The 288,358-nt window shown below is 45.7% G+C and overlaps 1 protein-coding gene and 1 long non-coding RNA gene across 6 annotated transcripts; both read left to right on the forward strand.

Annotated features, from left to right (window-relative positions):
* The first annotated feature begins 13,081 nt into the window (after positions 1 to 13,081).
* CYP26B1 (cytochrome P450 family 26 subfamily B member 1) lies at positions 13,082 to 104,185 on the forward strand. 5 transcript variants are annotated; one of them, XM_077280340.1, is made up of 7 exons: positions 13,082 to 13,229; positions 52,329 to 52,556; positions 87,533 to 87,757; positions 97,778 to 98,053; positions 99,328 to 99,483; positions 101,164 to 101,445; positions 102,085 to 104,185. In XM_077280340.1, the coding sequence occupies exons 2-7, from the start codon at positions 52,371 to 52,373 to the stop codon at positions 102,475 to 102,477; spliced, it is 1,518 nt and encodes a 505-aa protein (XP_077136455.1). In that variant the 5' UTR covers positions 13,082 to 13,229; positions 52,329 to 52,370; the 3' UTR covers positions 102,478 to 104,185. The 5 variants fall into 5 exon arrangements, with proteins under 5 accessions (XP_077136455.1, XP_077136454.1, XP_077136456.1 ...); XM_077280339.1 differs by lacking the exon at positions 13,082 to 13,229 and having other exon boundaries at positions 52,228 to 52,556; XM_077280341.1 differs by lacking the exons at positions 13,082 to 13,229; positions 52,329 to 52,556 and adding an exon at positions 77,910 to 78,034.
* Positions 104,186 to 114,185: 10,000 nt separating this feature from the next.
* On the forward strand, positions 114,186 to 120,657 carry LOC143793146 (uncharacterized). The gene is made up of 5 exons (XR_013220063.1): positions 114,186 to 114,237; positions 114,531 to 114,584; positions 114,787 to 114,935; positions 119,401 to 119,500; positions 120,470 to 120,657. It is a non-coding gene; the product is annotated as an uncharacterized LOC143793146 (long non-coding RNA).
* Positions 120,658 to 288,358: the final 167,701 nt, after the last annotated feature.

The raw sequence follows: 288,358 nt of genomic DNA on the forward strand, positions 1-288,358 counted from the left end.
TCCCTCCCAAAGGTCGCAGTAAGGCTCGGTGCACATTTATCCTGCGCTCTGTGCTGAGCGCTTACACCGGGGTTTCTGTGTAGATCTCTGAAATACATGATTCAGACAGAACCCCCGGCGGAAGATTCCCTAGAATGAGGCAGATGGAGGCACTGTGGATGCCATAGGACCGGTGATCCGGCAGTGTCCATCTTTTTAGGATTGTATAAAAGTGCCGTCTGCCACAGTTTTGTGCACTTCTGAAAAGGGAGGACAGACAAAGTCCAGAGTAACTCTGCTTCCTCATAGTGAATGGATCCCTCGGGGGGTTTCATCTGTCACATCACTTGGAGATTTAGATGGAAACCCCGATGCAAGTGCTCAGCGTAGATCAGCAGATAAATATGATCCCAAACGTTATGTAAAATTTTCACAATAAAAGCTTCAACTCAAACCACAAAAAAAGCAAGTCCCCACTCAGGTCCGTCATCTGTTAATGGAAATATAGGGGCTTCCACGTTACTGGTAGTACAAAGGCTCTGAAAAAGCAAAATGGCTCCTCACCACCAAAAGAAATTCAGCAAATTCTCCACTCCCAAATCCAAATGCCCCTCCCTTCTGAGCCCCAGTGTACCTAAACAAGTTTTAGTGCCCACATGTTTGGCATTTCTGTAGTGATGAGAACCTGCCTAAGTTACAGGTGTGTGTCTCCAGAAGCATGAGCTAGCCATAATGTACTGGTGACTGCCACGTACTGGTCACTACAATGTACTGGTCACTACAACGGCAGTTTGCAATTTTCACTAAGCAACATCCACTGCTACCTGTGTCTGGAAAACACCCATGGACTCAAAATCATCACTACATCTGTACATTTCCAAAGGGTTATAATTTCCAAAAGGGGGTCCCTTTTGGGGTGTTCTGCTCTTCTGGCACCTCAGGGGCTCTGCCAATGTAATATGGCACCCTCAAACAAGTGCAGCAAAATTTGCACTGTAATATGGCGCTACTTGCCTTCCGAGCTTTGCACTGTGCCTCAAAAGTAGTTTTTGACCACATATGGGGTATCGGTGAACTCAAGAGAAATTGCAAAACAAACTTTGGGGTCCATTTTCTCCTTTTGCCCTTGTGAAAATACAAAATTTGTGGCTAAAAAAGATTTTTGTGGGAAAAATGTGATTTTTTTATTTTCACAGCTGAACGTTATAAACTTCTGTGAAGTTCAGGGTGCTCAATATACATCTAGATAAGGTTCCAAAGGGGTCTAGTTTCCAATATGGGGTCACTCGTTGGGGGTTTCCACTGTTTAGGCACATCAGGGACTCTCCAAACACGACATGGCATCCGCTAATTATTCCAGCATATTTTACATTCAAAAAGTCAAATGGCGCTCCTCCCCTTCCAAGTCCTGCTGTGCACCCAAACAGTAGTTTTCCTCCACATATTGGGTGTCTGCGCACTCAGGAGAAATTGCACAACAAATTGTATGGAGCAATTTCTCTTGTTACCCTTATAAAAATGCAAAATTTGGAGCTAAAAAAAGATTTATCTGTGAAAAATGTGATTTTTTTTATTTTCACAGATTAACATTATAAACTTCCGTGGAGCACCTGTGGGTTCAAAGTGCTCAATACACATCTAGGTAAGGTCCCTAAGGGGTCTAGTTTCCAAAATGGTGTCACTTTTTTGGGTTTCCACTGTTTAGGCACATCAGGGGCTCTGCAAACATGACATGGCATCCGCTAATTATGTAAGCAAATTTTACATTCAAAAAGTGAAATGGCGCTCCTTCCCTTCCGAGCCCTGCCGTGCACCCAAACAGTAGATTTCCCCCAAGTATTGGGTATCGGCATGCTCAGGAGAAATTGCACTACAAAATGTATGGTCCATTTTCTCCTGTTACCCTTGTAAAAGTTAAAAAAAAATTAGGTCTAAGGGAAATTTTTTATGAAAGAAAAGTAAATGTTTAATTTTTTTCTTCCACATTCCAAAAATTGCTGTGAAGCACCTGAAGGGTTAATAAACTTCTTGAATGTGGTTTTGAGCACCTTCAGGGGTTCAGTATTTAGAATGGTGTATTTTGGGGGTATTTTCTGTCATATAGGCCCCTCAAAGTCACTTCGAATGTGAGATGGTCCTTTAAAAAAAAATGGTTTTGCAAATTGTTTTGTAAAATGAGAAATCGCTGGTCAACTTTTAACCCTTATAACTTCCTAACAAAAAAAAAAAAAATTATGTTTCCAAAATTGTGCTGATGTAAAGTAGACATGTGAGAAATGTTATCTATTAACTATTTTGTGCGCGTTAACTCTCTGATTTAAGGGCATAAAAATTAAAAGTTTGAAAATTGCTAAATTTTTGCCAAATTTCTTTTTTTTTCATAAATAAACTCAAGTAATATTGAAGAAATATTACCACTAACAAAAAGAACAATATGTCACAAAAAATATTCTCAGAATCAGTGGGATCCGATGAAGCGTTCCAGAGCTATAACCTCATGGAAAGTGAAAAGAGGCTTCGGGGTGAAGGGGTTAAGCGTGTATCTGGGATCCCGAGGTTGATTTTTGGGTCTGCACTTGGACATTTTGGAACATGAATGCATTGATATGCTCCACACAATTCTTCAGGTTTCAGCCGTACACAGAATAATAATATCAGTAATGAAACATGCTCCAGTGTATATATACTGTATATATGTATATATATATTCCCCGTGTACATCATTCCCACTCTTTCCCATCCATTTCAGCTTTTTCCCGTACCCCCAGACCTGTTCGTTGGGTCCAGCAGAAAAATATTCGGCTTTCCCATTGACTTGCATTGGATTCATTATTCGGCACTAATACACGGATATTAGAAAGTATTTGTGACGATTTTTCCGAATATTTCACTATTCGCTCACCACTAGTAATAATCCATGTATCTACTCATCCGCAGTAATCCCAGGTTTGTGAACACATCAGTAACAATCTCAGAAATCTGATCACAGATATTCATCCCAGATATTTCATTTTCCGTAAATCAAGTTTATTAAGTTGCAAATGGATACGTGCATTTATGGACACATGCAGAAATGTAGGAATAACACAATATTTGGACAACTTTGTCAGGGATAATTTTTGTCTCTTTTTCAATAATAATAATAATTAAAAAAAAAATGATTATGACTGGCTCCTGAAAAGAGAGTCCGATAATTATCAACAAATTGTTATAATTGCGACCTTGGGAGCGGACTCCTTCTAACTAAATTAAAGGTCTATTAATTGTAGTAATAATTGTTTATAATTTTGAGTGTCAAATGTTCCCACTATTCAACTGCCAAGTAATTTGAGGTGAAACCGAAATGTCATTTGGAAGTAGGAGCATCTAAGCTCGCAATAACTCTTAATAACTAACGAAGAATCAAGATAAAACCTAGACCCTGAAGAGAAAAGAGAGAAAGTAAGAGAGAAAGATAGAGAGGAAAGAGAGAGAAAGATGAAAAAGGGGGGGGGGGGGGGGAGGGGAGGAGGGGGGGGATCTGGTCTTTTGTCCTGACTGAGTTACATTAGTGATTCTGTTATACTAAAATATTGATGTTCTACTCTCTGTAGTAATGATGGGTATGGGCTCTAAATAGTCCGGTTAGGTCAATGAACGCAACCAGACATTCAACTCCTCGGTCTCTCTGAAAACAATCCTAGGAGACCAAACATTGAACACCTTACCCGAGGTTCCGGGATCTTGACCGACCAATTGTTCCATTCTATATATATGATTCAGTTCCATAATAAAATCAGCGCGTGAAGGAGATGTTGATTGCTTCCAAAAACGGGGAATTAGATGTCAGGAAGTGACGTAGTAGACTTTTCTTGAATCTGGCGATGGAGAGGTCACATATAGACAGCAGGGCTAGTTCCATAGTAGGCTGTACTTTATGAAGAGATAGTTTGTAGAGTGCAAAGACGTCCACCCAAAAATTGTGTATAGGTGGGCAGGACCACCAGATGTGCGGGTATGTACCCTTGTCCCCCCAGCACCTCCAGCAAGATATTTTATTTTCAATAAAAAGATAATAAATAAAATCTCTCTCTGCACTAATTATATATATACTAGATGGTGGCCCGATTCTAAGGCATCGGGTATTCTAGAATATGTATGTATATAGCAGCCACATAGTATATAGCACAGGCCACGACATATTCTTGAATACCCGATGCGTTAATACAGGCCACGCAGTATATAACAGTGGCCAAACAGTATATAACACAGCCCACACAGTATATAACAGTGGCCACACAGTATATAACACAGGCCTAACAGTATATAACACAGCCCACGCAGTATATAACATTGCCCACATAGTATATAACACTGGCCACATAGTATATAGCAGCCACATAGTATATAGCACAGGCCACGACATATTCTTGAATACCCGATGCGTTAATACAGGCCACACAGTATATAACACAGGCCAAACAGTATATAACACAGCCCACGCAGTATATAACGCAGCCCACATAGTATATAACACAGCCCACGCAGTATATAACAGAGGCCACGCAGTATATTACACAGGCCAAACAGTATATAACACAGCCCACGCAGTATATAACACAGCCCACGCAGTATATAACACAGCCCACGCAGTATATAACACAGCCCACGCAGTATATAACAGTGGCCACGCAGTATATAACACTGGCCACGTAGTATATAGCAGCCATGCAGTATATAACGCAGTCCACACAGTATATAACACTGCCCACATAGTATAAAGCACTGCCCACGTAGTATATAGCAGCCATGTAGTATATAACGCAGTCCACACAGTATATAACACTGGCCACGCAGTATATAACGCAGCCCACATAGTATGTAACACTGCCCACATAGTATATAGCACAGCCCACGCAGTATATAACATTGCCCACATAGTATATAACACTGGCCACGTAGTATATAGCAGCCATGCAGTATATAACGCAGTCCACACAGTATATAACACTGCCCACATAGTATAAAGCACTGCCCACGTAGTATATAGCAGCCATGTAGTATATAACGCAGTCCACACAGTATATAACACTGGCCACGTAGAATATATCAATGTGGGCACTATATGTGTGGTTAAAAACTACTTAAAATAAAAAATAAACATATACTCACCTTCCGTAGGCCAATTAAAGCCCTGGCCCTGTGTGCGGTGCACGCGGCAGCTTTCGGTCCCAGGGTTGGTATGAGCGCAGGACCTGTGATGACGTCGTGGTCACATGACCGTGACGTCATGGCAGGTCCTTCTCGCATACCATCCTAGGCACCGGAAGCTGCCGCTTGCATGGAGCGGTCACCGGAGTGTCGTGAGGAGTGGGAAAGGCGGCGGAAGGTGAGTATATAATGATTTTTTTATTATTTTTAACATTAGATCTTTTTACTATTGATGTTGCATAGGCAGCATCAACAGTAAAAACTTGGTCACACAGGGTTAATAGCGGCAGTAACGGAGTGAGTTACCTGCAGCATAACGCGGTCCGTTACCGCTGGCATTAACCCTGTGTGAGCGGTGACTGCAGGGAGTATGGAGCGAGCACTGACTGCGGGGAGTAGGGAGGGACTAATCAGACTGTGGCCATCGCTGATTGGTCACGGCAGCCATGACAGGCAGCTGGCGAGACCAATCAGCGACTTGGATTCCATGACAGACAGAGGCCGCGACCAATGAATATCCATGACAGACAGACAGACTGAAAGACAGACAGACGGAAGTGACCCTTAGACAATTATATAGTAGATATATATATATATTTTCCAGGATATCTAATATACAATGATGATACAGTTATATACTCATCAATAGTAATCCCAGCTATCCACTCATCCATAATAATTCCAGACATCTGACGTGACATACTAATTGGCAGATATTTAATATTCAATGATGATATAGTTATATACTCATCAACCCTTAGGAAGAATCCAGATAGTTACTCATCAGCAGTAATCCCAGACATGTACTTATCAGTATCATTATCAACAGTGACCCTAGATATGTACTGATCAGTAATAATCCCAGATATGTACTGATCAGTAATAATCCTAGATATGTACTGATCAGTAATAATCCCAGATATGGACTGATCAGTAATAATCCCAGATATGTACTGATCAGTAATAATCCCAGATATGGACTGATCAGTAATAATCCCAGATATGGACTGATCAGTAATAATCCCAGATATGTACTGATCAGTAATAATCCCAGATATGGACTGATCAGTAATAATCCCAGATATGGACTGATCAGTAATAATCCCAGATATGGACTGATCAGTAATAATCCCAGATATGGACTGATCAGTAATAATCCCAGATATGGACTGATCAGTAATATTCCCAGATATGTACTGATCAGTAATAATCCCAGATATGGACTGATCAGTAATAATCCCAGATATGGACTGATCAGTAATAATCCCAGATATGGACTGATCAGTAATAATCCCAGATATGGACTGATCAGTAATAATCCCAGATATGGACTGATCAGTAATAATCCCAGATATGGACTGATCAGTAATAATCCCAGATATGGACTGATCAGTAATAATCCCAGATATGTACTGATCAGTAATAATCCCAGATATGGACTGATCAGTAATAATCCCAGATATGGACTGATCAGTAATAATCCCAGATATGGACTGATCAGTAATAATCCCAGATATGGACTGATCAGTAATAATCCCAGATATGGACTGATCAGTAATAATCCCAGATATGGACTGATCAGTAATAATCCCAGATATGGACTGATCAGTAATAATCCCAGATATGGACTGATCAGTAATAATCCCAGATATGGACTGATCAGTAATAATCCCAGATATGGACTGATCAGTAATAATCCCAGATATGGACTGATCAGTAATAATCCCAGATATGGACTGATCAGTAATAATCCCAGATATGGACTGATCAGTAATAATCCCAGATATGGACTGATCAGTAATAATCCCAGATATGGACTGATCAGTAATAATCCCAGATATGGACTGATCAGTAATAATCCCAGATATGGACTGATCAGTAATAATCCCAGATATGGACTGATCAGTAATAATCCCGGATATGGACTGATCAGTAATAATCCCAGATATGGACTGATCAGTAATAATCCCGGATATGGATTGATCAGTAATAATCCCAGATATGTACTGATCAGTAATAATCCCGGATATGGACTGATCAGTAATATTCCCAGATATGTACTGATCAGTAATAATCCCAGATATGGACTGATCAGTAATAATCCCAGATATGGACTGATCAGTAATAATCCCAGATATGGACTGATCAGTAATAATCCCAGATATGGACTGATCAGTAATAATCCCAGATATGTACTGATCAGTAATATTCCCAGATATGTACTGATCAGTAATAATCCCAGATATGGACTGATCAGTAATAATCCCAGATATGGACTGATCAGTAATAATCCCAGATACACACGTGGTCAAAATTGTTGGTCTCCCTCATTTAATGACAGAAAAACCCACAATGGTCACAGAAATAACTTGAATCTGACAAAAGTAATAATAAATAAAAAATCTATGAAAATGAACAAATGAAAGTCAGACATGCTTCCACAGAATTAAAAAAAAAATAAAACTCATGAAATCGGCCTGGACAGAAATGATGGTTTCCCTGAAAATAATGTGACAAAAGGGACATGTTAAATCGCGGTGTGTCCACTATCCAACATCACAGGGGTCTACAGTCCTGGGATCAGTGAGTGGCCGGTATATAGGGCTACAGATATCACTGTGCTGTGTGGTGACATGGTGTGTATCACACTCAGCATGGACCAGAGGAAGCGAAGGAAAGAGTCGTCTCAGGAGACTAGAAAGAAAATTATAGACAAGCATGTTACAGGTAAAGGTTATAAGTCCATCTCCAAGCAGCATGATGTTCCTGTGACTACAGTTGCACATATTATTCAGAGATGTAAGATCCATGGGACTGAAGCCGACCTCCCTGGACGTGGCCGCAGGAGGAACATTGGTGACAAATCAAAGAGACGGATAATACGAATGGTAACAAAAGAGACCAGAAAAACTTCTAAACAGATGAAAGGTGAAATTCAAGCTCAAGGAACATCAGTGTCAGATCTCACCATCTGTCATTGTATGAGCCAAAGTGGACTTCATGGAGACAACCAAGGAGGACACCATTGTTGAAAAAAAAATCATAAAAAAGTCAGACTGGAATTTGCCAAACTACATGTTGACAAGCCACAAAGCTTCTGGGAGAATGTTCTATGGATTCTTTGGCAAGGCACATCAGCTCTATGATCACAAATGGAAAAATGAAGCATGTCAAGAAAAGAACACAGTCCCTACTGTGAAACATGGAGGAAGCTCTGTTATGTTCTGGGGCTGCTTTGCTGCATCTGGCACAGGGTGTTTAGAATCTGTGCAGGGTACAATGAAATCTCAAGACTATCAAGGGATTCTAGAGAGAAATGTGCTGCCCAGTGTCAGAAAGCTTGGTCTCAGTCACAGGTCATGGGTCATGCAACAGGATAATGATCCAAAACACACAGCTAAAACACCCAAGAATGGCTAAGAGGAAAACATTGGACTATTCTGAAGTGGCCTTCTATGAGCCCTGACCTAAATCCTATCGAGCCTCTTTCGAAAGAGCTGAAACATGCCGTCTGGAAAAGGCGACCTTCAGACACGAGACAACTGGAGCAGTTTGCTCTTGAGGAGCGGCCAAAATACCTGTCGAGAGGAGCAGAAGTCTCATTGACAGTTAGAGGAATCGTTTGATTGCAGTGATTGCCTCAAAAGGTCGTGCAACATAATATTAAGTTAAGGTTAAGGGTATCATCATTTCTGTCCAGGCCGATTTCATGAGTTTTGTTTCTTATAAAATTCTGTGGAAGCAAGGCTGAAAAGCAATGTCTGAATTTAATTTGTTCATTTTCATAGATCTTTTATTTATTATTACTTAGGGTTAGATTCCAGTTATTTCTGTGACCATTGTGGGTTTTTTGTCACTAAATGAGGGGGACCAACAATTTTGACCACATGTGTATCTGGGATTATTACTGATCAGTACATATCTGTACTCGTGTATATATACCATGCTCTATACTACTGTATACGGTGGGGAAAAAAAGTATTTAGTCAGCCCCCAATTGTGCAAGTTCCCCCACTTATAATGATGAGAGGCCTGTAACTGACATCATAGGTAGACCACAACTACGAGAGTCACAATGCGAAAACAAATCCAGAAAATCACCTTTGAAATCTGATTTGAAAGATTTATTTTGCAAATTATGGAGGAAAATAAGTATTTGGTCATTAACAAAAGTTCATCTCAATACTTTGTAATATATCCTTTGTTGGCAATGACAGAGGTCAAACGTTTTCTGTAAGTCTTCACAAGGTTGGGACACACTGTTGATGGTATGTTGGCCCATTCCTCCATGCAGATCTCCTCTAGAGCATTGATGTTTTGGGCCTGTCGCTGGGCAACATGGACTTTCAACTCACTCCAAAGGTTTTCTATGGGGTTGAGATCTGGAGACTGGCTAGCTCACTCCAGGACCTTCATATGCTTCTTATGAAGCCACTCCTTCATTATCATACTGAAAGACCCATCCACGTTTCATCTCCAATGCCCTTGCTGATGGAAGGAGGTTTGCACTCAAAATCTCACGATACATGGCCCCATTCATTCTTTCATGTACACGGATCAGTCATCCTGGTCCCTTTGCAGAGAAACAGCCCCAAAGCATGATGTTGCCACCACCATGCTTCCCAGTAGGTATGGTGTTCTTTGGATGCAACTGAGCATTCTGTCTCCTCCAAACACGACGAGTTTTGTTTCTACCAAACAGTTCTACTTTGGTTTCATCAGACCATATGACATTCTCCCAATGCTCTTCTGGATAATCCAAATGCTCTCTAGCAAACTTCAGACGGGCCCGGACATGTACTGGCTTAAGCAGGGGGACATGTCTGGCACTGCAGGATCTGAGTCCCTGGCGGCATAGTGTGTTACTGATGGTAGCCTTTGTTACGGTGGTCCCAGCTCTATGCAGGTCATTCACTAGGTCCCACCGTGTGGTTCTGGGATTTTTGCTCAAAGTTCTTGTGATCATTTAGACCCCACTGGGTGAGATCTTGCTTGAAGCCGCAGATCGAGGGAGATTATCAGTGGTCTTGTATGTCTTCCATTTTTTTATTATTGCTCCCACAGTTGATTTCATCACACCAAGCTGCTTGCCTATTGCAGATTCAATCTTCCCAGCCTGGTGCAGGGCTACAATTTTGTTGCTGGTGTCCTTCGACAGCTCTTTGGTCTTCACCATAGTGGAGTTTGGAGTGTGACTGTTTGAGGTTGTGGACAGGTGTCCTTTATACTGATAACAACAAGTTAAAACAGGAGCCATTACTACAGGTAATGAGTGGAGGACAGAGGAGCCTCTTAAAGAAGAAGTTAAAGGTCTGTAGGAGCCAGAAATCTCTCATGTTTTTAGGTGACTAAATACTTATTTTCCACCATAATGTGCAAAATAAATCTTGCCAAATCAGACAAGGTGATTTTCTTGATTGTGACTCTCATAGTTGTGGTCTACCTATGATGTCAATGACAGGCCTCTCTCATCTTTTTAAGTGGGAGAACTTGTACAATTGGTGGCTGACTACATACTTTTTTTCTCCACTGTATATACCATGTGCTATACAAGTATACACAGGAGTGTGTCAGTGACTGACTTCTGGACATTTGCTAAGTCTGCAGTCTTCCCCATGATTGTGGAGCTACTGAAACAGACTAAGGGACCTTTATAAAAAAGCTTAGGAAGCCTTTGCAGGTGTTTTTGTGAGTTATTCTAATTTACTGAGATAATGACTTTTGGGTTTTCATTGGCTGTAAGCCATAATCATCAACATTAACAGGAATAAACACGTGAAATAGATCACTCTGTGTGTAATGACTCTATAGAATATATGAGTTTCACTTTTTGTATTGAAGAACTGAAATAAATTAACTTTTTGATGATATTCTAATTTAGTGAGAATCCCCTGTATATAATAATAGATAAATGATAGATAATAGATAGATAATAGATATATAGATAATAAATAGATAATATACAGATAATAGATAGATAATAAATAGATAATAGATACTGATATTGAGTATGCGGCTGAGCTTTGCGGCTGCAGGTGATGACAGGTGATCAGTGCAGGACTCACATCTGCAGGACAAGGTGCAGTGATGTCCCCAGGATTTACCCCCAAATACAACAGTTATCCCCCTGGGTACAGATGCAATAATGATTCACGGTAATTAATAGTATCGACTGTGGCCGATAATCCAGTATAACAAGGTTCCTGGTCTGGAATATCTTCAATCCTGTGCCTGCCCCAGGAGGTGACATGTGCCTGCCCCAGGAGGGGACCCTGTGCCTGCCCCAGGAGGTGACATGTGCCTGCCCCAGGAGGTGACATGTGCCTGCCCCAGGAGGCGACACTGTGCCTGCCCCAGGAGGCGACATGTGCCTGCCCCAGGAGGTGACATGTGCCTGCCCCAGGAGGTGACATGTGCCTGCCCCAGGAGGCGACACTGTGCCTGCCCCAGGAGGTGACATGTGCCTGCCCCAGGAGGCGACACTGTGCCTGCCCCAGGAGGCGACATGTGCCTGCCCCAGGAGGTGACGCTGTGCCTGCCCCAGGAGGTGACTCTGTGCCTGCCCCAGGAGGTGACACTGTGCCTGCCCCAGGAGGCGACATGTGCCTGCCCCAGGAGGTGACGCTGTGCCTGCCCCAGGAGGTGACGCTGTGCCTGCCCCAGGAGGTGACCCTGTGCCTGCCCCAGGAGGTGACCCTGTGCCTGCCCCAGGAGGTGACATGTGCCTGCCCCAGGAGGTGACGCTGTGCCTGCCCCAGGAGGTGACATGTGCCTGCCCCAGGAGGTGACACTGTGCCTGCCCCAGGAGGTGACATGTGCCTGCCCCAGGAGGTGACGCTGTGCCTGCCCCAGGAGGCGACATGTGCCTGCCCCAGGAGGTGACGCTGTGCCTGCCCCAGGAGGTGACCCTGTGCCTGCCCCAGGAGGTGACACTGTGCCTGCCCCAGGAGGCGACATGTGCCTGCCCCAGGAGGTGACGCTGTGCCTGCCCCAGGAGGTGATGCTGTGCCTGCCCCAGGAGGTGACACTGTGCCTGCCCCAGGAGGTGACACTGTGCCTGCCCCAGGAGGTGACATGTGCCTGCCCCAGGAGGTGACGCTGTGCCTGCCCCAGGAGGTGACCCTGTGCCTGCCCCAGGAGGTGACAATGTGCCTGCCCCAGGGGGTAACGCTCTGCCTGCCCCAGGAGGTGACATGTGCCTGCCCCAGGAGGTGACATGTGCCTGCCCCAGGAGGTGACATGTGCCTGCCCCAGGAGGTGACAATGTGCCTGCCCCAGGGGGTAACGCTCTGCCTGCCCCAGGAGGTGACATGTGCCCAGCTGCCCTCAGCACCTACCTCACCATTCTCCAGGAGCCTCTGCCCGTGAACCCGCCGTCCTCCCTGGAGTGTGAGCCCTGGGATATTGGCATCAGGGTTATAGAGGGGACGCCAGCCCACCTAGGATTGGCAGCAGCCTGCACCCCTGCTCCTGCCAGGCAGCCCCAGCAGTGGCCATGATATCAGCTGTAGTGACAAGTGCACAGTCAGTCCATGCCAAGCAGCACATGCCCCAAACCAGCACCCTGTGCCCCCTCTAATCTGCACAGCCCCCTCCCCAACTCTAAGGAGGCTCGGAGGATCTCCCTTTGTGGCAGGGTGTAACTTGATAAACCTTGTCTTCTCCTTCCAGCCCCACACATTGCTCTCCCCATTCTCCCCTGCATGTAGTGAGCCTGGTGAGGGAGGGGGACATCTGAGAACTCACACCGGACCCTGCAAAAAAAGGCAAAAGTGATAAGAAAAAGGAGCAACAGAAGAAGCAAAAAAGCCCCTTATACTGTGGCTGCAGCAACCTCTTCACAGGGGGAGGGGGCATTTCTGGAAGAAGTCCCCCCCAGCTTTTTTTTTTTTTTAGTAAATAGCTCTGAATATTCATTAGGGACAGCTCACTGTGGGTGGGGACCCGGCCAAGTTTTCATTCTATAAAATGCAGGATTGTTTGCATTGTCAGGGACTGCTTTGAAAAATTGCCACAATCCTATTTGATTCTCTGCGTAAGCCAAGTGCTGCTGCTGTAAGGTAAGTGCAGCTGTGCCCAGAGGTGACTGCTGGCTCCGCACTGCATCACCCTGCTCCGCACTGCATCACCCTGCTCCGCACTGCATCACCCTGCTCCGCACTGCATCACCCTGCTCCGCACTGCATCACCCTGCTCCGCACTGCATCACCCTGCTCCGCACTGCATCACCCTGCTCCGCACTGCATCACTCTGCTCCGCACTGCATCACTCTGCTCCGCACTGCATCACCCTGCTCCGCACTGCATCACCCTGCTCCGCACTGCATCACTCTGCTCCGCACTGCATCACTCTGCTCCGCACTGCATCACTCTGCTCCGCACTGCATCACCCTGCTCCGCACTGCATCACTCTGCTCCGCACTGCATTACCCTGCTCCGCACTGCATCACCCTGCTCCGCACTGCATCACCCTGCTCCGCACTGCATCACCCTGCTCCGCACTGCATCACTCTGCTCCGCACTGCATCACCCTGCTCCGCACTGCATCACTCTGCTCCGCACTGCATTACCCTGCTCCGCACTGCATCACCCTGCTCCGCACTGCATCACCCTGCTCCGCACTGCATCACTCTGCTCCGCACTGCATCACTCTGCTGCATCACTCTGCTGCATTCTATCTGCCTTTCTTCATTACTTCTACATTGTTTCATTGCTTGCATAGAAATAAAAAAAAATAGGAAAAAAATTGATTTCAAGAAGAAAATTTAGAAAAAAGTTAGATTTTAGAAAAAAAAGGGAAGTAATAAATTTTAAAAAAAATAATACAATTTCTATTAAAAAGAAATAAATAAAAGTAAGAAAATATAAAGCCGAGCCGAGAACGATCTACTTTTCTGTTACTTCTGACTTATTTGGATGCAGCGATCCGCTCTGCCGCGATTTCCGGGTGCGCGCCGCAGTGTAAAATCATTAGTTGTGCTCCGATCGTTAGAACAATGAGCAGATAATTGAATTACCCTGTACAGTGACTTGGCTGCTCGGCTCAGGCCTCATTTACCCAGAGCGATTGCCAATAAGCGATTGCCGAGTAGTAATATCGTTCCGTTCGTTAAGATTCGTGTAAACGACTAATGAGCGGAACGAGGAGCGGCCGAGCAGATGATTACGTGTGAATGGCCATTTCATTCCCCTGTCATTCCCCTGTCATTCCCCTGTCATTCCCCTGTCATTCCCCTGTCATTCCCCTGTCATTCCGTTTTCATTCCTTTTTGTTTTTACCATTTGATGCTTTTCGGATCTTTGCCGCGGACGGTCGTCATGGCGTAACGGCGTCTGCGAGAGAATTAGATGGACGGCAGGAAATGGTTAAATGAATTCAAAGTGATCACAAACGTAAATATTTTAGAATCTTCGATATAGAAAATTCTATTTTTACATTTCAAATATTTACATTTTGAAAAATGCAAAAGTTCAGAATTTAAAAGCAAAAATGTGCAGATGATTTTGTCTCCATTGTCGCCCGGATGGTCACTGACTGTGAGACCTGGCTCTGTGGACACCGCCTCAGCTCTGCTACACCGCGGCTCTGCTACACCGCTTCACAGATCGCGGTATATATACATATATATATATATATATATATATATATATATATATATATATATATATATATATATATATATATATATATATATATATCTCTGTAACAATGTATCCTCCTCACATTGTCATACTTGAAATAGATTTTAACTTTTTTTTTTTATACATTTCCTCCTAAAAAAGAAACAAATTGTATTTGTGATGTTTTTACTTGTTTTTGACGTCTGGTCAGGATCGATCGCTACCGGATCCGATCATGTGATCCACAACTCATAGAACGCAGTCCTGAGCGATCACATCCAAGAGTGACTCACGTCAGAGCAACCCCAGCCACAAATATGGTAACCTGTCGTGTAGCAGAGCCGAGCGTGCCAGAGGTGATCTCACCTGATGTAGCAGAGCCGAGCGTGCCAGAGGTGATCTCACCTGATGTAGCAGAGCCGACAGCAGTTATTTCTACATTCCTAAAATTGTCTGAATAATAGCTTTAAGATATTTATGAAGTAGATGTCACCTGCAGTCCTATGTAACACCACAGATAACACAGTGATAACTCTGAGTACAGATAATGTAGTAGATGTCACCTGCAGTCCTATGTAACACCACAGATAACACAGTGATAACTCTGAGTACAGATAATGTAGTAGATGTCACCTGCAGTCCTATGTAACACCACAGATAACACAGTGATAACTCTGAGTACAGATAATGTAGTAGATGGCACCTGCAGTCCTATGTAACACTACAGATAACAGTGATAACTCTCTGAGTACAGATAATGTAGTAGATGTCACCTGCAGTCCTATGTAACACCACAGATAACACAGTGATAACTCTGAGTACAGATAATGTAGTAGATGTCACCTGCAGTCCTATGTAACACCACAGATAACACAGTGATAACTCTGAGTACAGATAATGTAGTAGATGGCACCTGCAGTCCTATGTAACACCACAGATAACACAGTGATAACTCTCTGAGTACAGATAATGTAGTAGATGTCACCTGCAGTCCTATGTAACACCACAGATAACACAGAGATAACTCTCTGAGTACAGATAATGTAGTAGATGTCACCTGCAGTCCTATGTAACACCACAGATAACACAGTGATAACTCTCTGAGTACAGATAATGTAGTAGATGTCACCTGCAGTCCTATGTAACACCACAGATAACACAGTGATAACTCTGAGTACAGATAATGTAGTAGATGTCACCTGCAGTCCTATGTAACACCACAGATAACACAGGGATAACTCTCTGAGTACAGATAATGTAGTAGATGTCACCTGCAGTCCTATGTAACACCACAGATAACACAGTGATAACTCTCTGAGTACAGATAATGTAGTAGATGTCACCTGCAGTCCTATGTAACACTACAGGTAACAGTGATAACTCTCTGAGTACAGATAATGTAGTAGATGTCACCTGCAGTCCTATGTAACACCACAGATAACACAGTGATAACTCTCTGAGTACAGATAATGCACTAGATGTCACCTGCAGTCCTATGTAACACCACAGATAACACAGTGATAACTCTCTGAATACAGATAATGCAGTAGATGTCACCTGCAGTCCTATGTAACACCACCGATAACACAGTAATAACTCTCTGAGTACAGATAATGTAGTAGATGTCACCTGCAGTCCTATGTAACACCACAGATAACACACTTACACACTCTCTATATATTATGTACTTTCTCTCTATGTAGCCTATACACTCTCTCTATGTCCTATAAATTCTATATATCCTATATACTCTCTATATACCCTGTGCACTCTTTATATACCGTATACACGCTCTATATATCCTGAACACTCTCTATATATCCTATATACTCTTTATATACCCCCCTGACGAAGGCAGATGCCGAAACGTGCGTCGGGGCAGGGCGCATTCTGGGGACTCTGGATTTACAGGCGTAAGGTAACCTATTGGGTGGCTATGGATGCATACATACGCAGGGCGATTAGCAACCTCATTTCAGGCCCCTTGTACGATTGACTTAGTCATACCAGTTTAACTCCTAAAATGCCTGTTTACATTCTTATTTTTCTCCTGATTGGACGTTATTGTGTTCTCACTTCTGTGGCATAATGACTTTTTGATTGGATTTTCCTGATGATATAATCACATCATGATATAATATTTTGGCCACATTGCATTGATTTGTGTTGAGTTTCAAATTGTCCCCTCCGTTGCCCCCTCTCTCTTTGGTATCCCCCCCCTTATCGTTTATGTATTCTTGAATAAACATCTCTCTTTATTTCAGTATTGGATATTTGTTCGGGCTCGTTTTCGTTGTTAATTATCCTAATTTCCAAGTTGTCCATCTCGCACTGTCCATTAGCGCACCTAGTACAATATTATTTTGTATCTTAGAATTTTCTATTTATTTATTTATTTTCTATTTGTGTGCACTTTGCCTTGGAATTCTGTATTTATCCTATACTATAGAGTATATAATAATATCCTGAACACTCTCTATATATCCTATACACTCTCTATATACTCTCTATATCCCCTATACATTCGCTATATCCTCTATACACTCTCTATATCCTCTATACACTCTCTCTATCCCCTATACACTCTCTATATACCCTGTACACTCTCTATATACCCTGTACACTCTCTATATACCCTATACACCCTATATACTCTATATACCCTGTACACTCTCTATATACCCTGTACACTCTCTATATACCCTATACACCCTATATACTCTATATACCCTATACACTCTCTATATATCCTATACACTCTATATATCCTGAACACTCTCTATACCCTATACACTATCTATATACCCTATACACTCTCTCTATCCCCTATACACTCTCTATATACCCTGTACACTCTCTATATACCCTGTACACTCTCTATATACCCTATACACCCTATATACTCTATATACCCTATACACTCTCTATATCCCCTATACACTCTATATATCCTGAACACTCTCTATACCCTATACACTATATACCCTATATACTCTCTATATACCCTTTACACTCTCTATATATCCTATACACTCTCTGTATACACTCTCTATATACACACTATAAACCATATACACTCTCTATATACCCTGTACACTCTCTATATACCCTGTACACTCTCTATATATCCTATACACTCTCTATATACCCTGTACACTCTCTATATATCCTATACACTCTATATACCCTATACACTGTCTATATATCCTATAGACTCTCTCTATATCGTATATACGCTCTATATACCCTGTACACTCTCTATATACCCTATACACGCTCTATATACCCTGTACACTCTCTATATATCCTATACACTCTCTATATACCCTGTACACTCTCTATATACCCTGTACACTCTCTATATACACTGTACACTCTCTATATACCCTATACACTCTATATACCCTATACACTCTCTATATACCCTGAACACTCTGCATATATCCTATATACCGTATACACTCTCTATATACCTTATACATTCTATATACACACTATATACCATATACACTCTCTATGTATCCTATACCCTGTACACTCTATATATCCTATACACTCTCTATATACCCTGTACACTCTCTATATATCCTATACACTCTCTCTATATCCTATATACGCTCTATATACCCTGTACACTCTCTATATACCCTATACACGCTCTATATACCCTGTACACTCTCTATATATCCTATACACTCTCTATATACCCTGTACACTCTCTATCTTATACACGCTCTATATATCCTATACACTATATACCCGATATACTCTTTATATATTCTATACACGCTCTCTATACCCTATACACACTCTATATATCTTATAGCTCTATTTATACCCTATATACTCTCTCCATACCTTATACACTTTCTCTCTCTCTCTATATATATATCTTATACACTATCTATATACCCTATATACCCTTTATATATCCTATACACTCTCTGTACCTTATACACTCTCTGTATATCCTATGTGTAATGACCCCTAAGGTGTCACTGGTGCTGCCTAGGGGGCGCTATCAGGGGGCGTGTGAATGAGCGCGGGGAGTGCAGGCAGAAGGAACGCAGTGCACAAGGACCTAGTGTAGTGAGCACAGGACCTGGCACTGAGAGATCATGTGACCAGGGGTCGGGGCCACCACAGGTGAGTGCAGTGAAGGACACTGAGCATTCAGAGCACAGGGAAAAGACAGTAAACCTGGTCAAGGAGAGCTGAGAGTCAGAAGACAAAGAGTAAATGGGGACAAGCCAAGGGGGTCAGATAACCAGGAGGGACAGAGCAGTACAAAGCAGGATACAGAGGCAGAAGTCAGGGGACAAGCCGGGTCATACACAGCAAAGCACACAAGCACAGAGGACCAACGTTTACGGACGAGAACCTGGGTTAGCAACCACAAACCGAGAGTACGGAAGTATCACCGACACTAAATGTAGGAACTGACAACATTAAATAGCCGCCTAAGAACCAAAGAGAGGCGGACTGAATTAACCCTGACCTGACCCGGATGGAGGCGGAACCATCCTGTCCGGAGTCATGACACTATGCGCATTCTATATACTGTAACGTATACACTCTCTCTATACCTTATACACTCTCTATATACGCTATACACTCTCTATATACCCTGTACACTCTCTATATCCTATATACATTCTATATACCTTATACACTCTCTGTATCTCCTATACAGTCTATATATACCCTGTACACTCTCTATATACTCTATGCGCTCTCTATATACCCTATACACACTCTATGTCCTGTACACTCTCTATATATCCTATACACTATATACCCTATACACTCTCTATATACCGTATACACTCTATGTCCTCTAGACTCTCTATATATCCTATACACTATCTGTATACCCTATGCACTCTCTATATACCCTATATACTCTCTATATATCCTATACACTCTCTCTATGTCCTATACACTTTATATATGCTATACACTATCTATATACTGTATACACTCTCTATATACCCTATACACTATCTACATACCCTATACACTATATATCCTATAGACTACATACCCTATACACTATATACCCTATATACTCTCTATATACCTTATACACTCTCTATATACTCTATACACTCTCTATCTCCTATACACTCTCTATATACTCTATACACTCTCTATATACTCTATACACTCTCTATCTCCTATACACTCTCTATATACTCTATGCACTCTCTATATACTCTATACACTCTCTATCTCCTATACACTCTCTATATACTCTATACACTCTCTATATATCCTATACACTCTCTATATATCCTATAGACTATATATCCTATACACTATCTATATACCCTATATACTCTCTATATACCTTATACACTATCTATATATCCTATACACTCTCTATATACCCTATATACTCTCTATATACTCTATACACTCTATGTCCTATACACTCGCTATATATCTTATACACTATCTATATACCATATACACTCTCTATATGTCCTATACTGTATACATCTTTTTTTTCACCTGTCTATTGGGGATAAATGAGCAATCAGTGTTTTTGGCATGTAATCTATTACTTTTTTCATGTTCAGGTGGGCGGTACCAGAGAGATATCACTGAGGGCGTGTACTTCTTCCTCTTTCTGATGCTGACCAATCATAAGCAGGCAGAAACACACTGGTGTAAGAAGGACACGCCCCACAATAACTCAGATCAGGCTTAGGCCGGCGTCACACTAGCGAGTATTACGGACGTATGAGAGGTGCAGAAAATACGGATTGCATACGGTACAATGATTCTCTATGGCCCAGCTCCTATCTGCCGTATATTACGCATCCGTATTATACGGTCTTGTACGGCCGTAGAAAATCGCAGCATGCTGCGTTTGTCAGCGTATTGCGCAAAAAAAAGTCACTGAAAGTCTATGGGGGCGAGAAAAATACAGATTACACACGGACCAGCAGTGTGACTTGCGAGAAATACGCAGCGGTGTTCTATAGAAAAGCCGGTAATACAATTGCCGGCTTTTCATTTCTCCTTCCCAAACCCGACAGGATATGAGACATGATTACATACAGTAAACCATCTCATATCCCCTTTTTTTTTGCATATTCCACACTACTAATGTTAGTAGTGTGTATGTGCAAAATGTGGGCGCTGTAGCTGCTAAAATAAAGGGTTAAATCGTGGAAAAAATTGGCGTGGGCTCCTGCGCAATTTTCTCCGCCAGAATGGTAAAGCCAGTGACTGAGGGCAGATATTAATAGCCAGGAGAGGGTCCATGGTTATTGGCCCCCCCGTGGCTACAAACATCTGCCCCCAGCCACCCCAGAAAAGGCACATCTGGAAGATGCGCCTATTCTGGCACTTGGCCACTCTCTTCCCACTCCCGTGTAGCGGTGGGATATGGGGTAATGAAGGGTTAATGTCACCTTGCTATTGTAAGGTGACATTAAGCCAGATTAATAATGGAGAGGCGTCAATTATGACACCTATCCATTATTAATACAATAGTACAAAATGGTTAATAAAACACACACACATTATTACAAAGTATTTTAATGAAATAAAGACACGGGGTGTTGTAATATTTTATTATACTGGTAATCCACCTGAAGACCCTCGTTCTGTAACAAAGGAAAAATAAAAAATCACCAATATTCCATACCTTCCGTCGTTCTGTCAGTCCCACGATGTAAATCCATCTGAAGGGGTTAAATCATTTTACACCCAGGAGCTCTGCTAAAGCAGCTGTGCTCCTGTCTGTAAAATGTTGTGAATGAATGGAATGCAGGGGAATGTCCTGTAGTTACCTTGAGTTGCGGTGATGCGCCCTCTGCTGGATGAACTCATATGAACTCGAGCCAATTTTTTCCACGATTTAACCCTTTATTTTACAAGCTACAGCACCCAAATTTTGCACATACACACTACTAACATTAGTAGTGTGGAATATGCAAAAAAAGGATATGAGATGGTTTACTGTATGTAATCATGTCTCATATCCTGTCGGGTTTGTGCAGGAGAAATGAAAAGCCGGCAATTGAATTACCGGCTTTTCACATATCTCGCGCTGAATTAAATATAAATACAGAATATATATATATGTGTCTCAATGACATATACATATATATATATATATATACTGTATATATGTTTTAACGAACATTTGAGCACATAAATCCATTAGATGTCGGTTTTGCAAGCCTGCGCGAAAATCTCGCAGTACGGATGCCATACGGATTACATACGGAGGATGCCATGCGCAAAATACGCTGACACACCCTGACTACGGGCTTATTTCCACATGCAAGACATACGTCCGTGTCTCGCAGGTTAAAACCCTCTTCTGGCGCCGGCACTCCAGAGCGGAGCGTGCGGCCGCACAGCAACACATGGAGCTGCACGCTCCGCTCCCAAGTGCCGGCGCCCGAAGAGGGTTTTAACCGGCGAGACACGGATTTTCATACGCTGAGTGTGATGCCGGCCTTAATGTGAGACATAATGACAGTCTGCTCCTCACTGCGGAGCCATGACTTGCGCTGGGGCACAGCAGACCCGAGTGTGAGTAACAGCTCTCCTCTCCAGCAGTCAGTGTGGGGGGAGGGGCAGTACAGCAGAAGTCGAGTATCAGCTCTCCTCACATATTCTAATGGAGGAAATACACATTAGCATTGTCAGACTAGTGTTGTGATGCCACCTCTATTTCACTGCCCCTCCCCCGCTGCTACTCTTAATACGCCTTACAATAGGACTTGTAGTACCTTGTGTTCTTACCAGTAGCAGAGAGTTTCTATCTCATCCTGCTCCTGTTATTCAGCCATACGTATAATGCTCAGATGTAACTTACTGGACAGCTCCCCCATACAGTATGATGCCCCCACAGACTTCCACACTCAGTATATTGCCCCTATAGACACCATCCATAGTATGATGCCCCCACAATTCCCTATATACAGTATTATGCCCCCACAGCCCCCGCACACACTATGGTGCCTCAACCGTTCCTAACACACTATGATGGCCCCCCACATCTCCTCAAAGAGTATGATGCCCTTACATATTCATAAATACTGTATGATACTCCTACAGCCCCATACACAGTATCATGTCAGCTCTCCAAACAGTATGATGTCCCTACAGCCCCTCCACATCCAGCATGATGCCTCTACAGCCCCTCCACAAACAGTATGATGCCTCTACAGCCCCCCACATCCAGCATGATGCCTCTACAGCCCTTCCACATACAGTATGATGCCTCTACAGCCCCTCCACATCCAGTATGATGCCTCTACAGCCCCTCCACATACAGTATGATGCCTCTACAGCCCTTCCACATACAGTATGATGTCCCTACAGCCCCTCCACATACAGTATGATGCCTCTACAGCCCCTCCACATACAGTATGATACCCCTACAGCCCCTCCACATACAGTATGATGCCTCTACAGCCCCTCCACATACAGTATGATGCCCCTACAGCCCCTCTACATACAGTATGATGCCCCAACAGCCCCTCCACATACAGTATGATGCCTCTACAGCCACTCCACATACAGTATGATGCCCCTATTGCCCCTCCACATACAGTGTGATGCCCCTACAGCCCCTCTACATACAGTATGATGCCCCTACAGCCCCTCCACATACAGTATGATGCCCCTATTGCCCCTCCACATACAGTGTGATGCCCCTACAGCCCCTCTACATACAGTATGATGCCCCTACAGCCCCTCCACATACAGTATGATGCCTCTACAGCCACTCCACATATAGTATGATGCCCCTATTGCCCCTCCACATACAGTGTGATGCCCCTACACCCCTTGCACAGAGTGTGATACCCCTACAGCCCCTCCACATACAGTATGATGCCCCTACACCCCTTGCACAGAGTGTGATACCCCTACAGCCCCTCCACATACAGTATGATGTCCCTACAGCCCCTCCACATCCAGTATGATGCCTCTAGAGCCCCTCCACATCCAGTATGATGCCTCTACAGCCCCTCCACATACAGTATGATGCCTCTACAGCCCCTCCACATACAGTATGATGTCCCTACAGCCCCTCTACGTACAGTATGATGCCCCTACAGCCCTTCCACAGAGTATGATGCCCCTACAGCCCTCCACATACAGTATGATGCCCCTATTGTCCCTCCACATACAGTGTGATGCCCCTACAGCCCCTCTACATACAGTATGATGCCTTTACAGCCCCTCCACATACAGTATGATGCCCCTACAGCCACTCCACATACAGTATGAAGCCCCTACAGCCCCTCCACACACAGTATGATGCCCCTATTGCCCCTCCACATACAGTATGATGCCCCTACAGCCCCTCCACATACAGTATGATGCCCCTACAGCCCCTCCACACACAGTATGATACCCCTATTGCCCCTCCACATACAGTGTGATGCCCCTACACCCCTTGCACAGAGTGTGATACCCCTACAGCCCCTCCACATACAGTATGATGCCCCTACACCCCTTGCACAGAGTGTGATACCCCTACAGCCCCTCCACATACAGTATGATGTCCCTACAGCCCCTCCACATCCAGTATGATGCCTCTACAGCCCCTCCACATCCAGTATGATGCCTCTACAGCCCCTCCACATACAGTATGATGCCTCTACAGCCCCTCCACATACAGTATGATGTCCCTACAGCCCCTCTACGTACAGTATGATGCCCCTACAGCCCTTCCACAGAGTATGATGCCCCTACAGCCCTCCACATACAGTATGATGCCCCTATTGTCCCTCCACATACAGTGTGATGCCCCTACAGCCCCTCTACATACAGTATGATGCCTTTACAGCCCCTCCACATACAGTATGATGCCCCTACAGCCACTCCACATACAGTATGAAGCCCCTACAGCCCCTCCACACACAGTATGATGCCCCTATTGCCCCTCCACATACAGTATGATGCCCCTACAGCCCCTCCACATACAGTATGATGCCCCTACAGCCCCTCCACACACAGTATGATGCCCCTATTGCCCCTCCACATACAGTGTGATGCCCCTACACCCCTTGCACAGAGTGTGATACCCCTACAGCCCCTCCACATACAGTATGATGCCCCTACACCCCCTGCACAGAGTGTGATACCCCTACAGCCCCTCTCCACATACAGTATGATGCCCCTACAGCCCCTCCACGCACAGTGTGATGCCTCTACAGCCACTCCACATACAGTATGATACCCCTACAGCCCCTCCACACACAGTATGATGCCTCTACAGCCACTCCACATACAGTATGATGCCCCTATTGCCCCTCCACATACAGTGTGATGCCCCTACACCCCTTGCACAGAGTGTGATACCCCTACAGCCCCTCCACATACAGTATGATGCACCTACAGCCCCTCCACGCACAGTATGATGCCCCTACAGCCCCTCCACACACAATATGATGCCTCTACAGCCACTCCACATACAGTATGATGCCCCTACAGTCCCTCAACACACAGTATGATGCTCCAACAACCCCTCCACATAATGTACGATGCCCCTACAGCCCCTCCACACACACAGTATGGTGCCCTTACAGCCCCTCAACACACAGTGTGATGCTCCTACAACCTCTCCACATACAGTATGATGCCCCTACAGCCCATCCACACACATTATGATGCCCCTACAGCCCCTCAACGCACAGTATGATGCCCCTACAGCCTTTGCACACAGTATGATGCCCCTACAGCCCCTCCACATACAGTATGATGCCCTTACAGCCCCTCCACACACGTTATGATGCCCCTACAGCCCCTCAACACACAGTATGATGCCCCTACAGCCTTTGCACACAGTATGATGCCCCTACAGCCCCTCCACATACAGTATGATGCCCCTACAGCCCCTCCACACACGTTATGATGCCCCTACAGCCCCTCCACACAGGGTATGATGCCCCTACAGCCCCTCCACACAGGGTATGATGCCCCTACAGCCCCCCATATACAGTATGGTGCATCTACAGCCTATCCAGACAGAGTATGATGCTGCTACAGCCCCTCTACACACATTATGATGCCCTTACAGCCCCTTCACATACAGTATGATGCCTTTACAGCCCCTCCACACACAGTGTGATGCCCCTACAGCCCTTGCACACAGTATGATTCCCCTACAGCCCCCCACATACAGTATGATGTCCCTACAGCCCCCTCCACATAATGTATGATGCCCCTACAGCCCTTGCACACAGTATCATGTCCTACAGCTGCTGGCATTTAGAATGATGCCCCCCATAGTCTCCAACACACAGTATGTTGCCCCTGTAGTCCCCACACACAATATGATCACCAACAGATCCCTAAATACCTTATTATGCACACACAATATGATGCCCAACAATTCCCTACACAACATGATCTCCTCACATATCCATAAATACTGTATGATGCCCCTACAATTCCCGCACACAGTATGATGTCCCCACAGCTCCCGGTATACATTATGATGCCCCGACAGACCTCACACACTTTGGTTGCCCCCAACACGATATGATGCCTCCACAGCTCGATATATACAATATTATGCCCACACAGCCCCTCACACAATATAATGCACGCACAGCTTCCCAACACTGTATGATGGCTCCATAGCACCCCCACACAGTATAAAGTACCATACAGCCCCTGCACCCACAGTATGATGGCCCTCACAACCCCCAAAATACAGTACCCCAAATGTTATGATACCCTACATCCCACTACATAGTGTGATTGCACAGCCCCATCCCGGAGAAAAAAACCAAAAAGAATAATATAGGGGTATATTGAATATGTAAACCAAAAAAGAAAAAACACCCTAAAAAATATCTTTAATGAATCATCATAAAATATTAATAGATAATTAGATAAAAACAACTACCAACACCACAACTATTAGGTAGTGGGCGGGGAGGTGCTACCAACGGAGTACTACAGGAACTTTTTTAATAAAAAAAATTATTCCTGGCTAGAACCCTATCAGGACTCCTAATATACTGAATCTCTTCCTGACAGTGGAGGTTGGCACCCTAAAATTCGACTTGGCGCCCCCACTCGACGTCGGCTGCTATACATTATTTCAACTAGCATAGTAACATTGTTGCTGCTTCATTTTTTACAATTTTTATATTTTTGTTTTTCACACTTCATAGCGTGACCTAGGTCTGTTGTGTGTATGGTGTTGGGGTGTGGGCGTGGCTAGATGCTAGGGTCTGATTAGGGCGAGAAGGGACAGCCGACGTCGAGTGGGGGTGCCAAGTCGAATTTTAGGGTGCCAACCTCCACTGTCAGGAAGAGATTCAGTATATTACGAGTCCTGATAGGGTTCTAGCCAGGAATAATTTTCCTTATTAAAAAAGTTCCTGTAGTACTCCGTTGGTAGCACCTCCCCGCCCATACCTAATAGTTGTGGTGTTGGTAGTTGTATTTATCTAATTATCTATTAATATTTTATGATGATTCATTAAAGATATTTTTTAGGGCGTTTTTTCTTTTTTGGTTTACAGCCCCATCCCCCCAAAATGGAATGATGGCCCCCACACAGTATGATGCTCCCACATATTCCCCCCACAAGTGACTCACAACAGAACCCCCAGTGGAGGTTTGTGCTGGTTGCCATCTCCTTATCAGCAGAGGAATTCTCCAGGAAACTGTAGATTATAAAATCAGGTACTTTGGGGCTTGAGAAACATCTTTAAACCCCGTTGCCCTCTTATGTTTCTGGAGAGCCATCATATCTTCTTTCAGATTGGCAGAGTGACCACTGACTGTTCTAAGATGATTGACATTGGACAAGCAAAATGGCAACTTTTTCCAGGCGGAACATTGAGCTGAATGAGAATTAAGAATCTCTCATGAAAGACAACATGGGCTTTAGTACTTGTTTGCATGCATTTTAGGCTAAAAAGCACTTTTTTGCAATTGAGTTTTATTACATTTTTGTGGGATTGTTTGTCTTCTACATCCTCTATGTATCACTGTGCATAGCAGACTGAGTTACCAGTGAGTCAGTCAGGGAGCTGCTTCTCACTGCAGAGTCTGAAGCTCTCATCTATCTCACTTATGCCAGCAGGATGAGTTAACTCATTCTGCAGTCTCCTATGTACAGTGATACATGGAGGCTGCAGAAGTCAACTGGTCCAACATTTTTAAGGAACATCTATAAAAAATGACCCCTAAAGTGTTCATATTCTTTAAATGAGATGGCAGGGCATTGAAATGTAGTATCCTCTAGTGACTATTCAGATGAGTGACTGGGCATGTAATCCGTCTGTTGCACAGAATTGCCAAAAATCTGCAGCTTTTCCTCCCAACAAGGAGAATTTGCCCTTTAAGGTCCTGGAAATTGACCTTGCACATTGGCCAGGTCAGGATCTGATGCAGCGGGGGTGAGCTAAGGCATAGTGTTGGCAAAGTGGAGGGCAGAGTGATGCCACAGCCATCATCTGAAGAGCTATGTAGTGGAAGGAGCAGAATCCCCCGCAGCACAGAGTATTTCAGAGCTGGAGCTCACTAAGAATTCTTAAAGGACATAACAGCACAGAATATTTAAGAGGTTATGGGTCATTCATCCAGCAAATATAGATTCTTTTAGAAAACAGCAAACCCTGCGCTGAGATCAGCAACATTCCTCCGTAAATTAGGTGAAAGCCTTCACAGAGGCGTCAGGGCATCAGCCCCCGGGCTTCTCTACACAGAAATGGAACGCGGCCCAGCTCGGAGAAGTCCCGACCACGCGGTGAACAGGTTAATAGTCTCTTCTCCAGGGCATTTTGACCTTTCCAGCACTTACAGGGGTAAATGGCGCAAACCAGGGTCCTACTACTCCGTAATGGCTTTAAAAGAGGATTTTCTCACAAGGGATGAAGGTGAATTGTTTTTCGTAAAGATGACAGATGGCAATATTTTATGTACGGAGAACGATGTGGTTACACCGGATGTATGGTGGGAAGTGTGGTGACATCGGGTGTACGGTGGGGGATGTGGTGATATCGGGTGTACGGTGGGGGATGTGGTGATATTGGGTGTACGGTGGGGGGTGTGGTAATATCGGGTGTACGGTGGGGTATGTGGTGATATCAGGTGTACGGTCAGGGATGTGGTGATATCGGGTGTACGGTGGGGGATGTGGTGATATCGGGTGTACGGTGGGGGATGTGGTGATATCGGGTGTACGGTGGGGGGTGTGGTGATATCGGGTGTACAGTGGGGGATGTGGTGATATCGGGTGTACGGTGGGGGGTGTGGTGATATCGGGTGTACGGTGGGGGATGTGTTGATATCGGGTGTACGGTGGGGGATGTGGTGATATCGGGTGTACGGTGGGGGATGTGTTGATATCGGGTGTACGGTGGAGGATCTGGTGACATCGGGTGTACGGTAGGGGATGTGTTGATATCGGGTGTACGGTGGGGGATGTGTTGATATCGGGTGTACGGTGGGGGGTGTGGTGATATCGGGTGTACGGTGGAGGATGTGGTGATATCGGGTGTACGGTGGGGGGTGTGGTGATATCGGGTGTACGGTGGGGGATGTGGTGATATCGGGTGTACGGTGGGGGGTGTGGTGATATCGGGTGTACGGTGGGGGATGTGGTGATATCGGGTGTACGGTGGGGAATGTGGTGATATCGGGTGTACGGTGGGGGATGTGGTGATATCGGGTGTACGGTGGGGGATATGGTGATATCGGGTGTACGGTGGGGGATGTGGTGATATCGGGTGTACGGTGGGGGATGTGGTGATATCGGGTGTACGGTGGGGGATGTGGTGATATCGGGTGTACGGTGGGGGATGTGGTGATATCGGGTGTACGGTGGGGGATGTGGTGATATCGGGTGTACGGTGGGGGATATGGTGATATCGGGTGTACGGTGGGGGATGTGGTGATATCGGGTGTACGGTGGGGGATGTGGTGATATCGGGTGTACGGTGGGGGATGTGGTGATATCGGGTGTACGGTGGGGGATGTGGTGATATCGGGTGTACGGTGGGGGGTGTGGTGATATCGGGTGTACGGTGGGGGATGTGGTGATATCGGGTGTACGGTGGGGGATGTGGTGATATCGGGTGTACGGTGGGGGATGTGTTGGTATCGGGTGTACGGTGGAGGATCTGGTGACATCGGGTGTACGGTGGGGGATGTGGTGATATCGGGTGTACGGTTGGGGATGTGTTGATATCGGGTGTACGGTGGGGGATGTGGTGATATCGGGTGTACGGTGGGGGATGTGTTGGTATCGGGTGTACGGTGGAGGATCTGGTGACATCGGGTGTACGGTAGGAGATGTGTTGATATCGGGTGTACGGTGGAGGATCTGGTGACATCGGGTGTACGGTAGGGGATGTGTTGATATCGGGTGTACGGTGGGGGATGTGGTGATATCGGGTGTACGGTGGGGGATGTGGTGATATCGGGTGTACGGTGGGGGATGTGGTGATATCGGGTGTACGGTGGGGGATGTGGTGATATCGGGTGTACGGTGAAGGATGTGGTGATATCGGGTGTACGGTGGGGGGTGTGGTGATTTCGGGTGTACGGTGGGGGATGTGGTGATATCGGGTGTACGGTGGGGAATGTGGTGATATCGGGTGTACGGTAGGGGATGTGGTGATATCGGGTGTACGGTGGGGGATGTGGTGATATCGGGTGTACGGTGGGGGATGTGGTGATATCGGGTGTACGGTGGGGGATGTGGTGATATCGGGTGTACGGTGGGGGATGTGGTGATATCGGGTGTACGGTGGGGGATGTGGTGATATCGGGTGTACGGTGGGGGATGTGGTGACATCGGGTGTACGGTGGGGGATGTGGTGACATCGGGTGTACGGTGGGGGATGTGGTGACATCGGGTGTACGGTGGGGGATGTGGTGACATCGGGTGTACGGTGGGGGATGTGGTGACATCGGGTGTACGGTGGGGGATGTGGTGACATCGGGTGTACGGTGGGGGATGTGGTGATATCGGGTGTACGGTGGGGGATGTGGTGATATCGGGTGTACGGTGGGGGATGTGGTGATATCGGGTGTACGGTGGGGGATGTGGTGATATCGGGTGTACGGTGGGGGATGTGGTGATATCGGGTGTACGGTGGGGGATGTGGTGATATCGGGTGTACGGTGGGGGATGTGGTGATATCGGGTGTACGGTGGGGGATGTGGTGATATCGGGTGTACGGTGGGGGATGTGGTGATATCGGGTGTACGGTGGGGGATGTGGTGATATCGGGTGTACGGTGGGGGATGTGGTGATATCGGGTGTACGGTGGGGGATGTGGTGATATCGGGTGTACGGTGGGGGATGTGGTGATATCGGGTGTACGGTGGGGGATGTGGTGACATCGGGTGTACGGTGGGGGATGTGGTGACATCGGGTGTACGGTGGGGGATGTGGTGACATCGGGTGTACGGTGGGGGATGTGGTGACATCGGGTGTACGGTGGGGGATGTGGTGATATCGGGTGTACGGTGGGGGATGTGGTGATATCGGGTGTACGGTGGGGGATGTGGTGATATCGGGTGTACGGTGGGGGATGTGGTGATATCGGGTGTACGGTGGGGGATGTGGTGATATCGGGTGTACGGTTGGGGATGTGGTGATATCGGGTGTACGGTGGGGGATGTGGTGATATCGGGTGTACGGTGGGGGATGTGGTGATATCGGGTGTACGGTGGGGGATGTGGTGATATCGGGTGTACGGTGGGGGATGTGGTGATATCGGGTGTACGGTGGGGGATGTGGTGATATCGGGTGTACGGTGGGGGATGTGGTGATATCGGGTGTACGGTGGGGGATGTGGTGATATCGGGTGTACGGTGGGGGATGTGGTTATATTTGGAGTGTGGTACAGGATCTGGGTAGTTTGGGGAGCACGGTGAAAGGTTTGGGTAGCCCTGGGTTCATGTGCACAAGCTCTGGTGATGCCGGGGTGTTTCTTCTTCTTCTCTTCCATCCTTCATCTTTGACGTTGGTCTTGATTCTTGCAGAAGAACGTCCTTCATTAGTCGTCTCCCTGGTGGTGGTGTTGAGTCTCTGGTGGGTGATGATGGACGTTTGTGTCTAGTAGAGGTTATGGGTGATATTATCTGGGTATTATGGGATGTATGAATGTGTGACAGTATGGTGGACAGCAGATACATGGACACATCCAGACCTATGATTCGCTCGATCTCAGCCCCCCACTCACTGTGTGACCCCCGGGGTCTCCTCCTCCAGGACCTCACATCCTTGTTACTTTCTGGCATTTGGTACAATGTTTCGGTCTGATGATACATGGAGACGCTGGGAACACGCGGTGCGTAATGCTCTCGCTGTAAATCTCTGCCCTTTGATGTTACACGAACGTTTCGCTGTCAGCGGCTCAATGACAACTTGTTAAAACAGGCAGAAAATAATTAAAAGCCGGTAATTAAGAGAAAAGAATTAATGGCCGCCTCCAGCACGGCGCGGCCTTTTGTTCTTGTCGTGATTGACAATAAATAAATGAATGTTCTGCAGTGAGATCACGTCTGCCCGGCCGCCACCACAAAGGGAAAACCCAACTGCTGTCATTAACTTTACGCTCCTAAGTGAGAATTCTGGTGTCTGATTCGTGTCCGAGGGTGGAAATGTGGCGGTATGGGGGGCAGTGCGGGGGGATGGGGGGCTTCAGCATCACCACATTAATAAGGCGGCATAGAAAGGGTTACAACCGACATAGCTGGGGGTGCACAGACTTTTCTGGTCAATTGCCACTCGATCATGTTGAACCTCGGCAAGGGGCCACAATAAAATGCACACCCCCCAATATCATGTATGATGGGTGATGGGAGTGCGTGTATGATGCTTGCTCCGATTGCTGCTGGTTAACTAGTTAAATGCCACGTCAATCTCTGACTGCAGCAATGAAGTGGTGCAATGCAAGCTGGGAGTCCCCATTGCAGCTGGTGGGCTGCTGAAGACCCCTGTAGCTGTCATCCTTTCAGGGGTGCCCAACAGTGACAATTATTATGGACCGATTCCAGATATTGGGGGCTGCATGGGATGTGCATAGCAGGACGCATGTGGCCCCCAGACATCTGGTGGTCCTTCCTGGTGAGCACCTGGCTAGGATGACAAGAGGGAAGCCCTGCTTGGTGGGAGCTCCTCTCCTATCAGCATTGCCAAGGAGGCAGCTGAGCCAAGCTAGCTTTAATCCAAATGCAGCAGTGGGGGGAGGCTCCTGCTGCAGGCAGTTATCTGACAGCCTCACATAGAGCAGTGAGAAGAGGGGGTGACACAGCTAGATTTCTGTAACATCTAATACATACATAGCACACGGTACATCGAAACGAAACACTCAGCATCCGGCCCAACCCAGGGTTTCACCCTTTCAGCTTCTTCGAGGGACACATCGGGCAAAGTGTAAAAGCCACATTCCAATAATGGATGCTGCCAGATTAGAAGAACTGCCTGGGCGAAGCATTAATGCAAAAAATGGTGGTCTGTGGGGTTTTCATGACCCCATTCAGACTGTAATAGTGTTGTGCGGCTCTAACTTTGTATATATATATATATATAGATTTATGGATTTTTTGTTCCCTATAAGATTTGATATAGACTTCTTATTAGGGTTTTTTTTTATTCCATTTTTATAACATTTTTGCAGCTTTTTTTTTTTTTTTTACAGTTTTTTTTATTATTTTATAATCTGAGCATATTGGACTTTTAACCTTTAAGGGTCCAGACTGGTGGGATACAGAATGAAGCATGGCAGTACCACTTATGTCCACTAGGTGGAGATACAGGGTAAAAAGTGAGAAAAAAAAACAAGAGTGGAAATTCAGAAGCCAAAACCTGAGGTTCACCTCTGAAGCCTAGTGGGACAGAGAGGAGGAGGGGTGGGGAGCGGCGCACAGAGGTCCATTCTCACCCCTCACAGATAGAAGTGGTTTCAGGGAGGGAAATTAGATCCAGTTCACCCAAACACACACTGTGCAGACACACACGGAGCGTTGAGCTCCGCGCGGTGCGGCGGTCCTGCTGCAGGACAATGGCGGACACCACACGTTCACAGTCCTCCCTCACGTCCAATGGACCTAAAACAGCTGGAGAGGTGAACGGCGAATCAATGAACTTTTGTTTTCCTGAAATGTAAAGCGAATGCGGCGGTGAATCGTCTCTCTGTGACACGGCGGCAGCTGCCGGGCACGCACGGGGTTAATCCGCACGTACACCGCCGGGCGCAAAAGGCTGCAAAGACCTCTTCAGGAAAAAAAACTTTCTAGAAAAGGAAATCTACTTCAAAAATTGCCCCAAAAATGAAAGTTTCCTAAAGTGGTTTCTGACGAATGTGTCGGCCCCGAGTTTAGCAAATGTTTAGAAATAAGAAGCGTCAAACCGCCAGATGTGCTGTCCAAGGCCGCAGTGTGACGTGACGCCAGAACTGACATGCTGACGCTCTCCACGTTCTCCCGCGACTCTCCCTGTGCTCCACAATGGCTACAAGTGCCGCTAATCTGCACGACATGTAGCAGGGCAGAAAGTGCACAGGAGAATAGATAGTGCAGCCTGGTGTGTGCACGTACACCACACGACAGTCTACAAGTGTCTGCTACGCGCATGCGCAACCGCCAGGTGCTGGTCAGTAAGGGCAGCTTATGCGCATCCACGGAGTAGCAGAGAGGCATGGAGTGATGCAAAAGAGACCACAGGGATTAAAGTATATAGTGTGTACAGCTCAGAGCATGCACAACAGGAGAATAGTGTGTACAGCTCAGAGCATTCGCAACAGGAGAATAGTGTGTACAGCTCAGAGCATGAGCAACAGGAGAATAGTGTGTACAGCTCAGAGCATGCGCAACAGGAGAATAGTGTGTACAGCTCAGAGCATGCGCAACAGGAGAATAGTGTGTACAGCTCAGAGCATGCGCAACAGAATAGTGTGTACAGCTCAGAGCATGCGCAAAAGGAGAATAGTGTGTACAGCTCGGAGCATGCGCAACAGGAGAATAGTGTGTACAGCTCAGAGCATGAGCAACAGGAGAATAGTGTGTACAGCTCAGAGCATGCGCAACAGGAGAATAGTGTGTACAGCTCAGAGCATGCGCAACAGGAGAATAGTGTGTACAGCTCAGAGCATGCGCAACAGAATAGTGTGTACAGCTCAGAGCATGCGCAAAAGGAGAATAGTGTGCACAGCTCAGAGCATGCGCAACAGGAGAATAGTGTGCACAGCTCAGAGCATGCGCAACAGGAGAATAGTGTATACAGCTCAGAGCAAGCGCAACAGGAGAATAGTGTGTACAGCTCAGAGCAAGCGCAACAGGAGAATAGTGTGTACAGCTCAGAGCAAGCGCAACAGGAGAATAGTGTGTACAGCTCAGAGCAAGCGCAACAGGAGAATAGTGTGTACAGCTCAGAGCACGTGCAACAGGAGAATAGTGTGTACAGCTCAGAGCATGCGCAACAGGAGAATAGTGTGTACAGCTCAGAGCATGAGCAACAGGAGAATAGTGTGTACAGCTCAGAGCATGCGCAACAGGAGAATAGTGTGTACAGCTCAGAGCATGAGCAACAGGAGAATAGTGTGTACAGCTCGGAGCATGCGCAACAGGAGAATAGTGTGTACAGCTCAGAGCAAGCGCAACAGGAGAATAGTGTGTACAGCTCAGAGCATGCACAACAGGAGAATAGTGTGTACAGCTCAGAGCATGCACAACAGGAGAATAGTGTGTACAGCTCAGAGCATGAGCAACAGGAGAATAGTGTGTACAGCTCAGAGCATGCGCAACAGGAGAATAGTGTGTACAGCTCAGAGCAAGCGCAACAGGAGAATAGTGTGTACAGCTCAGAGCATGCACAACAGGAGAATAGTGTGTACAGCTCAGAGCATGCACAACAGGAGAATAGTGTGTACAGCTCAGAGCATTCGCAACAGGAGAATAGTGTGTACAGGTCAGAGCATGCACAACAGGAGAATAGTGTGTACAGCTCAGAGCATGCGCAACAGGAGAATAGTGTGTACAGCTCAGAGCATGCGCAATAGGAGAATAGTGTGCACAGCTCAGCATGCGCAACAGGAGAATAGTGTATACAGCTCAGAGCAAGCGCAACAGGAGAATAGTGTGTACAGCTCAGAGCATGCGCAACAGGAGAATAGTGTGTACAGCTCAGAGCAAGCGCAACAGGAGAATAGTGTGTACAGCTCGGAGCATGCGCAACAGGAGAATAGTGTGTACAGCTCAGAGCATGCGCAACAGGAGAACAGTGTGTACAGCTCAGAGCATGAGCAACAGGAAAATAGTGTGTACAGCTCAGAGCATGCGCAACAGGAGAATAGTGTGTACAGCTCAGAGCATGCGCAACAGGAGAATAGTGTGTACAGCTCAGAGCATGCGCAACAGGAGAATAGTGTGTACAGCTCAGAGCATGAGCAACAGGAGAATAGTGTGTACAGCTCAGAGCATGCACAACAGAATAGTGTGTACAGCTCAGAGCATGCGCAACAGGAGAATAGTGTGTACAGCTCGGAGCATGCGCAACAGGAGAATAGTGTGTACAGCTCAGAGCATGCGCAGCAGGAGAATAGTGTGTACAGCTCAGAGCATGCACAACAGAATAGTGTGTACAGCTCAGAGCATGCGCAACAGGAGAATAGTGTGTACAGCTCAGAGCATGCACAACAGGAGAATAGTGTGTACAGCTCAGAGCATGCGCAACAGGAGAATAGTGTGTACAGCTCAGAGCATGCACAACAGGAGAATAGTGTGTACAGCTCAGAGCATGCGCAACAGGAGAATAGTGTGTACAGCTCGGAGCATGCGCAACAGGAGAATAGTGTGTACAGCTCAGAGCATGCGCAACAGGAGAACAGTGTGTACAGCTCAGAGCATGAGCAACAGGAAAATAGTGTGTACAGCTCAGAGCATGCGCAACAGGAGAATAGTGTGTACAGCTCAGAGCATGCGCAACAGGAGAATAGTGTGTACAGCTCAGAGCATGCGCAACAGGAGAATAGTGTGTACAGCTCAGAGCATGAGCAACAGGAGAATAGTGTGTACAGCTCAGAGCATGCACAACAGAATAGTGTGTACAGCTCAGAGCATGCGCAACAGGAGAATAGTGTGTACAGCTCGGAGCATGCGCAACAGGAGAATAGTGTGTACAGCTCAGAGCATGCGCAGCAGGAGAATAGTGTGTACAGCTCAGAGCATGCACAACAGAATAGTGTGTACAGCTCAGAGCATGCGCAACAGGAGAATAGTGTGTACAGCTCAGAGCATGCACAACAGGAGAATAGTGTGTACAGCTCAGAGCATGAGCAACAGGAGAATAGTGTGTACAGCTCAGAGCATGCGCAACAGGAGAATAGTGTGTACAGCTCAGAGCATGCGCAACAGGAGAATAGTGTGTACAGCTCAGAGCATGAGCAACAGGAGAATAGTGTGTACAGCTCAGAGCATGCGCAACAGGAGAATAGTGTGTACAGCTCAGAGCATGAGCAACAGGAGAATAGTGTGTACAGCTCAGAGCATGCGCAACAGGAGAATAGTGTGTACAGCTCAGAGCATGCGCAACAGGAGAATAGTGTGTACAGCTCAGAGCATGCGCAACAGGAGAATAGTGTGTACAGCTCAGAGCAAGCGCAACAGGAGAATAGTGTGTACAGCTCAGAGCAAGCGCAACAGGAGAATAGTGTGTACAGCTCAGAGCAAGCGCAACAGGAGAATAGTGTGTACAGCTCAGAGCATGCGCAACAGGAGAATAGTGTGTACAGCTCAGAGCATGCGCAACAGGAGAATAGTGTGTACAGCTCAGAGCATGCGCAACAGGAGAATAGTGTGTACAGCTCAGAGCAAGCGCAACAGGAGAATAGTGTGTACAGCTCAGAGCATGAGCAACAGGAGAATAGTGTGTACAGCTCAGAGCAAGCGCAACAGGAGAATAGTGTGTACAGCTCAGAGCATGCGCAACAGGAGAATAGTGTGTACAGCTCAGAGCAAGCGCAACAGGAGAATAGTGTGTACAGCTCTGAGCATGCGCAACAGGAGAATAGTGTGTACAGCTCAGAGCAAGCGCAACAGGAGAATAGTGTGTACAGCTCAGAGCATGCGCAACAGGAGAATAGTGTGTACAGCTCAGAGCATGAGCAACAGGAGAATAGTGTGTACAGCTCAGAGCAAGCGCAACAGGAGAATAGTGTGTACAGCTCAGAGCATGAGCAACAGGAGAATAGTGTGTACAGCTCAGAGCAAGCGCAACAGGAGAATAGTGTGTACAGCTCAGAGCATGCGCAACAGGAGAATAGTGTGTACAGCTCAGAGCATGAGCAACAGGAGAATAGTGTGTACAGCTCAGAGCAAGCGCAACAGGAGAATAGTGTGTACAGCTCAGAGCATGCGCAACAGGAGAATAGTGTGTACAGCTCTGAGCATGCGCAACAGGAGAATACTGTGTACAGCTCAGAGCATGCGCAACAGGAGAATAGTGTGTACAGCTCAGAGCACGCGCAGCAGGAGAATAGTGTGTACAGCTCAGAGCACGCGCAACAGGAGAATAGTGTGTACAGCTCAGAGCACGCGCAACAGGAGAATAGTGTGTACAGCTCAGAGCACGCGCAACAGGAGAATAGTATGTACAGCTCAGAGCACGCGCAACAGGAGAATAGTGTGTACAGCTCAGAGCACGTGCAACAGGAGAATAGTGTGTACAGCTCAGAGCATGCGCAACAGGAGAATAGTGTGTACAGCTCAGAGCATGCGCAACAGGAGAATAGTGTGTACAGCTCAGAGCATGCGCAACAGGAGAATAGTGTGTACAGCTCAGAGCATGCGCAACAGGAGAATAGTGTGTACAGCTCAGAGCAAGCGCAACAGGAGAATAGTGTGTACAGCTCTGAGCATGCGCAACAGGAGAATAGTGTGTACAGCTCAGAGCAAGCGCAACAGGAGAATAGTGTGTACAGCTCTGAGCATGCGCAACAGGAGAATAGTGTGTACAGCTCAGAGCATGCGCAACAGGAGAATAGTGTGTACAGCTCAGAGCATGCGCAACAGGAGAATAGTGTGTACAGCTCAGAGCATGCGCAACAGGAGAACAGTGTGTACAGTTCAGAGCATGCACAGCAGGAGAATAGTGTGTACAGTTCAGAGCATACGCAACAGGAAAATAGTGTATACAGCTCAGAGCATGCGCAACAGAATAGTGTGTACAGCTCAGAGCATGCGCAACAGGAGAATAGTGTATACAGCTCAGAGCATGCGCAACAGGAGAATAGTGTGTACAGCTCAGAGCAGGCGCAACAGGAGAATAGTGTGTACAGCTCAGAGAATGCGCAACAGGAGAATAATGTGTACAGCTCAGAGCATGCGCAATCACTAAAGTACATTCAATGAGTATCTGCCATGCGCATGTGCGACCACCAGGTATTGGTCAGTAAGGGCAGCTTATGCGCATGCACGGAGTAGCAGAGAGGCATGGAGTGATGCAAAAGAGACCACAGGGATTAAAGTATACAGTGTGTACAGCTCAGAGCATGCGCAACAGGAGAATAGTGTGTACAGCTCAGAGCATGCGCAATCACCAAAGCACATTCAATGAGTATCTGCCATGCGCATGTGCGACTGCCAGGTATTGGTCAGTAAGGGCAGCTTATGCGCATGCACGGAGTAGCAGAGAGGCATGGAGTGATGCAAAAAAGACCACAGGGATTAAAGTACATGAGAAAAGTGTGTACAGCTCAGAGCATGCACAATCACCAAAGGACATTCAACCAGTATCTGCTATGCGCATGCGCGACCGGCTGGTGTAATTAAATATATATAACCTATGTGCATGCACATGGAGCACTGCACAAAGGACTACAGAGAAAAATGGAGAGTGGAGCATTATGTAGAGATCAGATCAGCATGCACAAAAGTCAGATGACATTCTACCTGTATCTGCAATGCGCATGCGCGACCACCAGGTGTAATTGAATATGGCTTACGAACATAATATCAGGTGATCATGGAGAGTTGCAGAGAGGACTATATGAAGAAAAGTACAGTAGAACAGTATGTAGAGCTCAGAGCATGCGCAATCACCAAATCACATTCAATGAGTATCTGCTATGCGCATGCGCGACTGCCAGGTGTCATTAAATACAGCTCGTGCGCATAAGCAGAATATCAGGTGTGCATGGAGAGTTGCAGAAAGGACTACAGGGAGAAATGGAAAGTGGAGCAGTATGTAGAGATCAGAGCAGGCACAAAAGTCAGATGACATTCTACCAGTATCTGCTGTGCGCATGCGCAGAATATGAGGTGCAGAAAGTATTACAGGGACAAAAGTACAATACTGAATGCCTGCCAGGGGCAAGTGCTTGCTCCTCACAGCCAGTGTCGGACTGGGGTGCCAAGGGCCCACCAGTAACATTGACTTTGAGGGGGGCCCACTCTTCACCTGCATACAAATATTACACGACCCTCCGTCACAAATGTACCTGTATCTCTATATAATAACACACGGGGCAGTTGGGTTAATGAATGATGAGACGGTGCTGTTTTCTGTACAGAGTGAATTATGCCCAGCACTGCCCATACAGTGGGGTTGGGGGCCCAGATCTGCACAGGGGCCCACCGGGGGATCCCCGATACCCCGTGGGCCAGTCCGAGCCTGCCCACAGCCAATTATTAGGTAATCCAATGACCTTTTACTATTACATTGTAAACCATATATTTATGTTGAGCATAAAAACTCCCTTTAGAGGGAAGCGGACAATGTGAGCAGAGTGACGTAGGTTTATAGGAAAAGATTTATAGCGAGTCGTGTTTTATTGGTCACGTCCTGCTCCTTCTGGTGCTAGGAGTCCGGTGGGCGGTCCTAATAATGGCTTCACAGCCTTCCATGTGCAGCAGTAATATTTTCCATGTGACCGCTGTCAGCTCCATGGAATGTCATAGTGGCAGAGTTTGGTTATGTGGGGAGCCGCTTTAGGATTTTTATCTGGCTCTTCAGGATGGGGGAGGGGTCCAGCCTCAACTTGTCCCTTCTCTGCAGCACTAAGGGGTTAATGTGCCCCCAGTCATCAGGGGCTGCTCAGCCTCCCATCCTGTGTGAGAGCAGGGCTGGAGTGTGGCTGCTGGCCATGGTACTGATGGAGGCAGCGCTCCCAGAGCCAGCAGATCCTCAGCAGATCCTCAGCAGGCATCATCATCATGGGAGATCACCGGACCCCATCCATGACCGCACAGGGAACCTGCGACATCCGACAGATTGGAAAACCTCTACATATAGTTTATAATAACACGTTACATTGAAACCAGAATGTTATATATTATAGATTCTACTTTGTTCCCCATGGAAACAATATTACACCAGAAAATACCCAACTTATACCGGCTGTACATATATAATTATATACAGGAGATGCCCAGGTTATACCAGCTGTACATATATAATTATATACAGGAGATGCCCAGGTTATACCGGCTGTACATATATAATTATATACAGGAGATGCCCAGGTTATACCGGCTGTACATATATAATTATGTACAGGAGATGCCCAGGTTATACCGGCTGTACATATATAATTATATACAGGAGATGCCCAGGTTATACCGGCTGTACATATATAATTATATACAGGAGATGCCCAGGTTATACCGGCTGTACATATATAATTATATACAGGAGATGCCCAGGTTATACCGGCTGTACATATATAATTATATACAGGAGATGCCCAGGTTATACCGGCTGTACATATATAATTATATACAGGAGATGCCCAGGTTATACCGGCTGTACATATATAATTATATACAGGAGATGCCCAGGTTATACCGGCTATACATATATAATTATATACAGAAGATGCCCAGGTTATACCAGCTGTACATATATAATTATATACAGGAGATGCCCAGGTTATACCGGCTGTACATATATAATTATATACAGGAGATGCCCAGGTTATACCGGCTGTACATATATAATTATATACAGGAGATGCCCAGGTTATACCGGCTGTACATATATAATTATATACAGGAGATGTCCAGGTTATACCGGCTGTACATATATAATTATATACAGGAGATGCCCAGGTTATACCAGCTGTACATATATAATTATATACAGGAGATGTCCAGGTTATACCAGCTGTACATATATAATTATATACAGGAGATGCCCAGGTTATACCAGCTGTACATATATAATTATATACTGGAGATGCCCAGGTTATACCAGCTGTACATATATAATTATATACAGGAGATGCCCAGGTTATACCAGCTGTACATATATAATTATATATTGGAGATGCCCAGGTTATACCAGCTGTACATATATAATTATATACAGGAGATGCCCAGGTTATACCAGCTGTACATATATAATTATATACAGGAGATGTCCAGGTTATACCAGCTGTACATATATAATTATATACAGGAGATGCCCAGGTTATACCAGCTGTACATATATAATTATATACAGGAGATGCCCAGGTTATACCAGCTGTACATATATAATTATATACAGGAGATGCCCAGGTTATACCAGCTGTACATATATAATTATATACAGGAGATGCCCAGGTTATACCAGCTGTACATACATAATTTTATACAGGAGATGTCCAGGTTATACCAGCTGTACATATATAACCATAAATAGAACATACCCAGGTTATACCAGCTGTACATATATAATTATATACAGGAGATGCCCAGGTTATACCAGCTGTACATATATAATTATATACTGGAGATGCCCAGGTTATACCAGCTGTACATATATAATTATATACAGGAGATGCCCAGGTTATACCAGCTGTACATATATAATTATATACAGGAGATGCCCAGGTTATACCAGCTGTACCTATATAATTATATACAGGAGATGTCCAGGTTATACCAGCTGTACCTATATAATTATATACAGGAGATGCCCAGGTTATACCAGCTGTACCTATATAATTATATACAGGAGATGCCCAGGTTATACCAGCTGTACCTATATAATTATATACAGGAGATGTCCAGGTTATACCAGCTGTACATATATAATTATATACAGGAGATGCCCAGGTTATACCAGCTGTACATATATAATTATATACAGGAGATGCCCAGGTTATACCAGCTGTACCTATATAATTATATACAGGAGATGTCCAGGTTATACCAGCTGTACATATATAATTATATACAGGAGATGCCCAGGTTATACCAGCTGTACCTATATAATTATATACAGGAGATGCCCAGGTTATACCGGCTGTACCTATATAATTATATACAGGAGATGCCCAGGTTATACCAGCTGTACATATATAATTATATACAGGAGATGCCCAGGTTATACCAGCTGTACCTATATAATTATATACAGGAGATGTCCAGGTTATACCAGCTGTACATATATAATTATATAGCTGCATGATTTGTGGCTGCTAGACAGTCTGAATACATGCAGGGATTGCCTGTTTGTTAGGGAGTCCCCACAGGTATTCAGACTGTCTAGCAGCTGTGGAGACACAAATATAATTTCAGAGCATGCTCAAAATAATCGGAAAACCCGAGTAACGAGCACACTCGCTCATCACTAATTATATTCAGGAGATGCCCAGGTTATACCAGCTGTACATATACAGTGGGTACAGAAAGTATTCAGACCCCTTTACATTTTTCACTCTTTGTTTCATTGCAGCCATTTGGTAAATTGAAAAAGTTCATTTTTTTTCTCATTATTGTACACTCTGTGCCCCATCCTGACTGAAAAAAACAAATGTAGTAATTTTTGCAAATTTATTAAAAAAGAAAAACTGAAATCTCACATGGTCATAAGTCTTCAGCCCCTTTGCTCAGACACTCATATTTAAGTCCCATGCTGTCCATTTCCTTGTGATCCTCCTTGAGATGGTTCTACTCCTTCATTGGAGTCCAGCTGTGTGTAATTACACTGATAGGACTTGATTTGGAAAGGCGCACACCTGTCTATATAAGACCTCACAGCTCACAGTGCATGTCAGACCAAAGGAGAATCATGAGGCCAAAGGAACTGGCCAAGGAGCTCAGAGACAGAATTGTGGCAAGGCACAGATCTGGCCAAGGTTACAACAGAATTTCTGGAGTACTCAAGGTTCCTAAGAGCACAGTGGCCTCCATAATCCTTAAATGGAAGAAGTTTGAGACCACCAGAAGTCTTCCTAGACCTGGCCGTCCAGCCAAACTGAGCAATCGTGGGAGAAGAGCCTTGGTGAGAGAGGAAAGAAGAACCCCAAGATCACTGTCGCTGAGCTCCAGAGATGCAGTAGGGAGATGGGAGAAAGTTCCACAAAGTCACCTATCACTGGAGCCCTCCACCAGTCGGGCCTTTATGGCAGAGTGGACGACGGAAGCCTCTCCTCAGTGCAAGACACATGAAAGCCGCATAGAGTTTGCTAAAAAACACATGAAGGACTCCCAGACTATCAGAGATAAGATTCTGTGGTCTGATGAGACAAAGATAGGCCTTTTTGGTGATAATTCTAACCGGTATGTGTGGAGAAAACCAGGCACTGCTCATCACCTGCCCAATACACTCCCAACAGTGAAACATGGTGGAGGCAGCATCATGCTATGGGGGTGTTATTCAGCTGAACGGACAGGACGACTGGTTTCTATTGAAGGAAACATGAATGCGGCCAAGTACAGAGATATTCTGGATGAAAACCTCTTCCAGAGTGCTCTGGACCTCAGACTTGGCCGAAGGTTCCCCTTCCAACAAGACAATGACCCTAAGCACACAGCTAAAATAACAAAGGAGTGGCTTCAGAACAACTCTGTGACCATTCTTGACTGACCCAGCCAGAGCCCTGACCTAAACCCAACTGAGCATCTCTGGAGAGACCTGAAAATGGCGTCCACCAACGTTCACCATCCAACCTGACGGAACTGGAGAGGATCTGCAAGGAAGAATGGCCGAGGATCCCCAAATCCAGGGGTGGAAAACTTGTTACATCATTCCCAAGAAGACTCATGGCTGTACGAGCTCTAAAGGGGCTTCTCCTCAATACTGAGCAAAGGGGCTGAAGACTTCTGACCATGGGAGATTTCAGTTTTATTTTTTATTAAATTTGCAAAAATTTCTACATTTCTGTTTTTTTCAGTGAAGATGGGGGCAGAGTGGACATTAATGAGAAAAAGGGAACTTTATAGAATTTACCAAATGGCTGCAATGAAACAAAGAGGGAAAAATGTAAAGGGGTGTGAATACTTTCCGTACCCACTGTGTAAGATATACACATATGGTAATGTGCACAGGCATAAAACAATATAGTGAGAAGATATCACGGTAGTCACCTTCATCTCGTTATATCGGGGGGTGGGATTATTGGGGTCCTGCAGGACAGTCCTGGTGTTCTGGAGTCACGCAGACTATTTCTTGCTCCATTGCTGGAAGAAAGTGATTTGTAATCACCGGCAGGAGGCTTGTGAGTTGACGTTGTGAGGAGGAGGCTTGTGAGTTGACGTTGTGAGGAGGAGGCTTGTGAGTTGCCGTTGTAAGGAGGCTTGTGAGTTGCCGTTGTGAGGAGGCTTGTGAGTTGCCATTGTGAGGATTGTGCGTTGACGTTGTGAGGAGGAGGCTTGTGAGTTGCCGTTGTGAGGAGGAGGCTTGTGAGTTGACGTTGTGAGGAGGCTTGTGAGTTGCCATTGTGAGGAGGCTTGTGCGTTGACGTTGTGAGGAGGAGGCCTGTGAGTTGACGTTGTGAGGAGGCTTGTGAGTTGCCGTTGTGAGGAGGCTTGTGAGTTGCCGTTGTGAGGAGGAGGCTTGTGAGTTGACGTTGTGAGGAGGCTTGTGAGTTGCCATTCTGAGGAGGCTTGTGAGTTGACATTGTGAGGAGGAGGCCTGTGAGTTGACGTTGTGAGGAGGCTTGTGAGTTGCCGTTGTGAGGAGGCTTGTGAGTTGCCGTTGTGAGGAGGCTTGTGAGTTGCCGTTGTGAGGAGGAGGCTTGTGAGTTGCCATTGTGAGGAGGCTTGTGAGTTGCCGTTGTGAGGAGGAGGCTTGTGAGTTGCCGTTGTGAGGAGGCTTGTGAGTTGCAGTTGTGAGGAGGCTTGTGCGTTGACGTTGTGAGGAGGAGGCCTGTGAGTTGACGTTGATCCATACTCATCCTGAAACGGTCCAACTAGCTCATCTTGAACAATCTCAGCCCACAGCAGTGCCCACTCCACCTGGGTGGCGTCTGAGGGGAGTAGTCCTAATGTTTCCCCTTCTGTGTCTTGCTCAGTGGTGGTCGGGCTCGGCCTCCTCACCTCGGCTGTGTCCCTGTGGGGCTGTTACTTCTGTAGACGGGTAACAATCTGGAACTTTTCAGAGTTGTGAAATCTCTTTTTTGACCCATTTTGCCAGAGAAAACAGCTGCTGATAATTCAGTACACCGTGATAAAGGGCGGGGCATCCTGAGGCCACACCCATCTTTACTGGCATACACATCACCTGATCGGCTTCATCTAATCAGCATTCGGGATTATAGAGGCGGAGGTGGGAAATCTACCGAAAATAACGATGGTCACCAGCAGTGTAACCAGAGTCTGATGGGCCCCAGGGCAAAAATTGGACCTGGGCCCCTACATGCATGTCGGCGATGTATATGCGCTCTTGTAGTGTTCTGAATCCCATAAATGCATGCACATTGCCCCTCCCCCATAATGAAATAATGCCCACCATTCTATACGAACTTCACCCACCCTTGGTCCCTTCCTGGCATAATGTGCTCCATCCTGGACCCCATCTGGTGATAATGTCCCCCTCCTGGGCCCTGTGCAGTAATAACGTCCCCCCTCCTGGGCCCTGTGCAGTAATAACGTCCCCCCTCCTGGGCCCTGTACAGTAATACTGTCAAACATCCTGTGCTCCTTCCTGGTATAATATCCCCATCCTAGTATAATGTCCCCCATCCTGGGCTCCTTCCTGTTATAATGTACCAGTTCTGGGACCTCCATCTAGTGACAATTTCCCCATGTTGGGTCCCTTTCAGTAACAATGTCCAACATCCTGGGCCCCTTCCTGGTTGATGTCCCCATCCTAGTATAATGTCCCCCATCCTGGGCTCCTTCCTGTTATAATGTCCCAGTTCTGGGACCTCCATCTAGTGACAATGTTCCCCATGTTGGGTCCCTTTCAGTAACAATGTCCAACATCCTGGGCCCCTTCTTGGTTGATGTCCCCATCCTAGTATAATGTCCCCCATACTGGTTTCCTTCCTAGTATAATATCCCCATCATTGTAATAACGTCCCCCATTCTGGGAATAATGTCCTCATCCCTAGCCCATCCTGCAATAATGTTTCCTGCTCTTCTGTAACGCTTAACGAAAAACTATCGGGATTCTACTCACCTTTTACTGCTCCCAAAACACGTGGCATCCTCAATACTCGGCGCAGAGGACAGTAGATGACTTTACTGTGCGTGCTAAAGGAGATGCATCACGTCTATGCACCACTTGTGACCAGCACGGTGAAGTCAGCTGCCTGCCTCTGATTGGCCAGCAGTGTGTGTCGCAGTGCAGAGAGCCGGAGAGTCCCTGCACCACAATACCTCTCAGCTGAAGTATGTGCTGTAGCTCTGCGCTGCAGCAGTAGCATTAGGTGTAGTATTACCAGTATATGGAGAGACCCACTGCCATCACCTCATGGTAATATACCACCGAGCACAAAAAGTGGGTACAGCAAGAGTAGTGGAACGCCTGCCAGGGCTGTGGGGTACTCGGTACCGGGTCTGGTACTTAAAGGGGATGTTTCATGGCGGCAGCGACCCGGTCCGTGACTCATGTAAAAGAGAAAGGTCTTTAAAGGGGTTTGAATAAAGTTTGTGTTCGTGACGCCACCTGTGGTATTCGGTCAGGGTGACCGACGCTGCTTAAAGGGGTCCTCTGGGGTGAAGTTGTGGCAGCAGGGATGGTATGGCTTCCCACAGGTGAAGCTGGGTCCCCAGGGCTCCCGGTGTATAAATAGAGATGGTGAATGATGTAGGAGGACACAGGGTTGCAGTCTCATGAATTCAGGCAGCCACAGTCCAGGGAACCGGATCACAGGTGTCAATGGTCCGGCCGGCTAGGAAGAAAGATGGGAGTCCCCCTTACCAGGTGGGGTTAGAAGCCTTCACTCTAGCACGGTGGTGTAGTCCCTTGCTGCCTTAAGCCTCTCACAAGGTCCTCACTGTTCTCTCTGTCCTCCAGGTTGGTAGGACACTAACCCCTATGACAGGTGGCTCGAGCCTTTTTACAGGGTCTCTATCACGACCCGGGCTCTGTGTGCCTCTGTGTCTCCAGGTGTCAGGGCAGACAGGTGACTTGTAGTCCAGCTGTCCTGCCGGTTTCTGCTGTGAGACGTGGAGTCCCTCACAACCCCGGTCTTCCGGCTACCGGTGTCTGCGGTCAGTAGGGAGGTAGCTCAGTCGCAGCTAACTCACCAGTTCTTCGCTCTCCTGCGCTCCGCTTCACCTACACGCTCACTACAATCTGTTCTGCTTTCTCTTCTCTCTTTCCAGGAGCTGCAGCACCTCACATGGCTGCACGACCCCTCTCTTTCCACTTTGCCTTAGACTGCTCCAGTCTGCTTTCTGGCACTCACTGACTCCTCTCACCTACTGACTACTTTCCCTCCAGACCAGAATCTATATATAGGGGAGCCACCCACAAGCTGGATTAGAGCTCCCCCTTCTGGCCTGGAGTATGAACATTTTGCATGCTTGTGATTACCTGATAAAAGAGATCCTTCCTTGCTTCCAAGCGTGACATCACTCTCCTCGTGAGGAAAGCAACACCACTGTAACAACCAGGACCCTGGGGTGTCACAGAAGTATTATGTGAAGCATTGTACAAAATGAGCATTATTAGGTGCAGCAGTGTACAGGAGGAGTAGCATTATGTGCAGTGTCCTACAGGAGGAGTAGCATTATGTGCAGTTTCCTACAGGAGGAGCAGCATTATGTGCAGTGTCCTACAGGAGGAGAATCATTAGGGGAAGTGAGTACAGGAGACATAACATTAGGTGCCATAGTGTACATGGATGAGAAGCCCCCACACATTGTGAGTGACCCCTCCATGGATAACAAGCCCCCACACATTGTGAGTGCCCCCCTCCATGGATGAGAAGCCCCAACACATTGAGTGACCCTCTCCATGGATGAGAAGCCCCCACACATTGTGAGTGACCCCTCCATGGATGAGAAGCCTCCACATATTGTGAGTGACCCCTCCATGGATAACAAGCCCCCACACATTGTGAGTGACCCCCTCCATGGATGAGAAGCCCCAACACATTGAGTGACCCCCTCCATGGATGAGAAGCCCCCACACATTGTGAGTGACCCCTCCATGGATGAGAAGCCTCCACACATTGTGAGTGATCTTCCTCCATGGATGAGAATCCCCCACACATTGTGAGTGACCCCTCCATGGATGAGAAGCCCCCGCACATTGTGAGTGACATCCTCCATGGATGAGAAGCCCCCGCACATTGTGAGTGACCCCCTCCATGGATGAGAAGCCCCCACACATTATGAGTGACCCCCTCCATGGATGAGAAGCCCCCACACATTGTGAGTGACCCCTCCATGGATGAGAAGCCCCCACACATTATGAGTGACCCCTCCATGGATGAGAAGCCCCCACACATTGAATGACCCCCTCCATGGATGAGAAGCCTCCACACATTGTGAGTGACCCCTCCATGGATGAGAAGCCCCCACACATTGTGAGTGACCCCCTCCATGGATGAGAAGCCCCCACACATTGTGAGTGACCCCTCCAAGGATGAGAAGCCCCCGCACATTGTGAGTGACCCCCCTCCATGGATGAGAAGCCTCCACACATTGTGAGTGACCCCCTCCATGGATGAGAAGCCTCCACACATTGTGAGTGACCCCCTCCATGGATGAGAAGCCCCCGCACATTGTGAGTGACCCCCTCCATGGATGAGAAGCCCCCACACATTCTGAGTGATCCCCTCCATGGATGAGAAGCCCCCGCACATTGTGAGTGATCCCCTCCATGGATGAGAAGCCCCCACACATTGTGAGTGATCCCCTCCATGAATGAGAAGCCTCCACACATTGTGAGTGATCCCCTCCATGGATGAGAAGCCCCCACACATTGTGAGTGACCCCCTCCATGGATGAGAAGCCCCCACACATTGTGAGTGACCCCTCCATGGATGAGAAGCCCCCACACATTGTGAGTGACCCCTCCATGGATGAGAAGCCACCACACATTGTGAGTGACCCCTCCATGGATGAGAAGGCCCCACACATTGTGAGTGACCCCCTCCATGTATGAGAAGCCCCCACACATTGTGAGTGACCCCTCCATGTATGAGAAGCCCCCACACATTGTGAGTGACCCCCTCCATGTATGAGAAGCCCCCACACATTGTGAGTGACCCCTCCATGTATGAGAAGCCCCCACACATTGTGAGTGATCCCCTCCATGGATGAGAAGCCTCCACACATTGTGAGTGACCCCCTCCATGGATGAGAAGCCCCCACACATTGTGAGTGATCCCCTCCATGGATGAGAAGCCCCCGCACATTGTGAGTGACCCCCTCCATGGATGAGAAGCCCCCACACATTGTGAGTGACCCCTCCATGGATGAGAAGCCCCCGCACATTGTGAGTGATCCCCTCCATGGATGAGAAGCCCCCACACATTGTGAGTGATCCCCTCCATGGATGAGAAGCCCCCGCACATTGTGAGTGACCCCCTCCATGGATGAGAAGCCCCCACACATTGTGAGTGATCCCCTCCATGTATGAGAAGCCCCCGCACATTGTGAATGACCCCCTCCGTGGATGAGAAGCCTCCACACATTGTGAGTGACCCCCTCCATGGATGAGAAGCCCCCACACGTGAGTGGTCTCAGGAGGCTTCCCTGCTGGATGACACCGGATCAGCGTCACCTTCGCTTCTTTGGACAATCAGACGGAATATTAAGACTTTACAGAAACTTCATGTGTTTGTCAATAATCGTGAAACAACTGATGGAATGTTTATAATTGTCTCTCGGTAACCATAGAAACAGACTTGTGTCAGTCTCAAAACTTTAGGCCAGAACTGTAAACAGTGCACAGGAGGAGCAGCATTAGGTGCAGCAGTGAGTACAGGAGGAGCAGCCTGAGGTGCAGCAGTGAGTACAGGAGGAGCAGAATTAGGTGCAGCAGTGAGTACAGGAGGAGCAGCCTGAGGTGCAGCAGTGAGTACAGGAGGAACAGCATTAGGTGCAGCAGTGAGTACAGGAGGAGCAGCCTGAGGTGCAGCAGTGAGTACAGGAGGAGCAGCATTAGGTGCAGCAGTGAGTACAGGAGGAGCAGCCTGAGGTGCAGCAGTGAGTACAGGAGGAGCAGCCTGAGGTGCAGCAGTGAGTACAGGAGGAGCAGCATGAGGTGCAGCAGTGAGTACAGGAGGAGCAGCATTAGGTGCAGCAGTGAGTACAGGAGGAGCAGCCTGAGGTGCAGCAGTGAGTACAGGAGGAGCAGTCTTAGGTGCAGCAGTGAGTACAGGAGGAGCAGCCCTAGGTGCAGCAGTGAGTACAGGAGGAGCAGCATTAGGTGCAGCAGCACACACAGGAGGAGCAGCCTGAGGTGCAGCAGTGAGCACAGGAGGAGCAGCATTAGGTGTAGCAGTGAGTGCAGGAGGAGCAGCCTTAGGTGCAGCAGTGAGTGCAGGAGGAGCAGCCTTAGGTGCAGCAGTGAGTGCAGGAGGAGCAGCCTTAGGTGCAGCAGTACACACAGGAGGAGCAGCATTAGGTGCAGCAGTGAGTGCAGGAGGAGCAGCCTTAGGTGCAGCAGTGAGTGCAGGAGGAGCAGCCTTAGGTGCAGCAGTACACACAGGAGGAGCAGCATTAGGTGCAGCAGTGAGTACAGGAGGAGCAGCCTTAGGTGCAGCAGTGAGTACAGGAGGAGCAGCCGTAGGTGCAGCAGTGAGTACAGGAGGAGCAGCATTAGGTGCAGCAGTGAGCACAGGAGGAGCAGCATTAGGTGCAGCAGTGAGCACAGGAGGAGCAGCCGTAGGTGCAGCAGTGAGTACAGGAGGAGCAGCCGTAGGTGCAGCAGTGAGTACAGGAGGAGCAGCCGTAGGTGCAGCAGTGAGTACAGGAGGAGCAGCCGTAGGTGCAGCAGTGAGTACAGGAGGAGCAGCCGTAGGTGCAGCAGTGAGTACAGGAGGAGCAGCATTAGGTGCAGCAGTACACACAGGAGGAGCAGTATTAGGTGCAGCAGTGAGCACAGGAGGAGCAGCCGTAGGTGCAGCAGTGAGTACAGGAGGAGCAGCCGTAGGTGCAGCAGTGAGTACAGGAGGAGCAGCATTAGGTGCAGCAGTGAGCACAGGAGGAGCAGCATTAGGTGCAGCAGTGAGTACAGGAGGAGCAGCCCTAGGTGCAGCAGTGCAGTGTCTCCCCGCCTCCTCCGGTATATAAGCTCCTGCACACAGCGGTGCTCTCAGTAGTCAGTGCTCTCGGTAGTCGGTAGTCAGCCTCGCTCCGTTCTCCCCGGCTCTGCGCTCCGTTGCCGGCTATGAGTGACGCTGTCTCCCTCCCCAGGTGCGGCGGCCGCTGACCCCCGGCTCCCGGTTGCTGCTGACGATGGTGGTGTGGTGCCTGGCCGCGCTGGCCGCCTGCCTGGTGTCCGTGGCGCTGCTCCTCGCCGTGTCCCAGCAGCTGTGGCAGTGGCGCTGGGCGGCCACTCGGGACAAGTCCTGCAAGCTGCCCATGCCCCGGGGCTCCATGGGATTTCCACTGGTGGGCGAAACTTTCCACTGGATCTTACAGGTACAGAAGTCTCCTGTCTATGATTGTCCACTAGTGACAGTGGGATCCTACCTGACACTTACCTGGGATAGACACTAGTGGGGTTATATCACCTGTCACTGACACTAGTGGGGTTATATCACCTGTCACTGACACTAGTGGGGTTATATCACCTGTCACTGACACCAGTGGGGTCATATCACCTGTCTGTGACACTAGTGGGGTTATATCACCTGTCACTGACACCAGTGGGGTTATATCACCTGTCACTGACACTAGTGGGGTCATATCACCTGTCTGTGACACTAGTGGGGTTATATCACCTGTCACTGACACTAGTGGGGTTATATCACCTGTCACTGACTCTAGTGGGGTTATATCACCTGTCACTGACACTAGTGGGGTTATATCACCTGTCACTGACACCAGTGGGGTTATATCACCTGTCACTGACACCAGTGGGGTTATATCACCTGTCACTGACACTAGTGGGGTCATATCACCTGTCTGTGACACTAGTGGGGTTATATCACCTGTCACTGACACTAGTGGGGTTATATCACCTGTCACTGACACTAGTGGGGTTATATCACCTGTCACTGACACTAGTGTGGTCATATCACCTGTCACTGACACTAGTGGGGTTATATCACCTGTCTGTGACACTAGTAGGGTCATATCACCTGTCACTGACACTAGTGGGGTCATATCACCTGTCACTGACACTAGTGGGGTCGTATCACCTGTCACTGACACTAGTGGGGTCGTATCACCTGTCACTGACACTAGTGGGGTCGTATCACCTGTCACTGACACTAGTGGGGTTGTATCACCTGTCACTGACACTAGTGGGGTTGTATCACCTGTCACTGACACTAGTGGGGTTATATCACCTGTCTGTGGCACTAGTGGGGTCACATCACCTGTCTGTGACACTAGTGGGGTTATATCACCTGTCTGTGACACTAGTGGGGTTATATCACCTGTCTGTGACACTAGTGTGGTTATATCACCTGTCTGTGACACTAGTGTGGTTATATCACCTGTCTGTGACACTAGTGGGGTTATGTCACCTGTCTGTGACACTAGTGGAGATATATTACCTGTCACTGACACTAGTGGAGTTATATTATCTGTTATTGACACTCAGTGTGGTCATATCACCCGTTTGTGACACTATTGGGGTTATATCACCTGTCTGTGACACTAGTGGGGTTATATCACCTGTCTGTGACACTAGTGGGGTCACATCACCTGTCTGTGACACTAGTGGGTTCACATCACCTGTCTGTGACACTAGTGGGGCTATATCACCTGTCACTGACACTAGTGGGGTTATATCACCTGTCACTGACACCAGTGGGGTTATATCACCTGTCACTGACACCAGTGGGGTTATATCACCTGTGACTGACACTAGTGGGGTTATATCACCTGTCACTGACACTAGTGGGGTTATATCACCTGTCACTGACACTAGTGGGGTCGTATCACCTGTCACTGACACTAGTGGGGTTATATCACCTGTCACTGACACTAGTGGGGTCGTATCACCTGTCACTGACACTAGTGGGGTCGTATCACCTGCCACTGACACTAGTGGGGTCGTATCACCTGTCTGTGACACTAGTGGGGTTATATCACCTGTCTGTGACACTAGTGGGGTTATATCACCTGTCTGTGACACTAGTGGGGTTAGATTACCTGTCTGTGACACTAGTGTGGTTATATCACCTGTCTGTGACACTAGTGGGGTCACATCACCTGTCTGTGACACTAGTGTGGTTATATCACCTGTTTGTGACACTAGTGTGGTTATATCACCTGTCACTGACACTAGTGTGGTTATATCACCTGTCACTGACACTAGTGGGGTTATATCACCTGTCTGTGACACTAGTGGGGTTAGATTACCTGTCTGTGACACTAGTGGGGTTATATCACCTGTCTGTGACACTAGTGTGGTTATATCACCTGTTTGTGACACTAGTGTGGTGATATCACCTGTCTGTGACACTAGTGTGGTTATATTACCTGTCTGTGACACTAGTGTGGTTATATCACCTGTCTGTGACACTAGTGGGGTTATATCACCTGTCTGTGACACTAGTGGGGTTATATCACCTGTCTGTGACACTAGTGTGGTTATATCACCTGTCTGTGACACTAGTGTGGTTATATCACCTGTTTGTGACACTAGTGTGGTTATATCACCTGTCTGTGACACTAGTGTGGTTATATCACCTGTTTGTGACACTAGTGGGGTTATATCACCTGTCTGTGACACTAGTGTGGTTATATCACCTGTTTGTGACACTAGTGGGGTTATATCACCTGTCTGTGACACTAGTGGGTTCACATCACCTGTCTGTGACACTAGTGGGTTCACATCACCTGTCTGTGACACTATTGGGTTCACATCACCTGTCTGTGACACTATTGGGTTCACATCACCTGTCTGTGACACTAGTGGAGTTATATTATCTGTTATTGACACTCAGTGTGGTTATATCACCCGTTTGTGACACTATTGGGGTTATATCACCTGTCACTGACACCAGTGGGGTTATATCACTTGTCACTGACACTAGTGGGATTGTATCACTTGTGACTGACACTAGTGGGGTTATTTCACCTGTCACTGACACTAGTGGGGTTGTATCACCTCTCACTCACTCTCTGTGGAGAAAAGGCAGCAACTGACAGCACTTCAGATGATCGGGATACGCGCTCCAAAGTCCATAGACCCAATTGGACAAATACTCACAACTGAAGAAAAACGAGCAGCATCCAATCCAGGTGAAAGCGGAAAAGTTCTTTATTCTGCCATCAATTCATACAACGTTTCGACCAAGCATGGTCTTTGGATGCTCCTCGTTTTCCTTCAGTCCTCTCTGTGGAGGACTAGGCCATATTATTTTGTCACCTGGTGATTCTGCTTCTTTTCCTTCTGCTGTTTGCTCCTGCGCACCGCTGCTGACGTCCTGTTAGTTACTCTTTATTTCTTTGCCCCTTGTGTGGGATTGTGATGGGCCGATGCCGGACCCCACCGCTCTGCCCCTATTCCTGTCTCCTGGCACGCTCCTCCACATGTGGGATTGTGAGGGGCCGATGCCGGACCCCACCGTTCTGCCCCTATTCCCGGCTCCTGGCACGCTCCTCCACATGTGGGATTGTGAGGGGCCGATGCCGGACCCCACCGTTCTGCCCCTATTCCCGGGCTCCTGGCACGCTCCTCCACATGTGGGATTGTGAGGGGCCGATGCCGGACCCCACCGTTCTGCCCCTATTCCCGGCTCCTGGCACGCTCCTCCACATGTGGGATTGTGAGGGGCCGATGCCGGACCCCACCGTTCTGCCCCTATTCCAGGCTCCTGACACGCTCCTCCACATGTGGGATTGTGAGGGGCCGATGCCGGACCCCACCGTTCTGCCCTTATTCCCGGCTCCTGGCACGCTCCTCCACATGTGGGATTGTGAGGGGCCGATGCCGGACCCTACCGTTCTGCCCTTATTCCCGGCTCCTGGCACGCCCCTCCACATGTGGGATTGTGAGGGGCCGATGCCGGACCCCACCGTTCTGCCCTTATTCCCGGCTCCTGGCACGCTCCTCCACATGAGGTATGTTGAGGGGCCGATGCCGGACCCCACCGTTCTGCCCCTATTCCCGTCTCCTGGCACGCTCCTCCACATGTGGGATTGTGAGGGGCCGATGTCGGACCCCACCGTTCTGCCCCTATTCCCGGCTCCTGGCACGCCCCTCCACATGTGGGATTGTGATGGGCCGATGCCGGACCCCATCGTACTGCCCCTATTCCCGGCTCCTGGCACGCTCCTCCACATGTGGGATTGTGAGGGGCCGACGCCGGACCCCACCATTCTGCCCCTATTCCCAACTCCTGGCATGCTCCTCCACATGAGGGATTGTGAGGGGCCGATGCCGGACCCCATCGTTCTGCCCCTATTCCCGGCTCCTGGCATGCTCCTTCACATGAGGGATTGTGAGGGGCCGATGCCGGACCCCACCGTTCAGCCCCTGTTCCCGGCTCCTGGCACGCCCCTCCACATGTGGGATTGTGAGGGGCCGATGCCGGACCCCATCGTTCTGCCCCTATTCCCGGCTCCTGGCATGCTCCTCCACATGAGGTATGTTGAGGGGCCGATGCCGGACCCCACCGTTCTGCCCCTATTCCCGTCTCCTGGCACGCTCCTCCACATGTGGGATTGTGAGGGGCCGATGTCGGACCCCACCGTTCTGCCCCTATTCCCGGCTCCTGGCACGCCCCTCCACATGTGGGATTGTGATGGGCCGATGTCGGACCCCATCGTTCTGCCCCTATTCCCGGCTCCTGGCACGCTCCTCCACATGTGGGATTGTGAGGGGCCGATGCCGGACCCCACCGCTCTGCCCCTATTACCGTCTCCTGGCACGCTCCTCCACATGAGAGATTGTGAGGGGCCGATGCCGGACCCCACCGCTCTGCGCCTATTCCTGGCTCCTGGCACGCTCCTCCACATGTGGGATTGTGAGGGGGCCGATGCCGGACCCCACCGTTCAGCCCCTGTTCCCGGCTCCTGGCACGCTCCTCCACATGTGGGATTGTGATGGGCCGATGCCGGACCCCACCGTTCTGCCCCTATTCCCGTCTCCTGGCATGCCCCTCCACATGTGGGATTGTGAGGGGCCGATGCCGGACCCCACCGTTCTGCCCCTATTCCCGGCTCCTGGCACGCCCCTCCACATGTGGGATTGTGAGGGGCCGATGCCGGACCCCACCGCTCTGCCCCTATTCCCGGCTCCTGGCACGTTCCTCCACATGTGGGATTGTGAGGGGCCGATGCCGGACCCCACCGTTCTGCCCCTATTCTTGGCTCCTGGCACGCTCCTCCACATGAGGGATTGTGATGGGCCGATGCCGGACCCCACCGTTCTGCCCCTATTCCCGTCTCCTGGCACGCTCCTCCACATGTGGGATTGTGAGGGGCCGATGCTGGACCCCACCATTCTGCCCCTATTCCCGGCTCCTGGCACGCTCCTCCACATGTGGGATTGTGAGGGGCCGATGCCGGACCCCACCGTTCTGCCCTTATTCCCGGCTCCTGGCACGCTCCTCCACATGTGGGATTGTGAGGGGCCGAAGCCGGACCCTACCGTTCTGCCCTTATTCCCGGCTCCTGGCACGCCCCTCCACATGTGGGATTGTGAGGGGCCGATGCCGGACCCCACCGTTCTGCCCTTATTCCCGGCTCCTGGCACGCTCCTCCACATGAGGTATGTTGAGGGGCCGATGCCGGACCCCACCGTTCTGCCCCTATTCCCGTCTCCTGGCACGCCCCTCCACATGTGGGATTGTGATGGGCCGATGCCGGACCCCATCGTACTGCCCCTATTCCCGGCTCCTGGCACGCTCCTCCACATGTGGGATTGTGAGGGGCCGATGCCGGACCCTACCGTTCTGCCCTTATTCCCGGCTCCTGGCACGCCCCTCCACATGTGGGATTGTGAGGGGCCGATGCCGGACCCCACCGTTCTGCCCCTATTCCCGGCTCCTGGCACGCTCCTCCACATGTGGGATTGTGAGGGGCCGATGCCGGACCCTACCGTTCTGCCCTTATTCCCGGCTCCTGGCACGCCCCTCCACATGTGGGATTGTGAGGGGCCGATGCCGGACCCCACCGTTCTGCCCTTATTCCCGGCTCCTGGCACGCTCCTCCACATGAGGTATGTTGAGGGGCCGATGCCGGACCCCACCGTTCTGCCCCTATTCCCGTCTCCTGGCACGCTCCTCCACATGTGGGATTGTGAGGGGCCGATGTCGGACCCCACCGTTCTGCCCCTATTCCCGGCTCCTGGCACGCCCCTCCACATGTGGGATTGTGATGGGCCAATGCCGGACCCCATCGTTCTGCCCCTATTCCCGGCTCCTGGCACGCCCCTCCACATGTGGGATTGTGAGGGGCCGATGCCGGACCCCACCGTTCTGCCCTTATTCCCGGCTCCTGGCACGCTCCTCCACATGAGGTATGTTGAGGGGCCGATGCCGGACCCCACCGCTCTGCCCCTATTCCCGTCTCCTGGCACGCTCCTCCACATGTGGGATTGTGAGGGGCCGATGCCGGACCCCATCGTTCTCCCCTATTCCCGGCTCCTGGCACGCTCCTCCACATGTGGGATTGTGAGGGGCCGATGCCGGACCCCATCGTTCTCCCCTATTCCCGGCTCCTGGCACGCCCCTCCACATGTGGGATTGTGGCCTGCTTGCTGACAGTCTCCTGTCTGCAGTTCTCTGCCTGTTTCTCTGATAGTGACCCGGTGACCCGTCTGAGTTTTAGGATGACCCCCATGTGCCTGTGCTATTCCTGTCACTTGCTGCCTTCCTCTCCCAGTGCTGGTCTTCATGGTGTCTCCAGTCATCCGCACACTTACCTGTCACCGTCCACATCCACCAGTCCTGGATGTCGCCCTCCATAGTCAGGACATGTTGTGCCATCCCCCATGTTATTGCCCACTTGTGCCCTGTGACACTCTGACCTTACTGTACAACTTATTATTATTATTATTATTATTTATTGTTATAGCGCCATTTATTCCATGGCGCTTTACATGTGAGGAGGGGTATACATAATAAAAACAAGTACAACAATCTTAAACAATACAAGTCATAACTGGTTCAGGAGGAGAGAGGACCCTGCCCGCGAAGGCTCACAATCTACAAGGGATGGGTGAGGATCCAGTAGGTCAGCCCCTTTACAGGTTGTCGTGTAGTCACCGAGTGTCACTGGAGACATTACTGGTGACATTACTGGTGACATTACTGGTGACATTACTGGAGATATCACTGGTGACATTACTGGTGACATTACTGGAGACATTACTGGTGACATTACTGGAGATATCACTGGTGACATTACTGGTGACATTACTGGAGACATTACTGGTGAGTGGTGACATTACTGGTGACATTACTGGAGACATTACTGGAGACATTACTGGAGACATTACTGGTGACATTACTGGAGACATTACTGGAGATATTACTGGTGACATTACTGGAGACATTACTGGTGACATTACTGGTGACATTACTGGTGACATTACTGGAGACATTACTGGAGACATTACTGGTGACATTACTGGTGACATTACTGGAGACATTACTGGAGACATTACTGGTGACATTACTGGTGACATTACTGGAGACATTACTGGAGACATTACTGGTGACATTACTGGTGACATTACTGGTGACATTACTGGAGACATTACTGGAGACATTACTGGAGACATTACTGGTGACATTACTGGTGACATTACTGGAGACATTACTGGAGACATTACTGGTGACATTACTGGTGACATTACTGGAGATATCACTGGTGACATTACTGGAGACATTACTGGAGACATTACTGGAGACATTACTGGTGACATTACTGGAGATATCACTGGTGACATTACTGGTGACATTACTGGTGACATTACAGGAGACATTACTGGTGACATTACTGGTGACATTACTGGAGACATTACTGGTGAGTGGTGACATTACTGGTGACATTACTGGAGACATTACTGGTGAGTGGTGACATTACTGGTGACATTACTGGAGACATTACTGGAGACATTACTGGTGACATTACAGGAGACATTACTGGTGACATTACTGGAGACATTACTGGTGACATTACTGGAGACATTACTGGTGACATTACTGGAGACATTACAGGAGACATTACTGGTGACATTACTGGTGACATTACTGGAGACATTACTGGTGACATTACTGGAGACATTACTGGAGACATTACTGGAGACATTACAGGAGACATTACTGGAGACATTACTGGTGACATTACTGGAGACATTACTGGTGACATTACAGGAGACATTACTGGTGACATTACTGGTGACATTACTGGAGACATTACTGGAGACATTACTGGAGACATTACTGGAGACATTACTGGTGACATTACTGGAGACATTACTGGTGACATTACTGGTGACATTACTGGTGACATTACTGGAGACATTACTGGTGACATTACTGGAGACATTACTGGTGACATTACTGGAGACATTACTGGAGACATTACTGGTGACATTACTGGAGACATTACTGGTGACATTACTGGAGACATTACTGGTGACATTACTGGTGACATTACTGGAGACATTACTGGTGACATTACTGGAGACATTACTGGAGACATTACTGGTGACATTACTGGTGACATTACTGGAGACATTACTGGTGACATTACTGGTGACATTACTGGAGACATTACTGGATACATTACTGGAGATATCACTGGTGACATTACTGGAGACATTACTGGTGACATTACTGGTGACATTACTGGTGACATTACTGGTGACATTACTGGAGACATTACTGGAGACATTACTGGTGACATTACTGGAGATATTACTGGTGACATTACTGGAGACATTACTGGTGACATTACTGGAGGCATTACTGGAGACATTACTGGAGACATTACTGGAGACATTACTGGAGACATTACTGGAGACATTACTGGAGACATTACTGGAGACATTACTGGTGACATTACAGGAGACATTACTGGATACATTACTGGAGATATCACTGGTGACATTACTGGAGACATTACTGGTGACATTACTGGTGACATTACTGGTGACATTACTGGTGACATTACTGGTGACATTACTGGAGACATTACTGGTGACATTACTGGAGACATTACTGGTGACATTACTGGAGACATTACTGGAGACATTACTGGAGATATTACTGGTGACATTACTGGTGACATTACTGGTGACATTACTGGAGACATTACTGGAGACATTACTGGTGACATTACTGGAGACATTACTGGAGACATTACTGGTGACATTACTGGAGACATTACTGGAGACATTACTGGAGACATTACTGGAGATATTACTGGTGACATTACTGGTGACATTACTGGAGACATTACTGGTGACATTACTGGTGACATTACTGGAGACATTACTGGAGACATTACTGGAGACATTACTGGAGACATTACTGGTGACGTTACTGGTGACGTTACAGGAGACGTTACTGGAGACATTACTGGTGACGTTACTGGTGACGTTACTGGTGACGTTACAGGAGACGTTACTGGTGACGTTACAGGAGACGTTACTGGAGACGTTACTGGAGACGTTACTGGAGACATTACTGGTGACATTACTGGAGACATTACTGGAGACATTACTGGTGATATTACTGGTGACATTACTGGTGACATTACAGGAGACGTTACTGGAGACGTTACTGGTGACATTACTGGAGACATTACTGGTGACATTACTGGTGACATTACTGGTGACATTACTGGAGACATTACTGGTGACATTACAGGAGACATTACTGGTGACATTACTGGTGACATTACTGGAGACATTACTGGAGACATTACTGGAGACATTACTGGAGACATTACTGGAGACATTACTGGAGACATTACTGGTGACATTACTGGAGACATTACTGGTGACATTACTGGTGACATTACTGGCTCCTCATTGCTGCTGTCGGTCACTGGATAGTAATCTCGGCATTACTTGGTGCTGGTTCCGTCCTCTCGGCCGTTCCTCCCCTGTCTCTGCGATGTTATCTCCGCCTGTTTCTCCAGAGTCACATTTCCTCCACTCACTGATAAACGTGTCCGACCTGAGTGTGTCCCCCGTACACGGCTCCTCACAGTGTAAGTGAGGGGGCTCAGGGCAACGTGGAATGGCAGTGACAGGGTGTATATATATATATATATATATATATATATATTATATAAAGCTGAATGTGTGTATGTGTGTATGTATGTGTGTATGTATGTCCGGGATTGGCATCTGAACTGTCGCAGCTACAGCCACAAAATTTTGCACAGTCACACGTCTGGACCCTGAGAGCGTCGTAGGCTATGTTGTAAGGCGAAATTTTAACCCCGCGCGTTCCAATTCACCAAACAATTTTGCCCCTATCTACATAATGGGGAAAAAGTGAAAGGAAAAGTGTTGGTGGCAAATTAACAGCTGCCAGATGTGAACAAGGGGGACTTAAAGAATGAGAGCGATGGCGCCAAAGAGTATATACTGTACAGTTGCTAAGGTGGGGCCCCGACATGGGATACTCACCACACACGGGGATATGAACACACACACAAAACGCGCCACACACTACCACGTGCTCGAACACATATACCACCCTCAGCGCACATTTCACCACACATACACCAACCTCGCCACATAAAAGTTGAAACACAAAAGTTGCCGCTCAAAACTCGCCATGCGCAAAACTCTCCACATGCAAAACTCGCCACACGTGCAAAACTCACCTCATGGAAAACTCGCCACACGCAAAACTTGCACACGCGGAAAAATTGCCACATGCACAAAAGTTGCAACACATGCAAAAGTTGCCTCACACAAAACTTGCACATACTCAAAAGGCACCACACATAAAACTCGCCACGCGCAAAACTCGCCATGCGAAAAACTTGCTGCACACAACTTGCTACACTAACCTGTCACATGCAACTCGACACACAAAAAGTTGCTACACGCATGTCGCCACACAAAACTCATCTCACAAAAGTCGCTACATGCATGTCGCCACACGCAACTCAACACACACAACTTGACACATGAAACTCGCCCTAAAACTCACACAAGTCTGGTATTATCCTTCAAAAATGAAAATCTGATTAATAAGCAGACAAACTACAAGAGCAACAAATGTACCATATAGGAATCCGGCAGCTGTCAGTCACATGACCAGTCTATTATGTGTATGTGTTAGCTAATATATACTGCCAGGGGGTGGGCTTACTGTTGGCTGGGGATTTATCAGGCTGCCAATTTAGCTTACAAATACTGAGGTAAAAATACTGACCAAATAACGTGTGAACGAGGTCTAATACAGGAGGAGATGACATACAGGTATATACTATATACAGGAGGAGATGACACACAGGTATATACTATATACAGGAGGAGATGACATACAGGTATATACTATATATAGGAGATGACACACAGATATATACTATATACAGGAGAAATGACACACAGGTATATACTATATAGAGGAGATGACATACAGGTACATACTACATACAGCAGGAGATGACACACAGGTATATACTATATACAGGAGGAGATTACATACAGGTATATACTATATATAGGAGGAGATGACACACAGATATATACTATATACAGGAGAGATAACACACAGGTATATACTATATACAGGAGCAGATGACATACAGGCATATACTATATATAGGAGGAGATGACACACAGGTATATACTTACAGGGGAGATGACACACAGGTATATACTATATGCAGGAGGAGATGACACACAGATATATACTATATACGGGAGAGATGACACACAGGTATATACTATATAGAGGAGGAGGTGACATACAGGTACATACTACATACAGGAGGAGATGACATACAGGTATATACTATATACAGAAGGAGATGACACACAGGTATATACTATATAGAGGAGGAGATGACATACAGGTACATACTACATACAGCAGGAGATGACATACAGGTATATACTATATACAGAAGGAGATGACACAGGTATATACTATATACAGGAGCAGATTACCTACAGGTATATAGTATATACAGGAGGAGATGACATACAGGTATATGCTATGTATAGGAGGAGATGACATACAGGTATATACTATATACAGGAGGAGATGACACACAGATATATACTATATATAGGTGAGATGACACAGGTATATACTATATACAGGAGGAGATTACATACAGATATATACTATATATAGGTGAGATGACACAGGTATATACTATATACAGGAGATTACATACAGGTATATACTATATATAGGAGGAGATTACATACAGATATATACTATATATAGGTGAGATGACATACCGGTATATACTATATACAGGAGATTACATACAGATATATACTATATATAGGTGAGATGACATACAGGTATATACTATATACAGGAGGAGATGACACACAGATATATACTATATATAGGTGAGATGACACACAGGTATATACTATATACAGGGGAGATGACATACAGGTATATACTATATATAGGAGGAGATGACATACAAGTATATACTATATACAGGGGAGATGACACACAGCAGGTATATACTATATACAGGGGAGATGACATACAGGTATATACTATATATAAGGGAGATGACAAACATGTATATACTGAGGTGAAAATGAGAGGTGTGAGGTGAAAATGAAAAGGTGTGAGTGCAAAATGAGAGGAGTGAGGGAAAATAGTGGAGTGATCGGAAAATGACAGATGTGAGGTCGAAATGACAAGTGTTAGGGGGGAATGAGAGGAGTGAGGGGGAAAATAAGAGGAGTGGGGGGAAAATGAAAGATGTGAGGGGGAAAATGAAAGATGTGATGGGGAAAATGAGAGGCGTGATGGGAAAATAAGAGAAGTGAGGTGCTATAACTAACCACAGATATTTACTATGCCCAGGCAATGCCGGGCTCTTCAGCTAGCTTAGATTTACAATGTCCATGCTTTTCTCATGGTCAACTTTATGTGGCCTGTTCAAGAGTTGGAACGGCCAAAAATCTGTTTGTCTTTGCACCTGAAGGAAAAACTAAGAATGTCGTTTATCAAAAGGCTCTCGAATAAGTAGTAGAAGATTACTTCACATTACTTGGCCAATTTAGTTAAATCTGTGTGGAATATCTCTTGGTGTTGAAATATATGTTGTAAAATGCTTCTATTAGCTTAGTTTTTGCCTTTTAATTACATTTCTATTTGTTTTGTGTTTTTTTTGTGCAGAATAAATTTTTGTTAACACATTCTATTTTGCTAACAGCAGTTATTACCCCGGGCGAAGCCGGGTAGTACAGCTAGTATATATATATATATATATATATATATATATATATATATATATATATACACACAGGGGCTTCACACATGCGCTATACTAGTGTATATATACTGTACTCTACACACCTGTATACAGGGGCTTCTCACTAAAGTAGAATATCATCAAAAAGTGAATTTACTTCAGTTCAATACAAAAAGTGAATCTCCTATATTCTATAGAGTCATTACACACACAGTGATCTATTTCACGTGTTTATTTCTGTTAATGTTGATGATTATGGCTTACAGCCAATGAAAACCCGAAAGTCATTATCTCAGTAAATTAGAATACTTTATAACACCAGCTTGGAAAATGATTTTATTGTCTGAACTGTTGTCCTACTAAAATGTATGGTCAGTAAATGCACTCAATACTTGGTCGGGGCTCCTTCTGCATCAATGCGGCGTAGCATGGGGGGGATCAGCCTGTGGCACTGCTGAGGGGTTATGGAAGCCCAGGTTGCTTTGATAGCAGCCTCCAGCTCGTCTGCATTGTTGGGTCTGGTGTCTCATCTTCCTCTTGACAATACCCCATAGATTCTCTATGGGGTTAAGGTCAGGCGAGTTTGCTGCCAATCAAGCCCAGTGATACTGTTGTTTTTACACCAGGTATTGGTACTTTTGGCAGTGTGGACAGGGGCCAAGTCCTGCTGGGGAATGACATTTCCATCTCCAAAAAGCTTGTCGGCAGAGGGAAGCATGAAGTGCCTTAATATTTCCTGGTAGACGGCTGCGCTGACTTTGGTCTTGATAAAACACAGTGGACCTACACCAGCAGATGACATGGCTCCCCAAACCATCACTGATTGTGGAGACTTCACACCAGACCTCCAGCAGCTTGGATTGTGGCCTCCACTCTTCCTCCAGACTCCGGGACCTTGATTTCCAAATGAAATGCAAAACTTACTTTCCTTGTGGAGTGTGTCAGTGACGCCTTCTGGACATCTGTCAGGTCCGCAGTCTTCCCCATGATTGTGGAGCTACTGAAACAGACTAAGGGACCTTTATAAACACTTAGGAGCCTTTACAGGTGTTTTTTGTTAATTATTCTAATTTACTGAGATAATGACTTTTGGGTTTTCATTGGCTGTAAGCCATAATCATCAACATTAACAGAAATAAACACGTGAAATAGATCACTGTGTGTAGACTCTATACAATATACGAGATTCACTTTTTGTATTGAACTGAAATCTACTTTTTGATGATATTCTATTAGTGAGAAGCCCCTGTATGTAATGTGTAATGTCCGTGTATTAGTGAGAAGCCCCTGTATATAATGTGTAATGTCCGTGTATTAGTGAGAAGCCCCTGTATATAATGTGTAATGTCCGTGTATTAGTGAGAAGCCCCTGTATATAATGTGTAATGTCCGTGTATTAGTGAGAAGCCCCTGTATATAATGTGTAATGTCAGTGTATTAGTGAGAAGCCCCTGTATATAATGTGTAATGTCCGTGTATTAGTGAGAAGCCCCTGTATGTAATGTGTAATGTCCGTGTATTAGTGAGAAGCCCCTGTATATAATGTGTAATGTCCGTGTATTAGTGAGAAGCCCCTGTATATAATGTGTAATGTCCGTGTATTAGTGAGAAGCCCCTGTATATAATGTGTAATGTCCGTGTATTAGTGAGAAGCCCCTGTATATAATGTGTAATGTCCGTGTATTAGTGAGAAGCCCCTGTATATAATGTGTAATGTCCGTGTATTAGTGAGAAGCCCCTGTATATAATGTGTAATGTCCGTGTATTAGTGAGAAGCCCCTGTATATAATGTGTATTAGTGAGAAGCCCCTGCATATAATGTGTAATGTCAGTGTATTAGTGAGAAGCCCCTGTATATAATGTGTAATGTCAGTGTATTAGTGAGAAGCCCCTGTATATAATGTGTAATGTCCGTGTATTAGTGAGAAGCCCCTGTATATAATGTGTAATGTCCGTGTATTAGTGAGAAGCCCCTGTATATAATGTGTAATGTCCGTGTATTAGTGAGAAGCCCCTGTATGTAATGTGTAATGTCCGTGTATTAGTGAGAAGCCCCTGTATATAATGTGTAATGTCCGTGTATTTGTGAGAAGCCCCTGTATATAATGTGTAATGTCCGTGTATTAGTGAGAAGCCCCTGTATATAATGTGTATTAGTGAGAAGCCCCTGTATATAATGTGTAATGTCCGTGTATTAGTGAGAAGCCCCTGTATATAATGTGTAATGTCCGTGTATTAGTGAGAAGCCCCTGTATATAATGTGTAATGTCCGTGTATTAGTGAGAAGCCCCTGTATATAATGTGTAATGTCCGTGTATTAGTGAGAAGCCCCTGTATGTAATGTGTAATGTCCGTGTATTAGTGAGAAGCCCCTGTATATAATGTGTAATGTCCGTGTATTAGTGAGAAGCCCCTGTATATAATGTGTAATGTCCGTGTATTAGTGAGAAGCCCCTGTATATAATGTGTAATGTCCGTGTATTAGTGAGAAGCCCCTGTATATAATGTGTATTAGTGAGAAGCCCCTGCATATAATGTGTAATGTCAGTGTATTAGTGAGAAGCCCCTGTATATAATGTGTAATGTCAGTGTATTAGTGAGAAGCCCCTGTATATAATGTGTAATGTCCGTGTATTAGTGAGAAGCCCCTGTATATAATGTGTAATGTCCGTGTATTAGTGAGAAGCCCCTGTATATAATGTGTAATGTCCGTGTATTAGTGAGAAGCCCCTGTATGTAATGTGTAATGTCCGTGTATTAGTGAGAAGCCCCTGTATATAATGTGTAATGTCCGTGTATTAGTGAGAAGCCCCTGTATGTAATGTGTAATGTCCGTCTATTAGTGAGAAGCCCCTGTATATAATGTGTAATGTCAGTGTATTAGTGAGAAGCCCCTGTATATAATGTGTAATGTCCGTGTATTAGTGAGAAGCCCCTGTATGTAATGTGTAATGTCCGTGTATTAGTGAGAACCCCCTGCATATAATGTGTAATGTCAGTGTATTAGTGAGAAGCCCCTGTATATAATGTGTAATGTCCGTGTATTAGTGAGAAGCCCCTGTATATAATGTGTAATGTCCGTGTATTAGTGAGAAGCCCCTGTATATAATGTGTAATGTCCGTGTATTAGTGAGAAGCCCCTGTATGTAATGTGTAATGTCCGTGTATTAGTGAGAACCCCCTGCATATAATGTGTAATGTCAGTGTATTAGTGAGAAGCCCCTGTATATAATGTGTAATGTCCGTGTATTAGTGAGAAGCCCCTGTATATAATGTGTAATGTCCGTGTATTAGTGAGAAGCCCCTGTATGTAATGTGTAATGTCCGTGTATTAGTGAGAAGCCCCTGTATATAATGTGTAATGTCCGTGTATTAGTGAGAAGCCCCTGTATATAATGTGTAATGTCCGTGTATTAGTGAGAAGCCCCTGTATATAATGTGTAATGTCCGTGTATTAGTGAGAAGCCCCTGTATATAATGTGTAATGTCAGTGTATTAGTGAGAAGCCCCTGTATATAATGTGTAATGTCCGTGTATTAGTGAGAAGCCCCTGTATATAATGTGTAATGTCAGTGTATTAGTGAGAAGCCCCTGTATATAATGTGTAATGTCCGTGTATTAGTGAGAAGCCCCTGTATATAATGTGTAATGTCAGTGTATTAGTGAGAAGCCCCTGTATATAATGTGTATTAGTGAGAAGCCCCTGTATATAATGTGTATTAGTGAGAAGCCCCTGTATATAATGTGTAATGTCCGTGTATTAGTGAGAAGCCCCTGTATGTAATGTGTAATGTCCGTGTATTAGTGAGAAGCCCCTGTATGTAATGTGTAATGTCCGTGTATTAGTGAGAAGCCCCTGTATATAATGTGTAATGTCCGTGTATTAGTGAGAAGCCCCTGTATATAATGTGTAATGTCAGTGTATTAGTGAGAAGCCCCTGTATATAATGTGTATTAGTGAGAAGCCCCTGTATGTAATGTGTAATGTCCGTGTATTAGTGAGAAGCCCCTGTATGTAATGTGTAATGTCCGTGTATTAGTGAGAAGCCCCTGTATATAATGTGTAATGTCCGTGTATTAGTGAGAAGTCCCTGTATATAATGTGTAATGTCCGTGTATTAGTGAGAAGCCCCTGTATATAATGTGTAATGTCCGTGTATTAGTGAGAAGCCCCTGTATATAATGTGTATTAGTGAGAAGCCCCTGTATATAATGTGTAATGTCCGTGTATTAGTGAGAAGCCCCTGTATATAATGTGTATTAGTGAGAAGCCCCTGTATGTAATGTGTAATGTCCGTGTATTAGTGAGAAGCCCCTGTATATAATGTGTAATGTCCGTGTATTAGTGAGAAGCCCCTGTATGTAATGTGTAATGTCCGTGTATTAGTGAGAAGCCCCTGTATGTAATGTGTAATGTCCGTGTATTAGTGAGAAGCCCCTGTATATAATGTGTAATGTCCGTGTATTAGTGAGAAGCCCCTGTATATAATGTGTAATGTCAGTGTATTAGTGAGAAGCCCCTGTATATAATGTGTATTAGTGAGAAGCCCCTGTATGTAATGTGTAATGTCCGTGTATTAGTGAGAAGCCCCTGTATGTAATGTGTAATGTCCGTGTATTAGTGAGAAGCCCCTGTATATAATGTGTAATGTCCGTGTATTAGTGAGAAGCCCCTGTATGTAATGTGTAATGTCCGTGTATTAGTGAGAAGCCCCTGTATATAATGTGTAATGTCAGTGTATTAGTGAGAAGCCCCTGTATATAATGTGTAATGTCCGTGTATTAGTGAGAAGCCCCTGTATATAATGTGTAATGTCCGTGTATTAGTGAGAAGCCCCTGTATATAATGTGTAATGTCCGTGTATTAGTGAGAAGCCCCTGTATATAATGTGTAATGTCCGTGTATTAGTGAGAAGTCCCTGTATATAATGTGTAATGTCCGTGTATTAGTGAGAAGCCCCTGTATATAATGTGTAATGTCAGTGTATTAGTGAGAAGCCCCTGTATATAATGTGTAATGTCCGTGTATTAGTGAGAAGCCCCTGTATATAATGTGTAATGTCCGTGTATTAGTGAGAAGCCCCTGTATGTAATGTGTAATGTCCGTGTATTAGTGAGAAGCCCCTGTATATAATGTGTAATGTCCGTGTATTTGTGAGAAGCCCCTGTATATAATGTGTAATGTCCGTGTATTAGTGAGAAGCCCCTGTATATAATGTGTATTAGTGAGAAGCCCCTGTATATAATGTGTAATGTCCGTGTATTAGTGAGAAGCCCCTGTATATAATGTGTAATGTCCGTGTATTAGTGAGAAGCCCCTGTATATAATGTGTAATGTCCGTGTATTAGTGAGAAGCCCCTGTATATAATGTGTAATGTCCGTGTATTAGTGAGAAGTCCCTGTATGTAATGTGTAATGTCCGTGTATTAGTGAGAAGCCCCTGTATATAATGTGTAATGTCCGTGTATTAGTGAGAAGCCCCTGTATATAATGTGTAATGTCCGTGTATTAGTGAGAAGCCCCTGTATATAATGTGTAATGTCCGTGTATTAGTGAGAAGCCCCTGTATGTAATGTGTAATGTCCGTGTATTAGTGAGAAGCCCCTGTATGTAATGTGTAATGTCCGTGTATTAGTGAGAAGCCCCTGTATATAATGTGTAATGTCAGTGTATTAGTGAGAAGCCCCTGTATATAATGTGTAATGTCAGTGTATTAGTGAGAAGCCCCTGTATATAATGTGTAATGTCCGTGTATTTGTGAGAAGCCCCTGTATATAATGTGTAATGTCCGTGTATTAGTGAGAAGCCCCTGTATATAATGTGTAATGTCCGTGTATTAGTGAGAAGCCCCTGTATATAATGTGTAATGTCCGTGTATTAGTGAGAAGCCCCTGTATATAATGTGTAATGTCCGTGTATTAGTGAGAAGCCCCTGTATATAATGTGTAATGTCAGTGTATTAGTGAGAAGCCCCTGTATATAATGTGTAATGTCCGTGTATTAGTGAGAAGCCCCTGTATATAATGTGTAATGTCAGTGTATTAGTGAGAAGCCCCTGTATGTAATGTGTAATGTCCGTGTATTAGTGAGAAGCCCCTGTATGTAATGTGTAATGTCCGTGTATTAGTGAGAAGCCCCTGTATGTAATGTGTAATGTCCGTGTATTAGTGAGAAGCCCCTGTATATAATGTGTAATGTCAGTGTATTAGTGAGAAGCCCCTGTATATAATGTGTAATGTCCGTGTATTAGTGAGAAGCCCCTGTATATAATGTGTAATGTCCGTGTATTAGTGAGAAGCCCCTGTATGTAATGTGTAATGTCCGTCTATTAGTGAGAAGCCCCTGTATATAATGTGTAATGTCAGTGTATTAGTGAGAAGCCCCTGTATATAATGTGTAATGTCAGTGTATTAGTGAGAAGCCCCTGTATATAATGTGTAATGTCCGTGTATTAGTGAGAAGCCCCTGTATATAATGTGTAATGTCCGTGTATTAGTGAGAAGCCCCTGTATATAATGTGTAATGTCCGTGTATTAGTGAGAAGCCCCTGTATATAATGTGTAATGTCCGTGTATTAGTGAGAAGCCCCTGTATGTAATGTGTAATGTCCGTGTATTAGTGAGAAGCCCCTGTATATAATGTGTAATGTCCGTGTATTAGTGAGAAGCCCCTGTATATAATGTGTAATGTCCGTGTATTAGTGAGAAGCCCCTGTATATAATGTGTAATGTCCGTGTATTAGTGAGAAGCCCCTGTATGTAATGTGTAATGTCCGTGTATTAGTGAGAAGCCCCTGTATATAATGTGTAATGTCCGTGTATTAGTGAGAAGCCCCTGTATATAATGTGTAATGTCCGTGTATTAGTGAGAAGCCCCTGTATATAATGTGTAATGTCCGTGTATTAGTGAGAAGCCCCTGTATGTAATGTGTAATGTCCGTGTATTAGTGAGAAGCCCCTGTATATAATGTGTAATGTCCGTGTATTAGTGAGAAGCCCCTGTATGTAATGTGTAATGTCCGTGTATTTGTGAGAAGCCCCTGTATATAATGTGTAATGTCCGTGTATTAGTGAGAAGCCCCTGTATATAATGTGTAATGTCCGTGTATTAGTGAGAAGCCCCTGTATGTAATGTGTAATGTCCGTGTATTAGTGAGAAGCCCCTGTATGTAATGTGTAATGTCCGTGTATTAGTGAGAAGCCCCTGTATATAATGTGTAATGTCCGTGTATTAGTGAGAAGCCCCTGTATATAATGTGTAATGTCCGTGTATTAGTGAGAAGCCCCTGTATATAATGTGTAATGTCCGTGTATTAGTGAGAAGCCCCTGTATATAATGTGTAATGTCAGTGTATTAGTGAGAAGCCCCTGTATATAATGTGTAATGTCCGTGTATTAGTGAGAAGCCCCTGCATATAATGTGTAATGTCAGTGTATTAGTGAGAAGCCCCTGTATATAATGTGTAATGTCCGTGTATTAGTGAGAAGCCCCTGTATGTAATGTGTAATGTCCGTCTATTAGTGAGAAGCCCCTGTATATAATGTGTAATGTCCGTGTATTAGTGAGAAGCCCCTGTATATAATGTGTAATGTCAGTGTATTAGTGAGAAGCCCCTGTATATAATGTGTAATGTCCGTGTATTAGTGAGAAGCCCCTGTATATAATGTGTAATGTCCGTGTATTAGTGAGAAGCCCCTGTATATAATGTGTAATGTCCGTGTATTAGTGAGAAGCCCCTGTATATAATGTGTAATGTCCGTGTATTAGTGAGAAGCCCCTGTATGTAATGTGTAATGTCCGTGTATTAGTGAGAAGCCCCTGTATATAATGTGTAATGTCCGTGTATTAGTGAGAAGCCCCTGTATGTAATGTGTAATGTCCGTGTATTTGTGAGAAGCCCCTGTATATAATGTGTAATGTCCGTGTATTAGTGAGAAGCCCCTGTATATAATGTGTAATGTCCGTGTATTAGTGAGAAGCCCCTGTATGTAATGTGTAATGTCCGTGTATTAGTGAGAAGCCCCTGTATGTAATGTGTAATGTCCGTGTATTAGTGAGAAGCCCCTGTATATAATGTGTAATGTCCGTGTATTAGTGAGAAGCCCCTGTATATAATGTGTAATGTCCGTGTATTAGTGAGAAGCCCCTGTATATAATGTGTAATGTCCGTGTATTAGTGAGAAGCCCCTGTATATAATGTGTAATGTCCGTGTATTAGTGAGAAGCCCCTGCATATAATGTGTAATGTCCGTGTATTAGTGAGAAGCCCCTGTATATAATGTGTAATGTCCGTGTATTAGTGAGAAGCCCCTGTATATAATGTGTAATGTCCGTGTATTAGTGAGAAGCCCCTGTATATAATGTGTATTAGTGAGAAGCCCCTGTATATAATGTGTATTAGTGAGAAGCCCCTGTATATAATGTGTAATGTCAGTGTATTAGTGAGAAGCCCCTGTATATAATGTGTAATGTCCGTGTATTAGTGAGAAGCCCCTGTATGTAATGTGTAATGTCCGTGTATTAGTGAGAAGCCCCTGTATATAATGTGTAATGTCCGTGTATTAGTGAGAAGCCCCTGTATATAATGTGTAATGTCCGTGTATTAGTGAGAAGCCCCTGTATATAATGTGTATTAGTGAGAAGCCCCTGTATATAATGTGTAATGTCCGTGTATTAGTGAGAAGCCCCTGTATATAATGTGTAATGTCCGTGTATTAGTGAGAAGCCCCTGTATGTAATGTGTAATGTCCGTGTATTAGTGAGAAGCCCCTGTATGTAATGTGTAATGTCCGTGTATTAGTGAGAAGCCCCTGTATATAATGTGTAATGTCCGTGTATTAGTGAGAAGCCCCTGTATATAATGTGTAATGTCCGTGTATTAGTGAGAAGCCCCTGTATATAATGTGTAATGTCCGTGTATTAGTGAGAAGCCCCTCTATATAATGTGTAATGTCCGTGTATTAGTGAGAAGCCCCTGTATGTAATGTGTAATGTCCGTGTATTAGTGAGAAGCCCCTGTATATAATGTGTAATGTCCGTGTATTAGTGAGAAGCCCCTGTATATAATGTGTAATGTCCGTGTATTAGTGAGAAGCCCCTGTATATAATGTGTAATGTCCGTGTATTAGTGAGAAGCCCCTGTATATAATGTGTATTAGTGAGAAGCCCCTGTATATAATGTGTATTAGTGAGAAGCCCCTGTATATAATGTGTAATGTCAGTGTATTAGTGAGAAGCCCCTGTATGTAATGTGTAATGTCCGTGTATTAGTGAGAAGCCCCTGTATATAATGTGTAATGTCCGTGTATTAGTGAGAAGCCCCTGTATATAATGTGTATTAGTGAGAAGCCCCTGTATATAATGTGTAATGTCCGTGTACTTGTGGGCACTGTGCAGTATAATATTCGGGCTCCTTCTCACTTGCGAGCAGCTTGGATGAGTCTCGCATGTTAATACCCGGCACTCAGATAGGAATACATGCAGCCGCACGCCCCGCTCCTCTGTGTCAGGTGCAGAGCCGGGTATTGCCGTGCGAGACTCATCCGAGCTGCTTGCAAGTGAGTATGAGCTCTTATAGTGAGACTGCTGAGCATTGTAGTTCACATTGTGTGATGCAGGAGGTTATTGTGACAGGTGACAGCATAATATTAGCTGTGCAGTGATTGCAGAGCCGGGGCGATGTCGGTGCCGGGGCGGTGTTTGTGCAGGGCGGTGTCGGTGCAGGGTCTGGGTTGTCGCGGTGCAGGGCTGGGGCAGTGCAGGGGCGGTGTCGGTGCAGGGCCGGGGCGGTGTAGGTTCGTGTTGGTGTCGGTGCAGGGCCGGGGTGGTGTCGGTGCAGGGCCGGGGTGGTGTCGGTGCAGGGTCGTGTTGGTGCAGGGCCTGGGCGGTGTCGGTGCTGGGGCGGTGCAGGGCCTGGGCGGTGTCGGTGCAGGGCCTGGGCGGTGTCGGTGCAGGGCCTGGGCGGTGTCGGTGCAGGGCAGGGCCTGGGCGGTGTCGGTGCAGGGCAGGGCCGGGGCGGTGTCGGTGCAGGGCCGGGTCGGTGTCTGTGCAGGGCCGGTGCAGGGCCGGGGCGGTGTAGGGCCGGTGCAGGGTCGTGTCGGTGCAGGGCCGGTGTCGGTGCAGGGTCGGGCCGGTGTCGGTGCAGGGCCGGGGTGGTGTCGGTGCAGGGTTGTGTCGGTGCAGGGCCGGGGCAGTGTTGGTGCAGGGCCGGGGTTGGTGCAGGGCCAGGGCGGTGTAGGGCCGGTGCAGGGTGGTGTCGGTGCAGGGCCGGGGCAGTGTTGGTGCAGGGCCGGGGTTGGTGCAGGGTCGGGGCGATGTCGGTGCAGGGGCGGTGTCGGTGCAGGGCCGGGGTGGTGTCGGTGCAGGGTTGTGTCGGTGCAGGGCCGGGGCGGTGTCGGTGCAGGGTCGTGTCGGTGCAGGGCCAGGGCGGTGTAGGGCCGGTGCAGGGTGGTGTCGGTGCAGGGCCGGGGTGGTGTCGGTGCAGGATTGTGTCGGTGCAGGGCCGGGGTGGTGTCGGTGCAGGATTGTGTCGGTGCAGGGCCGGGGTGGTGTCGGTGCAGGATTGTGTCGGTGCAGGGCCGGGGTGGTGTCGGTGCAGGATTGTGTCGGTGCAGGGCCGGGGTGGTGTCGGTGCAGGATTGTGTCGGTGCAGGATTGTGTCGGTGCAGGGCCGGGGCGGTGTCGGTGCAGGGGCGGTGTCGGTGCAGGGCCGGGGCGGTGTCGGTGCAGGGCCGGTGCAGGGCCGGGGCGGTGCAGGATTGTGTCGGTGCAGGGCCGGGGCGGTGTCGGTGCAGGGCCGGGGCGGTGTCGGTGCAGGGTCGGGGCGGTGTCGGTGCAGGGTCGGGGCGGTGTCGGTGCAGGGTCGGGGCGGTGTCGGTGCAGGGCCGGGGCGGTGTCGGTGCAGGGCCGGGGCGGTGTCGGTGCAGGGCCGGGGCGGTGTCGGTGCAGGGCCGGGGCGGTGTCGGTGCAGGGCCGGGGCGGTGTCGGTGCAGGGCCGGGGCGGTGTCGGTGCAGGGCCGGTGTCGGTGCAGGGCCGGGGCGGTGTCGGTGCAGGGTTGTGTCGGTGCAGGGCCGGGGTGGTGTTGGTGCAGGGCCGGGGTTGGTGCAGGGTCGGGGCGGTGTCGGTGCAGGGGCGGTGACGGTGCAGGGCCGGGCCGGTGTCGGTGCAGGGCCGGGGTGGTGTCGGTGCAGGGTTGTGTCGGTGCAGGGCCGGGGCGGTGTCGGTGCAGGGTCGTGTCGGTGCAGGGCCGGGGCGGTGTCGGTGCAGGGGTCGGGCGGTGTCGGTGCAGGGCCGGGGCGGTGTCGGTGCAGGGGGTCGGGCGGTGTCGGTGCAGGGCCGGGGCGGTGTCGGTGCAGGGCCGGGGCGGTGTCGGTGCAGGGGGTCGGGCGGTGTCGGTGCAGGGGGTCGGGCGGTGTCGGTGCAGGGGGTCGGGCGGTGTCGGTGCAGGGCCGGGGCGGTGTCGGTGCAGGGCCGGGGCGGTGCAGGATTGTGTCGGTGCAGGGTCGGGGTGGTGTCGGTGCAGGGCCGGGGCGGTGTCGGTGCAGGGCCGGGGCGGTGTCGGTGCAGGGGGTCGGGCGGTGTCGGTGCAGGGCCGGGGCGGTGTCGGTGCAGGGCCGGGGCGGTGTCGGTGCAGGGTCGGTGCAGGGCCGGGGCGGTGTCGGTGCAGGGTCGGGGCAGTGTCGGTGCAGGGCCGGGGCGGTGTCGGTGCAGGGCCGGGGCGGTGTCGGTGCAGGGCCGGGGCGGTGTCGGTGCAGGGTCGGTGCAGGGCCGGGGTGGTGTCGGTGCAGGGTCGGGGCAGTGTCGGTGCAGGGCCGGGGCGGTGTCGGTGCAGGGCCGGGGCGGTGTCGGTGCAGGGTCGGGGCGGTGTCGGTGCAGGGCCGGGGCGGTGTCGGTGCAGGGTCGGTGCAGGGCCGGGGCGGTGTCGGTGCAGGGTCGGTGCAGGGCCGGGGTGGTGTCGGTGCAGGGTCGGGGCAGTGTCGGTGCAGGGCCGGGGCGGTGTCGGTGCAGGGTCGGTGCAGGGCCGGGGCGGTGTCGGTGCAGGGTCGGTGCAGGGCCGGGGTGGTGTCGGTGCAGGGTCGGGGCAGTGTCGGTGCAGGGCCGGGGCGGTGTCGGTGCAGGGCCGGGGCGGTGTCGGTGCAGTGACGTGCTGTATACCGAGGGACCCAGCAGTGAGCTCAATACTGCGCTCTCAGGAGCTCCTGTCTCTGTCTTTCCTCCTCCTGGAGGTGCCGGCAGTGACGGGGTTACGTTGCCGGCAGATGCCGCTGACAGGCCGCTCGTGTGCCGCACAGTGTGTGCTGGGAGGCCGCCAGGACGCTTGTGGCATCGCCGCTTTAAGCTGCAGAGCGCTCGGTGTGCAGATAACAGACAGCGCCGCCCCCATCATCACTAGTGGCCGGGAGCCAGAGGCGGCGGGGACTGAGGGGTTAACTCCAGCTGATCCATCGGACCCGCCCAGAGCGCGTGCGCCAGCTAGAGCCCCGGATGATGAAGAGCAGGGATGAGGGCGGCGGGGACCGGGGAGAAGTCACGGCCGGGAGCGGACGGTACATGGCCGCCGGGAAGGTCCGCACCTCACATTACCGCCGCTGGGTCTCATTATAACACGGGAGGTGGAGACCCCGGAAGGTGACGGAGACCTGAGAGAATGAAACACCTGTAATAGCAACTGACGGTGTGTGCGGCCCCCGACAGAGACCCCCGAGATCATCACCAGGGGGCAGCACTGCAGGAGCCATCTGTTATCTGTCTACTATCTATCTATTATCTATTTATTATCTATCTATTATCTGTTATCTATTATCTATCTATCTATCTATTATCTATCTATCATCTATCATCCATTATATGACTATGTGCCGGGCCTGTATATGATATAATACTGTATACCGCAGACCATTATATACTGGTTCACCAGGTGGATACATTGTATACACAGTAGCAGTTGTATACAGGAGTATATACCGGGTGGATACATTGTATACACAGTAGCAGTTGTATACAGGAGTATATACCGGGTGGATACATTGTATACACAGTAGCAGTTGTATACAGGAGTATATACCGGGTGGATACATTGTATACACAGTAGCAGTTGTATACAGGAGTATATACCGGGTGGATACATTGTATACACAGTAGCAGTTGTATACAGGAGTATATACCGGGTGGATACATTGTATACACAGTAGCAGTTGTATACAGGAGTATATACCGGGTGGATACATTGTATACACAGTAGCAGTTGTATACAGGAGTATATACCGGGTGGATACATTGTATACACAGTAGCAGTTGTATACAGGAGTATATACCGGGTGGATACATTGTATACACAGTAGCAGTTGTATACAGGAGTATATACCGGGTGGATACATTGTATACACAGTAGCAGTTGTATACAGGAGTATATACCGGGTGGATACATTGTATACACAGTAGCAGTTGTATACAGGAGTATATACCGGGTGGATACATTGTATACACCGTAGCAGTTGTATACAGGAGTATATACCGGGTGGATACATTGTATACACAGTAGCAGTTGTATACAGGAGTATATACCGGGTGGATACATTGTATACACAGTAGCAGTTGTATACAGGAGTATATACCGGGTGGATACATTGTATACACAGTAGCAGTTGTATACAGGAGTATATACCGGGTGGATACATTGTATACACAGTAGCAGTTGTATACAGGAGTATATACCGGGTGGATACATTGCATACACAGTAGGAGTTGTATACAGGAGTATATACCGGGTGGATACATTGCATACACAGTAGGAGTTGTATACAGGAGTATATACCGGGTGGATACATTGCATACACAGTAGCAGTTGTATACAGGAGTATATACCGGGTGGATACATTGTATACACAGTAGGAGTTGTATACAGGAGTATATACCGGGTGGATACATTGTATACACAGTAGCAGTTGTATACAGGAGTATATACCGGGTGGATACATTGTATACACAGTAGGAGTTGTATACAGGAGTATATACCGGGTGGATACATTGTATACACAGTAGCAGTTGTATACAGGAGTATATACCGGGTGGATACATTGCATACACAGTAGCAGTTGTATACAGGAGTATATACCGGGTGGATACATTGTATACACAGTAGCAGTTGTATACAGGAGTATATACCGGGTGGATACATTGTATACACAGTAGCAGTTGTATACAGGAGTATATACCGGGTGGATACATTGTATACACAGTAGCAGTTGTATACAGGAGTATATACCGGGTGGATACATTGTATACACAGTAGCAGTTGTATACAGGAGTATATACCGGGTGGATACATTGTATACACAGTAGGAGTTGTATACAGGAGTATATACCGGGTGGATACATTGCATACACAGTAGCAGTTGTATACAGGAGTATATACCGGGTGGATACATTGTATACACAGTAGCAGTTGTATACAGGAGTATATACCGGGTGGATACATTGCATACACAGTAGCAGTTGTATACAGGAGTATATACCGGGTGGATACATTGTATACACAGTAGGAGTTGTATACAGGAGTATATACCGGGTGGATACATTGTATACACAGTAGCAGTTGTATACAGGAGTATATACCGGGTGGATACATTGCATACACAGTAGGAGTTGTATACAGGAGTATATACCGGGTGGATACATTGTATACACAGTAGCAGTTGTATACAGGAGTATATACCGGGTGGATACATTGTATACACAGTAGGAGTTGTATACAGGAGTATATACCGGGTGGATACATTGTATACACAGTAGCAGTTGTATACAGGAGTATATACCGGGTGGATACATTGCATACACAGTAGCAGTTGTATACAGGAGTATATACCGGGTGGATACATTGCATACACAGTAGCAGTTGTATACAGGAGTATATACCGGGTGGATACATTGTATACACAGTAGCAGTTGTATACAGGAGTATATACCGGGTGGATACATTGTATACACAGTAGCAGTTGTATACAGGAGTATATACCGGGTGGATACATTGTATACACAGTAGCAGTTGTATACAGGAGTATATACCGGGTGGATACATTGTATACACAGTAGCAGTTGTATACAGGAGTATATACCGGGTGGATACATTGTATACACAGTAGCAGTTGTATACAGGAGTATATACCGGGTGGATACATTGCATACACAGTAGCAGTTGTATACAGGAGTATATACCGGGTGGATACATTGCATACACAGTAGCAGTTGTATACAGGAGTATATACCGGGTGGATACATTGCATACACAGTAGCAGTTGTATACAGGAGTATATACCGGGTGGATACATTGCATACACAGTAGCAGTTGTATACAGGAGTATATACCGGGTGGATACATTGCATACACAGTAGCAGTTGTATACAGGAGTATATACCGGGTGGATACATTGCATACACAGTAGCAGTTGTATACAGGAGTATATACCGGGTGGATACATTGCATACACAGTAGCAGTTGTATACAGGAGTATATACCGGGTGGATACATTGCATACACAGTAGCAGTTGTATACAGGAGTATATACCGGGTGGATACATTGTATACACAGTAGCAGTTGTATACAGGAGTATATACCGGGTGGATACATTGTATACACAGTAGCAGTTGTATACAGGAGTATATACCGGGTGGATACATTGTATACACAGTAGCAGTTGTATACAGGAGTATATACCGGGTGGATACATTGTATACACAGTAGCAGTTGTATACAGGAGTATATACCGGGTGGATACATTGTATACACAGTAGCAGTTGTATACAGGAGTATATACCGGGTGGATACATTGTATACACAGTAGCAGTTGTATACAGGAGTATATACCGGGTGGATACATTGCATACACAGTAGCAGTTGTATACAGGAGTATATACCGGGTGGATACATTGTATACACAGTAGCAGTTGTATACAGGAGTATATACCGGGTGGATACATTGCATACACAGTAGCAGTTGTATACAGGAGTATATACCGGGTGGATACATTGCATACACAGTAGCAGTTGTATACAGGAGTATATACCGGGTGGATACATTGTATACACAGTAGCAGTTGTATACAGGAGTATATACCGGGTGGATACATTGTATACACAGTAGCAGTTGTATACAGGAGTATATACCGGGTGGATACATTGTATACACAGTAGGAGTTGTATACAGGAGTATATACCGGGTGGATACATTGTATACACAGTAGCAGTTGTATACAGGAGTATATACCGGGTGGATACATTGCATACACAGTAGCAGTTGTATACAGGAGTATATACCGGGTGGATACATTGTATACACAGTAGCAGTTGTATACAGGAGTATATACCGGGTGGATACATTGTATACACAGTAGCAGTTGTATACAGGAGTATATACCGGGTGGATACATTGCATACACAGTAGCAGTTGTATACAGGAGTATATACCGGGTGGATACATTGTATACACAGTAGCAGTTGTATACAGGAGTATATACCGGGTGGATACATTGTATACACAGTAGCAGTTGTATACAGGAGTATATACCGGGTGGATACATTGCATACACAGTAGCAGTTGTATACAGGAGTATATACCGGGTGGATACATTGCATACACAGTAGCAGTTGTATACAGGAGTATATACCGGGTGGATACATTGTATACACAGTAGCAGTTGTATACAGGAGTATATACCGGGTGGATACATTGTATACACAGTAGCAGTTGTATACAGGAGTATATACCGGGTGGATACATTGCATACACAGTAGCAGTTGTATACAGGAGTATATACCGGGTGGATACATTGTATACACAGTAGCAGTTGTATACAGGAGTATATACCGGGTGGATACATTGCATACACAGTAGCAGTTGTATACAGGAGTATATACCGGGTGGATACATTGTATACACAGTAGGAGTTGTATACAGGAGTATATACCGGGTGGATCTCTGCTGTGATTATGGGGTCACTACTTGCATTATATTAGTAGATCTTATTCCGGCCGTGTTTCCTTTGATCCTCTGGGATCTTACTCCGATATCTGCATCCTCCGTCTGTGAATGGCGAGATCTCGGTGCGGCCGTTTTCCTTGCTCCTCGGGGACATCGTCTTATCCACCGACTCCTTTTCCAACATCCCAATCTCAGTGAGTTCTGCTCCTTTCTGATACAATGGATCTCACTGCTAAGATCTCTGCTTCCAGTCAGTGAATTGTTTGGGGTCATGAGCTGAAGACACGAGTCCAATCTGTTAGATCTGAGAATCCTCTGGGATCTCGCCAGTCTGTTAGATCTGAGAATCCTCTGGGATCTCTCCAGTCTGTTAGATCTGACAATCCTCTGGGATCTCTCCAGTCTGTTAGATCTGAGAATCCTCTGGGATCTCTCCAGTCTGTTAGATCTGACAATCCTCTGGGATCTCTCCAGTCTGTTAGATCTGAGAATTCTCTGGGATCTCGCCAGTCTTAGATCTGAGAATCCTCTGGGATCTCTCCAGTCTGTTAGATCTGACTATCCTCTGGGATCTCTCCAGTCTGTTAGATCTGACAATCCTCTGGGATCTCTCCAGTCTGTTAGATCTGAGAATCCTCTGGGATCTCTCCAGTCTGTTAGATCTGACTATCCTCTGGGATCTCTCCAGTCTGTTAGATCTGACTATCCTCTGGGATCTCTCCAGTCTGTTAGATCTGACTATCCTCTGGGATCTCCCCAGTCTGGACTCTAGGCTGATGCATGTAACCTGCGCTGATACATTGTAACAAACTGCCAGGACATGACCGGAGTGCTGCCCTGTATCTCCACTGTGAGGATATTGGGTGCAGGGGCCTGTGTGTGTAAGAGTGCAGATATTCACTGACAGCAAGCAGAAAGGGAACAGCTCACAGCCCAGTGTATTCAGAAGTTACAGAACTTTTCATGTTTGTGACTATTGTAAATGCCGCCATACAGACATGATACAATGGCTCCTCATCGTTCTGATCCATGGGATCCGCATTGATCTGTGATCCGTCTGCTCGCTGATCCCTCCAGTGTGCTCAGATTGACACGTGTCAGTATTTGTGATCAGGGCTGTAATACCCCACGTGACCAATAGATGTCACCGATCATCTGTTTTCACAAGAACCAAAACAAGCAGAATCCTGGCAGATCCCAGGAAAGTGATCCACAGGCCAGATTCCTCGGATCTGCATATCCCAGGACGAGGACACAGGTCTGCTGCACCATAGGCCCGATGTGGCTCATTCTGGCTCCTTCCTTATAAATGCTAATGAGATAAGTGCCAGGTAAATGTGCGGCTCTGAGGATGAATGGGCCCTGTGTACTCATGGGGCTGAATATGGCTACAATGTAACGGCAAGATTACTGAGAAAGCAGATCTATAGATCTACAGATCATCAGCCACTCACACAGGGAGGCTGCTGTGTGTAAGGAGGCGCTCCTGGCCCCAGTGTACAGGGGCCCCGACCCCAGAGATACGTACTGCCAGGGGGAGGGGAGCATGGCCGCCACTGAGTCATACCAAGCTCACACACAGGTATACATCATACCCTCAGCTGCTGCAGAACCTCAGCATACACCTCAGCTGCTGCAGAACCTCATCATATACACCTCGGCCGCTGCAGAACCTCATCATACACTTCAGCTGCTGCAGAACCTCATCATACACCTCAGCTGCTGCAGAACCTCATCATACACCTCAGCTGCTGCAGAACCTCATCATACACCTCAGCTGCTGCAGAACCTCATCACACACCTCAGCTGCTGCAGAACCTCATTATACCCCTCAGCCGCTGCAGAACCTCATCATACCCCTCAGCCGCTGCAGAACCTCATCATATACACCTCAGCTGCTGCAGAGCCTCATCATACACCTCAGCTGCTGCAGAACCTCTTAATACACCTCAGCTGCTGCAGAACCTCATTATACACCTCAGCTGCTGCAGAACCTCATCACACACCTCAGCCGCTGCAGAACCTCATTATACCCCTCAGCCGCTGCAGAACCTCATCATACACCTCAGCTGCTGTAGAACCTCATCACACACCTCAGCTGCTGCAGAACCTCATCATACACCTCAGCCGCTGCAAAACCTCATCATACACCTCAGCTGCTGCAGAACCTCATCATACCCCTCAGCTGCTGCAGAACCTCATTATACGGGGTAGAACCTTTAAGTGAAGGCTGGCGGCTCACTGTACATGCCAGTTAACCCCTCGTCGTCTGTGCAGCGCCTCTGCGGGTTGGCGATGGGGACGGCACACGGTATTTTCCTTTTTCCACAGTCTCCATCCAAAAACAGTTGAAGGCTAAAAATACCATTTTTTTTGTATAAATTGGACTCGGGTGGAAGCGGCCGCCACATAAAGGTGGTCTTTGTGCTGCTGTGGAAATGTTGTACAAATATCTCTTTATTAATGGCACAAAAACGACTTTAATTATATTTACGTAGATCAGAAACGCGGTCCCCTGAACTGCGAGGGCTTCACAGGCGCGTCTGTCTGCCGGGCCGCTCGGGGAATGCTCTCTCTCTACAGGCAACAGAGGCGCTTAGATTACGGCCATATTTATATTATATTAACGCTTATTTGTTTTTATGATGCCGAGCGGTGGGGGAGACGACATAATGGTATGGCCCACAGAGCGCGCAGTCATTCTTCACGGACCTCTGCACTTCTTTTTTATTTATCCTAAGTCGACTGGTTCACGTAAAATAATAAATAAGATACTGGAGAAACTGTGTAGGGCCGTTTTGTAAGGTCGGTGGAGGGGCGGAGGAGCTGGGAGAGCTCAAAGGACGTCTTTCTGGAGGACCCAGAACGAAACGACGCCCGAGGGGTTCAGTCAGCACCATGTAATGCCACATTTCCCCTGTGGTGGCGCTGCTTGGAAATTGGTGATTTTCCACCAATCACAGATAATCGATGGGGAACCCCCTGCAGCTACTGCCGATATAGCCCCATGAGTCTCCTTAAAGGGGTTGTCTAGTTTTGGGGATTTTTTCTTTTACTTAATTATTTTTGCATTTGAATTTAATTAAAATTGTGTCATCATTCAGCTTTTATCGACTTTTTGCTTTTCTGCACATTTATCTTTGATGAGGTCATAAATCAGCTGAGAGGAGCTCAGAAATAAACAGATAAAAGAGCTCCCTGTCAGACCTTCATAGTGAGCTCACTGACTGATTCTCAGTAAACTCATTTTGAAGCCAGCAATAGCGCAGCGCAGGGGCTGCAGAAGACAAATTGTCAATGAAACCCACTTTGCAAAAATTATTTCTAACCGCAAGTAAAAAATAAATAAAATTGTCCCCAAAGGTGAACAACCCCTTTAAGTCCTGCAGAGATGGAATGGGAATAAAGAGGATTCCTACGTGTGGAGGGCCTGTTGCCGAGCGGGGGTGAAGCATCGTAATTTGGGAAATGGCCTACCCCTAACATGGCAGTCCCATGTAATGATGGTCTCCGATGAATGCGTTGACGTTTTGGCTTTGCTTTGGTTGAGGATCTCGTTGTCCCTCTTATTTTGTGTCGTTCTTAGGAGACCTCTTTTGAGGTACACTTATTTTTTTTAGCCCTTTTTCACACCATGTTCCTTTATCTACATTGACTATCGTATCCACAGAGTTTGATATCAAAGAAGGGGGCGAATAAGTAGCCAACGTTGAGCCAAAACGTCTCCATGTTAGATAGCGATTGTCCATACGTTGCTATCCCTCTGACTACCGTCACACATGCGAGTTCAGTTTGTCCGAGCGTGCGAGTGTTCCCGACACTGGGGCTTATTTCTAAATGATTGGACATATTGAAATCCAACATGCCTGATCCTTTTCCATTGGAGAAGCCGGACAGCCTCATACACATTTGGTGGTCAGTTTTAGTGGAATGATAATTTTTGGATAAACATATGTCTGATGTCCAGGGTGAGGGCTAGCATAGTTGACCCCTCCAGTGGGATAAGGCCCAGAAGGCTGGTGCGTACCCGTCTCTGCAGAGCGCTCATTTTCCTATTTTTCCTGCCGTGTTGACGTGGGCAGCTTTGGTCTGTTTGTGTACTTTGTCACATTACACGCCTCGTGCTGGGACAGCCGAATAACCACAACCTCAGAGGAACACTTTCCATCATTCCAGCCTGAGGTTCCTTTTGCAGAGCGTCTCCGCCAGCACCGAGTGCTGCGTCTCCTGCCCTGTGCCTGGGAAAGCTGGGACTTTCTCACTTTTAAGGAAGAGGCTCCTTTATAAGACGCCTCATCCCAGGTTCTCCAGGGTCCTGGGCTCCTAATTGAGGCAGAAACCAACTGTGGGTTTAGAGGGAAAAACCTTGTGATCATTGAGATTGCTGCTCTGTAACCTTTCACACCCGACTGCGGCTCCGTATGTGACCCCAGACAATGCACCTTTCACTATTCCGCCTGCCAGTCTGCAGAACCAGACACATCTGTTTCTCCACGTCGCCGCGACCCTTTCGTTACCAAACACCTACAGTAATTACACCATCCATGGTCGATGTGCCTGGGGCCAGCTGGCTGGCAGCTCCACCGGGCACAGTGCTGCCCCTCCGGACACAGTGCTGCCCCTCCGGACCGGCCTCATTCCCTGGGAAATGCATTAATGCGCAAGAGAGGCTTTCACTCGTAACACGGAACCTGACCCAATAGCGGAGGAGGTGTCCGAAAATGAAAAATAATAATAAAAAAATAAATAAAAATGTGTAAAAATGGTATAAATATAATGTAAAGTTTTGTATGGTATCAGTGAGTGTCAGCTCCAGGGTCCGGGCTCATAACTGGACGCTTTTTTGGCAATTTCCTGTATGTGGCAGATTATGCAGATGTTATAAAAATGGAATAATATTTATTTAATATTTAATATGACCCTTTTTTGGCAGCTCTGCAGCGCCCTCTAAGGGAATCACAATGAATCACTTTTTTGATTCCGATTAGTTACTATTTATTTGTTTACATTTTATTGTTTTTTCCCATTTTCCGGTTTCTTTCGCCCTCCGTCCTCACCATAATCCCTTTTCCATCTTTCCTCCAGGGCTCCAATTTCCAGTCCTCCAGAAGAGAAAAATATGGCAGTGTTTTCAAGACCCACCTGCTGGGCCGTCCCCTCATCAGGGTGACGGGAGCGGACAACGTCAGGAAGATCCTGATGGGCGAGCACCACCTGGTCAGCGCAGAGTGGCCCCGCAGCACCCGGATGTTACTGGGGCCCAACAGCCTGACTAACTGTATTGGAGATATCCATCGGCACAAGAGAAAGGTAGGTGGAGAATGACCGCTGCGACCATGGCCGCCCTCTTCAGTCCAGGCCGTTAGGTGACCTCACACGTTGGGTCGCTGATGGCCGATCGGTCTCTTATGTTCTCTGACAACTGTCTGATTCTTGCGGCCCCCCCAACATCATCTGTCTGGGACTAGTTAAGAAGACCTCAAAGAGTTTCATCAGCCTCAGACGACAAGGGGGTCTTTACATGGAGCATCGCGTCAGGCAGCTGCTGTAAAGCCTGAACGTTATGTGGTGTCCAGGGTCTCGTGTCCTGTGGATATATATATATATATATTACTACTATTTATCCCCAGGGACCCGTTAGCATTCTCTTGCCTTTATTGGCCATGAGATAAGTGATTGTGCCCCCCAGGTCACGGCTTAGTGGGGGCGATGCTGCTGGGAGGACCACGCTTGTGGGCAGTGGTCATTACTCCGAGATGCTCAGAGATGAGGAGTGAGTATCCGTCAGTATTATCGGGTTTTGTTCCCACCAGCAGCGGATTGTCTGCACCGTTTCTGCCCCCAGTAGGTTACTTAAACTTTTTGGAAACTACGCAGCGTGAAAACCTCACCAACATCCCATGGTGGTTCCCGAGCCTCACCGTCCAGACTGGGGCACTCCAGGGTATTCGGACACTCCTTTGTAGTATCTTATATTTTGTACATTTTCACATTACAGTTCAGTCACAATAATCCAGGGGTGTGTATACTTTTTAAAGGCACTCTGAGAGGGTGACTACTTTATTCTTCTGACACACATTCAGACAGGCTGCGGTGAGCAATAGTTCGCTGCGATGGGTCGCTGCGGTGGCGATGATTCGCTGTGATGGGGGCTGAGGTGGGCGATGGGTCGCTGTGATGGGGCTGCGGTGGGCACTGGGTCGCTGCGGTTGGTGATGGAGGCTGCGGTGAGTCGCTGCGATGGGTCGCTGTGGTGGGCGATGGGGGTTGCGGTGGTTTGCTGTGATGGGGGCTGCGGTGGGCGATGGGGGCTGCGGTGGGCGATGGGGGCTGCGGTGGGCGATGGGGGCTGCGGTGGGCGATGGGGGGCTGCGGTGGGCGATGGGGGGCTGCGGTGGGCGATGGGGGGCTGCGGTGGGTGATGGGGCTGCGGTGGTTTGCTGTGATGGGTCGCTGTGGTGGGTGATGGGGGCTGCGGTGGGTGATGGGGGCTGCGGTGGGCGATGGGGGGCTGCGGTGGGCGATGGGGGGCTGCGGTGGGCGATGGGGGGCTGCGGTGGGTGATGGGGCTGCGGTGGTTTGCTGTGATGGGTCGCTGTGGTGGGTGATGGGGGCTGCGGTGGGTGATGGGGGCTGCGGTGGGCGATGGGGGGCTGCGGTGGGCGATGGGGGGCTGCGGTGGGCGATGGGGGGCTGCGGTGGGTGATGGGGCTGCGGTGGTTTGCTGTGATGGGTCGCTGTGGTGGGTGATGGGGGCTGCGGTGGGTGATGGGGGCTGCGGTGGGCGATGGGGGCTGCGGTGGGTGATGGGTCGCTGCGGTGGGTGATGGGGGCTGCGGTGGGTGATGGGGGCTGCGGTGGGTGATGGGGGCTGCGGTGGGTGATGGGTCGCTGCGGTGGGTGATGGGGGCTGCGGTGGGTGATGGGGGCTGCGGTGGGTGATGGGGGCTGCGCTGGGTCGCTGCGGCTGCTCCTCAGTCTTTTCTGGGCTCAGTGTGATATATTTTCTCTGCACTGACACACTGTAACAAACTGTCAGCGGGAGATGTGTGCTGCTTTGCTCCCTGGGGATTGTCTGGACTGGATACAATTGTTGCGAACCCTCAGCTGTGAGAAGGTCACATTATCATTGTGTCATTGCCGCCCATCAAGGGGTAAAACCGATGAGTAGTCTCCGACCTTCTCCCCGCAGCCGCCCGGTGTGACTGTGTGTAGATGGGGGGAGTCCCGGACCTGTCTGCACGTGACCCGGGGGTCCGGGGGTGTAAGGAGCCCGAGCTCACAGCATAAGCCCCAGCCATGAATGCAGGAGAGGAAGGTGGGGGGCACTGAAGGGGTTAATCGCAGAGGTTTCCCCGGTAGTCCCCACTGAGTTTGCTGGCAGCGGCCGCACAATAGCCGCCCCCCTCTATACGGCTCCCGGTGGCGGCTGCGCTACTAGCGGCACGTGCGGCCTGAACTGCAGTAACCCGGAGCGGACCCGCCTCACCCTCCGCTTAAGGCGGCAATAATCCCTCCTGCGCAGCCGCCGGGCGCCTATTTATATCCCGGCAGAAAACCTCCACAGCTCCGCCAAAAAGCGTCATAGAAACAGTCCTGTGTCAGAGGATCCCTGCCTGAGAAAGAAAGATTGCGAGGAAGGAGGAGAACCTCCCAGAACTTCTCCAGAACCTCCCAGAACTTCTCCAGAACCTCCCAGAACTTCTCCAGAACCTCCCAGAACTTCTCCAGAACCTCCCAGAACTTCTCCAGAACCTCCCAGAACTTCTCCAGAACCTCCCAGAACTTCTCCAGAACTTCACAGAACTCCACAACCTCCCAGAACGTCTCCAGAACCTCCCAGAACTTCTCCAGAACCTCTAATAACTTCTCCAGAACTTCACAGAACTCCAGAACCTCCCAGAACTTCTCCAGAACCTCCCAGAACTTCTCCAGAACCTCCCAGAACTTCTCCAGAACCTCTAATAACTTCTCCAGAACTTCACAGAACTCCACAACCTCCCAGAACTTCTCCTGAACTTTTCAGAACCTTTCAGAGCTTCCCCCAAACCTCCCCAGAATTCCAGAACTTCTGCAGAACTTGTCCAAAACCTCCCCAGAACCTCCTCAGAACTTCCCCAGAACTTCCCCAGAACGTCTTCAGAACGTCTCCAGAACCTCTCAGAACTTCTCCAGAACCTCTGTAGAACTTGTACAAAACGTTCCCAGAACCTCTCCAGAAATTCTCCAGAACATCCCCAGAATTTAATCAGAACCCCCAATAGCTTCTCCAGAACATCTCCAGAACAGAACTTATGCAGATCCTCCCAGAACTTCTCCAGACCTTCCCCAGAACATCTCCAGAACTTCCCCAGAACTTTTCCCGAACCTCCCCAGAACTTCTCCATACCTTCCCATAAACTTCTCCAGATCCTCCTCAGAACCTCCCCAGAACTTCTCCAGAACATCTCCAGAATCTCTTCAGAACTTTTCCAGAACCTCTGTAGAACTTGTACAAAAGTTCTCCAGAAATTATACAGAACCTCTGTACAGCTTGTCCAAAACGTTCCCAGAACCTCTCCAGAAATTCTCCAGAACATCCCCAGAATTTAATCAGAACCCCCAATAGCTTCTCCAGAACATCTCCAGAACAGAACTTCTGCAGAACCTCCCATAACTTCTCCAGAACCTCTGCAGAACTTATCCAAAACTTCCCCAGAACACCAGATCCTCCCAGAACTTCTCCAGACCTTCCCCAGAACATCTCAAGATCCTCCTCAGAACTTCTCCAGAACCTCTCCAGAACTTCCCCAGAACTTTTCCAGAACCTCCCCAGAACTTCTCCATACCTTCCCATAAACTTCTTCAGTGCCTCCTCAGAACTTCCCCAGAACCTCCTCAGAACGTCTCCAGAACTGACGTTACACATCAGCACAATACACACTGCTACATAGTGCAGAAGGACACGGCGTGTGCCGGGGATAGTAGCAATCTATAATATAACGCTGGGAGCGTCACTCTGTCCGAAGCCTTTATAGACTGCGCAAGCGCAAGCGCCGGCGCAGTCTGGACCCCACAGAGCGACGCTCCCAGGAAATCGCGGTATGCGTAAGCACTGAACGCACACCGCGATCTCCAACGGAGAAGCAGGGACGAGCCAGGAGGGTGAGTATGCAATATTTACCTGTCCCCCGTTCCATCGATGCCCGCCGCTCCGTCCTCCACATATTCTACCTGTGACGTTCAGTTCAGAGGGCACGATGATGCGCTTAATGCGCGCCGCCCTCTGACTGAACAGTCACAGCCAGGATGTGGAGGATGGAGCAGCACGCATCGATGGAACGGGGGACAGGTAAATATAGCAAGTGCCGGGGGCCTGAGCTAGCGGCGACTCTGGCACCTGACCCCCACAGCGCTCAGGCCCCCAGCACTCGGCACCCAGCACAGCCGCCCGCACTCACCAGAGCCGCCGGCACTCAGCACAGCCACGCACAGCCGCCCGCACTCAGCACCGCCACGCACAGCCGCCCGCACTCAGCACCGCCACGCACAGCCGCCCGCACTCAGCACCGCCACGCACAGCCGCCCGCACTCAGCACCGCCACGCACAGCCGCCCGCACTCGGCACCGCCACACACAGCGGCCCGCACTCAGCACCGCCACGCACAGCCGCCCGAACTCAGCACCGCCACGCACAGCCGCCCGCACTCGGCACCGCCACGCACAGCCGCCCGCACTCGGCACCGCCACGCGCAGCCGCCCGCACTCAGCACAGCCGCCCGCACTCAGCACAGCCACGCACAGCCGCCCGCACTCGGCACCGCCACGCACAGCCGCCCGCACTCAGAACCGCCACGCACAGCCGCCCGCACTCAGCACAGCCACGCACAGCCGCCCGCACTCAGCACCGCCACGCACAGCCGCCCGCACTCGGCACCGCCACACACAGCGGCCCGCACTCAGCACCGCCACGCACAGCCGCCCGAACTCAGCACCGCCACGCACAGCCGCCCGCACTCGGCACCGCCACGCACAGCCGCCCGCACTCGGCACCGCCACGCGCAGCCGCCCGCACTCAGCACAGCCGCCCGCACTCAGCACAGCCACGCACAGCCGCCCGCACTCGGCACCGCCACGCACAGCCGCCCGCACTCAGAACCGCCACGCACAGCCGCCCGCACTCAGCACAGCCACGCACAGCCGCCCGCACTCAGCACAGCCGCCCACACTCAGCACAGCCGCCCGCACTCAGCACAACCGCCCGCACTCAGCACAGCCACGCACAGCCGCCCACACTCAGCACAGCCGCCCGCACTCAGCACAGCCGCCCGCACTCAGCACAGCCGCCCACACTCAGCACAGCCGCACTCGGGCAGTAGAGCCGGAGAGAGAAAGATGGGAGCAACATATGGCAGAATGGAAACAGGAACAGGCAGAATGGGTGCAGCACATTACAACAGAATGGGGGCGCAGGATGGGAGCAGCACATGGCAGGATGGGAGCACCACATGACAGAATGGGGGCACGGGATGGGAGCAGCACATGATAGAATGGGGGCACGGGATGGGAGCAGCACATGATAGAATGGGGGCACGGGATGGGAGCAGCACATGATAGAATGGGGGCACGGGATGGGAGCAGCACATGACAGAATGGGGGCGCGGGATGGGAGCAGCACATGACAGAATGGGGGCGCAGGATGGGACCAGCACATGACAGAATTATTGCGCACGATGGGAGCAGCACATGACAGAATGGGGGCGCACACATGACAGGATGGGGGTGCAGGATGGGAGCACATGACAGGATGGGAGCAGCACATGACAGAATGGGGGCACACACATGACAGGATGGGGGTGTAGGATGGAGCAGCACATGACAGGATGGGGGCGCAGGATGGAGCAGCACATGATAGGATGGAGACCATATACCAATATAAATGCTCGCCACCCGGGCGTAGAACGGGTTCAATAGCTAGTGAGTTTATAACGATAATGTCATGGCCGGTGGTTGGGCCATTTATAAATGATATTTTTTTCTGCTAATCTGGTACAGAGAACGTTGACTGATGACTTGTGTGGGAATCCTTACTCCCGGGGCCGGCGTTGCATGGCGTCTTACATCACATTGCACAATTTTCCGTGTAAGTTTCATCTATGTTCGGGGCTCCGTCAGCGTCCTAATGGCAGCTCAGCCTCGCAGTGATGGGTGGAGGACAATGCGTCATAGCAAAAGGACAAAGTGTTTTCTTGGCGAACACAAAATTCAACTCTAATGTCTATTCTGTGCCCTGTTCATCTAAGTAATCATGCAAGGAGAACAGAGCGCTGTACTATAGTGATCAGAGGAGAGCAGGGCGCTGTACTTCAGTGATCAGAGGAGATCAGAGCGCTGTACTATAGTGATCAAAGGAGATCAGAGCGCTGTACTATAGTGATCAGAGCGCTGTACTATAGTGATCAGACGAGATCAGAGCACTGTACTATAGTGATCAGAGGAGATCAGAGCGCTGTACTATAGTGATCAGGGGAGATCAGAGCGTACTATAGTGATCAGAGCGCTGTACTATAGTGATCAGAGGAGATCTGAGCACTGTACTATAGTGATCAGAGGAGATCAGAGCGCTGTACTATAGTGATCAGACGAGATCAGAGCACTGTACTATAGTGCTCAGAGGAGATCAGAGCGCTGTACTATAGTGATCAGACGAGATCAGAGCACTGTACTATAGTGATCAGAGCGCTGTACTATAGTGATCAGGGGAGATCAGAGCGTACTATAGTGATCAGAGCGCTGTACTCTAGTGATCAGAGGAGATCAGAGCACTGTACTATAGTGATCAGAGGAGAGCAGAGCTCTACTATAGTGATCAGGGGAGATCAGAGCGTTGTACTGTAGTGATCAGACGAGATCAGAGTACTGTACTATAGTGATCAGGGGAGATCAGAGCACTGTACTATAGTGATCAGAGGAGATCAGAGCGCTGTACTATAGTGATCAAAGGAGATCAGAGCGCTGTACTATAGTGATCAGAGCGCTGTACTATAGTGATCAGACGAGATCAGAGCACTGTACTATAGTGATCAGAGGAGATCAGAGCGCTGTACTATAGTGATCAGGGGAGATCAGAGCGTACTATAGTGATCAGAGCGCTGTACTATAGTGATCAGAGGAGATCTGAGCACTGTACTATAGTGATCAGAGGAGATCAGAGCGCTGTACTATAGTGATCAGACGAGATCAGAGCACTGTACTATAGTGCTCAGAGGAGATCAGAGCGCTGTACTATAGTGATCAGACGAGATCAGAGCACTGTACTATAGTGATCAGAGCGCTGTACTATAGTGATCAGGGGAGATCAGAGCGTACTATAGTGATCAGAGCGCTGTACTCTAGTGATCAGAGGAGATCAGAGCACTGTACTATAGTGATCAGAGGAGAGCAGAGCTCTACTATAGTGATCAGGGGAGATCAGAGCGTTGTACTGTAGTGATCAGACGAGATCAGAGTACTGTACTATAGTGATCAGGGGAGATCAGAGCACTGTACTATAGTGATCAGAGGAGATCAGAGCGCTGTACTATAGTGATCAGAGCGTTGTACTATAGTGATCAGAGGAGAGCAGAGTGCTGTACTTCAGTGATCAGAGGAGATCAGAGCGCTGTACTATAGTGATCAAAGGAGATCAGAGCGCTGTACTATAGTGATCAGAGGAGATCAGAGCGCTGTACTATAGTGATCAGGGAGATCAGAGCGTACTATAGTGATCAGAGCGCTGTACTATAGTGATCAGAGGAGATCAGAGCACTGTACTATAGTGATCAGAGGAGATCAGAGCGCTGTACTATAGTGATCAGAGTGCTGTACTATAGTGATCAGAGCGTTGTACTATAGTGATCAGAGGAGAGCAGAGTGCTGTACTTCAGTGATCAGAGGAGAGCAGAGTGCTGTACTTCAGTGATCAGAGGAGATCAGAGCGCTGTACTATAGTGATCAAAGGAGATCAGAGCGCTGTACTATAGTGATCAGAGGAGAGCAGAGCGCTGTACTATAGTGATCAGAGGAGAGCATGGCGCTGGACTATAGTGATCAGTGGAGATCAGAGCACTGCACTATAGTGATCAGAGGAGAGCAGAGCGCTGTACTACAGTGATCAGAGGAGATTAGAGCGCTGTACTATAGTGATCAGAGCGCTGTACTATAGTGATCAGACGAGATCAGAGCACTGTACTGTAGTGATCAGAGGAGATCAGAGCACTACTGTAGTGATCAGAGGAGATCAGAGCGTTGGACTATAGTGATCAGAGGAGATCACAGATCTGTACTATAGTGATCGGGGAGACAGAGCGTTGGACTATAGTGATCTGAGGAGATCAGAGCGCTGTACTATAGTGATCAGTGCGCTGTACTATAGTGATCAGAGGAGATCAGAGCGCTGTACTATAGTGATCAGAGGAGATCAGTGTTGGACTATAGTGATCAGAGGAGATCAGAGCGCTGTACTATAGTGATCAGAGGAGATCAGAGCGCTGTACTATAGTGATCAGAGGAGATCAGTGTTGGACTATAGTGATCAGAGGAGATCAGAGCGCTGTACTATAGTGATCAGGGGAGACAGAGCGTTGGACTATAGTGATCAGAGTAGATCAGAGCGCTGTACTATAGTGATCAGAGGAGATCAGAGCGCTGTACTATAGTGATCAGGGGACATCAGCGCTGTACTATAGTGATCAGAGTGCTGTACTATAGTGATCAGAGGAGATCAGAGCGCTGTACTATAGTGATCAGAGGAGATCAGAGCGTAGGACTGTAGTGATCAGAGGAGATCAGAGCGCTGTACTATAGTGATCAGAGGAGATCAGAGCGCTGTACTATAGTGATCAGAGGAGATCAGAGCGCTGTACTATAGTGATCAGAGGAGATCAGTGTTGGACTATAGTGATCAGAGGAGATCAGAGCGCTGTACTGTAGTGATCAGAGGAGATCAGAGCGTTGTACTATAGTGATAGAGGAGATCAGAGCGCTGTACTATAGTGATCAGAGGAGATCAGAGCGCTGTATAGTGGTCAGAGGGGATCAGAGCGTTGGACTATAGTGATTAGAGATCAGAGCGTTGAACTATAGTGATCAGAGGGGATCAGAGCGCTGTACTATACTGATCATCCGCAGCGTCCAGATGTTACGGCATAGTGGATGGGGTTTCAAGAAATCCCATCTCTACTATGCGTGCACAGACCCGGCTCACCTGCGGAGACAGACATGCGGCGCGTCTTTCCAGACTGCAGCATGTCTATTTATCTAGTGGAGACGTTCAGTCTCTGTAAGATAAATCTCACCCATACAATGTATTGGGCGCGGTGATTCCACACGGTTCAGTGAACACATGCAGAACCACCTGCGTTCAATAGCCGGCAGCGGACATGTGCCGAGTCCATAGCGCTGCTGATTCCTGACAGTGGGAACATACCCTAACTAACCCAGCAGAAAGACTCAATCACTGTCAGTGTCACAGTGGGAGCCGTACCTCCATTGTACACTAGGGGGTGCACTTCTCACGGAGCACCTAGCTGGACCGACGCTGCGGACATGTGTATATTATATGACGAGGAGGGTTTTTCAGAAAACGTCGTATTCTTATGTGATTTTCTCCTCTTCTCCGTCATTATAATTCTCTCCATAGATTCTTTATGGGAAGCAGAGTTGTTACAAGGTTTTCTCACCTTTTCGTGACTGTATGTAGTTCATTAGCTTCTAGTGTTGGTTCTTTATTTTGCTAGTAGATAGTATATTGCCATATATATGTATAATATGGGGGACTGAAGATTTCACAACCTATTAAGACCTACTGCCCGTGTTCCCTCCACAGTCCATATAGGAGACGCTCTTGGAAAGGTTTAGTCACTGACTACTGGGGTCTCTCAATTATGGAATAGACAGACATGATATCTGACCAAACCTCGGTAAACAGGAGCATTGTGAAAACCGGGCTGGAGCCAGGAAAGTCTTACATTTACTGACGGCTGCTGACTTGGTGGGGAAATTCTTCGATTCATACATTGCTTATGTTTCTTACGAGGTCAGACTGACAAATATCCTGCCGTATTTTGGTCTTCTGCTCTCGGGCAGTCATGTTTCAAGAAGCTGAACTTTACTTTGGCACCAGTCTTTCCACGCTTATATTAGATTTTGGCTCATCGGTTCCCAAGCAACCATGTAGGATCGCTACCCCCGCGCCAGACTTGGCACCCTGGTGGCGGAGTAGGCGTTACCACTGGCCACATTGCTGTGTTGTGTTTGTTGTGAGTGAGTCTACAAAATGTAACTAATTGTATCATTGTTTATTATTCAAAGGTGTTCTCAAAAATATTCAGCCACGAGGCTTTGGAGACCTACCTTCCGAAAATACAGCTGGTGATCCAAGACACTTTGAGGGTGTGGAGCAGTCACCCAGGATCCATCAACGTCTACTGTGAGGCCCAGAAGTTGACTTTCCGTTTGGCAATCCGAGTCCTTCTGGGATTCAGACTCTCTGATGAAGAACTCAACCATCTGTTCCAGGTGTTTCAGCAGTTTGTTGAGAATGTCTTCTCTTTACCGGTGGACCTGCCATTTAGTGGCTACCGAAGGGTAAGTGTCCCTATAAACCATTGGTGTCCTCTTGTGGGCTTTAGATTGTCAACCCTCTAGATTTGAGGATATCAGTCCATAGTAATCTTCATCATCATTAGATCTAAGTCTCCTGTGTGTTCTCGATTCTCAACCCTCTAGATTTGAGGATATCAATTCTTAGTAATCATATATGTTAGTATTCATGTCTCCAGTCTGTTCTAGATTCTCAACCTTCTAGATATTGAGGATATCAGTCGATAGTAATCATCATCATTGTATTCAGGTCTCAGATGGGTTCTAGATTCTCAACCCTCTATATTTTGAGGTTATCAGTCCATAGTAATCATTATACATTGTATCCAGGCCTCCTGTAGGTTCTAAATTCTCAACCCTCTAAATTTGAGGATATCCATCCGTAGTTATTATCATTGTATTCGGGTCTCAGGTGGCTTGTAGATTCTGAACCTTGTAGATTTGAGGATATCCATCCAAGGTAACCATCATCATTGTATTCAGGTCTCGGGTGGATTCTTGATTCTCAACCTCTAGATTTAAGGATATCTAATAATCATTTATCATTGTATTCTAATCTCCTGTAGGTTGTAGATTTTCATCCCTCTTGGTTTGAGAATATCAGTCCATAGATATCATCGTTACTATATCCAGGTCTCCTGTGGGTTCTAGATTTGCCTCCCCCTTGATCTGACGATCATGATAATGACATATTGATAATTATAGGGAACTTGTTTAATATCTGGTGTCCACAGAAACATTAATTCTTCTGCCCATCTTGCTATGTAACATCTCCACCAAGAATCAGACAGTGATGGTAAAGGTTGGTGTTGGTTTGTGGATGAAATTACAGTTTATGGTTAGAAGACAAACCAACAAGGTGACACTGCTTGTAACACAGTCCAGAGAACGACCACTGGTGAAGCGACACACTGATTACCTAATGTATTGCCATGTTGTAATGTTCTCACTACGGTTAAAGAATACTTTTTTGTGAGGACAATGAAAAATTATTTCCTTTATGTATGCCCCCCTAGTTTGTGAACTAATGTCCCAACACTAACCTCACCCAGACTTGGGTTGATTGTCGTGAAGCCATAGTAACCTAATGATAAGAACATGTGAAGTACATAAATAGAAGACATTGGTGGCATCCTCATTCATGACCATAATACTACAAGGGGGTTAATGTCGACCAGTTAGTTGAGCCCATATTGATTCATATTTGCCTCTCACCTTTGACATCTTGGTTTGACTGTCATGTTCATTGTCTTCCATAGGGCATTCAAGCTCGAGAGACTTTACTGAAGGGCCTGGAAAAAGCTATCCAGGAGAAACTGCAGAACACGCAGGGGAAGGACTATACCGATGCCTTAGATGTGTTGATCGAAAGCGGGAAGGAGCATGGAAACGAGCTGACCATGCAAGAGCTGAAGGTAAGGCGCTATCAATGAATACACTTTTCCCGTAGATTATGATACTTGACTCTACTGTGGACATGGCTTCCACTTAGAAATACTTACAAGTAATGACCAATGTGTTATCATGTGTTACATACAAATCCCAAGCAGAAGTCGTTCTGTAATTTTACATTTACCGTATTTTCCGGCGTATAAGACGACTTTTTAACCCCTGAAAATCATCTCAAAAGTCGGGGATCGTCTTATACGCTGGGTATGGCGTGTGCAGGGAGCGGTCCTGTATGGTACCCAGGATCTGGAGGAGAGGAGACTCTCCTTCAGGCCCTGGGATCCATATTCATGTAAAAAAAAGAATAAAAATAAAAAATATGGGATATACTTACCCTCCGACGGCCCGCAGCTCTCAGCGGTGCAAGCGACGGCCTCCGTTCCAAAGGATGCAATGAGCGAAGGACCTTTGATGCAGTCGCGTGACCGTGACGTCATTGAAGGTCCTTCGCTCATTGCATCCTTAGGAACGGAGGCCGCCGCTTGCACCGCTGAGAGCCGCGGTCCGTCGGAGGGTGAGTATATCCCATATTTTTTATTTTTATTCTTTTTTTTACATGAATATGGATCCCAGGGTCTGAAGGAGAGTCTCCTCTCCTCAGATCCTGGGAACCATCCGCACCGCACACGCCGTATAAGATGACTGGGCGTATAAGATGACCCCCGTCTTATACGGTGAGAATATCCCAAACTCCATATTTTATATGGAAAAGTTGGGGGGCGTCTTATATGCCCAGTCGTCTTATACACCAGAAAATACGGTACCTATTAGAACTTAGAACTTTTGACTTTCGAGAGGAAAATTTCCCACAATCGCTAAGGGAAGTTCTGAGGTTGGGTATTGGTAAAACTCATAAACCTGACCACTTGTGGCTAAGATAGAAGCTGTGTAAATGATGGGCTTGTCCACCTTTGGGGACAGTTGTTTTTATTTAAATGCATGTATTTGGGAGCTAAAAATAATTTTTGTTTCATTAAAAAAGTTGCACCATTTTGGCCTCCCAGGCTCTTTGTTTCTCTGCACATTCAATTTTGATGTGGTCTGTGGCCATAAATCAGTTTAAAGCCGATAGAAGATTTAGCGACGCTCCCCTTGTGGACCATCAAAATGAGATTCTCGGTTAATTAATTCTGCAGTCGTTAATAGACAGTACAATTTTTTTTATTGTAAATAAATTTTAGCTAATAAAAAGTACATGCTTTTAAGTTAGGAAAAAAAATGTTCCCCATTGATGGACAAGTAAAAGATCCTGGCTATTCTTCTCGTGAGGCTGGGGAGAAGGTCTCCTGCTTGTTCTTGTCTCAGAGTCGAATGGCAGGAGATTAGCGAGCTCACAGTGTTGGATTCAGATCTGGTTACATCATATGACGGTGATGGTAGACGCCATAAATCAATTACGTGTGAGGGAATCTTACTCGGCTCTTGCCCAAATCGATGTCCGTGCCAAGTATCTAGACCGGTTGTTGAATGCCAAACCCTGAAGAAAGACGGGTGATTTCTTCAACACACATTTTCCATCACTTGGACATCGAGTTGGTGAAATGTCGATGGAATTACCCAGGTCATCCAACAACCATAAATACTTTTGTCTCGAAGACGTTGGAAATCTGTTCTCATAAACCTTCTAATTTTCTCTCTGTTCTTAGGATGCTACCCTGGAACTGATATTTGCAGCTTATGCCACCACAGCCAGTGCCAGCACCTCACTTATTATGCAACTTCTCAAGCACCCGGCAGTGTTGGAAAAGCTGAGAGAGGAGCTAAGAGGGAATGGGATCCTCCATAATGGCTGTGTCTGTGAGGGGGCTTTACGTGTGGACACCATCAGCAGTTTGCATTACCTGGACTGTGTCATTAAGGAGTTGCTGAGGCTCTTCAGTCCTATTTCGGGGGGCTATCGGACCGTGCTGCAAACCTTTGAGTTGGATGTAAGTATTTCTAATGAACAGGAGCAAACAACAGCGTAAAAGAACATTTAGGCAAAAAAAAGTTTGGCTTTGTTTAAATGTTGGCTTTACTACTTGGCTTTTGTAGTAAGGTATCTGGTTCTTGTTGAGGAGATCTAGCTGGTGGATGGAGACTTCACTAAAAAAAAAAAGCAACTTAAGGGAGAAAAATATGTCTGTAGCACCAACTATAGGTAGTCACCTTAAAGTCAATCTGTTGAAACTTATTAGAGAGCTGTTTGGGGGTCCTTTCTGCCTATATGTGGCAATTGAGAGATTTTTCTTCCTCCTGGAGGACAGCAAATTTGCATAATTTTTCCCATGGATGATTGCTTGTAAGACTTTCGGCACCAGTTGTATCTTCTCATTGAAAACCAGTACCCCTCTCTCTTGAGCTGCTTCAAAGCAAGACATGTCATCCATCCAACCAGTACCTGTACCCCTGGATGTCTGGTTTGGTTATATTCCTAGTTTCAAGGCTCTTCATGGGTCAAGCATTGACTGAAAGGGTAGATAAGGATTTTTCCGTCTGCTATTTTGCATACATCTGTGTATTATTTTTTATCAACGCCCATATCTGAGCCAATTCTAACCGGAGCAATTGTTTTTTCCCATTCACAGGGCTTCCAAATTCCAAAAGGATGGAGCGTTATGTACAGCATCAGAGACACACATGACACAGCTCCGGTCTTCAAAGATGTTGACGTTTTCGACCCCGATCGCTTTGGACAAGATCGCACAGAAGACAAAGATGGCAGGTTCCATTATTTGCCATTTGGTGGCGGAGTACGGAACTGCTTGGGCAAACAACTGGCCAAACTTTTCTTGAAGACCTTGGCGATAGAATTGGCCAGCATGAGCAGGTTTGAACTGGCGACCAGAACTTTTCCAAAAGTCATGCCAGTTCCTGTGGTCCATCCAGCTGGCGAACTAAAAGTCAGATTTTATGGACTTGATTCCAACCAAAATGAAATCGTGACGGAGACAGAAGCCATGTTGGGAGCCACAGTGTAGCCTTCAGTTTCTTGTTTGAATCATCAAGGAGAAGAGAAAAATGGAAAATAAGCACACAATCAACAATCAGCTACACAGTAATGACCAAGACAAATATATCCATAAGACTAACTTAAGTATACCGAACCACCAAACCATGAATATATCTCTGTGGAATGCTTAACTTAAATATCTTAACATGTATACTTTACGGATCCAGGTCCTGTATTTATGAATCCTGCTGCAAAGAAGGACACTTGGAGAACACCAGCTGGAGGTGGACTTCTCAAAGGGGTCATTGCCAAGCTGGTTGGTCTCCTCATTGAGATATTCTTGGATGGTCTCCGGCTGTTTACGAGACTTTCCCTTAAAGTTGCTTTTTCATCCTTATTCCAAAATCTTATTTCAGTGTTACACAATCAGGGATACCAGGGTTTTCCTACTGTTTTTATCTAAACCTGCCTTATTGTAAAAAAAAAAAATACCTTTTTGACGTAAGCATACTGTGATGGGTCAATATATTGAGTGTTTTACAAAATGCTAGCAGTTATTGAGTTTACATTAGGATCTAGAGAAGCATGACCCAGAAAAATCACTGGAAGCACAGAATGTTCTTTCCAATAAGGTGTACAAGATGAAGCTAAAGGTGGACACCACTGATAGGTCTTCTTCTCCCCCATCCCATTATAGCACTTTGGTGATTAACATGGTTGGACCAAGTAGTTTTCAAAGTTCCATAGCTCGTCAGGCTGAAAAAGCCTTGGGTCTTTCCAGTTCAGACTTTTTCTCCTTCAATGTTGACCCAGAGGAAACTTTCTTCAGCTAAGAGAAAAAATTCCTTCCCGACTCCAAAGATGTCCAATCTACAGGAAGGAGGTCCATGCTGCTGGGAGTCATAAATAAGGAAATATACATTTAGCACATGAGGATTTATCTGTTTGAGAAAAATTTGAGATCTCTAGATTTAGAGGCCAGTGCCTTAACTTAACCAGGTCTTATCGACCCACTTTTCTGGTTGAGCCAGTATGTTTACCCAAAGAGCCGTCCACCAGTAGAGTGTTCGGACTCACTGATCTGATTATTTTGCCTCTACAACATTCCTATTTCTTGTAGTTCAGTGGCCTTTCCTTTAATGCCCTTTACACACAGATTTTATAACAAACATTGCTGATGGCTTCATCCATGCTTTGTTGGACCAGTCTTCAGATACATCACTCATTTTACATGTGCTCCCGAATTTTTTTTTTTAACCATACTATTGAGTCATCACAGAGGAACCCATAGCTAATTCTCCATGTGGAACTAAGGCTGCAGTCATAGTTCTTGAGTTTTCCAAGCATTTAATTGTCACATTCCAGAATTCTTGTTCCTAAATCCCAATATAAATATTTAATTCTATAATTCCATCTCATTTTGTCTGCTTCTAAAGTAGTATTGACCCATTGGGATCTGGGTCGTCTATTGAGCTCAAACCAAGGAGCAGTATCCCTCAGCTTAACTCCCCAAGAGTGGTGTCCAGGTTCAACAGGTTCAATAGAAAGTCTAGGACCCATTTATCAGTTGCGTTTTTTTTTTTTAAATTTAAGTTACTTTTCTATTTTTTTGTCTCATGGTATTTTTTTTTTATTTACCGTATTTTCCGGCGTATAAGACGACTTTTTAACCCCCGAAAATCTTCTTAAAAGTCGGGGGTCGTCTTATACGCCGGGAATCGTCTTGTACGCCGGTGTATATGGTGGGTGGGGAGGGGGAGTGATCCTGATGACGAGGGGGCGTCTCACAGGAAAGTGAGTAATCCCCATTACCTTATCCTAGCGGTGCAGCGTGGGGGTGTCAGTGCTGGGAGCGGCGGCGGCGGCTGCTGTGTTCTGGTGCGGCGGCTCCTCTTCTGTGTGGGGCCTCTGTGCTGTGGGGTGGCGGCGGCAGCGGCGTATCTTTATCCAGTTGGGGCTCCTCCGGCATCTCCTTAGCCCTGGAGGCCCCGCCGCAACTCCATCGGTGCAATGTGGTGGCCTCCGGGAAAATGGCCGCTGCTCAGATTCAGATCTCGTGTCCCGAGATTTCGGGACGAGATCTGAATCTGAGCAGCGGCCATTTTCCCGGAGGCCACCGCATCGCACCTATTGAGCTGCCTCCGGGAAAATGGCCGCTGCATTGCACCGATGGAGTTGCGGCGGGGCCTCCAGGGCTAAGGAGATGCCGGAGGAGCCCCAACTGGATAAAGATATGCCGCCGCCACCGCCACCCCACAGCACAGAGGCCCCACACAGAAGAGGAGCCGCCGCACCAGAGCACAGCAGCCGCCGCACCAGAGCACAGCAGCCGCCGCCGCCACTCCCAGCACTGAGACCCCCACGCTGCACCGCTACGATAAGGTAATGGGGGATACTCACTTTCCTGTGAGACGCCCCCTCGTCATCAGGATCACTCCCCCCCCCCCCCCCCCAAAAGGCACATATTCACCGGCCCTATAAGACGACATAGGGTGTATAAGAAGACCCCCGACTTTTAAGAAGATTTTATATTTTAACTGGTAAAGTTGGGGGGTCGTCTTATACGCCCAGTCGTCTTATACGCCGGAAAATACGGTATGTCAAATTCTTCAAAGTAGCACATGAATAGAGTTGAGCAAATTTTTCAAAATTCAGTTCCGATTACGATTGGTGGTGAACATTGTTTTTACAATATTCGCCGAACACAGAGACACAAATGAACAACACCAAAAACTAGACCAAAAAACCTACGGCCTCATTTCACACCCTGCTTAGGCGCGAGGCTTAGCGGAGCGCTACTGCTCCTTGGTTTGAGTCATTGCGAGGTCTAAGAACCCGGACCACCACCGATCAATACTCCTAAGGGCTATAACATATCAGAAATGTTTAAGGTTTTCAAACACAGACTTAGTGACAATATTCTGAATATTGCATCCCCCAAAAAATATTTTTTGAAATGTTTCTTTAGACCATTTCTTTCTTCTAATGGGGCAAAGACTTTAGTTTGTCCATGTTTACTTTTTAACAGTAAAGCATTAAGCCTGGATTCATATCTACGTGGATTATATTTGGTAATAAGTAAGCTAGATGAATCTCGTATTAATGAGGTTTATGTTAGATGGAGAAATAGCAGTCACTGGAGTGCTACCTTTATGCTACCCTGTGTATTATTTATATACTATTTATTCACTATAAGAACATAAAGCTGGTGGGGTTGTACATGTCAGTCCCAGTTGCGTCAGAGAAATCGTCCTTCTTTTCTTTTCCGCCACCCTCAATGCTCTAAAGACAGACTGCCCCGGACTGAAATTTCCAATTTTTCACATTGAAACTTATTTCCACTGTCATCAAATGCTATAGTTGTCCAAGTTCGTTAATGACATACCGGCCGCACCAATGCTCTGAACATTCTCCATAAGGGACAATAAATTGTAGAGCAGTCCCACATTACACCAGAAAGTTGTGACCCATTATATTGTAATTGATAACGTCGTCAGCCCTGGTCATATCCGGTGCACGGCACATTGGCTATGACCTTATCTCTCTCTTCGAGAACAAGTGCATTTGGTAAATTTTTTATCTTGATGTTTTATACGTTTTTAAGATTTTGCAAACTCTCCTCAACAATTGCGAATACACATCATATATCCCAGGGACTATCCATGAAATGATTCGAAACGTGATAAACCAGTTACAGACGAGGTGGTTACTGGACCTCATGAGTACAATTAGCATGTCAGATGTTGGGTCCTTCGGAGGATTTTTCTGACTTTTGGTAGACCAGTCTATATCATAAAGGGATATTATCTCATTCACCGGATATGTCATGAATGTATGTTAGATCCTGGTCGCACCTCTACGACATGCACCTATTTCGAGAATCCAGCCCCTGCCTATGATGGAGTGGCCAGTCCTGACCTGCATTCCTTTCTGGCTGCACATGCGCAGTTCTCTCCATTTACTTCCGGCCACACACGTGCAGCTCTTGCCATGTATTTCTAGACGCGCATGCACACTTCTCTCCATTTCTAGATTCACATGAACAGCTCTTCATTCCCATTTGGCTACACATGCACAGCTCTCTTTTACTTTTGGCTTCCTATGCACAGCTTTTTCCATTCATTTCTGGCTGCACATACATAGCTCTATCCATTGAGTTCTGGCCGCGCATGCGCAGTTGTCTTTATTCACTTCTGGCTGCACATGCACAGCTTGCTCCATTTAGTCCTAGTTGCGCATGCACAGCTTGCTCCATTTAGTCCTAGTTGCGCATGCACAGCTTGCTCTATTTACTTCTACCTATGCATTTGCTGCTCTATCCAAGCAATTTTCAGAACTCATATAGAACTGAGTGTAGAGAGCATTGCCACCTCTTCATTCACAATGGACATTTTACAGGAGTGAGGTTTCCCCTTATTGAGTTGAGAATACCCAGGTAACTGTTATTGATATGTGTATGAGCCTAAGCAGGCTTTGGATGCAATTTTTTTTTCATCACAATGATCAAAGTATCCTCTTTGTATCAATAAACTTACTCTTGAGGGACTATATTGTGTTCTGCAGCTGAGCCGTTCCAAATTTTCCAGGGCCAACGGTAGAGGTTCAGATATATTGACGACATCCATCTACATTTATCTGGATAGTTTTACACGTTTTTGGTTTTATATGTATCCTATTTGGATCAATAAACTTATTCCTGAGGGACTATATTGTGTTCTGCGGCTTGGCCCTGGAAAATTTGGAATGGATAACGGTAGAGGTTCAGATATAGCGATGACATCCATCTACATTTATCTGGATAGTTTTTCACGTTTTTGGTTTTATATGTATCCTATTTGGATCAATAAACTTACTCTTGAGGAACTATATTGTGTTCTGCGGCTGAGCCGTTCCAAATTTTTCAGGGCTGACGGTAGAGGTTCAGATATATCGACGACATCCATCTACATTTATCTGGATAGTTTTACACGTTTTTTGTTTTATATGAATTAGATATATACTTTGCTCTGGTTTTGATACTATTTTTATTATTTGACACCTCAGTCCCCTGCCGCCATCATTCTGATGCTTCTTCCAAACCATTCATTCCTGGCCATACAGCTCGACTAGATCCTGCAACCGATTTGCAGAGTAAGCACTTTGAATATTGATTTTTTTTATTTTTTCACTTGTCCAGCCCGATGGATAAATTCACGAAAGTATTTTCTACGCGACATTTGCTGACATCGGCCCCTATCTTATAAACTATTCAAAGCGCTATTTTTTTGTTATATTTCAGATAGATGTTTAGTATAAAGTTTTCGCCCCTCCTGTTGTTAAATAATTGTTATTTAGTAAAGTATGGTTCTCCCTGTACACATTGTTCAGATATTAATATGTTTATATAGCTGTCATTTTTAATATTAAAAGAAGCACTTGTGTTTTTATTATTATTATTTTTATTATTTTTTTGGTTATTATGAATCGATGCCCAATGACCGTGTCTCCTGTTTTCTATGTCACGTGGTTTTTCCGATGTATGTATATAATATTATGTGTCATATATTAAAAATTTAATGTTGTGTATTTTGTGATCTTAAAATAATCAGTACAACATTTTTATAGAGTTCAGTAATAAAAAGATGAAAAGACATAAAAATTGTGTTTCTGGCTTATTTATCCTGTACATAATGGGGGAAATGTTTTCAATCGATTTAAGCCAGTTTTTTTTACGTAAGCCGCACCTAAAAGTGTCAAAAGTCGTGCGCCAAAATTGTGCAACTTTTCAAATACGTTTTAGAAAAGTTAAGGGGGGTGGTTTCATTGGTCAAGTTTTACTTTTAGTCAAGTAAATTTCTAGGACTAAAGAAAGTGTTGAATTTTGGGAGAAAATCTTCTGATTTTAAAAGTACTTTTTTTTTAACTTAAATGCCAGTATTCAAAGTTAAAAATAATTTTTGCAATTGGACAAATTTTTCAGCTGCTTTTACAGACTCTTTGATCATTGCTGCCTGCAGAATGAGTTAACTGGGGATCAATCAGTGAGTTCATTCTTAATGAAACAGTTTGTAATTCTTCAGACTGTCTTCTTATGGATTCCTTGGGACCACAAGTGACATTAAAGCTGAGCTGAACTTTGATGTGGTCATTAGTCAGCCAAAGGAGCCAAGAAACGGTCATAAAAGAGATGCAAATTCTCCTTCAGCATGAGCTCCCTGATGGACGGTTGGTTAAATTTCATTAAGATTAGGATTTCGTACTTCAGTCTTGATCCGTGGGCCAAATTCATCAGGAGGATGAAGATGGATCAGACTTTTCTGGCATAAATTCTAGTGAATTGTCCAGGCCGTGCCAGGCTACATCTTCCACCAAGCTCTGCAGACTTCTCCAAAAGTTAGAGGAGCTGACGTAATAACGCCAAAAGTCGCAGTTTTTGGTGCAACTATGCATTGTTAAAAAATTTGCAACTTTTCTATGCTAGTTTTCTGGCAAAAAGGTGAATCAGCCATACCCATCGGAGGAAGATTAATCCTTGAGTTTGTTGCGCCCCATTTCCTTGATTGATGTCCATCCTTTGGTGGTGAAGATAAGGTACCAAAAAAACTTACAGACCAGCAAAGTTTTAGCTCGTAGTCCTTAGTTGGGGAAAAAAAGACTGCGTTGTCCATAATTCTTAAAAAAGCTGCAACAAGAAAACAGAACTCCTGAAGAAGCACTCAAGCGAAACAGTCCAGTTGCTCCTTGTTCAGACTTACATTTTACATACCTGTAATTTGTTGTTTCTTGTTTTATCTTCCACCCATGAGATAAAAACCCATAGATATCTGTTGGAACTTTCTGCATGATTTTTTTTTTTTTAGTATGAAGTAAATTCCAACAAATTTCTGTTTTTAACCCATAAGTTAAAGATAAAACTCATTTTTTGCATTTCTAGTGTTTCAGTGTTTATTTGTTCTGTTTTTTTCATCATTTACATTTCTGCAAAATGACAAGAACTTTTTAGAAATATAATAAATCCCATTACCAAAAATGGAATAAATACGGATGAAAAGCAAACAATTCAGAACACACACACAAAAAAAACAAAAATGTGACAAATTGTTTTTAATTTATATTTTCATAAACCAGTGGGAATGCGCCCAACGAGGGCCAGGCAAGATCCTTCCTGGCTACATTTGTCATCAGAATAAAAGTCAAAATCATGTTCAAAAAATAAAAAAGTAATACAAAGTATAAAATCCCCACCACCAAAGTGAAAAAAAAAGATTTTTTTTTTTTTATAGAAAATGTATTTCATTGCACACAATGTGAGTACAAAACCAAAACCTGCATATTTTAGGTATCTGCACAACCACAAAAAATTCATTCAGCGGGTCACTTGGTGCAAAACGTGAAGAGTAAAAAATATAAACAAAAATAAAAAACTAAAGCAAATGTGGCCTTTTTTTATATTTGCGTTGCAAAAAAAAAGTTAAACTACACAGCAGTTTACATTAAAAATAATACAATTTGTGCCTAAAACAAAGCCTCAGCCAACTGCGCCAGTAGAAAAATAAAATAGTTATGGCTGCACAAAAATGGAAAAAAATGTAAAAAATTACTGGTCATTAAGGGGTTTAAAACTACACTCCGTCAGCGTAGGAACATGCTGGGATCCAGGATCATCAAACCGTTATGGATCCCAACCTTTTCTTCGTAGTAGGACGGCGGCTGCAGCTTCATGCAAATCCTTGGCTGATAAGTTCCCTCTTTGCCTTAGATTTTCCTTCCTCGCCTCTTCAGAGCTCGAACTTATTTTAATTTTTCGGTCAATACGAGCTGTAGATTTTATTGAGACGACTTTCTGATCTTAATTGTTTTTTTTTTCTGGTGGTGAAGTGACCAAAAAAACTAGTCATTCTGACGTTCAGAATCATTCTTTTCGATCGTAGGTAATAAATACTGTATCATTTTATTGGTTTGGCGATTACTCAAAGGTGCCAAATGTTTTTTATTTTTAGATTTTTTGTAAGAAATAAATGTGAGTATTTGTAACTTTTAGATTTTTTTTAAACCCTCTTTTCATTGCTTTTTTTAATTTTTTTTATTAGTCCCACTCCAACTTGCCAGGACTTGAAACTGCGATTGATTGTTACAGTACAACACAATACTGCAGTATTGCAGTGTATGGTAAAATTACCGACCCCCTATGAGGCCCCTTCAGTAGACCCCTTATTGTCAGGGCAATTACAGTGGCAATCTGCAATCACGGTGGGAGAAGGTCGTCCATTTCCAACATCTTAAATGCTAAAGTCACAGCTTACTGAAGCATATCAGAGGTTAAACTGTTGCACTCCGAGCTTGTTCCAGTCACATCAGTTACACTTGGGTGCCAGTTGTATAAAACAGCCGGCATCCGGAAGGAAATCAGCCGTGAATGCATAGTGGTTGTCGCCAATGGAATCTGGTCATCGCGGGCTCTACCCAGTCTCAGTGGGCACCGGAACTTGCTCGGATTAGTGCCCATAAGTAGGGATGAGTGGACACATGGAAGTGCAGGTTCTGGTAGCAAACCCCAACTTTATTGCAAAGTACCAGAACTGTATCCCCACTTCAACCAGAGCCTGAATCCTATTGAAAACAATGGGGTCCCTGACTTTTGAGCTGGAAAATTATTTCTCTCACTCCGGACATTGCACGGACTGCCGGTAAAAGTCTGTGCTCGGCGTTTAGCACTGGACAGTTAGTGAACCCCAAACATTTACATTCCGGTTCGCTCATCTCTACCCATAAGACTCATATTTCTCTCTGAGAGAATTTTCCAGCTCAAATGTCCGGGCCGCCATTGTTTTTAATAGGATTCGGATTCTGGTTGAAGTTCGGGTACAGTTCTGGAACCTAAAATGAACTTTTTTATAAAGTTCAGGTCGGGAACCAGAACTCAAACTTCTATGGGTCCACTCATCCATACTCATCTTCCCTCATTGACTTTCCCCACTTTGCTCCTACAGAACATGCTCGTGGAAAAATCCGATCTCAAAATCCTCATCTTCATTCAGTCTCGTTGGGTTTCCTTCTTCAGAAAAATGGCTACGCCTCGATCACATAATTAATGTCTTCTTTCATTATCTGATTCTTGACATTGACCTGATCTGCGAGGATGCGGACGCTATATTTCCTCCTCTCCCAACGTTTCCTTTAGCATTTTGCTTAAAAGGAAGAGCAAATTAACCTCAAGTATCGCGAGTACAAAAGTTGAGAAAGTGGAAAGACAAAACGTACATATGGGTGACTCCGTCACAGCCGGGCCATGATGCTTGCCAGATATGTGTGATCTAAATGTTTCTGCTACCTTGGAGACACCGAGGCCGACACGCTGCAACGCCCTGGCAAAATGTAAGGATGGAGTCAGGGAAATTCCACCATGCAAGCTGAAATGTCAGCGGGAGGTTAGAGATGGCAGTCATTGCACATCGTGGATTTGGAAGGATAATATCCATAGAGTCATATGAGATCGTGCAGGACAAGTAACACCCTGTACGATACAACCGCCACCAAGATCTGTATTTCAGAGTTATAGATGTGTCTAAAAGCCCAAAACGTCATACTATGCGGGGACAGGGAAAGCAGCGTTGCTCGCAGTAAATGGCACCCTGCATCCTAGGAAGCTTCTACAGGATTTGGGAGATTTGCCATTTTCTCCAGGAGACCAAGAGGCCTCCTCTTTTCTGGGAGAGTTGCAAAGTATGTTTTTGCATCCTACTATACTATACTTGTAAAATATGATGTTTATAATGCACATTTTTATATTAGTCTACACGACGCATCAAGTTCAGAACCCTCAGATGGGTCCTCACGCCACACAAAGAATTTGTCTGCTTTTACGAGAACCCTCAGATGGGTCATCGTGCCATAGAAAGAACCTGTCTGCTTTTGCTATAACGAAAGTTTATTGAAGCAGTGGAAGTCATAATCGGGGCGCTCTGCAAAACAAGTCACTCTAGAGTAAAGGGGCCTCTGTCTACCCCTTGGGTAAAATGCTGAAAACCACAGATCACATAAAATTCTTCCATTTTTTTATACTGCTGTATGTAGAAATCTGCGTGGAGAAACCCTGTCCCATTGGTTCAATTTCTTGATTTCTAGATTTTACCATCATCACAAAGAAATAAATGTGGGGCAATTCAAAGCTGTGTTTGAGGAGAAGGTAGGGATATCCAGACATTTCTTTTTTATATAAAAAATGTAAAAATGTTTTATTTGTAGAATTAATCATCCATGAGTAAGGATGATCAATTTGAAACATGTAGGAAAAGCTCTCACGTTTATTATTTTTTTCTATAGTGCTGGTGAAATGTTTTGTTTTATTCAATCCTTCAAACTAAGTTAATATTAATTATAGTTAATATAATAGAAAAAATATAACAATCAATTCCTGAGTTGTAAGAGTTGTCAGATCTGGTGAAATCCTTTAGCATGTCATGATCTCCAAGATCTGGGGAGGACTTGGACTCCATATAATAGATGTCGAAAACACCCTAATTTATGATGGATGACATTAGATTGCCAATAATCAATTGCTCTTGACACAAGTTGTAAAAACAGCAAACTTTGGACAATTTAAAAAAAAGAACGATGTGTGTAGCGCTTTCCCCTGTAAGTAGAGCTGGTCTACGTTTTGGTGGATCTGTGCTTTGATGCTGTGGCAGAATGAAATCCACTAAGACACGAGGGAGTCAAATGTTGGACATTCGTGGATTCTTTTGTCTCTTATTCAGTCCTCCAAAAACACATTCGTACCGACAAGTCCTCTCCCATCTCCGGGATGTGAAGTGCCTACTGAACCCAGCCCCGAACCCCTTGTCTAACCTCTACAAACATTCTGCTATTTATCCTCTTATAGTTTGCATTTTAATTACTATAACAGAAATTTTCCAAAGACGGAGCGAGCACAAAGTGGCTGTTGTTTGGAGTGGGTGCACTGGCTGACGGCAGAGACCGAAGGGCTCTTGAGTTGAGTTTCTCTGGTGCCTGACCGCAGGCTCTGAATCCATTTCCCATTTTTTATGTTGAAAAGATATGGAAAAGAAGCCACATCTGGGGCATATTCCAGAAGCAACAAAGATCCCAGCAGGTGTTCCCCTCCGCACGCTATTCTTGGACTTTTTATAACCTCTATGATTTTCAATTTAAAATAATAAATTACATTTTTCTTCTTACAGAAACTTGACACGGAGGATGGAGGATATACAGTACGTGTGTGGGTGAGTCTACTAGGGGTTTCTGGTCTACCAAAAACATATTTCTTGATGGTGAAACCTTAACAAAGTGGAGGAATCACTTACAACAATTTAAAAATTCTGGTTACATAATCCAAGGTCAACGAATTATCCTACCTTGCTGATCCAGAAGGTCAAACGCCCAACCACCCATCGTCCCGGAGAAAGTTTCCAGTTAATCTACATGCAACCCACTTAGAGATGAGCAAATTTATTCCAGTGTAATCGAGTTCTACTCGAATTTTTGACATATAGATTTTGTCTGCCAGCTGAATCTCATTTTGCTGAACCATAGATGACGGGCAAAAGATAAAACAAAAACAATAACGTGTACTCACCTAACTGCTCACCTGTCTGGACCCTCCACTGCTTGCTGCCCACAATCCGGTCCTCAGAGCTGTCTCTTCTCTGTTCCTTATAGACATGAGAAGGCGATAGAGGTCCCTGAGCGTTTCATGTACTTGTGATGTCACAACGTGCAAAGTACAGTGACCTCTAAGACCTGGTGGTGGCCGGAAGTCCCAGATAGTGAACAGCGATTTATATGTTGGGTATGCCACCTTCTCGAAATAGCATTTGTCATGATTAATCAAGGTTTCCTAAAAGTATTGCCATGTGCCGAGTATTCTCTAAGCAGAGCATTCAGCAGCCACGTGTATTTCATCATAGATGTCTAATCACCTCTTCCACAAACTTCAACCTTCTATTCAGCTTTCTACTTCCTGGCTCGGACCCGTGAATCTTGGTGATATTACACTTTCTACTCCTCTACAATAGGTGCCCTATAATGAACTTTTCCCTGCAAATTTGAGTGCTGTTCACACTTACAATTCTGCTCCAACAGGTGGTTGAAAGCAAACTCAATTCTGGTGATGCTGGTACAACTCTTCAGTTTCTGGTAAGAACTAATCTCTACTAATAATGGCGCCATTCATACTTACAACTGTAATCTTCTCTATAAGCAAGTATCCAGGTTGCCTATTCATCACTCATGTCCTACAGTTAACCATTTGTCTGCTGATTGCAAGCAACTCAGCCATTAACCATTTGTTAGTGCAAGTATTGAATTGACTATACGTCTAATATTTCTATGTGCATAGTTCCTGCTGGTGTTTCCTGATCTACTTGTCTGTCTGGTGTCCTGCATACCCTGCTGTCCTAGTCATCTTTGGTCCATGTCTAGCTACTTCATTGGTTCCCGTCTGTGACGCTCACCCTGACCTACTGCTTGGATGATCCACCTTAGCAGGTGAGCCCATAACATCTCCAGCTCCATTCACATCTCACAAGGGTGCCAAGTCCTAACCACTAGATAGCGAGGGAGAAGACAGGATCCAAGATCTAGTCAAGCAATCTATTAATCCTTACGATTACTTAATGATTAGATCTCAGTAGTCTTAGATATCTGTAAATCTGTACAGACTGTTGAAGAGTTGCCTACATGGTTACTTTTAAGCTTTGCAAAAGTTTATAAAAATGGTAATTTCTACAAAGTATTTGGCATGGGCCAAAAATGGCCACAAGGGCAATAACGTTTAATTTCCCGAAAGTCGGAAATGAGAGCAATTCTCACTAAACCTCGTAAGTAATTAAGTGCAAATAATAAGAATAGTTTTGCCTAATGAAAGTCTTTTTTACGTAAAAAAAATACTTATTTATCCCACATGTGGGACAAGACAAATCCTCAGTTTGTCCAATGACACAGCTTGTGTTCCATGGGAAAAATTATTTTATATTTGTTTTTTTCAATTAAAAAACCCCAAACATAATCTTTGTCATAAAGTGGACAAATGTCTACATCTAAGTCCAACTTAATAAATGAAGGAATCCTAGAAAAGATAAGGTCCATGTCGTGAAGATGGAATTAACTCTATTTGCCTTTCCCCATATATACAGGTCCACATGGGATCTCCACTCACCTAAATACTAAATTGTAGGATGAAATATCCTTTTGGAAAATATTCCCACATAGGAGAACATAGAAAGGTGACAGAAGTGACGTCACTTCACAAGGTCCGTTCACCTCCCTTAAACACACGAGTCCGGTCTCACGTATATTCGGCCGCACACATCGTGCGGTTTTTAATATTATTGAAAAGATTTTCTACAGGAAATGATCTGTAATAAAATATAAACATTGGGAAACATATTTTATTGTCCTCGAGGGACATATTAGTTAATGGGTATGTATGAAGCTTGCCCATATGAACAGTGAGATCAGGATGATGATTCCTTGGATACAGTACACAACTATCAACAGAGACGAGGAGCAACCAGCAATGTATGACTCTAAGAGGGGGATCCAGTAGTCCAGCAGATGATGATCCCACAGCCGGACAGGCAAAGGTTTTATGGTGGGACTTTACATTTCAGACAATGCTTTAGAAGTAAATGGAAGATGCAGCAGAGGAGAAGTTAGCAGACTCATGGAAGTATCTGACAATGAGCTGACATCACCAACATATACACTGATCAGCCATAACCGCTGACAGGTGAAGAGAAAAGCATAGATTGTTAGATGGCATTGGCACCAGCCATAAGTGGATATATTACGCAGAAAGTGAACAATAAATTTTTGATATTAAAATATTGGAGACAGGAAAGAATAAGCAAGCGAAACGATCTCAGTCACTTTGACTAGGGCCAAATGGTGATATCTAGATGATGGGATCATAGCATCTGAAAAACAGCTTGTCTTGTGTTGTGTTCCCAGTATACGGCAGGTCTTGTAGGATGTTCCCGGTATACGGCAGGTCTTGTGGGATGTTCCCGGTATATGGTAGGTCTTGTAGGGTGTTTCCGGTATATGGCAGGTCTTGTGTTGTGTTCCCGGTACATGGCAGGTCTTGTAGGGTGGTCCCGGTATACGGCACGTCTTGTGGGGTGATCCCGGTATATGGCAGGTCTTGTAGGATGTTCCCGGTATACAGCAGGTCTTGTGGGATGTTCCCGGTATATGGTAGGTCTTGTAGGGTGTTTCCGGTATACGGCAGGTCTTGTGGGATATTCCTGGTATATGGTAGGTCTTGTAGGGTGTTTCCGGTATATGGCAGGTCTTGTGTTGTGTTCCCGGTACATGGCAGGTCTTGTAGGGTGGTCCCGGTATACGGCACGTCTTGTGGGGTGGTCCCAGTATTTTCCCGGTATATGGTAGGTCTTGTAGGGTGTTTCCGGTATATGGCAGGTCTTGTGTTGTGTTCCCGGTACATGGCAGGTCTTGTAGGATGTTCCCGGTGTACAGCAGGTCTTGTGGGATATTCCCAGTATATGGTAGGTCTTGCAGGGTGTTTTCGGTATATGGCAGGTCTTGTGTTGTGTTCCCGGTACATGGCAGGTCTTGTAGGGTGGTCCCGGTATACGGCACGTCTTGTGGGGTGGTCCCGGTATATGGCAGGTCTTGTAGGATGTTCCCAGTATACAGCAGGTCTTGTGGGATGTTCCCGGTATATGGTAGGTCTTGTAGGGTGTTTACGGTATATGGCAGGTCTTGTGTTGTGTTCCCGGTATATGGCAGGTGTTGTGGGGTGTTCCCGGTATAAAGCAGGTCTTGTAGGATGTTCCTGGTATACAGCAGGTCTTGCGGAATGTTTGGAGCATGTAGCAAGTCTGATATAGGGAAGGTCTTCAGGGGTGTTATACAGCGTGGCTTGTTGAGTCTTACAGGCATGTCAGGTCTTTTGGAGTGTTCGGGGTATATTGCGAGTCTTGGAATGTTGTCCTGATGTAAGGCAGGTCTGAAAGGGTGTTCTCAGTATCCAGTGTTTCTTGTGGGGTGCTGATGGTATACAGCAAGATTTGCTGGGAGTTCCTGATATATAGATATCGTTGAAAGTGCTAGAGGCATGTGACAGATCTTTTGGGGTGTTTCCGTAGGTCTACCAGTGAATGGCAGATTTTGTGGAAATGATCCTGAAGATCTTGTGGGATGTTTGTAGATATGGCAGGTCTTGTGACATGTTCCCAATGTGCTATTCGGCGTTCCCAGTAAATGGATGTTTTTTTGTGGTGTTCACAGTAAATAGGTTTTTTTTGTGATGTTCCCAGTATGCAGCAGTTCTTGTAGGGTTTCCCAGTATATGGCAGGTCTTGTGGGGTATTCCCAGTATACAATGGGTCTTGTGAGTTGCTCCTGGTATACAGCAGGTCTAGATGGGTTCTCACAGTATATGGCAGATCTTTTGGGGTGTTCCCTGTATATGGCAGGTCTTGTGCGGTGTTCACAGTATATGGCAGGTCTTGTGGGGTGTTAACTGTATACAGCAGGTCTTTTGGGGTGTTCCCTGGATATGGCAGGTCTTGTGGGATGTTCCCAGTATACAATGGGTCTTGTGGGTTGCTCCTAGTGTATAGCAGGTCTAGGTGAGTGTTCCCAGTATGCTGTGGCTCTTTTGGGGTATCCCGAGTGTGCAGCAGGTCTGGTGGAGTATTCCCGGTACGCAGCAGGTCTGCCTGATAAACGACAGGTCTTTAGAATTGTTCTCAGTATACAGTGGGTGTTGTGGGGTCTTTACCAATGTGTTTCAGACCTTGTAGGATGTTTCCAGTATAAAGCAGATCTTGTGGGGTATTCCTGCAGGCCTCGTGGGGGTGCTCCCAGTATTTGTCTAATCTTGTGGGGTGTTCCCGGTATATGGCAGTTCTTGTGGGGTATTCCTGGTATTTGGTGGGTCTTGTGTGTGTTTTTCTTGATGTACAATGAGTTTTGTGATGCTTTCCAGGTATACAGCAATTCCTTTGGATTATTCCCAGTGTACGGCAGGTTTTTTTCAAGTGTTTCCAGTATAGTGGGGTGATGGCTGGGTTTATGACAGCACAAACAGCAAAATGGCACCAGTAAGAAGAGACACAGGCAGAGGCAATGTGATGTTTTGGGAATCTTGGGTTCTGACATTCACGTGTGACACGTACTGCGTATCTAACCAATGTACAGCCCACGTATAACCCCTAGTGGCATTGTCCTCTTTTAGCAGGATTAAAGGCCCCGTCTCACACAGCGACGCTGCAGCGATACAGACAACGATGCTGATCGCTGCAGCGTCGCTGTGTGGTCGCTGTGTGGTCGCTGGGGAGCTGTCACACAGACAGCTCCCCAGCGACCAACGATCAGGGGATCTGCGCTTAGTAACCCGATGTTTACCCTGGTTACCAGTGAAGACATCGCTGGATCGGTGTCACACACACCGATTCAGCGATGTCAGCGGGACCTCAATGACCAAAAAAAGGTCCAGGCCATTCTGACACGACCAGCGATCTCGCAGCAGGGGCCTGATCGCTGGTACGTGTCACACATAGCGAGATCGCTACTGAGGTCGCTGTTGCATCACAAAACTTGTGACTCAGCAGCGATCTCGCTAGCGATCTCGCTATGTGAGACGGGGCCTTAAGGTCAGTCTGGGGGACGTAAAAAAGAGATCAAGGTGATGACTTTTTTGCTGAATTCCCCAGATCCCATACCAACTGACCAACTGTGGAAAAACGAGTCTAATCTGTGGAGCAACTTACAGGACTTAGAGAACCTGCTGCTAATGTGTTGGGGCCAGATACCACAGGGTTAGTCCAGGAGTCCAGGCCTTGATGTGTCAGAGATAGGGATCTGCACGGTTATAGTCATTAGTGGTATTAAGGTTATGGATGGAAGTAACAGTGGTAAGGATGAGATCCATCTACTCTGTGTAAATATATCATTAATGTTCTATAGCATTTACATCCAATAGTTCCTGGAGAAGACTGGACAGATTTATTGGTCAGAACAGGACACGACTGGGGTGACATGGAGAACTGTCATTCCTTGTAATGATTTCCACCTCAGAGCAGGTAAGTAGAGGTCACCGGGACACACAGAGTAACAGGAGAATAAGCCGATGAAATCCAGATGTCAGGAAGCTGCAGAGAGTTCATAAAAGCACCAAAAGTCCTCACGGGCATTCTGACGCGGCCAGGAACAGTGGGGCAATTCACCCAGCAATTAGCCGGCTTCCTGAAGACTTCACTTTCCCTCCGACAACAATTGTTCTAGTTTTTTTCCCTCGGCTCCAGAGCTCGTATAATTGGAGGCTGAGAGGTGACTGTAATTTTAAGGTCAGGTGCAGTTAGACTGATGGGCTGGAGGCTACTGCTTGGGCCCACTGTGCTTCATGTTCAAAGGCCAAGTGTGAACCTGGATGAGAACTCAGCATGAGCACCCATCTGCTTCCGTGCTACGGAAATGAGGCAGCCGGGGAATGTCTGGTGGTGCCATGTCGGTGTATGGTGCTGGAGACATGTGAGTGATATGTATGGATGGGTGTATACAGTATATATGTACATCCCATACTGGATGAGACATGGGCAAGTGAGCATGTAGCAAGTTGTGCTGTGTAGTCCTCTACGGCATATTAACATACAGCATGTGCCAGCGCAGAGGAGCAGAATGAGGTGCAGCACAGACACTATCAGTAAGAGCAGACATAAAGTACTGGATCATTCTGCAGAGAGGGGTTTTTGCCGCAACTTGTAAATAAAAGCCTCCACCAGAGTTTACAACCCAAACTGCATAAATTCTCTCAGATCTGAAGAACTTACTTTACCATGTCAGAATGTTTAAACTCAATCTTTTCCTTCTTGGCCTGATTGACATCTCCTCAGTGACCCTCTTCCCTGCTGCAAAATATCCCACAACTAATGTGATTGACATATCCTCTGGGTCCCGCCTCTCTGTGAATCATTATTCTGAAAACTTTATTGACATCTTGTCACTTTCCCTCCTTCCTGCTGCTGAATTTCCTCACAACTAACCCAAAACAGAGCTTCAACCATCCAGGAATGGCTGAGAGCAAACCATCGGACTCTTCTGAAGAGGCTTCTATGAGACCTGATCTAAGTTCTGCAGAACATCTGTGGACGGAGCTGAGATCTGCTGTCTGGAGAAGACGCCTCCACAACTGAGACACAAGGAGCCGTCTATTCATGAGGAGTAGGTCAAAATAGCTGGTGACAGGGGCAGAAGTCTCACCGAGGAGCGCAGAAAACAATTTTGCCGATGTGTGTACCTTCATCCTTGGTGACGAAAATTAACAAGAATTAAAAGAATAAATAAATGAAGAATCTGAGGGTTCGTAAAATTGGGCATGAAAGTATACTCTATTAGCCAAGACAATAATGAGAATCTGCCCACAAAACTTCCATAAGCATCAAAAAATGAGGTTGCCAAAACCAGGGGAGAAGTTCCACCATGTTTTTTTTCCTTGCCCCTCATCTCCTCCTGCCGCTCTGAAGTCAAGTTTGATATATCACTACCCAGATCAGAGTTTTCTCCAATTCCCAAAGTTACACCAGAAAGGGCCACAATGGCAGTACCCCTGAAAGGTGTGAGAATGGGCTAATGAAGGGCATCAGCCCTGGAAGAGCCTTCACAGGACATTGTGGACCTTTCTCCCGGTAGTTAGAATTCATACATTAGAGTTTCTGCTTTTGGTCACTGATGCTTTGTGATCAGTAAGATTTTTCCCACAAGTGTCTCGGTCATTGGTCAATTGGTAGATTCTGTGGCCAGTCCCATGGCTTGGTCCTGGTGGTCCACTGTTGGTCAGTCCCGTGACTTGGTCCTGGTGGTCCACTGGTTCCATTTTTATGTAAAGGAAGAAAGCTCCCATAATCATTATTTACTCTGGAGTTTTCATTTTTCAGACTGAAGTCACAGCCTTTGACTAAACTCCTTTGACCCAGTGATTTACGACTTTCATTGTGACATTTTATTGGGGATTCCTGTGGAGTGATGGCTGAGGGAGCGGTGACATGGTTCAGGTGTTAGTCCTGAGGCGTGTCTGCCTTCTGTCATTGGGTCGCACTAGGAACTCCCTTTCACATGCGATGATCTTCTCCTGGGAGGAATGCGGTTCTGACTTTCATTTCTGTCTTCTCCAGCTGTAATTAGTCGCTTTATTAGGTGGGGATAATTATCACATATACTGCATATTTATATGTCTATGACCGATATGGAATCCTCACAAAGTCATCTGAACTCTGACTCCTGCTCTCACAGGATTTCTGGAGGCGTTTTTGTCACAATTGCAGACTTCTACCAGTGTGGTATCTATCAGCTACGTACAAGTTCTGTCTAAGGTCTCAGGGGAATTATTCCCCCACAAAAAATAAGCTATCCCCTATTTATTAGACAGACAACTTGCTGATTTCTAAGGGTCCGACGTCTGGGACCCTTAGCAATCCCGAGATTATAGTTTCATAGTTTCTGCAGGACCTTCTTGAACGGAGGTGCACATTCTCTGCCTCCACTCCATTCATGGTCTACGGGATTGCTGGAAAAGCTATTTCCATCACTTGGCTTTCTCCAACAGACCGACAGACAATGAATGGTATGATCGAGCATACTCATCATCTCCACTCATTCTGAACGTGGCTGCGAAGGACCAATCTTGGGGTTTCTATAGATCCACATGGTTGATCCACAATTGTCATCAAGTTATCTCCTAATTATAGGGGCGGCAATGCTTTTAAAGAGATGCCTAGACTAGGAAAACCTGGCTGCCTTCCTATAGAAACATTGCCACAACTACTCACAGGAGCTGCAGCACCAGACACAACCCATAAAGAAGTGTGACGCTACTTCAGAAAGAAAGCTGCCTTATTTTTCTAGTCCCCCAAAAGCTCTGGTCATGATTACTTTGCTTGCTTCTTGGCCATCGATGGGCTCCTTCTTCTTTTTCTCCTCCAGGTCTTTAGCTTTGGTTTGTCTGAGGGAATAAAAATTGTAACAACAATTGTAAATTAATACCAAGTCATTAATATACTTCAATTTTGAAAGGTCCACCGATGTCCCACTCACAACATAAAGTCCCACTTGCAAGCCCAGGTGTGACTTGTCTTTGACATAGAAGAGTGCTTCATCTCCTCTTCTTGTGTTGGCATTCGACCAGTTCTGTGCCTAGTGCCTGATTCCAATCACTGAGCCAGCCCCCATTGTCTGTACATGTATTGACTGAGATGGATAAAGCGGTTGGCTTTGCTATTGAAATGAAGCAGTCCACAAGGCTCCTGCAAGCGTGTTACCCTCACAGAGAGAGGAACAACTGTCCGCCACGTTGAAGACAAGCTTGAAGTGGAGGCGAATAAATGGATCTTTCTTAATTTAAATATATTAGTAAGTACACCTAGGACACTTTTTCTTGTTCACCCGCACACCCCTATTTAAATAATACATGCTGACAACATCTACAGACTGGTGACCACGGGTGGAGGATGAACCAAAGGGTCGGTGGGATCGGCAGATGATGATTGAACCTCCGGGGCTGATCTGTGCAATGAAGAGGTCAGCCAAAGAATCGCTTCCTTAATTAATGACTTCCCAGATGAATGTAGAACTAGATGTTATGTTTTACTAATTACAGGATCTTTTCTTCTATTGTTGCCTCACTACATAAAGTTCTTATTTTTCAATCCTACGACTTGACCCGTCTAGTCTGGAAGCGGAGTACCTGGAAGTGTGTAATCACCATGTTTCACCCCCTCTCCGCAGTGTAAATCAGAACTTTCACCATAATACGTGACTATCGTGTGCTTGTTCCACTTGTGCATGGAGGTAGACACAGCAGAATATAACCTCCAGGCTTGATTTAGCCTTTTGCTTCTGAATTACATGAAATGCGTAGGAGCAAGAGATGAGAACAGTTCTTGAACATCAAATTCACCAGCTTCAAGAAAATGTTCCCCAAAATTTGATTTGCCGTTAATTGGAAGGGCTGCAAAGCCTGAAATTGATCTGAAAAGATGTGTGCACCTACCTGGGTCCGTGGTCCAGACTAAACCGAATTGACCACGCGTTTAATAAACAATGACTTCAGTGGCTAAGACTTAAGGAAAGCCATCCATTCTTGTGCCACTGTACATCCTATCCTCCTTGTGTGTTGCTTTATGTGTGTACCATGGTGACTATGGGAAACATAGACTTGGGATCTCACTCCTGATTCAAATACCCTCTCCAACCACATACCTTATTGTGACATGCAGAAATAGTGCTAACTGCTGTTGCTTCAAAAGCATCCAGCAACTAGAGGGGATAACACAGTCACAGGAGACAGGGAGTGGTTAGCAGAGCCCAGGGGGATTGTGGGAAACTTGTTGACTGTTCTGGCAGCAGCCAAAGGGATGAGTGGTGTGTGATCTGTCTCAAAAACATTCAGGCAAGTGAACAACAGGGACACAGGATTCCATTACAGAGTGCAGCTGGGCTAACCCCTGGACAGCTAGTCGAGAAAGTCTATCAGGAGCAGGAAGATAAGTACTCTTAATAAATTGTGTCACAGGGATAATCTCCTTCAACAAACCTCCCCCCATAGTCCATTACACTGTGATGGAAGGAATGCGGTGGACTGCTGTGCTTTTGTAAAGAGTCTTGATCTGTGCTGAACTGTGCTATCTAAAGAGACTGTTAGTCAATGTGCCTCTAAGAAGCAACTGTCCTGTTTATGAAGCCTGTGCTTAAGAGACTTGAATTGTACTGAATGTGCTGTGACATTAAACTACACTGTTCATCTGTTCATGGGGACTCTATCAATTGTATCTGTGTGAGCAAGTGGATCCATCTTGTGCCTGAGGAAGCTGCAGTACATGGTCGCCCTGAGTAACGGTTCCCCCAGAGTTCCAAAGAATTCATGAGACCTGTCCCGCCCCTATCTGAACCTAGCGGCGTACATGTAACATTATGCGTGGCATCTTCTTTGTTGGAGTGTTTCTGACTACCTATATTGCTGGGAGAACTGCCTGTACTACCAGAAAATGCAAACCTTATATCCAGCCTGTATTACTCGTAGAGACACACAAACCTCACATCCAGCCCATATTACTGGAAGAGACACATAGATCACACATCCAGCCTATATTACTAGGAGAGACACAAACAGCTCACATCCAGCCTATATTACTGGGAGAGATACACAGACCTCCCATCCAGCCTGTATTACTGGGAGAGACATACATACCTCACATCCAGCTTATATTACTGGGAAAGATGCTCATACCTCACATCCAACCTATATTACTAGGAGAGAGACCCACCCTTCACATTCAGCCTATATTACAGGGAGAACCACTCAGACCTCACATCCAGCCTACATTACTGGGAGAGACACACAGACCTCACATCCAGCCTATATTACTGGGAGAGAAACACAGACCTCACATCCAGCCTATATTACTGGGAGAGACACACAGATCACACATCCAGCCTATATTACTAGGAGAGACACAAACAGCTCACATCCAGCCTATATTACTGAGAGAGATACACAGACCTCTCATTCAGCCTATATTACTGTGAGAGACACACAGATCACACATCCAGCCTATATTACTAGGAGAGACACAAACAGCTCACATCCAGCCTATATTACTGGGAGAGATACACAGACCTCTCATCCAGCCTATATTACTGGGAGAGACACACAGTCCTCACATCCAGCCTATATTACTGGGAGAGACACACAGACCTCGCATCCAGCCTATATTACTGGGAGAGACACACAGACCTCTCATCCAGCCTATATTACTGGGAGAGACACACAGACCTCACATCCAGCCTATATTACTGGGAGAGACACACAGACCTCACATCCAGCCTATATTACTGGGAGACACACATACCTCACATCCAGCCTATATTACTGGGAGAGACACTCAGACTTCACTGGGACATAACAAAAAACTGACTGGCGCATCCAAACTAGTCTGAATAGGTGCATACCAGGAGCAGCTGCCTCCATATACAATATACAATTTAATATTGCACTCTATCGTGCTAAAGCATGTCAATATGAAATATATGAAATATGAATAGCAATACCGCTTTTGAATATCAGGAAAAAATGAATAAGACACTTTGCGCAAAATTTGCCCAAATAATCTCTGCCCATCATCCAACGTCAAGGTGGTCCCATAAGTCTGATGGGTCCCTATCCAATGTGGACACCTCTGTCAGTAAAGCTCCTGGTATGCACCTATTCAGACTAGTTTGGATGTGCCAGTCAGGTTTTTTGTTATTTCTATCTTGGCTTAGTGACTGAGCAGTCTGCCCTTCACCATGTAGTGACTTTAATTACAGCAGGTTCCTACCCATAAATGAAGGCTTTACTGAGAGAGGTGTCCACATTCACCCAGGAATTCAGACACCAGTCTTAGATAGGTGTTCACATGGGATAGGGACCCATCAGATTTATGGGACCACCTTTACGATGGTTGATGGGCAGACATTATTTGGCCAAATTTTGTGCAAAGCGTCTCACTCATTTTTTCCTAATATTCAAAAGCCATATTGCTATTTATTACATATATTTCATATTGTCATGCTAAAGCACGATAGAGTGCAACCTTTTATGTATATTATATTACTGGGACAGACACACAGACCTTACATCCAGCTATATATTACTGGGACAGACACACAGAGCTCACGTGCAGCCTATATTACTGGCAGAGACAAACAGACCTCACATCCAGCCTATATTACTGGGACAGACACACAGACCTCACATCCAGCCTATATTACTGGGCGAGACACACAGACCTCACATCCAGCCTATATTACTGGTAGAGCGACACAGACCTCACATCCAGCCTATATTACTGGGAGAGACACACAGACCTCACATCCAGCCTATATTACTGGTAGAGCGACACAGACCTCACATCCAGCCTATATTACTGGGAGAGACACACAGACCTCACATCCAGCCTATATTACTGGTAGAGCGACACAGACCTCACATCCAGCCTATATTACTGGGAGAGACACACAGACCTCACATCCAGCCTATGTTAGTGGGAAGGACACAGAAAGCTCACATTCAGCCTATATTACTGGTAGAGCGACACAGACCTCACATCCAGCCTATATTACTGGGAAAGACACAGACCTCACATCCAGCCTATATTTATGGAAGAGACACAGAGCTCACATCCAGCCTATATTACTGGAGAGACACACAGACCTCACATCCAGCCTATATTACTGGGAGAGATACACAGACCTCACATCCAGCCTATATTACTGGAAGAGACACAGACCTCACATCCAGCCTATATTTATGGAAGAGACACAGACCTCACATCTAGCTTATATTACTGGGAGAGACACACAGACCTCACATCCATCCTATATTACTGGGAGAGATACACAGACCTCACATCCAGCCTATGTTACTGGTAGAGACGTACATACCTCACATCCAGCCTATATTACTGAGAGAGACACACAGACCTCACAACCAGCCTATATTACTGGGAGAGACACACAGCTCACATCCAGCCTATATTACTGGGAGAGACACACAGACCTCACATCCAGCCTATATTACTGGGAGAAACACAAAGACCTCACATCCAGCCTATATTAATGGGAGAGACACACAGACCTCACATCCAGCCTATATTACTGGGAGAAACACAAAGACCTCACATCCAGCCTATATTACTGGGAGAGACACACAGCTCACATCCAGCCTATATTACTGGGAGAGACACACAGACCTCACATCCAGCCTATATTACTGAGAAAGACACACAGACCTCACATCCAGCCTATATTACTGGGAGAAACACACAGACTTCCCATCCAGCCTATATTACTGGGAGAGACACACAGACCTCACTTCCAGCCTATAGTACTGGGAAAGACACACAAACCTGACATCCAGCCTATATTACTGGGAGAGACACACAGACCTCACATCCTGCTTATATTACTGGGACAGACACAGATCTCATATTCAGCCTACATTATTAGAAGGATACAGACCTCACATCCAGCTCATATTACTGGGACAGACACACAGACCTCACATCCAGCCTATATTACTGGGAGAGACACACAGACCTCACATCCAGCCTATGCTACTGGAAAGGACACAGAAAGCTCACATTCAGCCTATATTACTGGGAGTGACACACAGACCTCACATCCAGCCTATATTACTGGTAAAGCGACACAGACCTCACATGCAGCCTATATTACTGGGAGAGACACACAGAGCTCACATCCAGCCTATATTACTGGGAGAGACACACAGACCTCACATCCAGCCTATATTACTGGGAGAGACACACAGACCTCACATCCAGCCTATATTACTGGGAGAGACACACCTCACATCCAGCCTATATTACTGGGAGAGACACACAGACCTCACATCCAGCCTATATTACTGGGAGAGACACACAGAGCTCACATCCAGCCTATATTACTGGGAGAGACACACAGAGCTCACATCCAGCCTATATTACTGGGAGAGACACACAGACCTCACATCCCGCCTATATTACTGGTAAAGCGACACAGTCCTCACATCCAGCCTATAATACTAGGAGAGACACAGACCTCACATCCAGCCTATAATACTGGGAGAGACACACAGAGCTCACATCCAGCCTATATTACTGGGAGAGACACACAGACCTCACATCCAGCCTATATTACTGGGAGAGACACACAGACCTCACATCCAGCCTATATTACTGGGAGAGACACACAGACCTCACATCCAGCCTATATTACTGGGAGAGACACACAGACCTCACATCCCGCCTATATTACTGGGAGAGACACAGACTTCACATCCAGCCTATATTACTGGGAGGGACACACAGACCTCACATCCAGCCTATATTACTGGGAGAGACACAGACCTCACATCCAGCCTATTTTACTGGGAGAGACACAGACTCACATCCAGCCTATATTACTGGGAGAAACACACAGACCTCACATCCAGCCTATATTACTGGGACAGACACACTGACCTCACATCCAGCCTATATTACAGGGAGAGACACACAGACCACATCCAGCCTATATTACTGATCTCAATCCTATTGAAAATGTATGGGCAAAGCTGAAAAGGCCGGTGTGAGCAAGACGACCTACACACCTGGATCAGTTACACCAGTTTTGTCAGGAGGAATGGGCCCAAATTCCGACCAACTATTGTGAGAAGCTTGTGGAAGGAGATCCCTTTGTAGCATCCCTTTTCAACCCAAGAGAGCAGGCCCCATCCACAGATCTCCGCGCTGACGATCTGGCCAATTACTTCAAAGAAAAAATTGACCACATTCGACAGGAAATCATCTCCCAATCTCTTCATACCATGCACTGTCCTCCCTCCCCCACTGCATCTAGCTCACTCTCTGACTTTGAACCAGTTACAGAAGAAGAAGTAAGCAGGCTCCTTGCATCTTCTCGCCCGACCACTTGCACCAGTGACCCCATTCCGTCACATCTCCTCCAGTCCCTTTCCCCGGCTGTCACCTCTCACCTAACAAAAATATTCAACCTTTCCCTCACTTCCGGTATTTTTCCCTCCTCATTTAAGCATGCCATCATACATCCATTACTTAAAAAACCCTCCCTCGACCAAAACTGTGCCGCTAATTATAGACCTGTCTCTAATCTTCCCTTCATCTCCAAACTCCTCGAACGCCTGGTCCACTCCCGTCTTACCCACTATCTCTCAGATAACTCTCTTCTCGACCCTCTTCAATCTGGTTTCTGCTCTTTACACTCTACTGAAACTGCCCTCACTAAAGTCTCTAATGACCTACTAACAGCTAAATCTAATGGTCACTACTCCATGCTAATTCTATTGGATCACTCCGCAGAATTCGACACTGTGGATCATCAGCTCCTCCTCACTATGCTCCGCTCCATCGGCCTCAAGGACACCGTTCTCTCTTGATTCTCCTCCTATCTCTCTGACCGATCCTTCACTGTATGTTTTGCTGGTTCCTCCTCCTCTCACCTTCCCCTTACTGTTGGGGTTCCTCAAGGATCAGTCCTAGGCCCCCTCCTCTTCTCTTTGTATACCGCCCCTATTGGTCAAACAATCAGTAGATTTGGTTTCCAGTAGCATCTCTATGCTGACGACACCCAATTATACACCTCTTCTCCTGTTATCACGCCGACCTTTTTAGAAAACACCAGTGATTGTCTTACCGCTGTCTCTAACATCATGTCCTCCCTCTATCTGAAACTGAACCTGTCAAAAACTGAACTCCTTGTGTTCTCTCCCTCTACTAACCTACCTTTGCCTGACATTGCCATCTCCGTGTGTGGTTCCACCATTACTCCAAAGCAACATGCCCGCTGTCTTGGGGTCATCCTTGATTCCGAGCTTTCATTCACCCCCCACATCCGATCACTGGCTCGCTCTTCTTATCTGCATCTCAAAAACATTTCTAGAATTCGCCCTTTTCTTACTTTCGACTCTGCAAAAACTCTTACTGTCTCACTTATTCATTCTCGTCTGGACTATTGTAACTCTCTACTAATCGGCCTCCCTCTTACCAAACTCTCCCCGCTCCAATCTGTCCTGAATGCTGCTGCCAGGGTCATATTCCTCACCAACCGTTACACCGATGCCTCTACCTTGTGCCAGTCATTACACTGGCTACCCATCCACTCCAGAATCCAGTACAAAACTACTACCCTCATCCACAAAGCACTCCATGGCTCAGCACCACCCTACATCTCCTCTCTGGTCTCAGTCTACCACCCTGCCCGTGCCCTCCACTCCGCTAATGACCTCAGGTTAGCATCCTCAATAATCAGAACCTCCCACTCCCGTCTCCAAGACTTTACACGTGCTGCGCCGATTCTTTGGAATGCACTACCTAGGTTAATACGATTAATCCCCAATCCCCACAGTTTTAAGTGTGCCCTAAAAACGCATTTGTTCAGACTGGCCTACCGCCTCAACGCATTAACCTAATTATCCCTGTGTGGCCTATTAATAAAAAAAAAAAAACCATAATCAGGTTCCTCGCATCATGTTCTCATACACTTTATGCAGTTAATAGCCTCTGTGTCTGTACTGTTACATACTTAGGCTGATAACTGGTTCATGCAGCTTTACATGAACACCCGAGCCTTACACTATGGCTGGTCCAAATAACTAAAGCAATTGTTACCATCCACCTCTCGTGTCTCCCCTTTTCCTCATAGATTGTAAGCTTGCGAGCAGGGCCCTCATTCCTCCTGGTATCTGTTGTGAACTGTGATTTCTGTTATGCTGTAATGTCTATTGTCTGTACAAGTCCCCTCTATAAGTTGTAAAGTGCTGCGGAATATGTTGGCGCTATATAAATACAAATTATTATTATTATTATTATATTATTATCCCAAACGTCTGACCCAAGTAATTCAGTGTAAGGGCAATGGTGCAAAATACTAATGGAATGGATGGAATCTTTTGCCTTTTTTGCAGTAAGTAATAAAATCGCCTTAAAACATTCTCTCTCTCTCATTATTCTGGCATTTGGCAAATATTAATAATTATGGTAATCCTAATTGTCCTATAACGGGAAAGGATTATTCCGATTTCATGTCAGATATTGAGAAAAACCTGCAGTTGTGTCTTTATATATATAGTAGATGGAAACTTCTGGTTTCACCTCTACATATAGAGACACATATAGAAATAAAATCTTATTTTTTCCTATTTTTTAGGGATGGGGCGCTATATTTTTGTTTATATTAAAAGGGTTGTCCAGGGTTGGGACCAAAGTCTGCTGGCACTCTATGTGGATGCAGACTGTTGAACGGTCACAGAGTTACTGTTTGGTATTGCCGGTGCGACTTAGCGATGACCTGACCACATGAAGGCAATTTGCGCACTTGCAGTTAGGAGCTGAATGGTCATTTTTGGCTTTTCTCCATAGAAGTGAATTGAGAGAAGTTGGGTGAGTCTAGTCGGCACATGTGCGCTAGTATGCAATCCGTAAACCATATTCGTGCAGTCACTTGACCGCTTGCTCGCACTGGCAATTTTTCCTTTGACATAGACATATCAGGGCTTGTTTTTTTGCATGACGGGTTATAGTTTTGAATGACACCATCCATTTTTCCATGTAGAGTACTGAAAATAGGAAAAAAAATTCTAAAAGTGAAGAAATAGTGAAAAAAATGCAGTTCCGTCATGGTTTATTGGGTTTTGTGTTTACAGTATTTATTCATTCATTCATTCTCTAATATTTCATATACGAGTATATGGCCAGGAGAAAATGAAATGGTAAATGGGTGTGGATAGGGTTGTGTTTTAGGGACTTTATGAATTGTCCTAGGCCAAGGGTAGATGGAAAAGAGTAGGGGCCCCAGGACACAGCCTTGAGGGACTCCAGCAGTTCTAGATGTGTGGACAGCGCTTTGGAACAGTAGAGCTAAGATAACAGCAAGTACCATGAAGAAGCAGATGAAAGCCAGGTTATTATATGCACAAGAGCAGAGGGAGGCGGCCGCAGCAGAAGGAAGATGCACGGTCAGGTGCTGGAGCCAGGACCGGTAGTAATAACATGATACATTCATTCTAGGTAAAATCTTCGCAAGTTTGTCTGTGGCATCACACTGAAGATCCACCAACACGTGCACACACGATGATGGCTCTTCTGAAGGTCCAGTGACGTGTACATTCCTTGCGTCATCCCCGTGAGACAAACTTGTGGTTTATAGACAACATGAAGAACGTCAAAGGCTCCATACTTCCCGAAGATCATTTCCACGTCTGGGAATCTGAGAATGTTTCTTCAGAGGTTTTCTCAGAAAAAAAAATCTCCTTCCTTCAACAAATCCTTTTAGAGTCATAGCTATTGTGATGCCCTGAGATAAATTAATCACACGTATTATGGAAATGATGGCAGGCGAGGTGGGGCGGCTGTAAATAGGCTCTGTGTTTATGGCAAGAAAGCCTCGGATCAGTGGTTCTTTTCATAGCTGAGAGATTTGTTGTGTCCGTGGACGCCATCATGGGAAGCACAGTTAATCCTGCACACACTGAATGCACTAGAATCAAAGTCTTACACGCTTATTGATATTGATCCTGGGGCTTACGAACACCAAAGACAACGAGCCAATGTTATGTTCCTAACACATAATAAGAGGTGACAACTGCTCATGGGAAGATGGGATTAACCCTTATAGTAAAATCAACTGATACTTTTCTTGATTTATTATTTTTTTTAAGTTCTTCATTGGAAAAGTGGAAATTTTGGTCACCTACATAAATTAAAAATTTTCACCAGGTTATTAAAATAAGGAGATCCTCTATTCATGACCGTAGCCTAAACTCAAGAGTGTAGAGAGGTTGTGAAGAGTGTATCTTGTTCTGGAGGACCCAAATTCATGGGCTTTAATTACTACAATTTTCTATATCGTAATCATTATTCTTTTTATAAAAATCTATATTTTTGTCATTGATCAGGGCGTATTACACTGTCATGACCCGGCACAGACTAGGACCCTCGCCCAAAGCAAAACATGAAATGTTTTCAAAGTTCAAAGCTTCTGTGATTGCCATCATCATAATATTTTGCTAAAATGAGGACTTTCGGTGCCCTGATCGATGTTAATGTTTCCAGGTAGACCCAAGTCCAGGTCTGGAAACATAAAAGGCAGTTGTGACGTTATTTTCTGTCACGAACATGGTTGGAGAGGGTAATTGACCCAGGAGTCAGACTCTTAGTCTACATTTCCCATGGTCAACCATGGTAGACCCATAAAGCAACATACTAAGCTGATAGGACGGACAATGGCATAAGGATATATGGCTTTCCTCAAGTCTTGGTCTCTGAGGCCATCATGTATTAAACGCGTCAATCAGGTTTGGCATGGACCACAGACTCAAGGTAGAGAACACGTCTTTTCAGGGAAATGTGAGACTTTGCAGTCCATACTATTCATAGCAAATCAAACTTTGGGAAAAATGTTCTCGAAGCTGGTGAATTCAATGTTCAAAAGATTAGCTCATCTCTTGCTCCTACGCATGTTATTGAGCTTAGAAGCAATGGATAGATCAGGCCTGATGGTTATAGTCTGGTGTGTCTACCTCCATGTACAAGTGGAACAAGTACAAGATAGTCACGTATTATGGTGAAAGTCCTGATTTACACTGCGGAGCGGGGGAGAAACATGGTGATTACACACTTCCAGGTACTCCGCTTCCAGACTAGACGGGTCAAGTCGTAGGATTGCAAAACAAGAACTTTATATAATGAGGCAACATTAGAAGAAAAGATCCTGTAATTAATAAAACATAATATGTAGTTCTACATTCATATGGGAAGTCATTAATCAAGGAGACAATTAATTTGGGTGACCTCTTCACTCTACAGATTAGCCAGGCTCCTGGGAGTTCATTCATCGATGATTCCATCAACCCTGTACTTCCTCCTCCATTTGGGTGACCTCTTCACACTATAGATCAGTTAGGCTCCTGGAAATTCATTCATTGATGGTTCTATCAACCCTATACTTCTTCCACCATTTGGGTGACCTCTTCACTCTACAGATCAGCCAGGCTCCTGGAAGTTCATTCATCGATGATTCCATCAACCCTGTACTTCCTCCACCATTTGGGTGACTTCTTCACTCTACAGATCAGCCAGGCTCCAGGAAGTTCATTCATCGATGATTCCATCAACCCTGTACTTCCTCCTCCATTTGGGTGACCTCTTCACACTATAGATCAGTTAGGCTCCTGGAAATTCATTCATTGATGGTTCTATCAACCCTATACTTCTTCCACCATTTGGGTGACCTGTTCACTCTACAGATCAGCTAGGCTCCTGGAAGTTCATTCATCGATGATTCCTTCAACCCTATACTTCCTCCTCTATTTGTAGTCACCAATCTGTAGGAGTTGGCAGCATGTATTATTTAAAGGGGGTGTCTGGGTGAATAACAATTGTCCTAGGTGTAGTTAATAATATATTTTAATCATGAAAGATCCATTACTTTGCCTTCACTTCAAGCTTGGCTTTCACATGGAGGACGAGCAGACTTGTTCAAGCCTGGATAACCCTTTTAATATATTAAAAAATAAAGTGTCCCAACCCTAAAAAAATAGGAAAAAATAAGATTTTATTTCTATATGTGTCTCTATATGAATATGCAGAATTTTTGCCAGAATTCTTGGTAATATAACGCTGCTGCCTACCATGCTACAGGTTGTGAGTTTGAATCCCAGAAATCAGGAGAACGCAAAGATTAATCAATGAACATACAGAGCGCAGACGCCAGCCCATCCACCAAGGTCCTGATTCAGAAGAGGAGATGAAGCTGAAGATCACAGCAGCCTCTGAGCCTGTATGTAGCAGACATTGCTGTGCTGCAGAGTTGAAGACAAAACATAGCCCTGACCTCCCGAGACAGTGGGACATCTCCCCCAATTCAAAACTATCCTGAAATGTTGGATCTTGGAAGGTTGGGAAATATGCTGACTGCCTTCTCAGCTCCGCTATTCCGAGGTGATCTTCACATATTCCTGCTGAAAAAGGCACCTGTTTATCATCCTAGCGCTACTGTTCTTAGGTGCTGTCTGCACCCTCCACTCTGCTAAATCAAGGTATTATAATAATAATAATAATAATTGGTGCCTGACAATGTACTTTGCCCTGCTGCTGAGTTATGCTGTCCGCACACTAGGCTTTTGGAACACCCACCAGGGCCGTGGGGTACTCGGTACTTAAAGGGTTGTGTCACGGTGGCGGCAACCCAGTCCGTGGCCCTGGGCGCCCATGTAAAAGGGAAGGTCTTTAAAGGGGTTTGAATAAAGTTTGTTTGTGATGCCACCTGTGGTATTCGGTCAGGGGTGACCGACGCTGCTTAAAGGGATGATGTTATGGCAGCTGGGATGGTATGGCTTCCCACAGGTGAAGCCGGGTCCCCAGGGCTCCTGGTGTAGTATGGAGAGGTGGTATGTGGTGTAGAAAGAAACAGAGGACACAGGTTTGCAGTCTCTTTACCTTTTACTGATGGATTCAGGTAGCCACAGTGCAGGGTACCGGATCACAGGTGCAGGTATGGTCCGGCCGACTTGGAAGCAATTCTGGAGTCCCCTTTACCAGGTGGGGTTGGAAGCCTTCCCTCTAGCGCTGTGGTGTAGTCCCTTGCTGCCTTAAGCCTCTCACAAGGTCCTCATGTTCTCTCTGTCCCCCTTATTGGTAAGACGCTACCGTACGACAGGTAGCTCGAGCCTTTTTACAGGATCTCTATCACGACCTGGGCTCTATTCTACTACTGTGACCTGAGGTGTAAGGGTGGACAAGTGACTTGCAATCCAGCTGTTCCACCGGTTTCTGCTGTGAGACGTAGAGTACTTCACAACCTTGGTCTTCCGGCTACCGGTGTCTGCACTCAGCGTGGAGGAAGCTCAGTCACACCAGCTATTCACTCTTCTGTGCTCGACTTCCCCTCTCAGTCTCTTTACAGACTGCTCTGCCTTCTCTTTGCTCTTCTGAGGTGCTGCAGCACCTCTCGTGGCTGCACGGCCACAGTCTCCTTCCTCTCTCCTTTCACTGAATGGCTAACTCCTCCTCCAGACCAGAATATATGTCTATATCTAAGGAAGCTCCCCTGAAACTGGGTTCAGAGCTCCCCCTTCTGGCCTGGAGTCAGAACAGTTTTGTATGTGCTGAGTACCTGATAAAGGGATCCTTCCTCGCTTCAAAGCATGACACCATTCTCCCCGTAAGGAAAGCAATGCCACTGTAACAACCAGGAACCTGGGGTGTTACACTTTGCTAAGCCAAGCTCTACTGAACCTCGCAGCTTCACGAGTCCTCCAGCATACCCAACACCTGAGCTGGTCACACTGACTTGTGTCTTCTCTATTCCAACCTCACCAGGTAGAACAGTGACTCTAAACTAACACAGAAGACAATAAATAAAATCATTCATTTTTATAGATGGCCTTATACAGATATGAGGGGTGGCCCAAATAAACTCAATATGGCAACAAGGTGGATGTAAAAAGCTGGTGCAAGTTCTGTCCTCTGCTGGTGCTATGAGAGCAAAAATGTTTAGTTACAGTGGAGCGTGATAACAGTGGAAGGCCTGTGCACACTGGGCCGAAACCTTGCATCTTTCATTTATCACTCTGCCACGTTGGAAAATCTATCCCTGCTATGTGGTGACATATTAATACCAGCGTTATATCAGAGGGATCTTTGGATCCATCCATGTGCCAGGTCACCGCTGTGACAACTCTCCTGAGTCTACAATTAGTTTAGTATCTTAACAAATAAAGTCATTTTCAACTTCAATATTCAAAAGGATTGCAAATCCTCTTTTTTCATCTTTCCGATGAAGGATGACATTTTCAATTTTTCTTACATTTTCTACCCATCTGGTAATGCAGATAGATACAAGTTTCAGATGAAATGATCTCTCCCTATAATAGAAACTGTATGGGATGTCTGATTGTCCTTCCAGAAATACAGGCTGAATGTGAGGTCTGTGTGTCCCTCCCTATAATATAAACTAGATGTGAGGTCTGTGCGTGCCTCTTTCAGTAATATAGGCTGGATGTGAGGTCTGTGTGTCTCTCCCTATAATAGAAACTAGATGTGAGGTCTGTGCGTGCCTCTTTCAGAAATGTAGGCTGGATGTGAGGTGTGTCTCTCCCAGTAATATAGGCTGGATGTGAGGTCTGTGAGTCTCTCCCAGTAATATAGGCTGGATGTGAGGTCTGTGTGTCTCTCCCAGTAATATAGGCTGGATGTGAGGTCTGCGTGTCTCTCACAGTAATAGAGGCTAGATGTGAGGTCTGTGTGTCTCTCACAGTAATATAGGCTGGATGTGAGCTTTGTGTGTCTCTCACAGTAATATAGGCTGGATGTGAGCTCTGTGTGTCTCTCACAGTAATATAGACTAGATGTGAGGTCTGTGTGTCTCTCCCAGTAATATAGGCTGGATATGAGGTCTGTGTGTCTCTCCCAGTAATATAGGCTGGATGTGAGGTCTGTGTGTCTCTCCCAGTAATATAGGCTGGATGTGAGGTCTGTGTGTCTCTCACAGTAATAGAGGCTAGATGTGAGGTCTGTGTGTCTCTCACAGTAATATAGGCTGGATGTGAGCTTTGTGTGTCTCTCACAGTAATATAGGCTGGATGTGAGCTCTGTGTGTCTCTCACAGTAATATAGACTAGATGTGAGGTCTGTGTGTCTCTCCCAGTAATATAGGCTGGATATGAGGTCTGTGTGTCTCTTCCAGGAATATAGGCTGGATGTGAGGTCTGTGTGTCTCCCAGTAATATAGGCTGGATGTGAGGTCTGTGTCTCCCTGTAATATAGGCTGAATGTGAGGTGTCTATGTCTCTTTCAGTAATATAGGTTGGATGGGAGGTCTGATTTTCCCTCCAGTAATATAGGCTGCATATGAGGTCTGAGAGTCTCTCCCTATAATAGAAACTGAATGTGAGGTCTTTGTGTCTCTTCCAGTAATATAGGCTGGATGTGAGGTCTGTGTGTCTTTCCCAGTAATATATGCTGGATGTGAGGTCTGTGTGTCTCTCCCAGTAATATAAGCTGGATGTGAGGTCTGTGTGTCTCTCCCAGTAATATAGGCTGGATGTGAGGTCTGTGTGTCTCTCCCAGTAATATAGGCTGGATGTGAGGTCTGTGTGTCTCTCACAGTAATATAGCCTGGCTGTGAGGTCTGTGTGTCTCTCCCAGTAATATAGGCTGGATGTGAGCTCTGTGTGTCTTTCCCAATGATGTAACCTGGATGTGAGGTCCGTGTGTCTCTCCCAGTAATATAGGCTGGATGTGAGCTCTGTGTGTCTCTCCCAGTAATATAAGCTGGATGTGAGGTCTGTGTGTCTCTCCCAGTAATATAGGCTGGATGTGAGGTCTATGTGTCTCTCCCAGTAATATAAGCTGGATGTGAGGTCTGTGTGTCTCTCCCAGTAATATAATATGCTGGATGTGAGGTCTTGGTGTCTCTCCCAGTAATATAGGTTGGATGTGAGCTCTGTGTGTCTCTCCCAGTAATATAGCCTGGCTGTGAGGTCTGTGTGTCTCTCCCAGTAATATAGGCTGGATGTGAGCTCTGTGTGTCTTTCCCAATAATGTAACCTGGATGTGAGGTCTGTGTGTCTCTCCCAGTAATATAGGCTGGATGTGAGCTCTGTGTGTCTTTCCCAATAATGTAACCTGGATGTGAGGTCTGTGTGTCTCTCCCAGTAATATAGGCTGGATGTGAGGTTTGTGTGTCTCTTCTAGTAATGTAAAGGAACAGATGATTGGCCTCGGAGAGACCAAAATATCCAACACCGCGGAGACACCATCACGTGTTTCTCAACGCAGTGATCCAGAACACTGCCCCCATCCCTTATGGGAAATATGCAAATGCATGTAGGATAGCTGCGGAGACACCATCACGTGTTTCTCAACGCAAGCAGTGAATAGCCAGGTCTTTCCCCGGGAAGGAACAGCCACGGGAAGGGCAGCATCCAATAAAGGAAAACATCCAATACAGGAAAACCACCTATGCCAAGCATGGTATCCATCCACAGACAGCTGTTTCGGGGTGTTTGCCCCTCATCAGTGTGGAGTAGGATTCTGGCTATTAGGAGCAGTGCCTAGTAAAAGGCTGTGAAGGAACAGTTTTTTTGGCCTCGGGGAGACCAAAACATCCAACATCTGTTCCTTCACAGCCTTTTACTAGGCACTGCTCCTAATAGCCAGATTCCTACTCCACGCTGATGAGGGGCAAACACCCCGAAACAGCTGTCTGTGGATGGATACCATGCTTGGCATAGGTGGTTTTCCTGTATTGGATGTTTTCCTTTATTGGATGCTGCCCTTCCCGTGGTTGTTCCTTCCCGGGGAAAGGTCTTCTAGTAATGTAGTCTGGATGTGAGCTCTGTGTGTCTCTCCCAGTGATATAGGCTGGATGTGAGCTCTGTGTGTCTCTCCTAGTAATATAGGCTAGATGTGAGGTTTGTGTGTCTCTCCCAGTAATATAGGCTGGATGTGAGGTCTGTGTGTCTCTCCCAGTAACATAGGCTGGATGTGAGGTCTGTGTGTCTCTCCCAGTAATATAAGCAGGATGTGAGATCTGTGTGTCTCTCCCAGTAATATAGGCTAGATGTGAGGTCTGTGTGCCTCTCCCAGTAATATAGGCTGGATGTGAGGTCTATGTGTCCTTCCCTGTAATATAGGCTGGATGTGAGGGCTGTTTGTCTCTCCCAGTAATATAGGCTGGATGTGAGGTCTGTGTGTCTCTCCTAGTAATATAGGCTGGATGTGAGCTACATGTGTCTCTCTCGGTAATATAGGCTAGATGTGAGGTCTGTGTGTCTCTCTCAGTAATATAGGCTGGATGTGAGGTCTGTGTGTCTCCCCCAGTAATATAGGCTGGATGTGAGGTCTGTGTGTCTCTCCCAGTAATATAGTCTGGATGTGAAGTCTGTGTGTCTCTCCCAGTAATATAGGCTGGATGTGAGCTCTGTGTGTCTCTCCCAGTAATATAGGCTGGATGTGAGCTCTGTGAGTCTCTCCCAGTAATATAGGCTGGATGTGAGGTATGTGTGTCTCTTCCAGTGATATAGGCTGGATGTGAGCTCTGTGAGTCTCTCCCAGTAATATAGTCTGGATGTGAAGTCTGTGTGTCTCTCCCAGTAATATAGGCTGGATGTGAGCTCTGTGTGTCTCTCCCAGTAATATAGGCTGGATGTGAGCTCTGTGAGTCTCTCCCAGTAATATAGGCTGGATGTGAAGTCTGTGTGTCTCTCCCAGTAATATAGGCTGGATGTGAGCTCTGTGTGTCTCTCCCAGTAATATAGGCTGGATGTGAGCTCTGTGAGTCTCTCCCAGTAATATAGGCTGGATGTGAGGTATGTGTGTCTCTCCCAGTAATATAGGCTGGATGTGAGGTCTGTGTGTCTCTCTCAGTAATATAGGCTGGATGTGAGGTCTGTGTGTCTCCCCCAGTAATATAGGCTGGATGTGAGCTCTGTGTGTCTCTCCCAGTGATATAGGCTGGATGTGAGGTATGTATGTCTCTCCCAGTAATATAGGCTGGATGTGAGGTCTGTGTGTCTCTCCCAGTAATATAGGCTGGATGTGAGGTCTGTGTGTCTCTCTCAGTAATATAGGCTGGATGTGAGGTCTGTGTGTCTCCCCCAGTAATATAGGCTGGATGTGAGGTCTGTGTGTCTCTCCCAGTAATATAGTCTGGATGTGAAGTCGGTGTGTCTCTCCCAGTAATATAGGCTGGATGTGAGCTCTGTGTGTCTCTCCCAGTAATATAGGCTGGATGTGAGCTCTGTGAGTCTCTCCCAGTAATATAGGCTGGATGTGAGGTCTGTGTGTCTCTCTCAGTAATATAGGCTGGATGTGAGGTCTGTGTGTCTCCCCCAGTAATATAGGCTGGATGTGAGGTCTGTGTGTCTCTCCCAGTAATATAGTCTGGATGTGAAGTCTGTGTGTCTCTCCCAGTAATATAGGCTGGATGTGAGCTCTGTGTGTCTCTCCCAGTAATATAGGCTGGATGTGAGGTGTGTGTCTCTCCCAGTAATATAGGCTGGATGTGAGGTATGGGTGTCTCTCCCAGTAATATAGGCTGGATGTGAGGTCTGTGTGTCTCTCCCAGTAATATAGGCTGGATGTGAGGTATGTGTGTCTCTTCCAGTGATATAGGCTGGATGTGAGGTCTGTGTGTCTCTCCCAGTAATATAGGCTGGATGTGAGGTCTGTGTGTCTCTCCCAGTAATATAGGCTGGATGTGAGATCTGTGTGTCTGTCCCAGTAATATAATATGCTGGATGTGAGGTCTGTGTGTCTCTCCCAGTAATATAGGCTGGATGTGAGGTCTGTGTGTCTCTCCCAGTAATATAGGCTGGATGTGAGGTCTGTGTGTCTCTCCCAGTAATATAGGCTGGATGTGAGGTCTGTGTGTCTCTCCCAGTAATATAGGCTGGATGTGAGGTCTGTGTGTCTCTCCCAGTAATATAGGCTGGATGTGAGGTCTGGGGCTCTCCCAGTAATATAAATCAGACAAGGCACATTTGGAATAGAGGTGGTGCACAAGTAGGATACCAAATCCATTATCAATATTGTAAGAAACTTGGCACTCTGATTGGTGTAGTCAACAAAAACATTTATTAACAGTGTCAAAATCCAGAAAAAAAATTAGATGTTTCTGTCATTAAAAGGCTTTCATCAGACGTCTGGATAGTGGAAAGCCAAGAGCTGCAGCGCCAGGTGTGGATGCAGTATTAGCGGTGGATGTACAGTGTTATTAGCATCATGTGAATAATGGTTACTACAATTGTTCGGTCCCCATATGGTATCACGTTATCTGCTGCATTTTACATGAGCGATTTCACTGTCAATAATGATGATTTGTAATCCAGCACGTTGTCATTCTATGGACACCCTGTTTAGATTGGCCGATAGTCAGGAATAGCTCATTCGCTCTTGTGAGTCGACCATTAGATGTAAAATAGATGCTTTCTCCCCTCTCCGCTGTAGATCCGTGCACACCTCATTCCTCCTTCTGCTATTTCTAACACTGAGAGACAGGAGGAGCAGAAAACCATGGGATCAGCAGCTCTGACAGTTTTTCAGCATGTTTCCAGATTGCTCTTCTAGATAAAGGGCATTTGGCCGACGGCTACCTCTCCCGATTCCCCATAGATGGCCACTCTGGGCTGTCCTGTGTCCTCTACGAGAGAACTGCTGTCGGACTCTTCTAGCGGTGATTCATACAAAACGATTCGCTGGTGAAATTCCAATCTGCAGATCATTGAGTGATGTCAGGAGAGTAGTGACACGTCAGATGGTCGGTCCGTCTCGCTGAACGTGGCGGCTTCGGACGACTCTTATGCAATGTCTACCGGGTCCTTTACAGTTTGCAGACAATTTTTACTGAAGATTATTCAGAAAGTTCCTTAGCTTTTGCTTTTCGGAGGCAAATTATTAAAATAATTATGTGCAGAGGTGTTTAATGTAGGTAAACAAGTATACAGTAATTTTCCTCTCTTCATCGTTTCAGTGAAGAACTTTGGGGGTTCATATTAAGTTCACCCTAAAATGGCTGACACCCCGTGCACTTTTCCTCATGTTTTCAGCCCTAATTCGATGTCAGTATTTGGGTTATGGAGGAATATGTCACCGGACTGCAGATCTTCTCCCTGGAGTTACTCATCGTAAAGTCCCTTCTCACAAATGACCCTTTCAGGAATCTTGAACAATACGTTGCTTCAGTATTTAGGGGAAACACAAAGAGATATCTGGGATTTAGTGTCCACAATGGAGAAATTGTGAAGAAGGGAACCTGATGGCGGATTATCTGGGGGGTTAATCCTTCTCTGCGTGGGTCCTGGTGGGATTCACCATCTTTTTCAGTTTATGATCCAATAACACCCTGCCCTCGCTATGTAGATCACGTCTATGAATGACCACCTACGGGTGTACATCGACCAGCCATAACAGTAAAACCACGGGGAGGTGAGATGACTAACAATCATTATCCCATTAAAACCTATTTAGTCAGAAGTGAAGAAAAATCCAAAAACTAATCTGAAGTACCCAGCGTGCTATGTGAAAGTCGTATTACAGAACCCATGAGGGCATTCAACGGGCCGGACAGACGTACGTGTGAAGTAGAGTCATAGAGACATATCTGTAGAGATCAGTGCTCGATACTGAAATCCAGCAGGTCGGACGCTCGGACGGGACTGACGAGTATGATGGAAGTCAATGAGAAACTCGAGCATGTTTCCGAAAGACCCTGAGAGGAGATCTGGGGGGAGGTAGGAAAACCGCTGACCTGGGTGGAATCAGTATGGGGAAGACGCCTGGACACATCTCTCTCAGGTCACTGCTGGGTAAAGATGAGTGAACTTGTTTGGAAAATGTTCGCCAATCTCAAATTCGGCACAAATTCAGATCCGTATTCGGATTCCCGAGCATTTTCCTCAAAATTGGCAAAATTGGGTCACAGTTCGGTAAATAGTTGAGTTTCCACTAATGCGCTTGTTAGGACTTTGGCTAGGATAGTGGTGATGTATGATGAGCGGGGGGACATGTCTGATGAGGTGAGGGGTGGGGAGAGCTCAGAGGAGCGGCGGACTGTTATTCTTATTTTTTAAAAGTTAACTTAATGTGTGGAGATTCTTGCAGACAATCAGGGCACAGAAACCATCCACAAAGTCCAGACACAAGGGCTTGTGTCATTGGCTGCCGAAATCACATGTCCATCTCCATATGTGGCTTCAGCGCCATTTTGTGACTGTAATAGCATTGTGAGGCTGCTGCTGCAAGTAGTCAGATAGTTCAGATAGACAGGATCCGGTGTCAAATCGACCTTACAGCATATCAATATTTTGTGCTAATTCTGTGGTCCGGCCACAGCAAATAAATACTGATTGTTAATTTAGTGACAGGTGACTGACAGGACTGGGTCTAGGGTTGTGAAACAGCTGAGTATAAGAGGTGTCAGGGCTCCCAGCACATCTGGCCTACAAGGGTCCATCGTTCACCTCTTAATTTTAACTTCGATTCTAAGCTTTAAATGCTGGTCCGGACCCTGATACCTGATGCACGGCCCATGTCTGACTGCTGCACCATTATAACATTTCGACTGTGGATAAATTAATGCCATTTTTTCCTGGTGTCTGCCCCTAAGTTTTGGAGATGTTTGGACTCCAAGTTGGGTCTCCTTCATGTGTGCTGCCTGAATTTGGCAGGCCTCTCAGAGCACCAGGCCTACTGTCATGATCCCTCTGCTCAGAGAGTCTGGGACACGGTGATGGACAGCTCTGTCATCCTATCCTGTGATGAGGCGTGCTGAGATGTCGGTGCTTCGATTGACAGCTCTGTTGACCTATCTGACTGTGAGGTGCAGAGACTTCCACAGGTTCTCCCTGTTCTTGGTAATTGCCCTGCTTTTTAGGTGAGCTGTCTGGCCCAGAACACTGCCAGTCAGAAGCTGGTTCTAAGCTTGTGCTCTCTGGTGTGTGTTTATCTGTACCCTGTGCTGTAAGTTCTGATCTTCTGCTGCTGACCTTTGGACCGGGATCTGACAACCCGTGTCCCTCACACTGGTCCCCCATACCATACTGTCCCCTCACACTGTTTCTTTCTCATACTGACCCCTTGCCTTTCTTCCCCATATTGTCCCCTCACACTTTCCTCCCCATACTGTCCCATCATCACAATATTGTCTGACCATACTATACCCCTATACTGTTAAACCACTTTTCTTCCACATACTGTCCCCTCATACTTTTGTCCCCCATACTGTCTCCATTGTCTCCTTATGCTTTCTACGTAAACTGTTTCCTCGCACTCCTCCTTACACTGTCCTCTCACACTTTCCCCCCAACCAGTCCCATACTGTCTCCTCACCCTTTTCTTCCCATACTGTCTCCTCACTTTTCTCTCCCATATTGTTCCCTCACTCTATTCCCTCCCATTCTGTCCACTTACACTTTTCTCCCTCCATATTGTTTCCTCAATTATCTCCCCCATACTGTCTCCTCTCACTTTTCTCCCTCCATACTGTCTCCACACACTTCCCTGCTCCTTTACTATCTCTTCACAAGATTTTTACCCCCAGTAATTATTCTGTTTCTACAGCTCCATTGTTGCCCTTACCTTATCGCTGACATCCTCCTCTGTGGCACAGCAGTAACATCAACAACATGCTGACACCTCATGACCTCATCATGATGACACCTCATCACCACCTGTTCATGCTGTCAGAGTCACTCTGATCCAGGAAGTCCTGATGGTCAGAGCTTCAATTGCACTTGTGCCTGAAAGATGTGACTATGATTGAATGCATGGAGCCAGCATTTTACTTGTTCTCTGAGGTCACTGTCAGTTTGACCACTGGCTCATAGAATGGCTGAAACCCAGTCCACGGAGTGGTAAATTGCCGCCATCTAGGAGATGCCTCAGACCACTGCATTAGGCGGCCTGAGAGTGTTCCTCCCGCTCACTGCGCCTGTCTGCTGACAGCACCTTGCCTGCCACTCGCCCCACTAGATACGCCCTATCATACTGTGCGGGACTCCAGCAGAGGCACTGTTTCTATGTAGGACCGCAGAAGGGTTGGGCGCAGTTAGGGTTTGTGTTGGCATAATAAATGTGCCCCTGTTTCCCGTCTTTCCCGTCTTTCACAGTTGGGAGGTATAATTCTCTCACTGTAACCAATAAGTATATGTGACCCCAGAATCAGATAGTGAATGTAAGCTATCCCTAATAAATGTACACGGTCACTAAGGCAAACCTCCCATCTATCCTGGATTAACGGATCAGTGAGACATTCTCATTCAATGGTGGCTCTGTGCATACTCGGCATGACCCCCCACAAGGTCCAAAGCAGTAAAGATTCCCAAAATCCGCGGCACCTGATAGTATATAGGGATAAAACGTAGCTTTTATTCCATCTTTAAATTCACATAACCAGGCTACAAAAATGACGTTGATGAGAGTAGTGGACCTTCTGGTCGTGACATTCTCAGGTGTGTTTTTCGTGGTGAACCCTGTATATTCGGGCTTGATAGGCCTCATTTATTAGCATTATGTTGACTTTGTGTCTCTTTTATTAAAACTTTACTAAGACTGTTTTTGTTCCTCAAACTAACCAATCAGAACTCAGCTTTCACTTCTTAAACTGCACTATAAAAATGAAAGCTGGTTGCAATGAGCCGCAATGACAGTGTTACATAGGTCTGATGGCAGCGATATTCCCTGATGGCTGTGGCCTCTTACAGTAGGATAATGGCTGGTCAGATATGGTCTCCTTCTGATCGACCGTCTGTGGGATGTGCTGGAAAAATAAGTCCCATCGATAGAGATTTCATGCTATGGAGATGCCTCTGATGGAAGAAACAAGTATGGGGTGACATTCGGAGATGAAAGACGTGATGAATAGAGATGAGCGAATCTTCTGAGACTTGTATTCTGTAGATCACTCAACTTCAGCAGGAAAATTCTCTCTAGACCCCAGAGCAAAATTAATACTCAGATCACCGATCATTACCTGTTCCTCCCGCGACTGACTCGGCCATGGACTACCTACATCAATACGTCACAACCTACACTACAAAGTCAAAAGCCTACTGCGATGGAAGCCACTGCGCAGAATGGAGATCCACATAAACATTGTGTGACGGAAGGAGGAGGAAAGAACAGAATGGATGCAGAGGAGGAACGGAGGTTGGGCAGAGCTCGCCATGGGGCAGGTTATTATTTTTTAAACCCCTTTTCTAATCCTCTACAAATCAGCAAAATGGTGCTCAGCCGGCTGAAACAAATTGCAAATAAATTCAGGTTCAGGAAATTCAGAATTTTTGGGAAAATTAGGGGTGACTTCAATTTTCTTGACATGAATTTGCTCATCTCTAATAATGAAGAGTGTCCCATTGCGTTCACATATTGGAGAATGGGACGAATGCCGCCAAGAGACAAAGGTAATTGGGTAAAAGAAAGCCCATATGAAGAAAGGAAAATTAGGAGTTTCGTGAGACAATGTTCCTAGTGATCTTTCAATGTTTTTTGGACCTGGTGCTGATTTTGGGGGCAGTAATTGTTAGCTCCCACTCTGTCCAGCTAGATACTTGTTAAAGAAATTACTAAATCAGTTCCACTTGTTTTCAGGAGCGGGCACACATGTTCTTCTGATCCCCATCCATTATTACCAGGATGACACATGTTGTCCATGAATAAGATAATCGTAAAGCCACAATCTTCAGCACCCCTCCTTCTCTTCCAGATTGGAGTGATAAGCCATAAACAAGAAGCAGAGCCATCCATGTCCATAGATAGATTATACGTAAGACTCGGCTACTGGAAGTCATCAGCTCGGAGCCATCCCAAACAATCTGATTAAGCCTTAAGTCATAGTGAGATACATAAACTCATAGTGAGATACATAAACCCATCATGTGTGTTTCATTTCATCCGTATCTCCTGTACGTAACATGACGTCCTCGGCACAGATGTCTGACCTGGTCAATGCTATTTTTACATCAAACACATTGCTTCTCCACATTGTCAAAGGAAGATCTTCCCATCAAGGAGAATTGGGTTCAACATTGCTTCCCGTGACAGCTGCCGCTTCAGCGAAGACAGATTTAACCAAATATGGAAACGATCCTTGTATTGAGTTATGAACAAGACAGAGTAGTCAACTCAATGGATTGCAAAACTTACATAAAACGGTCTTCTCAACTCCAAATGTGGCAATCAGGGTGAATCAATACTGACCTGTGGTAACCCACTGAGGTGCCCAATTAGTAACAATGACCACTCCAACACTGTCCCCTGAGGTAACCCACTAGTAACAGTGACTACTCTAACACTGTCCACTCAGGCGCTCCACTAGTGACAATGCAATGACCACTCTGACACTGTCCCCTGGGTGTCCCATTAGAAACAATGACCACTCCAACACTGTCCCCTGAGGTTCACTACTAGTAATAATGACCACTTCAGCATTGTCCCCTGAGGTGCCCCATTAGTAACAATGACCACTCCAACACTGTCCCCTGAGGTTCACTACTAGTAACAATGACCACTTCAGCATTGTCCCCTGAGGTGCCCCATTAGTAACAATGACCTCTCCAACACTGTCCCCTGAGGTAACCCACTAGTAACAGTGACTACTCTAACACTGTCCACTCAGGCGCTCCACTAGTGACAATGCAATGACCACTCTGACACTGTCCCCTGGGTGTCTCATTAGAAACAATGACCACTCCAACACTGTCCCCTGAGGTTCACTACTAGTAATAATGACCACTTCAGCATTGTCCCCTGAGGTGCCCCATTAGTAACAATGACCTCTCCAACACTGTCCCCTGAGGTGCCCCACTAGTAGCAATGACCACTCCAACACTGTCACCTGAGGTACCCCACTTGTGACAATGACCACTCTAACACTGTCCTCTGAGATGCTCCACTAGTAACAAAGACCACTCTGACACTGTCCCATGAGGTGCCCCACTAGTAAAAATGACCACTCCAACACTGTCTCCTGAGGTTCCCCACTTGTAACAATGACCACTCCAACACTGTCCCCTGAGGTGCTCCACTAGTAACAGTGACCACTCTAACACTGTCCACTGTCCCCACTAGTAACAGTGACCACTCTGACACTGTCCCCTGAGGTGCCCCACTAGTAACAGTGACCACTCTGACACTGTCCCCTGAGGTGCCCCACTAGTAACAATGACCACTCCAACACTGTCCCCTGAGGTACTCCACTAGTAACAATGATCACTCTAAAACTGTCCCCTGAGGTACCCCACTAGTAATAATGACCACTCCAACACTGTCCCCTGAGGTGCCCCACTAATAAAAATGACCACTCTAAAACTGTCCCCTGAGGTGCTCCACTAGTAACATTGACCACTACACACTGTCTCCTGAGGTGCCCCACTAGTAACAGTGACCACTCTAACACTGTCCACTGTCCCCACTAATAACATCGACCACTCTGACACTGTCCCCTGATGTGCCCCACTAGTAACAATGATCACTCTAAAACTGTCCCCTGAGGTACCCCACTAGTAACAGTGACCACTCTAACACTGTTCCCTGAGGTACCCGACTAGTAACAGTGACCACTCTAACACTGTCCACTGTCCCCACTAGTAACAACGACCACTCTGACACTGTCCCCAGAGGTGCCCCACTAGTAACAACGACCACTCTGACACTGTCCCCAGAGGTGCCCCACTAGTAACAACGACCACTCTGACACTGTCCCCAGAGGTGCCCCAGTAGTAAAAATGACTACTCCAACACTGTCCCCTGAGGTACCCCACTAGTAACAATGACCACTCCAACACTGTCCCCTGAGGTACTCCACTAGTAATAACAGCAATAGTAATAACAGGTATTCATTGAAATAAAATATACAGATTTATATTACACTGTTTTCACAACAGGCACTTAGCATACACGGAAATTACACCTACGCATGAGACACGTGGTGCATACACGGCACTCACACATTAGACATATGTGGAATAAACATCACATACTGGAAGCATGCAAATAGTCTCTTCAGAGAGGAAGAGAACTAGAACTCTAGTGCCACCTATTGGAAGGTAGCAAAAGTTAATGCTGACCCTCTAATGAGCCTTGTCACATGACTTAGAATAGAAGTCAAACCAGAATCTCGATTTGCAGACGCTGTGTTTCGGGGTACTGCCCCTCATCAGTGCAAAGTGTGAGATCTGGCTTGGCTGTGTGAGAGGCATCTGACCGTGATCCAAGTAGTAACGTTTCTCCTTGTGGAGACTGACATGTTAAGCGTCGAGATGAGGAGACTTAAAGCCGCAATGCTCCTCTGGGAAATATGCAAATAGTCTCTTCAGTGAGAAAGAGGACTGGAACTCTGGTGCCACCTATTGGAAGTAGCAACACTGGAGACTTGGCACACTCCACATTCTTTGGAACATTCTGCCACATACATAAGACATGTACTACTCACATGTAGTGCCCTCTTAGAATTAAATTTGGAGCCTTCCAACACAGGTATTAGTTATGGGTAGAGATTAAATTTGCAGATGAATTAAAATAATTTGCAAACGATTGCGTGAAATGACAATCAGCCAGTCATAGACAGTATAAAAGCTGTGGCAGGGAATGCAGCAGCCATTGCAGGGTGAAATAGGATAGTGAGAAGATGCCAGAGCTCACAGCCCTAACAGTAATGTACTATATAACTGCATCACTGAAGAAGAGATAGGAGATATCAACAGCACACAGCAGAGACTGACTCAGTGCTAATGATCGGAGAGATGGTGTAGCTGGTGTCTGTCCTGCTACATCTGAACTACATTTTTTTCTTAATACTTAATACACCAGAAAGCAGTATCAAGCCAGCAATAGATTTTACAGATAAAAACACCTGAAATCAGTGTCAGTCAGAGAAAGTGTGCTCAAGCAACTATAATGAATATTTGCGTTTCTTGAGCAATCATTTTTGTGAAGGGTAAATGACTGTTTTTAAAAATACAAAACTAAATTCCCTAAGATTAGGACATTAACTGCAACTGTGTACTGCACAAGGTGTACATACCATAAATACATTTTTTTGCACATATGTTTTACTAGCCAAATTTTATGTCCATATGCACCACACAAACACAAGCATCACGATGCAGACTCTTTAGATGCGTACCTACCTAGTATTTATTATCTCTTCATTTTTAGGAATGGGGTAGAATGTTTTTGAAAAAACGTAGACATGTCTGTTTTTGCTCAGCTGTTTGTCTAGTCCAATTTGACAACTATATATTCCATTCCTATACTGCTGCCTGCTGCCACATGTTTAATTCTTTCCATGTACCTGCCTACCTACCTAGCATTTCTTATTACAACCTTTTTGGCAAGGGCTGAATAATTGAGGTTAAAAAGATTGTCAAAAGATAACTAGAATGTTGTAGAAAATGTATGGTAAAAGAAAAAGTGGCAATGGCAATGGACGGGGGTAGTGTAAAAGATAAATAACCCATACCACGTCAAAGAATGCTACAGAAGAACTCTCACCACCAATGGCATCTACTATCTGGGCAACCTCTGACAGCGACACCATCAGTTTGAGCCAGTGTGACTTACAGAATGGTTTGCTTGATCAAAAATGACTATGAGGGATAATTTTTGGACCGTTTTCCTTTTTTCATTTTAAAAACATACTAGATACTACCGGGATACCATTCTTTCTATGGTGAGGTCACTTGGACGTTGAAAGGGGTTAGATATGTCCTAGGAGACCTCAGAATGTCATACACATCTTTTCAGAGCAATTGATATTCCTGAGATTTGAGGCAAATCAAATTTTGGGGAAAAATTCATCAATCCTGATGGATTTGAATTTCAGAAGATTAGATCATCTCTAGTTAGAAGGAATACTAACCTCTGATGCAAGACGTCTTCATATCAGGAGTTCCCCTTATCCCTACTATAACCACAGGACTGCTCTACCCAGGCAGATTGGTGCTGATGGAGTCTCTTCTCTATAGACCAGTTGGTGGGGTTCTTCTCAACCAAGTGTTGTCCTGGATGACATACCCTTGGGGCAAAACAATGATCTTAGCATTCCGTGAAGGAGAGCTGGGCATAAAGCACTCACCCTCATCTCCAGAAGGCTCCGGTGAGAGCTCCAGTCCATATTTACACGAGACCATTTAATGGATGCCAGTGTCACCTATAATAGAGCAATATCTATCATTTATAGACTCATTCGTTCTCTATTGAATGACTCTACAAGAAGGAAAGCTGCAGGGACTCCATTGTTATACATAACTGGGCTCCTACTGCAACTGCTAAGATGGGCCGGAGAACACTAATTATAACAGGTGAACCTCATAAGATGCCACACTCCACACAAGAGCGACATGGAAGGAGTTTATCAGCTCTTTGCTCCCTCCCAGCTTTAGCTCAAACATGAGGTGCTCATGGGTTGCAGCTAGAGATAAGCAGACCAATCTGAGTTAAAGTCGCATTTCCTGAAATTCGCCGTTTCACGCAGATTCAAACTATTTGAGATTTGATTTGCAGTTTGCAAAAAATCCCAAAACTCCATCACATATCACCATTACTCACACTGCTGAAATATCAGAGAGTGAACTAATGTAATTGTGCGTTGTTGCCCTACAGTTATGACTTGGACCAGCACAGACCAGCGGTTCCCAGAAGAACACAATTTGTATGGCAGAGTCGCTTTACATTTCTAATGTCACCGGGTTAGTCCTTCTCTTCTGTATGGTGAGCAGGGTCTTCTCTCCTGTAGACCGTAAGTGAGTCGCCCGCCAGGGCAGTGTGGATACTCGGTACCGGGTCCGGTCACACTTAAAGGGGATGTCACGGTGGCTGCGACCCGGTCCGTGGCCCTGGGCGCCCAATTAAAGGGAAAGGTCTTTTAAGGAGATTTGTATTAAAGTTTGTGTTCGTGACGCCACCTGTGGTTCTCGGTCAGTAGGGACCGACGCTGCTTAAAGGGGTCCTCTGGGGTGCAGCCAAGAAGGTAACGCTTCCCACAGGTGAAGCGGGGTCCCCAGGGCTCCCGGAGTGCTGGCAGGGATGGTGTATGCCAGCAAATGAATGGAGGACACAGAGTTGTAACGTCTTTACCTGGTTTACTGATGGTAGCAGTCCACAGTCCATTGTACCAGGAACAGGTGGTGATGTGGTCCGGCCGGCCTGGAGGCAAAGGTAGATCCCTCTCCCAGCTGAGGTCCGTAAGCCTTCCTACTCGCTCTCATATGCGAGGTCCTTGCTGCCTGTGGCTTCCGTACAAAGTCCTCTGTCTCCTGTCCTGGGACAACTGCCTGTATAATGGGCAGTGTGAGCCTTTTTATAGGGTCTCTATCACGACCCGGGCTCTTAGTGTACTGCTGCACCTTCAGGTGTGGCAAATTAAATAAAGTCCAATACCCTGCGGTTCTGCCGTTCTACCTGGAGTACAACACAGCCTCGGGCTCCCGGTACCTGGTTCCTGCACTTCGGCTCTGATGGTGCCCGGTCACAGTTCCCCTCTAAGCCCTTTTCTGAACCTGTGCTTCCTTTCTCTGATGATTCACTACATCCAACCCCTCGGGTTCACTTCCTTTCCTGAAGCTGCAGCTCAGTCCTAGCTGCACGGCTCCGCTGTCTGCTCTCCACTCCTCTCTCCTCACTGTCTGCTCCAGACTGATCTATTTGGTCTCCCTGGACCAACTAACTCACTCCTCCTCCAGACCAGAACACTTAAAGCTGGGGACGCTCCCCTGAATAAGGGTTCAGAGCTCCCCCTTCTGGCCTGGATTCAGAATGTGTTGTTTGTAGGTGCGTTACCTGGTAAAGGGAATCCTCCTTGCCTCCAAGCATGATATCACCCTCTCTGAAAGGAAAGCAACATCACTGTAACAACCGGTTACCTGGGGTGTTACATAAGCTCTTATGGTCAGTGGGGTCCTTTCTCTCCTGTAGAGTCTAAGCTCTTATGGTCAGTGGGGTCCTCACTCCTGTAGAGTGTAAGCTCTTATGGTCAGTGGGGTCCTCTCTCCTGTAGAGTGTAAGCTCTTATGGTCAGTGGGGTCCTCTCTCTCTCTCCTGTAGAGTGTAAGCTCTTATGGTCAGCGGTGTCCTCTCTCTCCTGTAGAGTGTAAGCTCTTATGGTCAGTGGGGTCCTCTCTCTCCTGTAGAGTGTAAGTTCTTATGGTCAGTGGGATCCTCTCTCTCCTGTAGAGTGTAAGTTCTTATGGTCAGTGGGATCTTCTCCTGTAGAGTGTAAGCTCTTATGGTCAGTGGGATCCTCTCTCTCCTGTAGAGTGCAAGCTGTTATGGTCAGTGGGGTCCTCTCTCTTCTGTAGAGTGTAAGCTCTTATGGTCAGCGGGGTCCTCTCTGTCCTGTAGAGTGTAAGCTCTTATGGTCAGCGGGGTCCTCTCTCTCCTGTAGAGTGTAAGCTCTTATGGTCAGTGAGGTCCTCTCTCTCCTGTAGAGTGTAAGCTCTTATGATCAGTGGGGTCCTCTCTCTCCTGTAGAGTGTAAGCTCTTATGATCAGTGGGGTCCTCTCTCTCCTGTAGAGTGTAAACTCTTATGGTCAGTGGGTTCCTCTCTCCCCTGTAGAGTGTAAGCTCTTATGGTCAGTGGGGTCCTCTCTCTCTCCTGTAGAGTGTTAGCTCTTATGGTCAGTGGGGTCCTCTCTCTCCTGTAGAGTGTAAGGTCTTATGGTCAGTGGGGTCCTCTCTCTCCTGTAGAGTGTAAGTTCTTATGGTCAGTGGGGTCCTCTCTCTCCTGTAGAGTGTATGCTCTTATGGTCAGTGAGGTCCTCTCTCTCCTGTAGAGTGTAAGCTCTTATGGTCAGTGGGTTCCTCTCTGTCCTGTAGAGTGTAAGCTCTTATGGTCAGTGGGGTCCTCTCCTGTAGAGTGTAAGCTCTTATGGTCAGTGGGGTCCTCTCTCTCCTGTAGAGTGTAAGCTCTTATGGTCAGTGGGGTCCTCTCTCTCCTGTAGAGTGTAAGCTCTTATGGTCAGTGCGGTCCTCTCTCTCCTGTAGAGTGTAAGCTCTTATGGTCAGTGGGGTCCTCTCTCTCCTGTAGAGTGTAAGCTCTTATGGTCTGTGGGGTCCCCTGTCTCTCCTGTAGAGTGTAATCTCTTATGGTCAGTGGGGTCCTCTCTCTCCTGTAGAGTGTAAGCTCTTATGGTCAGTGGGGTCATCTCTCTCTCCTGTAGAGTGTAAGCTCTTATGGTCAGCGGGGTCCTCTCTCTCCTGTAGAGTGTAAGCTCTTATGGTCAGTGGAGTCCTCTCTCTCCTGTAGAGTGTAAGCTCTTATGGTCAGTGGGGTCCTCTCTCTCCTGTAGAGTGTAAGCTCTTATGGTCAGCGGGGTCCTCTCTCTCCTGTAGAGTGTAAGCTCTTATGGTCAGTGGAGTCCTCTCTCTCCTGTAGAGTGTAAGCTCTTATGGTCAGTGGGGTCCTCTCTCTCCTGTAGAGTGTAAGCTCTTATGGTCAGCGGGGTCCTCTCTCTCCTGTAGAGTGTAAGCTCTTATGGTCAGTGGGGTCCTCTCTCTCTCCTGTAGAGTGTAAGCTCTTATGGTCAGTGGGTCCTCTCTCTCCTGTAGAGTGTAAGCTCTTATGGTCAGTGGGGTCCTCTCTCTCCTGTAGAGTGTAAGCTCTTATGGTCAGTGGGGTCCTCTCTCTCTCTCTCTCCTGTAGAGTGTAATCTCTTATGGTCAGTGGGGGTCCTCTCTCTCCTGTAGAGTGTAAGCTCTTATGGTCAGTGGGGTCCTCTCTCTCTCTCTCTCCTGTAGAGTGTAATCTCTTATGGTCAGCGGGGTCCTCTCTCTCCTGTAGAGTGTAAGCTCTTATGGTCAGTGGGGTCCTCTCTCTCCTGTAGAGTGTAAGCTCTTATGGTCAGTGGGGTCCTCTCTCTCCTGTAGAGTGTAAGCTCTTATGATCAGTGGGGTCCTCTCTCTCCTGTAGAGTGTAATCTCTTATGGTCAGTGGGGGTCCTCTCTCTCCTGTAGAGTGTAAGCTCTTATGGTCAGTGGGGTCCTCTCTCTCTCTCTCTCCTGTAGAGTGTAATCTCTTATGGTCAGTGGAGTCCTCTCTCTCCTGTAGAGTGTAAGCTCTTATGGTCAGTGGGGTCTTCTCTTTCCTGTAGAGTGTAAGCTCTTATGGTCAGTGGGGTCCTCTCTCTCCTGTAGAGTGTAAGCTCTTATGGTCAGTGGAGTCCTCTCTCTCCTGTAGAGTGTAAGCTCTTATGGTCAGTGGGGTCCTCTCTCTCCTGTAGAGTGTAAGCTCTTATGGTCAGTGGGGTCCTCTCTCTCCTGTAGAGTGTAAGCTCTTATGGTCAGTGGGGTCCTCTCTCTCCTGTAGAGTGTAAGCTCTTATGGTCAGTGAGGTCCTCTCTTTCCTGTACAGTGTAAGCTCTTATGGTCAGTGAAGTCCTCTCTCTCCTGTAGAGTGTAAGCTCTTATGGTCAGTGGGTTCCTCTCTCTCCTGTAGAGTGTAAGCTCTTATGGTCAGTGGGGTCCTCTCTCTCCTGTAGAGTGTAAGCTCTTATGGTCAGTGGAGTCCTCTCTCTCCTGTAGAGTGTCAGCTCTTATGGTCAGTGGGGTCCTCTCTCTCCTGTAGAGTGTAAGCTCTTTTGGTCAGTGGGGTCCTCTCTCTCCTGTAGAGTGTAAGCTCTTATGGTCAGCGGGGTCCTCTCTTTCCTGTAGAGTGTAAGCTCTTATGGTCAGCGGGGTCCTCTCTTTCCTGTAGAGTGTAAGCTCTTATGGTCAGTGGGGTCCTCTCTCTCCTGTAGAGTGTAAGCTCTTTTGGTCAGTGGGGTCCTCTCTCTCCCGTAGAGTGTAAGCTCTTATGGTCAGTGGGTTCCTCTCTCTCCTGTAGAGTGTAAGCTCTTATGGTCAGTGGGGTCCTCTCTCCTGTAGAGTGTAAGCTCTTATGGTCAGTGGGGTCCTCTCTCCTGTACAGTGTAAGCTCTTATGGTCAGTGGGTTCCTCTCTCTCCTGTAGAGTGTAAGCTCTTATGGTCAGTGGGGTCCTCTCTCCTGTAGAGTGTAAGCTCTTATGGTCAGTGGGGTCCTCTCTCTCCTGTAGAGTGTAAGCTCTTATGGTCAGTGGGGTCCTCCCTCTCCTGTAGAGTGTAAGCTCTTATGGTCAGTGGGGTCCTCTCTCTCCTGTAGAGTGTAAGCTCTTATGGTCAGTGGGGTCCTTTCTCTCCTGTAGAGTGTAAGCTCTTATGGTCAGTGGGGTCCTCTCTCTCCTGTAGAGTGTAAGCTCTTATGGTCAGCGGGGTCCTCTCTCTCTCCTGTAGAGTGTAAGCTCTTATGGTCAGTGGGGTCCTCTCTCTCCTGTAGAGTGTAAGCTCTTATGGTCAGTGGGGTCCTCTCTCTCCTGTAGAGTGTAAGCTCTTATGGTCAGTGGGGTCCTCTCTCTCCTGTAGAGTGTAAGCTCTTATGGTCAGTGGGGTCCTCTCTCTCCTGTAGAGTGTAAGCTCTTATGGTCAGTGGGGTCCTCTCTCTCCTGTAGAGTGTCAGCTCTTTTGGTCAGTGGGGTCCTCTCTCTCCCGTAGAGTGTAAGCTCTTATGGTCAGTGGGTTCCTCTCTCTCCTGTAGAGTGTAAGCTCTTATGATCAGTGGGGTCCTCTCTCCTGTAGAGTGTAAGCTCTTATGATCAGTGGGGTCCTCTCTCTCCTGTAGAGTGTAAGCTCTTATGGTCAGTGGGGTCCTCTCTCTCCTGTAGAGTGTAAGCTCTTATGATCAGTGGGGTCCTCTCTCTCCTGTAGAGTGTAAGCTCTTATGGTCAGTGGGGTCCTCTCTCCTGTAGAGTGTAAGCTCTTATGGTCAGTGGGGTCCTCTCTCTCCTGTAGAGTGTAATCTCTTATGGTCAGTGGGGGTCCTCTCTCTCCTGTAGAGTGTAAGCTCTTATGGTCAGTGGGGTCCTCTCTCTCTCTCTCTCCTGTAGAGTGTAATCTCTTATGGTCAGTGGAGTCCTCTCTCTCCTGTAGAGTGTAAGCTCTTATGGTCAGTGGGGTCTTCTCTTTCCTGTAGAGTGTAAGCTCTTATGGTCAGTGGGGTCCTCTCTCTCCTGTAGAGTGTAAGCTCTTATGGTCAGTGGAGTCCTCTCTCTCCTGTAGAGTGTAAGCTCTTATGGTCAGTGGGGTCCTCTCTCTCCTGTAGAGTGTAAGCTCTTATGGTCAGTGGGGTCCTCTCTCTCCTGTAGAGTGTAAGCTCTTATGGTCAGTGGGGTCCTCTCTCTCCTGTAGAGTGTAAGCTCTTATGGTCAGTGAGGTCCTCTCTTTCCTGTACAGTGTAAGCTCTTATGGTCAGTGAAGTCCTCTCTCTCCTGTAGAGTGTAAGCTCTTATGGTCAGTGGGTTCCTCTCTCTCCTGTAGAGTGTAAGCTCTTATGGTCAGTGGGGTCCTCTCTCTCCTGTAGAGTGTAAGCTCTTATGGTCAGTGGAGTCCTCTCTCTCCTGTAGAGTGTCAGCTCTTATGGTCAGTGGGGTCCTCTCTCTCCTGTAGAGTGTAAGCTCTTTTGGTCAGTGGGGTCCTCTCTCTCCTGTAGAGTGTAAGCTCTTATGGTCAGCGGGGTCCTCTCTTTCCTGTAGAGTGTAAGCTCTTATGGTCAGCGGGGTCCTCTCTTTCCTGTAGAGTGTAAGCTCTTATGGTCAGTGGGGTCCTCTCTCTCCTGTAGAGTGTAAGCTCTTTTGGTCAGTGGGGTCCTCTCTCTCCCGTAGAGTGTAAGCTCTTATGGTCAGTGGGTTCCTCTCTCTCCTGTAGAGTGTAAGCTCTTATGGTCAGTGGGGTCCTCTCTCCTGTAGAGTGTAAGCTCTTATGGTCAGTGGGGTCCTCTCTCCTGTACAGTGTAAGCTCTTATGGTCAGTGGGTTCCTCTCTCTCCTGTAGAGTGTAAGCTCTTATGGTCAGTGGGGTCCTCTCTCCTGTAGAGTGTAAGCTCTTATGGTCAGTGGGGTCCTCTCTCTCCTGTAGAGTGTAAGCTCTTATGGTCAGTGGGGTCCTCCCTCTCCTGTAGAGTGTAAGCTCTTATGGTCAGTGGGGTCCTCTCTCTCCTGTAGAGTGTAAGCTCTTATGGTCAGTGGGGTCCTTTCTCTCCTGTAGAGTGTAAGCTCTTATGGTCAGTGGGGTCCTCTCTCTCCTGTAGAGTGTAAGCTCTTATGGTCAGCGGGGTCCTCTCTCTCTCCTGTAGAGTGTAAGCTCTTATGGTCAGTGGGGTCCTCTCTCTCCTGTAGAGTGTAAGCTCTTATGGTCAGTGGGGTCCTCTCTCTCCTGTAGAGTGTAAGCTCTTATGGTCAGTGGGGTCCTCTCTCTCCTGTAGAGTGTAAGCTCTTATGGTCAGTGGGGTCCTCTCTCTCCTGTAGAGTGTAAGCTCTTATGGTCAGTGGGGTCCTCTCTCTCCTGTAGAGTGTCAGCTCTTTTGGTCAGTGGGGTCCTCTCTCTCCCGTAGAGTGTAAGCTCTTATGGTCAGTGGGTTCCTCTCTCTCCTGTAGAGTGTAAGCTCTTATGATCAGTGGGGTCCTCTCTCCTGTAGAGTGTAAGCTCTTATGATCAGTGGGGTCCTCTCTCTCCTGTAGAGTGTAAGCTCTTATGGTCAGTGGGGTCCTCTCTCTCCTGTAGAGTGTAAGCTCTTATGATCAGTGGGGTCCTCTCTCTCCTGTAGAGTGTAAGCTCTTATGGTCAGTGGGGTCCTCTCTCTCTTCTGTAGAGTGTAAGCTCTTATGGTCAGTGGGGTCCTCTCTCCTGTACAGTGTAAGCTCTTATGGTCAGTGGGGGTCCTCTCTCTCCTGTAGAGTGTAAGCTCTTATGGTCAGTGGGGTCCTCTCTCCTGTAGAGTGTAAGCTCTTATGGTCAGTGGGGTCCTCTCTCTCCTGTAGAGTGTACGCTCTTATGGTCAGTGGGGTCCTCTCTCTCCTGTAGAGTGTAAGCTCTTATGGTCAGTGGGGTCCTCTCTCCTGTAGAGTGTAAGCTCTTATGGTCAGTGGGGTCCTCTCTCTCTCTCCTGTAGAGTGTAAGCTCTTATGGTCAGCGGGGTCCTCTCTCTCCTGTAGAGTGTAAGTTCTTATGGTCAGTGGGATCCTCTCTCTCCTGTAGAGTGTAAGTTCTTATGGTCAGTGGGATCTTCTCCTGTAGAGTGTAAGCTCTTATGGTCAGTGGGATCCTCTCTCTCCTGTAGAGTGCAAGCTGTTATGGTCAGTGGGGTCCTCTCTCTTCTGTAGAGTGTAAGCTCTTATGGTCAGCGGGGTCCTCTCTGTCCTGTAGAGTGTAAGCTCTTATGGTCAGCGGGGTCCTCTCTCTCCTGTAGAGTGTAAGCTCTTATGGTCAGTGAGGTCCTCTCTCTCCTGTAGAGTGTAAGCTCTTATGATCAGTGGGGTCCTCTCTCTCCTGTAGAGTGTAAGCTCTTATGATCAGTGGGGTCCTCTCTCTCCTGTAGAGTGTAAACTCTTATGGTCAGTGGGTTCCTCTCTCCCCTGTAGAGTGTAAGCTCTTATGGTCAGTGGGGTCCTCTCTCTCTCCTGTAGAGTGTTAGCTCTTATGGTCAGTGGGGTCCTCTCTCTCCTGTAGAGTGTAAGGTCTTATGGTCAGTGGGGTCCTCTCTCTCCTGTAGAGTGTAAGTTCTTATGGTCAGTGGGGTCCTCTCTCTCCTGTAGAGTGTATGCTCTTATGGTCAGTGAGGTCCTCTCTCTCCTGTAGAGTGTAAGCTCTTATGGTCAGTGGGTTCCTCTCTGTCCTGTAGAGTGTAAGCTCTTATGGTCAGTGGGGTCCTCTCCTGTAGAGTGTAAGCTCTTATGGTCAGTGGGGTCCTCTCTCTCCTGTAGAGTGTAAGCTCTTATGGTCAGTGGGGTCCTCTCTCTCCTGTAGAGTGTAAGCTCTTATGGTCAGTGCGGTCCTCTCTCTCCTGTAGAGTGTAAGCTCTTATGGTCAGTGGGGTCCTCTCTCTCCTGTAGAGTGTAAGCTCTTATGGTCTGTGGGGTCCCCTGTCTCTCCTGTAGAGTGTAATCTCTTATGGTCAGTGGGGTCCTCTCTCTCCTGTAGAGTGTAAGCTCTTATGGTCAGTGGGGTCATCTCTCTCTCCTGTAGAGTGTAAGCTCTTATGGTCAGCGGGGTCCTCTCTCTCCTGTAGAGTGTAAGCTCTTATGGTCAGTGGAGTCCTCTCTCTCCTGTAGAGTGTAAGCTCTTATGGTCAGTGGGGTCCTCTCTCTCCTGTAGAGTGTAAGCTCTTATGGTCAGCGGGGTCCTCTCTCTCCTGTAGAGTGTAAGCTCTTATGGTCAGTGGAGTCCTCTCTCTCCTGTAGAGTGTAAGCTCTTATGGTCAGTGGGGTCCTCTCTCTCCTGTAGAGTGTAAGCTCTTATGGTCAGCGGGGTCCTCTCTCTCCTGTAGAGTGTAAGCTCTTATGGTCAGTGGGGTCCTCTCTCTCTCCTGTAGAGTGTAAGCTCTTATGGTCAGTGGGTCCTCTCTCTCCTGTAGAGTGTAAGCTCTTATGGTCAGTGGGGTCCTCTCTCTCCTGTAGAGTGTAAGCTCTTATGGTCAGTGGGGTCCTCTCTCTCTCTCTCTCCTGTAGAGTGTAATCTCTTATGGTCAGTGGGGGTCCTCTCTCTCCTGTAGAGTGTAAGCTCTTATGGTCAGTGGGGTCCTCTCTCTCTCTCTCTCCTGTAGAGTGTAATCTCTTATGGTCAGCGGGGTCCTCTCTCTCCTGTAGAGTGTAAGCTCTTATGGTCAGTGGGGTCCTCTCTCTCCTGTAGAGTGTAAGCTCTTATGGTCAGTGGGGTCCTCTCTCTCCTGTAGAGTGTAAGCTCTTATGATCAGTGGGGTCCTCTCTCTCCTGTAGAGTGTAATCTCTTATGGTCAGTGGGGGTCCTCTCTCTCCTGTAGAGTGTAAGCTCTTATGGTCAGTGGGGTCCTCTCTCTCTCTCTCTCCTGTAGAGTGTAATCTCTTATGGTCAGTGGAGTCCTCTCTCTCCTGTAGAGTGTAAGCTCTTATGGTCAGTGGGGTCTTCTCTTTCCTGTAGAGTGTAAGCTCTTATGGTCAGTGGGGTCCTCTCTCTCCTGTAGAGTGTAAGCTCTTATGGTCAGTGGAGTCCTCTCTCTCCTGTAGAGTGTAAGCTCTTATGGTCAGTGGGGTCCTCTCTCTCCTGTAGAGTGTAAGCTCTTATGGTCAGTGGGGTCCTCTCTCTCCTGTAGAGTGTAAGCTCTTATGGTCAGTGGGGTCCTCTCGCTCCTGTAGAGTGTAAGCTCTTATGGTCAGTGGGGTCCTCTCTCTCCTGTAGAGTGTAAGCTCTTATGGTCAGTGAGGTCCTCTCTTTCCTGTACAGTGTAAGCTCTTATGGTCAGTGAAGTCCTCTCTCTCCTGTAGAGTGTAAGCTCTTATGGTCAGTGGGTTCCTCTCTCTCCTGTAGAGTGTAAGCTCTTATGGTCAGTGGGGTCCTCTCTCTCCTGTAGAGTGTAAGCTCTTATGGTCAGTGGAGTCCTCTCTCTCCTGTAGAGTGTCAGCTCTTATGGTCAGTGGGGTCCTCTCTCTCCTGTAGAGTGTAAGCTCTTTTGGTCAGTGGGGTCCTCTCTCTCCTGTAGAGTGTAAGCTCTTATGGTCAGCGGGGTCCTCTCTTTCCTGTAGAGTGTAAGCTCTTATGGTCAGCGGGGTCCTCTCTTTCCTGTAGAGTGTAAGCTCTTATGGTCAGTGGGGTCCTCTCTCTCCTGTAGAGTGTAAGCTCTTTTGGTCAGTGGGGTCCTCTCTCTCCCGTAGAGTGTAAGCTCTTATGGTCAGTGGGTTCCTCTCTCTCCTGTAGAGTGTAAGCTCTTATGGTCAGTGGGGTCCTCTCTCCTGTAGAGTGTAAGCTCTTATGGTCAGTGGGGTCCTCTCTCCTGTACAGTGTAAGCTCTTATGGTCAGTGGGTTCCTCTCTCTCCTGTAGAGTGTAAGCTCTTATGGTCAGTGGGGTCCTCTCTCCTGTAGAGTGTAAGCTCTTATGGTCAGTGGGGTCCTCTCTCTCCTGTAGAGTGTAAGCTCTTATGGTCAGTGGGGTCCTCCCTCTCCTGTAGAGTGTAAGCTCTTATGGTCAGTGGGGTCCTCTCTCTCCTGTAGAGTGTAAGCTCTTATGGTCAGTGGGGTCCTTTCTCTCCTGTAGAGTGTAAGCTCTTATGGTCAGTGGGGTCCTCTCTCTCCTGTAGAGTGTAAGCTCTTATGGTCAGCGGGGTCCTCTCTCTCTCCTGTAGAGTGTAAGCTCTTATGGTCAGTGGGGTCCTCTCTCTCCTGTAGAGTGTAAGCTCTTATGGTCAGTGGGGTCCTCTCTCTCCTGTAGAGTGTAAGCTCTTATGGTCAGTGGGGTCCTCTCTCTCCTGTAGAGTGTAAGCTCTTATGGTCAGTGGGGTCCTCTCTCTCCTGTAGAGTGTAAGCTCTTATGGTCAGTGGGGTCCTCTCTCTCCTGTAGAGTGTCAGCTCTTTTGGTCAGTGGGGTCCTCTCTCTCCCGTAGAGTGTAAGCTCTTATGGTCAGTGGGTTCCTCTCTCTCCTGTAGAGTGTAAGCTCTTATGATCAGTGGGGTCCTCTCTCCTGTAGAGTGTAAGCTCTTATGATCAGTGGGGTCCTCTCTCTCCTGTAGAGTGTAAGCTCTTATGGTCAGTGGGGTCCTCTCTCTCCTGTAGAGTGTAAGCTCTTATGATCAGTGGGGTCCTCTCTCTCCTGTAGAGTGTAAGCTCTTATGGTCAGTGGGGTCCTCTCTCTCTTCTGTAGAGTGTAAGCTCTTATGGTCAGTGGGGTCCTCTCTCCTGTACAGTGTAAGCTCTTATGGTCAGTGGGGGTCCTCTCTCTCCTGTAGAGTGTAAGCTCTTATGGTCAGTGGGGTCCTCTCTCCTGTAGAGTGTAAGCTCTTATGGTCAGTGGGGTCCTCTCTCTCCTGTAGAGTGTACGCTCTTATGGTCAGTGGGGTCCTCTCTCTCCTGTAGAGTGTAAGCTCTTATGGTCAGTGGGGTCCTCTCTCTCCTCTTTAGAGTGTAAGCTCTTATGGTCAGTGGGGTCCTCTCTCTCCTGTAGAGTGTAAGCTCTTATGGTCAGTGGGGTCCTCTCTCTCCTGTAGAGTGTAAGCTCTTATGGTCAGTGGGGTCCTCTCTCTCCTGTAGAGTGTAAGCTCTTATGGTCAGTGGGGTCCTCTCTTTCCTGTACAGTGTAAGCTCTTATGGTCAGTGAAGTCCTCTCTCTCCTGTAGAGTGTAAGCTCTTATGGTCAGTGGGTTCCTCTCTCTCCTGTAGAGTGTAAGCTCTTATGGTCAGTGGGTTCCTCTCTCTCCTGTAGAGTGTAAGCTCTTATGGTCAGTGGGGTCCTCTCTCTCCTGTAGAGTGTAAGCTCTTATGGTCAGTGGGGTCTTCTCTCTCCTGTAGAGTGTAAGCTCTTATGGTCAGTGGGGTCCTCTCTCTCCTGTAGAGTGTAAGCTCTTATGGTCAGTGGGGTCCTCTCTCTCCTGTAGAGTGTAAGCTCTTATGGTCAGTGGGGTCCTCTCTCTCTTATCTTCAATAAATCGCAATTGATGACTCAGGCCCCAAATTTTAGGAATGAGCAAACTGATTTAATGAGCATTGAATTTGCTCGAATATTTAGGAATTCACTGAACATGGCGAATTCCAGCAATTTGCCGTTCGCTTAGCGTGAATTGCCTAAAATGACCATCACTGTCTGACACATTGGAGAAGATAACATCAGCCAGATAAAGATCACATGACCTCGGGTGGGCTTCACGATAATGAATTGCAGCTATCACATGGTAAAGCACAGACAATCAGCCTCTATAAAAGCAGAGGCAGGGAAGCCAGCAGCAATTTATGGTAAATATGTGTGGTGAGACAACATCAAAGCTCGTGGCTTAGTCATAGAGATGATGAGAGAAAACCAAAATCACTGATAAAACTGTACATATAGTGTGTGTAATAGGACAGCAGCGAAGATTAGTGTGTGAGCAAAAGAGAATAGTTTCATACTTGTTTAAAAGCAAGGTTGGAGGTTTCAAGTACTTTCAATTTGTCACTGTTCGATTTGCCGAAAATCCAATTTCCTAGGAAATTTGATTGGAGAGATGAGAATAAAGATTTTTTTAAACTTTTTAGATATTATGTTTATTATGATCTGGGGTCCAGAAGAAGAAAAGAAATCAAATTTTGTGGGGAATCAAATGCTGTGCATGTGGAGTCTCCGGCGCGGTGCGCGATGTATGGAGCCTGTATAAACACATGAGATATGCAGATGTAAACCTGTGATCAGGGATTCATCATACAATGATTCATCGCACAGTAAGTTCTTCTATTTATACAAAATAACCATCAAACTGTTTTCAGATGACATTCATCCTGCAAATGGAGCTCAAATGTATTAAAACTGACCTTGATATTCGACCTTTCGGGGCTGTTACCGAAAGCTATGCTGCTCATCTGATATCTATGTTCTCCATATGGGGAAGATTTTGGAACATTTTTTGCCCTTTCAGGTTGCCGTTTGTCTCGAGTCTTTGATTTATGGTACTGTGAATTTAGACTATGCCGTACCCCATGTACGTAGGAGTTCTGTCTATCCAGTCCTTCCCCTGATAAGCATATCGCATGTTAGCCGAGGTTGTCGTTAGATCCCCATTGACTATGGGTCAGTTGGCTAAGGCTACATACACCATGCAATCCAAATATTCTAGTCTGAGGCTTTAAAAGGGTTTCCATGACATTAGAAGTTAACAGATAAAACGGTAACACTCTGGACCAGAAGAGCAGTCACCCGATCTCTAAGGCCACCGATTGACTGCAGTGGTCATATGACTGATAAGTGGCATGTCATCACATCAGAAGTGAGGACTTTCTGACCAACAGTGAGCTGATCACTCAGGGTTTGATAGACAGTATGGTCAGGTCACTGGTGGTCAGGATGTCCAATTCTATTCCTGATGGCGACCATTATAGCATCAATGGTGGAGGGTGGTTAACTCCAGGGGCAAGTATGACTTCTGACTTTCATAAGGAACCCTGCTCTCCATTGAATGGAGTGTTGATATTCACCTTTTCATACTAAGGGGCATTTTACTAATGCCAGTGTAGGAATCGGTGGGGTGTCCCATTGAAGGAACCTCTTGAGATCAGCAATCTATCATGTATCCTTTATATAGGAGAGGGCGAAAGAGAAACGAGAGGCAAAAAAAAGAGAAAAAGTAAGATGAAGCTCCTTCTATTGCATCATGAAGCTCCTCATTTTAGAGCGCAGGTTTGCAGCCAAGCATCGGCGCCATGACACCACCCATCGGTGCACGCCAAGCCTGCAGCTCCGCTTACCAGCCATTACTAATGTCTGCCAGCACCAACAAAGCTGACACACCTTGGACCATGTGCTCCACCAGCATAATGCTCGTTCTGTGGGAAAAGCCTCAGATCTGCTTTATTTTCCTACATTTAAGCATTGACTTCTGCTCAAATGTATAAAACAAAAAAAATCCTGGGCTCCGCGCACATAGGAACGTATTATATTGGTAACTTTTGCCTGGCACTACCGGACACCATCCAATGCCACTTTCGTATAAACTCCACTTGTGCAAATTGCTACAGGCTCAAAAGAACATTATTTTTCTGAAATTAACACTCGAGTACTCGCAGCTGACCGCAACATCAAATCGTGTATTTCTGCTACAAATAGAATGGAAACGACCGGTTCTTCTAAAATGAACTCCAAGATTTCCTTTCATCATTGTGGACAAATAAATTACTTTATTTAGAATTTTTTATGGTTCTAAGTTCCAATTTTCTGTTTTATATTGAGTGGAATTGAATACTATATAAATTTCACAAAAATCCGCATTCGCCAAAATGCAGATTTTTTTGCGATTCACTTCCTCATGGATTCAGCTATATGGTGACCGCCATTTTTCTGAACCATAATGACCCATCAAAACCTTAAAACACTTTAAAAAACCCCACTTCTTGTCCTGGCTGCATCTTCTGATCCCCCACGTCTCACGCTGGAATCTCGAGGCATCTTCTCTGTGCCGGGACTTCTGGCTTTCATAGGGCTGGGAGGGTTTGTGACACCATGACTTGCGCAGAACCCTCCAGGCCTCACAAAAGCCATAAGTCCGACACAGTATGAGAGGCCCGAGAAATCCACCGCAAGTAACGGGGGGTCAAAAAATGTGACGAGGGCCGGATGGGGGGCAGTGAGGAAGGAACGGGCTGGAGAGGCGAGGGGTGAGGTGAGTATAAGGATTTTTTTTCTTTTCAGAACTTAATTTTATTATGTTCTAGGGTCTGGAACGTACCCAGACCACAATAAGGGACATTAGTTTCTTGGAGAATAACTTCTCTGCAAATTCAATTTAATGGGAAAACCCACGTGAACAGTTGAATTTGAATTTTGTTTGATCTGCTCATTTTTACTCTTAATCATAATTGAAAATTAGTAAGTTAAGGCCAATGATGGAAATAGAGAATGAGGACATCAAAGCTAATAGACAAATTAGGCCCCCCTAAGGTTGGCCTGTACTTGTTATCACCATACTCCTAGATACATTGGTGGACCAAATGCCTGTATCACATCTCCCCCTAAGTGTGGCCTCTACCTGATGCCACCATACTACTAGATACATTGGAGGCCCAGATGCCTGTATCAAATCTCCCCCTAAGGGTGGTCTCTACTTGACACCACAATTCTCCTAGATACATTGGAGGCCCAGATGCCTGTATCAAATCCGACCCTAAGGGTAGCCTGTACTTGACACCACAATTCTCCTAGATACATTGGAGGCCCAGATGCCTGTATCAAATCTCCCCCTAAGGTTGGCCTGTACTTGTTACCACCATACTCCTAGATACATTGGTGGACCAAATGCCTGTATCACATCTCCCCCTAAGTGTGGCCTCTACCTGATGCCACCATACTACTAGATACATTGGAGGCACAGATGCCTGTATCAAATCCGACCCTAAGGGTGGCCTGTACTTGACACCACAATTCTCCTAGATACATGGGAGGCTCAGATGCCTGTATCAAATCTCCCCCAAGGTTGGCCTGTACTTGTTACCACCATACTCCTAGATACATTGGAGGCCCAAATGCCTGTATCAAATCTCTCCCCAAGGGTGGCCTCTACTTCACACCACCATACACCTAGATACATTGGAGGTCCAGATGCCTCTATCAAATCTCTCCCCAAGGGTGGCCTCTACTTCACACCACCATACACCTAGATACATTGGAGGTCCAGATGCCTCTATCAAATCTCCCCCTAAGGGTGGCCTCTACTTTGCACCACCAAACTGCTAGATACATTGGAGGCCCAGATGCCTATATCAAATCTCCCTCTAAGGGTGGCCTCTACTTTGCACCACCATACTCCTAGATACATTGGAGGCCCAGATGCCTATATCAAATCTCCCCATAAGGGTGGTCTCTACTTGACACCGCCATACTCCTAGATACATTGGAGGCCCAGATGCCTCTATCAAATCTCCCCCTAAGGGTGGCCTCTACTTTGCACCACCATACTCCTAGATACATTGGAGGCCCAGATGCCTATATATAATCTCCCCATAAGGGTGGTCTCTACTTTGCACCACCATACTCCTAGATACATTGGAGGCCCAGATGCCTCTATCAAATCTCCCCCTGAGGGTGGCCTCTACTTTGCACCACCATACTCCTAGATACATTGGAGGCCCAGATGCCTATATCAAATCTCCCCATAAGGGTGGTCTCTACTTGACACCGCCATACTCCTAGATACATTGGAGGCCTAGATGCCTCTATCACGTCCCTCTGCTTAGGTTAGCCTGTACTTGACACCACCATACTCCTAGATATATTGGAGGCCCAGATGCCTGTATAAAATTTTCTTGACTTCGAGACACTTTTTTGTTGCCCAAATTCAGGGTCTGGTTGGCAAATTTTGGCCTGGAGGGCAAGTACAAAGCACTGGTTCATCCATAGGCTCAGGCAGGGCTGGACTGGCCATCTGGCAATTCTGGCAAATGCCAGAAGGGCCTGTCTGGTCATGGGCTGCCTGGTTGACATTGTTAACAGAATCGGTGTTCTCAAGACACCCATACTGTTAAGAGTTGTGACGGAACACAAAGTCGCTGACTCCATCACTTGATTTCCTCCATCCAGAGTAATATTAATAATATGTCCCCATCTGGTGCTTGGGGACGGGGACAACATGGGCCTGTGTGATTTCAAATGCCAAGGCTGAATATCAGCCCCAGTCTGTACCTGGGCTCAGGTCTTGGTTAGCAATTGGTGCGTGTCCAAGGAGTGGCTACCCGCAACTGATTTCATAAAAATAGTCACCTCTATATACAATCTCACCCTACAGTGGAATGAATATCCCCATAGCACCCCAATACTGGCAAAGATGTTCCAGAACTTTCTATTGACCTTTCTCTTCTCATCTAGTAAAGGAGTGAAGTGTGATACGACAGTCTGCCGCTCGCCTGTTTACACCACAGGAGGTAATATCATTCAGGTTAACACAATCCTGAGGCTCCAGAGACAGAGAACTGTTTCATACACCCGACAATTAGCAGTAATGAAAGCAGACACCATTTGGGATGTGGAATCGGCATTTGGGAAAAGGTGAGTAGTATCTGCTGTCCTGGGATTTGGTAAAATTACTTTTTCTGTTGAATTTGTGCCTTGTCTGAGCCAAGGCTTCGTATTTCCAGACGCCGTTAATGATCAGTAATATTCTCACGAAAATGCCCTTGATGACTAAAATAGCACTGAATGCGTGTCCTCCTTTCCAAAATTCTGTAACAGTCTTGGAAAAAAAGAGTGTGAAAGCTTGTACTGGGCATGGTGATAAAGTTCAGAAATGAGTAAGCGCCTACGTATCCCGCTAGAGTTAGAGGCTCCAGAGAAGTTTGTATCGGGGCCAGTTGGTTTGACACAACAGGGCACACTCGCTGCTTGCTTACGCACTTTCCAAACGTCAGTCAGAAATCTATAATATTATCTCGAGAAAGCCGGTAAAAAGAGCGTAATAATACAAATACATGAGTCCTTCCTTGCCTTTCCTCTGGGCTCATCAAAGGATTGGCATGAGATGGTCAGATAAAACAGGACTTTACCATACTCTGTGGGAAGATGTTTTTGCTATATGTGGCTACTAAGTACCTTAGTTGTGTCATGAAATTCAACCTGTTGAAAGTGTTGCTAGAATGTCACCATAATGTATTAAATTTGCACTTGGGGAATTGAAGTGTATGGATTTTACTTAAAGTTGAGGATGAAAACAATCCGCACGTTCAACCAATAGCTTTCTCTTCGGATCCCATCATACACTTGAACGCATCACAGAGAGTGGAGTAATCTGCTATCGGACACCTCTGGAGATAATTTATCTCTCATCACCACACAAGTATCAATCATTGAAATTCAGAATTCGTACCCCTAAAACCATTAGATGGTCAGATATTCCCACCAAAATTGACATGTTTGGCCAACTTTGCTTTATTTTGTCTACCGTATGATAGCATTCTTGAGTGTTCAAAAATAAAGGAAAGGAACTACCCAACAAACCCTGCTGTGATGGAGGTCCCGAAATACTGGTGACTATTAATTCAAGATAATTAGTAAATCAGTCTTATTCCATGAAAAACCCAACAAACCCTGCTGTGATGGAGGTCCCAAAATATTGGTGACTATTAATTCAAGATGATCAGTAAATCTTAAGTCTTATTCCAAGAAACATTTTACTTTACAATGAAATGAATAGACTAATTCATGATCTCAAAGTGATTCTCCAGGTGGAAAAAAATTGAAAACGTTATTAATATTTATTAGTAAAGAAGAAAATAGTTTGAAAGTTTCCAATGAAATTTGACAAGCAATTTTAATGTCCCTGCCTGGTTAATCTGCAAAGATGGTGGAAAACCCATGGGAAAATGATGCTGGCATCTTCTCAAGGTGGTCCAAGTCTTCGTAAAATATTGAGAAAGCCCGAGTAAGATTCTGAAGGACTTTTGTTGGTATCTAAAAATGTTTTTTTTTCCTAGAATTGTTGGTCTTTCCGGCTGTGCACACGGCCCCTTTAACTACAGTTTCAAGTTGCTCACCACGGGAGAGTTTCCGTTACTGAAATAGACCGGTGGTTGATGTCAAAACTCAACTCTCAAATACTTCATCTTACATCTGTATCTAAAAATATTGGCAGAGGCGCTACACATGAGCTCACAAGAGTTGATCCGACTTGGCAGAGCACATGTGGACCCTTCACTGTACGAGCAAGGACCGAGCCTTAGAGTAACCGAGACAAGCTACTTCATTATTAATGGTCCATGTGACATGACACATCCATCTCCTCGCAGAGCATGTTTGTGATGGGACCGTTACCAGCGTGAGGCATGATTACAGGCTCTTAGCAGTACATTTTTCCAGGCACTGATGCATGCATGGGACACGGTCTAGGAGCAGCGGGGCTGAGGGTTTGTGGGTGTTCTTACTCTATGGCTGAATCACTTATATTAAATGTCAGTTAATGAGTAATGGGCTGGGTCGTCAACCAACACAGAACAAGCCTTATTGTCCTTTATGAAGGAGAGCACATCCATAATATATTAGACATAATTGGTACTATATGTCTGTTACCGTCACCATTGGGGTGGATTTATTTCTGAAAACTCCTAGGATTAGTGATTAATTGCGGAGCACGCCTGAGTGGTTGGTTGTTAAAGTCAATGGGTGTCCATGGCATGTTCGGAGCTTAATGCGAGTCATTCTGTTTTTTGGTGTCAAGCCATCAATCTCCATTATGGTTAAGAGAGAGAGGGAAAGGGTGAGAAGGTGCGGTTATTTTACGAACTCCAGTTTCTCATTATATAAGCTCAATACATTCTCAATACATGAGAACAAGACCCTGGACAGACTGAAATCATCATCACAATCACTTATAACATAAACATCTCCCAACATTACTACCACCTATAACATAAACATCTCCCAACATTATTTCCACATATATCATTAATATCTCCCAACATTACTTCCACATATAGCAGAAACATCTCCCAACATTACTACCACATATAACATAAACATCTCACAACATTACTACCACATATAGTATAAACATCTCCCAATATTACTACCACATATAGTATAAACATCTCCCAACATTACTTCCACATATAGCATAAACATCTCCCAACATTACTACCACATATAACATAAACATCTCCCAACATTACTATCACATATAGCATAAACATCTCCCAGCATTAATTCCACATATAACATAAACATCTCCCAACATTACTACCACATATAACATAACCATCTCCCAACATTACTACCACATATAGTATAAACATCTCCCAATATTACTACCACATATAGTATAAACATCTCCCAACATTACTACCTCATATAGCATAAAAATCTCCCAACATTACTACCACGTATAGCATAAACGTCTCCCAACATTACTACCTCAGATAGCATAAAAATCTCCCAACATTACTACCACATATAACATAAATGTCTCCCAACATTACTACCACCTATAACATAAACATCTCCCAACATTACTACCACATATATCATAATCATCTGCCAACATTACTACCACATATATCATAAACATCTCCCAACATTACTTCCACATATTATTATTATTATTATTATTATTATTTATTGTTATAGCGCCATTTATTCCATGCATGGCGCTTTACATGTGAGGAGGGGTATACATAATAAAAACAAGTACAATAATCTTGAACAATACAAGTCATAACTGGTACAGGAGGAGTGAGGACCCTGCCCGCGAGGGCACACAATCTACAAGGGATGGGTGAGGATACAGGAGGAGAGAAGACCCTGCCCGCGAAGGCTCACAATCTACAAGGGATGGGTGAGAATACAGTAGGTGAGGATAGATCTGGTTGTGCAGCGGTTTGGTGGATCGGTGGTTACTGCAGGTTGTAGGCTTGTCGGAAGAGGTGGGTCTTCAGGTTCTTTTTGAAGGTTTCGATGGTAGGCGAGAGTCTCATATGTTGTGGTAGAGAGTTCCAAAGTAGGGGTGATACGCGAGAGAAATCTGGTATACGATTGTGGGAAGAGGAGATAAGAGGGGAGTAGAGAAGGAGATCACATATAACATAAACATCTCCCAACATTACTACCACATATAGCATAAACATCTCCCAACATTACTACCACATATAGCATAAACATCTCCCAACATTACTACCACATATAGCATAAACATCTCCCAACATTACTTCCACATATATCATTAACATCTCCCAACATTACTACCACATATAGCATAAACATCTCCCAACATTACTACCACATATAGCATAAACATCTCCCAACATTACTACCACATATAACATAAACATCTCCCAACATTACTTCCACATATAACATAAACATCTCCCAACATTACTACCACATATAACATAAACATCTCCCAACATTACTACCACATATAGCATAAAAATATCCCAACATTACTACCACATATAACATAAACATCTCCCAACATTACTACCACATATAACATAAACATCTCCCAACATTACTACCACATATAACATAGACATCTCCCAACATTACTACCACATATAGCATAAACATCTCCCAACATTACTACCACATATAGCATAAAAATATCCCAACATTACTACCACATATAACATAAACATCTCCCAACATTACTACCACATATAGTATAAACATCTCCCAACATTACTACCACATATAGCATAAACATCTCCCAACATTACTTCCACATATAACATAAACATCTCCCAACATTACTACCACATATAGTATAAAAATCTCCCAATATTACTACCACATATAGTATAAACATCTCCCAATATTACTACCACATATACAGTAAGATAAACATCTCCCAACATTACTACCACATATAGTATAAAAATCTCCCAATATTACTACCACATATAGCATAAACATCTCCCAACATTACTACCACATACTGTATAACATAAACATCTCCCAACATTACTACCACATATAGCATAAACATCTCCCAACATTACTACCACATATAGCATAAACATCTCCCAACATTACTACCACATATAACATAAACATCTCCCAACATTACTACCACATATAGCATAAACATCTCCCAACATTACTACCACATATAGCATAAAAATATCCCAACATTACTACCACATATAACATAAACATCTCCCAACATTACTACCACATATAGTATAAACATCTCCCAACATTACTACCACATATAGCATAAACATCTCCCAACATTACTTCCACATATAACATAAACATCTCCCAACATTACTACCACATATAGTATAAAAATCTCCCAATATTACTACCACATATAGTATAAACATCTCCCAATATTACTACCACATATACAGTAAGATAAACATCTCCCAACATTACTACCACATATAGTATAAAAATCTCCCAATATTACTACCACATATAGCATAAACATCTCCCAACATTACTACCACATACTGTATAACATAAACATCTCCCAACATTACTACCACATATAGCATAAACATCTCCCAACATTACTACCACATATAGTATAAACATCTCCCAATATTAGTACCACATATAGTATAAACATCTCCCAACATTACTTCCACATCTGTAGCCATCTTAGCGCTGACAAAAATAGGACAATATCTTAAAAAAAGAAATTCTGAAAACATACGAAAGCTGAAGTTTTCGCCTCTTCCTTTCCTGCCAGTCCTGTGTTAGTTTTGTGGGGGTCCACCTTGCCTTTGCTTACGAATAGCCAACATGTGACCGTTGGAGCCAATCAGTGGCCTCAGTGGTCACGTGTGTACTGGTAGCAGCATGGCTCAATATTGAGTAACATGTTTGTAACTAGAGACTGGATGGATACAGAGGTGAGTGTGTTTCTTTACTTCTTTCATTGCATTTTCTTCTCTGTTTATTTATCTTTTTGGAAAACAGATAAGACATTTTAACCCCTTCCCGACATGCGCCGTACTTGTACTGCTCTTCGGGAGGTGCGTTCCTGCAAATAGCAGTACAAGTACGGCGCACCCATCACGTGATCGAATGCCGATGTCAGCTGTATGTGTAAGATAACACCCCGCAGCAACGCCCATGATCGGTGCTAGCACTGATCGCGGGCGTTTAACCCTTCTGATGCCGCTGTCAGTAGTGACTGATATAGAGGGGCATTGCGCAGGGAGAGGGCTCTCTTCACGCTTCCATCAGGACAACGCAATGCGATCACATTGTCCTGATGGTCTCCATGGAGACCCCCGGTCCCAAGACGGATCCTTCCGGGTCCTGCAGGGAAGGTAGATTCCCAGTGCCTGCAGCGAGCAGGACCTGAGACGCCTCTTCCCTGCCTGTCAGTCGCTGCTCCGATGCATTTCAGAACATCAGATCAGGGATCTGATGTTATACAGTGATGTCCCATACTGGGACATTGAAAAAAGGTAAAAAAAATGTTACAAAGTGTAAAATTACTTTTTAAAAAATCCCCAAATAAAGAAAAAAAGAAACAAATATTTTTCCAATAAATACATTTATTTAAATAAATAAAAAAAATAAACAATAAAAGTACACATATTTGGTATCCACCCCGTCTGTGACGACCCGCTCTATAAAACTGTCCCACTAGTTAACCCCTTCAGTGAACACCATAAAAGAATAAAAAACAAGGCAAAATACAATGCTTTATCATCATATTGCAGAACAAAAAGTGCAATATAGCGCGATCAAAAAGACAAATGTAAATAAAAAGGTACCGCTGAAAACATCATCTTGTCCTGCAAAAAACAAGCCATAATACAGCTACATTAGCGGACAAATAAAAAATTAGAGCTCCCAGAATAAAGTGATGCAAAAATAATTATTTCTATAAAATGGTTTTTATTGTATAAAAGCGCCAAAATACAAAAAACCTATATAAATGAGGTATCACTGTAATCGCACTGACCCAAGGAATAAAGCTGCCTTACCAATTTTACCAAACACAGAACGGTATAAAAAACAAAAACAAAAAGCAATTCCTGAATTGTTTTTTTTTTTTCATTCTGTCTCCTAAAAATCGGGATAGAAAGCGATCAAAAAATGTCATGTGCCTGAAATTAGTACCAATAAAAATGTCAGCTCGTTCCGCAAAAAACAAGCCCTCACATGACTCTGTCGGCTGAAATATGGAAAAATTATAGCTCTCAAAATATGATAATGCAAAAACTAGTTTTCGCAATAAAAAGCGTCTTTGAGTGTGCGACAGCAGCCAAACATAAAAACCCGATATAAATCTGGTATCGCACCGACCCGAAGAATAAAGTCGCCTAATCACTTATACCTCAAGTCACGAGGAACGACTTAAAAATTAAAAAAAAAAATTCTTCCCCTGTTGATTTTTTTCATTCTGCCTCCCAAAGATCGCAGTAAGGCTCGGAGCACATTTATCCTGCGCTCTGTGCTGAGCGCTTACATCAGGATTTCTGTATAAATCTCTGAAATGCATGAATCACGTGGAACCTCTGGCAGAAGATTCCCTATAATGAGGCAGATGGAGGCGCTGTGGACGCCATGGGACCTGTGAGCCGGCGGTGTCAGTCTTTTTAGGATTTCATTAAAGATGCTGTCGGCCACAGTTTTGTGCACTTCTGAAAAGGACACCGCTGAACAGAGGCCAGACGGAGGTCAGAGTAACTCTGATGCCTAATTATAGTAAATGGATCCATCAGAGGTTTCATCTGAATCACATCACTGAGAGATTTAGACTGAAACCTCGATATAAGTGCTCATCGTAGAGCGCCGGATAAATGTGATCATAAATTCTATGTTAAATGTTCCCAATAAAAGCTTCAACTCGATCCACCAAGTCCCCACTCAGGTCCGTCATCTGTTAACCGAAATACAGGGGCTTCCACGTTTCTGGTAGTACAAATGTTCTGGAAAATCTAAATGGCTGCTCAACCGCCAAAAGAAATTCAGCAAATTCTCTGCTCCCAAATCCAAATGCTTCCCTCAGTTCTGAGCAGCCCCAGTGTGCCTAAACCACATTTAGTGCCCACATGTTTGGCATTTCTGTAGTGATGAGAACCAGCCTAATTTACAGGTGTGTGTCTCCAGAAGCCAGAGCTGGGCATAATGTACTGGTGACTACAGCGTACTGGTCACTACAATGTACTGGTCACTACAACGTACTGGTCACTACAGCGTACTGGTCACTACAATGTACTGGTCATTACAACGTACTGGTCACTACAATGTACTGGTCACTACAACGTACTGGTCACTACAGCGTACTGGTCACTACAATGTACTGGTCATTACAACGTACTGGTCACTACAGCGTACTGGTCACTACAATGTACTGGTCACTACAACGTACTGGTCACTACAGCGTACTGGTCACTACAATGTACTGGTCATTACAACGTACTGGTCACTACAATGTACTGGGCACTACAACGTACTGGTCACTACAGCGTACTGGTCACTACAATGTACTGGTCACTACAACGTACTGGTCACTACAGCGTACTGGTCACTACAATGTACTGGTCACTACAACGTACTGGTCACTACAACGTACTGGTCACTACAATGTACTGGTCACTACAATGTACTGGTCACTACAACGTACTGGTGACTACAGCGTACTGGTCACTACAATGTACTGGTCATTACAACGTACTGGTCACTACAATGTACTGGTCACTACAATGTACTGGTCACTACAATGTACTGGTCACTACAATGTACTGGTCACTACAACGTACTGGTGACTACAGCGTACTGGTCACTACAATGTACTGGTCATTACAACGTACTGGTCACTACAATGTACTGGTCACTACAACGTACTGGTCACTACAGCGTACTGGTCACTACAATGTACTGGTCATTACAACGTACTGGTCACTACAATGTACTGGTCACTACAGCGTACTGGTCACTACAATGTACTGGTCACTACAACGTACTGGTGACTACAGCGTACTGGTCACTACAATGTACTGGTCATTACAACGTACTGGTCACTACAATGTACTGGTCACTACAGCATACTGGTCACTACAATGTACTGGTCACTACAATGTACTGGTCACTACAGCGTACTGGTCACTACAACGTACTGGTGACTACAGCGTACTGGTCACTACAATGTACTGGTCATTACAACGTACTGGTCACTACAGCGTACTGGTCACTACAATGTACTGGTCACTACAGCATACTGGTCACTACAATGTACTGGTCATTACAACGTACTGGTCACTACAATGTACTGGTCACTACAGCGTACTGGTCACTACAATGTACTGGTCACTACAACGTACTGGTCACTACAGCGTACTGGTCACTACAATGTACTGGTCATTACAACGTACTGGTCACTACAGCGTACTGGTCACTACAGCGTACTGGTCACTACAATGTACTGGTCACTACAGCGTACTGGTCACTACAATGTACTGGTCACTACAGCGTACTGGTCACTACAATGTACTGGTCACTACAACGTACTGGTCATTACAACGCACTGGTCACTACAATGTACTGGTCACTACAGCATACTGGTCACTACAATGTACTGGTCATTACAACGTACTGGTCACTACAATGTACTGGTCACTACAGCGTACTGGTCACTACAATGTACTGGTCACTACAACGTACTGGTCACTACAGCGTACTGGTCACTACAATGTACTGGTCACTACAATGTACTGGTCATTACAACGTACTGGTCACTACAGCGTACTGGTCACTACAGCGTACTGGTCACTACAATGTACTGGTCACTACAGCGTACTGGTCACTACAATGTACTGGTCACTACAGCGTACTGGTGACTACAGCATACTGGTCACTACAATGTACTGGTCACTACAACGGCAGTTTGCAATTTTCACTCAGCAACATTCAATGCTGCTTGTTTCTGGAAACACCCATGGAGTCAAAATCGTCACTACATCTGCAGAGAAATGCTCAAAGGGTTATAATTTCCAAAATGGGGTCACTTGAGGGGGGATTCTGCTTTTCTAGCACTTAGGAGTTCTGTATATGGAGTCTGCAAACTATTTTAGGAAGATCTGCTCTCCTGGAGGGAAATAGCACACCGTCCCTCCCGAGTCTCTCCGCATGACTCAGTAGTACTGTACAGCCACATATTGGGTATTACCACATTCAGTAGAAATTGTGGGACAAATTTTGGTGCCATTTTTACCCATTTCCCAGTGTGAAACTGTAAAACCTGGGGCTAATACACAATTTTGTTGGTAAAAAAATGTAAATTATTTTATCATTACTGCTCAATGGTATAAAAGCCTGTGACACACCTGTCGTGTCAATATAGTCACTGCACCCCTAGATGAATTCATTGAGAGGTTTAGTTTGTAAAATGGGGTCACTTATGGGGGTTCTGTTGTTCTGGCACCCCAGGGGCTCTGCCAATATAATATGGCACCCTCAAACAATTGCAGAAAAATCTGCACTGTAATATGGCGCTACTTGCCTTCTGAGATTTGCACTGTGCCTGAAAAGCAGTTTTTGACGACATTTGGGCTATCGATGAACTCTCGAGAATTTGCACAGCAAATTTTGAGGTCCATCTTCTTCTTTTGCCCTTGTGAAAATAAAAAATTTGGAGCTAAAAAATATTTTTGCGGGAAATATGTGATTTTTTCATTTTCATGGCTTAATGTTATAAACTTCTGTGAAGCATCTGTGGGTTCAAGGTGCTCAATACACATCTAGATAAGTTCCCTAAGGGGTCTAGTTTCCAAAATGGGGTCACTTGTGGGTGGTTTCCACTGTTTAGGCACATCAGGGGCTCTGCAAACGCGACATGACGTTGGCTAATTATTCCATAAAATTTTGTATTCAAAAAGTCAAATGGCGCTCCTTCCCTTCCAAGCCCTGCCGTGCACCCAAACTGTGGTTTCCCCCCACATATTGGGTATCGGCCTACTCAGCAGAAATTGCACAATGCAATTTCTCCTGTTACCCTTATGAAAATGCAAAATTTGGAGCTAAAAAAGATTTTTCTGAGAAAAAAGTGATTTTTTTTTATTTTCAAGGCTTAACTTTACAAACTTCTGGGAAGCACCTGTGGTTTAAGGTTCTAAATACACATCTAGATAAGTTCCACAAGGGGTCTAGTATCCAAAATGGTGTCACTTGTGGAGGTTTCCACTTTTTAGGCACATCAGGGGCTCTCCAAACACGACATGGCATCCGCTAATTATTCCAGCAAATTTTACATTCAAAAAGTCAAAAGGCGCTCCTTCTCTTCTGAGCTCTCCATGCATCCAAACAGTAGTTTTCCCCCACATATGGGATATTGGCGTACTCAGGATAAATTGCACAACAAATTGTATGGTCCATTTTCTACTGTTACCCTTGTGAAAGTAAATACAATTAGGTCTAAAGGAAAATTTTTGTGAAAGAAAAGTAAATGTTTATTTTTTTCTTCCACATTCCAAAAATTCCTGTGAAGCACCTGAAGGGTTAATAAACTTCTTGAATGTGGTCAACTTTTAACCCTTATAACTTCCTAACAAAAAAAATTATGTTTCAAAAATTGTGCTGTTGTAAAGTAGACATGTGGGAAATGTTATTGATTCACTATTTTGTGCGATATGACTCTCTGATTTGAGGGCAAGTTTGAAATTTGCAAAATTTTCAACAAATTTCATTTTTTTTCACAAATAAATGCAAGTCATATCAAACAAATTTTACCACTAACATGAAGTACAATATCTCACGAGAAAATAATCTCAGAATCACCGGGATCCATTGAAGTGTTTTACAATTATGACCTCATAAAGTGACAGTGGTCAGAATTCTAAATTTTGGCCCGGCCAGAGAAGGTGAAAACAGGCTTCAGGGCGAAGGGGTTCATTCTAAGGCTATAGCGATGTGGCACCAAGCATCGGTAATCAGCATCGGTAAGATGGAGAAGACATTGTGAAACCTGTGACGTGTCTCCGATACTGAAGCCATTTCCGCCCTTCCACTCTGGCAGCGATTACATGCAGAGCTGTAAAATGTATCAACCATTAACCATCATTTCCAATCCGTGTTACATTTATTTCCCTTTTCGCTGGATTTTCTCCTTCATATTATCAGAGCTTTAGGGCATTTACTATAATGCCATGTGGTTGGATATATAAACAGTCATTAACGCCCTAGTGTCAAAAGTCTATTTTCTTAGCGCTAATCGAAGAGGAAAACGCCCGGAAGTGGAATGAAAATCAAGTAATATGTAAATAGAGTGCACAAAATGCTAATCCTCTGTTAATCACACATTACTGCATGTACCAGACACTCACAACCAAGCAAAGCCGCCCGGGGGAGGTAAGTTTTCAATTTGGGTAATTGGTCCAGGCTGAGGTTTAAATCACGGCTGATGAGCTGCTCCGAGTGATGACAGGTTTTTTAGATCTTAAGCCATGCCTTGTCATGGGATTGTGCAAGCTAAGAGATGCTCCGGGTGACATCTCAAGCTCGTCTGCTGTGTGAACTTTAGCAGCCAAACAACACAGCCCCTTGTAAATTGCTCCATGAAGTATCACAGGGAGCTGAACATACGGCAGGTTTCACAATAATGGCCAATATCGGAAGCGCTGGTCATATTGTACTGGACATAGGCCATGATCTGATGTTTTACCATTTTCTGGATCAACACTGCAGAATATTAGGAAATACTTGATTAATGTATCAAAGCCCATTTTGAGAAGATCTATAGCATCGTAGACACAAAAATGGAGAAGAAATTTGGAGATGCCCGAAGACCTGGCAGCTAAGGAAGCCCCCCCAAACCTTCAGTTCTGCCTCATGATGTTGGCTAGGACTAGTGATGATCGAATCAATCCCTGGAGAATCAAATTAAAGTAGAATTTCCTGCAATTCGCACTTCCTCAAGAATATGAACAGATTGTGATTTGATTCACATGGATGGTCTAAACATTATCCGCCGGCATCATTTCTCACACTGCTGGGAGATACCCAGCTGCCATTATTTCTCACTGAAAGGAGAGTTTGCTCTCAGTTCTCTTGTGCAGGAGAACGTGGGTCACTCTCTTGACTTGTCTTTGAGCTCCAAAGTGCCCTGTGCCGCAGACTATGGACAGAGACAATACATGAGTCACGCGACTCACGGGGTGAATGCTAGCAGTGGCACCAGGTGGTGAAGCCTCTGCAACCTGGAGAGATGTTTGTTTCACCACTGGTACAGTGTTGATTCCACAGACCAACCTCACTCATTTTGCTCATGTAAGCTAAAGCTCTGTCAAGCAGGGACAAAAGTGGAGACAAAAGCCATAAAATGGACAACTTGCTGATATGAATCTTGCAGGTTGGTCAGCTGGTGTAATGTCAGCTGACATCAAGCCCATGGGTTAGCAATGGAGAGGTGTCTATCAGACGTCCTCAAAACTAACCCCATAGTCAAATGTAATAATTACAGAGACATAGTAAAGTCCTTTATTTGGTATAAACACACACAGTCTCCTTTATTTGAAATAAAAACTCCCCGACCCTTTGTTACCCATTTATTCACCAAAAGTTAAAATAAAATAGCAGTAAAAGTTATACTCACCTATCCGGCAATAATCCATTAATGGCCATGTCCCACGACGATCTAGATGGTTTGGAGAGCAGTGACATCAGTGATGCGACTTGTCTCCATGCCAACCGGATCACACTGAGCAGAGTGTGAAAACGTGGCTGAGTGTGACCGATGGCTAACTCCCGGGCTTGATGTCAGCTGACATTACAAAGCTGACATCAACCCCAATACTATTACCCCACTTGTCACCGCTACAGAGCAAGTGTGAAGAGCTGGTTAAAGTGCCAGAATTGGCACAAACTAATAGGTGCACCTTTTCTGGGGTGGCAGCAGGCTGCTATTTTTAGGCTAGGGAGGCCAATATCCATGGCCCCTTACCAACCTGAGAATAACAGACCCCAGCTGTCTGCTTTAGGTTGGCTAGTTGTCAAAAATGGGGGGTGACCCCATGCCATTTTTTAAAATTATTTTAATTTATTTTTGATAACCAGCCAAGATAACGCTGATAGTTGACAGCTGCAGCCACAGCTGTCAGCTTTACCTGCACTGGTTATCAAGAATAGAGGGGACCCCATGCCATTTTTATATTTGACTTATTTATTGCGCAAGCACTGACTCGTGAATACTCTCATCATCATACACCTGCTCTTGCTACCATCTGCGAGACCAGGCATGTGATAATGAGAGTAGTATTCTCATCAGCTGACGCCTGTGAGGACTACAGTACTCTGATCGGCAGTAACAAATTTACTGCTGATCAAAACCTGCACTTCTTGTGGTGTCATACATATGACAGAGTTGGAAATGCCGGATGTTCCGGCTCTCGTTTCATTTTAATGGATCCGTGCTCGGGTTCGAGCTCTGGTACCCGAACCAAACTTTTTTTCAATGTTCTGCCGAACCCAACGGACCTAAAACATCCACGGGTCTGCCCATCACTAATCACCAGTAATTGATAAGTAATGGGCCCTTATCTTAGCAATATGACATCACTTATTAAGATGAGAATACCCCTTGCAGTGACATATAATGTATGATCCCAAGGAATATTTATACACAATGACCAGAGGCCTTCATTTTAAAAACGGTGGTCAATTCTATGGACAAGTTTGGTCTGGCATGTGATCTGAGACATCTCCTGGATATAATGAAGCTAATGGGAGATGTGGATCCACTGGGTTGGCCATGGATCATGGATGTAAACCAAGAAGCAGGGGTACTATGCATCCTTCACGCTTCATCAGCAAATCTCCATATCATTACCCCTTGGATTATATGAGGAGCTGGTTTCTTCGAGAAATGGCATCACACCTGTCCATAGGTTGTGTTTTGTATTGCAGTTACTGGCTTCATCAGGGGTCATTTCAAAAATGTCCACTGATCAAGCCAGTCTGACTGGCGAAACATGTAGCGAGGACAATGCTCTGCTCATATTTTAATGTATGTCTAGCCTGCCTGAATGTAATTTGTGACAGTGGGTTCTGCAAATCACTCTCGCAATCGTTAGCTGAGTATAATGGTTTCTGAATACTTTTAATCTACTAGTGCCAGTATATATATATATATATGTGTGTGAATTTGACTTGCATAATTCGCAGAAATATATAGTGATCCAATATACAAATTAATACATTTTTCTCATAATAAAATTTATATTTTAAGAAGTGGTTAAATTGGGTCATTGTTGCTCGAAATAGGGCAATATATTCTACATCGTGCATGACCTGTAGACAGGAATGGCACCGTTTCTGGAAGGAAGCATCCATGATTTGTACTCCTGTGTAACCCCTTTAAAAATGTTATTGGTTAAGAAACCTAATTATATCCTGCACAGTACTTTTTGTGAACTCCTTCTGTTCTTCAGATGCGTGTGCATCTTTTTTTGACATCTGGATGATCTTTCTTGTTTTCTGGTATATTTAATTGGTAACATTCATTGAGAGATGTTACTTCCGCAGTTATTCCTTTTCCATCAGCTAGCTTTTTAATTCAATTTGCAACATTTTTTTATGAAATGCAAACTCAAGAAATACCCCGCTGTGATCTTCAAAAATGTCATCTTTTGCCTCAATTTTTTAATAATCTTTTTTTTTTTTTTTAATTTTATTAATTTTATAAATAGTGCTTTGAAGAAAAACCATGAGAAAGTCCCAGGAAGTTCTCCTTTCCCACTAACACGTCAAGAGTTCCCACAAAGCTAAGCATTCCCGTTCACATAATGGACTGACAACACTAAACCAAAGCGGCCATAGGGGGATATGGAAAAAAACCCACAGACCAGCCACAGAATCTCTATTTGCTTCTACTTCTCCTTTGAACAGAATCCGTCTGTTTCACTGTAATAAGGAACCAATTTTCAGCTCTCTATGGGAACATTTTCATGCTACATATTTATCGGAGGTCACTCCTAGTTCAGATGGGAGATGATTTTCACATCTTTTTTTTTGGCTTCTACAGAACACCGGGGCATACTCTGCTGAAATAACGATCCAAAAGGATTATCAACAACAAAATTATAATCTTTGATAGAATGGCCAGGTCTGATGTTTCGAATAAATGACATGGGAATATCTATGTCCTACAATCATCAAAAAATTCCAAATTGGCAGGTCAACTTTTTTTTCTCAGCAAGGAAACCAAAATCTCCTACCCTATAATGAGGAAGCAAGTAGATAATCAATAACAAGAAGATCATTTTCAACAAGATAGGCAGATCTGGAGCTTGGCCTAAAAGACTTAGAAATCACTAATTTCGATATTTTAAGTATTATTTAACTGACTTTGGCTTGGTCTCGAACCCTGGCGACTTGATGGAAGATCAATTTTGAGCAAGCCTAGATATGTCCACCAGGGTCTTCACCACCATTATCTTGATTGTATCACACCTTCGGGTTGCTGGTCTTCCTCTTCGCCTTGTCCATTCTATTCTTCTGACCATGATATCCTTCTCCAGTGATTGCTCTCGTCATATGATGTGTCCAAAGTAGGCAAGTCGTAGTTGGTGATGCTTGCTTCGAGTGACATGTCTGGCTTGATTTGTTCCAAAATTGATATGTTTGTTCTTCTTGCCATCCATGGTATTGATAACATCCTTCTTCAGCACCACATTTCAAAGGCGTTGATTCTTTTTCTGTTTTATTTTTTTAATGTCCAGGTTTCACATCCATATTTCACCACATAAAAGACCAGATTATGTGCACGTCTGTCATCAGAGTTCCTCGATTTGAAGACTTTGTTGCATCATGACTAATTTCGGTAACTATCAAAAAATTCCAGCTTTGCAGATCAACTTTTACTTAAGAATCTACCTTCGATCAGCATATGTCACACTGGCTTGTGATATGCAATGGTGGTGACAGATGGAAACTATGGGGAAGAGACTCACCGGTCTTGATGAAGGAGCATTTTGGAGCTTATGCTCCTAATTCAGAGGCAAGCATCTCTTAATGAGTTAGGTGAAGCCAGTAGTGTCAAATCTTACTCTAAACTCTGTTTGCCACGCTTCTTCACAACCTCGTCGTATCTTGGCTCTGCCTACTTTGTCGGATCTGGGGTGAGAATGACATGAAAGCGCCAGAAGTCGCATTCTTTTGTACAATCTCAACTTTTCAAAGCTTTTTGTCCGGCGAAAAGCTTTGATGAATCACTCCCTTCTTTCTTTTTAGCCAACTATGACATTTAGTGTAATCCACGACACAATGATGGATCCATCGTACAGCGGTCATCAGTGGTGCCCGACAGACTACAATACTTTCAAGCATGTTGCCTACTTCTTCATCTTATAAAATGTTGCTGTCATTTGTGAAAGTATTTATTTTCAGAAGTCAAAGACACAGTTCACATCTGTGTGGTGGTTTCCATACATATCAGAAACCATGGCTCAGCCCAACATATTCCACAATGATTGTCACCATTCACATCAGTCCCTGTCCACTATGGGACCTACAATCTACTTCACCTCTAAGAACATTTTTTTAAGTGTAATAGGAAAGTATATGGATTAAAACCTTGCCGATATTGCCCATTATTAGGTACAAACCCAGGATGCCGATGCTGTGAGATAACAATGTGGAGTCACCAGTCTCGGTGGCAATCATGCAACATGTGGCTTTAGCTTTACTTAATAGTAGAGATGAGCGGATGAAGAAAAACTCATTATGCTTTTTGTGCTTTTTACACTGGAAGTTCAATTTGAATTTAATGTCCCTTTTATGGTCTGGGATCTGGAGAGATAAATATTAAACATTATATGCAAAAAATAATCCTTATGCTCACCACAGCGCTCAACTTTCCATCCTCTCCGCTACTGACTGTCACCTGTCCAGTCTTTGGCACATCTTCTGATCCCTGCTGCTGGCGCTGATATCTCCGGCCCTCTCACATTTGTTCTGCACAATTCTGCAAAAGGTAATGACCTCATAACATCACAAAGTGCACCATGACCACCACCCTGCGCCTCATCAGAGGTTGAAGTCCCTGTGTGAGAAGTGGGAATCAGAAGATGTTACAAGAACTGGATCGGGGATAGTGAGAAGCGCGGGGGATGGAGAGGAGGGCGGTAAGATGAGTCTAAATGTTTTAATTTTTTTTTTACCTTTTAATGGCCCTTCATGTTTCAGAAAAATGTTGGTCACTGGCAACCGTTTTTCTGATTTTGTAAAATCAAGAAGAATTCAGTTCCACTGTATTTAATAGATTAGTGGTTGTCTCTACAATGGTTGTTAGAATATCTTCCCCTGGGTTTGAGGAAATCGGTGGTCTTCTGAACCATTGGGCATTGGTTTAAGATTCTGCACAAGGAAGCCATAATGGAAGGTTCTTCTCCAACATGGATTATGTCATAGTTTCTAGTTTGCTAAATCTTTACTGAGGTTGACTGGAGAGCAGATGATGAAGATGCAAAGGCATGTGCTGGAGAAGGTGGACACCATCCATGATTGCTCAACACCATGTCCTGTTGCATTATCATTTTGTATTTATCAGCATGGCTCCAGGTGTTATGTTGAGATTCATTGATGTTTTAAGCCCAGATCCTCCTACTACAACCAGTATTTCATTAAAAACACACGTCTACTGCCGTCTGGGCTTCTTTATACTTTAATGATCCACAGATCAGCAGAGTGTGGAAATAACATAGAAAATGAAATAATCCAGAACCAGACATTCCAAGTGGCTTTCTCAGACCATCCATGGTCCATTATCCAGTTATACATGATCTTCGGATATAGGCAGGGCAGCAAATGTGACTCACAGAATAAAAACCTAACTTCATCTCCATTCTCTGCCTGACCAGCCTGAGTTGAAGAAGACCGCTGATCATGGTGAACTAAGCGTTAGATGTGGAATGTGCACCAACATGCCCCATTTTTGCCTTGAGTTGGCACCAACTCTGGCCTGTTTGGAGCGACATGTGCAGCCAACGCCAACATGATGCTTGTGGCACGCAATAGCAATAGCATAGAATGCCTATTCGCAGTGAAAGAAAATGTCTGTGCTATCCAAAGAGTGTAGATCTGTAGCTCTCATCTTGGTGCCTGCGACATCTTGGCTAAGGAGAAAAATGGGTGGCTTTACCCAATGCGTAACCAGGAAGGGAGATCGAAGTTTCACATTAAATGAAAACACTTTGCCCTTGAGTAAAGTGAGCAAACTCCCCCAAAAGTCCCCTTACATAGTGGGCTAAACTTGGAGAATTTCACATAAGTCTTCACAATAACGTTCTCCATGTGCATCAGCCGCTGATGCAATAACGCTCCAACTCTAACCCATGAATGACCTCAACATGTTCTCAAAAGTCTATATTAGGAACCCACAAAAACAAAAATAAACTCTACTCGTGATTCTACTCAAGTGTAAATAGTAGGTCCCAAAAGTGGCAAGACAATATGTCAGCCTCACTAGAAGAACGCTCCACCACGTAGCACTGCACAATGCTGTACGATCCCACCATGCCACAATGTGGTTAACCTCAGAAGTTCATGGAGTAAACGAGAAAAACTACACAAATGTAAGGGAAAAGAATGATGTCTGATCCACCAGGAGCCAGAAATAGAAGGAAACATTGTTGGGGCTGTCACTTTGTTTGTGGTGAAGAAAATGTTTTGTTCTTGATCATATCACAAAGTTCCACAACTTAGTAGAGCATAGATTACGGGCCTGTGTTCCTGAAGGTCGTGTGTCCATCTCTGTGATGTCCATGATGTTTTTCCATCTCACATGCTACACATTTACACTGGACCCATGGTTGAGCTAGTACTTCATTTGCTTATTGTTTTTGTGAGTTAAGTCCTGACTATGGTGGTGCCCACCACCCCTCCCCAAGAATTTGTTGGAAATACATTTCTGTCTTTTTTTTTTACAAAGACCTTATTTTTGCAGGGTGTGATGTAGATTTCTTCTTTTTAGGAACAATTTAACATTTTCATCATATTAAATCTATTTGATACAAGCTCCTGCTGAAGCACTGAAGGCATTCTCCAGGATAGAACATTACTTGCAGTATCAGTATGCTTTGGATCACATCTTGGCACATCTGTATGGTCATGGCCAAAAGTTTTGAAACTGACGCAAATTTTGCTTTTCACGTTTTTCTGCTTTAGTATTTTTTGACCTTTTAGTCTGATGTTTCTTTGGTTATTGAAGGGCAATTATCTTTGGGGATGGGGTAGCCGAGACCCCAAAGAACATGATCGGGGTCAGTTTTTACCGACCCCTGTTTTTCACTTTTATCGACAAATTCACAAAGTTGTTGTAAAGACTCCATGTTTGGTTTGAGGACCCTTATTTTTCAAGATTTCTGCCTTTCGCCCTGGCCCCGAAAATAGAAGTTGAACCAGTTGCTAAACTTTGGACCTTTGGAGGGATTATTGGCTCCGGGTTGTAACCTTGACTGGGTCCTTAGAAATTCAAAATCAAAAAGTGTCAAAAGTGAAGCATTGTGTTTCTTTGTGATCTTCACTGATCTTCACTGCTCTCTGTTCATTGTTACAGTAGAGTTTCCACAATTGTAGAAACCCGCGGCCGTTATCCCATACAATAGGTCAGTTTTGCTAGTGGAAATCTTCAAGTCACAGGTAAAAAGGAAGAAAAGATTGAAAAAATTGCAATTGGAAATAAAAAAATAATAATAAAAACATACAGTTTTTAACATTCACCAACATTTAAGCCTGATCGGCCATGGTGTCCTATGGGATTGGAGTGTCACCAGGTGGCATAAAGAGAGGACAATGTTCTTAGGAGGTCACTTGCCTTGCCCCGAACTATAGTTTTGGACCCCGATCAGCCACTTTCCATGATTTTCCTTCCTCGCATTCTGTGTCGTGCACTGAGGCTCCATCTGCACAACTACAATGAGGCCAATCTAGATCAGACTTGGCGGCTCAAACCGAAACTCGGCTCTGCTGAGACACGCTCGCTTACAGCCCGAGGGCGCTGTCCATTGGCAGAAGAACTTCCCCAAACATGGAGACAGACAACGAGCCATACTGCAACTGCAAATGTATCCAAAGATGCCAGGAGAAAATAGTTACTTTTATTGATTAATTAGCCTCTAATCTGCTGCATCTATCTGCCTAAAAGCAGAGCAATTAAAGCAGCACAAGTCCTAGCATAAACGGGAGCAAAGCCTCGGTGCTTAACCAAGGACCTCTTCATGTACAATCCACCAAAAAAGGGAATGTGTTGGCAGGTTTTTCTATGGGACCTGAGAACAGCATGATGCAGGGGCAGAGACCCTGATTCCAGTGATGTGTCACTTACTGGACTGCTTGGTGCAGCTTTGATAGAATCCCTGTTTTCTCTGCTATACATGTAGCAGAGCTCGGAATGCTGAGCTGTGTGTAACCCCGCCCACATCACTGATTGGCAGCTACCATTGTGCAGTGTCAGCAAGCTGCCAATCAGTGCTGGGGGGCAAAGCCACACATATTAGCTGGACTGCCAGGCACGAGACACCTAGTCCTGCAGTAATAATCTCCTGCTGATAAAACACTGATTGCACTGAAACTGCAGCACACAGCCCAGTAAATGACACATGGCTGGAATCGGGATCTCTATCCCTACATTACGCTGCTCTCAGATTAAAAAGAAAAAACTGCTGACAGATTCCCTATAAGATGCAAAATACACTGGTCTTGATTCATCAAAGCAATTTGCCAGCATTCAGGGATGAATAGCCTTAAAAAGTCACAATTTTTTTTTGCAAGTGGAAGTTGACAAACATTTTTGCGACTTTTTGTCATTTTTCACACCAGTTCCTCCCAGCTGTGCCAAAATTGGCGGAGCTGAGTTAAGACAAGAGTGCGGCGGGTGCGTTACTCATCTAAACTCATGAGGAGCTGTGGCTATCGCTATGCCAGAAATCTGACTCCAGTCTCTGACTGCAGTAATGTTTGTGGTGGGGCGCACGGACGCGTATGCCACTCGAGTCGTCAGACATTTCTATATTATTGAGAGGCATCAATCAGCGGCATCTGACTACAACAAGCCTCAGCACGAATTCAGGGCTTCAGACTTTATTTAGCCCATGTGGCAACATTTCAGATGATAACATGCGTTCTACAAACGTCTGCGTATAGGTGATTTTCACTAGTGACTTCCTGTCTGATTCTAGGTGTTCACTCTTCCTTTTGTTCTCCATCTGGCTCAGACCACCATGAAAACTTCTTCCAGTGATGAGCTCCAGAACCCTCCCATATCTTTGACTCACCATCCAGAAAGACACAATTAGGACCCTTCATGGTAATCTTACCCCAACTGTGTATTTATGGATGGTGAGTAAAAGAGGTCACTGGCGTTAATCTCTCGAAGAAGTTTTCATGGTGGTCTGAGCTCCTCTTTCTCTCCAACTCCTCTCCAGATTGCCTCCAACTCCTATTGCAACTTCCAAAAACTTCACTGCCACTTGAAGTTCCTTTCTTGTCCCCCTCCGACCATTGGATTCCAGCCGCGCCCCACCAGCATCACCCAGATAGCTATGGTGCTCAAAACTCAGCAATGATGCCCCCTTAGTGCTCCCTTTTTGTCCCAACATTTGTGATGTCCACCTTCAAACATTAGTAAGTTCCCTCTTTGTAGCTGGTAATAGTCTTCTTTCCTGCCCTATGCCGGGATCGTGACATCTTCAGGGGGCTCCTGATTTTTCTTAGATGGGGGACCTAAAGCATCCAGTGTCCTAGAAGAAGAACTGGCAGGCAGGTAGTCAATTGCTTTGTTCTTTACCATGGTCTTCAACTGAATTCGCATCCAGGGGTCAAAAATTCAGCAAAAATTGGTACTTGGATGCTAATCGTAACATGGCTAGGTGGTTCATGAAAGAAGAAGTATCTCAGAGATGGTTAGTGGTTTTAGTCTTAGCTTATCTGATAAGACAATGATATGACCTGGGGGCTCAGGGAATAAACCAATATTTCTGGTTCTTATGAACCATTTTCCTACCCATAATATCCGGTCATGGCTATATTTCCGATCGTAGGTCTCGGAAAGTTGGCAGAGAACCCTTGTTGAGCGCTAATCGTGGCCATATTTGTTGTCACCCAACTTCTCCTCAAAGTATATATAACTAATACAAGAAACAAAAGAAAGTTTTCATTCCAGTCTTTACTCCTTACATCGTAAAATTCAACCAAAGCAGGGAAGGTTCGGCACACACGAGTCTGAAAAATGCAAATCACAAATCCTCACATTCATAAATTGGCAGAAGGAAATTGTATAATTCCATTGAGCCCAAATCATACCTAGGAGGAGCTGTGATATATCTCCTAATCCACCTGTGTGTATCGCCCAGTGTAGCGATAATCTCCTCTAAACCACCACAGACAGTATGGACGCTCTTCAACGTGTTCTTACCTATCTTCAGGAATCTGGAAATCCCTGTGGTGAAAACACAACAAAAACTGTCCAACGATAAGAGATAGAAGACAATGATGGCTCTTACTCTAAATAAAGCAAATAGCCAACGTCATATCATATCTTAATTGGTCCCAAATTATCCCTCAATGACGGCATCTCCAGGCAGGAGTCACGGCTAAAACCCTCCGTCATCCTCAACAATCCCATAAAGGAGATATGTTACCAACCTGGATGGGATCAACACTGGTGTGAACAGAAGATAATTGTAGAGCGGTGATGGTGATTATGTTACTTTATAGCATCCGTCTTAAAGGGGGTATTCACATTTGGGGGCTTCTTTTTTTTTCTTTAAATGCATTTAAGGAGAGATAAAAATCAGTTTTATTAAAAAAAATTTCCACCGATTGTCTTTCACAGAACTTGTGTTGTCCTGTCTGTTATTGGCCTCAAGAGGAATTAACTGTCAGCCCAATAAGAGGTTCTGTCTGGAAGTTTGCAACTCTTTTTTTCTGTCTTTTTCTAACTCTTTTTGATGATTTATGACCACAAACCACATAAAAGTTGAATGTGCAGTAAAACAAGAGTCTGAAAATGCAAAACGGGGCAACATTTTTGTTGAAACCCAATTACAAAAATGATTTTTACCTCCAAATACATGAATTGATGTGAAAAAAATAAATAAACTATCTAGTGTGTATGTGCAGCTTTATGGTACAGGAAGTGGGGGCGGGTCTATCTATCTCTACAGGAAGTGTGGGTGGGGCTTTGTCTTTACAGGAAGTGGGGTGGGTCTATCTATCTCTACAGGAAGTGTGGGCGGGTCTTTGTCTCTACAGGAAGTGTGGGTGGAGCTTTGTCTTTACAGGAAGTGGGGTGGATCTCTGTCTCTACAGGAAATGTGGGTTGGACTATGTCTCTCTACAGGAAGTAGGGGTTGGTCTTTGTCTCTCTACAGGAAGTGTGGGTGGGTTTTTGTCTCTACAGGAAGTTTGGGTGAGTCTTTGTCTCTACAGGAAGTAGGGGTGGGACTATGTCTCTCTACAGGAAGTAGGGGTTGGTCTTTGTCTCTCTATGGGAAGTGTGAGTGGGTTTTTGTCTCTACAGGAAGTTTGGGTGAGTCTTTGTCTCTACAGGAAGTGGAGTAGGTCTATGTCTCTCTACAGGAAGTATGGGTGGGTCTGTGTATCTCTACAGGAAGTATGGGTGGGTCTTTATCTCTACAGGAAGTGGGTAGGTCTATGTCTCTCTACAGGAAGTTGGGGTGGGTCTGTGTATCTCTACAGGAAGTATGGGTGGGTCTTTGTCTCTACAGGAAGTGTGGTTTGGTCTTTGTCTCTCTACGGGAAGTGTGGGTGGGTTTTTGTCTCTACAGGAAGTGTGGGTGGGTTTTTGTCTCTACAGGAAGTGTGGGTTGGTCTTTGTCTCTACAAGAAGTGGGGTAGGTCTAATTCTCTCAACAGAAAGTGGGGGTGGGTCTATGTCTCTCTACAGGAAGAGTGGGTGGGTTTTTGTCTCTACAGGAAGTGTTGGTGGGTCTATGTCTCTACAGGAAGAGTGGGTGGGTCTTTGTCTCTACAGGAAGTGGGGTTAAGTCTTTGTCTCTCCACAATAAGTGAGGTTGGGTCTTTGTCTCTCTACAGGAAATGGGGGTGGGCCTTAGTCACTCTACAGGAAGTGGGGCAAGTCTTTGTCTCTCTACAGGAAGTGGGGGTGGTTCTTTTTCTCTCTACAGGAAGTGGTGGTGGGTCTTAGTCGCTCTATAGGAAGTGGGTCAGGTCTTTGTCTCTCTACTCTACAGGAAGTAGGGTGGGTCTTTGTCTCTCTACAGCAAGTGGGGTATGACTTTTTCCCTCTACCTGAAGTGGAACAGGTCTTTGTCTCTACCGGAAGTGGGGGAGGGTCTTTGTCTCTCTACAGGAAGTGGAGTAGGGTTTTTTTTTTACCTCTACTGGAAGTGGGACAGATCTTTGTCTCTCTACCGGAAGTGGGGCAGGTCTTTGTCTCTATACCTGAAGTGTGGTACATCTTTGACTCCCTGCTCCTTCTCCACTGTCAATCTGCATGCAGACTTTCATTTCAGGACAGACAAGCCATTCAAATGTGCCATGCATCCTTGGAAATATGGGGAAATAAAGGGGTTATCTGGGAATTTGCATATTGCTAACTAACTGCCTGTTCTTCCCTGCACTGATCTCTGCAGGCTCAGAGCAGTCACGGACTGCTCTTACCAGTGATTTTGAGGCTCCCAGTGATGTTGTGTAGACAGAGCAGCTTCTTTTCTGCTCTACTCTGTTGATGGGACATGACTGCCAATGTCATGCTTATTGACTGCCAGCTCCCTATGCCTAACTGCGGGGTGCAGGTGTCAATCAGCAGGATGTCGCCAATCATGCCCAGTCAACAGATCAGAGCAGCAAAGAAAAATCTGCTCTGTTGATGGGAGATCAAATGAAGCAGCAGAATCGCTGGCAGGAGCTCTGAATCAGCATCGATCGGTGCTATGCAGAACAGTCAGGGATTTATCCTGTGAGTTCTGAGCCTCATAGCAAAATCTAAACAGAGTCTCTGATAACCGCTTTAAGCTCCTGCACCTATAGTGCTGGCTGAATGCTGATAAAGAGGATGCCTTACAACATCGTTGTAGTCATATATACAATTATAATACTTATTATAAGGCAGCACCACACACAGGCAGACTCTGTAGTGTAAGGCAGCACCCGCCACAGGCGGATTCTGTAGTATAAGGCAGCACACCCACACACAGGCAGACTCTGTAGTATAAGGCAGCACCCCCCACAGGCAGACTCTGTAGAATAAGGCAGCATACACCCCCACAGGCAGACCCTGTAGTATAAGGCAGCATACACACCCACAGGCAGACCCTGTAGTATAAGGCAGCACACCCCACAGGCAGACCCTGTAGAATAAGGCAGCACCCCCAAAGGCAGGCTCTGAAGTATAAGGCAGAACCCCCCCACAGGCATACTCTGTAGTATAAGGCAGCACCCCCCCACAGACTGACTCTGTAGTATAAGGCAGCACCCCCCACAGGCAGTCTCTGTAGTAAAGGCAGCACCCCCTACAGGCAGCCTCTGTAGTATAAGGCAGCACCCCCACAGGCAGACTCAGTAGTATAAGGCAGCACCCCCCACAGGCAGACCCTGTAGTATAAGGCAGCACCCCCCCCCACAGGAAGACTCTGTAGAATAAGGCAGCACCCCCAAAGGCAGGCTCTGAAGTATAAGGCAGCACCCCCCACAAGCAGACTCTGTAGTATAAGGCAGCACCCCCCACAGGCAGACTCTGTAGTATAAGGCAGCACCCCCACAGGCAGACTGTAGTATACGGCAGCACCCCCACAGGCAGACCCTGTAGCATAAGGTAGCACCCCCCACAGGCAGACTTTAGTATAAGGCAGCACCCCCCACAGGCAGACTCTGTAGTATACGGCAGCACCCCCCACAGGCAGACCCTGTAGTATAAGGCAGCACCCCCCACAGGCAGGCTCTGTAGTATAAGGCAGCCAGCACCCCCCACAGGCAGACTCTAGTATAAGGCAGCACCCCCTACAGTCAGCCTCTGTAGTATAAGGCAGCACCCCCACAGGCAGACTGTAGTATACGGCAGCACCCCCCACAGGCAGACCCTGTAGCATAAGGTAGCATCCCCCACAGGCAGACTTTAGTAAAAGGCAGCACCCCCCACAGGCAGACTCTGTAGTATAAGGCAGCACCCCCCACAGGCAGACTCTGTAGTATAACGCAGCACCCCCCACAGGCAGACTCTGTAATATAAGGCAGCACCCCCCACAGGCAGACTCTGTAATATAAGGCAGCACCCCCAACAGGCAGACTCTGTAGTATAAGGCAGCACCCCCACAGGCATACTCTGTAGTATAAGGCAGCATCCCCCCACAGGCATACTCTGTAGTATAAGGCAGCACCCCCCCACAGGCAGACTGTAGTATAAGGCAGCACCCCCCACAGGCAGACTCTGTAGTAAAGGCAGCACCCCCCACAGGCAGACCCTGTAGTATAAGGCAGCACCCCCCACAGGCAGGCTCTGTAGTATAAGGCAGCACCCCCCACAGGCAGACTCTGTAGTATACGGCAGCACCCCCCACAGGCAGACCCTGTAGTATAAGGCAGCACCCCCCACAGGTAGGCTCTGTAGTATAAGGCAGCACCCCCCACAGGCAGACTCTGTAGTAAAGGCAGCACCCCCTACAGGCAGCCTCTGTAGTATAACGCAGCACCCCCCACAGGCAGACTCTGTAGTATAAGGCAGCACCCCCCACAGGCAGACTCTGTAATATAAGGCAGCGCCCCCAACAGGCAGACTCTGTAGTATAAGGCAGCACCCCCACAGGCATACTCTGTAGTATAAGGCAGCATCCCCCCACAGGCATACTCTGTAGTATAAGGCAGCACCCCCCCACAGGCAGACTGTAGTATAAGGCAGCACCCCCCACAGGCAGTCTCTGTAGTATAAGGCAGCCCCCATAAAGTAAAACAATAAATAAATACTCACCTCTCTTTTTCCTGGCTCCTGCGCTGCTACTTGCTCCCGCTCATCTCCAGACTGCGGGCGCCGGGCAGTGACGTCATCGCGCCCCATGTCCTTGTCGGCGTCGGTGACATCAGACGCTGATGGGGGGATGATGGGAGAAGGGGCATAGCGCTTCTTCCCTCATCAATGCGGTCAGCTGCATCGGCTAGATGCCAATACAGCTGACCCTGCGATGACAGGTGGGGGGCCTGCTGCTGGCACCGCCCCCCCTCACCTGCTCAGGAGCCCATTGCAGCCGGGTGGCTGAGCAGGGAGATGGATTCTCCCTGCTCTGCCGCAGAATGTAACTGTATTGGCGTGCTGTGCACCTCGATACAGTTACAGTAGTGTAGCTCTGGGTGGGCCCCCTCCGAGCACTGGGCCCGGGGCGAAGGCCTCCCTGCACCCCTCTTAGCTATGCTACTGAGCAGACCTCATAATGTCATTTTTGCTCCTTTTGCTGTAACATTCTATGTAAATATTTTGAGGAAGGACAACTTTCCCTTTTTCCATAGCTTTATTTTTGCGATGTTGTAATTAGACTCGTAGTCCAAGTATTATTTCCTATATTAGGATTCATTTTTGGAAATAATGACAATTCCTCCTGGTTTAATAAGAGATTTAATGCCTGTGATTACGTCTCTGAAGGTTCAGAAGGTCATCGTTCTTCCCGCAGACACTTGCATCAGTTTTTAGGCATAACGAAACTTCCATTAGGGAATCTGGCTGTGACTTGTTGCTTGTACACGGTTAAGAAATTTTCCACGAAATCGAAGTGCGCGGGTAACACCCAAGTCCTCACTGTAAAAAAAGAAATCGCCAGCTGTGAAGCAATATAGTCTTTCCTGGTTACAGCTGAGAAAATCCTAATTGGGGCATACGACTCAGGAAAGATTGAGCTTTTATGAACCAATTCTTTCTGAACCTATAATTATGTGAAATTGCATGGTAGATCCCCTGTAAAAAGATATTTTGCATACTAATATTGTTTTAATCCATTTCCAGGCCTGGTCATGACCTGCTCCTGATCAAATATTGAGGCTTATAAGGATGACATCACGTCGATGGAGGAAACAGACCTGGGTGACGATACATAGATGATTTACTGACAAAATGGAAGATTCACACGGATTTGTTAATATCAAGAAAAGTATATTTATTGTATCTGACTTGGCCAAAACATCTTAGAATAACGGTATCTTTCAAAGAAAGGAGCCTCAGTGCTTGTTCTGGTTTTCTAGTTTGTACAGATGTTATCACAGAAGAAGACCCCAGTATCACAATGGTGTGTAGTACAGGTTGATTCCATCTCTACTTTACAAGGCAAAATTGTTGTAAGTTCTAAAAGAGACGATCTATTGTGCTGAAATTTGCACTGTACATACCATGGTTCACGAGAAACATGTTTTACAGCATGTGTTGAAAATCTTCACCGTTCACATTCAACCGTTCCATATTGTTGAATGAATTCCACAGGAGGTCTGGAGTCATAGCCTGAATTTCTCTCGGAGTGCCTGTAATGTCTGTGACTTGTTACTACGCACCCGACATTTCAAATGGCACCAAAGAAAAAATTCCAGCAATAACAAATTCTTTTCTCTTGATTGGGTCCTTTCAATTCCTGAAAGACAGTGACTCTGTATGGGCGAACATGTCCTTTCTTGGCCGCTTGTTGAGGTGTGGCATACGACATGCCCGTCTCCTGGGAAAAGTCGTGTAACGACTTATGTGGAGCACTGTGGAGGACTGACATTTCAGACGTCCTCCATCTTGCCTATTTTCTTGTATGTTCCAGTTTGTTCACCAGTGACAGAGCACACAGTTTGGATGGCCGATTTGAACCTCCAAACCTCTTTAGAAACTCACTTTGGCACCTCTTTAAGGACTCAGTTTTCCACTACATCTAAAATGCAGAAAAAAATGGGTCAGAGACGATTCGACTGGGTTCACATTACGTTACTGGCGTTCGTTAGACGGACTACGTTACACCGCGGCATAACGCGGTGTAACACAGTCCGTTAATGCCGCCATTGAGTCCAATGTCAGACGCATCGCTAGCGCCCGACCACAATAGGCGTGCGCTAGCAATGTGCTGTCATTGAGTGACGGACCCTGGGACGCGGGCTGCAGCATTTCCGGGTCCGTCACTGCTAGCGCAGATAGAGCATCTGCTAGCTCTATCTGCGCTAGCGCGATGACATACCGGCACTTGCGTTAACAGCAGCCCGTTAACGCATGTGTTGAACGGGCTGCTGTTAACGCAATGTGAACCTGGCCTTCTTGAAACCCTAGTGTATTGAGAGTGTGGCAGACTATTCCTAGTGGCCCTCGGGTGACAGCTGGAATAATGCAATAGACTATTACAGTCTGTGTGTTTACAGAATAAGTCTGTTGAGAGACATCCTTCGGCACTCTTGAGTACTGTTGTATCAAGGAACAGCATTAATTCAGTACTAGTGTATTGTGAATTGTAGCTCAGGTATAATGGAGTTAAGGTATGAGTAGAAGCTTTGCAGAGATTCGGATGTCCCTGTCCAAATGAAAAAAATGTCATCGATATAACGATGATAACAGGAGGAATGTTGTAAGAACAGTACACATGAGAACACATGATTGACCTCAAAATAATTCATAAAGGCGTTAGCATAGGCTGGCGCAACGTTAGAACCCATAGCTGTACCACATTTCTAGACATAAAATGTGTCCTCATAAAGAAAATAAATAAATTCTATTCTATACAGTCTTTTTCACTTTATTACTGTTCCTTACTCTTATCAACCTTCTTTACAGCCACTATCTGATTTCCCAGGGACTCTGTGTCTATACCTGCACCTTACCGATCTATCATTATTGGATTAAGGTAACCCATTGTCTCTGTTCGTTACTCTCTATATCGCTGAGTTTTGCTTTTCCTTACCATATTCATTCTATATCACTATCACTATTGGTATCACTTGCCACATAGCATGTCATCCTTTTAATTATTGTTTTGTACTGTTATTTTGCATTTCCATGTAACTTTGTGTAATTCTCATGAATTTTTTATGTTTATGTAGCCGGCTTACCAGGGATTTTTTGTTACATATATCTGTTACATACTTTAATTTTAAGTCTAATCACACTTATGTTGTACTTATATGTCTCTCTTTACCTTGCAGCGACATTATGATTAAGGCTCCGGAGGAGCAAAAACATCATTCTTTGTAGTCGCCTCCTTTAAATTTTTTTGCTTGCTCCCACAATTTGTTAATAAATATATATGCTATCTGGAAGATAATCCACTAGAGTGTGCGGTGAATTTTGGTTCAGTTTATCTTTTGCACCAATCGTGGGATCTTTGGCCATTCTTCTATAGGGGGTTCTTGTATTTTTGGGTTAGAGCTATTGCTGCTTTCCTGGCATGTACGTCATTTATTCTCATGATTGACCACTTAGTTAACCAGGTAGATGTGCTTTCATCATCTCACCAACAGCTTAATTCAATAATTCAGGATTTGTGCTCCATGGATCATTCCTGGAGCCACTCGAGAAATGTTTAATGTCAAGAAGCATTTCAGTCGGTTTTTATTAAACTGTGCAGGTTGAAACAGTCAGTGCATCTCCAGAAGGTGGACAATGGCGTCCTTGACATCACGGAGTAAAGTTGGTAAAACTTATTATATGTTGTTTAGATAAGTTAGGAAATTTTCTAAGAAAACCCCCAGAAGTGCGGTGCCAAATTGGCCTCCAGCTATGACACAGTCCACCAGCTGCCAACCTTCTAGGAGACAGCCAGGAAGGTCGACCTTTGGCCACGCCATCCCTCCTGGAGGGAGCGTGTTGTAGGAACAAGGTATTTTGCAACCGTTGAGAAGATGTTTCTTCAAGATGCCTGGATGTTTATACAATTAGAAAAGTGAAGCAATCAAACCGAGGCAATTATTAATTTCTAATCATAATGTATTATGCATGTCAGACAAGAGCAGCAGCCGCGTTCCGAGGTCGAGAGTTATGCCTGGCTACTACCAGCATTTGTTTTTTTTTTAGCAAGATTTAATCAGGTTTTTATCCTTGGGCAACTTCCATACGATTTCATCATGTTGATTATGAAATGTGTTTTCTTCAAAATCACGAACATGGCTGAAGTTAAAAACAACGTTTGCTTGTTCTTCAAGGGTGATCACTTTGTACAATTGCAAATTCAGACTTATCATGTCCAGGTAATTGTACAGATTTAGGGGCTTTCAGTCCAGGCAAAGACTTCAAGGGTTTTTTTCCCGCAGCTAATGGTGGTCTTAGGCATATTTTCCATGTTTCAGTTCCTTCTGCATGAGATGGACACAAGTAATGCAAAATCGTGCACCCATCTGGCACTGGAAACTATCTGGTGCAACAACCGATCTGTCCGATGACTGTGAACAACCACATAGAAATCTATTGGATCAGTTGTGGCATCAGTTTCCCTTCCGCTCTTCCCTACAAAGGAAAAACTCCAGATATCTGCATGAATGATAACAATGGCTTAGCGTTGCATGTGACTTTCCCAGTCTTGCTAAGAAGCGGAGGTGAACAAGCCCGCACTGTAAAGTTCGGAGTCCGTCCCGGACATCTGGCTTCTGGTTCTGAACTTTGAACGTGGACATCTCCCAGAAGGTTGCTTTAATGTTCGGAGTTTGGATGGCAAGAAAAAAAGAGGAGAAAAAGAGAGAGAGACAAAGTTCGGTACCCAGTGACATTTATGAGGTCCGGGATCAAGTTCGGGTCAAGTTCTGGAACCCAAACTTTGGACTAAAGTTCTGTTGAACCCAAGGAACCCAAACATCCACAGGTCAGCTCATCCCTAGTGGTAAGTCCTTTGACACCCATAGTTATATCCATGAGTGAAATCAGCAGCACTGTCGGACGGGCACGGGTAGAGTGACTACATAGATTACTACGTACAGTGGAAAACCGGCAGCATACTGTAGCGTGAGCGCACTGGGGATCCCACACCGAGTCCACATTTCTTACCTAGAGGACTGACTTTCTTTTTGCTCCATGAGTCGCCGTTTCATCTCTAATTTGAACATATAAGGAAACTTGAAGACTCCGTTCTCCGTTCTCTTCCTTTGCCAACAGTTCTCCCTTTTTGTATTTTTGGTCAGCTCCCCTTGATAACGCGCTAATGCTATGATAGCCCTAAGTTGTGGATGCAGACGCTGGTCGCACCACATTCACTTTAGCATTATTACAGACACATGGTATCCTCTTTAAATTACCAGTTTGGATGGGAGCATAGCAGTAATGTAACCACAGTGCCAGGCATACGTAATGGCACTGACGGCTTCCATGGCTGCAATGTCCTTTGTGTCCTTTTGTCTACGATATAAACTTTTACTTTCTAGCAGACACCCCTGGTATCAGGAGAACTTATAGTAGAAGATGTGGCACTACATTGCTTACATTACTAAGTAGATTTCTTAGACCTGGTGAGCCTGGTGTACTTAGTTTGAAATCCATATCAGAATGGCTGTATAATCCTTTTTGAAAGCTTAGACACAATCTCCACCCACTTAGTCTGACATCTTCTCACTGTCACTTCCCCCTGATAAATCTCTATCTGTCTAACATTATTGGCAGACCTTTACTGTTCCTCCTCTCTGCTGCTACTGAACCTACACAACAGAGACTGATTGACAACTCCTCAGTGTCCCACCACCCAGCTGCTGAATCTCCACCCACTTGGTCTGATTTGCTGCTCTTCAGTGTCCCTCCTCCCTGCTGCGTAATCTCCACCTATTTAGTCTGATTTGCTGCTTCTCAGTGTCCCTCCTCCCTGCTGCTGAATCTACACCCACTTACTCTGATTTGCTGATACTCAGTGTCCTACCTCTATGCTGCTGAATCTCCACCCCCTTTGTCTGATTTGCTGATACTCAGTCTCCTGCCTCCCTGCTGTTGAATCTCCACCCACTTTGTCTGATTTTCTGCTCTTCAGTGTCCCTCCTTCCTGGGGCTGTTGAATCTACAACCACCTAGTCTGACTGACAATTCCTCAGTGTCTCTACTTCCTGCTTCTGGATCTCTGCCCATCTAGCCTGATTAATAATTCATAAATGCCCCTCATCCTGTGCTGCTGCAGCTGAATCTCCATTACATAGACTGATTGTTAACTCCTCAGTGTCCCTCCTCACTGTTGCTGTTAATTATCCACCTTATCTAGGCTGGCTGTTTCTCAGTGCCTCTTGTCCCAGCTATGCCTCCACCCATCTGGCATGATTGGCATGTTTTCAGTGTCCCTCATCCCTGCTGTTAAATCTACACTCACCTAGTCTGACTGGTATCCCTCCTCCCTGGTGCATCTTAATCTTTACCCACCTAGTTTGATTAACATCTCCCTAGTGTCCCTCCTCTATGCTGCTGAATCTCCACCCAATTAGTTTTAGTGGCTGCTCCTCAGTGTCCCTCCTCTCTGCTGCTGACTATCCACCCACCTAGTTTGATTGACTGCTCCTCAGTGTCCCTCCTCTCTGCTACTGCTGAATCTCCATCCACTTAATTTGATTGGCTGCACCTCGGTGTCCCTCTTCTCTGCTGCTGAATCTCCACCCACCTAGTCTGATTGGCTGCCACTCAGTATCCTCCCTCCCTGCTTCTGAATCTCAGCCCACCTAGCCTAATTGACAGCTCCTCAGAGCTCCTCCTCTCTGCTACTGCTGAATCTCCACCCACCTAGTCTGATTGGCTGCTCCTCGGTGTCCCTCCTCTCTGCTGCTGACTATCCACCCACCTAGTTTGATTGACTGCTCCTCGGTGTCCCTCCTCTCTGCTGCTGACTATCCACCCACCTAGTTTGATTGACTGCTCCTCGGTGTCCCTCCTCTCTGCTGCTGACTATCCACCCACCTAGTTTGATTGACTGCTCCTCGGTGTCCCTCCTCTCTGCTACTGCTGAATCTCCACCCACCTAGTCTGATTGGCTGCTCCTCAGTGTCCCTCCTCTCTGCTGCTGAATCTCCACCCACCTAGTCTGATTGACTGCTCCTTGGTGTCCCTCCTCTCTGCTGCTGACTATCCACCCACCTAGTTTGATTGACTGCTCCTCGGTGTCCCTCCTCTCTGCTGCTGACTATCCACCCACCTAGTTTGATTGACTGCTCCTCGGTGTCCCTCCTCTCTGCTACTGCTGAATCTCCACCCACTTAGTTTGATTGGCTGCTCCTCGGTGTCCCTCTTCTCTGCTGCTGAATCTCCACCCACCTAGTCTGATTGGCTGCTCCTCAGCATCCCCACTTCCTGTTTTTGAATCTCAGCCCACCTAGCCCAATTGACAGCTCCTCAGAGCTCCTCCTCTCTGCTGCTGAGATCTCTAACCGCTCAGTACTAGCTGCAGTTTTCAGCCAAGCTTGGTGCGTGGAGAGGGAATAAATGTCAGTTCGGGACTAAATACACTGGCGCTCATGACCTTTCGCTCTTTAGTTGGATTTACTAAATCTTCACTTTAATAATAGGATTATGCAGCCATTCTTTGATGTATTTTCAAAGTAAGTACACCTGTCTCATCAAGTCTTTGAAATCTATTTAATAATTGAGAACTATTGTGATGGGTCTGCTGTAAAATATTTCTGGGTAACTTACAGTTTTTCTTCTATTAGAGCTTTAAGGGAATCCAGTTCTTATTGCTATTCATGCTATTTCTATCTTTCTCCCATCTTTTATCACTATTTTAGTCTGCTCTTGACTTTCTGCTCCTTTTTCTCCCTCATTGATGAGTGAGACAGTTTCATGGCGGTAATGAATCTGTCTCCGGGGTGTGCGGATACATCACTTATGGGGCGCTGGCGAGTGCCCTCTGCCCTTCTTCCCACCATTAAGGTGTCAGCTAGAATTAGTGACAGAGTTTAAAGCCAATGTTAAAAGGAAAAGGCATCTGGTGAAATCCAACACTCACAAATCAACATCATAAATGTCCGAAACCCCAGGGTCTGGACTCCTTGGAGGCCGCCTCCGCCCAAGTGTCATGATTCTTAATGAAGTAGTCAATCAGCTTGTTCTGCAGTACCAGGAGCGGCCACTATGAGGTGTAAGGAGCGGTGCCTGATGCAGGGGCTAAATAGAAGCCAAACCCCACCGATCTGATATTAATGACCCTGATGCACACCCCTTTAACATGCACCAGTACTGGCACGCTCCCTAGAGTATTAGCGGAGACCTCGTGGTAACAAGTGACATAATCATCCGTCTCAGAAGACTCCAGGACTCATTAGCGTTGACTGCAAGCAATCACCTGTCTGGATTGTGCTTGGGGAGTGCTGCGCTCCATGTCCAGTGATTCAGACAGCGCTGGAGAGCCGCCAGCCAAAAAAAAAAAAAATGCAGAAAGAAATATTATGATAAGCGTCATGATGCAAAAGATGAGCAAAATAAGCATTTTCCACTTATTGAGTAGGTGACATCATGAGGTCATAAATGTACCATAAATAAAGCACTTTGGAGTGATAGGATCCCAATGGAATAGCGCCCCTAGTGGCCAAAAAGAAAGATTAAAAATGGCAAAAAAATAAATACTAAGAGGATTCTAAAAGTGGTGCGTCTGAAAAGCAGGGCGCTACCCATAAACAAAAATGAGATTGCAGCTTTCATTTTTAAAAGGTTTTAATAAACTATCCTTAACATAGGTGATCAATATTAGATGGGTGGGTGTCAGGCCCCAACATGGAGTGAAAAGTCCAATTCTTTTTGTGCAAACATGTATTAACTTTATTTAAATATAAAGACACATAAAAATGTGTATATACATATACATAAAAGTGCTAGTGCTTTTTGTACACATGGAATCAACAGCATAAGTGCAATAGTGCAGAGCCAAAGATTTGGCCACGTTCTGCCCACAAATGTGGGATCCGTAGAGTACTCAGTTACAATAAAGTGCACCTAATACCACATATGTCTGTAAGTCATGAATCGCTCTTACCCATGATTCCCCAGAGACACCACGCGGACAGCCCCAACGCGCGTTTCGCGTTGGCTTCTTCAGGGGGTCATCAGGTGTTTGAAGCTTTGGTGATGATCGACAGTGATCAGATCCAGAACAGCACAGCCCCATGCAGTGTGTAGTGGCCATTCTCAGGTACTACAGTTGAAGTGAATGTGATGTGAGCTGCAGTACCCGTGAATGGCCACTACGCAGGGTATGGCGCTGTGCTGCTCTGGCTCTCTGAGTACATCCAGCTGGGCAGGGCTGCCACTAGAAATTTCGGGGCCCCATACTGGCAAAATTTTCGGGGCCCCTTTAAGACTCCACCCAGGCTCCACCCCAGCCCCGCCTCCAACCCTCAAACTGTCCACAGCACCACCGCTGTCTCTTGGAAAACTCCACTTCTCACCAATCACACATTAACAGTTCCCATCACCAGATCAGACACATAGCCAGCAGATTTTGTTTTGGCCAAAAGGTTTTTTTAATCTGCCACGATGACAAGGTAGACTCTTTTGGCCGGGCGCTACTCTACTCTAACTTATTAAACATTTGTTAAAATATGCAATACAATTTAGGTATATTTTTATTTATTTTTCAATTTTTCAAGTGACCAATAATACCACATACAAGGGACAAATACCACAACACCATGACCAGACACCACATTATCACCACACAGTGACATATAATACTATCTACAAGGAATAAATACTGCCACACCATGTGCAGACCAGATATTACCACCACAGTGACCGAACAATATCGCATACAAGGGACAAATACCACCGCAGCATGTACAGACCACATATTACCACCACATGGTGACCAACTACATACAAGGAACAAATACCAACACAACATGACCAGACCACATATTAACACCACATAGTGACCAAATAATAGCACATACAAGAAACAAATACCGCCACACCATGGCCGGACAACATATTACTACCACATTGTGACTAAATAGTACAATACTGATCATTAATAAAAAAAAATACTATCACCATAAGTGTCATTATACATAGGAGATCTGTACTTAGTATGCAGTGTCTGTGTACAGGTAATACAGTGGTCACCGGTGCCATTATACACAGTAGCTCTATATATAGTGTCAGTGTACATGTAATACAGTGATCACTAGTGACATTATACACAGGAGCTCTGTGTATAGTGTCAGTTTACAGGTAATACAGTGATCACCAGTGACATTATACACAGGAGCTCTGTATACAGTATACAGTGTATGGTGTCAGTGTATAGGTAATACAGGGATCACTAGTGACATGATACACAGGAGCTCTGTATATAGTGTATAGTGTACAGATAATATAGTGATCACCGGTGACATTATACACAGGAGCTCTGTATACAGTATACAGTGTATGGTGTCAGTGTACAGGTAACATACTGACTCACCAGTGACGTCTCTAGCTGAAGTCCTTCATCTTTGCGTTTCTTTTTAATCCAGCGCAGACCGCCATCACTTCTTTCAGCCAGGACTCGTCTCTGCATAAAATAACACAGTTATCTAGAGCACCGCTTCCAGAGCACATTCCCCACTTTTTCCCTTTCTTCTACACTACACATCTGAATACAGACATTCACCCACCATTAATATATACTGTAATTGGTTATTATGCAACCCACCATTCCAAATAAAAATTATAATACGCCACTGAGCCCCTTCTAGCTATACATAGCCACTTTCCCCATTTAATATGTAAATTAATTAGCACCTGTACTCTTTTCCCCAATTTATTTCCAGTCACTTTATCCTCAACGATCCCACTATGTAGCTCCCGCTCTAACCCTAACTCTGATTCATTATATTTACATGCCCCTTCTGCCTCAATTCATTGTCATGTCTTCTCTCTCCCACCCTCTATTCATTATCAACTGCTCTTCCCCACCCTCAAAATTCATTATTTGCTCTCCCCACCTTCAATACACCATTGGCTCTCCCCACCCCCACCTTCAATTCAATTGCTGTCCACCATCCCTCACACTCACTTGATGTGCAGTCCCCATCACCCCCACTTCATCATTTGCAGTCCACCTTACTTCATCATTTAGTCCCCTATCCCCCTTCACTTCATCTGCAGTCCCCCTTACTTTATCATTTGCAGCCTCCTATCATTTCATCATGCGCAGTGCCCCCTCAAACACACTTTATCATCTGCAGCCCCCTATCATTTCATCATGCGCAGTGCCCCCTTAAACACACTTCATCATCTGCAGCCCCCTATCATTTCATCATGCGCCGTGCCCCCTCAAACACACTTTATCATTTGCAGCCCCCTATCATTTCATCATGCGCAGTGCCCCCTTAAACACACTTCATCATCTGCAGCCCCCTATCATTTCATCATGCGCAGTGCCCCCTCAAACACACTTTATCATTTGCAGCCCCCTATCATTTCATCATGCGCAGTGCCCCCTTAAACACACTTCATCATCTGCAGCCCCCTATCATTTCATCATGCGCAGTGCCCCCTCAAACACACCATCATCTGCAGCCCCCTATCATTTCATCATGTGCAGTGCCCTCTCAAACACAATTCATGATCTGCAGCCCCCTATCATTTCATCATGCGCAGTGCCCCCTTAAACACACTTCATCATCTGCAGCCCCCTATCATTTCATCATGCGCAGTGCCCCCTCAAACACACTTCATCATCTGCAGCCCCCTATCATTTCATCATGCGCAGTGCCCCCTCAAACACACTCCATCATCTGCAGCCCCTATCATTTCATCATGCGCAGTGCCCCCTCAAACACACTTCATCATCTGCAGCCCCCTATCATTTCATCATGCGCAGTGCCCCCTCAAACACAATTCATGATCTGCAGCCCCCTATCATTTCATCATGCGCAGTGCCCCCTCAAACACACTTTATCATTTGCAGCCCCCTATCATTTCATCATGCGCAGTGCCCCCTTAAACACACTTCATCATCTGCAGCCCCCTATCATTTCATCATGCGCAGTGCCCCCTTAAACACACTTCATCATCTGCAGCCCCCTATCATTTCATCATGCACAGTGCCCCCTCAAACACACTTCATCATCTGCAGCCCCCTATCATTTCATCATGCGCAGTGCCCTCTTAAACACACTTCATGATCTGCAGCCCCCTATAATTTCATCATGCGCCGTGCCCCCTCAAACACACTTCATCATCTGAAGCCCCCTATCATTTCATCATGCGCAGTGCCCCCTTAAACACACTTCATCATCTGCAGCCCCCTATCATTTCATCATGCGCAGTGCCCTCTTAAGCACACTTCATCATCTGCAGCCCCCTATCATTTCATCATGCGCAGTGCCCCCTCAAACACACTTCATCATCTGCAGCCCCCTATCATTTCATCATGCGCCGTGCCCCCTCAAACACACTTCATCATCTGAAGCCCCCTATCATTTCATCATGCGCCGTGCCCCCTCAAACACACTTCATCATCTGAAGCCCCCTATCATTTCATCATGCGCAGTGCCCCCTTAAACACACTTCATCATCTGCAGCCCCCTATCATTTCATCATGCGCAGTGCCCTCTTAAGCACACTTCATCATCTGCAGCCCCCTATCATTTCATCATGCGCAGTGCCCCCTTAAGCACACTTCATCATCTGCAGCCCCCTATCATTTCATCATGCGCCGTGCCCCCTCAAACACACTTCATCATCTGAAGCCCCCTATCATTTCATCATGCGCAGTGCCCCCTTAAACACACTTCATCATCTGCAGCCCCCTATCATTTCATCATGCGCAGTGCCCTCTTAAGCACACTTCATCATCTGCAGCCCCCTATCATTTCATCATGCGCAGTGCCCCCTCAAACACACTTCATCATCTGCAGCCCCCTATCATTTCATCATGCGCAGTGCCCCCTCAAACACACCATCATCTGCAGCCCCCTATCATTTCATCATGCGCTGTGCCCCCTCAAACACACTTTATCATTTGCAGCCCCCTATCATTTCATCATGCGCAGTGCCCCCTTAAACACACTTCATCATCTGCAGCCCCCTATCATTTCATCATGCGCAGTGCCCCCTTAAACACACTTCATCATCTGCAGCCCCCTATCATTTCATCATGCGCCGTGCCCCCTCAAACACACTTCATCATCTGAAGCCCCCTATCATTTCATCATGCGCAGTGCCCCCTTAAACACACTTCATCATCTGCAGCCCCCTATCATTTCATCATGCGCAGTGCCCTCTTAAGCACACTTCATCATCTGCAGCCCCCTATCATTTCATCATGCGCAGTGCCCCCTCAAACACACTTCATCATCTGCAGCCCCCTATCATTTCATCATGCGCAGTGCCCCCTCAAACACACTCCATCATCTGCAGTCTCACTCCCCCTCACAGAAAAAAACAAGAGAAAGGATATGCACATACAAGGCATCAACCTGAATATTCCACTTTATTTAAATGACTTATATAAACAAGACAAAAAAGGGGCAACACATTTAAAAACATTTAAAAACCACAAAAGGCTAAATAGCCCAAACATAATCACCCCAAACGGACCCAATGATGCAATGATGGCAGTGCTCATACAGGATATAGAAATAGATTAAATACAAATCTCCAAATACAGAAACTCTCATGTTAATCAAAAAATATATACAATACAATAGGCTGCCAGCTGACCCATCAAAAAAGGCTTGTTCTAAATCTATATAGGACATAGGAGATATACTGGTGGGTATCCAGTATAGCCCCTATGTGTCCTGTCAGCCCTATGTAACGTACAATTAAAGTGCACTACCGACTAAGCCCCCCTGGGTGCTCAGGGGAGAGGGCTCAGGGGAGAGGGCTCAGGGGAGAGGGCTCAGGGGAGAGGGCTCAGGGGAGAGGGCTCAGGGGAGAGGGCTCAGGGGAGAGGGCTCAGGAAGACGCTCCAGCAGCGTCGATACGCGTGGGGCCTCGCTCCTCGCGGACTGTATTTGGTATCATGCTACTGCTCTGGCCAATCTGACCACCATTATGGAATTGGGATGCCGGCCGCTCCAACAGCGCTTGTGTTATTTTCTGAGATATTTTGCTTAGGCTGGTCACTATACTTGTGTGATATTGTGGTCAGTATGATTCTTTAATACTTATATGCCAGGGGGTGCACTTTAATTGTACGCTACATAGGGCTGACAGGACACCTAGGGGCTATACTGGATTTGTATTACACTATGGGGACAAGATACCCACCAGTATATCTCCTATGTCCTATATATATTTAGAACAAGCCTTTTTGGATGGGTCAGCTGGCAGCCTATTGTATTGTATACATTTTTTGATTAACATGAGAGTTTGCGTATTTGGAGATTTGTATTTAATCTGTTTGTATATCCTGTATGAGCACTGCCATCATTGCATCATTGGGTCCGTTTGGGGTGATTATGTTTGGGCTATTTAGCCTTTTGTGGTTTTTAAATGTTTTTAAATGTGTTACCACTTTTTTGCCTTGTTTATATAAGTCATTTAAATAAAGTGGAATATTCAGGTTGATCCCTTGTATGTGCATATCCTTTGTCTTGTTTTTTTTTTCTGTGTTGTTTCATATGCAGTTGGTAGATCCCTGTTGAGTACATTGATGTGGTGCCCGCTATATCTGCTTTTCTCACTCTCACCCACCTCCCATTTAAAAAAACCAATATAAAAATGTTTTTTATACTTACCTCAGTCGTTCCGGGCCGTCTAGTGTTTCCAGCAGTGAAGCAGCAGCTAGAATGGATGGGCTGCTGAGAGGACCTGACAGGAGCCCCTACATTCTAGCACATTCACTACTGAGATTACTAGAATGTATGGGCTGTAGTCAGGACCTGCAGGGAGCCCACACATTCTAGCTACAGCCGAGCAGGAGCTGCACAGCCGACCAGTAAGACGGCCGTGGACAGCTCCAACAAGGCTCCCGGGCCCCAGCGCCGACATGTGCGCCGCAGTGCACAGTATTTTAGTGCACGATGGGGCCCGATCAGTAGAAGCACAACAGTGGGGCCCTGGATCTGCGGGCCCCTCTGTGCACTGCTGCTGACCGGGCCCCATACAGCAGTAACGGCTGTAATGCCCTGATGGCGGCCCTGCAGCTGGGGATGCCGCCATTGAATTCCCATATCCTGATATTGATGACCGGTGCTGAGGATAAGTCACCAATATAGCCGCAAGCTGTGGACAAGTACTGCTGTAGACAAGGCAACCTGGCAACAACCTTGGAGTTATGCTAGATAGACTTCAGGCATCATAGAACTGCATTGAATCTGGATTATACATATATACATACTGTATATAAATAGTGCTATGATCATTATTGCAATTACACATGTTTTGTTATACACAGGTTTATTTCCTCTGTGTAAATTGGACAAATCACACACAACCCCAAAAATGATCCAGGCAAAATTGGTGGCACCCTCAATTTAATATTTGGTTGCACCCTTTGGGATCAATAACTGCAATCAATTGCTTCCTAGAACCATCCACAAGCTTCTTACACGTCTCAGCTGGACGTTTGGAGCACATGGCCATAAGGTCACATGGTTAGACCACATGACCGGGTCCTGTTCCTGGTAGAGAAGGCGACATTTTGTGCACAAGTATAGTCGCCTAGGAAAGCTGAAGGAGCAGCTAAGGAAGCAGCCAAAGCTCCTGTATATGAGAAACCACAGCCTCAGATATCTTTGTGATCAGGACTGTACATCTAAACAGAAGCTGAGACTCATGAATCACTGCACCATTCTTATATCTGCATGACTAGACCAGAAAGTAACTGTGATTGCTGCATTGGAATTGATTCTCCGTTAAACCCTTGTTTATCTGGATGTACTTGTGTATTCGTGCAACCAGTAAAGGTTATCAACAGCCCCTCTGGCCTCCTTTTTTTATGGACTATTTGGAGTGCACCACATTACCTCATACTACCAGGAAGGTATCACGGATGTGTCAGAGGCTGCAGGCCGTTGCACTGTATCTGTCTGCAGAAGGTCTCAGCAGATTGCTTTGTAGACTTCTGCCTGGTCCTTCTGACGCTAGGACACAGTGGCCACCTACCTTGGGGCTAATGGCCACACCTGGACCTGAGTGTTCATATACTTCCTGCTCGCTACTGGAAAGCATGGGTGATATTTTCTATTTGCGATTCCCTTTTGAGGCTTGGAGCAGTAGCAGCTGACTATCATCCTTTTTGGAGTTTGAAGGATGTTGGTGTTTCTCTCTGAGTCTTCTCAAGCTGTCTTTAGCAGTAGTGAGGACTAACTAGCTCTCATCCTGTCCTCCCCAGTGCAGGGCCAATCGCTAAGGTCAGGCAGGGATTAGGTATCCTGCTTCGGCGATAGGTGTGGATCCCATATAGAGACGATAGGGCAGACAGAGTGACGTTAGATCTGTGTTGGGGTCTCCACTTCCCCCCTCCCTAGTCTTTGGTTCCCCTTCCCTTATTCCTTTGTGTTGCACTTAGTCTGATGTACACTGTGCGTGACAGAAGTAGAGGTTAATTAAGTGCACCCTGGCATCACTAACTTTGCTTTCTTTTATTTAATTTTTCCCTGCCCTAGTGAACTGGTAACACAACATTGTGTGTGACCTATGGCATAATAGTGCGCGTATTACAGAAGCTGTCCGCATCACGGAAGCTGCACCAACCCCAAACTGAAGTGACGATGCTCAACTGGGGAAGATGGTAAGAGGGGCGTTGCAGAAAAAGACGCCAGGTGATGATGTCACAGCATCCCTGACGTTGTACTAGAGCAGTGGGCAGAGGTTCTTCTGGCATATTTCACTGGGAAAACACAGAAGGTATACTTTGATCTGGTTGTGAGTATGACAAACTTGAGGCTGAGATATTGGTTCATCTTGGCTTAGCTTTGGCAGTCAGCGCACAACCAGTGCATCTTTTGGACTATTACTGGGGCAAACCTACCAGGTCATGGATGTCAGACTTCCTGCACTTGGTGCAGAAGTGGCTGCAACCAGACACTTGTTCCCCAGCCATGATGGTCGAGAGGGTGGTAATGGCCTGGTTCATCCACTATCTGCCAAAGCCGGTTCAATGTTTGGTTGCCCAGGAAGATCCCCAGAATGCAGTCGACCTGGTGGGATTAGTGGAGAGGTACCAGGCAGTTGAAAATTTCCTTGGCAGTCAAGGGAATCCGATAGCCCCTCTTAGGGGTGCTGATGAGGAAAAGGGGGCTAAACCCTCAGCTGTGGTGTTTGAGGTCAACAACTTGGGATATTATCTGCGGTGTTGTCACACCCCGGGTCATATATCAGCTAATTTTCTCCTGACCTCTGAGCCGATGGACTGCAGCATATGCAACGCTGCTACTACTTCACCCACCCTGCCTGCAGTGTTGTCCTTCAACTTGAAGGGAAAAAGAATGTATGTGAGATAAAATATAACGTTTATTAAATTAATTAAAATATTGTATTTATTCTGCAGTGGCTTCATATATGCAATTTAGGCGCATACATTAAAAACGTCCCCATTCTGTATCATGTCAATTAATTGAAAATATCACTGCGGCGATTTTAGTAAAAAGTCTCATTATGTCAGGCAGCTTGGTCGGCTCCTATTAAAAGAACACTCAACATTGACAATGCAAAACGAAGAAGGAGAAGTGGTGGAAATCTCATGGTAGAGATGTCACTGATCTACAAAAGAGGAAAAATGGAAGCAAACATTTTCAAAACATCTTCATTTCTACAGTCTGGAATCTGAGCCTCGTGCAGAAATCCTGGCTCCTCCGGCCTCGGCCAGTGTGAATGAGGTCGTTAATGGTCGTCTGAGGAAGGTTCTGCCGCTGAATGCACTTGGGCAAATCATAAAGATCTGGTGTCGGCAGCTCCTCAGTAATCACTGACCAATGACATCCCAGATGTGCTTGATGGAGACAAGTCTGGAGACTCTGCAGTCACAGAAGAAGCTTTAGGTCAAGTAGGCTGCTCACAGCAGCAGTAACAGACATGCAGTCTCTGGGACACGTCGTAAAAATGGCCGCACCACTCAGGAGTCTCAGGATGTGCAACCACAGCAGAGCCGGAGGTGGAGTTGGCCTGTAGTTCTGCAGGGTCACCTACTGAGACGAGGCAGCATTGTTTTAAATCTTGCACGTACTGGAGTCCAGTGCAGTGACCTGCATGCCATGAACCTTTAGTTACGTCTTTGATTAGTGTTGAGCATTCCGATACTGCAAATATCGGGTATCGGCCGATATTCGCTGTATTGGAATTCCGATACCGAGTTCCGATATTTTTGCGATATCGGGAATCGGGATCCATAATCATGTAAAAAATAAAGAATAAAAATAAAAAATATGGATATACTCACCCACAGACGGCCCCTGGCTTGCAGCGGTGCAACCGGCAGCCTCCGTTCCTAAGAATGCAGTGAGTGTAGGACCTGCGATGACGTCGCGGTCTTGTGATTGGTCGCGTGACCGCTCATGTGACCGCTCACGTCACCGTGACGTCATCGAAGGTCCTTCACTCTCTGCATTCTTAGGCACGGAGGCAGACACTTGCAGCGGTGACAGCCAGGGCTCGTCCGAGGGTGAGTATATCCATATTTTTTATTTTAATTCTTTATTTTTTACATGAATATGGATCCCAGGGCCTGAAGGAGAGTTTCCTCTCCTTCAGACCCTGGGAACCATCCAGGATCACTTCCGATATTTGTGTCCCATTGACTTGTATTGGTATCGGGTATCGGTATCGGCGTTATCCGATATTTTTTGGATATCGTCAGATCCAATCCGATACCGATACTTTCAAATATCGGAAGGTATCGCTCAACACTATCTTTGATGCAACTACTTCACAAGAATATTGGTTTTGGGGTGACCAACAAGCTCCTAGGTGTGATGATCAGATGTGCACATTCTTTTATTTTTGGATCCATTACATCCCAGTTTTCAGTGTTGCGTTGTGATTGTTCAACACCATCATTATTTTTGATGTTTACAATTAGACAATGTGGAGGAAACACCCGAAAACTCAATGAGTCATCTAAAAATGTCATGCAGATTTTGTGCAATGTGCATATAGGGGACCAAAGATGACCCAAGTGCCAGCAACAGGACCACTTGATGTTTGTTGCCCTCCACCATCCTCTTTCTGTTTCAGGAGATAAAGGTGCTATGACTTCGACTGCTTCCACCTCAGTTGGTTCCCATGGACCTTCTCAATGGTGTTTACCTTGTTAGTCTGGTTGTACCCAAATCTGAAAGGCAACAGTACCACCCAACACAACTAAGGAGCTCCCAAGCGACAGAACTTTGATGTTTGGCTCGGTCCAGTCTTCTTTCTGCTTAGTGAGCTCTTTAGTCATCTTATACAGTTGCTATAAGTGAACGCAGGTCATTCTTTGTATGCCAGCCTCGCCCTTGGGAACACTTGTCAATATTCCACCCTGTCTGCTGAAATTTGGAATTGAGACCATCTGACTCACATTACACCGCCACAGTGTGTGGAGCCGTGAAGGTAAGATGCGGTGATTCACATTGCTGGATTTTGAGCATGGCGGAAAAAAAAAGATTTATTTATCAGGACTCTATTTGTCATCTTTTTGGCGGCCGCGCTGCGTTTTCAGTGGATTCGAGCTGTTTCCAGATAATAAAAGTCACGTGTGTTACATTTAGGTCAGTGCACAGGATCAGCGCTTGTGCCAGTGAGAGGTAATCTCTGCGAATGCTCTCTGCTTGGCTAGTCCATAAGTCAGCTCCACAAATGGAATTAACGGCAAGTGTTTTATATTATTTGCATGTACCGTAATTCGAAAAGGTTTTTCTAAGACGTGTGGAATGGAAGAAATGTGTTCGTAAGCAACCTCTCGTAGCACATTATAGTGTGCGGCGCGCTGCCTGTGTTACCGGAGAGCGGGGTATTGGGATCACGGCGATCGTGAGTTTGGAGAAGAATGTAATAATTGTTTATGTGAACTGTTGCATATTAACAATGGCTTTGATATATTAGGCAGGTGTCCCGGGTCATTCCTCTGGGGCCCCAAGTTATACATGGCGGACAATCTCCAGCCACATTCATTTTTTTTTTTTGAGTCTAGAAATCACCCTGTATGTGAAACTGAATAATTCAGAACTTCACCATATTTTGCAGCTAATTATGATAAGATTTTACCTGGTAAATGACCACAGTGTCAACGTGTTCTCACACATTACATGTATACAAACTTATCCTCCTACTCATGTCTCTTGTTTTGCTGTAGTTTCTTGTACTTTGTATAAACATGGTGCAAAGATATAAACACTGACCAAAGGTAGAGAGGTATATAGGGAAGGATAGGAATGTACCAACCAGAAGGGAATAGGTCTGTGCGGGAAACATACACCCAAAAACAGCACGCAACAATCTCCAGTAACAACAACGATCTCCAATTCAGCACAGCGTCTCCAAGGAGCTAGGAAGCAAAGCTATTACTATCAAGGCAGAGAAGGTCTGGACAGGTTTTATAGGGAGAGGAAGATGAGAGTCACCAGACCCCACAATGCAGGCGAGCTGAAGGCTGCTATCAAAGCAACCTGGGCTTCCATAACCCCTCAGCAGTGCCACAGGCTGATCACCTCCATGCCACACCGCATTGATGCAGTAATTGATGCAAAAGGAACCCCGATCAAGTATTGAGTGCATTTACTGATCATACATTTCAGTAGGACAACATTTCAGATTTTAAAATCATTTTTTTCAAGCTGGTGTTATAAAGTATTCTAATTTACTGAGATAATGACTTTCGGGTTTTCATTGGCTGTAATCCATAATCATCAACAGAAATAAACACATGAAATAGATCACTCTGTGTGTAATGACTCTATAGAATATAGGAGATTCACTTTTTGCATTGAAGAACTGAAATAAATTAACTTTTTGCTGATATTCTAATTTAGTGAGAAGCACTTGTATGTAATGTATCAGCTTCTGCAACATGCTGGTGTCTGATTGGCTTGTTATATGACATCATAGTGAATATGATTGGACAATGCCCCTCTGAATAATTTTCACCATAAAAGCATGTAAGGATGTAGAAATAGGTACTAGACTGAATGTCACCTGACTAAACTTTCCAAAAAACAGCACACAGGGACATAACAAAAAATATTTCTGAGAATATCCCCCACAATTATATAAAATAAGATTGCCAATAAATATTTATCCATAGGACCCCAATTGATCCTGAGAATGGAAATTCCAAAGTCCTGAAAGGTCACTACTGTATTCAAAGTTAGTCCCATAGACGTGAATGGTGGTCGGGCATATACCACTGCTCCATGCACACAGCAAGGACCTTCAGTGGATCACTGGTTCCAGCAATTTGACCCCCAGTACTTGTACATTTCTCACATTTCCTGTGGATTGTATGGTATCAGTACAGTACAGTTTCCCTTAAAAATTTGTGACAAGAGGAGTGAATTTCCCAAAAATTTGTTTCGGGTGGATTTGCTGGAATTGGCAAATTGCATCCCAAAAATGTTGGATTTGCAAAAGTTGTGGAAATTTATAGGAAATGTGATGCATGTGGTCCAAGGTTTCCTATGCTATGTAAGAGGACAGTGGCGCAATTACAGTTCAAGGCTGTGGGTGTTGGGTGGCACATACAGATCTTTTCTTGCAGTGTACTGTACCTACATTCTACATAGAGGTTGAAAATTTCCGACACCAAGGGGTCTTTCAGGAATAAAGAATATTTTGCAAAGGACTGAGACTGGTTAAAAAAAGTTCAAGAAGTAAAGCTTCCCTGACCGATCTCTGGCACCTTCTGTTCCAATACAATCTTGCTACCCAACAAGCTTAAATTCATGGTCGTGTCTTGAAAAACTAGAAAAGGTTGCAACAGTCGACCCAACCAATCAGCGGGGTGGAAAAGTTTATTTTCATTCATTTCCTGTTTGATGAGACTGGACGAAGAAGAAGAAAGAGTAGAGACCGGTAAGTGCCTGAATGGAAGATACCAGGATCGGTGAATTGATCACTTCTTTTTTTCCAATCCGAGCAATTTCTTTCAAATATTTTTTATCTCAAGGAAGACCCCATTAATCTGGCACTATAGTCTGTGATGGTGGGATATGTTATGTGGGTATCATTTTTTTGTATATTTATATTTTACTTATTTTCATTGTGTTCTCTTGTAGTTGTTATTTGCCATCTGATATTCTCCCTACAGTTCTGTATTGTTATCTCTCCACAGGGTCAGTGAATAATGTTGTTTGCTAACATTCTAATGACATGTTGACCTAGCTTGTTGAAACAATGAGCCCCTGTGACCCACCCCCCTAACCTATGAATGAGGAGAGGGACTTGTAAATATCAGGGAGATGAGACAGAGATCAGATCCTGTGTGGAACCATGATGTGAAGAGCATATCAAAGAGAAAGAAGAGTATATGGACTATGCTATCCTCTGTCTGCTGGATTGTTGGACTTTTATCCTGTTACTGAACTGCATTCGTGTTCTGGACTATTTTATCCTCAGTGTGATAGATCGTATATATGGACCTTTTGTGTTTTGCCTAAATAAAGGTCTTGGAATTGTTCACTATTCTCTTGCTCTGTGGATTGTGTGATACCGGAGAAAGAACCCATGACATAGTCTTTGAATGAACACAAAATTTGTACAATCGGCTGAACAAACAATCTGTCACAAACGGGACATGGCTTAGGTTACTTAGCGTACGCTTGCACGCCGCCAGGCCATGACAATGTGGGGAGTGCGTCCCAGGTGGTAATGGAATGTGGACCCACTGGACCACAGAGTGGGACCCAGGCCTACCCGGACTAGGGAAGGGAAGCGACCAGGGTCTGTGGCATCTGGGCACAACTTCAGGTATGAAGAAACATAAAGTTTACTACATAAAGTCATCATACAGCACATGAGACATAACAACGTAGGCTCCCGATTCCGCACATCAAGGAAGGGTGAACATCACAGGTCAGCAGATGTTAGACAATGGCAAGAGGTCATCATGGGTTGATGCAATCCCGTGTCATCTAGCACGGGCATATCAGGAGATCCTCTCTCTCAGGCCTCAGGCATAGAGCAGGCACAGCAGGAGAACATCAGACACCGCACGCGGACAGACGACATCAAAGGATGGACCCCAGGGAACAGGCAGGACATTGGGACCCAGGCAAATCACGGACAGCATGGATCCAGGGACACCGACATGGAAGCTCAGGACATCGGCCATTCAGATCCAGGATACAGAGGCAAAGCTGTCACCGCGAAACAAGACTGGAGACTCTCCAGAAATACGGAGGAGGAGGCTGTCCAGGAACACGAGCGGGACCAACTCTGAAAAGCCGGCTGGACCACCAGGACCACGAACTGGATATCAAGACACCGGCTGGACATAGAGATACAGGCAAGACACGGACAGCACAGGTCCAGGAACATCGGCTGGTCAGATCCAGGACTCACAGGTAGAGCAATCACCAGGACACAAGACTAAAGACTCCCCAGGAACATTGAGGATGACCCCGTCCAGGAACCCGAGAAGGACTGACTCTAAAACACTGGCTGGACCACCAGGACCATGGACTGGATGTCAGGACACAGGCTGGACATCTAGGAAAAAGGCAGGACACCTGGACTCCGGACAACAGACACGGCTCCAGGCAGAGAACATCAGGACCCAGGCAGGACATCGTAGACACCGGCAGGACATCGAGCAGCGGTCGTCAGGCTCCAGGCACCAGACAGCTGTCGACAGACTCCGGACATCGACCTAGAAAGGAACTCAAGCAGTATGGTGCAAGCACCGCAGGATCAGACCGGAGCTGCACCTCCTAGCACCGCATAATAAGCTGAGCACAGCATACTAGATGCTCAGCAGGAACACCGGACGCCCTCTTCAAAAGACAAAAACAGGTTAACCTTCAAGACACAGGTTACAGGACACTCACAGTCACTGGGTACATGGTACAAGACACAGAAGGACTGCAAGAATATCACACAGCAGGAATCCACATTCAAGGGCAAGGGCTTTGGTACCAACACATAGACAGGACGGGTCCAGTGACAAAGACATCAGCTTTCCTAGAACTGATAGCAGGCAGAACAGGAGCTGAATACCAGTCAGACCAGGAGCAACATGGAGGACCAAACACACATGGCTAGGATAAGAAACCTAATGAGAAGCTCAGACCACGCCCATGAGGGAAGAGAGACTTTAATTAGGAACTGCCCCTCAGCAATAGGCTGGGGACAGCAATTCAAGTGCACACACTGCCCCTAATAAAAGCGGGGAAGGTGTGGCCGCGCGCACCCTAAGCACAGACAGAAACCAGTACAGCATAGCCAGCACAGGAACTGAGGCCCAGGGCACCTGGCAGTGGCTGCGAGCCTGGACACACGTGGAAAGTCATGCACCAGCTGCAGAGGACCTCGCAACCCCAGGATAGCTTACACAGAGGCACATGCGGATGGTCGTCTCTACAGCACACGTACTTGTACGCAGCAGAGCAGGGAACTGAGCAGCATCCATACAGGTAACAGACAACAGTATCCCAGCTGATTAGGGGGAAAGGAGCAAAGGGTAAGAGCACAGACAAGCAGAGTAACGGCGGGGAAACAAGGCACAAACACACCGGCGTTGCACAATCTCACCAAAAACATGAAGAACTAAAGAGTAGTTTACAATATTGTCAAAATTGTAGGATATTTTTCTGTCCCGAGAGCCCCTCTCTGCTCTGGCTTACACCTTTGCTCTATATTTTTCAGAAAAAACATGTTCTGGACTCCTTGACCTCCGATCACGTTCCTTTAGACAATATTAATCACAGGAAACAAAATTATCTTCAAAGTAGGAATCTTCCTGTTATTTTTGGTCAAAATGATTTCCATATAAAATTCATGTTGAAATGGCAGAGAAGTATGATGGCCCAGCAGTAGTCAGGATCATGAAAAGGTTTAGGGAGCTATAAATACCTGCGCTGATGAAACTCGAGGATCCCTCTCCGTCTTTATGATTCCACATGGCCGAAGTATGTAGCAATTTGACTTTTTTATAGAAAGCTCATGCTGAGCTTTTCATGTGTAGAAACATCTGCCTGAGCTGATGTAAAAACGAATATCTGAAGGAGGTGATCGATGAGGAACACGGTGGACAACTTACTCAACTTTAGCATGCCACCACGTCCTATCCTCCGGTCAGCTGCACGTGTGCTTCAGTTCAGAACCAACCAGTGCAAATTCAGTATTAAATATAAGAGGGGGTTAAAAAAAAGCTACCTGTCCCCAACAAGACAGTGTCCAAACATGCCTGGCTTCTTAACTTCTGACAAGACTTCCTGCAGAAAAATGTCATTGTGTCACCACGCATAACATAGGGAGACTTTGCACCAATTTCTGCTGCCAATTTGTAATGTTCATTGTTATTCACTAGCTAAGGAAGCAATAGATAATAAACATGACATCATGAGAAAGGAGTAAAAAGTCTGCAATCTTCCCCTATATACACGAATATAACCACTATAATGCTGCTCCTATGTACAAGAATATATCTACTATAATACTGCTCCTATGTACAGGAATATAACTACTATAATACTGCTCCTATGTACAAGAATATAACTACTATAATACTGCTCCTATGTACAAGAATATAACTACTATAACACTGCACCTATGTACAGGAATATAACTACTATAATACTGCTCCTTATGTACAAGAATATAACTACTATAATACTGCTCCTATGTACAAGAATATAACTACTATAATACTGCCCCTATGTACATGAATATAACAGCTATAATACTGCTCCCTATGTACAAGAATATATCTACTATAATACTGCCCCTATGTACAATAATATAACTACTATAATACTGCTCCCTATGTACAAGAATATAACTACTATAATACCGCCCCTATGTACAAGAATATAACTACTATAACACTGCCCCTATGTCCAAGAATATATCTGCTATAATACTGCCCCTATGTACAAGAATATAACTACTATAATACTGCTCCCTTTGTACAAGATTATAACTACTATAATACTGCCCCCTATGTCCAAAAATATATTTACTATAATGCTGCCCCTATGTACAAGAATATAATTACTATGATACTGTCCCCTATATACAAGAATATAACTACTATAATACTGCTCCTATGTACAAAAATATAACTATTACAATATTCCTATGTACAAGAGTATAACTACTATAATACTCCTATGTACAAGAATATAATTACTATAATACTGCTCCCTATGTACAAGAATATAACTACTATAATACCGCCCATATGTACAAGAATATAACTACTATAATACTCCTATGTACAAGAATATGACTACTATAATACTGCCCCTATGTACAAGAATATAACTACTATAATACTGCTCCTATGTACAAGAATGTAACTACTATAATACTCCTTTGTACAAGAATATAACTACTATAATACTGCCCCCTATGTACAAGAATATAACTACTATAATACTGCTCCGATGTACAAGAATATAACTACTATAATGCTGCACCTATGTACAAGAATATAACTACTATAATACTGCCTCTATGTACAAGAATATAACTACTATAATGCTGCCCCCTATGTACAAGAATATAACTACTATAATACTGCTCCCTATGTCCAAAAATATAACTACTATAATACTGCTCCTATATACAAGAATATAGCTACTATAATACTGCCCCTATGTCCAAGAATATATCTACTATAATACTGCCCCTATGTATAATAATATAACTACTATAATACTGCTCCCTATGTACAAGAATATAACTACTATAATACCGCCCCTATGTACAAGAATATAACTACTATAATACTGCCCCTTTGTACAAGAATATAACTACTATAATACTGCCCCTATGTCCAAGAATATATCGGCTATAATACTGCCCCTATGTACAAGAATATAACTACTATAATACTGCTCCCTTTGTACAAGATTTTAACTACTATAATACTGCCCCTATGTACAATAATATAACTACTATAATACTGCTGCCTATGTACAAGAATATAACTACTATAATACCGCCCCTATGTACAAGAATATAACTACTATAATACTGCCCCTATGTACAGGAATATAACTACTATAATGCTGCTCCCTTTGTACAAGATTATAACTACTATAATACTGCCCCTATGTACAAGAATATAACTACTATATTACGGCTCCCTATGTACAATAATATAACTACTATAATACTGCCACCTGTGTACAAGAATATAACTACTATAATACTGCCCCCTATGTCCAAGAATATAACTACTATAATACTGCCCCTATGTACAAGAATATAACTACTATGATACTGCCCCTATATACAAGAATATAACTACTATAAAACTGCCCCTATGTACAAGAATATAACTACTATAATACTGCTCCTATGTCCAAGAATATAACTACTATAATACTGCCCCTATGTACAAGAATATAACTACTATGATACTGCCCCTATATACAAGAATATAACTACTATAATACTGCCCCTATGTCCAAGAATATAACTACTATAATACTGCCTCTATGTACAAGAATATAGCTACTATGATACTGCCCCTATATACAAGAATATAACTACTATAATACTGCCCCTATGTACAAGAATATAACTACTATAATACCGCCCCTATGTACAAGAATATAACTACTATAATACTGCCCCTATGTACAAGAATATAACTACTATAATACTGCTCCCTTTGTACAAGATTATAACTACTATAATACTGCCCCTATGTACAAGAATATAACTACTATATTACGGCTCCCTATGTACAAGAATATAACTACTATAATACTGCCACCTGTGTACAAGAATATAACTACTATAATACTGCCCCTATGTACAAGAATATAACTACTATGATACTGCCCCTATATACAAGAATATAACTACTATAATACTGCCCCTATGTACAAGAATATAACTACTATAATACTGCTCCCTTTGTACAAGATTATAACTACTATAATACTGCCCCCTATGTCCAAAAATATATTTACTATAATGCTGCCCCTATGTACAAGAATATAATTACTATGATACTGTCCCCTATATACAAGAATATAACTACTATAATACTGCTCCTATGTACAAAAATATAACTATTACAATATTCCTATGTACAAGAGTTGTCATGAATCCCAATGGCTAGGGGATAGCACAGGACAAGCAAGGTACAAATAAATAACGGACGAGCTCTAGGGTGATGGAACCTGGGCTGACCGCTGCCCTACGCCTGACAAACGCAACTAGAGATAGCCAGGGAGCGTGCCTACGTTGGTTCTAGACGCCACGCACCAGCCTAAGAGCTAACTAGTACTGCAGAGAAAATAAAGACCTCACTTGCCTCCAGAGGAATGAACCCCAAAAGGTATAGTTGCCCCCCACATGTATTGACGGTGAAATGAGAGGAAGGCACACACATAGAGATGATATATATAGGTTTAGCAAATTGAGGCCCGCTGTATTCTTGTACATAGGGGCAGCATTATAGTAAATATATTTTTGGACATAGGGGGCAGTATTATAGTAGTTATAATCTTGTACAAAGGGAGCAGTATTATAGTAGTTATATTCTTGTACATAGGGGCAGTATTATAGTAGTTATATTCTTGTATATAGGGGCAGTATCATAGTAGTTATATTCTTGTACATAGGGGCAGTATTATAGTAGTTATATTCTTGTACACAGGTGGCAGTATTATAGTAGTTATATTCTTGTACATAGGGAGCCGTAATATAGTAGTTATATTCTTGTACATAGGGGCAGTATTATAGTAGTTATAATCTTGTACAAAGGGAGCAGTATTATAGTAGTTCACTGTTTGTTTTGCTGGTTCCTCCTCCTCTCACCTTCCCCTTACTGTTGGGGTTCCTCAAGGATCAGTCCTAGGCCCCCTCCTCTTCTCTTTGTATACTGCCCCTATTGGACAAACAATCAGTAGATTTGGTTTCCAGTACCATCTCTATGCTGACGACACCCAATTATATACCTCTTCTCCTGTTATCACGCCGACCTTTTTAGAAAACACCAGTGATTGTCTTACCGCTGTCTCTAACATCATGTCCTCCCTCTATCTGAAACTGAACCTGTCAAAAACTGAACTCCTCGTGTTCTCTCCCTCTACAAACCTACCTTTGCCCGACATTGCCATCTCTGTGTGCGGTTCCACCATTACTCCAAAGCAACATGCCCGCTGCCTTGGAGTCATCCTTGATTCCGAGCTTTCATTCACCCCCCACATCCGATCACTGGCTCGCTCTTCTTATCTGCATCTCAAAAACATTTCCAGAATTCGCCCTTTTCTTACTTTCGACTCTGCAAAAACTCTTACTGTCTCACTTATTCATTCTCGTCTGGACTATTGTAACTCTCTACTAATTGGCCTACCTTTTACCAGACTCTCCCCGCTCCAATCTGTCCTGAATGCTGCTGCCAGGATCATATTCCTCGCCAACCGTTACACCGATGCCTCTACCTTGTGCCAGTCATTACACTGGCTACCCATCCAATCCAGAATCCAGTACAAAACTACTACCCTCATCCACAAAGCACTCCATGGCTCAGCACCACCCTACATCTCCTCTCTGGTCTCAGTCTACCAACCTACCCGTGCCCTCCGCTCTGCTAATGACCTCAGGTTAGCATCCTCAATAATCAGAACCTCCCACTCCCGTCTCCAAGACTTTACACGTGCGGCGCCGATTCTTTGGAATGCACTACCTAGGTTAATACAATTAATCCCCAATCCCCACAGTTTTAAGCGTGCCCTAAAAACTCATTTGTTCAGATTGGCCTACCGCCTCAACGCATTAACCTAATTATCCCTGTGTGGCCTATTAATAAAAAAACAACAACATAATCACGTTCCTCCATCATGTTCTCATACACTTTATGCAGTTAATAGCCTCTGTGTCTGTACTGTTACATACTTAGGTAGTTAACTGGTTCATGCAGCTTTACATGAACACCCGAGCCTTACACTATGGCTGGTCCAAATAACTAAAGCAATTGTTACCATCCACCTCTCGTGTCTCCCCTTTTCCTCATAGATTGTAAGCTTGCGAGCAGCAGGGCCCTCATTCCTCCTGGTATCTGTTTTGAACTGTGATTTCTGTTATGCTGTAATGTCTGTTGTCTGTATAAGTCCCCTCTATAAGTTGTAAAGCGCTGCGGAATATGTTGGCGCTATATAAATAAAATTATTATTATTATTATTAGAAAGCAGAACGATACAAAAGGGGTCTGAGCGGTCAGCAAAAAACCCTAATCAAAAACCATCCTGAGATTACAAGAACCCATGTGCCAACTCATGGCACATGGGGAGAACCTCAGTCCACTAGAGCTACCAGCTAGCATAGAGACATAATAAGCAAGCTGGACTAAAAAAACCAAACAACTGAAAATCAGCACTTAGCTTATCCTGAAAGATCTGGGAGCAGGTATGCAGGAACTAAACAGAGCACATCTGAATACATTGATAGCCGGCAAGGGAATGACAGAAAGGCCAGGTAAAATAGGAAACACCCAGCCTCTGATGGACAGGTGGAAACCAAAGGCCGCAACCCACCAAAGTCACCCAGTACCAGCAGTAACCACCAGAGGGAGCCCACAAACAGAATCCACAACAGTACCCCCCCCTTGAGGAGGGGTCACCGAACCCTCACGAGAACCCCCAGGGCGATCAGGGTGAGCTCTATGGAAGGCGCGGACCAAATCAGTCGCATGAACATCGGAGGCGACCACCCAAGAATTATCCTCCTGACCATAACCCTTCCACTTAACCAAATACTGGAGTTTGCGTCTGGAAACACGAGAATCCAAGATCTTCTCAACAACATACTCCAATTCTCCCTCCACCAGCACCGGAGCAGGAGGCTCAACCGAAGGAACAACGGGCACCTCATACCTCCGCAACAACGACCGATGGAACACATTATGAATAGCAAACGATGCTGGGAGATCCAAACGAAAAGATACAGGGTTAAGAATCTCCGAGATCCTATAAGGACCGATGAACCGAGGCTTGAACTTAGGAGAAGAGACCTTCATAGGGACAAAACGAGAAGACAACCACACCAAATCCCCAACAAGAAGTCGGGGACCCACGCGGCGACGGCGATTAGCAAACTGCTGAGTCTTCTCCTGAGATAACTTCAAATTGTCCACCACCTGATTCCAAATCTGATGTAGCCTGTCCACCACCACGTCCACTCCAGGACAATCCGAAGGCTCCACCTGACCAGAGGAAAAACGAGGATGAAACCCCGAATTACAAAAAAAAGGAGAGACCAACGTGGCAGAACTAGCCCGATTATTACGAGCAAATTCGGCCAGTGGCAAAAAAGCAACCCAGTCATCTTGATCAGCAGAAACAAAACACCTCAAATAAGTTTCCAAGGTCTGATTAGTTCGCTCCGTCTGGCCATTCGTCTGAGGATGGAATGCAGACGAGAAAGACAAATCAATGCCCATCTTGGCACAAAACGTCCGCCAAAATCTAGACACAAACTGGGATCCCCTGTCAGAAACGATATTCTCCGGAATCCCATGCAAACGAACTACGTTCTGAAAAAATAAAGGGACCAAATCAGAGGAGGAAGGCATCTTAGGCAAGGGCACCAAATGAACCATCTTAGAAAAGCGGTCACACACAACCCAGATAACGGACATTTTCTGTGAAACCGGGAGATCAGAAATAAAATCCATGGAAATGTGCGTCCAAGGCCTCTTCGGGATGGGCAAGGATAACAACAACCCACTGGCCCGAGAACAGCAAGGCTTAGCCCGAGCACACACTTCACAAGACTGCACAAAGGTACGCACATCCCTAGACAAGGAAGGCCACCAAAAAGACCTGGCCACCAGGTCTCTAGTACCAAATATTCCAAACAGTCTTTCTGGTGGACAACGATCCGGTTTATCCACCTGAAACTCCTGCAATGCACGTCGCAAGTCTGGGGATACGGCGGACAATATTACCCCATCCCTAAGGATACCAGTAGGCCCAGAGTCTCCAGGAGAGTCAGGCACAAAACTCCTGGAAAGAGCATCTGCCTTCACATTCTTTGAACCTGGCAGGTATGAAATCACGAAATTGAAACGAGAAAAAAACAACGACCAACGAGCCTGTCTAGGATTCAAACGCCTGGCAGACTCAAGGTAAATGAGATTCTTGTGATCAGTCAAGACCACCACACGATGTTGAGCACCCTCAAACCAATGACGCCACTCCTCAAATGCCCACTTCATGGCCAAAAGCTCCCGATTACCCACATCATAATTGCGCTCGGCGGGCGAGAATTTTCTAGAGAAGAATGCACATGGCTTCATCACCGAGCCATTAGAACTTCTCTGTGACAAAACCGCCCCCGCTCCAATCTCGGAAGCATCAACCTCAACCTGAAAAGGAAGTGAAACATCTGGTTGACACAACACAGGAGCAGAAGAAAACCGGCGCTTAAGTTCCTGAAAGGCCTCCACGGCCGCAGGAGACCAGTCAGCAACATCAGCACCCTTTTTAGTCAAATCAGTCAAAGGTTTAACAATACTGGAAAAATTAGCAATGAACCGACGATAAAAATTAGCAAACCCCAAGAACTTCTGAAGGCTCTTAACAGATGTAGGTTGTGTCCAGTCACAAATCGCCTGAACCTTGACGGGATCCATCTCAATAGTAGAAGGAGAAAAAATGTACCCCAAAAAAGAAATCTTCTGGACTCCGAAGAGACACTTTGAGCCCTTCACAAACAGAGAATTGGCCCGCAGAACCTGAAACACCTTCCTGACCTGTAGAACATGAGACTCCCAGTCATCAGAAAACACCAAAATATCATCCAAATACACAATCATAAACTTATCCAGATATTCACGGAAAATATTGTGCATAAAGGACTGAAAGACTGACGGAGCATTGGAGAGCCCAAAAGGCATTACCAAATACTCAAAATGGCCCTCAGGCGTATTAAATGCGGTTTTCCACTCATCACCCTGTTTTATCCGCACCAGATTATACGCACCGCGAAGATCTATCTTAGTGAACCACCTAGCCCCCTTAATGCGAGCAAACAAATCAGTCAATAATGGCAATGGATACTGATATTTGACTGTAATCTTATTCAGAAGGCGATAATCTATACAAGGCCTCAGGGAACCGTCCTTTTTTGCCACGAAAAAAAAACCTGCTCCCAGAGGGGACGAAGATGGACGAATATGTCCCTTTTCCAAGGACTCCTTAATATAATTCCGCATAGCAGTATGCTCTGGCAGTGACAGATTAAATAAACGACCCTTAGGGAACTTACTGCCAGGAATCAATTCTATAGCACAGTCACAATCTCTATGCGGAGGGAGCGAATTGAGCTTAGGCTCCTCAAAAACATCCCTATAGTCAGACACAAACGCAGGGATCTCAGAAGGAGTAGATGAAGCGATTGAAATCGGAGGTGCATGATCATGAACCCCCTGACATCCCCAGCTTAACACAGACATTGTTTTCCAGTCCAGGACAGGATTATGAGTTTGTAACCATGGCAGACCAAGCACTAGTACATCATGTAAATTATACAGTACAAGGAAGCGAATCACCTCCTGATGAACGGGAGTCATGCGCATGGTCACTTGTGTCCAATACTGCGGTTTATTCATAGCCAATGGTGTAGAGTCAATTCCCTTCAGAGGAATAGGAACTTCCAGAGGCTCCAGACTAAAACCGCAGCGTTTAGCAAATGACCAATCCATAAGACTCAGGGCAGCGCCCGAATCCACATGGGCATCGACGGAAATGGAAGACAGTGAAAAAATCAGAGTCACAGACAAAATGAACTTAGGCTGCAGAGTACCAATGGCAAAAGATTTATCAACCCTTTTTGTGCGTTTAGAGCATGCTGATATAACATGAGCTGAATCACCACAATAAAAACACAATCCATTTTTCCGCCTATAATTTTGCCGTTCACTTCTGGACTGAATTCTATCACATTGCATAGTCTCAGGTGCCTGTTCAGAAGACACCGCCAACTGGTGCACGGGTTTGCGCTCCCGTAAACGCCGATCAATCTGAATGGCCATAGCCATAGACTCATTCAGACCTGTAGGCGTAGGGAACCCCACCATAATATCCTTAATGGCCTCAGAAAGACCATTTCTGAAGTTTGCAGCCAGGGCACACTCATTCCACTGAGTAAGCACCGACCATTTCTGAAATTTTTGACAATATATTTCCGCTTCATCATGCCCCTGAGAGAGGGCTAACAAAGCCTTTTCAGCCTGAATCTCCAGGTTAGGTTCCTCATAGAGCAATCCCAATGCCAGAAAAAACGCATCCACACTGAGCAATGCAGGATCCCCTGGTGCCAATGCAAATGCCCAATTCTGAGGGTCGCCCCGCAGGAAAGATATTACAATCCTGACCTGTTGAGCAGGGTCTCCAGAGGAGCGAGTTTTTAAAGAAAGAAACAATTTACAATTGTTCCTGAAATTCAGGAAGGTAGATCTATCTCCAGAAAAGAACTCTGGAATAGGAATTCTAGGTTCAGACATGGGAGTGTGAACAACAAAATCCTGTATATTTTGAACTTTTGCCGCGAGATTACTCAGGCTGGAAGCCAAACTCTGGACATCCATGTTAAACAGCTAAGATCAGAGCCATTCAAGGGTTAAGAGGAGGTAAGAAGCAGCTAGACAGCAATTAAGGGCTAGGCAGCAAAACTCTGAAGGGAGAAAAAAAAAAAAAAAAAAAAAAATTTCCCTTAAACACTTCTTTTTCTCCTGCTTCAGCCCAAACAATTAACACTTTGCTGGCCGGCTATACTGTCATGAATCCCAATGGCTAGGGGATAGCACAGGACAAGCAAGGTACAAATAAATAACGGACGAGCTCTAGGGTGATGGAACCTGGGCTGACCGCTGCCCTACGCCTGACAAACGCAACTAGAGATAGCCAGGGAGCGTGCCTACGTTGGTTCTAGACGCCACGCACCAGCCTAAGAGCTAACTAGTACTGCAGAGAAAATAAAGACCTCACTTGCCTCCAGAGGAATGAACCCCAAAGGTATAGTTGCCCCCCACATGTATTGACGGTGAAATGAGAGGAAGGCACACACATAGAGATGATCTATATAGGTTCAGCAAATTGAGGCCCGCTGTAAACTAGAAAGCAGAACGATACAAAAGGGGTCTGAGCGGTCAGCAAAAAACCCTAATCAAAAAAACCATCCTGAGATTACAAGAACCCATGTGCCAACTCATGGCACATGGGGAGAACCTCAGCCCACTAGAGCTACCAGCTAGCATAGAGACATAATAAGCAAGCTGGACAAAAAAACCAACAACTGAAAATCAGCACTTAGCTTATCCTGAAAGATCTGGGAGCAGGTAGGCAGGAACCAAACAGAGCACATCTGAATACATTGATAGCCGGCAAGGGAATGACAGAAAGGCCAGGTAAAATAGGAAACACCCAGCCTCTGATGGACAGGTGGAAACCAAAGGCCGCAACCCACCAAAGTCACCCAGTACCAGCAGTAACCACCAGAGGGAGCCCACAAACAGAATCCACAACAAAGAGTATAACTACTATAATACTCCTATGTACAAGAATATAATTACTATAATACTGCTCCCTATGTTCAAGAATATAACTACTATAATACCGCCCATATGTACAAGAATATAACTACTATAATACTCCTATGTACAAGAATATGACTACTATAATACTGCCCCTATGTACAAGAATATAACTACTATAATACTGCTCCTATGTACAAGAATGTAACTACTATAATACTCCTTTGTACAAGAATATAACTACTATAATACTGCCCCCTATGTACAAGAATATAACTACTATAATACTGCTCCGATGTAAAAGAATATAACTACTATAATGCTGCACCTATGTACAAGAATATAACTACTATAATACTGCCTCTATGTACAAGAATATAACTACTATAATGCTGCCCCCTATGTACAAGAATATAACTACTATAATACTCCTATGTACAAGAATATAATTACTATAATACTGCTCCCTATGTACAAGAATATAACTACTATAATACCGCCCATATGTACAAGAATATAACTACTATAATACTCCTATGTACAAGAATATGACTACTATAATACTGCCCCTATGTACAAGAATATAACTACTATAATACTGCTCCTATGTACAAGAATGTAACTACTATAATACTCCTTTGTACAAGAATATAACTACTATAATACTGCCCCCTATGTACAAGAATATAACTACTATAATACTGCTCCGATGTAAAAGAATATAACTACTATAATGCTGCACCTATGTACAAGAATATAACTACTATAATACTGCCTCTATGTACAAGAATATAACTACTATAATGCTGCCCCCTATGTACAAGAATATAACTACTATAATACTGCTCCCTATGTCCAAAAATATAACTACTATAATACTGCTCCTATATACAAGAATATAGCTACTATAATACTGCCCCTATGTCCAAGAATATATCTACTATAATACTGCCCCTATGTATAATAATATAACTACTATAATACTGCTCCCTATGTACAAGAATATAACTACTATAATACCGCCCCTATGTACTAGAATATAACTACTATAATACTGCCCCTTTGTACAAGAATATAACTACTATAATACTGCCCCTATGTCCAAGAATATATCGGCTATAATACTGCCCCTATGTACAAGAATATAACTACTATAATACTGCTCCCTTTGTACAAGATTTTAACTACTATAATACTGCCCCTATGTACAATAATATAACTACTATAATACTGCTGCCTATGTACAAGAATATAACTACTATAATACCGCCCCTATGTACAAGAATATAACTACTATAATACTGCCCCTATGTACAAGAATATAACTACTATAATGCTGCTCCCTTTGTACAAGATTATAACTACTATAATACTGCCCCTATGTACAAGAATATAACTACTATATTACGGCTCCCTATGTACAATAATATAACTACTATAATACTGCCACCTGTGTACAAGAATATAACTACTATAATACTGCTCCTATGTACAAGAATATAACTACTATAATACTGCCCCTATGTACAAGAATATAACTACTATGATACTGCCCCTATATACAAGAATATAACTACTATAATACTGCCCCTATGTACAAGAATATAACTACTATAATACTGCTCCTATGTCCAAGAATATAACTACTATAATACTGCCCCTATGTACAAGAATATAACTACTATGATACTGCCCCTATATACAAGAATATAACTACTATAATACTGCCCCTATGTCCAAGAATATAACTACTATAATACTGCCTCTATGTACAAGAATATAACTACTATGATACTGCCCCTATATACAAGAATATAACTACTATAATACTGCCCCTATGTACAAGAATATAACTACTATAATACCGCCCCTATGTACAAGAATATAACTACTATAATACTGCCCCTATGTACAAGAATATAACTACTATATTACGGCTCCCTATGTACAAGAATATAACTACTATAATACTGCCACCTGTGTACAAGGATATAACTACTATAATACTGCCCCTATGTACAAGAATATAACTACTATGATACTGCCCCTATATACAAGAATATAACTACTATAATACTGCCCCTATGTACAAGAATATAACTACTATAATACTGCCCCTATGTACAAGAATATAACTACTATAATACTCCTATGTAAAAGAATATAATTACTATAATACTGCTCCCTATGTACAAGAATATAACTACTATAATACCGCCCATATGTACAAGAATATAACTACTATAATACTCCTATGTACAAGAATATGACTACTATAATACTGCCACCTATGTACAAGAATATAACTCGGTACCGGGTCCGGTCGCAAAGGGGGATGTCACGGTGGCTGCGACCCGGTCCGTGGCCCTGGGCATCAACGTTAAAGGGGGGTTAAATGTTCAATGATTGTCTTGACGCCACCTGTGGAGTTCAGTCAATAGGGGGGACCGACGCTGCATTAGAGGGGTCCCCTGGGGGATGTTGCGGCAGCCCAGATGTTACATTTCCCACTGGTGAAGCTGGGTCCCCAAGGGTCCTATGGTGTGTGGTGTAGAATGTAAGGCTGGTGAATAAATGGAAGAAACAGGTTGTAAGTCTTTACCTGGTTTACTTGTGGGTGGCAGGCCACAGTCCAGGGTACCAGGCACGGATGATGGTGGTCCGGCCAACTCAGAGGCATATTAGAGTTCTCTTTTCCCTGTAGAGGTCCATGAGCCTTTCCTACTTGCGCCTTTCTAAGTGAGGTCCCTGCTGCTTTAAGCTTCCTACAAGGTCCTCCAGTTTCCCCCTGTCCTGGGACAGGTACCTGCACGACGAGCAGCTTGAGCCTTTTTATAGGGACTCTCAGATGCCCCAGGCTCCTCCAGTGCTGCTGCGTCTCAGTCGTGATGCGGGCAGGTGACGTGTGGTGTTATGACCTCCGGTTCTGCTCTGTGTTCTAGAGTTCACGAAAGCCTCAGGCTCCCGGTACCCGGATTATTGCGCTTCAGCTCCGAGGGTGCCCTGCCACAGTTCCCCTCTGAGCTCTGTCTCTCTTCTGTGCTCCTTCCCTTCCGGCTGCTCCACATGCAACTCAACAGTTTACTCCTTCCCAGAGGCTGCAGCTCCCTCGTGGCTGCCAGGCCCCTCTGTCTGCTCTCAGCTCCAGACCTCCTTCTACTTCTGTGTCTCTGAACAACTAACTAGCTCCTCCTCTAGGTCAGGATACATAAAGCCTAGGCAAACTCCCCTGAATCCGTGTCTTGAGCTCCCCCTCCTGGCCTGGATTCAGAATGTGTTGCATGTGTGTGCCTTACCTGGTGAAGAGAACGCCTTTGCCTCTGAGCATGACATCACCTTCCCCGAAGGAAAAGCAACATCACTGCAGCAACCGGTAACCTGGGGTGCTGCAGTAGGATGTCAGGATGGTACGAAGGCAGGAAGGCAGAATGGCAGGATTGGCAGGATTGTAGGAGGATAGGATGGCAGGATAATAGGATGGTGGGATTGTCAGTATGGCAGGATGATAGGATAGTAGGATGGTAGGATGGCAGGATAGCAGGAAGGCATAATGGCAGGATTGTCAGGATTGTAGGATGATAGGATGACAGGATGATAGGGTGGCAGGATGGCAGGAAGGCAGGATGTCAGGCAGGCAGGATGGCAGGATGCCACCCAGGGTGGCAAGATGGTAGGATAATAGGATGGTAGCATGGCAGGATGGTAGGATGACAGCATGATAGGGTGGCAAGATGGCAGGATGATAGGATAGCAGGATGGAAGGATGATAGGATGGCAGGATGGTAGAATGGCAGGGTGGCAATATGGTAGGATAATAGGATGGTAGCATGGCAGGATGGTAGGATGACAGCATGATAGGGTGGCAAGATGGCAGGATGATAGGATGGCAGGATGGAAGGATGATAGGATGGCAGGATGGTAGAATGGCAGGGTGGCAGGATGGTAAGATGATAGAATGGCAGGATGGAAGGATGGTAGGATGGCAGGGTGGCAGGATTGCAGGGTGGAAGGATGGCAGGATGGAAGGTTGACAGGATGGTAGGATGATATGATGGCAGGGTGGCAAGATGATAGGATGGCACGGTGGCATGGTGGTAGGATGATAGGATGGAAAAGTGGCAAGATGGTAGGATGATATGATGGCAGGGTGGCAAGATGATAGGGTGGCAGGATGGCAGGGTGGTAGGATGATAGGTTGGAGGAATGGCAGGATGGCAGGATAGTAGGATGGCAGGGTGGCAGTTTGGTAGGATGATAGAATGACAGGATGGAAGGATGGTAGGATCGCAGGGTGGCAGGATTGCAAAGTGGAAGAATGGCAGGATGGAAGGTTGACAGGATGGTAGGATGATCGGATGGCAGGGTGGCAAGATGGTTGGATGATAGGATGGCAGGGTGGCAGGATGGCAGGGTTTCAGGATGTCAAGATGGCAGGATGATAGGATGGCAGGGTGGCAAGATGATAGGATGGCAGGGTGGCAGGATGGCAGGGTGGAAGGATGATAGGATGGAAGAGTGGCAGGATGGCAGGATAGTAGGATGGCAGGGTGGCAGGATGGCAGGGTGGCAGGATGGTAGGATGATAGGATGGAAGGGTGTCAGGGTGGAAAGATTGTAGGATGATAGGATGGTAGGGTGATAGGATAGCAGGATGGTAGGATGGCAGGTTGGCAGGATGGCTGGGTGGCAGGGTGGAAGGATGGCAGGATGGTAGGATGGAAGGGTGGCAGGATGGCAGGATGATAGGATGGCAGGGTGGCAGGATGGTAGGATGGCAGTGTGGCAGGATGGCAGGGTAGCAGGATGGAATGGTAGCAGGATGGCAGGGTGGCAGGATGGCAGGGTGGCAAGATGGCATGATGATAGGGTGATAGGATGGCAGGATGGGCTGAAGGCAGGATGGCAGGAAGGAAAGATGGCAGGAAGACAGGATGATAGGATGGCAGGGTGGCAAGATGGTGGGGTTGGGGATGGCAGGGTGGCAGGATGGCAGGATAGCAGAGTGGCAGGATGGCAGGGTGGCAGGATGGTAGGGTGGCAGGGTAGCAGGATGGCAGGGTGGCAGGCTGGCAGGGTGGCAAGGTGGCAGGGTAGCAGGATGGCAGGGTGGCAGGCTGGCAGGGTGGCAAGGTGGCAGGGTGGCAGGATGGCAGGGTAGCAGGATGGCAGAATGGCAGGGTGGCAGGATGGCGGGGTGGCAGGATGGCAGGGTAGCAGGATGGCAGGGTAGCAGGGTGGCAGGATAGCAGGGTGGCAGGATGGCAGGGTCGCAGGATGGCAGGATGGTAGGATGGCAGGATGATAGGGTGGCAGGATGATAGAATGGCAGGATGACAGAGTGGCAGGATATCAGGATGATAGGATGGCAGGATAGCAGGGTAGCAGGATGGCAGGGTAGTAGGGAGGCAGATGGCAGGGTAGCAGGATGGCAGGGTAGCAGGATGGCAGGATAGCAGGATGACAGGATGGCAGGGTGGCAGAATGCAGAATTGCAGGGTGGCAGGATGGCAGGATAGCAGAGTAGCAGGATGGCAGGATGACAGGGTGACAGCGTTCAGGATGGCAGGATAGCAGGGTAGCAGGATGGCAGGGTTCAGAATGGCAGGGTGGCAGGATGGTAGGGTGGCAGGATGAGCCGAATGCAGGATGGCAGGAAGGAAAGATGGCAGGAAGGCAGGATGATAGGGTGGCAGGATGATAGGATGGCAGGGTGGCAGGATGGCAGGATGATGGGGTGGCAGGATGGCAGGATGATAGGATGGCAGGATTGGCCAAAGGCAGGATGGCAGGAAAGCAGGATAATAGAGTGGCAGGATGATAGGGTGGCAGGATAATAGGATGGCAGGGTGGCAGGATATCAGGATGGCAGGATATCAGGATGGCAGGGTAGCAGGATGGCAGGGTTTCTGGATAGCAGGATGGCAGGATGGCAGGGTAGCAGGATGGCAGAGTGGCAGGATGGCAGAGTAGCACAATGGCAGGATGGCAGGGTGGCAGGGTGGCAGGGTGGCAGGATAGCAGGGTAGCAGGATGGCAGGGTGGCAGGGTAGCAGGATGGCAGGGTGGCATGGTGGCAGGATGGCAGGGTAGCAGGATGGCAGGGTGGCAGGATGGCAGAGTGGTAGGTTTCAGGATGGCAGGATAGCAGGGTAGCAGGGTGGCAGGATGGCAGAATGGCAGGATAGCAGGGTAGCAGGGTGGCAGGATGGCAGAGTAGCAGGATGGTAGGATGGCAGGGTGGCAGGATGGCAGGATGGCAGGATAGCAAGATAGCAGGATGGCAGGGTGGCAGGGTTCAGAATGGCAGGATGGTAGGGTGGCAGGATGAGTCGAATGCAGGATGGCAGGAAGGAAAGATGGCAGGAAGGCAGGATGATAGGGTGGCAGGATGATAGGATGGCAGGGTGGCAGGATGGCAGGATGATAGGGTGGCAGGATGATAGGATGGCAGGATGGGCCAAAGGCAGGATGGCAGGAAAGCAGGATAATAGGGTAGCAGGATGATAAGGTGGCAGGATAATAGGGTGGCAGGATATCAGGATGGCAGGATATCAGGATGGCAGAGTGGCAGGATGGCAGGGTAGCAGGATGGCAGGGTTTTCTGGATAGCAGGATGGCAGGATGGCAGGGTAGCACAATGGCAGGGTGGCAGGATAGCAGGGTAGCAGGATGGCAGGGTGGCAGGGTAGCAGGATGGAAGGATGGCAGGGTGGCAGGATGGCAGGATAGCAGGATGGCAGGGTGGCAGGATGGCAGGATAGCAGGGTAGCAGGATGGCAGGATGGCAGGGTGGCAGGATGGATGGCAGGGTGGCAGGGTTCAGGATGGCAGGATAGCAGAGTAGCAGAATGGCAGGGTGGCAGGATGGTAGGGTGGCAGGATGGGCCGAAGGCAGGATGGCAGGAAGGAAAGATGGCAGGAAGGCAGGATGATAGGGTGGCAGGATGATAGGGTGGCAGGATGATAGGATGGCAGGATGATAAGGTATCAGGATATCAGGATGGCAGGATGATAGGGTGGCAGGATATCAGGATGGCAGGATATCAGGATGGCAGGGTGGCAGGATATCAGGATGGCAGGGTGGCAGGATATCAGGATGGCAGGGTGGCAGGATTGCAGGATGGCAGGATGATAGGGTGGCAGGATATCAGGATGGCAGGGTGGCAGGATTGCAGGATGGCAGGATGCTAGGGTGGCAGGATATCAGGATGGCGGGGTGGCAGGATATCAGGATGGCAGGATGATAGGATGGCAGGATGCAGGGTGGCAGGATATCAGGATGGCAGGATGATAGGATGGCAGGATGGCAGGGTGGCAGGATATCAGGATGGCAGGATGGCAGGATGGCAGGATGATAGGATGGCAGGATATCAGGATGGCAGGTTGGCAGGATGGCAGGATATCAGGATGGCAGGATGATAGGATGGCAGGATGATAGGATGGTAGGATATCAGGATGGCAGGATGATAGGATGATAGGATGGCAGGATGATAGGATGGCAGGGTGGCAGGATATCAGGATGGCAGGGTGCCAGGATATCAGGGTGGCAGTATATCAGGGTGGCAGGATATCAGGATGGCAGGATATTTGGATGGCAGGGTGGCAGGATATCAGGGTGGCAGGATATCTGGATGGCAGGGTGGCAGGATATCAGGATGGCAGGGTGGCAGGATATCAGGATGGCAGGGTGGCAGGATATTTGGATGGCAGGGTGGCAGGATATCAGGGTGGCAGAATGGCAGGGTGGCAGGATATCAGAATGGCAGGGTGGCAGGATATCAGGATGGCAGGGTGGCAGGATATCAGGATGGCAGGGTGGCAGGATATCAGGATGGCAGGGTGGCAGGATATCAGGATGGCAGGGTGGCAGGATATCAGGATGGCAGGATGGCAGGATGATAGGATGGCAGGATATCAGGATGGCAGGTTGGCAGGATGGCAGGATATCAGGATGGCAGGATGATAGGATGGCAGGATGGCAGGATGATAGGATGGTAGGATATCAGGATGGCAGGATGATAGGATGATAGGATGGCAGGATGATAGGATGGCAGGGTGGCAGGATATCAGGATGGCAGGGTGCCAGGATATCAGGGTGGCAGTATATCAGGGTGGCAGGATATCAGGATGGCAGGATATTTGGATGGCAGGGTGGCAGGATATCAGGGTGGCAGGATATCTGGATGGCAGGGTGGCAGGATATCAGGATGGCAGGGTGGCAGGATATCAGGATGGCAGGGTGGCAGGATATTTGGATGGCAGGGTGGCAGGATATCAGGGTGGCAGAATGGCAGGGTGGCAGGATATCAGAATGGCAGGGTGGCAGGATATCAGGATGGCAGGGTGGCAGGATATCAGGATGGCAGGGTGGCTGGATATCAGGATGGCAGGGTGGCAGGATATCAGGATGGCAGGGTGGCAGGATATCAGGATGGCAGGGTGGCAGGATATCAGGATGGCAGGGTGGCAGGATATCAGGATGGCAGGGTGGCAGGATATCAGGATGGCAGGGTGGCAGGATATCAGGATGGCAGGGTGGCAGGATATCAGGATGGCAGGATGGCAGGATGATAGGATGGCAGGATATCAGGATGGCAGGTTGGCAGGATGGCAGGATATCAGGATGGCAGGATGATAGGATGGCAGGATGGCAGGATGATAGGATGGTAGGATATCAGGATGGCAGGATGATAGGATGATAGGATGGCAGGATGATAGGATGGCAGGGTGGCAGGATATCAGGATGGCAGGGTGCCAGGATATCAGGGTGGCAGTATATCAGGGTGGCAGGATATCAGGATGGCAGGATATTTGGATGGCAGGGTGGCAGGATATCAGGATGGCAGGATATCTGGATGGCAGGGTGGCAGGATATCAGGATGGCAGGGTGGCAGGATATCAGGATGGCAGGGTGGCAGGATATTTGGATGGCAGGGTGGCAGGATATCAGGGTGGCAGAATGGCAGGGTGGCAGGATATCAGAATGGCAGGGTGGCAGGATATCAGGATGGCAGGGTGGCAGGATATCAGGATGGCAGGGTGGCTGGATATCAGGATGGCAGGGTGGCAGGATATCAGGATGGCAGGGTGGCAGGATATCAGGATGGCAGGGTGGCTGGATATCAGGATGGCAGGGTGGCAGGATATCAGGATGGCAGGGTGGCAGGATATCAGGGTGGCAGGGTGGCAGGATATCAGGATGGCAGGGTGGCAGGATATCAGGATGGCAGGGTGGCAGGATATCAGGATGGCAGGGTGGCAGGATATCAGGATGGCAGGGTGGCAGGATATCAGGATGGCAGGGTGGCAGGATATCAGGATGGCAGGGTGGCAGGATATCAGGATGGCAGGCTTCTGCTGCTTCTGCTGCTGCTAGGGATTTGTTTCCAAGTGCACAGACATAAAACTCAGTGTAATCCAGGCATTAAAGGGAAGGGGCACGGTGTATTGAGTTCTTTGCATCGGAGGAGCGGGAGGGGGATGATGGTTGGAAACTTGTGTCTGTCCCATCAGCCGTTCTTCATTAGGGAAATTCCATACCTGAATACTTAATAGTCCTGGCTCAAAGTGATTGGAAAAATGTAAAATAAAAAAAGTGCATTCCACTTTAAACAGAATTATTTTTGGCATTTGCGTTTGAGGAAGGATTTTAGATTATTGGCCACAGAGCAGAATCCAGAAGGTACATGATGGAAAAATGAATCGGAAAGGTGGCTCTAATGCGTTTCATTTAATTTCTGAAAAATAAACTTTAATTAAGCCTGACCTTTCAGAAATGTGATCTGAGACTACTGGATGTTACGCTGCTCGGTGACCGGTCGTCCTTGGCTTCTGCTTGCTGCCACCCTTTCTGACCTTTCAGATTATGGGATTTTAGTCGTTACTTTTATTGTCTGAATTATTGCTGTAACGTCGGGTGAAGCGCGTGATTGGCTAATTACACGGATTTACCTTGCGGTTTACCCCATCCTGCTGCCAACCACATGACAGCCGAAAAATTAAAAAGAAGATGTGCCAGGAGCCACGCACACTACCTGCCAGGAATGGTTGTGATTGGGCTTCCGGCTGCGCTTTATCTATATTATTATTGGCAAAATCCCTTTGTAAATTCTCTGCACTTGATCTCAGGCAGGGAGGAACCTAAGAACAACAACCTGGATGCCCATCATGGATCTCGGTGTGGGCATGCCTCCTCTGAACATCACTCTGCTGTCTCAGGGGAACTTTCCAAGACTGATTCTGGGGTAAATTATACCCAGAGCTGCAATTATAATTCTGCCTGCTGTCTCTTGCAAACCAAATGTAACTGAGGGCAACTTATGGGATGTGAGATGAAGAGTCGCATCCGCCATCTTGGTGGTGTCCTGGTTAATGAGATCTTTGTGACCACCCGCTGACTCAGTGGCTAAAAAGCGTTCTGCTCTGAGATAATTACACGGAAATATGTGCAGACGTCTCCGTGGTGCAATAGTCAGCTTGTTTCCAATTCTTTCAATAAAATACAAGTGACATCCCGCAGTCCTGAATGCAACCGGAGCGTAAAACAGGCTGGATCACATACAGTCAGAATGTTCAAATAAAACCGCTATATAGTACCTGCTTTATGTAGTGCTCATATTATAGCACTGTGAAGTGCATTAATAACCGCTATATAGTACATGCGTTATATAGTGCTCATATTATAGCACTGTGAAGTGCATTAATAACCGCTATATAGTACATGCGTTATATAGTGCTCATATTATACCACTGTGAAATGCATTAATAATTCTACTATACAGAACTAACGTAATATCACCATAAGGATAATAAATTATGCCATCATTTAGTGCTGAAATAATGATGCTATATAGTACACTGTTGGCGGTAGTGGTCCACCGGTGCAGGAGCCAGTTCAGAAGACAGCATTGAAAAAAACTTATAAAAATTTACTTAATCGCCGTACTAGGCTATGGTGGAACAAGACATCATTGGAAAACTATATATCTAAAAGTCTCATTCCCAGAGGTCTGCGGGTCCAGATTTTTCCCTCATTTCCGGTGAGTGATGCATCTATGCGTTCTAGATGGGAGACGGCGTGCAATGCGTGTTCTATTACCTTTATGAATATTTTAATAGACATTAATGCGAAGTCCATTATCGATTTGGGCATCGAGATTGATGAGATATATAAGAAACTTCAAATAGAATGTACATCTGATGAGTTTGATCTTTTCAAAAAAGAAATGGAAGAGTGGTGTGATACATGGGAAAAAGACATCTCCAACACTAAGAACAAAAAATTCCTGCGTGATCAGCAGGACAAAATGGACAATAAAGTATACAAATGGCACCATTTGGATTCTACTAACCAAACAGGCTCTGTATTCGAATCGGCCAGCACATCTAGTGTTAATTCCTCCACGCCATCAATAGACCAGCCAGTAGAGCGACATCTGCGATTTAATCAGAGGCGTAAAGATGATCGATCCCGTAATTATAATACAAGGAGACATGTCAATAACCTGGACTCAAACCATGATGATGGCCCTCAGAATACCTCTATGAAGGTAATTAACCTTTCCGATGTTGTATTATCACCTGCTCAAATTTCCCTCCAAAGTAAAGGCCTTACTTTCTCTCCATCTTCAGCCCTTGACCAATTTTCGGTCCTCAAGGACTTGCAACTTTTTGCTCAAAGATTATTTTTTAAGAGATTGTTCTGTCATGACACAAAAGATGTTTTGTCTCCAACAGAAACCGAGGCGGAAACAATCCAGATACTAGAGGAAATGGCGGAGGAAGCTGATGGCTGTACTATGAGGAATTTTCCGAGACATCTTCTCCCCAAATCCAAGAAGTTTCCTCAAATAAATACTGTACCTGTCCTTGATTTGTTTGTACGATCTGTGATGCGAGAGGTGAGAAAGGTTCCTGAAACTATCACTGGGGATAACCTTAATAGGGAAGAAAGAAAGGCACTCAGGGAGTTGAGAAACCTCCATGAGGTTATCATTAAACCGTCTGATAAAGGCGGCAATATGGTGGTATGGTCAATCAATGCCTACGAAAAAGAAATGATGAGACAACTTAAGAATACGTCTTGCTATCAAAAATTAACCTTTAATCCTCTATCTAAATATAGAGATGAATTGCGTTGTCTTCTACAGGAGGCGGTTGACGATGGTGTCCTGACGGTCAAACAAAGGGAGGGCCTTTGGATTGAAGACCCGACGATACCAAGCATTTATTTGCTCCCCAAAATTCACAAGGACCCTCTAACCCCTCCAGGTAGACCCATCGTTACCGGGACTAATAATATTTCTGACCCCATCTCTAAATTGATTGACTTCCACCTGAAACCATTGGTGGAAACTCTACCCTCTTTCCTTAAAGATACTACTGATACTCTGAGAAAACTTGATGGGATACAATTGGAACCCAATATGATCCTTGTGACTTGCGATGTCGAATCGTTGTATACATCAATTCATCACGAAGATGGTCTGGAAGCAGCCACTTTTTATTTGAGTAATAGTGGACTTCATGAACATCTCTGTGTCTTCCTTATCAAGGCTCTGGGATATGTTTTGACACATAATTTTTTCATTTTCCGTGACTCATTTTTCCTTCAGGTACAGGGTACCGCTATGGGGGCGTCTTGTGCGCCCTCATATGCTAACCTTTTTTTAGGACTTTGGGAGCGTGAGATTTTCCAAACATTACCACACCAACTGAGTGCCGGGGTAATATCCTGGTGGAGGTACATTGATGATGTACTTATGATTTGGCAGGGCACTAGGGCTGAACTGGATTCCTTCTTTATTGTTCTCAATAACAACTCTAAGAACATCAAATTAACATATAAATGTAGCACTAGCTCAATCGAGTTTCTTGATATTTTGATCTCTGTGGACAATGATGGGTTCTTACAAACCGATTTATTTTGAAAAAGCACGTTGGTGAACTCGTTATTGCACGCCTCCTCACAACATCCCCAACATCTTATTAGGAACATTCCAACAGGACAATTTTTACGTGCAAGAAGGATTTGTTCTAATGACGCTTTTTTTGAAAAACAGGCATCAGATCTTTCCAAACGATTCAGGGACAGAGGATATGGAAAAAGGACCATCTGTCGTTCATATCAGCGGGCCTTTAGAAGTCAGAGGATTGAACTTTTACAACAAAAAAGGGACTTTGGACAACAAGACCAGGTACGGTGTATTTTGGACTATCATTCCCGGAGTGGGGAAATTAAGAACATTATTGCTAAACATTGGCATATCCTCCAACTGGATGAAACAATTTCCAAATTTATTGGGAACACCCCAGCAGTCACTTTTAGGCGATCACAGAATTTAAGAGATCAACTAGTCCACAGCTATCATAAAGGTATAAGCCAAAAGTACATCTTTGGCTCCAGAGGTCCGAAATGGGGCTGTACTCGGTGCGGCAAGTGTGTGGCCTGCAAAAATATTTGTGAATCCACTGAGTTTTCCAATGCCAACAACGACAGAACTTTCAAGATCACTCATACAATCACGTGCACTACTAAGGCGGTCGTGTATTACGCCACGTGCCCGTGTGGCCTCATTTATGTGGGCATCACATCACGGGAACTCCGCCGCAGGGTGCGTGAACATATCTTGGACATCGAGAACGCCTCCATTGAAAAAGACCTCCAAAAGTTAAAGCCAATACCACGACACTTTAAGACCCTACATAACTGTGATTCTACTGGGCTGATGGTAAGAGGCATTGATCGGGTCTTTATTGGCCCTCGCGGAGGCAACTGGAAGAGGCTTTTAGCCCAAAAAGAAACAAGATGGATATATAGACTAAACACCATCTCACCACATGGTCTTAATGACCACAACAGTTTTGTTCCCTTTCTATCTATTTAAATTTGATTGCTGTCTTTTGTCTGTTTTTATTCTGGCTGTTTTTAATTATTAAATTTGTTTTTTTCCATTTTTCTTATTTTTTATTTGTCTCATGTTCATTTTCATTTATTTTTATTTTTATTTTTTTAGGGGTTTTGGCCTAGGCTATGGCTGATTGTACGTATGTTCTTATAGTGGTCATCAACATCATTTCGTTCGGTTCCTGTGGCTATGCAAATGTCGGGTTTCCATCTACTGATTCTTCCTTTCAAGATGTGCATATTATCATATGATGCCCTACACTATTCACTTTTGGCATTAGGCTCTGTTGCTTTTTGCTTTGTAATTTTTTACAGTGTTCACCTTTCACCATACTTTGGATATATGTTTGGTTTTTCACGTATTTTATATGTTTAATTTCTTTTCTTATCCTTGTATTTATTTACCTGTGCACTTTTGCAGATATTTATTTAATGTCAGTCTATTGATGTTCACGTTAGCACTTATTTAATGTATTTTATTGTTGTCAATTTTTGTATATCTTACCCATCGTTTATTCCTTTAGGTGGTCATTATTTGTTGCTGTAGCAACCATTATTAATTATTCTTGTGTGCCTTTCTTACATTCGCACATGGGCTATTATACATTAGCTGGTTTGCTGTTTTATTATTTATATTTGCGCATGCGCATTTTATGGCCTTGCTGCCACATTATATATACCGTTCTTTTAGGCATTCATATTTAGTTTGATATGCCATTATGAGTATTGTTATTTAGTGTCCGGATGCCGCTGTTTTTAGTGTTGCAATTACAGCTATAGTACCATTATGAGCCCGTGTGGTATCCTGGCTGTCATACCTTTTGTTCTTGCCGAAGTGCTATTGTTGTAGCAACGGTTGTCCCTTCTCCTTGCGCATGCGCCGTGAATACTGCATACCGTCACCTTCATTTCCGGTTTCGAGTTGTAGTTGCGCTTGCGGGTTTTGAGGCACGGCGGTTACGTCACTTATGTGCTGCTATGCTATGCACTTATGCCATCAAGTTTTGATATGCAGCCATGGTCGTTTTGACTTTATGTCCTGGTACCGCCGTGTCCTTTTGCTTTGGCAACATATTGTGTTATCGTTAGCCAGTGTCTTACTTTTATCTTTTATTTACTTCCGGTCCCTGTAGTAAGCTTCAAGCGATATTGTAGTAGCAACGGTTGCTCTTTTACTCTGCGCCTGCGCTGTCAATCTATCATACCAGTGCTTTCACTTCCGGCTTCGGCTTCCTGTCTCGCCGCCTCCATACATACACGGTGCATTGTTCCTCATCTCAGGTGCCGGTACTTTTTCTTTAATGACCCCTTCTCTGCCATTGATCATGACCAATATATAACCCCTATCTGGCCAGTACCCAACCACCCCTGGACGAAGCATTTCAGTGCGAAACGCGCGTCGGGTGTGGTGGGTCCCCAGGTTCATCCTCTTGGTAACTATAGCCATATATTTATACCCTATATCTGTGTAGTATATATATATATGTATATTTCTTGTTATTCGGCTTGGCATATTTCATAGTCATTCTTAAAGTGCACTGTGGATAGATATATCTTTTATAGATACTTGTATTCTATTTATGTACACTAGTAGTTAATTTCATTCATTTACATGCACCACTTGTATTTTTTTGCACTATATTTATACTTATGTTAGACTAAGCTGTATACCATTTTCTTACTATCGTTGTATATATATTTATACTGAGGTGGGGCCTGTGTGTGTCCCACTGTTGCTGCTGCACTGGTGGTCATTGCCCTGATCTTTTTATATTGTCGTATGTTTGTCTCAATAAAATGTATATACTTTTACTAATTTTGGTCTTAGTGTGAAGGTTTTTCTTTTGGTATTCTTCTATATAGTACACGGTCAAACATTGCTCACATTATAACACCATACAGTGCCATCATTTCACTACTTGAGAGTTCATTTGATATCACTATATTATAATTATTATTTATTATTATAGCACCATTTATTCTATGGCGCTTTACATGTGAGGAGGGGTATACATAATAAAAACAATAATTTAACAGAAAAAAAGGGAGTTTTTATACGAACACATATATAGAAAAAAGAAAATTACCAAATAAGTAAATATAAAAATGTAAATTTTATTGTAACAATGATAAAAAACACATAACATGTTTAAATACACAGATGACAGGAAAAACCCTAGTGAACCACATCCAGGTCACAGGCAGAAAAGAAAAAGTAAAAAACACATCAGGGTGTTATCACAGGTCAGCATAAGTATCAGCGCTAAAAAGCATGGTATGACTGTGTTATATAGTTTAGAAGTCCATGTGGACATACATCCCCCATGCATAAGGCTAGTTACTGTGCCCACCTAATTCAAGACTGCTTACCCATGATGAAATAGTTAATCTGCCTGGAGCTCCGAATACCCCCTGACGCGCGTTTCGCGTTTCCTTTTTCAAAGAGGGAAACGCGAAACGCGCGTCAGGGGGTATTCGGAGCCCCAGGCAGATTAACTATTTCATCATGGGTAAGCAGTCTTGAATTAGGTGGGCACAGTAACTAGCCTTATGCATGGGGGATGTATGTCCACATGGACTTCTAAACTATATAACACAGTCATACCATGCTTTTTAGCGCTGATACTTATGCTGACCTGTGATAACACCCTGATGTGTTTTTTACTTTTTCTTTTCTGCCTGTGACCTGGATGTGGTTCACTAGGGTTTTTCCTGTCATCTGTGTATTTAAACATGTTATGTGTTTTTTATCATTGTTACAATAAAATTTACATTTTTATATTTACTTATTTGGTAATTTTCTTTTTTCTATATATGTGTTCGTATAAAAACTCCCTTTTTTTCTGTTAAATTAAGTTATTTGGAGTATACGTTATTAATTTCCATTTATATACATGGGTAAGGACGATCAACCGCTTATATTTACACACAAATGGTGTGGGGCCCATGTTTTTTCTGTTGGTTTGATCTTATTAATAATAAAAACAAGTACAATAATCTTAAACAAGTCACTCACGACGGGTACAGGAGGAGAGAGGACCCTGCCCGCGAGGGCTCACTTATTCAGATTTTATACCGTCTTATAATGCATAAATATTACCACCACATAGCACATACATTATAGTGCCATACAGTGCTCACATTATCGCACCGTATAATGCAATAATAATTATACTCTATAAGTCAAATATAATACCACCTTACAGGTCATAATTTATATTGTCATATAATGACTGAAAATACCAGTATACACAGGAGATGCCCAGGTTATACCAGCTGTACATACTGTAGTACATATATTCTCCTGTCATATGATGCTGAAATACTACCACTATACAGTACACACATTATACTGTTATATAATGCCTAAAATACCAGTATATAGTATCTATTATACCGTCATATGATGCTGAAATAATACCACTAGATGGTACATATATTATACTGTCATATAATGCCTAAAAGTACCAGTATAGCGTACATATATTCTTCTGTCATATGATGCTGAAATAATACCACTATATAGTACACACATTATACTGTTATATAATGCCTAAAATACCAGTATATAGTATCTATTATACCGTCATATGATGCTGAAATAATACCACTAGATGGTACATATATTATACTGTCATATAATGCCTAAAATACCAGTATATAGTATCTATTATACCGTCATATGATGCTGAAATAATACCACTAGATGGTACATATATTATACTGTCATATAATGCCTAAAATACTAGTATATAGTATATATTATACCGTCATATGATGCTGAAATAATACCACTATATGGTACATATATTATACTGTCACATGAAGCTTAAATATTGCAGCTATATCATACAGTATATACATTATACTGTTGTACGCCATTATTTATGACCTATTATACCACAATTGATTGCAATATTTATTGTACTCCACAGAGGTGAAATAGTGACATTTATTACAAGCTACAGTTTATAATTTATACCGTCGTCTAATGCTGATAATGACGCGGTATAGCGCATACATTATTCTGTCATACAGAGCGATAATAATTTTACTTTAGAGTTAAAAGGTTTATCATCACCCATTCTATTCAATCTATCGATATGAAGCCGATAATCTGTGTGTGGTCCATTGAATACAAAACCATATTTTTCATCCGATTTGAGTGAGATTTTGCACAACTCATTTTTAACACCAGACTAAAAATATTGCGAACATTAAAACTCAAAATTTCAAGCCCCTTCATAAGATTTAGCCCCTCGAATTTAGGCTATATAGAAATAAGGGAGGAAATGGGTGGCTGTTTGTTCAATGCAAAATCATAGTTTTTGCCCAAAGGGTCTTAAAGACTAAAATCAACAGAGGCCACAGAATTGCTCTTAAAGGGGCAGCAACCATATAGTCGCTAACTTGATAAATTGCTCTAATTGCCTATAGCAACCAGAGTGCAGCTTTCAGCTTTGAAGCTGCTGAGGTAAATTGAAAGCTGAGCTCTGATTGGTTGCTATGGACTACTAGAACAGTCTGACTCTGAGACAGTCACACATTTTCTACTTTATCTACTATATAATTGTCTAAGGGTCACTTCCGTCTGTCTGTCCTTCTTTCTGTCTTTCTTTCTGTCACGGATATTCATTGGTCGCGGCCTCTGTCTGTCATGGAATCCAAGTCGCCTGCGCGAGAAGGACCTGCCATGACGTCACGGTCACGTGACCGCGACGTCATCACACCCTGGAACAGGAAGCTGCCGCCTGCACCCCACACAGGCGACAGAACTACAACGCGCCTGCGGAAGGTGAGTGTATGTTTATTTTTTATTTTTTTAACCTGTGACATACGTGACTGGCCACAATACTACGTAGCTGGGCAATATACTACGTGGCTCTGTGCTGTATACTACATAACTGGGCAATATACTACGTGGCTGGGCAATATACTACGTCACTTGGCAATATACTACGTCACTTGGCAATATACTACGTCACTTGGCAATATACTACGTCACTTGGCAATATACTACGTCATTGGGCAATATACTACGTCACTGGGCAATATACTACATCACTGGGCAATATACTACATCACTGGGCAATATACTACGTCACTGGGCAATATACTATGTCACTGGGCAATATACTACGTCACTGGACAATATACTATGTCACTGGGCAATATACTACGTCGCTGGGCAATATACTACGTCGCTGGGCAATATACTACGTGGACTTACATATTCTACAATACCCGATGCGTTAGAATCGGGCCACCATCTAGTATATATAGATTCAGCCATTAGACCTCTGATCAGTGTGAGGTCATTACTAATTACGCCCAAAAAGCGACCATCTATTGGGCAAGGTAATCCAAAAACCTAAAAAAGCAAAACAGTCTCAAACAACTGAGACAAGTGAACAATGCGGATCTTGGCTTGAAAGGAAGTGGATGAGACAGGCAGAATCAAGGGAACCTGAAACATTTGAAAATCTGGAACGTCATATTCAGGAGAAACGGATGAGGAAGGCTGAATCAAGGGATGCGAAAACATCTGAAAATAAGAATGCATGTTGTCTTCTGGAGAATTGGATGAGCCAGACTGAATCAAGGGATGCGGAAACATATGAACACTGGGAATGTCGTCTTCCAGAGAATCGAATGAGAGGCTGAATCAAGGGAAGCTAAAACATCTGAACACCGGGAATGTCGTCTTAAGGAGAAATGGATGAGATAGGCTGAATCAATGGATGCTGAAACATCTTAATGAGAACATTGCCTTCAGGAGAATCGGATGAGACAAGATGAATTAAAATTAGCTGAAATATCTGAACACTGGGAATGTCATCTTCAAGAGAATCAGATGAGACAGGCTGAATCAAGGGAAGTGGAAACATCTGAACAATGGGAGTGTCAGATGAGAGAGGCTGAATTAAGGGATACGGAAAATTCTGAACACCAGGAACATCATCTTTAGGAGAATAGGATGAGGAAGACTGAATCAAGGGATGCTGAAATATTTGAAGAGCGGGAACATTGTCTTCAGGAGAGTCGGATGAGACAGGCTGAATGAAGGAATGTAGAAGCATCTGAACAACAAGAATGTATCTTCTAGAGAATTGGATGAGACAGGCTGAATCAAGGGATGTGGAAACATCTGAATACTGGGAATGTCGTCTTCAGGAGAATCGGATGAGACAGGCTGAATCAAGTGATGCAGAAACATCTAAACAATGGGAGGGTCATTTTCAGGAGAATCGGATGAAACAGCCTGAATCAAAGGATGCAGAAACATATGAACACTGGGAACATCATCTTTAGGAGAATTGGATGAGACAGGCTGAATCAAGGGGTGCTGAAATATCTGAAAAACGGGAGCGTTGTCTTCAGGAGAATTGGATGAGACAGGCTGAATCAAGGGATGCGGAAACATATGAACACTGGGAACATCGTCTTTAGGAGAATCGGATGAGACAGGCTGAATCAAGAGATGTGGAAGCATCTGAACACTGGGAACTTCGTCTTCAGGAGAAACGGATGAGACAGGCTGAATCAAGGGATGCAAAACATCTGAATACCAGGTCCATTGTCTTCAGGAAAAATGGATAATAGAATCATAGAATGGTAGAGTTGGAAGGGACCTCCTGGGTCATCTGGTCCAAACCCCTGTTCAAAACAGGATTCACTAACTCATCCCAGACAGATGAGACAGGCTGAATCAAGGGATGCAGAAACATCTGAACATCTGGCTTGACGCACCTCAAGTCTTCTCATGCAGCATAGACTGACCGAATCTCATGCAGCGTCATGACATGAGTCGGAACCAGTGGCTGCCAAAAGTGCCAAAGACCCAGCAAGACCCGTGGTGTGAAGAAAACAGGCAGCTTGCAAATGAATCCTGAACTAGAACTACCCAGGCTGGAGATGCAAGGTCAGGGCCTGGGGAGTCAGAAGTATTCATTTTTGAAGTTAGAATCTCACCATCTGACTGTCATAGTGGGATGACTGCCAGCAACAGAGAGCGCATCACAGCTGCCACAGAAGCCAAATGGCACAACATTTTTAATGAAACCCAATTGCAGAAAGGATTTTTAGCACCAATTTCATGCATTTTATTAAAAAAAAGAAAAAATAAGAAAAAAAAATTGGCACTAAAGTCAGATAAACCATTTAGTAAGACAGAAATTACAGTAAGCAAATTCTTAATTACCAGGATTGCAGCATATTATACTATGGGTAAACACAGAAGTTGGGGGACATTACACTTGTTTGAGTATCGTGACCCAAGTCTTGGTATTTTAGCTTTGGCCCATAGACCACGATCAGTAGTATCTAAATGACTTGTCCGAAGAGATCGAAAGATGAACATACCCTTTAGTGTCTGAGAAAAAAACAAGTTATTTCTACCCTTTGACATTTATTCTTCAGCATGCTACTGGATGACTTCTACGCCTCCATCCGCCAGTTGTTGATTTCTTCTTCGCCTCTTATTGCCTAATTCATTTTCATTTTTATAGGGAACAGTTATGGTTTTAATAAGAACGCTCAGCTGTCTAATGACGAACACCGTGACTTTGCCTTTGGCTATTGACAGCTAATTACTAACATAAAGCTGTACAGGTGTACAGGTGTGCTGACAAATATGGCGTCCATCATGCCAAACTATTTCACGGCCACGCCTGATGGATACACCTTCACATTACGGGTTCGGGATCACCCTAAAGCCTAAGGATATTTAGCATACAATGGTTGGCAGAGACGTACATGACTTTCTACCTCGAATATAGCAGTGCATTCCTCCCGACCGGCTTCTGAGCACTTCCCATTCCCATAATGACAGGACACATGTAGCAACTAACACCCGAAACCTTCCAGGGCATAAATTGCTTTCCCACAACTTCTCTATAGATGTTTTTAATTGTAGTATTTAATTAACAGCCCAGTTGCAATGAGGGAACTCCTTGTACTTTGCGACACAGGTCAAATCAAAAAGATTCCTACAGTTAGGAGGTCCTGAGAGCCAGAGGCGTGGGCTCGTATCCTGTTTATCTCTACGATATATAAAGATCAAAGGTGACAGTTATTAGATTCTCGATGTAGGAGGAAGCTACCCTGATGTGTCACAGACCCACCTAGTTTTATAGGTCTGTTGACAGTCGAGTGGTTTACTGTTGTTGTTGTCGTTTATGCTTTTGTTATGAATGTCAAGTGGGTATTTAACCCCTTAGTGACAGAGCCAATTTGGTACTTAATGACCGAGCCAATTTTTACAATTCTGACCAGTGTCACTTTATGAGGTTATAACTCTGGAACGCTTTATCGGATCCCGCTGATTCTGAGATTGTTTTTTCGTGACATGTTGTACTTCAAGTTAGTGGTAACATTTCTTCGATATTACTTGCGATTATTTATGAAAAAAATGGAAATATGGCGAAAATTTTTAAAATTTTGCAATTTTCAAACTTTGTATTTTTATGCCCTTAAATCAGAGAGATATGTCACAAAAAATAGTTAATAAATAACATTTCTCACATGTCTACTTTACATCAGCACAATTTTGGAAACCATTTTTTTTTTTGTTAGGGAGTTATAAGGGTTAAAAGTTGACCAGCAATTTCTCATTTTTACAACACCATGTTTTTTTTAAGGACCACATCACCTTTGAAGTGATTTTGAGGGGTCTATATGATAGAAAATAACCAAGTGTGACACCATTCTAAAAACTGCACCCCTCAAGCTGCTCAAAACCACATTCAAGAAGTTTATTAACCCTTTACGTACTTCACAGGAACTAAAACAATGTGGAAGAAAAAAATTAACATTTTACTTTTTTTTGCAAACATTTTACTTCAGAACCATTTTTTTTAATTTTCACAAGTGTAAAAACAGAAATTTAACCACAAATTTTGTTGTGCAATTTTTCCTGAGTACGCCGATACCCCATATGTGGAGGTAAACCACTGTTTGGGCGCACCGCAGAGCTTGGAAGTGAAGGAGCACCGTTTGACTGTTTCAATGCAGAATTGGCTGGAATTGAGATCGGACGCCATGTCGCGTTTGGAGAGCCCCTAATGTGCCTAAACAGTGGAAACCCCCCACAAGTGACACCATTTTGGAAACTAGACCCCCCAAGGAACTTATCTAGATGTGTGGTGAGCACTTTGAACCCCCAAGTGCTTCACAGAAGTTTATAACGTAGAGCCGTGAAAATAAAAAATCGCATTTGTTTTCACAAAAATGATTTTTTCGCCCACAAATTCTTATTTTCACAAGGGTAACAGGAGAAATTAGACCACAAAAGTTGTTGTGCAATTTCTCCTGAGTACGTCGATACCCCATATGTGGAGGTAAACCACTGTTTGGGCGCACCGCAGAGCTTGGAAGTGAAGGAGCACCGTTTGACTTTTTCAATGCAGAATTGGCTGGAATTGAGATCGGATGCCATGTCGCGTTTGGAGAGTCCCTGATGTGCCTAAACAGTGGAAACCCCCCACAAGTGATACCATTTTGGAAACTAGACCCCCCAAGGAACTTATCTAGATGTGTGGTGAGCACTTTGAACCCCCAAGTGCTTCACAGAAGTTTATAACGTAGAGCCGTGAAAATAAAAAATCTCATTTTTTCTACAAAAATGATCTTTTTGCCCCCAAATTTTTATTTTCACAAGGGTAACGGGAGAAATTAGACCACAAAAGTTGTTGTGCAATTTCTCCTGAGTACGTCGATACCCCATATATGGGGGTAAACCACTGTTTGGGCGCACCGCAGAGCTTGGAAGTGAAGGAGCACCGTTTGACTTTTTCAATGCAGAATTGGCTGGAATTGAGATCGGATGCCATGTCGCGTTTGGAGAGTCCCTGATGTGCCTAAACAGTGGAAACCCCCCACAAGTGATACCATTTTGGAAACTAGACCCCCCAAGGAACTTATCTAGATGTGTGGTGAGCACTTTGAACCCCCAAGTGCTTCACAGAAGTTTATAACGTAGAGCCGTGAAAATAAAAAATCTCATTTTTTCTACAAAAATGATCTTTTTGCCCCCAAATTTTTATTTTCACAAGGGTAACAGGAGAAATTAGACCACAAAAGTTGTTTTGCAATTTCTCCTGAGTACGTCGATACCCCATATATGGGGGTAAACCACTGTTTGGGCGCACCGCAGAGCTTGGAAGAGAAGGAGTGTCGTTTTACTTTTTCAATGTAGAATTGGCTGGAATTGAGATCGGACGCCATGTCACATTTGGAGAGCCGCTGATGTGCCTAAACAGTAGAGACCCCCCACATATGACACCATTTTGGAAACTAGACCCCTTAAGGAACTTATCTAGATGTGTGGTGAGCACTTTAAACCCCCAGGTGCTTCACAGAAGTTTATAACGTAGAGCCGTGAAAATAAAAAAATCGCATTTTTTCTACAAAAATGATCTTTTTGCCTCCAAATTTTTATTTTACCAAGGGTAACAGGAGAAAATGGACCCCAGAAGCTGTTGTACAATTTGTCTTGAGTACGCCGACACCCCATATGTGGGGGTAAACCACTGTTTGGGCGCATGGCTGAGCTCGGAAGCAAAGGAGCGCCATTTGACTTTTCAATGCAAAATTGACTGGAATTGAGATCGGACGCCATGTCGCGTTTGGAGAGCCCCTGATGTGCCTAAACAGCAGAAACCCCCCAAAAGTGACCCCATTTTGGAAACTAGACCCCCCATGGAACTTATCTAGATGTGTAGTGAGAACTTTGAATGCCCAAGTGCATCACAGAAGTTTATAATGCAGAGTCGTGAAAATAAAAAATATATATTTTTTAACAATAAAGATTTTTTAGCCCCCAAGTTTTTATTTTCACAAGGGTAACAAGAGAAATTGGACCCCAAAAGTTGTTGTCCAATTTGTCCTGAGTATGCTGGTACCCCATATGTGGGGGTAAACCACTGTTTGGGCGCATGGCAGAGCTCGGAAGGGAAGGAGTGCCATTTTGGAATGCAGACTTTGATAGAATTGTCTGCGGGCGTTATGTTGCCTTTGCAGACCCCTAATGTACCTAAACAGTAGAAACCCCCAACAAGTGACCCCATTTTGGAAAATAGACCCCCCAAGGAACTTATCTAGATATGTGGTGAGAACTTTGAATGCCCAAGTGCTTCACAGAAGTTTATAATGCAGAGTAGTGAAAATAAAAAATATTTTTTTTCCCACAAAAAAGATTTTTTTAGCCCCCAAATTTTTATTTTCACAAGGGTAACAAGAGAAATTGGACCCCAAAAGTTGTTGTCCAATTTGTCCTGAGTATGCTGGTACCCCATATGTGGGGGTAAACCACTGTTTGGGCGCATGGCAGAGCTCGGAAGGGAAGGAGTGCCATTTTGGAATGCAGACTTTGATAGAATTGTCTGCGGGCGTTATGTTGCCTTTGCAGACCCCTAATGTACCTAAACAGTAGAAACCCCCAACAAGTGACCCCATTTTGGAAAATAGACCCCCCAAGGAACTTATCTAGATATGTGGTGAGAACTTTGAATGCCCAAGTGCTTCACAGAAGTTTATAATGCAGAGTAGTGAAAATAAAAAATATTTTTTTTCCCACAAAAAAGATTTTTTTAGCCCCCAAATTTTTATTTTCACAAGGGTAACAAGAGAAATTGGACCCCAAAAGTTGTTGTCCAATTTGTCCTGAGTATGCTGGTACCCCATATGTGGGGGTAAACCACTGTTTGGGCGCACGGCAGAGCTCGGAAGGGAAGGAGCGCCATTTTGCAATGCAGACTTTGATAGAATTGTCTGCGGGCGTTATGTTGCGTTTGCAGACCCCTAATGTACCTAAACAGTAGAAACCCCCACAAGTGACCAAATTTTGGAAACTAGACCCCCTAAGGAACTTATCTAGATATGTGGTGAGAACTTTGAAAGCTCAAGTGCTTCACAGAAATTTATAATGCAGAGTAGTGAAAATAAAAAAATATATTTTTTTCCAACAAAAAAGATTTTTAGCCCCCAAGTTTTTATTTTCACAAGGGTAACAGGAGAAATTGGACCCCAAAAGTTGTTGTCCAATTTATCCCGAGTACGCTGATCCCCCATATGTGGGGGTAAACCACTGTTTGGGCGCACGGCAGAGCTCAGAAGGGAGGGAGTACCATTTGACTTTTTTAGCGCAAAATTGGCTGTCGTGTTTGGAGACCCCCTGATGTACCTAAACAGTGGAAACCCCCCAATTCTAACTCCAACCCTAACCCCAACACAGCCCTAACCCTAATCTCAACCCGATCCATAATCCTAATCACAACCCTAACGATAATCACAACCCTAACCCCAAAACAGCCCTAATCTCAACCCTAACCATAACCCTAATCAAAACCCTAAATCCAACACACCCCTAACCCTAATCCCAACCGACGCAAGTGTGAAAGAAGCCTTAGGCTACTTTCAGACATAGCGCATTTTTGAGCGCTATTTTGCGGGCGCTTTTCAAAAATGTGCAATGTCATTTTCGTCTGCCGGCAAAGTGAATGAGAAATTCACTTTGCCGTTCAGACACACCGCAAAAAAACGCGGCGCTTTTGTCTGCAAACACGCCGGCGTAAAAAGAATTGACATGTCAATTCTTTACGCAGCGGCGTGTCTGCGTATCCCCCTAGGGCCCCATATTACCTTCCACACACAGCGCCTTTGTCCTGGGTGTCGGCGTCTTTGTACGGAGGGGTTGACACCCAGGACCGGACGTGACGTCGGACAGGAAGAGGGAAGCCCCCGCCCCCCAGTGAAGCAGCATGGAGTCCTTCTGTGTGTGTGTGTGTGCGTGTGTGTGCGTGTGTGTGCGTGTGTGTGCGTGTGTGTGTCCCCATGCGACGCTAGTGCCACCATTGTGCTAAGTCGCCGTATGGGACTACTACTCCCATCCGGTATTAGGATGGGAGAGTTGTCCCTGTGTCCGGCGACTTAGCACAATTGTAAAGTTACACAAAACACCTACACACAATACACATACATGACACACAGTACATACAACATATAACACAGAGTATATACTCACCAACAGCACACTGGTAGGCGAAGCCTTCGATCCTCCAGGAAAAAATCCAAAAATAATAAACCAAATTCATACTCCCTGTCCGCAGAATCCATAAAACGAGTGTCCCACGCCGATCGGCTGCTCTCCGGCGATACACTGCCAGGAGCGAAGCTCCTAGCAGTGTATCGCGTACTGTTCCGGAGTTCAATGACTCCGGCGTCTCGGTTAACAGCAGTACAGCTGCGTTGAACTTTCCCACGCAGCACTGCCGTTAAGCGAGAGTGCCGGGGTCAATGACCGCCGGTAAACTCGCTCGCGCATGCGCAGTGACACACCGACAGGAACTATGGCTCCTGTCAGTGTGTTGCTGCAGCCGTGGAGAGCAGACATATCTCTGGATGTGTCTGTTCTCCATGGAAAATCTTGATACGTGGCACTTAAATATGTGGCAATTAAATACGTGACACGTGGCACTTATACGTGATACGTGTCACTTAAATACGTGGCACTGAAATACGTGATACGTGGCACTTTGATACGTGGCACGTGTCTCTTAAATACGTGGCACGTGAAACTGAAAGATGTGGCACGTGGCACTTTGATACGTGGCACGTGGCACTTTGATACGTGGCACGTGGCACTGAAATATGTGGCACGTGGCACTTTGATACGTGGCACGTGGCACTTTGATACGTGGCACGTGGCACTTTGATACGTGGCACTGAAATGTGTGGCACGTGGCACTTTGATACGTGGCACGTGGCACTTAAATACGTGGCACGTGGCACTGAAATATGTGGCACGTGGCACTTTGATACGTGGCACGTGTCTCTTAAATACGTGGCACGTGGCACTGAAAGATGTGGCACGTGGCACTTTGATACGTGGCACGTGGCACTTTGATACGTGGCACGTGGCACTGAAATATGTGGCACGTGGCACTTTGATACGTGGCACGTGGCACTTTGATACGTGGCACGTGGCACTTTGATACGTGGCACGTGGCACTTTGATACGTGGCACGTGGCACTTTGATACGTGGCACTGAAATATGTGGCACGTGGCACTTTGATACGTGGCACGTGTCACTTAAATACGTGGCACGTGGCACTGAAATATGTGGGACACGTTGCACAAAAAAGTTACATGTAGTTTTTTTTGTGTCGACGGTCCGCCGAAGCACGACGCATCCGTCGCACGACGGATGCGACATGTGGCAATCCATCGCAATGCGTCGCTAATGCAAGCCAATGGAGAAAAAACGCATCCTGCAAGCACTTTTGCAGGATGCGTTTTTTCTCCAACGACGCATTGCGACGGAAGCCAAAAAACGCTAGTGTGAAAGTAGCCTAACCCTAGCCCTAACCCTAACCCTAAATTTAGCCCCAACCCTAACCCTAACTCTAACCCTAACCCTAACCCTAACTCTAACCCTAACCCTAACCCTAATTTTAGCCCCAACTTGTCTTCTCCTGCCGGCCGGCAGATGGCAGCAGATGGCGGGCGCACTGCGCATGCGCCCGCCATGATGAAAAAGCCGGCCGGCAGGAGAAGACAGAAGAGGACCCAGGGACCCCGGGTGAGTATGATAGGGTCCCCGAATCCCCCTATTTCTCTGTCCTCTGATGTGCGATCACATCAGAGGACAGAGAAATAACTGATCGCTTTTTTTTTTTTTTTTTTTTTTGCGGTCGCCGGTAAACTGTTAATTACCGGCGATCGCAAAGCAGGGGTCGGTGCAAATCGACCCCGATCATGTTCTTTGGGGTCTCGGCTACCCCCGGCAGCCGAGACCCCAAAGAACATCCGGGTGCCGGGCGGCGGGCGTACTGCGCGTGCGCCCGCCATTTTTTCCCGGAAAAAAGATGGCGGCGCCCATGGGGAGACACGAGGAGCACCGGGGGAGGTAGGTAAGTATTGGGGGGCTATTGGGGGCCATCGGGGACCACATTTCTCTGTCCTCCGATGTGCGATCACATCGGAGGACAGAGAAATTAAACGGCAAATCGCGTTTTTTTTTTTTTTGTTGCGACCGCCGGTAAACGGTTAATTACCGGCGATCGCAACTCGGGGGTCGGTAAAAACCCCCCGAATCATGTTCTCTGGGGTCTCGGCTACCCTCGGCAACCGAGACCCCAGAGAAAATCCGACTCTGGGGGGCGCTATTCACTTTTTCCACAGCGCCGTTAATTAACGGCGCTGTGGTTTAAGTACCCTTAGCGGCCGCCGTTAAAAGGCGTATCGGCGGTCGTTAAGGGGTTAAAAAATGATATGAACGTGTTTTGTATACAGCGGCCATATTTCACAGCCTTGTCTAATATATAATTGCCTAGAATACTACTTCCTGCAATTTGTGCCAACTTCCGTGGCTTTGTCCGGAGCTAATGTCCGGAGCTAATGTCCGGAGCTAATGTCCGGAGATAAGTGACGTCACCAGTGTCCTACACCCAGGCAGAGCACAGGGGCCCCAGGCAGCGTATGGGGCCCCAGGCAGAGCACAGTGGCCCCAGGCAGAGCACAGGGGCCCCAGGCAGCATATGGGGCCCCAGGCAGAGCACAGTGGTCCCAGGCAGAACTCAGGGGCCCCAGGCAGCCTATGGGGCCCCAGGCAGAGCACAGTGGCCCCAGGCAGAGCACAGGGGCCCCAGGCAGCATATGGGGCCCCAGGCAGAGCACAGGGGCCCCAGGCAGCATATGGGGCCCCAGGCAGAGCACAGTGGCCCCAGGCAGAGCACAGGGGCCCCAGGCAGAACATGGGGCCCCAGGCAGAGCACAGGGGCCCCAGGCAGAGCACAGGGGCCCCAGGCAGCATATGGGGCCCCAGGCAGAGCACAGGGGCCCCAGGCAGAGCACAGGGGCCCCAGGCAGCATATGGGGCCCCAAGCAGAGCACAGGGGCCCCAGGCAGCATATGGGGCCCCAGGGAGAGCACAGTGGCCCCAGGCAGAGCACAGGGGCCCCAGGCAGAACATGGGGCCCCAGGCAGAGCACAGGGGCCCCAGGCAGAGCACAGGGGCCCCAGGCAGCATATGGGGCCCCAGGCAGAGCACAGGGGCCCCAGGCAGCATATGGGGCCCCAGGCAGAGCACAGTGGCCCCAGGCAGCATATGGGGCCCCAGGCAGAGCACAGTGGCCCCAGGCAGAGCACAGGGGCCCCAGGCAGCATATGGGGCCCCAGGCAGAGCACAGTGGTCCCAGGCAGAGCACAGGGGCCCCAGGCAGCTTATGGGGCCCCAGGCAGAGCACAGTGGCCCCAGGCAGAGCACAGGGGCCCCAGGCAGAACATGGGGCCCCAGGCAGAGCACAGGGGCCCCAGGCAGAGCACAGGGGCCCCAGGCAGCATATGGGGCCCCAGGCAGAGCACAGGGGCCCCAGGCAGCATATGGGGCCCCAGGCAGAGCACAGGGGCCAAAGGCAGCATATGGGGCCCCAGGCAGAGCACAGTGGCCCCAGGCAGAGCACACACCAAATCGGAGGCCGAGGGGCCCCGCCAACCAAATCGGAGGCCGAGGGGCCCCGCCAACCAAATCGGAGGCCGAGGAGCCCCGCCAACCAAATCGAAGGCCGAGCGGCCCCGCCCACCAAGGCGGAGGCCGAGGGGCCCGGCCCCACCCACCAAAGCGGAGGCCGAGGGGCCCCGACCACCACATCGGAGGCCGAGGGGCCCCGCCCACCAAATCGGAGGCCGAGGGTCCCCGCCCACCAAATCGGAGGCCGAGGGTCCCCGCCCACCAAATCGGAGGCCGAGGGTCCCCGCCCACCAAATTGGAGGCCGAGGGTCCCCGCCCACCAAATCGGAGGCCGAGGGGCCCCGCCTACCAAATCGGAGGCCGAGGGTCCCCGCCCACCAAATCGGAGGCCGAGGGTCCCCGCCCACCAGATCGGAGGCCAAGGGGCCCCGCCCACCAAATCGGAGGCCGGGGGTCCCCGCCCTCCAAATCGGAGGCCGAGGGGCCCCGCCCACCACATCGGAGGCCGAGGGGCCCCGCCCACCAAATCGGAGGCCGAGGGTCCACACCAACCAAATCGGAGGCCGAGGGGCCCCGCCCACCAAAGCGGAGGCCGAGGGTCCCCGCACACCAAATCGGAGGCAGAGGGACCCCGCCCACCAAATCGGAGGCCGAGGGGCCCCGCCCACCAAAGCGGAGGCCGAGGGTCCCCGACCACCAAATTGGAGGCCGAGGGTCCCTGCCCACCAAATCGGAGGCCGAGGGTCCCCGCCCACCAAATCGGAGGCCGAGGGTCCCCGCCCACCAAATCGGAGGCCGAGGGTCCCTGCCCACCAAATTATTCTTACATTTGAATAAATAAAGTATATATGGATTCTAGACTCCCGATTCTTTAGAATCGGGCTGCCATCTAGTAAAAGAATAACTCAGGAGCAACACATAAGAACAATCTTTGCAGAAGGATGGACTTATGGATGGACAGATTAGAAGGAACAAGTCAAGTAGGAAACCAGGACCATGCTATAAAAGATAATGGCAGAGAAGACCCTGGTGGAATTATCTAAGCTTGCACAAGATCGATCTTCCTACAGACTGTTCATCCATCAAGTCACCATGGCTTGATATCAAGCCGAAGGCCGTTAATGGTGATTAATGATGGTTGGACAATTAATCAGTCATTTGAGGACAAAGGAGGAAGTCGCAACCTGAAGAGGGTTAGACGTGCACAGAGGTGGAAAAGAAGGAAGTCTGAACATCCTCTTGTAGCTAAAGGCAAGAGTCTGGAGGGCTATATCTACATTGTGGTTCCATAAACAATAGACAAGAAGTCCCAACAGTTCCCTAACCAAGTTGAAGCTGATGGTCCTAACATCTAAATAAAATCTAAATTCAAACACAACACATCTGCCATCATTCCTTTGGCTTTTCACTAAATGACAACCTCATCGAAAATAATAATTTTAGTTGTCTTCTGCCCTCCACAAGGTGAGACACTAAGAAAAATCCTAACATTTATCTTATTTTCTCAAACGTTAGACTGAGTGCAGGGTACGTACATTCACAGTTTACTCTACACACTGACACTGGACATTATCTTGCCTCTATGCTTTCAGTGTTTCCATGTTCACACCTTCACCTGGAAACCACTCGTAATCAATTTTTATTGGCGGTGGGGCAGTATAATTGTGGTGTGCAATCAACGTGTCATATAAACCGCACTCATCTTATGCGTAAAGGATATGGAGATATTACTTTACATTCTTTAGGTACATTTGTGCCAACTTTTGGATATTATTATAACATATAAAGTAGGTTGGCACTTTGGGCACTTATGACTCTACTGCCCAAAGCTGCAAAGCTGGTGCAAGTTCTCTGTCCATGGTGCTGAAAGTAAGAAAACTCATTATTGCGTTACATTTATGTGACTAATTGTTTTACTGGTGCAAATTTGTAAGAATTACAACATGACCTCACCAACATATCTGGTCAAACCCAAGTGCAAAATGTAAAACATCAGTTTGTGCAAAAAATACTTCTAGGTCTTTCTAGTTTTCTACACTTGAATTTTCAGGTTTGAGAAGTTCACGGTGCAGCAAATTGTTGTTCTTGTGCCCTGTTAGTGCTGCTGTGGTTACAGATGGTTCAGATGGTGGAAGCTCCATGGCTCGATGACCATTTGGGTCAGTGACATGAGGGTAATGAGCAACGATTCAGCGGTGCAGAAAATGAATGTCCGTTCCCAATATTTTCCTCCATCTTCCTTGGAATTCGAGCCATCTCTTTAACAATGATTGCTGGTGGGACATCTAAAAATGGCACAAAGCCAAGTCCGTTCTAACATTAGTGCAAGTGAACACGTGGATTTTGGCCTTCAGTTAATATTTTATAAAAAAAAGTACAAAATTTATCACAGTTGTACGTGCTGAATTATAAATGTCTTAAAAGACTTTTGCCAAACTTGTCTTCATGTTTGACTTAGATTTAGACCAACTTTATGAGCCAAATTTTGCTAATTTACTGAGCCCCTTTTTTACTAAGCCACTCCGTCTTCATGAAGGGAATACTCTCTGGACTGCCACGCTTAATTCACATGATGTCTGAAAACTTGTTTGAGACAAACCAAACACACCTTGATGCCAAACAATCAAGGCACAAATAAGTCTCCATTGGAGGAGCAGAAAAAAAGGATTATTCCTTCTGTCAAAACAACAGAAAACTAGTCGGAACCGTAAGTCAATTGGAACTGTTGACCGCCATCTGGCTCATCGTCAAGACTTCTTATAAAAATTTCACAGATGTGAGCTGTTCCACTAATGATTGGACACACAACTCCTTGAAGATTGTTTCTGGTTTCAGGACAGGACAGGATGGTGCTCCAGAGCGAGGAGACGAGGATCCGGAGCAGAGAATATTTTTTCAGATTTTTTCTTTTCACTGGACAATCCCTTTAAGGCATGCCAGCACTCTAGACTCATTATCTTTACAGAATATTTTGATGAACTTTCCCAGGACGGTGATGAGCAGACAACCATTTCTGCAATTCAATCATATATATGCAATTTACTCCAGAGCACAGGCGGGGGTTAATTATCCAGCGATTGTCGTCCCTTTAATAGCTCATTGTCAGACACTCACACAGAGTTGACAAGCAAGTTTCTAAGTTATCTGTCATGGGAGATAATTGCAGACAACACTTGAAAATTAATGAACATTTAGACGTTTCACCTGTGGAAATAAATGAGAAAACTTTATTGGTTCATTTACATCTCATTATATTATAATAACGCAGACGCATGAGACATCTCATTAACCTGTTCAGTGCTGTGATCCAACATGGTCTCAGCATTGCACAAGGGAAGGAGTTCCCTTGGCATGGTAGCCATTGGTCACGGTGGCTTAAAGGGCTTGTCTGGGACTTTAACATTGATGACTATCTTTAGGATAGGTCCTCAATGTCTGGTCAGTGGAGTATGAATGTTGCACCCCCACCGATCAGACCTAGATCAGCAATCGTATGGATAGGCATCAATATCAACATCCCGGACAACCCCTGTAAGCCTCCCGTATACAAAACAGATTTATTGACAAACAAAAGGAGCGGTCCAAATTGGGGCATGAAGGATCTTCCTCTGTCCCTGGACATCATCTATCAGAGAGTTTGGAGGCCTCCATTCATATTAGACTTTTGTCTGATCACGATTATATCTGCATATTCCTTAGTTACCCGGTAAGTGTCACTATGATCGGAGACATGTCCCGTCTCATGTGTGAGCTTATTAGGCTGCCATAGTTAATAATATTTCCATGTATAGGAATGGTGAGTCAGAAAGCAGAAAAATGGCAGAATATACAGTAGGTGTTATAGAAGACTAGTGCATACGTAGCCCAGATTTGGTACACAGAAAGCCAAACAGGTACTATTGGCCACAGAATCGGCTGAGATGATCATCCAAAAGAAAATGTCCAGTACGTTCTTCCACCAATCTCTTTTCATCATTATTTCATAGCCGAGCACACTGAAAAGTTGTTGCATACGAAAGCTTCTTTAGGATGGTTTCTTTGTTGTCTTACGTTCAATATAACAGTCACAGAGTAAATTAGATAAAAAAAAGGAAGATTTTGCTTTTTTTCTGCAGAACATAGTGGTACAACACATTTTTTGGTTGCAGATGTCATGTGAGGCGCAAGAGACTAGTGGTTGTAGTTAACTGCAGGTTGTGTAGCTTGTTGCTTTCCAACCTCATGTGAAGTTCAGGAGCTTGGAGGTTATAGTTCACTGTAGGTTGTGTAGATTGTTGCTTTCCAACCTCATGTGAGGCGCAGGAGCTTGGTGGTTGTAGTTCACTGTAGGTTGTGTAGGCTGTTGCTTGCGGACCTCATGCAAGGCACAGGAGCTTGGTGGTTGTAGTTTACTATAGGTTGTGTAGGTTGTTGCTTGCCAACCTCATGTGAGGTGTAGGAGCTTGGTGGTTGTAGTTCACAGTAGGTTATGTAGGTTGCAGCTTGCCAACCTCATGTGAGGCACAGGAGCTTGGTGGTTGTAGTTTACTGTAGGCTGCTGTTTGCTGATGTCATGTGAGGCGCAGGAGCTTGGTGGTTGTAGTTCACTGCAGGTTATGTAGGCTGTTGCTTGCTGACCTCATGTGTGGTACATAAGCTTGGTGGTTGTAGTTCACTGTAGGTTGTGTAGGCTGTTGATTGCCAACCTCATGTGAGGTGTAGGAGCTTGGTGGTTGCAGTTCACTGTAGGTTGTGTAGGTTGTTGGTTGCCAATCTTATGTGAGATGCAGGAACTTAGTGGACGTAGTTCACTCTAGGCTGTTGTTTGCTGATGTCATGTGAGGCGCAAGAGATTGGTGGTTGTAGTTCACTGTAGGTTGTATAGGTTGTTGCTTGCCAACCTCACATGAAACGCAGGAACTTGGTGGTTGTAGTTCACTGTAGGTTATATAGGTTGTTGCCTGCCAGCCTCATATGAGGCACAGGAGCTTGGTGGTTGTAGTTCACTGTAGGTTGTTGCTTGCCAACCTCATGTGAGGTGCAGGAGCTTGGTGGTTGTAGTTTACTATAGGTTGTGTATGTTGTTGCTTGCCAACCTCATGTGAGGCACAGGAGCTTGGAGGTTATAGTTCACTGTAGGCTATGGAGGTTGTTGCTTGCCGATCTCGTGTGAGGTGCAGGAGCTTGGTGGTTGTAGTTTACTATAGGTTGTGTAGGTTGTTGCTTGCCAACCTCATGTGAAGCTCAGGAGCTTGGAGGTTATAGTTCACTGTAAGTTGTGTAGATTGTTGCCTTCCAACCTCATGTGAGGCGCAGGAGCTTGGTGGTTGTAGTTCACTGTAGGTTGTGTAGGATGTTGCTTGCGGACCTCATGTGAGGCGCAGGAGCTTGGTGGTTGAAGTTCACTGTGGGTTGTATAGATTGTTGCTTGCCAACCTCATGTGAGGCACAGGAGCTTGGTGGTTGTACTTCACTGTAGGTTGTGTGGGTTGTTGCTTGCTGATCTTGTGTGAAGCACAGGAACTTGTTGTTTGTAGTTCACTGTAGTTTTGTAGGTTGTTGTTTGCCGACCTCATGTGTGGCACAGGAGCTTGATGATTGTAGTTTACTGCAGGCTGTGTACGTTGCAGCTTGCCAACCTCATGTGAGACACAGGATCTTGGTGGTTGTAGTTCACTATAGGCTGCTGTTTGCTGATGTCATGTGAGGAGCAGGAGCTTGTTGGTTGTAGTTCACTGCAGGTTATGTAGGCTGGTGCTTGCTGACCTCATGTGTGGTGCATAAGCTTTGAGGTTGTAGTTCACTGCAGTTTATGTAGGCTGTTGATTGCCAACCTCATGTGAGGTGTAGGAGCTTGGTGGTTGCAGTTCACTGTAGGTTGCGTAGGTTGTTGGTTGCCAATCTTATGTGAGATGCAGGAACTTAGTGGATGTAGTTCACTGTAGGCTGTTGTTTGCTGATGTCATGTGAGGCGCAAGAGATTGGTGGTTGTAGTTCACTGTAGGTTCTAAAGGTTGTTGCTTGCCAACCTCACGTGAAGCACAGGAACTTAGTGGTTGTAGTTCACTGTAGGTTATGTAGGTTGTTTCCTGCCAACCTCATATGAGGCACAGGAGCTTGGTGGTTGTAGTTCACTGTAGGATATGTAGGTTGTTGCTTGCCGATCTCGTGTGAGGTGCAGGAGCTTGGTGGTTGTAGTTTACTGTAGGTTGTGTAGGTAGTTTCTTGCCAACCTCATGTGAGGTGCAGGAGCTTGGAGGTTATAGTTCACTGTAAGATATGTAGGTTGTTGGTTGCCGATCTCGTGTGAGGTGCAGGAGCTTGGTGGTTGTAGTTTACTATAGGTTGTGTAGATTGTTGCCTTTCAACCTCATGTGAGGCACAGGAGCTTGGTGATTGTAGTTCACTGTAGGTTGTGTAGGTTGTTGCTTGCGGACCTCATGTGAGGCGCAGGAGCTTGGTGGTTGAAGTTCACTGTAGGTTGTATAGATTGTTGCTTACCAACCTCATGTGAGGCACAGGAGCTTGGTGGTTGTAGTTCACTGTAGGTTGTGTAGGTTGTTGCTTGCCAACCTCATGTGAGGTGTAGGAGCTTGGTGATTGCAGTTCACTGTTGGTTGTATAGGTTGTTGCTTACCAACCTCATGTGAGGCACAGGAGCTTGGTGGTTGTAGTTCACTGTAGGTTGTTGCTTGCCAACCTCATGTGAGGTGTAGGAGCTTGGTGATTGCAGTTCACTGTAGGTTGTGTAGGTTGTTGCTTGCCAACCTCATGTGAGGCGCAGGAGCTTGGTGGTTGAAGTTCACTGTAGGTTGTATAGATTGTTGCTTACAAACCTCATGTGAGGCACAGGAGCTTGGTGGTTGTAGTTCACTGTAAGTTGTGTAGGTTGTTGCTTGCCAACCTCATGTGAGGCGCAGGAGCGTGGAGGTTATAGTTCACTGTAGGTTATGTAGGTTGTTGCTTGCCGATCTCGTGTGAGGTGCAGAAGCTTGGTGGATGTAGTTCACTGCAGGTTGTGTAGGTTGTTGCTTGCCAACCTCATGTAAGGTGTAGGAGCTTGGTGATTGCAGTTCACTGTAGGTTGTGTAGGTTGTTGCTTACCAACCTCATGTGAGGCACAGGAGCTTGGTGGTTGTAGTTCACTGTAGGTTGTTGCTTGCCAACCTCATGTGAGGTGTAGGAGCTTGGTGATTGCAGTTCACTGTAGGTTGTGTAGGTTGTTGCTTGCCAACCTCATGTGAGGTGTAGAAGCTTGGTGGTTGTAGTTCACTGCAGGTTGTGTAGATTGCTGCTTGCCAACCTCATGTGAGGCACAGGAGCTTGATGGTTATAGTTCACTGTAGGCTGTTATTTGCTGCCGTCATGTGAGGTGCAGGAGCTTGGTGGTTGTAGTTCCCTGTAGGTTATGTAGGTTGTTGCTTTCTGACCTCATGAGTGGTGCATAAGCTTGGTGGTTGTAGTTCACTGCAGGTTGTATTTCTCTTTTTTTTTCTCTTGTAGGTATTAATGTTTTGTGGCCAATGTGAACATGCGTTTAACCTCTGCATGTGTACCAACTCAAGTTAAGCTCAATTTTTGTGTTTTTTTTCTCTGTATTGTTGCATTCTGTGCAAGCCGGGGTGTGGTCTCCCTGTTTCTGAGCTTGAGATTATATATAAGGCTTCCACAGTCTGGTGTTTCACTGTTTGGGCCCAGTCCTTTTGTTGGCCTTTATTCACACTGAGGTCAACATTGACACATGGTAAGGTTTTAATATTAGACAGTGTAGGACTGTCCCGATCAGAGTTACCTTGACGAGGTGGGATGGCTTTTGAGCTAATTTTTAATCAAAAAACAGTATTACTAAAAATTCTGTGTTATTTAAATGCACTTTTACTTTTTTACTTAGTTATATCAGGGTTTTTGCTTACTTTTTTTCTCTTGTAGGTTTTAATGTTTTGTGGCCAATGTGAACATGCGTTTAACCTCTGCATGTGTACCAACTCAAGTTAAGCTCAATTTTTTTTTTTTTTTTAAGGTTGTATAGGTTGTTGCTTGCCAACCGCATGTGAGGTATGGGAGCTTGGTGGTTGCAGTACACTGTAGGTTGCGTAGGTTGTTGGTTGCCAATCTTAAGTGAGGTTCAGGAACTTAGTGGATGTAGTTCACTGTAGGTTGTTGCTTGCCAACCTCATGTGAGGCACAGGAGCTTGGTGGTTGTAGTTCACTGTAGGTTGTATAGGTTTCTGCTTGCCAAGCTCATGTGAGGTGCAGGAGCTTGGTGGCTGTAGTTCACTGTAGGTTGTATAGGTTGCTGCTTGCCAAGCTCATGTGAGGCGCAGGAGCTTGGTGGTTGTAGTTTACTGCAGGTTATGTAGGTTGTTGCTTGCCAACCTCATATGAGGCACAGGAGCTTGGTGGTTGTAGTTCACTGTAGGTTGTTGCTTGCCAACCTCATATGTTCACTGTAGATTTGTGTTGCCATTCTGCTCTGCTCCTGGATTCTGCTTATTGCCTGGTTCCTTGGATGTGCCTCTATCAAGTTTGTCTCTCCAGTTTTTTACTTTCCCTTCATTTTCTCTTTCTGTATTATTTCACCCAATTGATCTTCTGGTTCTGACCAAAGGCTCCATCTGACTACTCTCTTGTATTCTAACTAGAGTTGAACGGATTTGCTCTGGTCCCTGCTTATTAAATAAGCACCATAGCTTGCCGAATAAGCAGGGACCTAAGCAAATTCGCTCAACTGTAATCCTAACTACTCTGAGAGTCATGACCTAGGAATCCAACTGATCCAAGATGATCTACATCATGAACATTTGGAGAACGAAGATCTTCATTGCCTAATATACATCAGGAGGACCTGTCTCTTCCATCTTCCACCGATACTGCAGGTGTGGGCCAGGAGATTTTTATTGAACATGCTGAAAAAGTTGTGTAAATGGTAAAGTACAATTTAATTGGTTACATCTAAACCTCCTTATGAGTTGCTGGTAAAGACAAGAGCGTCTCATGGAGTCTGCATTTAACAATACAGTAGTCAGTCCAAGACCTGTTGCTCCATTGATATGTCGGCGTAATAATGTTATTCCCAGAAAAATTGGAAACATCTAAAAATACTTAACTTAGTGTGTGAAAAGCCCAGAAAAGAGCATATTTAGAGGAAAGTATCGCAAAATTGCACAACAGTCTGCATTCACAGAAATGACTGAAATTGAAATGATGATACAATGGATCATGAACCAGCATGGGAAATTGCTTACTCCCCCGAGACATATGACTTTTTTTACTCAAAATTTTAAATACAGAGTTGAAAGTTCAAGCCATCATTATAACGGGAACCAAGTTGAAGAAAGGGCATGATGTGGGAATCATTGTGTTTTGATGAAGATGGAAAACTCCTTTTAGAGGAGCCGAGAGGCTCCCGATGTAAACCAGATGTCTTCTATATTTCTCAACTGTTTGGGCAGTTTTCAATTACACCAAAATTAGAGCAATAATGAGAAACAAAACGGGATTATATTCTGAAGCATGTGGATCAGTAGCTTATCTGCCGGTGACATCTCTGATTGCTTTCCCAAACAAGTCTAATCATGTTATACATACGGACTGATTACAATCTCGTAATGTGACCTGGTCACTCGGAAGAGGTGTTTCCTACCCACCTTCACACAACTGATTTGTTCTACTCATTTTCTGCCTGATAGGAGCAATATTTCTTACAAATTGATGGAGTCGTTGTTTGTTTTATGACCCAAACCATGGAAAGGAGCCAGAAAACGTAAGAATGGCTTATTGACCTGTAATGGAAGTTAATCACAACCGTACGATGTGATGAATTGAGGAGCATTTGTCCTAAAGTAGTGACCTGGAAATAGAAGTTCTTGACCTGTCCTCTTTTGTCACATTGCTCTTTTGTCTAATTTTTTAGGTTGTTTTACGAAACAGAAACTGGCAGCAACCAATGAGAATTAATTGGCCGCATTACTGATATCTTTTTCACAGTTTTTTTTCCTGAATAGAGTGTCTCAACCACTAATTATAAGGACCCCTGTGCATTGGAAACAGAAGAGGTCAACTGTATCCCAGATAGTATAGTCAGTGTCTATGCAAAACCTGTAATTGTGCATTGGCCATCAAGCTTTTCCTTTGTTGGAGCACCATATTATTTCTTTCATGTCTTCTCGAGCTGAGAAAGTGGAGATTCATTTTATGGGGCTTCAAACACTGTTGGATCATTGGTGTCCATTATAATTAACAAATAACCTTTGATTTTTAGGAAAACTGAGCAACAGTTCACTTTTCTGCAGTGGTGATTTATGGAAAATCAGCTCATCCTCATTAATGAATGCGAACCATTAGGAGCTTCTCCAACCTTGGACCATGAGACGAAGCAGAACCTTCTTGCAGCAGCAAGTTCATGATTAAAGCTTCTGGAGCGCCCCCACTGCCGCAGGGCCGAGGGGCACCTGGTATCGGGCCGCTACGTCTCGGTTCTGGGGTTGTCACGGTGGCTGGGCCCGGTCCGTGACCCTGCTGAGGGGCGTCCAGTGAAAGTTGAGAATGTGATAAGGTTGTGGTGCGGTGCAGGTCGCAGTAAATAACGAGGACACCAGGTTGCAGTCTCTTTACCTCTTTACTGAAGGCTTCAGGATCCTCAGTCCGGAATACGGTTAACCGGGCTCCGGGAGTCCGGCTGGTCCGATGGCACCTCCAGAGTTCCCTTTGCAGGTGGAAATCTGTGCCTACCTTCTAGCGCTTGTGTGTTGTGGTCCTCCCCTGCTGTGCTTACGGGATAGTCCCCACAACTGTTGTGTCTGTTTCTGAAGTTCCCTCACAACTCGATTTTGATGTTCTTCTTCGTCCCCCCAGATGATATGGCTAGGACGCACCCGTATGACGGGTAGGCTCGGAGCTCTTCCGGTACCCTAATGTCGCCCCTCTCCAACTGTTGCCCCCTATGTCTTCTTAGGTGATTTGAGTGAGACAGCCCGCCTATAACTGACTGTCCTGCCGAAGGTTTGAAGTAAGGCCTGGAGCTCAATACTTCCTCGGCGTTTCCGGCCACCGGCTATGCGCCTCAGTAGGATGTTGCCTCGTCTTACAGCACGACTCCTACTGGTGTTTCTCCTTGTTGCGTTGATCTCGTTTCTCACTCAGCACAATAAACCTCGCTTCTTGTCCTTTCTTGGGGTACCGCCGCGATGAAGTGCAGGCGCGGTCCTGTAACGTTCTTTCCTGTTCGCTAGGCCTCTGTCAGGATCCCACCCCTGACAGGGACCCTCCTGAATCTTCCCCTGCAACACCCTCTGCCACAGGATGTTGCCTGGTTCCAACCCAGTCAGCTTCTCTCTAACTTCCTATCTAACCCCCAGTTTTACCAGATTGTGAGGAGTGGCCTAATACATAGCACCTTTAGCTCCCCCTGGAGGCCAGACTGTGAAGTGTATTGGTGTCTGTGATACCTGGTCAGGTGAACTCCTTCAGTGCCATCAGACGTACCATAGCCCCCCTTAGCGGTGGAGCATCAGTACTGCAACGACCAGGACTCTGGGGCGCTGCACTCCCCCCCGGTTAAACCCAGTACTCCTGGACTGGGAAGAAAACAACAATACATGTCAGCAAAAAGACATACAATTTTGAAATGCAATAACAAGTAAACTTGAACAGAGCTTCCCTTTATGGGAGGTGAGGACACTTGAACATTACAAACATGGTTAAATATTTTAAATAACACACTATAAATAACTTCTCTTACCCTACCGGGTATTCTACTTAGTGCAATTTCTGAACAATAATTTAACATTACCTTTAAGGACGTACACACTGAATCCACTAAAGACCCTCTTATAAAACACTATAAGGCTAATCAACTTTTCTTCATTTTCCACCTTTACATCTGCAGGACCGCCTGTCTATCTGCCCCAGGCCTACTGCCTCTCGTTCTGTTGCAGGACCGCCCCTTTCCACCCGGGCCTACTGCTTTTCTGCTACTATACACAGTATAGAACTTATCAACCTTCCCTCAGTTCAGGATCACTGAGCCATCTCTGTATGGCTCCTAGGAGGACTCACCGACTAACCCCGTACGGGTTCACTTCCTGTCCTCATTTCCTAACACATTATTAAACATTTCTTACAATTAACTAGCTAACTACATATAACTTTTACATGTAAGCATTATTCGACTTTAAGTGCTACCGTTGAACGTCCCCTTTAAGAAGGGACCAAGTCTCTCGGAGGTAGTGCAACTTCTCAAGCTGCAAGTTCGCGTACAGCAAGGACTCCGGTACTGCTTCCAGGAACAGTTTCTTCGCAAAGAGTCCTTTTCTTTGTAAAACCAGTAGAAGGCACCTTTAAGAAGGTGCAAACTATTTACAATAAGTTTGTAATCATGCAGTGTTCATGATCCAGCAGTTCTTTTCAACAATGATGAACAAGAAACAAAAACAAAAGCAAAAAGGCAAAATAGGGATCCCAGGTAAACTAAGGGATCCCTTTAAGAGTTAACCCTAGACGGGTTGTAGCAGCAGAGCAAAAAGATAAACAATCAACTATATACAATTTTGTCGAACGTTAGGGCTTCAAAGTATGTTACAAGACATCTGCTGGTAGTGGACATCTCCTGACCTTGGCGGCTTCAGTCCCTGGTCTCCAGCTGATGCGGTGTCAGTATCGGTGATTGGTCTCTCGGGTGCAGTCAGGTCACCTGGTGTCTGGATTCGAAGGCTAACCCTAGCTGCGAGCTCAGTAGCCGCAACAAGGCGTACAGTGGCGATAGTAGCAAGAGCTGTCAAGTCTGGTTCAATCATGGTCGAGGCAACAGGTGACGCCCCCTCAGGCCCACATCGTTGAACGTTCCGAGTGCACCATCCTTGTGCACTCCGGTGGCGGGTGTAGGTCACCTGATCCCCCCTTTGCAATAGTGGGTCACCATATCGGTTGCGGAAAGAAGTCTTCACATCGTGACTAGTAACGAAGACGTCAGTCGGTAGTCCCGGTTCCTGTATGGAGCCCCAACCCCGCTTTGGGTGAAAGGCCAGCACAGTTCCCCGCTTTACCACGTCTTTCCTGCCGCGCGCAGGCTTTGGGTGTTGTACTTTCGGCGCATCAGTCTGTTCTGTCTCTTTTCGGTTTTTCCAATGTAGGATCAGGCATTGTTTATATTGTTCCTAAGTGAGCACAGCAAGGGTGAGGCCTTCCTCCCGAGCTCCCTCTGGCCCGGTCCAAGGGGTGTCCCACTGGAGGATCACCCCGTCTGAGCTCACGTCTAGGGTTTCCCCCATCTTGGTCGGTAGTGGAGGCACCAGTTTCCCCATCGTGTCTGGAGTCAGCACCACCCGCTCCACTGAGAGGAAACGGTTATTGTCGGGGTGAGGAGCGGTCGCGGTAGCGGGACCGGTCAGGGGAGCAGGATCGGTCGGGGGAACAGGATCGGTCGGGGGAGTAGGGGCGCCTTCCATACCTGCGCCTGATGTGATTCCACCGATGTCGATCTGTTCCGTTGACAAGGACACTGGAGTCGGCTGCAGCCCGGACCGCGGCTCCTCCAAGGCAGCCTCCCGATGTGGCTCCGCTCGCCATGGCTCCGTGGTCGGGATAGGCGGGCTCGGATCCTCCGCCGGCGGCTCCAAGGAGTGCAGATCCTTCAGCTGTGGTGGATGTGGATCCGCCTCTGGTGGGTGAGGGCAAGCCGGGATCACTTCGCCGTCGCTCGGGCACTTGCTGATCATCATCGCTGTCCGGCATTCGGCGGCAACGCATGCACCTGGCTCCGCCATTTCTCCAAGGTCGAGCTCCCTCTTCACCTCGTTCCCGCCGTTGCAAATCAGGGGGCGGTTCTCCTCTGCTGCTGGGCAGGTTGCCATCTCGCAGCAGAAGTCGGAGGGGGCGGTCGCTGCTTTTGGCGCCGTTTTGGTAGTCTCCTCCCATGACATGCCCTTCTTCCTCTGCGCTCTCTTTAGCGCTGTAATGGCGGCGGGTTTTGGCGGGGACTTTTGGCGGCAAGTGGCAATACACAGTCTTTGCAATAAGTCACAGTCCAAGTATAATAAATCACAGTTCCAAGGCACACATGACCTGATTCTTCAGGCTTAAGTAGATCCTGTTCGTGACGCCAAGTTGGAGCGCCCCCACTTCCGCAGGGCCGAGGGGCACCCAGTACCGGGCCGCTACGTCTCGGTTCTGGGGTTTTCACGGTGGCTGGGCCCAGTCCGTGACCCTGCTGAGGGGCGTCCAGTGAAAGTTGAGAATGTGATAAGGTTGTGGTGCGGTGCAGGTCACAGTAAATAACGAGGACACCAGGTTGCAGTCTCTTTACCTCTTTACTGAAGGCTTCAGGATCCTCAGTCCGGAATACGGTTAACCGGGCTGCGGGAGTCCGGCCGGTCTGATGGCACCTCCAGAGTTCCCTTTGCAGGTGGAAATCTGTGCCTACCTTCTAGCGCTTGTGTGTTGTGGTCCTCCCCTGCTGTGCTTACGGGATAGTCCCCACAACTGTTGTGTCTGTTTCTGAAGTTCCCTCACAACTCGATTTTGATGTTCTTCTTCGTCCCCCCAGATGATATGGCTAGGACGCACCCGTATGACGGGTAGGCTCGGAGCTCTTCCGGGACCCTAGTGTCGCCCCTCTCCAACTGTTGCCCCCTATGTCTTCTTAGGTGATTTGAGTGAGACAGCCCGCCTATAACTGACTGTCCTGCCATAGGTTTGAAGTAAGGCCTGGAGCTCAATACTTCCTCTGCGTTTCCGGCCACCGGCTATGCGCCTCAGTAGGATGTTGCCTCGTCTTACAGCACGACTCCTACTGGTGTTTCTCCTTGTTGCGTTGATCTCGTTTCTCACTCAGCACAATAAACCTCACTTCTTGTCCTTTCTTGGTGTACCGCCGCGATGAAGTGCAGGCGCGGTCCCGTAACGTTCTTTCCTGTTCGCTAGGCCTCTGTCAGGATCCCACCCCTGACAGGGACCCCCCTGAATCTTCCCCTGCAACACCCTCTGCCACAGGATGTTGCCTGGTTCCAACCCAGTCAGCTTCTCTCTAACTTCCTATCTATCCCCCAGTTTTACCAGATTGTGAGGAGTGGCCTAATACATAGTACCCTTAGCTCCCCCTGGAGGCCAGACTGTGAAGTGTATTGGTGTCTGTGATACCTGGTCAGGTGAACTCCTTCAGTGCCATCAGACGTACCATAGCCCCCCTTAGCGGCGGAGCATCAGTCTTGCAACGACCAGGACTCTGGGGCGCTGCACTTCCAATAAAGGAAATTTTGATCTTGATTTCTTGCAGTTTTGTTAATTTCTACATATAGTATAATATTTACATATCGCCGTCCGTTGCAGCCGTGCCATGAGTTTACATGACACAGAGAAGGATGTGGTTCAATGACCAGAAGATGACAGTTTACAATCAACACTGAACTGACACACAGGAATGTCTACGGAGCCGAAGGATCACGATTCACAGATAAAATTCTAACATAAACTCCAAGAAGTAATTTGAGGATAAAATTATACTGGATCTGAAAAGAAAGGTCTACAAGGCGAGAGCCAAATTCCATTCTTAAAGCACGAGACGGCTGATCCTGAGATTGAGAAGATAAAAGGACTTGATGTGAGATGTGATCTTGGGATGTAGGACTTAACGGTTTATAACAATGAATTTTAAGAAGCAACGATTCATCCTGGTACAATAGACTGAAGAAATGGATTTGAGAAAAAATATCCAAATTTTGTGCCACGATAATTAGTTTATCACATCTAACATATGAGAAATCTCTAAATATTCTTTGCTTGTTTTGTGTTTGCACATGGCAAGTTTTTTGGGAACTATTGTTTTCACCACATCACAGTGGTTAGATGAAGAAAAAAATATATGTCCCCCGAACACAGTACAAGAGCTCAGCTATTAGGGTCGTAGCTGTTGATCCCTTCTGCTTTTCATTAGTCAGGAATAGAATGGAAATTTCTGCTGCTTCTCAAATCGATGTGCCAAAAACAGATCGTCCGCTATAATGTAGCACATCAATATATTTTGGAAATGTTAGATTGAAGCTCAATTGTTGGATTCATGGGTCTTGAATTATTATTCATTTTTTGGGCACATACACTGGTCCAGCTATGGATGAGATGGATCTAATTGACTTAATGGCAGTCAAAACCCCCTGGAATCTGTTTTCGATAGTATACATTTATAATTTAATTCATCTTTTTTATATTGATGTATTAATGAGTTGAAATATCCTGAATATTTAAATAAAGCATAGATACATAGATATAATGAGATCAGATCAGTCAGAAGCCTGGCTCTCCTTAAGGGGTGGTTCTCTTCTTGTATCTTCAAGAGCGCATGCTCCTGCCTTGCCCCCACCGGCTTCTGGCTTAAATGAGGACGGTGGGCTGACAATTGATTGACAGTTTGAACGCACAGCACAGCTGCAGCACCGGCCTTAACCATGCGCTCTCTCCCAGGTTGCAAACATAGACAGCTTTGTCTCTGCATCATTGGAAAAGCAAAGGAACATGGAAGCTGTAATGATCAGCGATCCTGGGACCCTCGCCTATGAGACTTGCCCCATCTCGTGTCAAAGTGGCCGGCAACCTAAGGAGTGAGCATTAGACTATAAAATAAAAAATTGCTCCGTTACTAAGAACAGAGAGGAATTTTAATAAAAGTTAAATTACAAAGTTGCTTGGTTTATTTCACGTACTTTGCAATTTTACTCTTCCCGAAGATAAGACCCCCTTTAAAAAGACCCCATGAACATGGAATATCATTGGCAATGCTCAATGGGAAAGAAAACTATACAGTGGCATCTACAATGCAGAGAATTACAACTATGTGCTCAAAAAATGAGGTTAATGCTGATAAACATTTCTGTGTATCAATTTATGGGACTCCATTCCTTTGGTCACGTTTCTGGTCTCTGGCTGCTGGAACGGAGACTCATGAACCTCTTAGTTTCAAAGATTCCTGGTGGGGTTTTTGGTTATCTGTGCTGGTGCTACATCACTGGTGCATCATGTCTCAATGATGACGTTGCACCAGTCCAGCTCATCAAAAGCCACCGGCAGGTGAGAAATTCGCGAGCCTCACATCCAGTGGTCAGAATCTAGTGACCTGGACAATAGACCAGAGTCCCCAAAATCGATGTGCCCAATCTCTAGTGAACAGGATCTGCTCAATATGCAGCAAGTTCAGATCATACATGTTGTAGGACCACCGTGACGCCATGCATCTGGCTTGTAATTGACCACCATATCTCCAAAATCATGTTGTATATTTGCAGTTCAGAGCTAAATAATCTCCAAGGTGTGATTAGAACTAAACTGGCTTTTTCATTCTTTGATCTTGAAGCCCAGGAACATAATTCTGTATTTCTAGAAAATCTGGTTGCTAGTTTCTTGCCGGGGGTATTATTATACAGCTTGAGTGTATCCATGATTAGCTGTGATTCTGTGCTTTTACAATTACAGTGGTGTCGGTCACTGTTATTTATAATATGGTTCTCCAGCCAAACCAACCAACATCGTAAGTCTAAAAAGAGCTGAATTGTATGTCCAGATGTGATGCTAGGGGAAGGAGACTCGAAGAGATGATCCTCATGGTTCTCCAATGTCTGACGTCTGCAAATGACCACTGACTTGAGACATAAACAATTCCATCATTTGGAAAATACATTCAGAAGAACTTTTCCTAATATTTCAGACAATTAATTCTTCAGAGCTGTCTTTATTTTACTGCCCTTTTTTGGCCGACCTGACAATCACGGAAGATAGAAAAACACAACCTTGAAAGCAATTATGAACATCGATGGAACCAAAAAAATGTTACTGGCCAAAATATAGCTGATAAAATGCAAAGTTATTTTCTTGGCTCATAGTTCAGACCTAACTAGTCAATTTGGCAAATGAAAAAAAATTGGAGAAGAAAAAAATGGCTGCGTTCACCGTCCAATAACAGAACTGGCCACATGGCAGGGATTAAAGAGAGGTTGCGTTTAACAGGACTTGAGGGTTTTTCTTTTCTATGAAAACACATGAAATGAGAAACAAATTATAACCATCCAAGTTTAGTAAGAATGATTTTCAGGCACAGAGACGATATAGAGAACATTGTGCAATGAGCAGATGGGACTTTATAACTTCCTGCCCGACACTGGAGGCTGACCGTCGCTCTGTGTCTTTAACAAGAGTCCTCTCAGGTCTCTGATAACTTTGCCAACACCAATATGACCTTAAGTCAAAGGCTCAACCTTTGGAAATATGTTGGCAGTGCTTTTCATTTTCACAGTTTCCTTGGATGCATGAACATCCTGGCATGTCTTTTCTCAGATTAGATGAAGGAATTTACGAAGGCTGTCCCGGGAGGCCATGAAAAACAGAAAAAAAAGGTCTCAAGTCAGAATAACTGGGGTGGTCTTACAATTCGACAGACTTAAGCAATTATCTTAGGCAGAATATATTATTATATATAGATTTCCTTGGCAGCAGGTTGATTGCCTTTTCAACTTTTGCAAAATGGCAAGTTTACAGATAATAGTGACTATTTTGCATATTTTCAGATGACTTTAAAGTAGACAAGGCGCAATTCGATTTAGGGAACTTGGTCCTGTAGCCTGGATGGTAACTTGTGACCATCGGAAGGGAACCGTACAAACCAACTCCTGCCATCTAACATCCACAGCTCTTCTTTCAATAAGCTGGCTTGGTGCGACGTCACATGTACATCATGTAACGATAACGCAGCACCAGGCTAACTACTTAAAATAGGTGTCGGTAATGCCACCGGTAAGAGGCAGCTTGTAGGGCTCCCATCCCACAGCTTCACATTACTGACCTTCTCTACTGTACAGTAGTACAGGCTCACTATGACCACAATAACCCAACCTCCCGAGGACCTACTGAATGAAACCTAGATTGGTATAAGTAACTCTGCATGAAGATCTGAAGTCAAGAGTTTTATAGATGGCAGAAAAAAATGCGAAACATATTACTCACATGTGAAGTACTTCTGAGGACCATTTCTCCTATACAAATTGAAAATTTTGTTCAAAATACACCCCTAACAAATTACATTTTTGTAAGTCTCCTTTATGGTATCTCTATTGTAGGAGAGAGAGATAAAACATAAGCATAAATGGACAAAGTAACAGGGCTTACTCCATCCAAGAAGTTGGTGTGTTGTACCTGTGATGTTAGTAACTACTCGCAGATAGGCTGTGAGGCTGAGTTATCAAGAGTTCCAAGATCAAATACTAAGAGGACTCACCATAAACAAAAGGGGTGAGGCAATGGCGTGGTCAGATCACAGTCTGAGGTTAGAATTCCAGGAAGGTAGTGGATCAAGACAAAAAGGGCTAGGCAAACGGATGGCCAGAGGCGGGGTCCAAGGTCAGACAGCAATAGATCAGAGACAGAACATGCATCACTGAGCTAAGGCTACAATTGGCAGTAATCAGAGGCAGACAGCCCGTTAAATGGCCAGAAAATCACTCAGAACTTGGAAACACCTGTAGGAAACCCAGTAAGCCCTGGCCCTGTTTGGGAAACTGGACTGTCACCCACAACCCTGACAGCTCAGCATCCAGATTAGATGGCTGAGCTGTGTATCACAATACTGACAGCTCTGCACTCCACTATCCTAGCTTGGATGGCTGAGCTGCCACCCACCACACTGAGTGGAGTAATTGTGACAGTACCGAACTAAGAACTTATTGTAAGTAACCAGCAATGTAGCTAGTGTTCTGGGTCTGGATTCTATATCAAGTTCTATGTTCTCATGAACGCACAATGTCCTTCTATCCACTAGGTCTTGTTTTTCTTGTGAAATTCTCAATAAGTTTGATGTGTCACATGACCCTCTTCCCATTGGAAAAAGTAAAGTTGGATCCAAAATGGCCGACTACAAAATGGCCGCCATGGTCACCACCCCCCACCCATATACTAATGTGCCACAAAGAGGAAGTTGATATCACCAACTATTCCCATTTTATTTAGGTGTATCCATATAAATGGCCCACCCTGTACTGCTATCTCCCATGTACCTTACTCAAGGAAATGTAGAAACTGGCTGTGTGAGGCTGAAACATCTCCTAATTAAAAACTTAAAGACCTGTACCAGTGTCATCTAGAAGATACAGTTGTACCGACCTTTACTTTTTGGTACATTTCATTAAGGACTCTTAATTTACAAAGAAACAAATTCAATAGAAAATCTCATCATGGAAGTAACGCTACAATCAGGCTGCAATCTCACATCTAAATCACCGGACAGTCATGGGAACGCGCATTCAGCAAAAACATCTCCCGGCAAATTATCCATCTATCATGCTGTTTTTTCCAAGCTAGCCATCTAGCACCACACAGGGTTTGTGTGCTCCAGAAAAAAAGGAAGAACATGTCTGTATACATTTTTATCTTGTGATTAGAGCTTATTTGCTAAGCCCAGCCCAAGTTTACATGAAAAAATAGTGAGTACCCCCATAATCCACTAATAAGTATTTGTGTCAAGGATGATACATCATTTCTCTATACCAAGTTGTACGTAAAAAAAATTGCATCCACATATAAATTGACGGATCTTGCTGAAGATCTTCCAAGGTGAAGACGTAGATTGGTTAGCTCAAGCTTGGCCAGTGATTGCAGCCATTACCACCTTTTGTAAAGTGTAAAGTATATCGTGGCACAGCCGTGTTGGTGCTCAAATAGGTTCCCACACCAGAACAATAAGAAATGAAATTTGGCACTCTTCTTCTGAACGTATGATGAAAATCATACGTTCAGAAGTTGAGTGCCAAATTTAATTTATTATTACCACCTTTTAGCCTGGTCAGAGTATTTAGAAGAAGGCAATGTTGTCTCTACAAAAGTAGATGTTGAGACCCTGCCAACCATGGTGTCAGCTTGTATATCACATTAGTTGTCATCACTTGCCAATATCTGACTCTTAGCTTTGTGGGTTGAATCTACAATCTTAGAGTTCTTTAAAGAAAGTCAGAAATAAGACATGAAATAACAGGAACAGGAATAACAGTGGCCTCATGATAATAAGTATCTACAGTCAGAATCTTGTCTGCCTGGAGCATTGAAGATACCTAACACTTCTCGAAACCGGCCGGTGGCTCTGACAATCTTTCTTCTCAGTTTTCAGACTTTCTCTCAAGTTTCTAAGCCTTCAACCACATAGCGCTGATCAGTTTCTGGCCAGATCTGAGCTCTGCTCCCTGATTTCCAGGACTGAGCCTTGTGCATTATACTCTGTTGTTTTTACTCAATCCCTAGTCTGGCATTGAAGTCTGACTCGTGGACTTTGAAAGAATATGCTTTTTTTTTCTCTTTTGAATCAAGAATTTAAGGTCATAGAATGTTAAATAGAAGAAGAAAATTAGATTAGGACTATCTTTTTAAGGCTTTGGATCATGGTAAAGTTTAGATTTTTACTAGAGACGATTAAATCGATCTATGGAGAATCAACTTTGAATAAAATTTCCTGAAATTCGAAGGTCCACACGAAATCTAACAGTTTGTGATTCAATTAACGCCCAGAAGAATTTCACACACTGCTGAAAAGTCACAGGACAGACTAATGACATCAGGAGTGGCCTTCCCATAATGCTCTGCAGCTATCACATCACATGGTCTAGAGCAGCCAATCAGGGGGGACTATCACATCCAGCATGAAAAATGAGCGCTGGCCAAGAAAAGCCATTTTATGCTTTTACAGGGATGGGATAGGAGGTCAGAACAGCTCAATCTACATAGGGATATGAAAATGGCCAAAACTGAATTATTCTGTATTACTGCGGTGCTGAAGAACATTGAAAATGGATGTGGAAGTCTCAGGCTGTGATTAATAATCCAAATATTCAAATGAGATAGAGAGGTACTGAACCTGCCTAATTATGTGACAGCAAATAGGTAGGTGCTGGACCTTCATAGTCATGTTACTGTGAATAGGGAGGTGTCAGACCTGCGTAGCTATGTTATATTGGATAGTGAGGTGCTAGACCAGCATAGGTATTCAACTGTGAATAGGGAGGTGCTGGACCTGCATAGTTATGTGACTGAAAACAGGGAGGTGCTGGACCTGTATAGTTATGTGACTGAGAGCAGGGAGGTGCTGGACCTGCATAGTTATGTGACTGAGAACAGGGAGGTGCTGGACCTGCATAGTTATGTGACTGAGAACAGGGAGGTGCTGGACCTGCATAGTTATGTGAATGTGAATAAGAAGGTGCTGGACCTGCATAGTTATGTGAATGTGAATAGGGAGGTGCTGGACCTGCATAGTTAGGTGACTAAAAACAGGGAGGTGCTGGACCTGTATAGTTATGTGACTGATAACAGGGAGGTGCTGGACCTGCATAGTTATGTGAATGTGAGCAGGGAGGTGCTGGACCTGCATAGTTATGTGAATGTGAATACGGAGGTGCTGGACCTGCATAGTTATGTGACTGTGAATAGGGAGGTGCTGGACCTGCATAGTTATGTGACTGTGAATAGGTTGGTGCTGGACCTGCATAGTTATGTGACTGTGAATAGGGAGGTGCTGGACCTGCATAGTTATGTGACTGTGAATAGGTTGGTGCTGGACCTGCATAGTTATGCGACTGTGAATAGGTTGGTGCTGGACCTGCATAGTTATGTGACTATGAATAGGGAGGTATAAGACCTGTATAGCTATGTTATATTGGATAGTGAGGTGCTGGACCTGCATAGCTATGTGAATGTGAATAGGGAGGTGCTGGACCTGCGTAGTTATGTGACTGTGAATAGGGAGGTGCTGGACCTGCATAGTTATGTGACTGTGAATAGGTAGGTGCTGGACCTGCATAGTTATGTGACTGTGAATAGGGAGGTGCTGGACCTGCATAGTTATGTGACTGTGAATAGGTTGGTGCTGGACCTGCATAGTTATGCGACTGTGAATAGGTTGGTGCTGGACCTGCATAGTTATGTGACTGTGAATAGGGAGGTGCTGGACATGTATAGTTATATGACTGAGAACAGGGAGGTGCTGGACCTGTATAGTTATATGACTGAGAACAGGGAGGTGCTAGACCTACATAGTTATGTGACTGAGAACAGGGAGGTGCTGGACCTGTATAGTTATATGACTGAGAACAGGGAGGTGCTGGTCCTGCATAGTTATGTGACTGAGAACAGGGAGGTATCAGACCTGTATAGCTATGTTATATTGGATAGTGAGGTGCTGGACCTGCATAGTTATGTGACTGTGAATAGGTTGGTGCTGGACCTGCATAGTTATGTGACTGAGAACAGGGAGGTGCTGGACCTGCATAGTTATGTGACTGAGAACAGGGAGGTGCTGGACCTGCATAGTCATGTTACTATGAATAGGGATGTGCTGGACCTGCATAGTTATGTGACTGTGAATAGGGAGGTGTCATGGTTCCCAATGGCAAGGGAACGTAAAAAACACATAAGTAACGAATGAGCTCTCGGGTGATGGAAACTCGAGTTGACCGTGAGCTAAATCTACCACACAACTAACAGTAGCCAGGGAGCATACCTACGGCTTCCTATATGCCACGCGCCAGCCGGAGGACTAACTACGCCTGGTAGAGGAAGAAACAGACCTGGCTTACCTCTAGGGAAATACCCCAAAAGATGATAGCAGCCCCCCACATGTAATAACGGTGAATTAAGAGGAAAAGACATACACAGTATGAAAGTAGATTTAGCAAAGAGAGGTCCACTTACTAGATAGCAGAAGGATACAAAAGAGGACTTCACGGTCAACTGAAAACCCTTTCAAAAACCATCCTGAAATTACTTTAAGACTCCTGTGTCAACTCATGACACAGGAGTGGCAATTTCAGCCCGCAAGAGCTTCCAGCTACAGAGAATTACAAAAACTGCAAACTGGACAAAAGGTACAAAACAAAAGGACAAAGTCCACTTAGCTGATCAGCAGACTAGTAGCAGGAACATGCAACCGAAGGCTCTGGTTACAATGATGACCGGCAAGGAAAAGACTGGAGAGCAAGGCTAAATAGGAAACTCCCAAACACTGATGGAAGCAGGTGAACAGAAGAAGCAAAGCGCAAACAAGTCACCAGTACCACCAGCAACCACCAGGGGAGCCCAAAAAGCGGATACACAACAGTACCCTCCCCTTAAGGAGGGGGCACCGAACCCTCACAAGAACCGCCAGGGCGATCTGGATGAGCCCTATGAAAGGCACGAACCAAATCCGAGGCATGAACATCAGAGGCAGTTACCCAAGAATTATCTTCCTGACCATAGCCTTTCCATTTAACCAGATATTGAAGTCTCCGTCTGGAAATACGGGAGTCCAAGATCTTCTCCACGACGTACTCCAATTCACCCTCCATCAGCACAGGAGCAGGAGGTTCAGTAGAAGGAACCACCGGTACCTCATATCTCCGCAACAGCGACCGATGGAACACATTATGGATAGCGAAAGATGCCGGGAGGTCCAAACGAAAGGAGACAGGGTTAAGAATCTCCAAAATCCTATAAGGACCGATGAACCGAGGCTTAAATTTAGGAGAAGAAACCCTCATAGGGACAAAACGGGAAGACAACCACACCAAGTCCCCAACACGAAGGTGGGGACCAACACGATGACGGCGGTTACCAAACTGCTGAGTCCTCTCCTGGGACAATTCCAAATTATCCACCACTTGTCCCCAAATCTGATGCAACCGATCCACTACCGCATCCACTCCAGGACAATCCGAAGATTCAACCTGACCAGATGAAAAACGCGGATGAAACCCTGAATTGCAAAAGAAAGGAGAAACCAAAGTGGCAGAACTAGCCCGATTATTAAGAGCAAACTCCACCAACGGCAGAAAGGCAACCCAATCATCCTGATCCGCAGACACAAAACACCTCAAATAAGTCTCCAAAGTTTGATTAGTTCGTTCCGTCTGGCCATTGGTCTGAGGATGGAATGCAGACGAAAAAGACAAATCAATGCCCAACCTGGCACAGACTGCCCGCCAAAATCTAGACACGAACTGGGTACCCCTGTCAGAAACGATGTTTTCCGGAATACCATGCAGGCGAACCACATTTTGAAAAAACAGAGGGACCAACTCAGATGAGGAAGGCAACTTAGGCAATGGCACCAAATGAACCATTTTAGAAAAACGGTCACACACCACCCAGATGACAGACATCTTCTGAGAAACAGGGAGGTCCGAGATAAAGTCCATAGAGATGTGCGTCCAAGGCCTCTTCAGAATAGGCAAGGGCAACAACAACCCACTAGCCCTAGAACAACAAGGCTTGGCCCGAGCACACACATCGCAAGACCGCACAAAAACACGCACATCTCGAGACAGGGAAGGCCACCAGAAGGATCTAGCCACCAAATCTCTGGTGCCAAAAATTCCCGGATGACCTGCCAGAGTAGAAGAATGAACTTCCGAGATGACTCTAGTGGTCCACTCGTCAGGAACAAACAGTCTACCAGACGGACAACGATCAGGTCTATCCGCCTGAAATTCTTGCAAAGCACGTCGCAAATCAGGAGAGACAGCAGACAAAACCACTCCATCCTTAAGGACACCAGCAAGTTCAGAATTCCCAGGAGAGTCAGGCTCAAAACTCCTAGAAAGAGCATCTGCCTTCACATTCCTAGAACCCGGTAAGTACGAGACCACAAAATTAAACCGGGAAAAGAACAACGACCAACGTGCCTGTCTAGGATTCAGGCGCCTGGCAGACTCCAAATAAATTAAATTCTTGTGATCAGTCAAAACTACCACCTGATGTTTGGCACCCTCAAGCCAATGACGCCACTCCTCAAATGCCCACTTCATGGCCAAAAGCTCCCGATTACCAACATCATAGTTTCGCTCGGCGGCCGAAAATTTTCGCGAAAAGAACGCACAAGGTCTCATCACTGAGCAGTCGGGACTTTTCTGCGACAAAACCGCCCCCGCTCCAATCTCGGAAGCATCGACCTCAACCTGAAAGGGAAGGGAAACATCAGGCTGGCGCAACACAGGGGCAGACAAAAAGCGGCGCTTAAGCTCCCGAAAGGCCTCCACAGCAGAAGGGGACCAATTGGCAACATCAGCACCCTTC

Source organism: Ranitomeya variabilis, chromosome 1 (genome assembly GCF_051348905.1).
Source record: "Ranitomeya variabilis isolate aRanVar5 chromosome 1, aRanVar5.hap1, whole genome shotgun sequence".
Taxonomy (NCBI): Eukaryota; Metazoa; Chordata; class Amphibia; order Anura; family Dendrobatidae; genus Ranitomeya; species Ranitomeya variabilis.

Bases quoted from the DNA above. Each gene is read 5' to 3' on its own strand.
- CYP26B1 (XM_077280340.1), top strand. From the start codon at position 52,371: ATGGTGGTGTGGTGCCTGGCCGCGCTGGCCGCCTGCCTGGTGTCCGTG. The intron at 87,758-97,777 runs GTAGGTGGAGAA...TATTATTCAAAG, and splicing joins TCCATCGGCACAAGAGAAAG to GTGTTCTCAAAAATATTCAG. The intron at 98,054-99,327 runs GTAAGTGTCCCT...TGTCTTCCATAG, and splicing joins CATTTAGTGGCTACCGAAGG to GGCATTCAAGCTCGAGAGAC.